This window comes from Rhamphochromis sp. 'chilingali' (genome assembly GCF_963969265.1).
Source record: "Rhamphochromis sp. 'chilingali' genome assembly, chromosome: 2".
NCBI lineage: Eukaryota > Metazoa > Chordata > Actinopteri > Cichliformes > Cichlidae > Rhamphochromis > Rhamphochromis sp. 'chilingali'.
In genome coordinates this window covers 41921980-42171722 of record NC_137930.1, presented here as the reverse complement: position 1 = coordinate 42171722, position 249743 = coordinate 41921980, and the positions used below count along the sequence as shown (strand labels likewise).

General features: G+C 40.1%; 3 protein-coding genes and 1 long non-coding RNA gene across 4 annotated transcripts in view; all 4 read right to left on the bottom strand.

Annotated features, from left to right (window-relative positions):
- Positions 1-15450: 15450 nt before the first annotated feature.
- fezf1 (FEZ family zinc finger 1) lies at positions 15451-25055 on the bottom strand. Its single transcript, XM_080866107.1, has 4 exons — positions 22712-25055; positions 21639-21773; positions 20818-20950; positions 15451-18464 (listed from the first exon to the last, which is right to left on the bottom strand). The coding sequence occupies exons 1-4, from the start codon at positions 23519-23521 to the stop codon at positions 18229-18231; spliced, it is 1314 nt and encodes a 437-aa protein (XP_080722233.1). The 5' UTR covers positions 23522-25055; the 3' UTR covers positions 15451-18228.
- A 6180-nt stretch (positions 25056-31235) lies between these two features.
- On the bottom strand, positions 31236-233028 carry cadps2 (Ca++-dependent secretion activator 2). Its single transcript, XM_080875386.1, has 27 exons — positions 232211-233028; positions 212917-213030; positions 200686-201018; positions 196364-196444; positions 196014-196244; positions 195484-195605; positions 194117-194228; positions 191858-191997; positions 186731-186797; positions 185924-186032; positions 185253-185453; positions 153310-153446; positions 126247-126434; positions 107132-107233; positions 101057-101120; positions 100005-100128; positions 99644-99744; positions 84938-85094; positions 82270-82411; positions 74488-74643; positions 72732-72879; positions 64456-64470; positions 61680-61754; positions 61233-61316; positions 51000-51107; positions 37192-37296; positions 31236-36544 (listed from the first exon to the last, which is right to left on the bottom strand). The coding sequence occupies exons 1-27, from the start codon at positions 232541-232543 to the stop codon at positions 36374-36376; spliced, it is 3720 nt and encodes a 1239-aa protein (XP_080731512.1). The 5' UTR covers positions 232544-233028; the 3' UTR covers positions 31236-36373.
- On the bottom strand, positions 207478-209261 carry LOC308393034. Its single transcript, XR_013970910.1, has 2 exons — positions 208765-209261; positions 207478-208035 (listed from the first exon to the last, which is right to left on the bottom strand). It is a non-coding gene; the product is annotated as an uncharacterized lncRNA (long non-coding RNA).
- Positions 233029-244679: 11651 nt separating the features above from the next.
- Positions 244680-249743, bottom strand: part of LOC308384267 (spexin prohormone 2-like) — a gene marked incomplete at both ends in the record, with an annotated part of 8800 nt that continues 3736 nt past the window's right edge. Inside the window, one exon of the mRNA XM_080862741.1 lies at positions 244680-244771. Within this exon, the coding sequence (XP_080718867.1) occupies positions 244680-244771 (92 nt within the window). The remainder of the gene's footprint in view (positions 244772-249743) is intronic.

Genomic DNA, 249743 nt, shown 5'->3' with positions numbered 1-249743 from the left:
TTTGGTCTTAGTGAGGACTCGAGCAGCAGAGTTCTGAATGAGCTGTAGTTGTCTGACTGATTTTTTAGGTAGACCTGTAAAGATGCTGTTACAGTAATCAAGCCTACTAAAAATGAATGCATGGACTAGTTTTTCCAGGTCCTGTTGAGACATCAGATCTTTTATCCTTGATATATTCTTGAGGTGATAGTAAGCTGACTTTGTTATTGTCTTAATGTGTTTTTCTAAGTTTAGGTCTGCATCCATCACTACACCCAAATTTCTCGCCTGGTTTGTGGTTTTTAGATGTATAGATTGAAGTTCTCTGGTGACCTGTAATCGTTTTTCTTTGGCGCCAAAGACTATTACTTCAGTTTTGTTTTTGTTTAGTTGGAGAAAATTGTGGCACAACCAGTCATTGATTTCCTCAATGCATTTACCAAGAGCCTGTACAGGGCCTCGGTCTCCTGGTGACATTGTGATATATATTTGTGTGTCATCTGCATAGCTGTGGTAGTTTATTTTGTTGTTCTTTATAATCTGTGCCAGTGGGAGCATGTAAATGTTAAACAGAGGGGGTCCCAAGATGGAACCTTGGGGAACTCCACATGTGATACTTGTCTGCTCAGATGTGAAGTTACCTATTGATACAAAGTATTTCCTGTTTTCTAAGTATGTTTTGAACCAGTTTAGTACAGTTCCTGAAAGACCTGTCCAGTTCTCCAGTCGTTTGAGTAATATGTTGTGGTCAACTGTATCAAATGCTGCACTGAGATCCAGTAAAACTAGGACTGACATTTTTCCACTGTCTGTATTCAGACATATGTCATTAAACACTTTTGTCAGAGCGGTTTCAGTGCTGTGGTTCTGTCTAAAACCTGACTGGAAGGCATCGTAGCAGTTATTCTGTGTTAAGAAGTAATTGAGCTGTTGAGAAACTGCTTTTTCAATGATCTTACTTAAAAATGGGAGATTTGAGATCGGCCTGTAGTTGTTCATTTGTGTCTTGTCAAGATTGTCCTTTTTCAGTATAGGTTTGATTACAGCAGTTTTTAGTGGTTCTGGAAACACACCTGACATTAAGGAAAAGTTGACGATCTGTAACAGGTCTGACTCTAAAGTCTTTGAGACCTTTTTGAAAAAACTTGTTGGCAGGACATCTAAACAGCAGGAGGAGGAGTTCAGTTGACCTAAGATGTCCTCCAGGTCTTTGCTGTTAATAGGGTGAAACTGTTTGATGGTGTTTAAACAGCTTTTCGGTGGACACAGTACATATCCTGGATCTGCTGTTGATGTTCCAACTGCTTGTCTAATCTTTTGGATTTTGTCTGTGAAGAATTTGGCAAAGTCATTGCAGGCCATGGTTGAATGAAGTTCAGCTGCCACTGGCACAGGAGGGTTTGTTAGCCTGTCAACTGTAGAAAATAAGACCCGAGCATTATGGCTGTTTTTAGTGATGATGTCAGAGAAGTAGGACCTTCTTGCACTCCTCAGTTGTAAATTATAATTGTGAAGTTTCTCTTTATAGATGTCATAATGAACCTGGAGGTTTGTTTTTCTCCATCTGCGCTCAGCTTTCCTACACTCTCTTTTTTCATTTTTCACTAGTGTGGAGTTTCTCCATGGAGACTTTTTCCTTCCAGAGATAACCTTCACCTTAATGGGGGCAATAGTGTCCATTACATTTAACATTTTTGCATTAAAGCTATTGACGAGCTCATTGACTGAACCTTTGGACAGGTCAGGTGTTAATGGGAAGACCTGGTTAAAGATCTCACTACTGTCTTCAGTTATACACCGTTTTGTGATCACTGCTGTTGATATATTTGTGTGGGCTGAGATTTTACTTTCAAAGAAAACACAGTAATGATCAGATAAGCCCACATCAGACACAGTAATGTTTGAAATGCTCAGGCTCTTGGAGATCAGTAGGTCGAGAGTGTGTCCTCTATTATGTGTGGCCTCTGTTACATGCTGAGTCAGCCCAAAGTTGCCCAGAGTGTTACTCAGGTCTTTAGTCCCTTTGTCCTGAGGGTTGTCCACATGGATGTTAAAATCCCCAACAATAATTACACAGTCGAAATCAACACAGATCACAGACAGCAGTTCACTGAGGTCATTAAAAAAGTCTGTGCAGTATTTGGGAGGCCTGTAAACATTAAGAAACACAACTTTGGATGGGGCCTTCAGCTGTAAAGCCACATATTCAAAAGACTGAAAACTTCCAGGAGATAGCTGCTTACATTGAAATGATTCATTAAATAAGACAGCAACCCCTCCTCCTCTCCTGCTCACCCTGGCCTCACTGATAAAACTGTAGTTAGGAGGGGTCGTCTCGATGAGAACAGCTCCACTGTTATTTTGGTCCAACCAAGTTTCAGTTAAAAACATAAAATCAAGGCTGTGCTCAGTGATTAAATCATTAATTAAAAATGTTTTCCCAGATAAAGATCTAACGTTTAATAAAGCCAACTTAAGTGTTTTAGAGGCATTACTTGTCCCCTCGTGTTTGGGAGCAGTCTGTGGCACACAAGGTATGTTTACTATGTTTAAAGATCTTTTAGAGTGCAGCTCTCTGTGTTTTGACCAGGCCACATGTCTCCTTCTGTCACCTAAAAGTACAGAAATTTTAAAACCTTCTAGTAAACAGGGTCCCAGCTTCTCCTGGGAAAAGTCACCACTGCCATAATCCTCGCAGCCCGGACCCTCCACACATCACACATCAGACTGCGGAGACAAAGCATGAAGGTGGTAAGGAGGAACTAAGGGGGGCGAGGCTGGGCAATGTGACTTCGATTGCTCTGTTGAGGGTGGGGCTCGGTGGCGAACCTTTGGCTGCTTTGGTGGGGGGTTTATGGGGGACAAAGAGGGATTGGGCCGGGGGGTAGATCTGAGCCCAGCATTGACCCGCTCCATCATCTCTTCAGTGAATTTCAGGTGTGGGGAGGAGGGAGAAAGGGAGGGGGAGGAGGGTGATGGGGGTGATGGCCTGTCAGGGGTTTGGGGGACTGGGGAAGATCCTGGTCCTGGTCGTTGGTGTTGTTGAGAGAGTTGGAGGCAAATAGGGACCCCTCTTCTTGCCTCTTCTTGCCTCAGATGTCTCTCCTTTCTGAGGCTCTTCCCGGGTGGGGGCAGATGGAGCTCCTCCTCAAGGTTTCTGCTGGGCTTTGTCTGTTCTTGGAGTACTGTTTGTTCTTTATGAGATAACTCCTCGTTTATCTCAGCCTTGGCTCCAAGCACAGATGGATGACGTATGGAATAAAACAAGTTGGAGGTGAACAGTTTCACCCCTGACTTGTTAAAATTAAATCCATTTGCTTTAAACAGATGCCTGCGTTCCCAAAAAATATTAAAGTTGTTGATAAAATGCACTGAGTGGTCAGCACATGCTGATATAAGCCATTTATTCAGTGTAAACAGCCTGCTGAATCTCTCGTCTCCTCCTCTGACCAGCGGTACAGGTCCACTGATGAATACAGCTGCATTCAGAGAGTTTATAGTGTTTAATAATCCAATAAAGTCCCGTTTCAGAACCTCCGATTGTTGTTTGGACACATCGTTTGACCCTGTATGCAGGACAATGTTTGTCACAGTTGGATATTCATCTGCAATTTGAAGAATTCTCTCCTTCAGGATGTTGACCATATCGTTAGGAAAGCAGAGGACTTTAGTGTTCTTACCGCACATGCTTTGTACATCCTTTACAGCAGAGTCACCCACAATCAGCGTTTCAGGCCTAGCCTTTAGCTTTCCCCGTGGATTTTCAGGCCTTACTTCGCTACTTTTAGATGGATGGTTGTCCGATATAGATCCAGGGTCCTTTGATAGTGGAGCAAATCTGTTCTGCAGTTTCACATTCAGTTGTTTTGAAGGTTTGTTGTTAACCTTCCTATTCACGGTTGTCCAGTCCTGTTTCCTCTCGTATACAGGGGTAGAAGAGCTTCTCTGTCTCGTAGGAAGTGAAGGCCAGTCGGTTTCAGAGATTTCAGCTCGCTGTGCCCTGCCTGTGGTACGTCCGCCCCCTTCCAGGAGACATGATTTATGTCTTGGTTTTGCACCAAGACAGTCCAAGGGGGGATTATCGCTTGAGGATTTATAATAGTGCACAAAGTCTACTTTCTTGGTCATGTTATCTGTGCTCCTTAGCTGTGTGCTAGCTTGCTCATCGCTATTGTTTTGAGTCAAAGGCAAGGTTGTTTCATTTCCACACAGTCCATTTACCTCCACGTTTACTTCTAAGCGATGAATTTTTGTCTCCAGTGCTGCAATCTTCTGCAGGAGGCTGTGGTAGTCATCTGTGGAGAGGGAAGGCATCTTGTTGCTAGTTAGCCTAGCGGTTAGCACCTTTCTAGGCTATCGAGGCTGCTCGGTGCCCAGACGCTGTAATCAGGCTTCAGCTGTGTCTAGGCCACAGACACACGGAGCGCTGAGGATAAGGTAACTATAAAAATGTTGCTGTTTCTGTTAAGAACACTTTAGTCCTAATGATCTATAAGTGTCCAGAAGCTATCGCAGGTAAGCTCATATGGAAAAAGGGAAAAAATCAGCATAAAAATCGGTAAAAATCAATAAAAGAAGCAAAGCATTTAGAGAGCAAAGAGATGAAGCGTCCACACTCAGAAGTGGGAGACATGTCACTGCAGACATGTCAGTGCAATTAGCAATAAACTTAGTGTATATGTACTCCTAAATCTGATGAAAGTGATAAAAAAAAATAGACAGCTCGCTCTCTTTATTCTGACATTTAACGAATTCAAAAGATATTTCAATATTTATTTATCCAAAACAAAACAAGTTTACTCTAAATTGATGTTGTACAGTAAAAAAAAGTTCTTGTGTTTTCCATAAAGTGTATGTAAATATCTGGTTTAAACTGTGAATATACTGCTGTGTGTTGAAATTCCTCTTGTTTTGCATAGAAATATACTGAACAACACACAAAACATAATATATAAAAGAACATCTACCAGAGTTTTTTCTTTGAACGAAGCCCCTTATGTCCATTCTTGTATATCAGTGCATTACTGAAACCGATTTATTTAGCCGTGGAGGGTAACAACTGAAAATATGAAATAAACACACGTAAGCTAAGACTCTCTAAAGAAACAGCATTGTTGTTGTTCGGCTTTTCATTTCGCCATTTGTTGATTCACTCGAAGAGCAAGTAACGTAATATGGGTCAAGTGATCAGTTTGACATCAATCTTTTGTGATACACCGTCATATTTACATTATTTCTACAGTACGAATGATTTGCTTTGGTACCTGGTCGAACTTCTAGTGATGGGTCGTTCGCGAACGAAATGGCTCTTAGGTCCATATGACAGAGAATATGCATGTTCTTTTTGTTTTCATATTTTAATTTACATTTAATTGTGTTGTGGTTTGCAGTGTTTTGTGTTGTTTCCCTTTAAATTTGTAAAAGGAAAAAGCTGAAAATTTAAATAGTTAAAAGTTGAAATGTGAATAGTTGATTTTTGTATTATATGATTTATTTATTACATTTTATGTGGAGTGAATAAATAAAAGTATATTTATGGACAAAGCACATACAAACTTCAAATCACGTACGAACTCTGAAGCACGTACAAACTCCAAAACACGTAAAAACACGTACAAACTCCAAAACACGTACAAACTCCGAAGCACGTAAAAACTCAAAACACATACAAAAGACAACAGAAGTGCTCCAGGATGCTGGGCGCAGTGTTGAGCTTTTGTTACCTAGTGGCTACACAAGCCAGCAAGTACCAACAACCTGAAGAGCCGGTTCGGAGCTGAAAGAGCCGGCTCTTTTTAGTGAGCCGAACCGAAAGAGCCGGATCTCTAAAAAGAGCCGGAAATCCCATCACTACGAACTTCAGTTCTCCTCTGTCTACCTGGCTGCGCTTCTCCAACAGCGCACTCGCAGGCAGCCCCGCCCCCTCGCTCAGTCGCTTAGTGCCTGAGCTCGGATCATACCAATATTAGGTGGGATTTGCGCACAGTCGTAAATTCCCACAGTGCACTATGTGCTTTGAATATTGTGTGTAGTTTTTGTTTTATACAGTTGTCAGCCAGGCATCTAACTATGAAAAAATTACACTCCAAAAGACCCCGGGCTTCTGAAAAAATAACCCGGGCTTAAGCCCAGTAAGCCACCCCCCCGCTCCGCCACTGGTCTGCAACTGTGTTGGTTACTGGAGCCTGAGCATTGCTGTTAAGTGCTGCCTCCTCATGCCATATGCTTTTCCCGGTGGGGCTGTTCTTATATTGTTCTCCTACCACAGAGAGTACATCTTAGATTTTTCAGTGGAGAATATCTGGTTTATTCTTCACTTCTATTCTTTTGGTATACCTCTTCAAGTAGCTAGCCAAGGTTTTGAGTCTTTCCTTGTCACTTTCTAAGAACTCAAGTACAGACAGCTTTTTGTACTTCTTAGGCACTCCTTTCTTCATCACACCTTTCTATACTTCCAATAGTTGGCTAACTTGCCTTGACTTTGGCCTATAGTCTCCTCCAATGGGGGTCCTGCTCCTTGTGGCTTTTGTTCATCTTACGGCTCAATTCTCGTCTGTGTTTCCTAGTTTTCCTCAACACCTGGCACAGACCTTGTTATACTGAGCAATGTCTAAGCCAGACATCTGACATCAGTTATATATCTCTCGCTCATACTGTAGTCTGAGGTAGGCGGGGGCAGGCCTAGGCTTGAGCCCTTACCAGATGCATCACTTATTTGGTATTCATACGAAGTACTACTATTTTGATTTGCTGCAATGAAATTTCCGCAAATTTTACATTTCAAGAAGGATCAGCCAGATGGCTCCCGGCCTCAGTCGGGTGATGGGTCTATGTGGCAGGGTGTGGACTACGATGCCGGTTAAGGGGAGGCGGGCGCACCTGAGCGGCATCCGCAATCACGCCTCGCCGGCTTTAAAATCTGTATTGGGTCCAAAGATTGTATTGTTGTTGGTGTGTATGTGTGGCTGCAAGCTGCAAAGCTGCAGCCAGTGTTGAAACAGATACTGAAAAGTATAAATGTTTTTACATCTAGTTTTTAGCATCACTCTGAGACAGTATGTTTCTAATTTTAGAGATATTGCACAAATGTAAGAAACCAGTACTACAGCCTATATGTATTTAATATGCACATTAAAGGACATATCCTGGTCAAAAACGGCTCAAAGATTCCTCAGTGTTACTGGAGTTCAAGATAATACCATCCAGAGTAAGCATCTTGTTAGATACCATATTTCTGAGATTTTTAGGGCCACGTACAATATATTTATTTCTAATAGAGATCATCCAGATCTGTATATCTTTTTTTCTATATTTTATATTTATATTTTACCACTGGAGTGGGTATGATGACCCGCACCCGAACACTCCGGGTCAGGGATGAGTTCCTGGCCCAAGTGGAGGAGTTCAAGTATCTCGGGGTTCTTGTTCACGAGTGATGGGAGAAGGGAGCTGGAGATTGACAGACGGATTGGTGCTGCGGCCACAGTGATGCGGACGCTGCACCGGTCCGTCGTGGTGAATGAAAAGCGTAAAAGTTGAGCGTAAAAAAAGTGAAGCTCTCAATTTACCGGTCGATCTACATCCCTATCCTCACCTATGGTCACAAGCTGTGGGTAGTGACGGAAAGAACGAGATCGCGGATACAAGCGGCAGGAAATGAGCTTCCTCCGAATGGTGGCTGGTCTCTCCCTTAGAGATAGGGTGAGAAGTTCAGCCATCCGGGAAGGACTCAGAGTAGAGCCGCTGCTCCTCCACATTGAAAGGAGCCAGTTGAGGTGGTTCGGGCATCTGACAAGGATGCCTCCTGGGTGAGGTGTTCCGGGCAGGTCCCACAGGGAGGAGGCCCCAGGGCAGAACCAGGACACACTGGAGAGATTATATCTCTCGGCTGGCCTGGGAACGCCTTGGTGTTCCCTCGGACAAGCTAAAGGAGGTGGCTGGGGAGAGGGAAGTCTGGGCTTCTCTGCTTAGGCTGATGCCCCTGCGACCCGGCCCCGGATTAAGCGGAAGAAGATTGATGGATTTTTTATTTCCTATATTGTTTCTTTTTGCTTTTTTGTGATGAGAGATAAAATAATTTCATTCTCATCACATAAAAAGAAAAGAGAAATCAAATGTATTCAGGAGTTGGAAGAAATCATCAAATCATTAGAAAAAGCGTATGTGTCCTCCCTGGAACAGGAAATGCTGAACAAAATTTATAAAACAAAACTAGAGTTAAATGAGATTATTTAAAAAAACAACTAAAGTCTTAGTACAAAGACTGCACTTGCAAAATTTTTAACATGGTAACGAACCCAGTCGATTTCTAGATAACAAGTTAAAAAAATAAAGAAAAAAGTCGTAACTGGGAACACAGTATATGACCCTGAAAGAATAAACAACACTTTCAGGGACTTCTCTTTCACATACGCCATAGATAAACCACTTCAATTTGATGTCTTATATGAATGTTATTTATTTTAACTATGATAATAATAACAACTGTACTGCATTAAAACATTCACAGCAGGTGGGCTATCCAATCTTTAAATGATGACGTTACTATGTTACTACGTTACTACTCTGCATTTATACCATCATGTGGTGGCCTTGCTGGATCCGCTGTCCACCCGCCGTGTGATCCTCCAGGATCCCCCCACCTAAGGGAAATACACCGCTCTCAAGGCACTGCTGCAGTGCTACTCCCACTCCAATGCAGAGCAGGCCGAGAAACTCCTCTTTCTCTTCGGTCTGGGTGATGGTACCGCTCTTGAGCTCATGGAGAGCATGCTGTCCTTGCTAGGAACGGATGACAGCAGAGCTGGCCTCACCAACTCCCTGCTGCTGGCCGCAAACGATTACCGCTCACTCGCAGAAGAAGTGGATTGCATTCTCCTGGCTACTAGGAGCTTCAGCATCCTGGCAACAGTTCCTGACTCACTGACGGCATCTCCTGCACCCCCACCGATTCTCCGGGGGGGGGTGCACCATCTCCTCGATGGTGGCTGGGCCAGAGGTTGGTCTGTGCCTCACCTCTGGTGCCAGTACCCACATCTCAATTTTAAATCGCATGCAGACATTGAGGGTTGTTTGGAGGGGCTCGGGTGGTCTGTGTGTGCCTGTTTGTCTATGTGTCAGGTCTGGTTTTAGGCTCCACCTCTGTCAGAACATCTCAGTTCTGTGGGGGCCTATTTCCACCCACCACACTTTCTGCCAGTGGCTGGTGCCCCCACCTGCCAGTGCATTGGTGGTTCTTTGTGAGCGAGGCTGGGTGCTCGGGTGTGTAGTAGCTCACTCTCAGCAGCTGCTTGGTGGGGCCTGGCCTCTCTGGCTCTGTTGGGCCTCCGCTGGGGGTTTGGGGCCCTCAGGTCTCTGTTCTTGGGACCCTGTCTGCTCCGGTAGATCCTGCTCACTGCTGAGGCCCCCTGTGGCTTCTACACCGTGGCCACAGAGGAACCCTCATCCAGGGCTCTCCTCAGCTCTTTTCTAGGCAGGTGTCATGATTGCCCCTATGGTGGTCCTCCTGGGGCTCTCATGCTCTGGGGGGCCTCTGACTGTGCGGAGTCCAGGTCTCCTCCATGACTGAGTCATGTCTTGGGTGGCAGGGCAGTAGCAGTGTACAAAGGTGTACGAACAGGTATTTCAAATGCACACTATCTTGGTTGGCTGGTGCCTTTAAACATGTATCATTAATACTGTGTGCTGCTCAGTAACATTTAATATTTATTATTTACTGCTACTTGATGTTTTTTGCTTGTTCTTTTTTCAGTGGGTGGTGAAGAAGATTTTCAGTGTTTTTTCTCTCTCTCCTATCTCTCTTCTCTATTTTCTCTTAACTTTCCCAACTTCTTTTTTTCCATGCCCCAGTCTTGTCTGTTCTGATTCTAATGACTGAAATAAAAAAAAAATCTAAAAAAAATATGACTATCATGTGGACCAGTATAGCAAAAGCCGTAATGGTCTAGAGCTTTATGTCTTAAAGACATTCCTGCAGTTTAACTGGTGTGTGTTATCTGGCTTCATGGATCGATGAAGTTGGGTGTCATCTGCATAGCAGTGGAAATGTATGCTATGCCTTCTGATAATACTGCCTAAGGGTAGCATCTCATGATCCAGTGTGTTTTGGCATTCTGGTGTATTCACTCTCACTCTAAATCTCACCTGCCTGCACTCCTGATCGCCACAACGTACCTCCGCTCTGGACGAGGAAAGAAAAAGGTTGGACATTCTATTCTACTAGTTCCATCACTCAGTCACTGACATGGAGATCCACCCCTCCCTTTAGTCTTGCTTCTTCCTGTAGACCTCCTATACTTACCATAGCAATCTTACTCACCTTCAACCTAAGCTCTGTGAATAACACGTCTTCTCCTGCTGTTCAAGTGCCTCCTGTTCCTGCAAAGTTCTCTCTCCATCATGCTTTTCAATTAATTTTTTTTTCAATTCAATTTTATTTATATAGCACCAAATCACAACAACAGTTGCTTCAAGGTGCTTTATATTGTACAGTAGATCATACAATAATAGATTCAGAGAAAACCCAACAATCATGCTTTGACCTTAGCGATTCCTGTATTAAATAAAGTTTTGTCTAAAATTGAATAGCTGTCAAGGTTACGGGTGCAGGACTCAAATGCAGGACTCACTCTGGTTGAAAGTCAAAAAGGTAGTTTATTTACACAAGTGAAATATATACATATATAGAATGCTGGCGGGAAAATGGGGTCCAGGGCAGCCAGGAAAAGGTCCAGGGTAGGGAAGGTCCAAACTCCTCTTCACACAGCCAGTGAATCACTATTATCCGCAATCCAATCCAGTCCAAGCTCACTCACACTCACGCTCATCCACTCAGTATCCACAAGCAAGGGAAACAGGCCAGGGTCCAGGGAAGTCATTCCACAAGGAGAGAAGCTGACGTTAACAAGGAGCACTAGGAAAACACGAGGAAATCACTAGGTGAGCTGTGTTACACTGACGGAGGCTTGCACAATGATCCAGCAAAGAGTCAGACTCCACTGAGGCCTTAAGTACTGCAGGAGTACTCATCGGCGATGGATGGCAGGTGAGTAGAGCTGCACAGGTGAGTACTGAGCCGGGGACCAAAGCCAGAGTCCGCCCTGGCGATGAGGAGCGAAGGAAAAACAACAACAAACAACACTGAAGAAACCTGGGACCATGACAAAAGCTGTATATTGATTCTACTTTTGGGTCCAACATTTGCACACTAACCACTGACCTTGACAGTATAATGTAAACATGGTCCAAGCATAAAACTTTGTGGAACTCCATAATTAACCTTAGTTTGTGAAAAGGACTTTTTAGGTTTGTCAGCATCACTCTGGGACAGAATGTTTCTAATTGTACAGATGTTGTGCAAATGAAAGAATTGGCCAATAATTACCCGAGACAAATGGATCCAATGATGGCTGTTAAATACAGGGAGTGCAGAATTATTAGGCAAGTTGTATTTTTGAGGAATAATTTTATTATTGAACAACAACCATGTTCTCAATGAACCCAAAAAACTCATTAATATCAAAGCTGAATGTTTTTGGAAGTAGTTTTTAGTTTGTTTTTAGTTTTAGCTATTTTAGGGGGATATCTGTGTGTGCAGGTGACTATTACTGTGCATAATTATTAGGCAACTTAACAAAAAACAAATATATACCCATTTCAATTATTTATTTTTACCAGTGAAACCAATATAACATCTCCACATTCACAAATATACATTTCTGACATTCAAAAACAAAACAAAAACAAATCAGCGACCAATATAGCCACCTTTCTTTGCAAGGACACTCAAAAGCCTGCCATCCATGGATTCTGTCAGTGTTTTGATCTGTTCACCATCAACATTGCGTGCAGCAGCAACCACAGCCTCCCAGACACTGTTCAGAGAGGTGTACTGTTTTCCCTCCTTGTAAATCTCACATTTGATGATGGACCACAGGTTCTCAATGGGGTTCAGATCAGGTGAACAAGGAGGCCATGTCATTAGTTTTTCTTCTCTTATACCCTTTCTTGCCAGCCACGCTGTGGAGTACTTGGACGCGTGTGATGGAGCATTGTCCTGCATGAAAATCATGTTTTTCTTGAAGGATGCAGACTTCTTCCTGTACCACTGCTTGAAGAAGGTGTCTTCCAGAAACTGGCAGTAGGACTGGGAGTTGAGCTTGACTCCATCCTCAACCCGAAAAGGCCCCACAAGCTCATCTTTGATGATACCAGCCCAAACCAGTACTCCACCTCCACCTTGCTGGCGTCTGAGTCGGACTGGAGCTCTCTGCCCTTTACCAATCCAGCCACGGGCCCATCCATCTGGCCCATCAAGACTCACTCTCATTTCATCAGTCCATAAAACCTTAGAAAAACCAGTCTTGAGATATTTCTTGGCCCAGTCTTGACGTTTCAGCTTGTGTGTCTTGTTCAGTGGTGGTCGTCTTTCAGCCTTTCTTACCTTGGCCATGTCTCTGAGTATTGCACACCTTGTGCTTTTGGGCACTCCAGTGATGTTGCAGCTCTGAAATATGGCCAAACTGGTGGCAAGTGGCATCTTGGCAGCTGCACGCTTGACTTTTCTCAGTTCATGGGCAGTTATTTTGCGCCTTGGTTTTTCCACACGCTTCTTGCGACCCTGTTGACTATTTTGAATGAAACGCTTGATTGTTCGATGATCACGCTTCAGAAGCTTTGCAATTTTGAGACTGCTGCATCCCTCTGCAAGATATCTCACTATTTTTGACTTTTCTGAGCCTGTCAAGTCCTTCTTTTGACCCATTTTGCCAAAGGAAAGGACGTTGCCTAATAATTATGCACACCTGATATAGGGTGTTGATGTCATTAGACCACACCCCTTCTCATTACAGAGATGCACATCACCTAATATGCTTAATTGGTAGTAGGCTTTCGAGCCTATACAGCTTGGAGTAAGACAACATGCATGAAGAGGATGATGTGGACAAAATACTCATTTGCCTAATAATTCTGCACTCCCTGTAATGGTTTAAGTACTGCTAGCCTAGTCCCAGCCAAGTCCTGTGGCATGTAGCCGATTAATAGAGATAGTTTGATCATATATAAAAGTGAAGCATTAATTATGGTACTATTTCTTTGAGAAGTCTTGAGGTGGGGTGTAAAAGACACTTTGATGGTTTGGAGGAAGTAATTACTGAAATTAACTCAAAAAGATCAATGAGCACACACAGTTGATTTTCATTTATTATGCTTTTTCGTTTAGCAGCAGGACAAAAAATTACTTTGACAAGAAACCCTTCTTCATATAACGTAGTCTTCAGTTCAGCTATTCTCTTTAGAATATAACACACTTTAAAATAAATATCATAAAATACTATTTTATTATTATTATTTTTACAATTCTCCTGAGATTGAAATCAAGTTTAGAAACAAACTAAAGAAAGGAAGGTTTCAACTTGTTCTCAGGACTCAGGACCAGAGATGCAGAGGTAAATAAGAAATGTATTGTATTTACTTATTTATTTTTGTTGTGGGTGGTGGGGGTTCTTTCATAGGACGTTAGAGCTGTGTGTCCTAGCAGATTAGGTTTTGTACACACAAATATTTAAATGCAAATCTTTAAAAAAAATGTATGGAACCACTGAGAACCCAGATTTCGAAAGTTTTTGTGACTGACAGAGAAAAAAAAATGCTGTAATAATGAAGTAAAATGCAACAAGGTACAATGGCTAAATTTAGTAAGTAAGGAAAAAATGAAAGCATCAGACATGATATAGAAACTGTACCCTTGCTTACATTAATTCATGAAACAGAAATTTCATATTTTAGCTACATTATATCCTTTTCTGTGGGTTTTCTTCAAGACATTATCTCGTTGCATTCTGTTTTTTCTTTTCTTTTTTTTTTCTGTTTTTTTTTTACAAGGATCTCTTATTAGGAATAGGAAACACCAGCCATGCTATCACTCCACTTCATATAATCATATAAACGTTTTAGATATAAAAATCTGGGCTTTTCTGTAGAATATGTTGTTAAAATTGGGGAATAATTTTGATATAAACCAGGTTAGCTTTCAGTTTTCAGCTTTGATTCAGTGGGATCCACATTCAGCTGACATGAACAGCAACAGAATTACAGTCATTTTTAACTACATTTTTTCTTCATCCGTTTTATCAATATTAATAACACTGTAATCACCCATTTATTTGCTTAAATCTGTAGAGTTGGTGAAATAAAGTATTTTATTAATACGGAAAATGTCCGAAATACTTCCTTACTGCACAGGAAAACTGGGTGCACACATCTACAGATGGTATAGTAGGAAGTTATCTTAAAATAACAATTTCACGACTAAAACTCCCAAGAAACTTTTGAGAAGATTCTTTCATTTGTGTCTCTATCAGAGGAATCAGCTGCTCTCTAAGGGAAGGTAGCACTTTGTGAAAGTTTACATACCTTTAAGGGTAGAATTTACAGCTTTAAAGTTGGTTAATTGGTTGATTGCAATGCCCATTTTTAAAAGATGTTCGTTGGTCTGTTTTTTCATTGCAGAATTGGACCCCAGAATGCTCTTTGATAGACCCTCTGTTTTTAAGGCATGTTCAATTGAGGAAAAAATACCTCTAGGATAGGTATTTATGAGTGACCCTTATAAGTTGCTGTGGGTGGGTAAACTAAACTCTGGAAATAATTACAAACTATGCCCCTCTATTGTTCTTGCTGTTTTGGCCTCCTAGAGCCTTTCACAAAGAGTGTTCTTAATAATTTATATTGTTTTGGTGCACCTCATCTCACAATGAAAAGAACCTGCAAGTCGATCCTAGAAGTACGTTCCTGGAAACAGGCTGGTTGAAGCATGAATATCCAGCGTGAATTTGAAACAGCAGCTTTTTGGGAGGGCTAACTATCTTGCAAAATCAAACACGGCTTCAGCCAATATTAAATATGCAGAAAATCTTAAGGAAGATTTTGTTCCTTGGAACATTCCCAGAGTTCAGGTACTAAGGCGGTGAGCAAAACGATGTTATTACTGATATAAACACCCACCAAATCTATAAAAATGTAATTAAAGTCACAAATTTAAGCAACTACAAACTCTGAAACCTGCTGGAGTACAGAGAAGAACAGTTTTGGACAATCGCCTTTTGTCATGAAATCAGTGTCACATTTGGATCACATGATTATGAGCGAGAAAACAGCATTCATGGTGACAAATGTCTGATATGCTATGAATAAAGGGAGCGAAAAATAAGCTAATAAGTTAACCTTTACAGATTTGGACACTGAAATAGTCTCTAAATTCTTTCTTTCTTAAACTATGAATTTTGATTGTTACGTTTTATTTTTTGGTGGATGTGTTTTTAATGAAACACTAGTCAAATGTGTTTGGACGAACAATGTGAATTTATGGAAGAAACATGTTTAAATACGATGCCTTACTGTATTATTTTGTTTGCAATTGGTCTGCCCCCCCCCCCCCCCCCCCCCAAAAAAAACCCCCAACAAAAACCAACAAAAACAAAAACAAAAGCTAGTGGTTTCATCAAAAGCGGTGCCTGAAACAATTAGGCAACGCAATTTTTTAGGCAATGCAGGAGTAAAAAGTGCACCTGTTTGAGACTATTTCCTGTGGTGGAAATACACCAAACACATACTTGGTTCCTTGGTATTTATACTTTGAGGGAATTAGCTGATATTAAGAAAAATATAGATGTAACTAGATTTACTTTTTACTATTAAATCTTATTGAACATGAGTCTGCACTGTTTCACTGCTGTCACTTGTCTAGTCTAGTAATCTCACATCCTGAGTTCTGGCTGAAAAATAATACTGATGACTAATGATGGAATAATTATCCATCATTATAACAAAACAAGTGACTAGTAATTCGAGGATATGAAAGTTAAGTTTCCCCTCAGAGTAACCTCAGACCAGCAAGCTAAGAGAGACATGGAGCATGTCAGGACCAGGTATCAAGGGGCCACTATGGGGCTTTAAAGGGGTTAGGAGTCCCCCACACACACTTTCTTTCTTTCTTTCTTCCTTGACGTTCAAGTTCATACTCATGGTTTGTGTTGGAGTGTTCAAGGAGAGAGTTTTCCTTTTTTGTTTTTCCTGGATCACAAATGAAAACGCAAATAACATTTTTGTGACTGGATGTTTAAAAAATGACTCTGTCAGGTATGCTAAGTGTAAAAGGGGTATTTAGGGAAATTTAATCATGTGTGACAAAATCCTATTTAAATTCAAAGATTTTGTGCAAAAATGTACTTCCTGTCTGTTGTTGTGGTCGTAGACACAACAACAGGTCATAGAAGGGATTGTTTACTGATCAGTAGGTAAGTGGCTCAATCCTTGGCTCCTCCAGTAATTTAATCAAAGTATCCTTGACCAAGAAACTGAACTCCTCATGTTGCTCCTGATGCATCCATTGGAGTGTGACTGTGTGTAAATGTTAAACAAAGTGCTGCATGAATGTGTGTGTAATTTGGTGAATGAGACTTGTAGCAGAAAGCATTTTGAGTGCTCAACCAGCTCAGGCGCACTCTCACTACTGGTAATGCGCTATTTCCTTGAGTTAAGTGAGCAAGACAGAATAAACATTTTCCGCTCTTCCATCACACGGGCACAGATTTTGTACCAGGAAGCTGTCAGGTTAAAGACAATTTAAATAGATCTGCATACACAAATTCAGCTCTTTTACATTTTACACGTACTAACAACATGCATCAGTGTGTTGTTTCACCTGGCATTACTGCCTACTTCTCTTCAGTTAACCAAAGTTCAACCCAGTACATAAGTAAACAACATGATTGGCTATCATGTGTGCCAATCAAAAGAATTCTGTTGTTAAAGATTTAATGGGACACTAACAAATGTTATAATTAAAAGTTGTTGGGTTTTTTCCATGGCTATCCCTTCTCAGACTGCAAAAACAATTATAGATAATATTGATTATTTTGTGAATATGTCACAGTGATGCCATCAGAAGGAGGGATAATCTCATTTTAGACTTTTGCCTTATTATTTATTTATTTAGTCATTGATTTATTTTGCCTCTTTGTTGGGATATTTAACGAAGAATTTGCGAGCAGAAGTGAGTCCAGATTCAGGAATAGTTGGAATGATTTTTGGATGGACAGCATTGTGCGTTGCAACATATCTTCACAAATACACATCAAATTGAAATAAGAAAAACTGAGAGAAATCATCTTGATGTAATCTAAAAATGATTAGAAACTTATGCAGATCCAGGAAATCCTCTGGATAACATAACTCAGTTTAGGCATGTTGTGGGTGGAGGTATGCAGACGCATTGATCTTTTAAGTCACTGGGTTTTGTGAAAAAGTTGTGCTATTTAGCAATTTTACGCAAAATGAAACTGCTCTTAATCACATGACACTAGGCCAACTGTTACAGGGGAATCTGTAGCCATTATATGCCAGGATATGATTGTAACAGAAAAATACTACATAAATTAAATTTGAATATGATCCAGTTGTTGTTGTTTTTAGCCTTCAGTTAAAGATGGCAAAGTCTTCTTGTTAAATTTGTTAGAACACCTGTAACTTTGAATAAAATCATGTCTGAAATGCCTGGCTTTAGTTTTACAACTTTATCATCTGTTGTTATGATTTCTCTGGTGGGGGTGGGGGATTTTGGAAGACATCTATGATGATTTCTACAAATCATAAGTAACTCCTCCCCATATCACATCATTAAATCATGTAGAATTACAAGAAACAACACACAGGACATGATGTCAGTTAAAAACTTTGATCATAGTCAGAAACACATAAAGAACATAGTCATAGTCACAGTTTTAAGGATTCAGGGAGCTTCATTGCTGCTTGTGAGAGAAATCATATGATTGAGTTATATATTTTTTTAAATAATAATTTAAGGTTACAAAAGAACCCTCAAATTATTTAACTTCTTCAGTAAATGAGCCAATTAGTTAATATTGGTAAGGAAATTATTTAAAGACATTTACTCTTAAGCATCTGTAATTTGAGAACAGAAGGAGCAAAAACCATGATAAAAATGTATTTTAGTTACTTTCCAGTCTCACTTACTGATAAACTGGTGCATTAATTTGGATGAAAAAAGTGCACAAATTCTAAACACATGCATATGGCTGATTTATGAAAAACCTTCCCTTTACCACCTACAGGGCTTCTTAAGTCTAAGGACCAAAGTGTAGCTTATTTTACATGTAGCTTGGCTGAAATGTAATTGTTGACTATGCATTTTGGTGTGCTGGGGCTTCAGAGTCAGTGTTCAGGTTTTTACATCTGTGGGGGAGACTGTGCGCCGGCTGGGTCATGTAGCTTTCTGACGTGTTTCTTCAGGTCAAAGTTCCTGCAGAAGCCCTTGCCACAGGTTGGGCAGGTGAAGGGTTTCTTATCGTTGTGGGTGTGCATGTGGAAGGTGAGGTTGTACACCTGATGAAATGCCTTGCTGCAGATGGAGCACTTGAACTGCTTCTCGCCACTGTGTGTCAGCTTGTGGTTTTTGTAGTTTCCTGTGTTGAGGCAAAAGGGTGAAACTTAACAAGACATCAAGACATGGAATCTCCTTACAATTCCAAAGAATTTCCAAGAGTATATTTGCTCAGTGGTATCAGCATCACATAATCTGACTGTGAGGAAGTGAAATGGGACCAAAAAAAAAAAACAAAACAAAACACAAAAAACAAGCAATTATACTTTACAGTACAAAAGTTATTAAATTGGTAATTGATGGTTAAAATGGTTTTACTTTTTAAACTAATTAACATTACATTTAGGTTAAAATGAAATAATAATTAATAATGTTCATATATTGAGTCATAATTTGTTTTTAATGATCCTCTACAGAAATTGGATCGATGGTTATGGTAAAAATTGCAACTTATTACATAAACTAATTGCATAAGTAAAAATAAATTATAACATACTGATGTAAATCAGTCACTCGTACACATATTTTAAGAATTTGTGCACTTTGTTCAATTATTAGTAAATATTATTATTGATGTTATTATTAGTATTTCAATTTTTATCACCGGCAGAAGGGAATAACTACTAACATTTTATCAATTATCAGGATACCTTTTATCAGTGATGAATACATTACTGTATGAGTCCATAGCATGTGGGAAAAAAGCCCAGCAAATATTTTTCCTTATAATATTTATTTTTAATTTATTTATTTATGTTGCTTATTTTGTTTTGTTTTGTTGTTCTGAGAATTAGAAATCATGCCACATATATGTGTTTTTCGTTTGTGAAAAATACAGTTTTACTCACATTAACAACTAAAATAAGGATCACATGTTCACATTTGAGAAGCAAAATCCATCCAGTATTTGGCATTATTGCTGAAACCCTACTGAATTCTGTGATATTTAAAATAACCAAAAAAGAAACATATGTTTTCCTCCTGTTAATATGAACCAGAGGAGTGTTTTCAGAGCAATTCATCACCACAATCACCGGCATTACCTTAATATTAAATAAAACCTGAAATAAAATACAAGTATTACCGCATTTCTAACAACATAAAAAAAGGAAAATGTACACTTAAAAAATGACTTTTTGCTCTCAGTGAACACAAAGCAACACTGAAAATAATAAAATACTGAACTGTAAAAAAAAAATCAAAGGTTTCTTTATTTAAAGAATTAATCACTGGCTGGTATAAACTAAATGTATACAAATTAAGTAAATTTTATTTGACCATATTCCATTTAACATTTTACACAGTACCTATGTAACAACATTTTATTTAAATGAAAATCTAATTTACATGTACTCAAATTACTTAAAGCATTTAGTCGTAAAAGTTTTCTGTGTGTTTCATGAGGCGATGTATTGGATGTATTAGAGCTGATGTATTAGTAGATGTAAAGCAGTAGCAATACAACAGTTTGAAGGGAATACATCAGTACAGCACAGTAAAACTGTAAGCATGTAGACAAATATAATGTCACAACTAAGAATGTGCGTTTCTATAGAAGATTTTTCACCACTTCATAACAGCTCAGGATGAATCCAGGGAGCGATTCCTCTTCAGATTTAACTGTTTGTTTTAGCCGTCATAGCAGACTAACCTTTTCTAAAATTACAAGTCCGGCTAATTTCAAGAAAGTAAACTTTGGTAATTGTTATGAATACATAAATACAACACAATCATCAACTACCACTCTAATGGGCTTTGGGCGACTGCTATGTGTCTGGCAGAGATGCCCCACATGGTTTGAAGGTTTGAAATAGCACCAAATATTTGGCCTTACAACATGTAACAGCTCTGCTACAGGCAGTTACAATGAAACATTTATGTTTCCATAACATATTTTAACAAAACAAACAAACAAAAAAGAAGAAAACAAAATAGTGCTGCTGGACAAGCATCTGTATTATTTTTGTGTCTGTTAAACTCGCATGTCTTGAATATGCTGAATTATGTTCGATTTACATTAATATATAATAATTATATATAATAAACAGTGTGGAGTCTGTAGCGAACTGTCTTCACGGGAACTTTAAACGGATTTAGCCTCAGACCCGCTGTATTTGTCCATCGCACCCACTTCTGTTACATATCATCACCTTTTGTTTTTGTTGTTTTTTCCCTCTTTATGCCAATGAATTTATCGTGTTTTCGCTCTGTGTTGTTTGACCTGTAAGTTCAGTCCAGCTGTATAGTGAGGATGTGGCTCTTCTCTCGGGATCTTTTGCTTTTTAGGATTTAACACCGCTCTAAAATGTAACGGATTCTTGGAATAAAATTTCTAATCAAGATGTTTTGGCTGATATATTAAATCTAATCCTTGAAAAAGGAGAAAAAACAAATAAGAAAATACTGATCCATTTTCTTTTTTTTTACCGTCTCACCTTTTTGGTGAAATCCCTTCCCACAGAACTCGCACACGAATGGTTTGTATCCTGCATGGATGCGTGTGTGCGTGTTGAGGGTTGAACTCCTGTTAAAGGCTTTTCCGCACTGGTTACACTTGTGAGGCTTTTCCTGTAAAAAAAATTACAGGGGGGAAATAAGTAACTCAGTGGAAAATGTGCCATAAATAAAAAATAGCACCAAAAAATACAAAATAATCTTGCAGAGATGCACAAGGACCTTATACTTTCACAGATAATGTATATAATGTGTAGAATCAAATTCATTAATATAACAGCGCATAAAGATGAATACTTTTTATGCTTAATTTATATTTTAAGCGAAACAAACATAATTAGCGCGTAATTAATTTCCTCTGTGAAAGTGACACCTCACAGGGGTAAATAAAACAGAAATCGATTTTTGAGTCTAAACCTGCAATCCGAACGCCACGCTGAAGCCACGCCCACCAAACGCATATTAAATCATATCAATCATCATGACTGAAAACAATCGAACTGGTAGTTACTTAAATAAATTAATGATCGTACTTCAGTGTGATTAAATGTCTGCGTACGATTCAGAGGTGAAACATATTAAAGAAAAATAAATCAATAAACAGAATAATAAAGAGTGACCGACTTTATCGCGACCTTTGGTTGACATTTAAACGGTAAATAAAACAGAGAATATAACATTTTAAAACTTACAGAGATCAGCGAAATGATAATCAAACATAACATTTAAAACCATCATTAAAAAACAAAACAAAAAACGTTAAAAAAAAAAACCCCGAGATGAATGACTGAACTCATCCTACCTGAGTGTGGATGATTTTGTGCCGGCACAGCGTGCTGGCCTGTCGGAATCCCTTCCCGCAAACTTTGCACACGAATGGTCGAGCGCCTGTGTGTACGGGCATGTGGCGGGTCAGGTTGTAGTGCGCGTTAAAGACCTGAACAGGAGGGGGGGGGAAACCCGAGACAAAACAAATAAATAAACAAAAAGCAACACCTTGTCAACAAGAAAAATATAATCATTATTATTTTAATAATAATAATAAAATAATAAAATGTCAGCCGACTACATTGCTCAGTTAAAGGTTAATTATGTGGAAAAAAAGAAGAAGAATGGGTGCCTGTAATTATTAGATTAAGTCTAATTATGTGTAATCTGTTGGGGGGTAATTTATTGGACTTGGAATACACGGAATGGGTTCATTGTAACACAATAACAAATCTCTAAAGATGCGCAGCATGAGCCAAAATTTAAATTCCTAAACAACCCACCAAGTAGGCCTTACGGTAATTTGGTCCTTTTAAAATGAGTTTTAGAGAAATTATAAATGTTAAATTCGATAAATTCCATCTGTTATTTCAAATAACCACAGCAAACCTCCGTTTTTTCCTTTATTTATGTACTCTGCGCTTCCATTCCGGGACTCCGTTTATTAATTTTGCGAACTAAATGCCGGGTCTGCACACTCTAAAAATTCTATTCGACATATGTATGCATTTTTATTTTAATGCATACATATGTCGAATACTTTTTTAGTCAGAGTTATTTTTTTTAAGGTTGTTTAGATCGTATAGAGTGACCGAGTGTATCGGACACTATATTATTTATCTAACCCTAAACACATCCATTAAACAAAACTTAACCTTATGTAAAAGGATCGAGTATTTTTAAGTTAAACACTAATAACTAATCAAATCCAACATTTAACTTACACTAGATTACTTGTTTAAAATATCTTCAAAACCTCCGAATTTTTTCATAAAAAAAAAAAAGAGGGTGAGAGATAACTAACATCAATTCTGAAAATAAATCCATTTTCAGTTTCCTTCTGTGGATAAAGAGTAAATAAATTCAATAATCCGCGCTGACGCTCACCTTACCGCAGACCTCACAGGTAAAAACTTTGGGCTTGCTACCGGGACAGGAGCCGCTGAGCCTGGCGCTTGCCGCTGCAGCTGTCGCGGAGCCCTTGAAAATCTTGTCACTCAGGATCTGGTCCCTCTGCTTTATGTAGTGAATCTGGTTCGGAGATAGATCCTTGAAGGCCTGCACGCCGGAACCCGCGTACCGCTCCGCGGCCTGTTGCATGCCGGTCTTGCTCTTCTCTGCTATGAAGGCTTTATGTCGGGCAGTGAACAGGTACGAGGCCATAGGGTGCAGGTTCACCAGGCCAGCCGGCGGTGGACACGCTCCGGAATCCCCGCTGCAATTCAGGTAGCAAACAGTGCCCATCGTGGGAAAAGAGGACTGGTTTACCACCCTGGGTCTGAAGAGTTTGTACTGCCCGGTGGTTTGGCTGACAGCAGTGTCTTCTTGTTGATTTTTATAGTTTAGCCCAAACCCCAAAAATTCTGCGGGAGCCGGGGGAGAAGACGCGTCTAAGTGGCCCGGATCCAGCCCTGTGATACTGAGCCGGTGTCCCGGCTCATAGCCGAGCGGTACCAGCGGGATCATGCAATGCAGCGAGGACGGATATGCTTCGGGTTTCCCCACTGGAGCGGACTGAAACCAGTTGGGGAGCGGTATTGACTTGGGCTCGGGTGTCCTGGCCATAATCCGGTCGATGGAGAAAGCGAGAGGCTTGCTGCTGCCGCCGGAGGTGAGCATTTCTGAGCCCGCAGGTTGGCTCCCTGAAGCCGTGGGGGAGCCAAGGATCCCTGCTGGGCGGCGGAGAGGACCGTCCATCACCTCCGCATCAACCGGGTTGCGACAACAACTAAAGCTGCTGGAAAGAAGATGAGATCGGCGCTGCTCCTCACCGGCACGCAGAAAAGGACATCATCCGCCAGGGATCCCCCAACCCCACCCCCACCAAAACACAGGCCCTGCTTTCCTGGTTGTTGACAACAATCAGGGCGCCCGAGGCTCGTTCGATATCGATGGGGCAAGAGCCGAGACCTTGCCGATCGTTACCGTCCAAGAAGGAGAGTGGAAAAGTAGATAATTTGCTCAATTCTCCTCTGTCGATTCTCTGCGTTTGTCGCCGCTGGAAGAGGAGGAGGAAAGTGTTCTTTACTTGGCAGGACTCCTGCTCAACTGAAAGGTACTTGGTGAATCCTAGGTCCCCTTGTGGTTTTACGTGACATCTTTTTTTTTTAAATCGTGATGAGCCAGACGCGCAGCGGCTGCAGGGTCAGGAACTGTCAGTGTTTTAGATCAGATTTGGACACGTCTTTGGCTCTCAAAACCCAGCCCTTTTACGCACGGTTCAAAGAAGACAGGGACATGTCATGTAGTTGAATTCAAAACAGAAAACAGATCGAGATATTGAGCAGAAAATGGATTTGATGTCATTGATGTCAGTCTGGATGGGTTTAGAAATCAACAACTTTAACTCAAAGCGCCCTTTTTTTTCTTTTACGCACCAGATTTTTACATCTTAAAAAGCGGTTTGGAAAAAAGCGACTACTCGAGACAAAGAGATGGACAGAAATCTGCAGTGAAAATGCTCACTCTCCCCTATCGAGTCTTATCCTTTTTTCCAGTCACACGAATACAAGCAACTCTTTTATCCACAAAGCACAGAGCCGGTGGGCTGAAGCGCAAATTCCACAAGATGAATGAATGAAACCAATGGCGCACGAACCCACAACAATAGCTCCATCCTGTCAGTGATGGAGGCAGAGAGTGAATGGGCAGGTTCGGAGTGGACTGAGCTGAATTTGTCCTTCAAGGGTTTGAACAAAAGATGAAGAGAAATAAAAGTGACCGTCGAGGGCCCAGGGAGCGACAGCAGAAATTAGAGTGAACACAGTCACATCAGAAAAGAAAAGGTTAACAAGGTATTTGTGTTGGTTGACTATTAGTATAGTACACGCATTTCTTTTTCTTCTTCAGTGTCTCTCAGTTGGCTTAATGTAATAATGTTTTGTTTTGAAGTCAAACTGTTTTAAATAATGAGGGAATTAGATGGAAGTTGAATGTTTGTGTGTTCTTGGACGATGGTTTTTAATGAGTCAGGGGTCACAGAGGCTCAACAAATCAAGTATTCGTTTACACGTAATAAAAGTGTGATAAAATAAATTATGCGCCCATTATTAAAGCAAGAGACATTGCAGTGTTAACGTGAGGCCACGTCTCTCCTCACTTATCTACTAAAGCCTTACAACACCAGTTTTAATCTGTCCAGCCGAGTTTCGTTGCTTTTATGCCATAGAAGTATTAGACAACTTATCATTTTTAATTGAAGTTATAATAATAATAGTAGTAGTACTATAAGCGTATAATGTTGGGTGTGCGTCACCCCCCCCCCCCCCCCCACACACTAAATATTCTAAAAATATTTACACACACACACACACACACACACACACACACACACACACACACACACACACACACACACACACACACACACACACACAGAGTTATACTTACATTAATTACTAAGATCTTCATATCTGAGCGTCAGGCCACGTCTCTTGTTATATACTGAAAGATCACAGCGGCAGTTTTACTCTATTTAGCCAAGTTTTCCTTTTTGCTTCTTTTTGCTAGAAACACCGCAAGACTTATTAATTATATTATAAGTCACGTTCTGAGAGTTATTATCATTTTTATTCCTATTTTTATTATCGTTTTCATTAAGCAACACGTTAAATCACTTCAAAATATTGTGATGTCTGTCAGCTAATTACATTTACGTCTAAATAATTAGCCATACTATTAATAGCAATATTAATAACAATTATTATAAATTGTTGTTGTTTCATTGATTTTTTTGCCCATAAAGGCTTCTTATGCCAGAGCCTCTAATAAACCACTGTCGTGTTAGCGCCGCATAGACGCTGCTTCTGTGTAAACTGACTTTTCACCACTTCATATTTTGAACTGAACTAATAAACAATACTTTTATAAATAATTATGAGTGTCATCATAAGGAGTAGGTTATTCTGCCAACCTACCCTGGATTTTCGCGGTGTTATTTTTTTCCCCTGTTAATTCAGTTCTTACATTTTGTTCATGAAATATTAATTTCTCTTAACTTTATTTCATACTGCGCAAATAAATGTATTTTTTAAAATAATAACTTTAGAACTTTAGAAGTAGAACTCCAAACCTGTTCTACTTGTTTTATTTTATTCTCCTCAAACAGTTACAGGAGAAAGTATTTGTCTTTACCAATTTCTGAACAGAATGCCAATAAAATGAAAGTCAAAGTCTTGCTGATTTAATGGTACTTCTTTTGATTAATCGGTGACAGATTTATTTTGAAAATATTTTACGATTTTTTTTTTAATTTAATACAGTTCAAATGAGAACATAATATAAACAAAACCATGAATTTTGCTAAGAATTATCACGATATTAGTGACCTGGAGAATGTGTGTCCTATCGTCTGCTTGTCTTATTGATTTTTATGTGAGCGATAAATGTTTTGTGAGTTTTTAGTTGTTAGGCATTACTGAGGATTTTATTACAAAAAAGAAATTAATCCTTAGATTTTTAAAAAAAACCCTTTCTGGTCTGTCTGGAAATGACTCAGATCTCCACCATGCTTGTTGCGTTAGTTACCTATTGAATAAAGATGCTACATATCCAACACTGTTTCTCAGATTTTAGATGATTTTCCCTGAAACTGAAAACAAACATTAAATTACACAAACACACACATACCTAACCATAACCTAATTGCAGCCCTGACACTAAAACCACATTTTGAGTCTCAAAAACGCCTTCAAACTTGTGGGGACCGGGATTTTGGTCCCCACGAGGGCTGTTTGTCCCCACAAGTATAGTAAATACCAATTTTTCGTCCCCACGAAGATGTTAATACCCGTCCCCCCCCCCCCACACACACACACACAAGTCTAAACACCTTCACATTCGTTTTTTCTTTATTTTTACTACTTTCTACATTGTAGATACAAACCAAAGACATTTCAAGATATATGGAATTATGTAGCAAAGAAAATATTGATAAATGACTCTAAATATGTCTGATATGTTAAATTCCTGAAAGTAGCCTCCCCCTGCTTTGTTGACAGCGCTAAAAACCCTTGGCCTTCGCTCAGCAAGCTTCATGATGTAGTCAGCTAAAATGGTTTCATTTCACAGGTGTGACTTGTCAGCGTTTATTTGTGGAATTTCTTGGCTTCTCAGTTGTGTTGTGTAAAAGTCAGGATGGTCCACAGCTGACAGCCCCATTTAACAACTGTTAGAATTTAGCTGAATGGTTCTTCCCATAATATAAGTAAAGAGAAATGAAAATCCAACATTACTTTAAGAACTGAAGATCAGTCAAAATTGCTGCAACTTTGAATGTGTCCCCAAGTGCAGTTGCAAAAACCATCAAGCGCTACAACGAAACTGGCTCATATGAGGACCGCCCCAGGAAAGGAAGGCCAAGAGTCACCTCTGCTGCTGAGGATAAATTCACCAGACTCAGAAATCGCAAGTCAACAGCACCTCAGATTAGAGCCCGGATAAATGCCACACAGAGTTCCAGGAGCAGACTCATCTCTACATCAACTGTTCAGAGGAGACTGCACGAATCAGGCCTTTATGGTCAAATAGCTGCTAAGAAACCACTACTAAGGAAAAGCAACAAGCAGAAGAGATTTGTTTGGGCCATTAGACCAGTGGAAATCTGTGCTTTGGTCTGATGAGTCCAAATTTGAGATCTTTGGTTCCACCCGCCGTGTCTTTGCAAGAAAGGGTGCACGGATGGTCTTTATATGCATGGTCCCACTGTGAAGCGTGGACTTTCTAAAAGTACCATGGGAGGAAGAGCCTTCAGCTGTCAGGCTCCTTTCCTGTGTTCAAAGTTGGTACCATAAAATTTTTATGCAAATTGGAGATAGTCAAGCAGAAAATATTAAAAAAAATTATTAGTTTTCTCAGTATTATATTTAACTGTCTTTGTTAGTTTTGGTACATTTAGAAGTAGACTCACGTGGTTAGAGATTTTCAGTTTCGTGCTACCCTTTTCTTCCCTTGTATCTTGTTGAATCACATTAGTTTCTGTGTTATTTTGCTAGTTGTTTTCTTTTTGCGTCTTGTAGTTTTACTTTCTTTGTTTCATCATCTGTGATTAGTTTTAGCTGTTCATGTTTCTGAGGCGTTTCCACTCCCAGTGTGTGTGTGTGTGTGTGTGTGTGTCCACAGTTATCCATGGGTTTCTGTAGATGGATTATTTTAGCTTTCCATCGTCTTATTCTACTCATGACTTACTTTAGTCATTTACAAGAGGTAAACTAAAGTTCAGAGGACATATGACCTTGTAATTAATCAACAGGGCAAAGCTTGTAATAGACACACTGGTTCATTGTGTGGATGTTACACTTTGCCTCTTTTATGTGCGAAATGCACACATGCAGAAGTTGCACACCAGGAGGGGAGATAATATATTTGAGCAAAAATGTTGCTGACCAGGAAAGGTATGAAGTACATTCCAGGCTCCTTCTTAGGTAAGATTAAGCTAGATGGCAAATGAATTTACATGTAAATGTATTAGTAATGTCTCTCTAAATGCTTGTTTTCATTTTGGCTTGAAATAAAACATTGCCCACTGATGGAACTCAGCTTACTCTAACTTCTGCATGCACGTCCATTTCACACTCACGTGAGACAAAGCATGACATCCACAGCTTGTCTTTTACATGCTTTGCTGTGATGTTGGGTTAAATTTAAAAACATTAAAAATAAAGATGAGCTGATTTGAAAAGGCTGGTAACAAAAATGATTTGCCTTTGAAGAATGAAAATATAACTCAATTTATTTCCCCAAGTGAAATACACCCTTCCCTCCTATAACAAATGTATCCAAAAGGCTTTAAACAACAGCCTAACTGGTGTTCCCCTGTCATCATCACAGTAAGTGATGCTAAACAAACCAGAATTCCACATGGATTTTAGCTGTTGCAGCCAAACACTCCAAGCTATTAATTGATTTATACTCAGTTTATCAGTCGTTAAGGCTACCATCAAGCGAGTAATAAGATGCCTTTTCAAAACAGAAGGTAACATTTGCCAGATATATACTGTCAGAATGTTTTGTCAGACTTCACCTTTACCAAGAACCAAAGGTTTTCAGTTTGTGTACAAGCTCTGCATTCAGTGCTGTGTGAAGATGTGTCTGGTTCCTCTTGAACGTCTCCAAAAATTTCACAAGATGAGCTATTCCATATTCCACACTCCACATTTGGAAGTCAACAGATGCATCAGGGGAGGCTGGGGCTCTCTGGCTGTCATGGAGTATTTGTTCCCTTTCACTTGTGGCTTTCATGACTCGTAGTTTGTCTGCATAGTCCAGAAATTTCACTATCACAACCCCAGGTGGCAGGAGACCATATCTCAACTTTAGCTCCACTACCAATTCTGCATGCTGATATAATCACCAAGTCCTCATGGAGCCACTTTTTGAAGAAAGTACACCAATCAGCACCTTGCCCTTCCTCCCAGAGAGAGAGCCCAACCAAATATTTGAACAGCAACTCCAGTTTTCCAAGTCATCCATTTTACATTGTAGTATATTTTATGGCAGTAGTTTAGTTTCTCAAAAAACATTGATTTCACTTTTCTTAGTTCTGGTCATTTTGGTCACTATACCCAATAAGCACAAAGTGAACAAAATCATTGAAAATCTTGCAAATTTATTACAATTAAAAAACAAAACCTTTGTCATCTTGGCTGTGTGCTTAGGGTACGTTGGGTTCTTATTTCTCCACAAAGCAATACTGGAGCTCTGTCAAAGTCACCATTGGGATCCAACAGGTTCTTGGTCACCTCTCCGGCTTTCTACCCCAATCAGTCAGATCGGCCAGGTAGCCAGCTCTGGGAAGAATTCCTGGTTCTTCTTTTTCCATTTATGGATGATGGAGGCCACTGTATTCATTGGGACCTTCAATGTTCCAGAAAGTTTTTCTCTACCCCTTCCCAGAACAATTCAGTCTCAGAGGTCTACAGACTTGGACTTCATGCAACTTTATATCCTGTCAGATATGAAAATTATGCACTTTCGACTTTGCACTGCAGAGTTCCCACATGACACACCTCACTTCTGTTTAAAACTCAAAATTGTTTCTCATTTACCCCTTTATTCTTTAATATTTTGTGTTCCATAACGAGTCATATGAATTGTTATCTGGAAAATCCTTCAATTTTCCATTAATTTTTTTTATCCCTTATATAATCCTTCAAAATCAATAGGACAAAAAAAGCCACATTCCCCAAAAAATGCTGTATTTGTCCAATTTAAATAACTCTTTTAAAACTACTTCAGTCTGAACAATAAATATTAAATGTTAATTACGTTTTTGCATTTTAACCCTTTAAAGACCAGTATGCTTAAAAAGCTACACTACAACAAAATGATTTTGATAAAATACATTTAAGGAGTACATGATTATCCATGCAGTTTTATTTTTTCAACAGTGTCAAATTTATTTATTTATTTTTTTACAAAAACTGACACTCAAGGACCTAGCAGAAAAATGCCACCTTCCCACAAAGATTTTCCACTTTAAATATATCAAATATTAATTATAGCTTTTGGATTTTGAACCCTTTAAAGAAGAGGGACTCCAGCTGAGGTGGGGCAGAGGCTGCAAATGGACAGGCTGTGGTTTTTGCATGTAAGGTTCACACATGGTGCTGCCAGCTCTTCTCTTTCCATCTGTGCAAAAGTCACACTGCCCTTACATTTGCTGACGAGAGGGGATTGCAGTGGCACGCTGCAGACTTGAATTGATTAGATTTTTTTGACCTGTAAACATTGTCCAAAATGAGCGTCCCTATGCAAGCCTGCCCTCCATGTGTGTCAACATAAGCTGCTGAGTGTTTCCCATGCAGGTTTGTCATGGCCACAGTTTGAGTGTCATCCATCAGCAATAGTGCACAAATTGTGTCATGGTGTGTAGGTTCTGGGATCCAACCTCTGGCTGCTGGGATGTAGCAGTCTTTCTGGGAGAACAAAATATGGAGATGGAAAAGTCCATCCACTCACTGTTTCAACCATCTCCTGTCCACTCCACTCTCACCTTCAGATGAGTCAGAGTTGGACTCCAGCTGATCTGTTTCTACCTCTGAACCCTCCTTCATATCAGCCTCAGAGTCCTCAGAGGAGGATGAGGTGCCATCTTTACACTCATAGTGCACGATTATTTCCAGAGCCTCCTGTGTGCTCTAAAGTCTTGGCATCTCCAAAATGACTGATCCCGCACTACTGCTCATACTTCTAACCATGGCCGCATAAACTACTTAACATAAAGGAATGCATTTGTTGATGTCAAGATAAATGTGGGATCAAAAATTGTATTTACAATATTTTTCAGTTTTTTTTATCCACAGGATAAAAGGTGGTGTAGCTTAGTTTTTGCGTAGCTTAACTATTTTAAGCCAATTTAAAGAACTGACAAAACAATTATAAAAGAAAATAAAAATCCATATATTCTGGCAAATATTAGCTATATTCACTCAGTACAGCCGAAATAGCATGAAAATAAAAAAAAGGAATTAAACAAATCGTCCCCAGGAGTCTAAGGTTATTCACAGTTACAGGTTTTACATGTTATCTTACATTTTACGTGTCAATTCAGTCTATTTTTATATATATATTTTGATATTTCATGCATTTAAAAATAACTGGAAAATTTAGCAAAACAGAAATATACCAGCTTTATTACTTAAGAACTTACAAAACAAACAAGATGGAAACCAGGAACAATTAATCAAATACACAAATCACTGAGGGAAAAAAATGTAAGGGAGGACAAAACAACTAGGACTCAACTGCACACAAGAAAATTTGGGAGGCAACAGCTGGGCAAAACAAGACAGGTGAACAGAATAACTAACGAGAAAAGGGGAAGCAAAACTTCACACAACACGCACAAGACAAGGAACTATCAAAATAAGATTAAGACGTGAACTTCACACAGTGACAGAGATAAACATGGAGACATGACTAACACTATCATACTGAAAGGACTACACCGTGTTCCAAATTATTATGCAAATAATATGTTTCTCTGATTTTCCTAAATAGTCGATTCAAATGGCAGTCGGCATAATATTCGAGTCATCAACCGTTAGAGTATAATTCAAATGTTACTGAACAAACCTCCCAATGAAAACAGTATGTTTTTCAAAAATAAAAAACTTAAAATGCACTGTTCCAAATTATTACGAACACAGAGTGTCAAAACATTTTATAGGTTATAGAGAATTGAAAATGGCCATTTGTCGAATTTGCAGCATTAGTAGATCAATTTTAGTGAAATCAAAAGCCATTTCAATCAAAAGCATCTTAACAGGTCAAGTTACATATTAACATAGGAACCCTTTATTGATAGCAGTTTCACAATTCTTGCATCCATGGAACTTGTGAGTTTTTGGAAAGTTTCTGCTTGAATGTCTTTGCAGGATGTCAGAATATCCTCCCAGAGCTGCTGTCTGGATGTGAACTGCCTCCCACCCTCATATTTTTTTGTTTGAGGATGCTCCAAAGGTTCTTAAGAGCATTGAAGTCAGGGAAGAATGGGGAACACACCATGAGTTCCTCTCCTTTTATGCTGATAGCAGCCAATGATGCACAAGTATTCCTTGCAGCATGACATTTGACACTGTCTTGCATGTAGGTGATTTTGCTGCAGAAAGCACAGTTCTTCTCTTTCTACCATGGAAGAAAGTGGTCAGTCAGAAACTCCACATACTTTGCAGAGGTCCTTTTGACACCTTCAGGGACCCTAAAGGAGCCGACCAGCTCTCTCTCTGTGATTCCGGCTCAAAAAATGACTCCACCCCCTCTTTGCTGACGATGCAGCTTTGTTGGGACATGGTGGCTGTCCACCAACCATCCACCACTGCATCCATCTTGACCATCCAGGGTTGCACGGCACTCATCAGTTAACAAGAATGTTTGAAAATTAGTCTTCATGTAGTTCTGGGCCCACTGCAGCTGTTTCTGCTTGTGAGCATTAGTTAGGGGTGGTTTATGCACAACTGCAAGTCTCTGGAGGATCCTACACCTTGATGTTTGCAGGGCTCCAGAGGCACCAGCAGATTCAAATATGTGTTTGCTGCTTTGTAATGGCCTTTTAGCAGCTGCTCTTAATCTGAAGTATTTGTCTGGCAGAAACCTTCCTCATTGTGCCTTTATCTGCATGAACCCGTGTGTGCTCTGACTCAGCCACAAATCTCTTAACATTATGGTGATCATGCTTAAATTTTTGTGAAATATCTAAGGTTTTCATTATGTGTCCAAGGCATTCAACTATTTCATGCAACAGCAGAGAGATCCTTTTTCCTTCCTATATTGCTTGAAAATGGTGGTCTGCTTAATAATGTGGAACATCCTTCTTTAGTGGTTTTTCCTTTAATTGAGCTCACCCGTCAAACTCATGATCACAGGTCTCCGAGATTAATTCAGTGATCCACAAATCCCTGAGACACAATTCCATCCATGAGTTTAATTGAAAAACAACTTATTTAATCTTTATGACACTTAAACACAATTTGCATAATAATTTGGAACTCGGTGTAGATACAGAGATGAAGAGCTATGATATAAGTTAGGTCTCAACATCCAAAAGAGCAAATCATGAGCTCACAGTAAAAACTCGAAATATCTTAAAATTCAAACCGCTGGGTAAAAGACCCAGGACTAGGACCGACACAAACATGATCAGAGGGTTAAATTAACTGGCAGATTATTGCAAACATTTGATCTGAAGAATACACTGAAATCAGTATGTAGCAGAGCTTCTGACATGAACTTTAAACATTGAAGCTTGGCTCTTGAAGGATGACTACAAATCACATTTTAAATTGCACAACATAATTTATAAGCATTTAAGCATGGAAATTATTATGTATGATATTGTTTTGTTTTTTAAACAGGAATTGGCTCACTGGTGTGGCAAGGACAATGGAAAGCTACGTTAAATATACAGTTGGAATTTGCTAAAATTCACAGCTGCCCACATGCACAACCCAAATGCCTTTTGGAGAAAGGTTTATGGCCAGACGAAACAAATAGAGCTATTTGGCCACAATGATATGAACGATAACAGGTATACTTGGAGGAGTAACTGTGAGGCTTTCAAAATTAAATATACTGTATCAACTGTCAAGCATGCTCTGGGGCTAAAGAGTATGATGGCATTGAAGCATGCCATTATTCTGGGGCTATTCTGCAGCCAGTGGTACTGGTACAATGGCACTGGTGCACAAAGCGGATGGAACAAGAAGGACTACCTCAAAATGCTGCAAGATCACCTGGTGGTTGAAACTTGGACACAATTGACCTTCCCAATGATGAAATGACCCCATTTGATCATTTTAGTCTTAAGTAGCTTGATCACTTGAGAGTTAATGTTCAATTGTCATTTCAGTGGTCCACTGAAACCCTACTGATGAAAACTGGGCTGTGAAATCAGTTTCTTGACCATTAATATACAAATTGCCATAACCATTGATCAACATCCACTGATCAGTTTCAGTCATTATCTAAATGTACTGTTTATAAGGGTGGGGAAAGCTGCATTCAGCTGAGACTGAAGAAGTCACTTAGATGAGTGATGAAATCTTCAACTACAAACGCTACGTCCAGATGAACAGAAACAACTTTTGGGGTTTTCCTTACCTGGATGATGCATCAAGACATCAGTAACTTAAATTTGCTGATGTGAAACCTAAGCAAAGACGAGCTACATGTGCCTTTGTCAGCATCTACATGTAGCCACACCCCTAAAAATGCATTACTTCAGTACCAGTTGAATGTGTCCATTCACTTACCATGAAGGGAGAAATGAGCTATTAGCTTAGCAATTTTTACATGTAAGTAGAATCATTATAGGATGTACTGTATAATGCAGCAAATGGCTGAAGGGAATAAATAACTAGCAAACATTTTGTTTTAATCTGGGGTACAGGGCATTTCCAACGTTAGGCTACAGCTGTGAGCAAAGACATAATAGAAAGCGCCTCCAATTGCTAAGCTTTACTATACAAAGTTGCACCAGAGCATGGCTGTATGTCCATAAATCAAACCGCAGAGAATCTGGGAAACACTGATAGTCACATCTAATGCATTAGTGCGCTCTGTCTATCATTCACACACATTCATACTCTGATGACCAAAATCGGAGAGCACCTTGGGGTTGAGTATCTTGCCCAAGGATACTTTGGCATGTAGGCTAGAGCAGCGGTCCCCAACCTTTTTTGCGCCACGGACCGGTTTATGCCCAACAATATTTTCACGGAACGGCCTTTAAGGTGTCGCGGATAAATACAACAAAATAAAACTAGTACCGGTACAGAAAAAAAGAAGATTTATTCATAACACACGTGAAAAGACCCAGGAAAACCGATAAAAGGATAAAAACGATAACAAAAATAACGCTGAAAACCGATAAAAACCCTGAAAACTATACATTTCACACCTGAGCCTCAACTCTCGCGGCCCGGTACCAAACGACTCACGGACCGGTACCGGTCCGAGGCCCGGGGGTTGGGGACCGCTGGGCTAGAGTAGCCAGGGATGGAACCACCATACTTCCAATTGGGTGACTGTACCTCCTTGCCTACAGTCACCCCTATAATGAAGTAAGACTACTCACCTCCTTTACTACGACTGGTTATTGTGTTGTTAGCTCTATCATGAGGTGGACTGGAAAACACTCATAGCATCTCATATTGCATATTTGTGTGAATGTGTGTAAACTCTATATTACATATAAACACTATATAGTACAGCTACCTGCAGTGAACTATACCTACCAGGATGGTTCATCAGTAGTGGCTAAAAAGCTCCATAGTTTCAAACTTGGCTATGTAGTGGAAACGGGGGAATCAGTAACCAATTTTTAGCTATAAGGAAATGATAAGCTCTCATTAGGTATTTTTTGTGTTTAGCCCTCCCCTCCATATGCCAAATTTGCAAATTATTAATATAGAAAGTTTGGTACGTTATCAACTGGTGTGACTCAAAAGGATTAAAAATTTTGAGATACTTTCCCTCAAACCACCATCGAAAACTCCAGCTGTCCTTGAGTCTATTTGTACATCTAATTTTTGACCCATTTGACCCCTTTTGTACCTTATTACATTTCAGAAAAAAATACTGCATCTCACTACATTTACTTTAGATTTATGTCTTTTTATTTACTGATTTCAAGAATTCTAACATATGTGCACATGTTGTGCATCACTATGTTATAGAAATAAATTGTATATAATTGTAAATCAGACAAGAACTGAAACAGTGGAGAAAATACCATGGAGATGTACAACCAAAACTTAGAGGTTTCTGAATGCCAAGAGCGTCAACAGTTGTTGATGAGCTGTTAGCAAAACAACTACAGCAGAATAGAGCATCTCTCTGGCCAATGCAATCTAGCACTAATTGATAACTTGTCTTTGTTGAAACACCACAGCAATATTTCAGCCACAGTACAAGAAAAAAAAATCTGTTAACTATTCTTTCAGCTTTGTGTGAACTACTTAGTGAAGCGTAGTAGTGTGTCACAGACTGCAATTGAATGTCCATTACAAAGGGTGATAATCAAGCAGTAACCGGTTGTGTGCAGATGTGTGTTTAGTCATCCTCTACATCACTGTCTCTCGTGCTGATGCCCCGTAGGCCATCACCTGCCTTGACAGCCACAGTAGCCTCCTCCATCGTCAGCCTGTTGTAGATGGTTTCATAGCTTTTGATGTTCAGTGTGCTGTCCTGGACTCCCTGCAACCTGAAGTCATGATAGGTCTTCTGTTGAGGTGAGAAGAAGATAAAAAGAGAAGGAATAGAAAAAAAATTCAGAAACCATCTCTGGAATGTATTAAGCAGGATAAGGTGTGTGCCATTCACTGTTCGAAAGGACAAAAACAGGAAGACTGAGGCCCAAGGACGTGCAGTCTTTTATGTGCCATACCAGGGCGACAGACGATAGCATGCAAGGAATAATGTTTGCACCTTACATGAGGGCTATTATAATTCATTGTCTCATTGCTTTCAAGTTAAACTCTGTATATTAGCAACCAATGAAAAGACAAAGAGAGCTGGAAGCAACAACAGCCCACAGTTGAGCATTTTTTTTCCTTCACGTCTCCCCGCCTCTTCACACTGCTACTTACAAGGACACGTCAATGTCTTTATTATTTCTTCCTTTCCCTTTTTGTCAGATCTGACTCTTTTTGCACAAATAAGCCAGATTCTAAGATGTTCCTTTAATTGAATGGAGCCAGTCTCGGGTGATTCACTCCATTTTTTTTTTAAAAAGAAAAGATGGCTTAAAATGTGGTAGCTGAACGCAATAGGTCATTTTGAATGACAAACAATCCCTTTTGGAAAAATGGACTTCTTTGTCTATCAAATGGTTAGGCTTGGTCTCTCTTACATACTTCACGTTTATTTACCTTAACAATGTTGATGAGTGTTTTCAGCTGATACATGTGCAGCTGCAGGTCCAGTCTGTCAGTGAGCCAAACACATATCGCCCTCATGGAGTCAGTGTACCATTGCTATAAGAAACAGAAACAAACCAAACAGGACAAAGATAATTATGAGAAGAGAAAACAATAGCTAGGGATAAGTCGAAGGCCCAAACTATCAGCTCTAAATATTTATCAGTTTGGCTGCTTCAACACCGGACAATGACAAAAGTAGATTTTAAATCAATCAATCAGGATGTTTTTGAAATGCAGAAATGCTTTGTTTCAAGGGGGCTAAAATAAGCATTGATTTGAGTATTTAGAAATTACAGCCATTTTTCTACAAAGTGCTGATCGTCAGAGATTCAAAAGTAATTGAAAATTTTTAAATAAATTGGATCAAAATCGTTTGCTTTCTATGAGTGCATGAAGTCCAGACCTGATGAACAACACAAGTTTTTGTATTTAACAACCAAAACACATACTATATTAGGTTGAGATCAGATGACTACCTCAGTGTTATTGCCTGACTTGATAGGGGTGACTCCATTTCACCCTATCACTAGTATCCTGCTCTGTCACACTAGTCCTCTTCATATCATTCACTACAACCATCAATCTTCTGTGTGGTTTTCTTCTTCTCCATCTCCTGCTTGGCAGCTCCATATTTAGCATCCTTTGTTCAATATATCCATCATCCCTTTTCTGCAAATGTCCAAACCATCTCAGCCTTACCTTTCGAATTTTGCTCAACCTCAGGCCGTTCCTCTGATGTATTCATTTCTAATCCCTTCTATGCTGACCACTTCCAAGGAAAACCTTGACATTTTCAGCTCTACCACCTCCAGCTCTGTCTCCTAGCTTTTTGTTAGTGTCACCACCATTTTCAAACCACAGATCATAGCAGGTCTCACTACCATCTTGTAAGTCTCCACCTGTTCCACCCTGCCTGGAATCTCCTGTTCATCTCTTGTGTACTGCCCCTTGCTTTGGAAGGTTGACCTCAAATGTTTAAACTCACCTGCCTTCACTATATCGACTCTTTGCATGTTCACCTGTCCAACTATCTCCTTTTTATTCATACACATGTATTCTGCCTTGCTCCTACTGATTTTTATTCCTCTTCTCTCCAGAGAATACCTCCATCTCAGGCACCTCCAGGCTCTCTCTCACCTGCTTTCTACTGAATCGGAATTAGAAATGATTATTCATGCCTTTGTTTCTTCACAATTGAACTATTGTAATTCCTTGTATTTTTTGTAGGTCAATGTACAAACACGCACAGGACTTTATAAAACATGCAACATTTTACAAAGTCACTGCAAACGTACATGACTTTGCAGCATTAAAATGAATAAACCATGTGAAGATCTGTGTACTGGATTTTGTAGTATGTATAAAGTGACCTTTGACTGGTAGAGCACATTCCTGGAGAAAGCTTTTTCAAGTCTGTTTTTGAAGTCAATAAGGCCAAGAAAATACTCTGAGGAGCATCTTTAAACATTTTTCTTTTCAGTTGCAGCCAAACCCCTGAAAAGATACTAATAAAAACTATACTATGTTAATTTAGCTACAGATACTCTGAACAAGAACAGTTTATGGTTTTCATACCTGTGTGTTCACCTTCAGATTCGTTTACGTGTTAGCCGTTTGCTTGTTGACAGATCTAAAATGCCTTGCTTTAATTCAGCTAGCAACACCACAATGTAAGGTCAAAGGACATGTGCTAACAAAAGTGCAAAACTCAAAGAGGGTAAAACATTTATTTATTCAAAGGCACCAATTTACTGGTGAAATCCTGAATACGAGGACAGAGTTCAGGGCTCTGCTTTGAACTTCAAAGAGTTGGAAAAAAATCAGGTTCCTTCTTTGTAATGTTCATTAAATGATCTTCCTTCACACCTTCCACCAACAAGCCACAGCTGCAGGAAAATCAAACACACCTTTTCTCACCTAAAGAGCAATCCTCACTTACAGAAACATTCAAAATGCTGCTGGTAAAATGCACACACTGGGTGGCTTTATTCAGTTACCAGTCTTACAAGAATACTTGCGGAAATTGCTCTGACACAGTAATGACCCGTATATTCAGATCTGCTCTGAGAGATCACCGCTGACTTAATTCTATACAATGGCAAGGACTGTAATTACCTTCCCATTTAAGAGAGAAAAACAGTCCAAAGGTTTTTCACACACTTGACAAAAGCCAAAACACATCCATGATTACGCAGCTGTCATGCAAATATTTGATTCATTCTATTGTGAAAGCAACCTGTAACCTCCTACATCCTGGCTCCCAATTATACCAAAGTAATAAGTTTTTCACTCAGTCTAAGTAGCTTAGCCTCGAGGAAATGCAACAAAATACAAACTTAAAAATTAGGGTTTAAGTTCAGTCACCGTTCCTGATTTGATTATTTTTCTGCCCAGGCTGCATTAAAGCATTTTCTCTCTTTAAAAGTCTTATCTTTTCATCTGGAAAGTAATCAAATGGTGAAAAATTATATGCTTTTAAAAGAAAATTAACTTCTTATTTAATCAAGAATTTTACATTGCAAAAATGAGCTTGCCAAATTGTGCTGCAGTGGAGTAGAAAAGCACTGTACGAGAACCAATCGATTTACCACAAGAAGATGGGAGACCTAAATAGTTATTTTTAAAATAATTTATCTTTAAATAATTTTTAAAAATAACTGTAAGCTGATCAAATGAGAACTAAATTTTGCACTGCTGTATACATTACTGTTGGACTAGATGATGACGGTTCTTCTTGGGGAGCAGCATTGGTGCTGGTGACACCAACAGACTGAATGAAGGCTGGCTGGCTGGCTCTGCGATTGGCTGCAAATTTAAAACTTGTGAAGGTTTTGAAACAACTAATAATCAGGAGTCGGGCTCGGCACTTTAGTTCCAGTGAAATGAACTCTTAAGGATTCAACATACCAAGAACTTTTTGACAATTTCATGTTTCCAACTTTGTGGGAACAGTTTGGATGGCCTCCATCTGTTCTAACATGACTGCGCACCAGTTCACAAAACAATGTTGTAAAGACCATGGATGAGTGAGTTTAACATGCGAAAACTTGACTGGCCTGAACACCACTTTTGGACAATACCTTTGAGATAAATTAGAGCACAGTCAGGCCTTTTTGTGCAATATCACTTTCTGACCTTACAAGCGGTTCTGGAAGAATGGTCATGTCGGTAGCAAGCTAGGCAAAGATGCTCAGACCTCCGAACCTCCAACCCCCAGCTCCAGCTCTTCCAAGGGGGTACCCAAGGCATTACTGAGGTAACCGAGATTTCTCCAGTAGGTCGAGGGCCTGCCTAGGGTTCTCCTCCATCCCTGAGCCACTTCATCGATAACATGTCATGGATGTCTCAACCACCTTAACTGGCAGCTCAAGCAAATGATTTTTTTGGTCTCACCATTGAGAGGGCCAAAAGTTAGATAAAAAGCTTACACACTTTGCTACAGGTTTGTTGCTAGCTAGTTAGCGATGCTACACACCTGTGTTACACTCCTAGTCTATATGTTTGAATGATTCAGCCCTCCTTAGTTTTTGTTATCATATTTAGGACAGATGAAATCAGCTGCACGCTTACACTGAGGCCCAGAGTTACTGTAAATATCAGAATTATCTAGAAATTAAATGTTGTCATTTTTAGATTTTAACATAAGACTCACACTCATGGGAAATAATACACTATTAGCAAAACACAGAATGAAAGAATTACAGATTAAAGTTTTCAGTTGAAAATACAATTGAAGACCTTTTATCTTTAATCAGGTTTTATTTAATGCTGTCAGAGAAAATGTCGTGCCCTCTTCATGCAGCTTACTACATTCAGTTCAGTTTTACTTAGACAGCACCTAATTACAACAATAGTTGCCTTGTAATTTGGCGAGATGAGCAGCTTTCCTAAACACCAAACTGAGTTACTTTTTTATGCTTCTTTATACTTACATGGATGTCTGTCTTTTGTGCGACCACATTGCACAATAAGGTAATTTAGTCTTTATACTTTTTCATCATTGAATTTTGGATCAATTTAAAATTTACTCTAATATTGAATACGTATGCAGCATTAAGAGTGGGAATATAGGATGATTTCTCTGTTGTCACAAGGTGTGAATCCAAGTGTGCAAGTCCTGTAATCACAAAGAGAAATAAATAATCACAAACTGTCAACTCTAAAGTTTATCCCTTGAAGCTGAAACCTTGTTTTGATGCACCTCGGAATCTTCCCTTACCATTCTTCAGTTTAATTGTTCTATTGATGTGCTGACATCAGCATAACAGTAGAACAATACAATATATTAATTATGCAATATAATATTTTACCTTTGACTCGCTGCTACTTTTTTTAAATTGAGATCGACAAAGATGATGTCGCAGGTTTCCAGTCAGTTTCAGTCGTGCTACTGCAGGAACACAAACATAACATAGGAGGCATGATCAGCGGTGTTCTGATCAGCTGCCTCAGTACTGGACAACATACATTAATGCTTCATATTATTTCTGCCAAAGGAAGTAAGCTGTGCAGAGTACTGCACATGTAACTTGGTGAACTCAAATTAGAACCTCAATAAGAATAATTCAGATCGCATTTTAACCAGAGTACTTAAAACAAACTCTGTATCAAATGCATAGATAAATGCAAAGAGTCAGTGCTAAAAATTTAATGGAAAAATGAAACAAATTTGGACTTAACATGCCAAATGCTACCATTTGGCATTAGCACATAAATGCTAGATTTGGTTATTTCAATCGTATGGGCTCAAATTGTGGTCATAAATATTTTGTAGTTGTAAATCAAATGCGTTGTTGTGAGAGTTGTGAGTTTTGTAACCTTGTAAACCAAAATACCTGAAAATTTTATGTTTGTGCATCTATAGATGAGAATTTGTGTGTAAAAAAGATTTGTTTGTAAAAAATTATTTAGACAAGACACCTTTTTTTTGTTAAGGTCTGGTTACAGATACAAAGCAAAAACTACGTGTGAAACTCTGCGCTAAAGTTCCCTGGCTGTGTGTGAGTTTGAACTCACAAGTATGAATTTTGACCCAATTTTTCTTCCTTTCAGCTAATTGGTCAATGTCATGTCAATCACAAATTTAACAATCCAATCAGAGAACACATGGGTTTGGCTGTCGGAGGGGTGCTTTACTGAGCATACATTTTTCTGATATTTTGGTTTACAACGTTACAAAACTCAGTTCACAACTACGCATTCTGATTTACAAATACAAAATATTTATGGCCACAATTTGAGCCCATGCAATCCTGTTTCTTTTATTTTGTAGACATCTGCTGTTTTTGACCGGATATCAGCAAGAACTGATATTACAGGCTGAACGCTGAATGCAGTGAGAATATCTTAAATTCTCTCAGTAATTCATCTTCTGTTAAACCTGCATTAATTAAATCCACCATTAATAACGGGTTGCTGAAGTCCACACTTAAAAAACAAATCTGGTGTCACTGTTCTTACAGATGTGGAGAGAGAAACATGCAACTGTTTGCACAAATTCAATAACTGAACACGGCTTTCCCCAACAGCCGACAATGGTCTCAGCTAATTAGCTGTAGCACATTAATTAATGATTAGTTCCCAAACACACATTTAACTTACCAGAAAAGTGCAACGGTGCCTGAGGTTCTTCTGTTGATTAGTCCAGTTTACTGCAAAACATTTTTCGCTGTCAGTTTGAAACAGCCCAGTCCTGGTTTTGGAAAATAAACTGTGGGCCTCCTCTCAGAATCACTGCTGTATCTGCGCTTCCCAAACAGAGGCAAGTTTTTCCGTGACTGCTGCTGCCATCCAAGCTGTGATGAACGACTGTACCCCGATTTTACAGCATCGAGTTAATAATTAGAATCAAACTTCTGACAAATGAGACCCCATGGACACAAATTAGCATGAGGAGATGAATTTTTCATTCATAATTCTCCCTGTAGATATTAATAGTTAACTATGGTACATACTGCTCAAGCCTTTTAATTCAGCGGAGTTTTTGTTACTAATATACAATATAATATATAAAAAGGCCCATGTTTCTGAGCTCGTGAACATCAGATTTTTTTCATAGATTTGTGGTACAAACGTGTGATTTATAGAATATGATGCTGAACAAAATTGATTAATTGAATTACTTTTACTTTATGCACAATTTTCCAAAAATACAGTTTTATATGTGCTGACTGCCTTTCTGTAAAAGTCACCGCGTGCTGCTGGTGACTGCTAACATGTTAACACACATCTGCACACCACTGATGTATGGCTGCTTTGCCTCACAGCTAAATGCATTTGCAATAATTTGCAATTCCTGTTGGCTTATTCTCTGCAGCTCAGACTATTTACGCTGTTTTTTCCTCTATTATTCTGGACTAATTAAATTTAAAAAAATGTTGCAAGCATGTGTTTTTTTTAACCTAAATTGTAGCACATCATTCTTCAGTTTAGTTTGCATCAACTCATTTATGTGCGTCTGCTTGTGTCCTTATGCCGTCTCTGACAGCTCCTATGTGATTCCTAAAATTTGCTGTCATACTTTTTACACATTCTCTATCCTGCTATTATTTTCTCTTCCTCCTTTTCCTTCACAATCTTTTTTAAATGCTGCAGTTCACATAGTATCCTAATCAGCCTTGTACTCATTATTAACAAATGCTTGAGGATTTTCAAATTACTGCATGACACCCTCTGATTTTCTGCTCCTCCTCCATTCAAGGAAACGTATATTTGAGTGTCTGGGAGGCGAGTTTCTAGAGTGAGTAATCAGCTGCCTGCTGGTTTCCTTGCAAACCGCATTAACCATCATGGAAATTGAGAATGAAGAAGGTCCTTAATTGAGATGATTAGAGGATAAGAGTGAAAACAGATGGAGGGAATAAGCACAGGAAGGATAGGGGAACGAGTAGGTATGCATTGGTCTTGTAAAAATTATGTGAAGAAATGGGTGTATGCTTCTCTGGTGCCAAAAAGATTTGAACATTTGAGATATATTCACACTTTTGCACAATAAATGTTCCTCGGTTATAAAGTTGTAAACTCCTGTATATAAAATGCCGGAGATGTTTTATTTCTGGGTCTATTTTTTGTTTCAATTGTTGAGTTCTGCTTTTTTCCTTAACAAATATATGTTATGTTTTCTCACATAAGAATTAAATGATCTAATATTTTGTTTTCTTTCTGAACTGAAACTAATATCAGAAATAAGGGGAAAAGAAAGAATCTCAAACATCTTATCTTGTTTTGAAGGATAAATCTGAGGTTGAATTAAGCCTGTTTTGAGATAAATTTTTAACTGTATCCAGGTTTGTCCTTGGTTTGTCAGTTGTTCCCTCCTAAAGTCGAGAACAGAGAACTGTGTGTGTGTGTGTGTGTGTGTGTGTGTGTGATGCACACAGATGCTCCCTGATGAGCACTTGTACACAAAAACACAGATGTTTGCATGCATAAGCAAAAGGGAAAAAAACTGTTAAGTGTGTTTACAGTTCATGTTGATTCCCCATCTTTTCATTTTGGTGTTCTTTGCTTTCATAGCCTTTTTCTTCCTCTTCTTTAAATCCATCAGTGTTGACAAAGCTTTTGTTTAAAAGGTGTGGCAAATGTAAATAAATTTGCCTTTGACTCACAAAGCTCTATATAAACAAGGAAACCGCATACCCATATTGCTGCTGGCAGGAGGTCTGATGCTGCTGTCGAACAAAGGATTTGGTTCTTTGTTTACACACAAAATGCATGTGCGCACATATGTGTGTGTGTGTGTATGTGAGATACATGTTGAAGGGCTGAGTGGAGAAACCTCAAGGCCCCGCTGTCACCTCCTTCTTGGCGCATGACTGGGTGCTTCTGAGCTCTATTAGACTTACTCTCCTCGACCTCCCTTTTTCAAACACGAACGCGCACACACACACACAAAATTCAGTCCAGTGCAGATCGAGCCTCAGTCACAACACTCTGAACTCTCGGAGGAGGCGGTGGGTGGCAGAAATCCATCGCTCAGCTTCGTGCCGCTAATGTGTATGAAGGTCTGAACCGCCATGTCTGAGTTGCCGCGTTAACTAATGATGGCGAGCTGAGGCGTGTTTGACAACTTTCTGCTAAAATATTCTTAAAAATCTAAATCCAAGTGGGGGCGGTAGGTTATGAAAACGGACAGCGTGGGATAGAGGGATGATTAGGCGGATGGATAGCTGGGTATGTGAAAGTGTTTTTGGCTCCAGCAGAGCAAGCCAAAAGCTCTTGATGTTTTCTAAGTGATAAACAGGTCAACAGAAGCAGTCAGTGTTTTCGGAACTAAGCAACCTGCTGCTGCTTCGAAAGAGGAGAATCAGTGTGTGCAAACACCTGACTGTGAGCTCTGCTTGTAGAGATTTTATAAGCATTTACTGTATATATAAGATTCCTATGAACAGATCAGATACTATTCAAAATTATTTTTGGTTTTTGGTTTGCATGTCTTTATGTGTGCATATTAAATCCATTTTTTGTCTGTAATTAAACATTTTACACAACAACATAAAGCACAGAAAATATCAACCACAAACTGACTTGAAAGATGAGCATAAAATGTTTTGAGAACCCCAGAATTAGTGGTCAAATTGGATTCACAGCAGTTACAAGTATTTCTAATGAGTACGTTCCTGTTTAGTCACAGTCAGGTTAGTGAGGCATTATTTAAAACAAACAAACAAAAACTGCTTTCCATTTTTTTCTCTACAAAGATGCATTTACATTTAGAAAACCAGAAGTAACATTTATTACATTGCCTCACAAGGCTCGGTACTGGGGCCTGTTTTGTTTACGTTTGTGTGTGTGTGTGTGTGTGTGTGTGTGTGTGTGTGTGTGTGTGTGTGTGTGTGTGTGTGTGTGTGTGTGTGTGTGTGTGTATATATATATATATATATATGCATATGCATGCTTGTATACATACATACACTTTTTCTTCCTTTTTTGGAACTAGCCAAATTTACATCTTTACATTGAGGATACATTAATGCAAATGTTTTTTGCTTTTTGAAAGTTGCAGCTCCTGCCACTGGTAAAATGAAATACATCACATGTTAATTTTATATCACCAGGGGAAAAATTGTTATTATAATAAACGTGTCATAAATGGTACAAATAGTCAAAGAGTATCGGAGAACAAATATCAAAATATAAACGTTTTTTTCTGAAAGCTAAGGGTTTAATTCTAAGCCTGTACGTTGCTGCAGACTTGTGTGCGTCTTTATCAAACAAACTGAAATGATTAGTTTATGCTGCCTGTTACTGAGCTTGAGGAATCTAGTTTTACTTACTGTGTACCTGCAAACCACAATGACATGTACACAAAGCTGCCTCATTTTTCTGGGACTTCTGTTTGGATGCTGACAGAACTTGGAACGAATAAGATGTTTTCTCGGTGGTACTGGTGATTAAGCGAGCACTTCTGTGTGCCACCGGTGGTAGAGCAGAGTATCAACTGTTTGCAGGTTTTGAAGTTCAATTCTGAATTATTGACCACAACACTGATTTTGAAGAAGGTTTAACCATCAGAGCACAACACAGCTCCTGAAAGCAGCTTTACGTCCAATGGTGTGAGTGTGAACATCACACCCACAGGAACAACAACAGACCGAAACAAACTGGAACCATTTCCCAGTATTCATGTTAATGAAAGAAATTAATCAGGTAAGTGGCGCCATATAGAAACACGTGGTGGCCCAAGGGGGCCCCGGGTGCAGATTAAAATTCTGTCTTTTTTGTACATTTCATACAACCAATTATGGAGTGTGTTAGGAGACTCTTCACTTACAAATAGAACTGGAAATACATCCTGCTGCCATTTTCATAAAATATTTTCCCTCTGGCTCTCCATCTCGGAGCTTTGTCAACAATAAAAAGAGGAAAAAAAAGTAGAAACAGTTCTACATTTTTTAACCAGTGGAAATGTTACATCAAAAATTTCTACACTCAAGAGCATAAGGTTTTATTTCCAAAAGTACTGACTTGAAAAATGTATTATTCAGCCTTCTGCAATTTGCCATGGAAAAAAAGTACTCCACCTATATAAAAAATTGTCTAGCTCTACAACTGTAGGTGCATAAAGGAATTAAAAAATTGATTCTATAAACAAAGTCTGAGAGTAAATTCAAATCAGCAATTTAGTGACAGCTGAACAGAGAATAAAAGCATTTTCTGCTGATAGAAAGATGGATACTTTATTGATCCCACAAGTGAAATTGTTGAAAGAAATAAAAAATAGATTTTTTTAAGATACAAATTCATCACTCTTGACCCTGTTTTTCTTTAGGAATGTACAGAAAGTTAAGAGACAGGCAAAACAGCAGAGGTAAAGCATGTGCTTAAAGAACAGAGACATGAAGCAGAAACATGTGTGCAAAGAGCTGAATGGCACACAAAGCCTTTAAAACCTTAAAACATGACAAAGTGCTTGCCCAAAGGGAATGGGCTCAATTTTGGAGAATATTATTGGATATTGACCTTACAATGTAAAGTTTGTAGATATTGCTTTCACTATGATTTTGTGCTATATATGCAATTTAAACAAATTTGTAAATGTCAAGTTGGCTTGGAGTGGTGTTTATTATTGCTGATTTGCTTGAAGCGTTAGCATTCTTGCTGAAACAACTGTTGGCTGTGAAATAGTGAAGAGAATGTTAGACCTAACTTACTATGTCCCCAAGACAGAAAGCTACATTTATAGTTTAAATGTTTTTACATAATTTTTACATCACATGCAAATAGATCTATGACTGTTGCATCATTAAGTGTGCCTATGCGAAGGCACACTTATTACTATTGCTCGGATTTATTATTATTATTATTATTATTATTATTATTCTTTTTCCGCCTGAAATTTTGGACCTTAACTCGCCCCACAGTTTTGAGACAAGGTTTACATATGATATATCATTGTGTGCGGCTGGAGCTGGAATGAGTTGCTATGACTTTTGGTGTTTATTACTTCTATAGTTTTTTAAATATGAATATTTTAATGCAAGTTTTTTCCCATTGAAATGAATGGAGAACAAGAAAACTTCATTTGTGGTGTGCTGGCTCACTCTAGTGGTATGTCGGGAGTAATGCGAGGCGGCCGCTGTGTCCCTGTGGACGCTTTTATTTTGTATAACTACCGGAAGTAGTTCCTGTGTACTGACGCTAGCTGGGTAGCTAGCGCCGCGTCGCTTAAAAAGCAGCCGGGCTTGTCTTAAACTTAAGAGGCTGACACTCGCTAAACCACCCGATCGCTCGCCAAGCGACTGTTTCACACTGGACTTATTTTTCGTTTATATGGGCCGATGATGAAAAACTGAGTTGTTTGGTGGTGGCTAACGCGGAGCTAGCTAGCCACCGGTATGTGTCTCTTTCCCCTCATATGTGGGGAAAGAAACATGTGAGGCGGCCGCCGATCGACCGGTTTTCAGGTGAGAATGTAGGTGTGTAAACGTCAAATATCTGCTCGTTTTGTCAAAACATCCAATATTAGCAACAGATTTCTCACGATGTTGCTGCTAGCCGGCTAGCTAGTTTGGCCGGCCGGCTAGCCGGCTAGCTAGCGCCGCTTCGCTCAAAAGCACCCAGGCTTGGCTTTCAGTGAGGCGTCTCTAACTCCTTTCACCCCCGATCGCTCCGCAAACAGTCTTTGTCTTAGCTGGACTTATTTTTCGTTTATATGGGCCGATGATGCTGGTCGATGTGGAAAAAATAACTGAGTTGTTCATATACCGGTGGCTAGCTAGCTCCGCGTTAGCCACCGGTATATGTCTCTTCCCCTCGTATGCGGGAAAGAAACACCGATCGACCGGTGGTGGCTAACGCGGAGCTCAATCGTGGATAAGGGAAACCCAATGCAGGAGAAGCAGGCGGCTGGTGAACTGAATTTCAGGTAAGACGTTATTAACTGCACTCTATTTGGGTCAGATATAAACAGAGTTTAGGTGTAGTTTATTTTCGTTGTGCTGACAGTTACAATAACTGTACTGCGTGCTAGCTAGCACGACGGAGTTTCTATACAGCTGTGCGCGCTAAGTTACTGATTTTGAACTTTATGACAGCCTCCCCTATTTTCAGGCGAGAATGTAGGGGTGTAAACTTCAAATATCTGCTCGTTTTATCAAGAAGTCCCATATTTTATCAAGAAGTCCCATATCTCTCACGATGTTACTGCTAGCGCCGCATGGCAGCTAGCTGGCTAGGGCGGCTTGGCTGACACCTAGGCCGGGCTGACTGATACCCAGGCCGGCTCACGCTCTCGTTTCACCGCCGCATGGCAGCTAGCCGGCTAGCTGGCTAGTGCGGCTTGGCTGCCACCCAGGTCGGGCTGGCTGACACCCAGGCTGGGCTGGCTGACACCCAGGCCCGCTCACGCTGTCGTGTCACCCCTAGTCTTTGTGATGACTCTTGGTTGGCTGCTGGACTTATTTTTCATTTATATGGGCTGGTGATTCAGTATGAGTGTCCGGTGAACTGAATGTCAGGTAAGACGTTATGTATATGTAAGGTAGTGACTGGAATAAGTCACAAGGTGTCGCTGTTGAGCTGCATATATGTTGTAAATTTTAGCAATTTTGACCATTTGTCCTCTGCAGGACACCGTAGTTCAGATTTCTCGTTCGCGTGGGCGCCATCTTGGTTCAGTGTTTACTGTGATGTGCAAAGGTAAGCACTGTCAGTGGCGAACTGCATTGGTTTTGTTTAAAAATAAGTGTTCCACTGTGTAAAATAGCGGTTTGTCATTTAAGCCGAGCATATATTTTGTTTATTGAGAGGTTCATGTATTGTCTGATGAGAGTATGAGACAAAGATATACTTTTCTTTCTTACTCTCATATAAAATATTTAGCTTTTATTAAATAGTTATCTGAATCTTACAACCAAAGTTTGTATAATAATACACAAGATTGGCTGTAGACCATTGTTAATCATTCAGAACACTGTGTAAAAATAACAAAAAACAAAAAGTGAATGAAAAGTGCATAAATATTTATTTTACGTGTTTGATGTGTGTGGCAGGGCGTGGTCTGCAGTGCCGCTGCAGGGGAGGTGGACCCACCTCAGCGATATCTGCAATCACGCCTCTCAGGTGTAAAGTCTGTGCTCTCTCTGCTTTTTTTTTTTTTTTTTTTTTTTTTGTATGTGTCGGGCTGTGAGATGAAAAGCTACAGCCGGCTGTGTGGGTACAGCAACTATGTGTGAAAAGTGGTCCATAACGTAATGCTTCAAAGTGTGTTCATGCAAACATTGTCGGGTCTGCTTATGAACCTCTGCGCACAGCGTCTACAAATTGGGGCTGTACGAAGTCACCTCATCTTTACACAAAACTGTAAGCTGTCATCTGTGAGGCGCGAGCGGTGTTTGGTTTTACCATAGTTAATGGTGGAGAATGGCTGCTCTGCTGAGTTTTGCTCTCTGTAGCCGTTTGAATGGCAAACTATACTGATTAGCGGCGGCATAGGCACACTTAAAATTTCTTCAGAAATTTTCGCTTTCTAGTTTAGCATACTCTTTCAGAAGAGCATTTTGATTTTAAATGAAGAAAAAGTAAGAGGATTTGTCTGATCCTGGTAAAAAGAAAAAGAAAAAGAAAGAAAAACTAACAAAAAACCACAACAATAAAACTAATTTTTAAAAGAATTTCTTTACATGTACTTACGTGACCAATTTGCTATTTTAGGCTTTTGCACACAGAATTACAGATTAACAAAGAAAGTTATGTATAACAATAACGTAGGAATATGAGCATAATTTCAGCAAGCTGGAAACAGTACTTGCACTTACATCAAATACGGTCTCAATGTAGAGCTTATCACTGACACCATGGTGCAGAATGTCCTGGTTCTGTCGTACAAAACTAGTGTAAGTGTCAGCCAGATCCATCCTTGGTTTCTGCAGGACACAGGACAAAGGCAGGCCTGAGGGCAACTCATGGATGAAAATACAATGTCAAACAATGTTACAAAAAGTATTTTTAGCACAAAGTTGTAACGAGACATAACTGGCATTAAATGTGAATAACTCAAAAAATAATGGTAGATTGCAATCTGCAGATACTCGGCTGGTTGTGCATGATGAGGTCTTCACACATTCTGAAATGTAGAGTGTTTAATGCAGCGAGGTGGAACACACATCCAAACACTATTGTCAGCGTGAAAACAAATAGCAATGCAAGCTAATACTCTTAGTGAATAAACCTTGATGCACTGATCTTTTGATTGTTTGGTCACTTTGGATCCACAGTGCATCCACTTCAATTGTTCCACATTTTGTCACCTTACAGTCTTTTTCTTGTAATGGATTAAATTCTTTTTTTTCCGACCACAACATTCTTCACACAATACCCATTTCCACTGATCATCTGTCAGATGTTTTTACAACTTTACTGGAATTCCACCAGTAGTAAATTCAGTTGACTGGACATGACTTGGATAGGCACTTATATATCATATAGGACACCGGGCAATGTAAAGTCTCATAGCTAACAGTGCATGTCAGAGGACAAACCAAGCCATGGAGACCAAGTTACTGTCTGTAGACCATTTTCCAACAAGTCAACAACTCTACACACACAGCCAAGATAATAAAGGAGTGGGTTCTGGACCACTCTGTGAATGTTCTTGAGTGGCCCCGACAGAGCACAGACTTGAACCCGACTGAACACTTTCCCTTAATTAACTTAATAAATAGCACTACTACATGCATCCCACTGTTCTCCTGGATACTCTGACTACTAATGGCTAATACAGCTTACTGACGTTCCAGGAATAATACATTTAGATTGTCAGGTTTTCAGTAATACAAATCTGTGCTGCTGTTGACATTAGCCAAGAAGTCTTTCTCTCACATTTAAAACTTCTATACGTCTGTGCCTTTCCAAATGATCGGCTGACACAGTGGACAAACGCAGATGTTCTGGAAACTCTTGCTTGTATTCTTTATTCTGAAGTGAATAAAAAGTGTATGATTTACTAAAATAATTTTCTCTGCAACAATTACAAGCAAAGCCTAACAATTGTTTTCACTCAGGAACTGTTACCTGCTGCTTCAATCATAAAAAGGAAAAAAAAAATCCTGCCCTGGACATGCTGTCCAGAGATATTACACCTGTAATGCCAATAGTAATTGCCTCGACATCTTTCACAGCCATGTTTTCTGAGCTGACGTGCATTAGGCCCAAGAGGAGACTTGTCATTCTGTTTTCTGTGCTGCACAAGAAAACTAGAAACCTTCTGGATTTCACTTAAAGTCAACAGGCAGGTTGGATATGGACTCAATATTTATAATTGTAATATTTCATCAAAGACAGCATAAAAGTCATCAAATCATATCACAAAGTTTCAAGAGCCTCAATATGGACAAAGTCCAGACAAGGTCACACTGTTCTTTCAAATAATTTTAAAATATGCAAAGTTGTGAGGGCCTCCAAGGTTATGCCTGACATTACAATTTAGTGATTTGTCTGCATTGGTCCATGCAAATGAAGCATACATCCCTGTTTTTAAACACACGCGCCCACACAGACACCCGAGCAGCAAAGCTAAAATAATTAACTTATTCGTCAAATAGTTGCCTGACAGTAAATTAATTGGCAACTACTTAAATGACAAATTAATTGTTCAAGTGATTTTCCAAAGAGAGAAAAAAAATCAAGCAGTCATTAGATTATTGTAGCTTCTCAACTTTGACGGTAACTCTTAGAAGAAGATAATGTGACCTCTCTGGTAAGTTGAATGTCTTCTGGTAAAAACTGTCTCAGCAGTTGTTTCAAAGGTCTATCAGAGAATGACAGACTGGGGTCAGTCAGAGACGATTAGCTGTAATTCAGACAGACTACTGAAGAAGAAAACCTGCAGACACAAGAGGTTAAAGTGGGGTCACATGGCTGCAGGGGGACTGTTGTGTGTGATGAAAAGAAGAGAATGGAGTGTTATAATCATCCTGAAGAAGTTACCCAAGCCCACTGACTGACAACCCTGTCATAATTCTCATAAGGCACTAGAGTGACTGGGGAGGTAAGTGTAAAAGATGATACTCAGATGAGTATCGTCTCTGATGTGTACAAGCAGACACTTTGAGGTCATGCCCATGCTGATGCAAATATATTTCAAAACTATTTTTGCAACTGTTTCTGTGGTTTTTGTTGATTTCAGTTCAGAAATGCAGTTTTGTCAGATATCACTTGCATCCCCACCTTTACCTTTGATGTGTCTTTTAGCATTGGCTCTCTGATGCACAGTCCCATTTTATGACCCTACATCGTCCCTACTGGAGAGGTGGAGGTGGCAGGAATCATAACAACATCTGGGTAGTTGACTTATTAACATAAGTTAAATCACTTGAAGTTCTCCTTTTTAACTACATTTTGATACCAGGTTCATTCTTTCTTGATAATATTTGTTTTCTAATAAACTCATTTTTGATACTTTGAAATTCAGAGCCTTGTTTAAGAATATTTGAAATTCTTCTCTGATAGGGTTAAGTTCTCCTTCTGGCACAGTGCAGTATCATCCTAAGACTGAACAATAGCAATGATCTCCAATCTCAGTCTCAAAAACATCTTTTCTATGGTCCCAAAAATTGCTTACGACTTTCAGATTCATAACTTTTTCAAGGCACATGTTATAGTGGATGCATACTGACCAGTATTAACTTGTCACTTATGCTTCTAACTGATGCTGTAATATTTTTTTTATTTTGAATGTCTTCTGGTGATTCATAGTTTATCAGTTCTCCTGTATTAAGTTCCTTCATTTCAGGAAAAAAACATTATTTTTTACTTACCATGTTTTATTTTCTGCTTTATTTTGATAGTTATTCGTGCCTTGAGTTCAGTTTGACTTCCCCTTGTATCATTTCCCTGATTACTTGCTCCTTTGTTGTTCCCCAGCTGCATTCACTTCCCCTAATTTGCCTGTTTTTAAGTAGCTTTAGTATTCTCCCTATCCTCTTTCAGTGCATTTGTTATCTCTTCCCTTTGATGTTTCTGGTCATTTACAGTTTTAAATGGATTGACCCATATTATCAAGATAGCAATAATAATCTAGCAATCCTATTGATGGCGTGGCTGAATATCAGAAGGTTGAACAGGTCATCTACTCCAGTCTGCATGCCAGATATAGACAAGTGCTCTATGAATGTGTGAATGTTACACAGAAAGCAGTTACACAGAAAAAGGTGCTTGTATTCATGGGTGCGACTAGATGACTGAAGCAAATTGTATAAAGCCTTTGAGTCCTCAGGTATGGTAGAGAAACACTATATAAAACCAGTCGATTTAGCAGAACCCTACAGTCAGAAAATGTTCCTAACTTCCATCCATCCATCCATCCAATCGCTTCCGCTTATCCTTTTCAGGGTCGCGGGGGGCGCTGGAGCCTGTCCCAGCTGTCATAGGGCGAGAGGCGGGGTACACCCTGGACAGGTCGCCAGTCTGTCACAGGGCCAACACACAGGGACAGACAACCATTCACACTCACATTCACATTCACACCTATGGGCAATTTGGATTAATCAATTAACCTATCCCCACAAGCTGCATGTCTTTGGACGGTGGGAGGAAGCCAGAGTACCCGGAGGGAACCCACGCAAACACGGGGAGAACATGCAAACTCCACACAGAAAGACCCCGGCCTGATGGTGGAATTGAACTCAGGACCTTCTTGCTGTGCGGCAACAGTGCTAACCACCGTGCTGCTGTGCTGTTCCTAACTTTACAAGTGAAATTCCACTGGAGGTAGTGAGTTGGAGATCTCATGACAAGGCCTGGATTTACTGCACGTGTGGTGGTCAGTTCATTTACTAGCACAGATGTTATGTGCAGCAAAGTTCCATAAGCAGGTTGAAATGTTAAAACCAGGAGCAACATCGCTTTGAACTTGAAGATACATTCTCTTGAGGTGAATAACAATATCTGTTGATAACAACACATATTAAGGCCACTCAGTGCTGCATACATTGGCGTGAATTGGCTTGATGCCATGACAGGTCACGTTAACTTAGTCTCAGATATCAAACAGCACCTTTAGATATCTTATATCTATGAAAGTGCCATTTGGTACCAGTATGCCTTGGTGGGTCAAAACTGCTTAGACTCATAATAGACCAAAAGCATAATATTCAGGTTGGTCATAAAGTCTGGACTTAGGTATGAAAGAAAAACAGTCAGGTTCCTATACATCTATGCACATTTGCCACACAACCACAGATATATGGACAGGTTCAAAGTGTATAAAGTACAGTTCTCCTGTATGAGGTACAACATTTAAGAGTGTGTATGTGTGTCACTGGCTACATGTAAATGCCCCTGGTGTCACTTGAGACATCAATTTTCTCTTACCCTTTCCTCCCCTTAAGGCTTTTCACAGTCATTCACCTCTTTTTCTTTTGTTCTGGCAAGGCGACAAAGCACCATGACAGATCACAGATGTCGGCACAGTTCCAGCCAACAAGATTAGAGATTCTCTCGTGTTGAGCAATAGAAAGGATAGACAGAGAAAAAGGGAAAATGCACATACAAGTAGTTCGTCACTGTTGTCCCGTTCTGCTCTCTCAATCTCCTTTACTGTTTCTTTAGTTTTACCTAAACACTAGTAATCCTCTCTGCATCTAGATAATGGATGTCTGTTAACTTATCAATATTTGACAGCAACAAAAAACATTTTAAAATAAAGATATGTTCCTGTACAGGTACTGATCAGTGCAGGTATAAGTCTAAAGAGAGGAGAGGGAGGAGGTGCCTTTTGTTATCAGGGTAATGGGGCATTAAATTATTAAGTAACTTCACAATGATATCAGTTCCATTTCCTGCCTTGGGTTCATTTAATTTTTTTCCAGGTGGATGTCCTGTATGGCAAAGAAGAAAGTGCTTGTGTGAATAGATGAATGAGGCTAGTTGTGTAAGCTTTTTTGAAATATATAACTGTGACCTGACAAAATGTGGAACAAGTGAAGCCCTTTTAATACTTTCCAGATGCACTGCTGCCTTAAGGGCCTGTGGTACATCAGCCATTAATCCGTTCTGATTATTTAAGATTGAAGTCTGAGGAGTTTGAAAAGAAGGTGACCGGACGTTAAGTATTTTGAAGATGTTTCACCTCTCATGCAAGAGGCTTCTACAGTTGTAAAACCAAAAGTTAGAGAGTCCCAGGTATTTAAACCCTAGTGGGGGTTGTCCCTTAGGAGGTTGTCACTGACCCACTATTACTCATGTGCATCATCACATGAGCCAAGGTGTCAAAAAAAAGGCCTGGGTCATTACCACGAGAGGTTTCAAGTGAAAACACTGTGCGACCTTGCCCCACCCACCATGTCAGCTATTGAGGTCACCTGATGTAAGATGTGAGTGGGGGTTTAGGTACCTGAGAAAGGATCTCAAGACTGTATTGTAGGTGGCTGACAGCTGGTGTTGTAAGCCACCACTTCTGTTCAATGATGGTTGTTCATAGTGGAACTAGATGGGCTTATTTACTCCTCTGTCTTCTCAGTCCAAAATGTGTACATTGGCATCCTTGAAAGATTGACTTATATAGCACAGATGTACAACTGCATCTTGTCATGTCAAGGTGGCTCTTCTATACTGTGCATTGCATTTATGGAGTTGCTGGTTTCTCCAGTTAAAAAGGTCTGGGGAAGGACGTTTTATCCTTGGGATCAACCATTTTTTAGGTGTGGCTGAAGCTCTGAGATTCTCTAACAAACCTGCAAGATGAGGAATGACTATGTTGTTATGTTTCTGCCTAGTTGTTGTCTAATCTTCTTTCTTGCGCATCTTTGCTGATTTGATGAAAGCCTGGTTGACATAACTACATGCTTCAAGAGCTTTCTCTGCACGTATGTGTTCCTTTTATTTTCCTTCTTTCCACTTCTGCATGAACATTGAAGTTTTAATTAATAGTAGGGCTTCTCTGAGTAGTCTTGACAATGACAACAAAAACAACAAATGTAATAATTGTCATAATAAGTAAATTAGATGCTTGGCTGGTAAAGATAAAGATAGAAATATAAAGCAACTTATATGTAATTTTTACAGATCTTATTTTCCATTGCTTAGCTAACATTTCAAGCAATCATATTTACATTAAATGTCATTAGCCGCAACATCTAACAGGCACCATCCAAAATCATACTTAAATCTCCATTGCTGAGGTAACATTTAGTTAGTAGACGTTAGCTAACATTTTTTAGGACGCACTTCAGTTGTGAATGCACCATTCAAGTTTTAGCTTATATAGTGATGAGATATAATAAAAAAAGTTTATAAAATTCTGATGATTCAGTTTCCACCACGTTGTTTTCCACTACTGTTAATAACTAAGAGATATAAAATGACAAAAAGCCTTACGCTGTGGGATTCTGGAAATCTACAATAGAAACTAAATATAATAAACTATGGTTACAGCTCATCGTTTTTAATAATCCTATAAAAAGGTGCGTTGGTATTAATGAAAAAGTTTACTAAAATTATATTTGGGAAAAGAAATCAGCCATAAATAAACTGACCCACTCACGACAATGAAGTGAAACAAAGGAAAACTAGAAATGAATGCTTTGTGTATTTGTGACCAGGTGTGAAGTCCAAAAGGCTCCGCCCCCTGCCCTTTATCCCAAAAGAGGCACACATGTCAGGTTACCACTAGACAAAAGACCAGAAGGCCAAGGTAGGGGTTACATTATAATTTCACCAGAAGAAGGAGCTGAGAGGGAAGTAAGCTAGGAACCAGAGAGAATTATAGGATAGAGGGAGATACAGCAGCTTAAGATTGTTCTCCTGTTCTCTCCTTAAAACTATAAATATATAAAAATCTGGAATCAGTGACCTTTCATTGAACTTTTTTTTCTTAATTAAATAGGATTTAAAAAAAAGAATTGTACCCCTTTTCAATAATAATAATGTACTGAAGTGTGAAACCCAAACACACTGAACTAACAATTCTCCTCTATCAGTTCAATGCATTGCTTACAAAACTGACTAATTAATATATACACACACACACACATATATATATATACACACACACACACACACACACACACACACACACACACACACACACATATATATATATATATATATATATATATATATATATATATATATATATATACACACACACACATATATATATATGTGCGCGTTTTTTATTTTGACAGCAAATGCGCACCTGCGGACCACTTATGTGCAGCCCCGGTTATATAGCTAGTCATATTGCAGCCACAGAAATTCTTTTGTCCATGAAACCATAAAGCTGCACTTTCTTTTTGCCTTATAGTCTCATTTGTCATAACTTTTCCGTTTTGTGGTAAGCTTTTCTTTGGCTGTCACTTCTTCACCCTGACCTGTCTTATTTGGCTCAGCAGAACTAAAATATAAATCCTGCTGCTTTTACACACGCACTCACATAAGCTCAGCGATTCTCTGCGCGATCAACCTCTCACATGTTTAAGCTGCGGGAGATTTCACTTGTCATGTTTGCATAGTAAGCTAACGATTGATAAGACGATGTCAGAGGAATTGGTGCACAAATTATCATCACTCACAGATCAGTGCTGTCGCTCTCTATACACAGTTCACGCGATTGCAAAGTGAAAGCAAAAAACAAGCGCAAATTCAAACGCGATTTCAATATGTCACATATTGACAGTGGCTCACCGATGCCAATGACATAATTACCCAGTTACATTTCCGAAAGAATGCAAAAGCATTGACATATATTTCTCCTTCCTACGATAGCCCGACGGGCAGGGCAGAGATAGATTTTTGTAGCCCGACTGGAAAAATCGCTAGCCCCAGGACGTCGGGCTAGCGATTTTGCGAGCCCTGTATCTGATTGAGGAATCACTCATCTTTGGAAAAGAGAGTTTATTACAGAGAAATGGCTCTTTCCAAAATAAAAGCTATACTATCCGCTTCTTCTGGGCTATATTCTCAGCAGCATATTAAACATATCAGGTCCCCATAAGGAGAATCCTGTGCTAACGGCTGTCTAAATGACTCGGGTAAAGTTTGTAGCATGCGTGCTTGTTGTTTTTGTCTGCTTCCACTTGTCTTTGCACTAGGATGATGTCGGTGTAAATGTGCAGTCATATTCGTTGTGTTCCCACTAGTGCTGTCAGCGTTAATCTCGTTGAAATGACCTTAACGCCACAACACGGCAAATCTCCGTTAACAAGCTACCCCTGATAGCCCCGTGCGTGGGGCTGGACGGCCAACACGTTAACGAGCTAACTGCGCTAATGCTGGGCAGACACTGTGCGATTTTTTCAGTCGCGCGATTCAGCTCCTGCTCAAACTGTACGATTGACTCGCAGGGGTTAGCAGTTCATGGGTCACGATGCAGGTCTCACACTATACGGCCCGATGCTCTGATGCGACCTGAGTGCTCACACTGTGCGTCCATAAAATGAAGGTTATAACAGAAATTCTGTCGCTCGCTCTCTCTGTCTTTCACTCACACAGACACGCACACCACCACCATCAACTTTGCTAAATTGCTAATGAAAAACACTGATCAGGCAGCTGTGATTGAGCAGCAATGTAGATCCAACTATTTTCACGGTTGTTGTGGTCGTGATAATTTTGTGAGGCCACATCGAAAAGGCTCGGATGAGCTTTCCAAAGTTCTACAAGTTGTGCCTCCATCGCTTGTGTCCAGATCACACGCTGCACTGCCGTGCTGCTCCGTCTTTTTCACTGACATTTGTGTTTGCGTGTTCGCAGCGTGAGAAACTGTGGTGACACCCTCATGACGGTCGTGAGGATTTCAATGTTTGAAATCCTCACGACCAAGCGATTGATGATCGGGAGCTGGTCGTGAGGTGTTAATCGCTTCTCGTTACCCCACGTATACTACACGATGCACGACGCACGATGAAGGCCAATATCGGGCCGATCGCCAAAACGGTCGCACGACTCAAAAATCGGCTCAAAATGGGCCAAAAATCGCACAGTGTGAGCCCAGCATAAAACACTAGTTCAAACCCATGTAATTGAGCATTGCGTGGCACATCCGACATACTGTTTTACTTTAGCGCTTACCTTCAGGGTCATACGTCACATGAAAACCAAAATAATTCCAAACGCCAGATCTGAATGAGGGTGGGGGAGGTTCAATTTGCCATGTTGCAACGAGCTTAACTTCTGTCTCGCTAGCTTGCCCTGCGCTCAGTGAGTCTGCGTTCGACTACTCCACCTAGGCTGCACTGTCGAGCGCAGATCCACTGAGCGCTCAACACAGACAGCATCGTCAGAAGGAAAGTTGATAAAATAAATTGAAAATTTTGTATTGTTCGATACACATGCGTACCGAACCAAAAGCACTGTATCGAACGGTTCAATATCGATACGAGTATCGTTGCACCCCTTATGAATAAAGGCAAACTAAATATTTAGAAAAGAGTGCTTTTCAACAACAGTTTGTTCAGTAACATTCAATGTCTTTTGCATACCTGTCAAAAACCTTTAATTAGAAACTGACACAAGTTTAAAAAAAAGGAACATAATTTAATTTTTGTTTGATATGTATGAATTTCTTTACTTTTTACTGAATTGAGAAATTGTTTTTAAACTCTTAAGTCTTCTATAATTTCAATGGATGTTAAAAAAGCTCATTAACAACTTGATAGCCAAATGCTGGTTTGTTATGTAATCTTTGTTTCTGGTATTGCAGACAGAATAAAGACCCTCCTTATCTTTCACATATGTTTGACACTGTGTGGAAAAAAAGTAACATGCAGATGCAATAGGCTCTATGCAAAGAGCAGCCAACTTTGCATTTACAGGTTGCTTTATTTTCCAGCCAAAACTTGAATGATCTCAATGTGGATGGAGACACAAATATGTGATGAATGGGCTGAACAATAAAACAGCAGGCAGACAGACTCACAGGGAGTTCCACATATTTCGCAGCAGCTTTCAGCTTTCAAGATCTGGTTTCCAGCAAATAACAGGTTGCCTGGATAAGCAGTGAAATAACAGCACAGCACTCCATTTCCAGGAACAAAAACATGGCTACTCACTGTGAAAGACAGGACTGAAGAGAAGAATGTCCCTTCATCATATCTTGAGAGCTTGGAGAGGACACCGTTTAAAACAGCAGCAAACTACAGAGAGGTGGGAGCACAAAAACACTTCTAAGATTAGGTTTCTAGCTGCTTTCTTGAGTCTAGTGAGGAAAGTTATTATCTAATCTTGTTTCAAGATTCTTGGAATATTTTTAGAACAACAAAAATTAGCTCCCCCTTTCTGTAAAATGAAACTCACATTTCTTTAACAAAAAAAAAAAGCATGAAATTAATTAATCAAAGGGAAAAAAGTGTCTAAATACCAAAATCTGGAAAAACAAAACAAACAAACAAAAGCTAGGCTGGGTTATCAAAGAGTATGGTTTGACCCCTCTCCCTACTAAAATATTTTTGAAAAATATACAAAATAATAAAGCGTAAAAGAGTAAAGGTGAGGTTTACCTTTGACACGAGTGATGTAATAATGTCCTTTAATGCCTCGTCAATCAAAACATCAATTTTGGAGTGGTACTGTTGCTGTAGGGATGAGGGTAGGGGGGGACAAAAAGTCACATTATTTATTTGTTATTTTCAGGAAACTGACCAGGCACAGACATAATACAGACTACCCCTCTGCTCTGATATACAACAGTATTGTCTGTGCTGCAAAAGAAATAAAAACCTACAACAAATCCTCACACATGCACCCCTTCCCAGGACAGCCTAGAAAACCTTCCCATCCGTGTAACGCTGCTGTGTTAAGCAGCTAATAGGGTGCATTATGCAGCTGAATAATATGCCCATCTGTGCTGGAAACCTGACGGAATCTGAAGGATACTTTTTGTGCATCTCCCTACAATTAGAGCAGCCTTGTATTCCTCTAAAGCAGTGCTCTAGCTGAGAGGACCAAAGTCTCACACAAGATTCAATTAATCCACTATTTCATGTCTCGTTTGCCACTCCGTAAAAAATAAAATAAAATGAAAAAAAATATATACATATACATATATATATATATATATTTTTTTTTTTTATGGCACCCTTTTCCCTTCAAGGAAGGAGAGAGAAAGAAAAAATGCAGGGGCTGGGCACTGAATGGTAGCAGCAGCAGGGGGGTTCATCTCATAGTGACAATGCCCTTTCACTGGCCTTCTAAAGAACACCCAAATTAAAAATTTCAATCAACAAAGCATACAGATCGCTGACAAATTGCGGGTCCAGAGAGGTCATCGCCAATTTTTTTCCCTTCCAAAAGTCTTCAATATGGCAGCTCTCTTTCAGTGCTCTGAATCTTCCTAGCAAATCTTGAGAACTTTTCTTTTTTCTTCTTCTTACCTCAATTAACACTACTGCTCCTTCCTTTTTCCTACAATGCCTGCCTTAAAAAAAGCAGAGAGGAGGAGAAGAAATTGTTTGGTCTTTGCCATATGCGACACAAAACTGAAAAGAACAATTATATCTTTTAAAAACATTTATTTGCCTGTTGAGCTGTAACTACTGCTGCTACTTCAGCCTTGCGAATTGGCTGAGATCAGAATTAGGTCACATTTTTAATATGAGCCCCCCCCCCTACCCATCCCTCACCATTTAAATGTGCTCAGCAACAGAACAACAGCACATTGATTAGCAATTTCATGGGCTTTGTAAAAGCAAAACTGTTAATCAACCAGAGAAGTCTTTATCAAGGGTGGACTTTTCACAGACTCTGTGTTGCCTTCCAGTCAAACCCCGTTTTCTAAAACGGCAGGATTTGGCACAGAGGGATTTAAGAACGTCCAAACACTTTTCTGGAGATCAGTAGACTCTAAAACTTAAACAGAAAATTGTTGGTTTGGATTCAGTTCATGGGGCTCATTCACAACCCCTACAAGCAACTTAAAAGGGGCCAGTTCACCTCAAAGGTATCAGATTTGGGCAATCACATTTTCATTTGGTAGGTGGTTACCCTCAGGGATACACATTTTCCCCTAGTGGTATGCCAGGGCTAGCATTTAGCATACAGCTGAAGGATGGGTAGACATTCTTCTTCACACTGTTACAAGTTGGAGGTGTATTTTCTTTTAGATGAAAGAAACTAGTTCTTACATGAAGCTGTTTACAACATTCCACCAGTTTTACCGACATACTTTAAAATGGTTTGAATCAATGACTGCAGAAAATATATATTTTCTACAGTCATTGGTTTGTACGGTTAGACCAGGCTTAATTTTGCTAATAGATTAGTCTATTATTATGTTGCTCTTTGTTGTTTGCTGTCTCCTCTGTTTGTTTGGTTTTTTTTTTTGTTTGTTTGTTTTTTTTTCTCCATACAGGTGACCCAGGAGTTCTTTTTTTTTTTCTCTCTCTTCCCCCCCCTTCTCACCGTCTCTTCTCCCCTTTGGTTTTCTTTCTTTCTCTCCCCCTCTTTCTCTCATTCATTCCCCCTGTCCTATTTATTAAAAAAAAAAAAAAAAAAATGACAAAGGATGAACTGAAGCTCTGCCATCACGTAATGTCGCATACTGCTGTTTCTGATGTCATTTAGGAAAAAAAAAAAAAAAAAAAAAAAGATGAAAGAAACTAGTTCTTACATGAAGCTGTTTACAACATTCCACCAGTTTTACCGACATACTTTAAAATGGTTTGAATCAATGACTGCAGAAAATATATATTTTCTACAGTCATTGGTTTGTACGGTTAGACCAGGCTTAATTTTGCTAATAGATTAGTCTAATGCAAAATAGACTGTTTAATTTAAAACCAAACCAAAACTCCCATCTTCAGGTTGGCACTCTTTATTAGTCAAGCTGAAGAATCCTGACAAAACTTCACATTCACATAACACTCAACATCAAAATATTTTCTAGGAAAAAAGGCTAACGTTAATTCAGTTTTTATAATTAGCTGTTTTAGCCGAGTTTTATAAGTTAGCTATCGTCAACTCAAACACCAGAAATATCAAATCTCCTGAGTATGAATATCACGTAATGGTAATGGTACTCTTTCCAGGTACTGCAAAGTTGCAGAACATATTTATTCACTGTGCTTCATATGCTTAAGAGTTTGCAGATAGCAACATATCTATTAACTGACCATTAACCATCAACTGGACAAAATAAATGGCTCAACTTTACAGGGTTCAAAGGAAGCTAAAATAAACTTCTGTTCATTCTTCATCATTTTATTGATGTTAATTTAGATTTCCTAACAAGGAAATGGGAAGGGCTGGGAAGGTTAATGAGGAGGTGGAGGCACTTACCCACTGTCCGTCAATCTGGTGTTCAAACAATGATGAGAAGGAAACATGGATATGAGGGATGGTGGAGAACATGAGACAGAAAAGAAAAAAAGGACAGTAAGCCAAGATTTTCTTATTTTTAGTTTTTAAATGCATCAATTAATGACTTGCAATATTCAACTCATTCAACACATGTCAAACAGATGATGCATATGACGACACTGAAACTGCTTGTGGCCTTTTCATAACATAATTAACATAACAGCCAGAAAAGTAGGTGTAAATGAACTCCAATCCCATCTTTTAATTCCCAAGTTGGAAATATGGCTTGAAAACTGTTTGCGTGCACTTTAAACCAAACACTCAAAATAATTAAGTAAATTAAGTTTTGTAAAGTTTTTTTTTTTTAAACAGTCCTAACTTTAACAGTTTAAGTTCATCTAACATTTTCTTCCATTTGAATTAGTTCATCTTATTATTTTTGACCAACTTCAATGATTTTGCATATTAAATACCTACTACTTAAATATTACATTTAATTTTACTTAGTTATTTCAATTATATGGCAGTCATGTTTGGAAGGTTTTGTTTCCTGGGGTCAATTTGACCCCCAACATAAAATGTAGCAGTCTTTTGTAGCAGTAGCAGCTGGACTGATTCAGATTCTGATAAAAGACCATGGAGTAAAAGTAAGATGTCCTCCTCTTTTATCAGTTGCCCACAGGTTCTTACCCTTCTTACAATGTCCACAAAGTTTAACATTTTTTCTTGTTTTATTTTCATTCTTTTTTTACGCTTTTATTACTTTTTGAAACATTACATTTTTTTCATTTTCCAAATTTTATTTTTATCTGGCAGGTAATTTCCTGTCAAATATGGAGGTCTGCCCACTTGTCTGCTTTTGCTTTTGAAACATGAGTAGGTGTGAAGACTCAGTGAAAGCCCAGAAACAACAATCATAAGATAGCTCTGCATTCATCACTGTTGACCACATTGTTTCTGTGACAGTAAGTATTCAAATTTTCTGTAGATTTCTGTTTTTCAATCCATTTTAGCGAGATGTCAGCAAGGCAGCTCTCACTCAGTGGCACCACAGCCACTTCACCATGTATCTGACTGAGTTCACTGCAGTACCTGAGACAGACTGCTAAGTTTTTAAACTGTAGATAGTATTAAGAAGAAAAAAAACAAATGCCTCAGAATAATACTTGTTTTTTTTTCTTTTTTTGATAAAATGCTTTTCATGGTGTAGAGACATTATACGAAAGTAGAATCTTTCAGTTTAACTGGAAGGAGTTAATATAGAATTCAGAAGTAATGAAAAAGGATAGGAATAATTGTTAGGTGAGTGACATCAGCTGGAAAGAGCAATGAGAGGTTAACCTTTGGTGATAGGACCGTGTACAGAAATCTCAGAACTTTTTTGGAGGAATTTGTTGCTGCACATCTACTCAGTTAAAGCAAAAGATGGCAGCAATCCAGAATTAGTCTTCTTTTGAAAAAACCTTGCAAATTTGTTTGTTCGAGTCTTTGAAAGTCAGAATTCTTGTTTTGTAAAATCAGTCTCTTGCAAAAATAACTAATATTACTAAAACCAAATGTGCTAACTACTTAGGTCAGTCTGATGTACAGTTTACGTTCTTATTCTCACCATAGCAAAGATGCTGGCAGGTCAAAACGTGGAGTACCCCTTACAACTTGTTTGGAGGAAGAAATACTACTGTATGGAGAAGAGCCATAACTATCACCTTATCAATTTATTTTGAGTGGTTTTGCTATATTGTACCTTTGATCTTTTTTCAGTGTAGGGTTTAAACAGAGCATGCCCAACATGTTCTACTACAAAACTTGACAGCTGTGTGATTCAACTCATGACTTCATTCAGATCCATTTGTGGTTTGTTCTCTAAACAATAACAACAAAAATAAGGTTGTAACTAAAACAATAGAGCTTTCAAACATCCTACACAGCAAAAGTTGTTGGGTGAGGCTTAAAGACATAAGGGTATTATGACAATTTGCAGAATAGTCTTTCTCTCATTCATTCATAATGAGCCTGATGAGCCAGATCTGAGATGGTGCAACGCTGTCATCATTGAAAGTAACTTTGTGGAGGTTTCCCAAGAACTGCTGATGAACTTCTTCAGCAATCTCGGTCCTTTAAGATAAAACTAATTTTCATTTCTATTCTATAGTTTACTTTGAAGCAATTGTTTCATCTTCAAAGTTCTGTTGTCCAACAATATTGGCACATTTTATTATGACACTCAATGAAATATTTCAAGTAAGTAGTTTTGAGAATTTGCAACAATCCTGAGCCACAAAACTCAACATGACCATGGTATTCAATTTTCTTCAGTCATATTTGCAACCACTCAACGACACAAGTAAAACATGTAAAACCAGTAAGCTGTAGAAAAGTTTTAAAGAATTTCTTCCTCTTAAAAACTTCAGAGAATGTTCTATTTCTTCATCAAGGTTATTTAGTTATTTAGGCAGACTTCAAAATCCTGACAAAACTGACTGAAACATCTGATGTCAAACTGACATTCGCTGTGTTTGGAAACCCAGGATTCAAGGACAATATATAATCAATTTGTCCCTCTCAAGGAACAGAAAATGGTCAGTTAACTTTTTTCACTGAGGTCTCCATTCAATAAATTAAAAGTCTAAGGCTAAATTAATAATAAAACTATTGGAGATGTAATTTTCAGTAGACAATAACATACATTTTGAGAAAATCAGAAGTCAGAATCGATGTTCTTTGTTTCACCACGTTTGGTTCTCTATTACTGTGACGGTCCGTCTGCACTCACTGGTCGACTAGCTCTTCTGTCTTTCCCACCTCTTATCTCTCTCTCTCTCCTCTGTCGTGTGTATTTGTGTATTCTGGTTTTGGTACAGAGGCAGGACTCTCCAGGGTATCTCGCCTTCTGTGTCCAGACACCTGGTTTAATCACGCACCTGTACGTCTTGATGCATGCTCAATCATCCAGGTCAGTAAATCTCCAAAAGTTGATTCTGTTCATCTAGACGTAGCGTTTTGTGGGAGAAACGTTTCATCACTCATCCAAGTGAAGTCCCAGCCCACTGAAAGAACAATGGGCTGGGAGGTCAGTTCCTCATGGCCATTGATCAGTGGTCTTTGATCAGTGGGCTTTGGTCAGTGGTTGTTAATCAATGGTCATGAGAATTTGCATAATTAAGATTAAGGAACTGACATCCCAGCCCATTGTTCCTTCAGTGGGCTGGTTTCAGTCATTATGCAAATGTACTGTTTATAAGATTGGGGAAACCTGCAGTCAGCTGAGACTGAAGAAGTCACTTGGACGAGTGATGAAACGTTTCTCCCACAAATTGCTACGTCCAGATGAACAGAATCAACTTTTGGAGAGACACGCTCCTGCTCCTGATGTCCTTTCTGTGGTCTCTTCTTAAGGGAGTGGCAGATTTTCAGTCTTACTTGGATTGTTGTCTTGCAACAGTCAGTGCCACCCAGCTCCAAGCCTCGAGTTAATGTTTCCACTAAACTGTGAAAGCAATACTTACCTGTATATTCCCTCTGCTCAGGTTTACCTGTCATGGAGTGGTGAGAAGTCTTGGCCTGGATTTGCTCAAACTGAGGAAACTCGTTGAACTCCTCTGCAAGTTTGAGAATGCTGTAGGGGGATTTTGTAGATGGTGAGGGTATGGTTGTCTCTCCACACATGGGAAGGGTTGTTGTCAATGACCTCTATCCACCTCCTATGGTCCTCCTTGACCTCTTCGATGCCCGTCCCTTCAAGCTGGCTCTGGCAGTGTTGTCCAGAGAATTGTTCCTCAGCCTGAGGGCTGAGTTTCAAGTTTTGATCAGAGCCTATTCTTCACTTGTCATCCAAAGTTTTCGGTTAAGAAAAACCTGGATGGTTTTGGTCACTGTCATTGAGTGAAGGTCTCCAGGTCCTGCTGTTCAAAGATGGACCAGTTCATCAGATCAAAACAATCCTGTAGCTGGAAAAGAGCATCATCTTGCCATTTAATGACCCAGGTACTCAGAGGGGTTTGTTTCCTAGAGGGGGTGTAAGAAGTGTAAGGAGGAGAGAGAGAGGTAGTCAGATTGCCCCAGGTGGGGGAGGGGTGTCACTCTGTAGGGCTGCTTGATGTTATTGTACACATTGGCACAGTGTCGTGTTGATGGAATTTGGGGAGTACAGATTTCAAAGGTGTATTGTTAAAGTTCCCAGAAACAATATGGATGCCCTCCGAGTGCTCACTTTGCGGTTTGTTGAGGATGAGTTGGAGATGGTTGAGTGCTGAGCAAATGGTAGCACTGGGGGGGATATAAACGATGGTAATTATGGCTACCATTCGCTCACGAGGTAGATGAAAGGGCCTGCACTGAATGGACATGGCCTCTAAGTCTGGTGAGCAGTGACTGTCTATAATTCTAGTGCTACGGCACCAGTCCTGAAGGACATAAGCACAGAGCCCACTGCCCCGTCCCTTACAAGAGTCTTTGTAGATCGTAGATTTATTTGGGACTTCGATAATGTTGCCTTGCCTCTAATAAATCTCACCTCAGACAAGGTCTCGTTCCAGTGGAAACCCACAGCTCAGGAATCTTTAGACAGCCTAAGCAATGTTTTGTTGCAGCTCTTCATCTCAGAGGAAGAAACCCTCTTGCCTCTGTCCTGTGTTATCAGTTCTCAGATCAGCTGAAACACTCAGTTTATTTAAATCAAGTTTGAAGACTCACCTGATCTCAGCTGAATTTGAATAAAACACCAAATCCACACTTTTAAGCTTAAATTTCAAAACTTAAATTTTAACTACTGATTTTATATACTGTTCCTTCCTTTTTACTTTTTGTACTTTCAATTTTAAATCATGCTTTTTATTTGTTTTTGTTTTTTAATGTCTCTGTAAAGCACTTTGAATCACCTTGTTGTTGAATTGTACTATATAAATAAACTTGCCTTGCCTAGTATGAAACAATATCTATCTTATAACTTCTGTTCTGGTGGTCATCTTTGGCAAAAGATGTTTGTATGTCCTTGTTTGATCGGTTTTTGGCCAGAATAAGCCATTGAGCTTGCCACCTGCTGGGCTGTTGAGACTCTTTCTTCCTATGCCTGGCTGCCCATTGTCCCATTATCGCTTTGGATTTCATCACTGGCCTTCCACCCTCATCGGGTAATTCACCATCATTAACTGGTTTTCTAAAGCTGCTAATTTCCTTGCTTTGCCCAAGCTTTTATCCACCCTTGAAACAGCCCAGTTACTTACAGAGCACTTCTTCAGGTTACATGGGATCCTTTCTGAGATTGTCTCCAACTTTGGCCAATAGTGCACCTCACGTGTCAGAAAAGAATTCTGTTCAGCACTCGGAACGCAGGTTAGTCTAGCTGATTTCCACCCACAGACAAATGATCAAACCATGCGTGCCAATCAGGAACTGTAGGCAGTTCTCCACTGCATCGCTTCATCCACCTGAAGTTCACAGCTTCAATGTACGGAATATGCCTATAATTCCTCAATTCCTCTACCACCAAACTTTCATCATTCAAAGCGTCAATCGGTTACCTCATCTCTGCCTTGCGGTCAAAGTTGAACTCTGTCCCCTCTATGCAGCACCAACTTTGTTGCTGTTGCAGTTTGTGGAGGTTAACCCTCCTGAGAACAAAGGAACAAAACAATCGTCTGACTGATCAACACTACATCCCTGCGCCATCCAACCAATCATGTCAGAAGGTTTGGTTGCAGTGGCTGTAGCTCAGGAGGTAGAGCAGGCCATCTACTGACCAAAAGGTTGGTGGTTTGATCCCTGGCTCCCCCAGTCTGCATGCCAAATATCCTTGGGTAAGATACTAACCCCAAGTTGCTCTGAGTGTTTTAGTGAATGGGTAAATGTGGCATATTGTGTAAAGTGTTCTAGGAGAGGAGAAAAGTGCTTTATAATAATCAGTCCATTAACCATTTACTATGTGTCTGCAAAAAAATCCTGCTTCACATCAAGTCTAGGAAACTTTAAAGGACTTTGAAATAGACACCCTGTCACTTTCCATTTGACACTGGCACGCAAGATGAAGGTACCCTCATGTGTCTCAGCTCACACCTTTCCTGGGACATTCAAAACTTTTCTAATCATTTTAAAAGTGTTACCAATAAATGCACCGTATTTTATCCCTTTGTGTGAGTCCAACCTGTCTCCCTTGATACTATACAAATACCTGATCAAATTATGTTTCCACTCTGCATTTAATCATTAGTTATTCTTAATCTCTGACTTTGTTCCACAGGGTGTCTTTGTCTTGTCTTCCTCCCCTCATGCCTAACCGGTTGCAGCAGATGGCCGCCCCTCCCTGAGCCTGATACTGTCAGCAATTTCTTCCTATTAAAAGGCAGTTTTTCTTTTTCACACTCACCAAAGCGCTTGCTCATAGGGGGTCATCTAATTGTTGTGGTTCTCTCTGTATTGTACGGTTTTTACCTTATAATATTAATGCCCCTTGGGGCAACTGTTGTTGTGATTTGACACTATATAAATAAGACTGAACTGAACAGAAATGAATTGAACTTGGATGAAGGAACTCCAATTGCCAACAGGAGACCAAGGCTGTTCATTTTCATGTTTTCTAAATGGATTGTTGGTGTGGAACACAGACGGTATAAATAATGGACGTACCTAATGTGACCCACTGGTTTGTTAAGTCCTGTTTTGAAGACTCAAGAAGAGTCTTTATGCTGTTGCTATCTTGGTGTTTTGTGAGTGGGGTTTGACTCTGGTTGTTCAACTACAAGCTTATTGGTTAATGGCTTGCTAATCACAACTCATTTACCAATGAGCAAATTCTAGAAAATCCTCCTTTTCTAAATTTAAAATAATTCAAATTTACAGAAACAATAATGAAATGCCCCACATTCTTGCAAATTACTTGAACATGAAAACTTGAAAATATGAAACAGAGTAGCAGTAACAGTCTGAGTAGATGTTATTTACAAAGCTGGTATACAAAGGATGCAGACAGGAATTTATTGTGTGTCTGCTGGAAAAAAAATTACAGGAGATGTTTTTCAACAGCAGAGGGCTGGTGGAAGCTGAAGAATTGAGGAAGCTTAAGGTTAAGAGAACAGTGAGTCTAGCTTTCTGTCAAGATTGCCAACAGCCAAGGGTTTTGCTCTTCATGATGCCAAGGCCCCTGCCTCACACAGACTCCACAGTTATCCATTTAATAGCCTCTGACAGTTTCAAGTGAACATGAATACACCTGAACTTCCCTTTTGCTGGGTGTTTGGTAGAAAACTTTAGTGGCTGATCTGACAATTTGACTCAACCTTTTCAGACTAAAGCCAGAAATAAAAGACTGCTAAGGTTTGTTAAAAGCTCACTCACTTTCACTCTGTAGGGAAAATTGATGGTGAGCTGTGAGATTGAAATGGAAAAATATAAATAAAGCCATCTAAATAAGTGATTTAATCTGATATTCAAACCAGGACTAAATTTTCCACAGACATTTCTGATCACAATCAGTAAATTTCAGAGTGACTTCTGCAAGTGAGCTGGGACATGGTTAAACTGAGCATCTGAATTAACTCAATTAAATTATCCCACTTAGAACTGTTATAAAGGAAACTATCCACCAAGACCAAAACGACTTTGTAGCAGACTGTAAATATGTTTATGTCTGAGGTAAAATTGGACATTATAACACATGAGTGGATTGGTGACTCACGTTTTGTTAGCTGACTTACTTGTGGCTATTAGAGGAACTTTACTGGCACGTTTACATTAGTTTTTAACACTTGGTTTTGACCTGGCTAGGACACCGTTAGCTATCAAACATGTTTCCAGTTGGCTAGTCAGCCACCGAAACTCACCAGCTAGCCCAACAAAGTCACTAATTTAACATCACATTACACAGGATAAGATAATAAAGCCAACACGCGTTCATTCTGAAACCATGACTTGGTTTCAAAGTAAAATCAGCATGACTGGAATTGGAGCCACTACCAAACTGATTTTTCTGTCACAGCAGGAAAAAACTTTTAACAATCCCATCATTATAATATGTAAGAAAGCATATTAAAGTGGCAGACTGTTGTTTATTTATTTTTTGTTTTTGTTTTTAAAGAAAACCACAGGAGGACACAAAAAGAATTACATTAATAAAATGCAAAATGTTCTTTCAGAGATTTTCTCATATTAACAATATATTCTTATATTATTAAGTGTAATGACAGTAATAACCCCTTTTGTCATTGGCTAATAACTTCAAATGTAAATTTGATCCAACAGAACTACAATTATAAATAGTTTACCTCCTGTTCGCTGTCCAGCACACAGAGTTTGGAGCATTGGTTTTTGGCATCAATCAGCACGTTGAACATGGTGCAAACTGACAGTGGTAGAAGGGAGTCTGTTGACTTACACACTTTCTGCATTTTGGCATCAAATGCAGATTTTGTTCTACAGGACAAAACAGAAAAAAATGTTTAAACTGTGTTAGTCTTTTCCATTAAGCAGTGACACATGTTTGTGGATGGTTACATTTAGGTAAACTAAAACAATTTAGCCATTTTATGATCGACTGAAGTAAAGCACTTTTCAAAAGAAAAGCTTTTATATTATCAGGTAATAAATTTTTTTGGTTATATACATTTAATGCTGTCTTCTATCTTTTTAAATAATCCGATGAACACATAGAAGGTAGTACTTGAAATTTAGGCCTCATTCACAATTCAATTAAGTTCAATTTTATTTATACAGTGCCAAATCACAGCAACAGTTGCCTCAAGGTGCTTTATATTGTAAAATAAAGACCCTACAATAATACAGAGAAAACCCCAACAATCATGACCCCCTATGAGCAAGCACTTGGCAACAGTGGAAAAGAAAAACTCCCTTTAAACAGGAAGAAATTAGATAGATATGATTCAAACCACATAAAAAGATCATTTATAACCTTCACAACCTGACTGAAACTCTTCAAATAAGCCATTCCTCTGCAGATGTTCAGTAACCATTTTACAACTAATCTTTCAAAAACAAAAACAAAAAACAAACAAAAAAACAAAAGGCTGGTGATTGGCCTTTAATAAGACAGCTGGGTCAACTGATGGATTTCTTAGTAATGGTTTAATTATTGCTAGCTTGAAGATCTACTGACAAGATATGAAATATTTATTTTACATTTATGCAAGAGATGTCCCAGGGTAGAAGTGAAACCAGGATTGTGCAGTAGCCTCTCGCCATATTGCTCACTTGCTTAGAGCCCAGTGAGTTACAATAAATAAGTATTGAAAAAAATAAATATCACTGCCAACAGTTGAGTTATGTGCAGGGAAAAATAAGACAAAATGACAGAAAAAAATAAATGTAAATCAAACTTCTTTTTAAATTGCATGGTTCATGTCCCTTTAAAGATCATAAATTTTACTTTTGTGAAGTAGTTGAACGTTTTTGTAAAGTGATGGATGTAGCCATCATGAGCTTTCTTTTTCGAAGTTCCATCAAATTCCCATCTTTTTCCACTGAGAATAACACATCTGTTTGTGACTTCATATTGTCTGACAACATCCTCCTAAATTAAATCTGATCTTTAATATCTGATATTATGTTTTCCATATATACCAAAAGTATTCAGTCACCCATCTAAATCATTGAATTCAGCTGTGCCAATCACTTCCATGGTCACAGGTATATAACATTAAGCACCTAGGCATTCAGACTGTCTCTACAAAAAATTGTGAAAGAATGGGTCGCTTTCAGGAGCCATTCCTGTTGATGGTTAAGTACCTCACAAATGTACTTTTGGAAGAATGGTCAAAAATTCCCATAAACATACTGTTAAACTTTGTGGAAAGTCTTCCTAGAAGAGTTGAAGTTGTTATAACTGCAAAGGATGGGCCAACGTCATATTAAACCTTATGAATTAGGATGTCACTCAAAATCATATGCATATGAAGGCAGATGAGTGAATATTCTGGTAATATAGCTTATGTCTAAGCAGGTCCTATCATGCATCGTGTTTATCTATTTCCTATGAAGTAATTAAAGGTGTTTGTGCAGTCTGACCTTTTGACGCAGGCCTCCATCATGTCACTGGCCATCAGTTTGAGTCTTTGCTCCAGATGCTTTGCAAACTCTGGTTCTGGCCAGTGAAGGTCCATCACAAACATTTGTAGAGTGTTCAGCTTCCAGAACAAATCCTCTGAGGTAGCTGAACCATTGCTGCGTGAAAGATTGAGGGGGGTTAATAACTGAAATGGACTCCAACGACAATGAATACAAGCTCTAACAAGCTTGTAAGTTTTCCGCTGGCCCAACAGGTTCTTTTATAATTCACTTTTGTTTTAACAACTCTGTAGTACTGTATTTAGAAAAAGGTGTATGAAGTGCAGGAGACTATGAACAGAGCATGAAGTGGATATCTCAGTGATCTCAGTGGATAGACTGAAAGCCAACTTAACAACGATTACTAGAATAAATTATTTTCAGCATAATGTACCAGATAAACAACTTTAATGAAATACATGTTTTACATCCGCAAACTTAATTTCAGTGATCCACATTTCCTGTTGATGGTCATTCTTAACTTGACTGTATTTTTATTTTATCATTACTTTTAAAAAAGAAATGTTATTGTACTCATAACGTACTAATAGTTATTTATATGCTGAAGAACAACACTTTATTTGTAAATGAGTCTAGCAGAGTAAACTGTGCTTTCTAGACACTTTTAGGACTCAGTGTGTGTAGAGCCTGAATTATTATTTGACAGGAAACACATACACTGGCTAAATAGCGGTAACTGATTAAATATTTAAATTTAACCAAAAACCAAAGTCCAACTTTCTTGGATGGCCTGGTATAGTTAACTGCTTAAAAAGTTATTTTTATTTGTTAGGTAATTTCATAAGAATTACCTAAGCCTGCAGTTCTCCATTGCATCTAGTGTGTGTTTTTGTGTGTGTGTGTGTGTGTTTTTGTGTGTGTGTGTGTGTGTGTTTTTGTGTGTGTGTGTGTGTGTGTGTGTGTGTGTGTGTGTGTGTGTGTGTGTGTGTGTGTGCTTATATCTATGGACTCAAATCAGGGTCACAAAGAATCTCCAGCACCAAAGTCAATCCTCAGAGGGAATGGTAGAACTAACCACAAGTCTCAGCTGCCAGATCTCTTTTAAAAAAGCAAAGACGCACATCTGGGATCATTACATCAAAGCAAGCAGATATAGCTGCCAAAAAACCTTAAGTTCAGAAAAGGAATGACCCCTACTTACAGCTCCTGCAGCAACATCAAAACATACACAACACAGTGCTAGAACAGACAAATGTGTGGTACAGACCACTAGTGGATGAAGTCCTTATTCTTTGGGTGATTTCCATGAGTCTTAAAACGGAGACCCTTAGCTATCAAATCTGACCTTGAAACAGATAAGCATGCAGCTACCTACTTACTTAATTCTTAATACAACAGGACAAGTGGACAAAGCAAGGTCCATAAAGACACAGGTGAGTGTGTTTGATGTAGAAAAATCTGACCGGCTTGGCTTTAACCTGAAAGAACACCTTTGGGATGAATTAGAATGTCGACTGTGAGCCAGCCCAAAAATGTGCTACTGGAAGAATGCTCAAAAATTCCCATAAACACTCTCCTAAACCCTGTGGATGGCCTCCCCAGAAGAGTTTAAGCCATTATAACTGCAAAGGGTGGGCCGACATCATATTAAATCCTGTGGAATAATACTTTTGTTAATGCAGTGGTCCCTCGCTATAACGCGGTTCACCTTTCGCGGTCTCGCTGTTTCACTTATTTTTATTTTTGAGCAATTTTGCATGCTTTTTTTTTTTCTTACAGCACATTGTGTTCTGCATCCTGATTGGCTGTAGACTATTGTCAATCAATCTTGTGCCATGTCTCCTGTACAGCACAGAATGCGTTCAGCTTGTTATATTTACATAAATCTTCTATCGCTAGCAGTGTGACTCTGAAGTGCTGCACTGTATGTTTATAAGTTTTCTCCCCAATGTTCATGCCTGTCTGAGAAAAGTATATAGTGTGTAGTGTGGGGTTTAATAGCTTTAAAACATCTATAATAATTGAAAAAATAAAGTTGGCTACTTCACAGATTTCTCATATCGCGGGTTATTTTTAGAACGCAACTCCCGCGATAAACAAGGGACCACTGTATATCATATGATATCATGTATGCATATCTCATGTAACATGTATCATAAGAGCTTAGCATCTCTGGGTATTCTGCATCTGTTGTGGTTCTTTAATAGGTTCTGCTAGTTTGTGTGTTGATCTGTTCAGCTTCAACACACTGCCAGGCTGAAACAGAGACAGGCGGACACTTCCCGACATTCTCCCCTGTGCACAGGTTGCACAGCAACACATGGTAAATGCTTACTGACATAGAAGTGTTCAGTGCCCAGCTAGACTGGAGTGGGGAGGGTGGAGGATGGAGGAGCAGAGAGAACAAAGGTGACGGGGGTTAAAACGACCACCTCTCACAACCTCACTTTTCTCACTTCGCCTTTAAAAGACTGTTACCTTAACAAGTGGCACACAGGAATACATGCTTTGGGCCGAGTCCGTAGTGCAATTAAATGCTCAGTGGTTATCCCCCTCATGTCTAATTAGTGGTGCTCGTCTCTGACTGTGCTCTGCCATACTCCCTGGGGAACAGAACAATCCCACTCACCAGTCTGTGCTCATTAATGAAGTGCCAGCTTTTTAGTTTCTCTTTTTTTACGGATAGGGGAGGGCCAAGTAAAGTGAGCTAGAGGAAAATTGTGGTCTATGTTGTGGGAAAGACTGGGGGAGTAAGAATGAGGAGCCTTTTTAAGAAACACACCCTCAACCAGACCCCCCCACCACGCAATATGTCCACCAATAATGTCAGCTCTAATGCAGACTCTACAGACAGACACACACAAATACTTTGCAATAATTAAAGAAAACTAGACTAGACATGCAATTTCACAGATGAAGGTGAACCCACAGTACAACTACAGTCTTAATTCATCATTTTCTAGTGCTCATGCTGAACCTTAAACATCATCTTATGTGTAGCAACACAGTCAAACACATTCAGTCCATAATATACATAAAAGAAAGAGAAGGTAGTATCTGCAATTAAGGTGAACATTTGCCTCTTTTATTCAATTAAACCACTATTTCCAGGCCACATTTGAAGGGAAGTTTGTTTATTTTAAAAAGAATCATTGTCAATAACGGATTTTTATCTGGAGGTAAATTAGATAAAATAATGGACAAATCATTCACTTCTATTTAGGGATTATAAGTTGCACTTCATTGTTTTTCTAAGCTTAGCAGCTGCATCACTTTTCAAATCATAAATGATGGACATAATCACCATGAGTTTTTCAGATGAAATTACTTGTAGTCCCCCTCTTTTTAAGTCAGGCATGTAGTGCATATATAATGCAAGTCATGGCTTGATTTTTTTTTTTTTTTTTTGCAGTGAATGGCCAAAGGTTATAGGGACAGCTACTTTAAAGATAGTCCTCATATTCTGTATGTTGAAATTTTTTTTAAGTATATTTCTAATAAAATGCCAACTGGAGAACAAATATAATCCAAACTGTAAAATCAGGACAATCATGTTGATTTTCTGCATATTTTGCCACATAATCACTATTAAAAAAAATTTTGAGGTAAAGAGAAGCATACAGGTTTTCTCACATAATCTTTTTTCTTAATCTACATCACATAGATTCATTCCTTGCAGGCTGCAGCAGAAAATTGAAGGTTTGTGTTGTTATTACACTGATACTTAAAACACTGAGGCATGCACAGTGCAAAGCATAAAGACTCAACACACATGAGGGACCTTTAGCTATATCACTGTAATCTCTCTGAGGGACAGAGTTTTATCTGAAACCACAAACCTCACACTCATGCTGAGCCCAGCTCATTCAGACAAGAAAGAAAAGTACATACTTCTAAAGTTCACTCTCTGAGACGAGGAGTAAATGGCAAAGTTTTTGTGTCTCTGAGGAGAAAGAACACCTGTGTGTCTTGTCACATGGCTACTCTCTGTTGGTCATTGGACAGAATGTAAGTTTGGGACACTGCAGTTGCTCCACTTTTCTGGTCACAGTCTACAGTCAGCCTTCTATTGCTTTAGCGTAATGATGTCAGGCTCCAACATGAGCATGCTACTATTAGCTTTCAGCTTCTTATCAAAATATTGCTAAAAACAAAAAAGAACGTTAAGCGACTTTCTAAATTTTAAAACCTTTTAAACACAGCTTTCTGACACAAACGATAAAATAAACCATCAGCTATCTTGGTGTGTTCAATTAAAATTAGACAGTGGAGCATTTAACATGGACCTTCTGTACCATCTCCATTTAGAATTTACTAGCATGTTGATTGGCTGTGTTAAAGCAAAGCAATAGACAAAGCAGACAGCTCACAATTCAAGTCCTGTGACAGAATGTCGACCTGTCCATGGAGTACACCCCACGGCTTTTAAGAGGAAGAGAATGGATGGATAGCAAGTTTTGGATAATTCAGAACATTTGCACACCACTAGTCCAGAGCCTCTGAGATCCCCATCCACCCATCATCGTGTTGGGCAAGTTACTTTGAAAAAGTAATTAATTGTAGTTACTTGTTACTTCTTCAAAGAAGTAACTGAGTTACAATATTCTAAAAGTAATTAATTACTTGTAAAGTAACTAAAGTAACTAAAGTAAGTAAAGTAAAAAAAACAAAAAACGTTTAACCCTCTGGGGTCCAGGGTATAATTGGCCATTTTTAACTACTTTTGATGTTTCCTCTACATTTTATCTTTAAAGACTATTTACTTTGCCTTGTTTGGTATCATCCTTTAAAGCACAACCTCACGTGTTTGAATTTACAGTTAAGTTTTCATTTTGACATACTGTACTAACACAATTGATCTAAAATCAGACAAAAAACAAAATCAGAGTAGAAAAAGTTATATTTTTTACTGTAACAACCACAAACATGTTTAATGAATCATATTTCATAACTTCAAATGCAAATATAAATTGTCAATTTAAAATCCTATGCACAAGTTTTGCAAACAAAGTTATTTGCAGCCATTTACCTTTTACCTTGATTTTTTAAATAACCATTTCAAACTATTTACAGAACAATCAGCTGTTCTGCATTCAATAAGATGCCACAAATTATTTGTGCCACTCCAAATATTTCTGTCCACTATAAAGGAGAACATCACAGCCTGATACCTGCAGGTCTGACAGCAGCAGGTGTATCACTCCTTTTTCTACCTGGAGACAGCAGGTTCATTGTTCTGACACACAACACAAAACTATCCACAACACTACACACTAACTACACAAGACAACACATTAACTACACACTCCAAACACACTAAACGTCACAAATCTCTCACATCTCAAAACTCACTCTCTCTCTTTTCTGCTGTCTTTCTCTCTCTCTCACTTCTAAAACTTCCCCTGCTTTTTTAAAAATTTGTTGCTCATAAGCAGAGAGCGCTTGCTACGCTGTCCTTAGACAGTAAACATCAGAGATGGGCAGTAACGCGTTACTGTAATCTGATTACTTTTCTCAAGTAACGAGTAAAGTAAGGGATTACTATTGCAAAAACGGTAATTAGATTACTGTTACTTTCCCGTAGGAACGCTGCGTTACTAAAACCGTGATTTTTTGCGAGAGTGTCTCATGACAGTGACGTAAGCGAGTGCGACGTTCGTGACAACAGCTGTGTGCAGATCAACAATGGATCATATATCGAGTGCGGGAGAGAGTATGAGCGTGCAGCGTTTAAAGCGTGGAAGTACTGACCTTACTTTGAGTTTGATTCCATAAAAAGTGACAAAAACATTAGCGTCCGTTGTGCGTGGGAAGAAAACTTCTTTTTACAGCGAAAAAAACCCCTAAACTTCCAAACAAGCACCGAGTGCGCAATGACGTAATGGGAAATTCACAGAGAAACTCGCAGATTCTTCAACTGACCGCTGCGACACACCTGCACCAGGGTAAACCTCCGCCTACCGCAGTCCTGCTTTACAGGTGAAAATAGAGCAACAGGACCGCTGAGTCTTTGACTTTATTTATGTTCTGCTGTGTTTTACTTGCATCTATTTGAAAGACTGAGTGTAAACACAAAAAATATTTTATTTTATGTGCTGGAATGTGCAGAAAATAGGTTTAAATGTTAAACTAATTTTTTCAAGTCAGAGAATGTTGCATATAATTTAATTTTTGCTTGATGCATAAAGTTAAAAGATTAAAACTAATAAAACAAGTTTTAAAAAGAGACTTTTCCATTTGATTACATTTTGTATGATGGATTATGTAGAAAAAGTAGAATTGGGTAAGCTGAACACAGCTTCAACCGTCTGTTTGTTGAAAAATAGTAACGGACCACGTTTTCTTGTTAGTAACTGTAACGGCGTTGTAACGATAGGAACAGTAATTAGTTCGATTACTCGTTACTGAAAAAAGTAACTGTGTTATTCCCATCACTGCCCATCATACATATGTGTTGCCATACAGCGGCCCCAACCAGGCAGTTGCAAAGAAGATTGGTATCTGCGGAAGCTTAAGGGGGAAGGCTGGCTACTTTATGCAGAAGAAAGCTTGCTAGATTGTCTGTTAATGATCTGCCAGGTCAGAGTAAGTGCAAGGTTCATCAACGGCAAAAAAAGAAAATGTCAAAAGGATATAATAGGTGAAGAGAGAAAGAAGAAACACTGAGTGTAAAAGTAGGCGTCCTTTTCCGCAGCACAAATACAAACCAGAATAGCAGCTACTTGTTTTGTCGGCAACATCTGATGAAATCAAAGAACAATAAAGAAGAGTCACTGCTCACTTCTATTCATGCCATTTTCTTTCACTACAGATGCTTTTTGTCAAAGAGGGCAGTGTGTCCTTGCTGTTTGTGTTCACTTCCATCCTAGCTTATTATTTAGTTTCGATGATAACACATCAACAATCATTATTGCTGATAGCAAACAAGTAAAATGACAATACTTCTTCTTTCATAGGAAAACTGAAGAAAAAATATCATATAGAGCAAAAGCAGAACTCAGATAAAGAATGGGAGAAAAAACAGAGGCTTCTGTTCAAGCTGTTTTCTTTGCCACAGTTCCTCCCAGGCAAATTTACGTGTACTCACTCCTTCGCTTTTACTTTAAATGCCATTCTAAAGCTTTTAAATTTGCTATGATTAAAGTGTAAACTGTTTAACAATAATTCAAAGAAGTAATCACAGTATGGAGGAACCATCTCATGTTTATACTCTTTATATATAATGGCTAATATAACTTAATTTCACAAACTAGGTATACAGAAAGGAATTTGTAGATCACCGGACTTGAGAATCATGAATCCACAGAGAAATAACAGCCTAGAATTTAAATATGAAGTTGATGCTAAATGCACATTTAGAAGTCCATGTCTCAAAAGTAAAATCCAAATTTCTGGTTGAGAAAAAAAAACCAAAACACTTTTAGTTTTAAACATTGTAAAAAAGTTGCCTATCAACAGGTTTTTGGATCTGCACAAATACTCCAACACCACTGTTTGCAGGAGGTCAGAGGTTCAAGAGAACATTTGCAAGACTGAATGCATGTCACCTTTAAAACACTGTAAAGAACAAAACACATTTGTAGCAAAGAAGCAAAATTTCATGAACACCTGACGAGGGCATGTTAATGTATTAGTGAAATATTTAAGATATTTGTTGTTTGATATTTTCACTTTTCATGTAAAAAGCTCAGTAGGAATATAAACTTTTGCATAATAAAGAAGAAACTCAAGGAGTATTTTATGCTTATAAGCATAGTGACGGATTACATGGGTGAGCCTTACTTGACAGGCTGCCAGGTTTCCTTCTGGAAGCTGCGGTGGATTGACTGAGCAATGGCCAACTCCATTAGATCAATGTATCGTACCACCAGTGGGATGTACAGGTCTTGGAGGTGTTTGTGGAACATCCCATTGCACAAGTGAGCTGTTTGGGGGGGGGATGAGAAAAATGTTATAACTATGTGGACTTTCTGTTCACATTAACAGTCATTAGATGGATTGAGCCCGCAAAGTCTCATTTCAAACTTCAAAATAGTTTTTAGCTTTTTAGCAGGTTTCCAGTCCTCACGACTGAAAATGTGCTCTTCTGGATTAAAGTAAGGAATAAGACAAAACAGAAATGATTAAAGGTTATTCAATAGTCAAATACAAGTTTTCTGGGATAAAAACAAACAAATAAACATTAAAAAATCCACAAAAATTTAAGCTAAGACTGAGTATTTATTTTGTTTATGGTTGAGATTATTACTTCAGATATAAGAAACGTGATGGATTTTACTTCTGATATTGTTCTCTCTCACACACAGTATGCTACTATTTTTCATTCTTGCCCTTTATTAACTTCGCTTAAATTTCAGTGTAAGCTTTAGCGACACCTAAATTACTACTTGTTTAAAAGTGTAGAAGTTATTACGCAACCATTGTAATATGACAAATCCATTCATGCATTGCTTTTCTGGTGTTACAGCAGCCACATCCAGTCTTCATATGGAGACTGGGAGAGCTGTTGGCATTGGGATATTTTAGCCAACAGTGTGGCTCCAACTTTACATTAAGAGTTTTTGTTTTCTTATGTGACATTTCCTAATTGGACAAGCTGATACAGACATTTTACCCAAATTAATATCTATTTGATAAATTCTAAAAGTTTAAATTAAAAAGCTTCACTAAATTCAAATGTATACTCTAGAAGGTCTACACGTCTTTTATCAAATGTCATTGTGTCCACAGGTGTTCCTATTATCACTCCATTATCCCCCATTCAAACTGTAATGGTGGGTTTTGGAAAGACAGATAAATCCCTGCAGACAGTCGACAGTCCACAGTGAGGAGAGACAAAGATAAGGTGTTGGTGAGAAGCAAGCAAGCTGGTCTCCCAGGACTTCATTAGTTTTAATTCCTCTCACTCTGCTCCATCATGATGAACACTAGCCTTTTTGCCCACTAGAGAGTAGAATCCACCTCCCTCACGAAAGCTTGTCACATATGACAATCAAGTGAGCATTTAAATAATCTGCAACCGAGAGATAATACACACGCTGAAGAAAATACTTAGAAATCAGCCGACCAGTGAGTATTGCAGAGGATTTGTTGTCCAAAAAAACAATGATGTGAATGATTAAAAACAACGACATATTATATTTTTGTGAAGCTTTGAGAAAGCGATTCATAAATAAACACTCTTGTCCATCAAATCGTTTTTTCCCTCTTTTGTTTGTGAGCTGCAGCGTTTTCAGTGATTGGGACTAAAACTAATCAAACCAATCCCTTACCTCTCACTTCAAGCATAATTATCAGAAGGAAGACCTCATTTGTGCAAACAGTGAAAACTATGATTTCGCTCATACTCTGTTTCATCTTTTTCTATTGCCTCGTTACACTCCAAATCAAGTTGGCTAATGTTGTGACACTTGGAATAATTATGGTACAAACAGAAGATGGTAATTAGAAAGAATGCAAGATATGAGCCACAGAAAAGAGATTTGTGGTTTCTATGCATAATGAAACACTGAGTCTTTATTCTCAACACCGCCCTTGGGCTGTCTATCTGCCTGCCTGTCTGTTACTGTATTTGAGGTATTTTGGCATCCACCATGTTAAATATTGCATCTTGCCAAATCTCTGCTGGCTTGAAGACAAAGCTGAGGGAGGGTTTGAAAGGAGAAACACAATGAGCCAATTAGATTTTTTCTCCAGCAGTCAAATGAAATATTTACAGTGAAAGAAAGTTTATCAAGGAAGAGAATTCAATATTTACAGTGAAGTACAGTTCATTGCGGTAGAAAATGTTAACAAAATCTCAGGAATAAAAGTGCAACATTTATGTTTGTCATAATTTGAATTCTCCAGGTTCCCCTTTTAGGGAGTTTTCTTTTTCCATTGTTGGGACTTTGACATGAAACCTACATTCACATAACTTGGGTATTAATAAACTTCCCATTAGCTGCAACTTATTCTTTAGGAATCATGACAAAGCAAAAAAATTAGAAAGTATTATTAAACTGGATCTGTTCCTCTCATGTCTTGCTCTACTTGTTTGCTCTTAGACGGTGCTAGAGTAGCTTTGCACCAGTCACAGTGCAAAACAACCCTTATTTAACATGCAGAACTAAGTTTGTTGTGAAGAGGGAACTAAGTGCCAATATGAAAACAGCAAATGAAGTATAACAGAGAAGCATCATGCTTTGTTGGTTGCTTTAGATAAATTTACCAATGATTACTAGATGCTGCTCACACATTCTATCTGCCACCACCACTACTTTTGGAACTTGTTGAAATGTGGGCTTGTTCCCTTAGTGTACCAAGGCAGAACAGGTCTGGCAGCAGCACTGCTTAGTGGAAAACAGGCATTTGACATCATTTCCTGTAATGAGCTTTAGCAATCAGCTCAAAGCAGTCCTGAGCTTTAGAGAAGGCCTTAAAAAACGTGTTCAGAAAAACCAAGACCTACGGTCTGTTCGTAGAAAATTGTTGAAGAGCTGAAATAGTGGGAAGCTATTCCAGGAATCGATCGACTGGACCTGAAGAGCTGCCTCCATGTCGGCTCTGTACAGAGACAGAAACTTCTCAGCATGTTCAGCCATCAACTCTGGCCAACATGAAAAAGCCTGGAACAGATGCAGATGAAACGAAATTATATCAGAAAAACAGATAATGCAATCACAGAGTGTTCTTTTGGTTTTAATACATTGATTTCTGCTCATTTTAGATCAGTTCTTTGTGTCTGTACTCATTCCCAGTAGTATAATAGTGAACCCTGTGACTAGTATTACTAGTGTTACTAGTATCTCCCATTTTGACCTTGGGACTTCCAGGCCAAATTCGGCACAGATGTTTCTATATACTATGCCGGCCACTTGGTTATGGCGTTCCATGTATGCCCGAGCAAGTAGTCGGTCGTGGTCATCTTCCTCATGTGCTCGTAGATATTCATCGTCTCATCCTAGACTGTGATACTACAACTCAAAAGTGTCGGGCCTCCTTCCGCTTAGTGTACAGTCTCAGGATACTTGGTGGTTGCAGCTTTCATAGCAGCCTCTTCCTCTACATCCCAGGACTCTGGGCTTGTAGCTTGAAAGATAGAGACCATCCACAGGGCGAGGGGGGAATTTATTTTATTTTAAAATATGGTTTGTTTATCATGAATTTGTCCACTGGATAAGAACTTTGGTGTGGCTTTCTTTAAATGATTGTTGTTGTTGTTTTTTAAATGCAGAATATTTACAATGCAGTGAAAAGGAGTTGCACAAGAGGATAATATTAAGTGGGAGATCAGCCAGTCAATTATCATTTATATTTTATAAACCTTTTTGACTGTAGCTTTATAGAGTTGCAAAGTAAGTATGAGGTGAAAGTTGAGGAGGATATATGTGGCAAAAAGTAGAGGAAATAATGGAATGGAAATATTATTTATATGTACACTCATACAAAAAGCAAAACCTACAATGTACATAAACATCTAGAAGAATCAATGTTTATTTTCAGAAAACCTCAATGTAGTCTATACTGTAACATCCTTACAAGACTTTAAAATAATATAAAAAGAAAAATCCAACAATCAGATGTCACCCTGTGAGCAAGCACTTTGGCATCAGTGGGAAGGAAAAACAGCCATCTGCCTCGACCGGTTTGGGGTTAAAGTAGGGAGATAGGACAAAGGACATGCTGTGAAAGAGGGCCAGAGATTAATTACTTAAAGGACTGTTGGTAACGTCACATCACTTGATCATCTTTTTGATGTTAAAAATATGACAACAAAATTATTCCCCAAATATAGACAGAGAAAAAGGATTCACATTTTTGTTTTTGTCTGCCAACTTTCCAAGGCTAACCACAATTCTGGTAATAATACATAAACACACACATATACAAACAAACACACACACATATTATATACATATATATACATATATACACACATACACACACACCCCTTGTGTGCGTATGTGTGTATATATGTATATGTATATATGTATATGTATATGTATATATGTATTAGGGGTGCAACGATATTCGTATCGATATTGAACCGTTCGATACAGTGCTTTCGGATGCTGTCTGTGTTGAGCGCTCAGTGAATCTGCGTTCGACTACTCCGCCTAGGCTGCACTGTCGAGCGCAGATCCACTGAGCGCTCAACACAGACAGCATAGTCAGAAGGAAGAGCGCAGGGCAAGCTAGCAAGACAGAAGTCAAGCTCTCCTTGCAACATGGACCTCCCCCACCCTCATTCAGATCTGGCGTTTGGAATTATTTTGGTTTTCATGTGACGTATGACCCTGAAGGTAAGCGAGTCATGGACTAAAGTAAAACAGTATGTTGGATGTGCCACGCAATGCTCAATTACATGGGTGGGAGCTAGTGTGTTAGCGCAGTTAGCTCGTTAACGTGTTGGCCGTCTAGCCCCATGCACGGAGCGATCGGCGGTAGCTCGTTAACGGAGATTTGCCGTGTTGCGGCGTTAAGGTCATTTCAACGAGATTAACCTGAAAGCACTAGTGGGAACACAACGAATATGACTGCACATTTATGCCGACATCATCCTAGTGCAAAGACAAAAACAAGAAGCATGCTACTAACTTTAGCCGAGTCATTTAGACAGCTGTTAGCACATGATTCTCCTTATGCTGCTGAGAATATAGCCCAGAAGAAGCGGATAGTATAACTTTTATTTTGGAAAGAGACATTTCTCTGTAATAAACTCTCTTTTCCAAAGATGAGTGATTCCTCAATCAGATACAGGGCTCGCAAAATCGCTAGCCCGACGTCCTGGGGCTAGCGATTTTTTCAGTTGGGCTACCAAAATCTTTCTCTTCCCTGCCCGTCGGGCTATTGTAGGAAGGAAAAATATATGTCAATGCTTTTGCATTCTTTCGGAAATGTAGCTGGGTAATTATGTCATTGGCATCGGTGAGCCACTGTCAATATGTGACATATTGAAATCGCGTTTGAATTTGCGCTTGTTTTTTTGCTTTCACTTTGCAATCGTGCGAACTGTGTATAGAGAGCGACAGCACATAATTTGTGCACCAATTCCTCTGACATCGTCTTATTAATCGTTAGCTTACTATGCAAACATGACAAGTGAAATCTCCCGCAGCAAGCTTAAACATGTGAGAGGTTGATCGCGCAGAGAATCGCTGAGCTTATGTGAGTGTGTGTGTAAAAGTAGCAGGATATATATTTTAGTTCTGCTGAGCCAAATAAGACAGGTCAGGGTGAAGAAGTGACAGCCAAAGAAAAGCTTACCACAAAACGGAGAAGTTATGACAAATCAGACGATAAGGCAAAAAGAAAGTGCAGCTTTATGGTTTCATGGACAAAAGAATTTCTGTGGCTGCAATATGACGAGCTATATAACCGGGGCTGCACATAAGTGGTCCGCAGGTGCGCATTCGCTGTCAAAATAAAAAACACGCACAAGGGTTAGGGTTAAATTTAAAAACTGTACTTTTGAGTTAAAATATATATTTATAATTTTAATAAATGACAAATTAAAAAGGCATGAACATTTTTTTTGTATCGAAAAAATATCGAACCGTGACACCAAAGTATCGAACCGAACCGTGAATTTTGTGTATCGTTGCACCCCTAATATGTATATATACATACACACACACACACACACACACACACATATATACACACATACACACACACACACATATATATATTTATATATATCATTCAGTCATGCTTCCTTGAATGATTTGATGCCTTTTAGTCTCTTTTTTTCATTTAATTAACAGAATTTATTCACAGGCAACTTGAATGAATACGGCGTCAAGAAATCATTCGACATTAATTGTGGAAGAATTGTCAGCCTGTGTTTTCATTTTGCAGTTTCCAGCATCAAGAAACTGAAAAGGAACATTTGAAATATCGCCTGATTCTCCCCTCAAGGTCACAAATACAAGGCATTACCATGTCAAAGGAGCTTGCAAAGAAAACCGTCTGGACTTCTTTAAGTTGCTTGAAGACGTTTTCAAGCAACTTAAAGAAGTCCAGATGCTTTTCTTTGCAAGCTCCTTTGACTACGATGACCTGGATGACTGAGAACCTTCACAGACATACGGCATTACCATGTCATTTTTTTCTGGCATCTTACATATCTGCCTCATCTTCCTCTGTTGAACAGAAAAACTGACCTCAGCGCATCAGCATATGATTTGAGGCTGGATGCACTTTTCTCTCCAACTTCATGTAGCTATCAACAGCAGAGGTCGACTTAGCGAAACAACCTTTGTTCACTGGACTACTACACAGCCTTGATTCTCTTCAGTTAGCTGAAGAAACCTGTGTTAGTGAGTCGTTAAAGTTTTCACAACAGCACCTGTGGGTTTTTTGTTAAAACACTTAATCGCTTTACAAAGAACCAGCAGTCACAGTAGTGACCTTGGCTCACATCTACTTTTAACAGGCCAACTTTACTTTCCTAATTCAGTTTTAGTCATCAAACATTTTAAGAGACATTAGCCCTTTCACACATAGTGGTTACTACAGTGGACAGCTATTCAAAGGCTGTATTCTTGTATTTGTGTCAGTGTTGATGGTATACTTGCACATAAACCACTACACTGGACAGTGATGTGTCACTCCATACCCTGCCACCCACTGGTCCTTCAATGTTACTATAGATGTATGACATGTCTCATTGTAATTTTTTTTATGCCTAAAGATGAATAAAAATACTTAAGAAAACAATGCTGATTGAGGTTGTCATAATTCATGCATGACAGCCCATATGGAAAAGATACATATAAATCTTATAAGGTTTGTATCGGTCTTGTGTGAAGCTTGTATGAAAAGCATACAAAAGTGAAGACAGATATAAGATCCCTTGAAAAATCATATAAATGAAACTTGTATGTTTTGGATAATTACTAAAACAATATATGAAAGTGGCCACTTTCATGAGTAAATCATATAAGCCTTATATGATTCACTACATGAAGTAGGCCACATCTGATGCAAGTCTTTTATTAGTTTTTTCTATTTCTTTTCCATATGGGAGGGTTAAACACATGGTAAGTGGATTAAACATAGTTTCTAATAAAATAACTCCACTTCCTGTTTTTGCTAGATACAGGATCTATTCCAGATGCTCAACTGTTTGAGTGGTTTTCTAGCCAAACAAATGCATGCAGGTAAATGTGATCAGAATGATACTAAGGGTATTTTTTGGCACCACAGGAGAAATTGTTATAGTAAGTGATAAGGTCTGTTTGGCAGACTAGGTTGCATTTGTCCCAAAGATACAAGATTTAGGTCAGGGTTTTGCACACGGTAGTTCTTCCACCCAAAACTGGGGAAAACTAGGAAACTTTTCTTTCTACTTTTAGGCAACACATTTGTGTTGTTATTTTGGGTTTATACTGCTAAACTGATAAAGAGATGATTCATTCTATGAGTGTGAGGCAGACAGATTTTATAACCAAAGAGTAAAATAAACCAGTAACTTAGAGATACGATCTTATATGAGCCCTGAAAAGGTTAAATGCACTGGTTCTTATATAGCGCTTTTCTACACTACCGGAGCACTCAAAGCACTTTATACAACATGCCTCATTCACCCATTCACACAAGCACTTTTTTCTAAGCTTAAGTGTCTGACATTTACACGCATTCATAGTTGGAGCTTTAAGTTGCTCATCACATTATCATCTACTAATATTTTGCTCTGTAAAAGATACAAAAGTTAACTACATGGCAGAGAAAAGTGAACTGTAAACAAAAAGTATTTGCCCGCTTCCTGATTTCTTTTTTGCATTTGTCATATTTCAGATGTTCAAACATATTTTAATATTAGACAAAGATAACCCAAGCAAATAAAAATGCAGCTTTTAAAAAATGATATTATTTATTAAGGGGAAAAAGTTATCTAACCTACTTGGCTGTAAATGAAAACCTACAGTAGGTTTTCATACTTCCAGTATGATATGCAGGAGGATAATGATTCAAAAAAATAACAGCAAGTCTGCCTCAGAATGGCTCAACAAACAAACAAACAAACAAACAAACAAACAACAAAAAAAATGCAAAAGGAAGATTTTAGAGTGACCAAAGTCCAGGTTTAAATCTGACAGAGATGCTTTGGCATGACCTTAAACAAGCCATTCATGTTTGAAAACCCACAAATGTGGGTGAATTAAAACAATTCTGCATTATTATTAAAATACGGTGACACATCTTTCTCATTTCTCTACACTCTTCCATACAGCACAATGGCCAAATTGCTGCAGTAACTACATTTTGATTATAGTTACAGTGGGGCAAAAAAGTATTTAGTCAGCCACCGATTGTGCAAGTTCCCCCACCTAAAATGATGACAGAGGTCAGTAATTTGCACCAGAGGTACACTTCAACTGTGAGAGACAGAATGTGAAAAAAAAATCCATGAATTCACATGGTAGGATTTGTAAAGAATTTATTCGTAAATCAGGGTGGAAAATAAGTATTTGGTCAATAACAAAAATACAACTCAATACTTTGTAACATAACCTTTGTTGGCAATAACAGAGGTCAAACGTTTACTATAGGTCTTTACCAGGTTTGCACACACAGTAGCTGGTATTTTGGCCCATTCCTCCATGCAGATCTTCTCGAGAGCAGTGATGTTTTGGGGCTGTCGCCGAGCAACACGGACTTTCAACTCCCGCCACAGATTTTCTATGGGGTTGAGGTCTGGAGACTGGCCAGGCCACTCCAGGACTTTCAAATGCTTCTTACGGAGCCACTCCTTTGTTGCCCGGGCGGTGTGTTTTGGATCATTGTCATGTTGGAAGACCCAGCCTCGTTTCATCTTCAAAGTTCTCACTGATGGAAGGAGGTTTTGGCTCAAAATCTCACGATACATGGCCCCATTCATTCTGTCCTTAACACGGATCAGTCGTCCTGTCCCCTTGGCAGAAAAACAGCCCCATAGCATGATGTTTCCACCCCCATGCTTCACAGTAGGTATGGTGTTCTTGGGATGCAACTCAGTATTCTTCTTCCTCCAAACACGACGAGTTGAGTTTATACCAAAAAGTTCTACTTTGGTTTCATCTGACCACATGACATTCTCCCAATCCTCTGCTGTATCATCCATGTGCTCTCTGGCAAACTTCAGACGGGCCTGGACATGCACTGGCTTCAGCAGCGGAACACGTCTGGCACTGCGGGATTTGATTCCCTGCCGTTGTAGTGTGTTACTGATGGTGACCTTTGTTACTTTGGTCCCAGCTCTCTGCAGGTCATTCACCAGGTCCCCCCGTGTGGTTCTGGGATCTTTGCTCACCGTTCTCATGATCATTTTGATCCCACGGGATGAGATCTTGCGTGGAGCCCCAGATCGAGGGAGATTATCAGTGGTCTTGTATGTCTTCCATTTTCTGATGATTGCTCCCACAGTTGATTTTTTCACACCAAGCTGCTTGCCTATTGTAGATTCACTCTTCCCAGTCTGGTGCAGGTCTACAATACTTTTCCTGGTGTCCTTCGAAAGCTCTTTGGTCTTGGCCATGGCGGAGTTTGGAGTCTGACTGTTTGAGGCTGTGGACAGGTGTCTTTTATACAGATGATGAGTTCAAACAGGTGCCATTCATACAGGTAACGAGTGGGGGACAGAAAAGCTTCTTACAGAAGACGTTACAGGTCTGTGAGAGCCAGGGATTTTCCTTGTTTGAGGTGACCAAATACTTATTTTCCACCCTGATTTACGAATAAATTCTTTACAAATCCTACCATGTGAATTCATGGATTTTTTTTCACATTCTGTCTCTCACAGTTGAAGTGTACCTCTGGTGCAAATTACTGACCTCTGTCATCATTTTAAGTGGGGGAACTTGCACAATCGGTGGCTGACTAAATACTTTTTTGCCCCACTGTATGTCTTACATTGTTAAAGTAACCAAAGCATTACTGTGACCTCTGCCCCAAAACCTACGGCCTCACCACAGACAGTAATTACTTCTTATTTTATCATTTACACACTCAATTTTATAAGAAAAAACTCAGTTTTACCAGAAAAAAAAAAGATGTGTAACCAGTAAAGCCAGTAAGTATTTTGTAACCACAGGCCATACTATGAAAACTTTACAGGCTGGTGTAATGATGTACAGTGGAGGGGAGGATAACTGCAAACAGCAAACTTGCCTCTCTTCCCTTCCCATGACAGAATAAAGGAAAGGGAGAAAAAGAAAGGAGCCAAATAAACAATCATGCTAAAACAGTTTTCTGTTATATAAAAAAAACAAGTCAAAGTGTTGTTTAAAAACAAGACTGTTTTTATATCCATCATATTCAAAATGGACTTTTACGTGATGAAATGCTTCATTCACTGCTTTAGTTTCCTTAGATAATCCCCCCAAACATATTGAAGAGTCAATCTTTAAACAAAAAGACTCCAGAGAGAAAAAAGCAGCATTAGTAAGAACTGATTTAAACACTAGGTTGTCACTCTGACATCTCTGTATAGAAACAGCAACAACACAAACTAGCAAGGCAGTAAGCATGCCATCCAAAGACACAGCAACTGAGTAAACAATTATTAATTTCTAAATTTAAGCTGTGACAGCTTGCGATGGTCTGAAAAAAAAAAGGCCTCTAATTTGTAGTTAACATCACATCTGAAGCATCCACCAGTCGCCATGGCAGCGGCAGAGCATGGCTTGTTAATAATAGTGCAGAAACAGATGCCTGAGTGCCATGCTGCCACTTAGGGCTGATTAAAAACACCACATCTCAACACCTAGGATTGATCAGTTTTACACTGTGGCATAAAATTCTATGTGCATATGGGGTGTGGGCGTTGTTTTCATCGTGCCTCTACTGCAGACGTTAATGCAACGCAGCCATTTGCCATGTCATCTGCCATTTTAACATGAGCTGCCAAACAAGGCAAAGAAAAGAAAAGAAAAAGGAAGTGCTGTGAAAGTGATCAAGAGACATATGAAATGATCAAGTGACATGTGGCATCTTTGCCACTACCACTCAGATGACGAAAAAACCCCTCATAGTTCGAAAAGAGTTTCAGAGTTACGCTTCTGCAGTTTGAAAAGACTTGTTAGCGAGACGTATTCTCACAACACTGAGAACACACAGCTTTGAATACTTTAACATACACTACGTCAGATGCAGTCGGCTTTTAAGATTTGAAGAACTTACTAGTTTCATAATGCTTCTTCACTATATAATGGATAATTCTGGGTGCAGTTTTTTTCCGTTGATATCAGCATCGGTGTGACATCCAAGGCCCTAGAGTGGCACCAATTGATAGTTTTTAGGTCAACCATTTCTTCTTATGCCAATTATTTTATTTATTTACTCAATGATTCAGACTTTAGTTTAGATTTTTGGAATTATCCATTTCTAAATTCCTTAAGCTTAAAACGTTCCTTTTTTGCTAAAGCATATAGTTAGGGCTGGGTCAGGTGACCCTGAATCCTCCCTCAGTTATGCTGCAATAGATGTAGACTGCTGGGGGATTCCCGTGATGCACTGAGTGTTTCTTCTTCAGTCACCTTTCTCACTCACTGCGTGTTTATATACTTTTCTGCATTGAATCGTACTTGTTATTAATCTCTGACTCTCTTCGACAGCATGTCTTAGATCCTGTCTTCCCTCTCTCACCCAAACCAGTCAAAGCAGATGACCGCCTGGTTCTGCTGAAGGCTTCATCCAGGTAAAACCTTCCTTCACACTGTTGCCAAAGTGCTTGCTCATAGGGGGTCATATGATGCTGGGTTTTTCTCTGTATGTATTATTGTAGGGTCTACCTTACAATGTAGAGCCCCTTAGGTGACTGTTGTTTCAATTTGGAGCTGTATAAAAAAATTGAATTGAATTAAGAAATTTACAATACAATTTTATTTATATAGCACATTTAAAAACAAGGTGTATGCCAAAGTGCTTCACAGAAACCAAATAAGAGCAATAATAAAATAAATAAAATAATATAAGTACAAATAGAATATACTAACAGGTGGGAGACATAACTAACCAATGATACCAGGCATTGTAGGCACGAGCCGAAAGGCTGAAGGCAAGGCTAAATAAATACGTTTTTAATCGAGATTTAAAAGATTGAATTGAATCAGACGCGCGGATAGCTTGAGGAAGATTATTCGAGAGGTAGGGTGCGACAGCGGTGAATGCGCGGTCACCTCTGGTCTTAAGGCGGGATCTAGGTCGCACCAGGAGCATTTGGCCTGCTGATCTAAGCGCTCTCCTAGGGGTATAGAAGCTGAGGAGATCCTTAAGATAGCTGGGCGCGGTGTTACTTATGATTTTAAAAGTGAGCAATAAGATTTTAAAATCAATGCGATGTTTAATGGGGAGCCAGTGCAGGTCGGAGAGAACTGGAGTAATAGACTCAAACCTACCAGTTCCGGTTAAGAGACGCGCAACAGCGTTTTGAACAAGCTGCAGTTTGTGAATAAGGGCAGAATGGAGACCAGTATAAAGGGAATTACAGTAATCTAATATTGATGTAACAAAGGCATGGATACGTTTCTCCAGGTCCTTACGTGGTATGTAGGGCTTGGCCTTAGAGATTACACGTAATACAATACAAAATACTACATAGAGTGCACTATACAGGTCATCGGATGTTCAAGATGGGCTTTACATCTTCCAACAACTGCTCACACTGTCAAGGCAATACACCAGACAATTATATCCACGCTCTTTGGTTCTGTCCACCAGTGCAGATGTTTTGGCGCGAGATATGTGAAGACTTATCGAAGTGTCTGAAATGTAACATTCCAACTTCCCCCTTAGTGTGTTTGTTGGGCAGCTTAGATAATGTCACTTCAGAAAAGAATATCGCCCATATGATCTTCACTGCCCTATGCATAGCCAAGAAAACAGTCCTCATGAACTGGAAAAATAAAAATAATCTTAATTCTAACCAATATAGAAATTATCTATTAGATTACATTAGTCTTGATACAGCCTCTGCCACCACATCAGATCAATTGCTCTGGGCTCCTTTGATCAGCTCCATCACCTAGTGGGGGTGGGGGGTCATAGTTTGGTCCCGCCTTCACTGTTGTGATTGGTGTGGGGGTAGGGACAGGCTTAGGGCGTCGGGGGGTTCCCCGGAGGCATCTTCCTTGGGGGGCTCAACCCGGGGTAGCGGTCATGTCCGGTTGGGGGCTCTTTTGGCTCTCGGGTGACTGTTTCCTCGTGGCTGCGTGCAGCGGGGCTAGGGGAGGGTCTGTGCTGACGGACGTGGGTTACTGACCTGGTAGCCTGTCTGCCCCTGGGTGGGTCCGGGATGGGCGTGAGGTTCTGGGGGTGCTCAGTCTCTGGGCTGGGGCCCTGGCCGGGCCTCGGGGCCTTGGGTCCTGGTTGGTGTGTTGCCGAGGTTGTGGGCGGGTGAGTGCATGGGGGCCCATCCCTGGCGCAGGGTGCCGCCGGTGTGTCGAGCCACCTGGGGGGCTCTTCAACTGGTGGGGGAGATTGTCACACCTTGCAGGAGCTTTCCTCTCCTCAGGAACTCTCTGCAGGAGGGGGAGATACAGGAGAGGTGGAGGAAGATCTCAGCCTGGGCGTCTATTGTCTCATGTAGTCTGGAAGATGAGTGGATGGTGGGGTGGGTGCAGTTTTCTCTGTGGTGGGGTTGGGTGGACTGTCCCGGGCTCTGTGGGGCGCTGCTGCGCTGGGCCCCGGTCTGGATGGGCCTGGGCCCCCTTTCCCTGGCGGGTCGCGGAGTATGGGAGTGCCTACTGGGGTCAGCGGGGGAGCTGGCACCAGGGAGAGGGGTCACCTGCCCCTCCCTTCCTTCCCTCCCCATCTCCAGCTGCCTCCCTCTTCCCGCTCCACCACAACCACCCACACATGCAGGACCTTGGAGTAGGGGTATGTCACCAGGGTGCAGAGGAGGCTACCCCCCCCTCTGTCCCCTTCTGGCTGCCTCTGCCTCAATTTTATCCCACAACTTAGACATTCACATTACTCACACTCTCATTACACATACATATAGGATCTTGGGGGTGGGCACGATACACGGAATCCAAAGTACCATCAGGGTGTACACCCCACCCCCGGTGTCGTTGCCCACCTCTCAATTTTAAATACACGTAGACATTGAGGGCTAGCAGGAGGGACTATGCGCTTACCTGCTGCTCTCTGGCAGGTAGCTCCATGCCCTCCTGGGTTTTAAATGCACCTTAGAACACACATGCATCAACACTACAATGAGCGGGTGGAGGGAGGTTTGGAGTCTTCTCTCACCCCCATTCTCTGCGGCCTGCTGGAGCGGGGGGCTAGGAGGAGGAGTTGGCTGTCCGACTGCGGTCTGGAGTGTGGAGCCTTCCTGCTGCTGCAGAGTCGGGGCGGTCTGCCTCTCCCCACCGCAGGGAAAAGGGAAACACCACCTGGGTCTGGGTGCAGTTCCCCCCTCCAGGGGCAAGGGTACCTAGACCCGGTTCGTAGAGTATGCTTGGGGAGTGTGATCGTGTGTACAGCGTCTCTTTATGTCTGTCTCCACGTTGGTTGAGTGTTGAGTGAGTGCATATGAGACCATGAGGGTGGGAATGGATGTTTGTGTCTGTGTGTGCCTGTATGTCTGTGTCTATATGTCAGGTTGGGTATCAGACGCCACCTCTCTGGGGACATCTCAGGCCCTCCAAGGTTTGGAGGCCTATCTCCACCCACCACCACTTCCCCTGCCAGTGGCGGACTCCCTCAGGTGTCGGTGCGTTGGTGGTTCTTTGTGTCTGGGGTGGGCGTCCGGGTACACACCGGCTCACTCCTTGGCGGCCGCTTATCGGGGCCTGGAGCCTGGGGCTCGCTCAGGCCACTTCGGAGGTGGGGTGCCCCCGGCCTCTCGGCCTGGGGCTCGGTCACTCAGGCACAGCTGGCTGCCGGGCGCGTCACTGCAACTCCCCCTGGCTTCTGCTCCGCGGCTGCTGAGTGGGCCCTCATCTGGGACTCTCCTCAGCTCTTACTGGGACAGTGGCGCGGCTGCCCCTCTTGTTGGTCTTCCTTGGTCTCTTGTGTTCTGGGGGCCTCTGGATGTCTGGAGTTTTGATCTCCTCCATACCTGCTTCACGCCCTGGAGGACGGGGCTGTGGCCCCCCCACACTCCCTAGCAGATCGTTACATGAAGAAACCTTTGGAATGCAAGCATGCTGATCCACACAGGTATGCACACAGGTGTACACACGGGTATTCACAGACGCGGACTACAGCTTTCTTGGCTGCTGCCTCAAAGCACATTGTGCGCTGTCTATCTTGCGTGCTGCACAATATCGTTTATTATTTAGTATCTACTGATATCTACTGCTAGCTAGTTTATTGTGATGGTGCTGTTTTTTCTATTATGTTGCTCTTTGTTGTTTGCGTTCTCTTCTTTTTTTTTTCTCCATACAGGTGACCCAGGTGTTTTGTTTTTTTGTTTGTTTTTGTTTTTCTTTCTTTCCCCCTTCTCACCGTCTCTTCTCCCCTTTGGTTTTCTTTCTCTCCCTCTCTTTCGTTCATTCTTTCTCCCTGTCCTATCCCCCAGTCATGTCTGTCCCATTTGTAGCAACTGAAAATAAAATAAATTCATAATTATAATAAAGGTCAATCAAATGGACCAATATGGCAAGGCCATGATGATCCACTTGGTAAAATAAATCCGCTTGGCATCTTTCTTGGCCTTAAGACAACAATTCTGATGGCTAAAGATCCAAACGGGACACAAAAAAAAAGAAAAAAAAAAAGAGATTAGACGTAATTGATAGAAGCCAGATTTAACTACAGAGGACACATGTTTGTCCAGCTTGAAGGAACTGTCCAAGACAACACCCAAGTTCCTCACAGTGTCAGAAAGGGAGTTGGCAAAGGGCCCAAATACACCAGTTAGTTCAGCCCGAGGGATGGGAGTATCAAAGATTACAATTTCTGTCTTCTTATCATTTAAAATGAGGGAATTGCTCAGTAGCCAGTTTTTAACTTCACTCATACAATCAAAGAAGTGTTGCAACGATGACGCGACATCCTCAGCTAGTTCAAAATAGATTTGAATGTTATCTGCGTAAAAATGAAAGGAAATATTATATTTATCAAAGATTCGGCCCAAGGGTAACAAGTATAAAGAGAACAGCAAAGGACCCAGCGCAGACCCCTGGGGGACACCAGAGGTGACAGGGGCAGTGGAGGAGGAGTAGATAGGATTTAAACCAGCTAAGGGCACTGCCCGTGATGCCCACCAGATGCTTAAGCCTCATTAAAAGGACATTATGATCCACCAAATCAAAAGCAGAGGACAAATCAAGCAAAACTAAGACCACAGGGTGCCCTGAGTCAGCAATTGAGAGAAGGTCATTAAAGACTTTCAGTAATGCAGTTTCCATGCTATGGCGTGGCTTAAACCCCGACTGAAATTATTCCCCAATATTATTTGCATCCAAATAAGTTTGGAGTTGGGAGTGAACAATCTTCTCTAGGACTTTAGACAGAAATGGGAGTTTGGAAATAGGACTAAAGTTAGCGAGATCATTCTGATCGAGGAAGCTCCTTTTGAGTATAGTTTGCACTACAGCGTGTTTAAAGGCAGCCGGAACATAGCCCAATAACAATGACAGGTTCATTAGTGATAAAATATAGGGCCCGATAATGTTAAACCCTTCTTTAATAATGCGAGATGGAAGAATGTCATGAACAGCGTTTGCATTTTTCAGGTGATCAATTATACCCCTGAGAGTGGGCAGTGAAAGTGGATCAAACTGATTGAGGTTAGTGGAGCATCGTAAAGCTGGGGCCTGACTCATCACAGTGGGGTGCGAGACTCTTAGAGATAAGATTCTGCCTGTAAAATGATTTAAAAATCCTTCACAAAGAGCTAAGGAAGCCAGTCTAGGCATTACAGGACAGGGATTAATCAATGAGTTAAAGGTTTTAAATAAAAAATGTGGATTGTGACTGTTATCTGTAATGACAGCCGACAGGAAACCTGCCTTAGACAACCTAACAGATTTCTGGAATTCCAGGCGGGTCCTGCGAAGGATGTCAAAAGACACCTGGAGCTTATCTTTTTTCTTTTAAATTTGCATATTTTTGTCACTCAACACATTCTGAGGTGGGAAAAAAAGGACCTTCTTTGAAATAAAAGTCAAAAGTCTAGCAGTCTTTTAAATTGCATCTGAAGTCCTAATGTATTAAAGACAGAAAAAAAGGAATAAAATACCTCAGAGTGATGTTCTTCATTCTGTTGCAAGACTTCGATGCAGAGCTCTCCCAGCCTCATCATGTCCTCCAGTCTTTTCTCTGGAGGTACCTGATGTTCCACTATGTGGGAAAATTCCATAGCAAAGAAGCAGAAGCCATTGCAGATTAGTTTTACACTCAAACATGACTACAGAACATTTCAGAGAAGCCTCTGTTGTGTGTACAGTATGTTGGGTTCTGGGTCAAACCCTAGTGATCACTAACAAATCTATCATTACGTTATTCATGATCATCTATCGTTTACTGTGATCCTCTGTTCTCCCTTCAAGCACCACCCTGAAGTGACATCTTTTGGTAAAAATCAAGCTATAAACTCTCACCCTTGATTTTAGCATATTCAATCAACTGACTATAGTTGATTTGAGCTGCTTGTTCCAGACACCTCTGCACCAGTTTCTTCATATCCTCTGGAGGAACAGGGGTAGTGATGTCTTTCATCAAAACCTGAAAAAACACACATCTCATTTAGGTCTTCTTAGAGCTCAAGAGAAGCCCCACTGTATGGCTTGTCAAACCTTCTGTGTGTCAGATGCAGCCAATCAGAATAAAACCGGTGGTCAAACAGTAGGATAGCCTCCTTGGACATAGAGCCACATAAAGTGGGGTGTTGAGCACCAGAGTAAAAATATGACGTGAAAATAAGTTGGATAAAACTTGATTTTAGTCAGGATAAAAGTCAGAATACTTTCTGGGTGCTGTCATGTTGAGCTTTATTTAAATTTCCATGTATCCATCCATTTACATTATATATAATATATACATTAGGTGAATGTGCAGTAGTAGCATGTATGCAGCAAGCAGGTGAATTCTGTACATTAAGTGAATTAGATTCACTTAATTAATTGACTTACTTGAACAAAGATTTGTTCAAGTAAGACTGGGGTTAGCTTTCTTGCCTTTCTAGCAGCATAAGTCTTCTTCAAGTCTTATTCCCTTGAAAACTGGTCTGTACTTTGTCTGAAGACATTGATAATCACTTGAAACCAAATTGCACAGATACGTGATTAAACTGATTCTAAGACAGCTGATAAACAAAGGCAACACGCTTTCCTTTTCTATACATGTATGTTACATGTTTCATGAAAAAACTGTGCAGGACATTTGTACAGTGGTGCAAAAAATATTTAAGCCCTTCCTGATCTCCTAACTTTTTTTGTATGTTTGTCACGGTTACAGTAAATGTTTCAGATGATTAAAAAAATGTAAATATTAGACAAAGACAACACAAATAAACACAAAATGGGGGGTGTTTATTATTAAGTAGAAAAGAAATACAAACCTGGATTATGACACATACAAAAAAATCGGGGCAAACACTTTTTCACACCACTGTGCTGTATGTTAAAATATGATTTAATCAGAGGCCAATTACCCGTTCCTGAAGGGAGAGCGTGGCCTTTAGGGCCCCATCTGGTCGTCCAAAGGGAAAGCAATACCTGCAGATGCAAAACGTAGGCAGCCACTTAGAAACAATCTCAAGGACAACTTCATAGAAAAAAAAAAGAAAAAAAAAAGAGAAGAAGAAGAATAGGAAAATGCGTTCAGTGGCAGAAAACGGTCAGTTGGCAACAGATGGCTGCCTGCTCTTGTCTAATTACACTGATGAAGGAAGCGTTTCTCACCTACAGCTCCATCGGAGTACAGATGAGGCAGTTCATGCAGGTTTCTCGTTGTTAATTGACAAGTGAACAGTACTTAATAAACAAAGGCATGCAGTCACACAGGTCAGCCATTTATTAGACCAAAAAGAAATACAGGCAGATGTTTTGCTCTGCTAACAGAGAAGAAATTATGAAACTCACTAAACTAAACTAATATCACATCGGACTTTGTTTAAAGATTCAATTCATACTTTATGTCACAAATTCATGATGTTCATTTAAAAGAAAAATCAATCTCCACTAAAGACCAAAATGCTCAAAAGGCCTGAAATGTCTTTGATAAATACGTATTTTATCTGCATCGGCAAGCAAGCTTCTGACAGAAAGGAGACATAAGTGGTGATAATGTTTAAATGAGTGAATATGAGATATCTGATTAAAGAGAAAATCGGCAGAATTTTAGTCAGTCAATTCTATTTTAGTCAGTATGGGAAAACGAGGATTTTTAAGTGCTATAGTAAAAATTTTATAAAAAAAAACCAAGACTATTTATGGTAAATCTTCAAAGTTTCTAAGCATATGTAATGATAACTGTGAAATTGTATCTTTATATATTTAATATTTTTTAACATATTTTTAAAAAACCAATGAAAATGTTGTGCTTTTATTTTTAATAGTGTAATAGCTTTTGAGGTATTCATGTTCAAACATATCCACAGATTTCAATCTGGGATGGACCATTTTTCAAGAGACTTGAAAAGTATTTGATATTTGAAGCTAAAATTTCACTGAATCCTCTTTGGACCATAAATGTCTATTTTATTTTAAATAGTTTTTTGGAATTTGACTTTAATGAATAGAGACAATAAAGACAGACAGGAAAGTGGAGGAAGGAGAGGGGAAGACACGCTGCAAAGGGCTGCGGGTCAGACTTGAACCCAGGCCGCTACTTTCTGGCCATGCGGCATATGGCTGCCTGCTCACCCACTGAGCCAAACCGGCGCCCCGACCACAGAGCTTTTACACAAATGGGGGAGGGATGAACAGAATGTTCTAAAACTTGGCTGACAGGGCTGAGACAGAACGACCCTTATATAAATTTAAATGACACAAGGGAAAGAAACTGATGATGTGAAAGATATTTAATTGTTGATGGCACTAGTACAGCACATTTACTGTTATGACATCTACTAAGGGAGTTTCAACAGCGTTTCTCTGATTAACCTTCACAAAGAGAAATTTTACTGAAGTGATGTAAAACATGAGGGTACAAGCATCATGTTATCATCTTTCTGACCCATTCATCCACTCCAACCTCTTCCAATGTTGAAGCACTACAGATGCATGATGTAAGTTAAAATTTCCTTTGTTTTTCTGGTTGAGACAGTAGATATGACAGTGCTAATAAAGGTGAGAGATCGTTTCCAGTCTCAGACATGAAAAGCTCTTTTTCATGTCTGATTTTATTTCATTTCATCATCCAAATATTGTCTAAGCAATCTGTTTTGCTTTCCAAAAACTATGAATCCCACATGCACTTAATAAAAAAAAACAATAACAACAAATAATAACTATGCATTACTATGTACTGGACCAGACAATATAAGTAAGAGACTGCAGGGATTTTCAGGTTTCACTCAGACAGCCACACTGAAGCCTACTGAGAACTTACACTAAAATTACAGACTGTCAGACTAATTTTCAGTTTGTTAACAAAAAGCTGATATTTTTCAAATAAAATAAACGGTGGTCTGCCTGAAAAATGTGAAACTGGAGGAGTAGGACTGATTATCAGTGATTCAATGTAGGTACGGGGGCAAATTTTATAGTGAAAGGAAGTTAAAAGACATTAACAACTCTGACTTAATCCAAACCAAACTGTGGAAATCCATCTCTTTTCTGGGTGACATTTGCATAATCCCTGCCTTGTCTTGGCCATTGTTTATCAGCATTAGCCTCTTGTTTAGGTGAGTTAGTAATGACTCCTGCTGATCGACCCCCTCTTCCCGGCCCCTCCTGTGTTCTCTGGAGCCAGATGGAGGGCCCTCTCAGACATGAAGGGTTTAAAGAGATGGGTTTCAGTACAGTTAATGGCACAGGTCCATTCAGATGAGTGTTGCTCAAGGTCTTGGGGCTGTCGCTTTCACACCATCCTCACAATGTGCTCAAACAGCAGCGGCATTGCTGAATGGCAGCACGCAGATTCAGGGAGGTCTCATCAGCTGCCATCAATACATGTCTTGCACCTGTTGCATGTTGCCGATGGTGCTAAAAATACCCTGACTGCTTTCATTTATGAGAATGAAGATAATGTTTTTATTTTTGTTTTACAAATTTTCGGCATTTTGTTTTTTGTTTTTGTCAATTTATTTTTAAATGCTTTTTTTATTATGTTTTAACACCCCCACCCTCCCACGACAGTCCATCTACATAGTTGGCAAATCCACAATCATAGATTAAGAAAACCACACATTGTAATAAGAATATAAATGATTACAATAGTAATAATAAACAATCTTACTGTGTAGTCCAATTTATGTATGTCTTTTTAAGTTAACCAGTTAGCAACAGCCATCAACTTAACAATTACAGGCATTATTATTTCAACAAGTTCCTCTGAAATAGATGACCTGAACCTAGAAATCAATTTACACTCCCAGAAGCAGTGACAATATGAACAGCACTTAATGTGCAGAGGAGAGCGAGAGCAGTTTATCTTGTGCAAAACAACAGAATGAAGAATCTAACACTGAGTTTCTCTCAGTCTGTTGCATATGAAGGTAGATTTGATCAGGACTATAGCTACCTGCCTGTCATCCCTTACATATTCTGTGCCTAAATCCTTTACCCACTTATGAGGAGAAAGAGAAGGGAGTAGAATACAGAAGGTGCTCCAAGACAAATATCCAAAGAAGCGTTCCTTTGGAAGTTTTGCCTACAACTGTTGGCTCATCTTCAAACAGGTCTCCAAGTACATGAATCCCCCTGTCCCACCATTAATGCTGTCATATAAAATAGGATTGAGCTTTACCACTGGACTTCTATTACGGACATCACAAGTGACCAGACTCCATGGGGAGTGTGGAGAACAACTCCACGAATTAATACATGATTCCTTTTAAAATACGCATGTAGCTAAGACCAAAAACAGCAGGCATGGCAAACCCAGTTGTACAACAGAATTTTAGGCATCTGTGTCTGTATGTAATTGTAAAAGTCTAAGCCTCTGTTTAGGTTTTTTGCCATCCCGTATAAAATTAGAGACGGCCTTTTCTGTATCCTGAATTTTCTTCTTCGGCAAGTACAGAGGATGCATCTGCAGAGAGTATAAAATACGAAACAAAGTGGTAATTCATGCCATCATTCAAGGTCTATTTTAACTGCATGCAATAAACTGGAAGAAAATTGAGCTTCCACAGGTCCACATGTTTGGTGATATTTTAATTCCTAAATATGTAAATCCAGATACTGACCGACTGAAGGGAATATTGTTCATTGTCCCCCACATTTCCAGTAGTGTGGCCTGAGATTGACTAAAGTTGACCTTTTAACGAGTTATAGAGCCTAATTCACTAAAGAGTGTTAGAGTAGCCACAACTGATAATCAAGAGGAGGACAAAAACAAAAGAATATCATCAGTCAGACATTTCTGAGGAGAGAAAAAAAGTCTATTCTAAAGTTATGGAGGGCGACATACAAGTTGTAAAGAGATTCACACATTTTCTTGGAGGGAAACATAAAAGTACATACAGGCCCTCCTTAATAGTTATTGTTTTGTCAAGTGTTAAGGAGGGCAGCAATGTAAAAAACTAATTCCCATGCTTTTTGAGTTATATGATGCCAGCCTAGCTCCTTTGCAATTTACTATGGTCCAGATCTGAAAAATGAGTTTCTTAAAATTTGCCATTTCTTTCTTAAGGAGTGACAGGATATTGACGACATGGTTGATGCCCTTCAGATTAAGTGATAGAATTTTAATATCACTCATATGTATTATTTTTCATGTGATTATGAAATTAGTAATCACACACACAAGAACTGGTGCATAGCACACATGCAGTGTAAAAAAGACTGTCCCTAATAACCCACCCACAACCACAAACTCCAGCTTTGAACAGCCCCACAAGACCCCACAAGAACAGAAACAAATAAACACAGAATGGAATTATGACCTCTTGAGCAAGTGAAGCCAAGATCCGTCCCTCCACCATAAAGAGAGAACCATATACCGCCAGCAGGGGTATCCCACTCATGATGTTAGTTCCCCACACACTCCCACACCCTGGCCAATTGGCAGTGTCAATGAATGCAAACCACAGTAAGTCAAGAATTATTTGAGAATAAAAAAAAAAGCAACATAAAGAAAAAAGGGAGAGACAAAGAGAAAAACAAAAATAATAAAATTCTTAAAATACTAATGTGTTAGTATGGTCCAACACTGCTTACTCATTTTGTAATGCAGTGCACCTCCAAAGAAAAAGAAAAAAAAAAACAAAATCGGCATAGCCTGTTCGTATCTCCTTATCACAAACAACTGCAACTGAGTTTCACTCAGAACACTGAAATATATACGGATACTGTATTTCCTCTCTTTATAGGGTGCTCACGCGCCCCGTTAAATTGCCGTCTGGCCCCTCACCTGCGTTAAACAATCTTGGCAATGTAAATCTTGCTTCCTTGAAACGACAGGTCGCCTTTCTCCCTGCCCGCTGATTGCATTCTGCTTTTGTCACTTACGTTGTGCAGTTTGATGATAGTAGATTGTTGTCGTTTTTCATCAGGGGGCCAAGGCTGAGCCCTGTCGATCGTAACAGTTCTTTGTTTAGCTTCCAGGCCCAGCATCTTCTGAAGCCAGGTTTCAAACAACTAGATTGCCTGTTTTCCTTCTGTGTCTCAAGTTCATTATCAGGATCCGTGACTCTTCCCTCCAACGAGACTGTGCAGCGTATATCATTTACAGTTTCTTATTGGTACTGTTTCGAATTTATATCAGTGCAAGTCAAAAAGCCGCTGGGTCAGCTTTTTGACTTGCACTGACATACCTACAACCATGAGGGAAAATAATGACAAACCTGCATTCATATACTAATGAATAAGGAGTATCAGTGTTTCAATGTGATTGTTACATGTGAAAAATTAATTTGTTCTCAAATGTGAATCATGTATGCAATGTCTGGTGAGTCATATAAAATCTTGTGAAAAAGTATTTCACCCTTACTGATTTCTTTTCTGTTTTATGTTGTATATTTGTCGAACTTACATATTTGAGATCTTCAAATTAATTTTAACATTAGACAAATATTACCCGAATAAATACAAAATGCTAATTAATCATAGTTAATTAATGATTTAATGTAAGTTAACAATGATGAACCACATTATTTTGGGAAAGCTGACTTCAATTTCACAGGCCACACACCCCCCTGAATACTGCTAGACAAGCTAAATCAAGAACTCACTTAAACAGAATCTGTCTGACTAAGTGACTCTAGCTCTTCTGGGAGACACCGATGGGCACCTAAGCTAGCTGAGAAACATAATCTTGTCTCTATATCACAGGTTCCCCTTTCCATAATGAAACTAATATTTAAACAAGTCGACAAAGTCTAAAATAAAAGATCAACACTGATTTTTGGCAGAAGGACAGAAATCTGAATTTTCTATGTAAATGACATTGAACAGTTCATCCACACAGAAGGTTTTGATTACAATTTTAAATTCCATGACTTCCATGACAGAAATTTCATGACCACATAAGTCTTGACACTTTCTAGTTTTAGCTGAAAAAATAAGTCTTCAGAAACAAATATACTTCTATTGGTCTTCAATATGAAGGTGTTACGTACCTAAAATGTGTGATCTGGTTCTCCAGCAGAGCAATGAGACGACTTCTGATTGCCTCAAACTGCACTTTTTCCTCCATGGTCACTGTGCCTATCCCATCAGGCCTGATGAGAACGAGAGAGAGAGGGGAAAAAAGAGACAGACTCATGTTTACATAATGGTGACAAATTACTGCTTGACGGTGGGAAGCAGCTGGCGTTTTTAGCATGACCAACTGATAATGAATTGTGGAGTCTAGATTTCATGTAAAAAGCTACGTTCAGAGTTCGCCACAGGGGGTAGCTCTGCATGCTTGATTTGACATTTGAGTCTTATGTCTAATGCCCTTCCTGACACAATCTTAAAGGACCTATTACTTGCTAAGCAAATATGTAAACTACTACACTATACATTATAAAACTAAACTTGAAGCTTGAAAGCTAAGCTTGTTGTTTCCCTTCTACAATGTGGTTAGCATTGTGAAAGGGTTTATTTTAATGCAAATCAACATCTTTTCTTAAATATAAATTGGTACTTTTGGTTGCTAACCCTAGTAGTAAGTGAACCGCACAATACTAAAAGAAGTCTCCTTAACTCAACTCAGCATGAAACTAAAGTGCTAAAGTGCTTCACAGGTAAAAAAAAAAAAAAAAGGAGATCAGGAAGAATACTTTTGCAAAATCTTACCAACATTAAGACAGTAAAATGTTCAAGATAAAAAAATAAAGCTGAAAATAAATAAAGTAAGCACAATAAGTATCACCATGACTAAGTTGTCTTCCATTTAAAAAAGACAACTATCCATCTACTGTCCTGCAGCCTCAACTTCTGGATGCCAGATGGAGATGGGTGCCAGGTCACCTCAGGTATAAATGATCTCAGAGCAGAGGCAAAAAAGCTTTCTCCTGGCAACACTTCCAAACAGTCGTACTGGCTCAGTGTTTTTCTAATGATACTTTCATGAAATAAATAATGCCATGGTGTAATATTTCATGTGTTGTTGTGTTTCAAGGTTGTAGTTTACAAATAATAATAATAATAATGATAATAATAACAATATAAACTAATAATAAAATAATAATATATATTGAGACCTTAATTCAAAACCTTAGAATTGAAAGTGGCAGTACTGTGTAAACTGTGGGCTGTATATACTATACATAATTCTTAGTCTTCATTCTTCATCAAGACTCTCTTAACCTCCTAGGACCCGAACTCTTCCACGACATGCATGTTTAATTTCTCTTTGATATTTGGGCTGGTTGGGGCCCGATGAATGTAAAAACAAAGAATTACCAGATTTTTTTTTTTTTACCTTATTTTTGTTTTTAAGAAAATTAAGAGCCACATATGAGGATATTTGTTTAAATAATAGAACAGTAGCAGTATAATGCCCTCGTAAGTGGATATCAGGCCCTTGTAGACCAAAATTGAGTATTTTGTTCTAAATAACCCAAAATGTGATGTCCACATATGTGGACACCAGGTCCTAGGAGGTTAAAAAGCAAAAGATTTTTATAACTAAGAACTCTACACCAGCTAAATGCCTGAAACATCAAGAACCGAAATAAAAGCAAAATTCAACACCACAGAAAAGAGTCAGGGTGCTTTTTCTCTCCTTGGCTTCTTTTTTTACTCTGGCTTGTTTCACAAACAAACAACAAACTGATCAGTCAGCCAATTTTTCTACGATAACCTCAAAGTTAACCAATCAAACGCTCAGACTTGTCCTGCTCCTCACAATTCATCTGGCTGTCAGCAGGAGAGTTGACAAAAAATGTTTGGTGAATGCTTCATTAATGCTTTTAAAGCCTTCATTCTGTTCTTGCCTTGGTCTGAATAGCAGTTTGTTAAAAAAAAAAAAAAAGGGAAAAATGCAATCAGGACCCAGAGCAAGCAGCCTTGACTTTCTGGGCTTTCTCTGTGCCTCTGAAAGAGAAAAGAACCCTCTCTAAACGGCACTTGTGGGCACCGGAGGGAAGAAGCACGGAGGTTGTCTGTTAATGAGTTGTTCTTATAAAAGCTTTCAGTGGTTTAGCCCATGACTGCTGCATGTTGAGTACCAACAACTCTGCTGAGCTCTTCAAGGCACATCATGACTCTCCAAAGTTGAAAATAATAGCATGACAAGAAAGCAACAAAGTCTCAAAGACAGAACTGCGGATACTGAATCATCAAGCATTAACCTCCTGAGAAGCATAAATGTGACAATAATAAATTTACTTTACTTTACTCAGAAAAATGTTTTTCTACAGCAGAGTTGTGGAAAGGACACCAGTGAACACAATGATGGAAGAAAACAAAAGAGAAATGAAACTAAATTATATTTTTATTCTCTGATGTTCAATAGTGCCACCTGCTCTCTTGTAGAAAAAAATATGTTTAATTTAAAAAAGGAAAGAAAATTTAATTCAGTATATAACATGAATAATATAAACATAAATATTTCATATAATATAAAATAAGTAAAACTACTTAGCATTACAAATACAGACTTTTAAATTAATAAAGATGTCAGTAGTTACTTATAAGGGGTTCAAATTAAACACATTTAAAAAGATTTTTTTTTTAAACTAAAACAATTACATAAATTAATTAAATAACTTTTTTCTTTTAAAGCAAAGACATGCAAAGTTAACTAAAATCCGATTCAGTGTTATTCACAGCCCGGGGAAGGTGGAAGTTGCAGAGGTGGTGGTGGATAACAACAGGACGTTGTCATGTATTGTGAGAGAACATCAGTGCCACTCTTCAGCTCCACTCAACTCAATTCAATCAGTAATGAGAAGCAGCTTTCTTTGCACAACAGCACTTGTTAGCACAACTTGTAAACCCTGTTGTTCCCCAAATCTTTCAATTCATCACAACTCCCCCACCGCACTGCTCACAACCTTATTTAACAAGCACCAGTTAATCCTGAGGGAACAGAAAGCAGAGCCATTGTGAGGGGGGCGTGTGTTCACTCATGTAAAAATTTGCTTTCATGCTGAAGAAGCCAAGGGTCTCATTGCACAAATGAAGATGTGAAGACTGTGATGGGAGCAAGATGCATGATAGAGGGACTGCCTGAGGCTCCAAGCCCCCACAGTTATTGCCAGCTGTTCTGTAATCTGAGTTGTTCATCTTGCTCAAACAATCAATCTGCATCCCAGAGAAAGATGACAGAAAATAAAAATGGCTGTAGAGTTTTGCAGCTCTTGCCTTTTTGTAACAAGACTATATGAATAGTTTGAAGGTCAGGTGGTTTTTTTATATTGAGTTGCTGTTTTTAACATATTAGACATCTATCTTGGTGCATAATTTGTCATATTTGACTATAATACACAAAACCTCAGGAGCTGAGCAACAAATCTCAGCACACAGATACATTTTAGGTTCCTAAAGGTTCTTATTTAGATATTATGTTGTCTTCATACTGCCAAAAAGGCAAAACAGCCTCTACTATTCTCCATCTGATGTAGCTCAGGAGGTAGCGAAGATCTGCTAACTGGAAGGTTGGTGGTTCGATGCTCGATGATATTTAGGCATACATTTCTGCATGCCTAAATATCATCGGGTAAGACTATGAACCCTGAGTTGCTCGCGAATGCTCCCTTTAGAATAAATGTGTGTGAATATTAGCTAGCTCTTAGGTGGAGAGAAAAGTGCTTGTACGAATGGGTGAATGAGACATGTTGTATAAAGCACTTTGAGTGTTCAGTTCAGTTCAGTTCATTTTTATTTCAAACATTTCAAACATGTGCCTTCACAATCATTACAAAATATCATTCCATTATTTGTTTGAAAAGGAGTAGGCTGAAGTATTTACTTATTTGTCCCTACCCCCTCAAGTTTTACCTCTCAGTATGAACCTGACCCAGTATGAACCTTCCAGATCCCTCAGGTCATCTGGATCCGGTCTTTTATCAGTTCCCAGAGTCAGAACCAGACACGGAGAAGCTGCATTCAGCTTTTATGCTCCTTATATCTGGAACAAACTCCCAGAAAGCCTCAGATCAGCTGAAACACTCAGTTTATTTAAATCCAGGTTGAAGACTCACCTATTCTCAGCTGCATTTGAATAAAGCACCAAATCCACACTTTTAAGCTTAAATTTCAAAACTTACATTTAACTACTGATCTTATCTATTTCTGATTTTATCTGTTTTGGTTTTATATAGTGTTTTGTTTGTTTGTTAAGCTTAAATTTCAAAACTTACATTAACTACTGATTTTATCTACTGTTCTGATTTTATCTGTTTTGATTTTATATACTGTTTTGTTTGTTTGTTTGTTTGTTTGTTTGTTTGTTAAGTGGGTTTAGAGCTCTGGGTAGCTCCCCAGCTGGGTCTAGAGAGTATTTTAAATTCAGGGAATTTAAAATAGAAAGTAGCTCGTCCACAGAAGGACTGGTAGCTCCCCTTACGATAAGGGTTCAGATCGCGCGAACAGGTGTGGGATTAGAGCTCTGGGTAGCTCCCCGACTGGGTCTAGACTGGGTCTAGAGAGTATTTTAAATTCAGGGAATTTAAAATAGAAAGTAGCTCGTCCACAGAAGGACTGGTAGCTCCCCTTACGATAAGGGTTCAGATCGCGCGAACAGGTGTGGGATTAGAGCTCTGGGTAGCTCCCCAAGTGGGTCTAGACTGGGTCTAGAGATTTTAAATTCAGGGAATTTAAAATAGAAAGTAGCTCGTCCACAGAAGGACTGGTAGCTCCCCTTACGATAAGAGTTCAGATCGCGCGAACAGGTGTGAAATGTGTGTGTTTAGTTAGTTAGTTAGTTGGTTTTAATCAATTTTAAATCATGCTTTTTATTTGTTTTTGTTTCTAATGTCTCTGTAAAGCACTTTGAATCACCTTGTTGTTGAATTGTGCTATACAAATAAATTTGCCTTGCCTTGCCTTGCCTTGCCTCTCATTCATTTAATTTTTTTTTGTCTTAAATTAAACAAACAACATATGAAACATATGAAGTAAAACAAAACATAACATACATAAATCAAAACAAGAAATTAGCAAGCCCCACCACAGTATAGTTTCTTTCATATGAAAAATACAGAATGTGTATATTTGCAGATACACAAGTTATGGAAAAACAACAAACCAAAACAAAACAAAAAACAAAACAAAAAAGAACCGCAACACCATTTCCAGCAACATTACCGTCCTGAGTGTTCACGTAGAGTAGAAAAGTGCTATGTAAGAAAGAGTCCATTTACCATTTATAAAAGCATCATATCTTTTTTATTTCACAATACTAACATCTAATTTAAAAAGGTTGAATTATGCATGTTAGTTTGCCTGGAAACCAACTTACAATTGGTGGCTTACAGGCAATATTTTACAGGCAAGTCCAATGAATAGCTTAAAATGATACAAAAGTAAGTGGTGAACTGCCAGAGGTTAAAAAAAAGGTAAGGTTACTCAAAACTGAAAAATATTGTGTATTTCATAATTATACCAAAAAAAAAACCCAAAAAAACCCCCAGCAACACAAAATGGGTTAACAGTTTAAATCTGTTCTGCACCAATAGAGGTTGATCAAGCCTTGAAAGCTGGTGCTACTAATTCCTACAGGTGTTCCAACTTTTTGGGATTACTTACAACCCACTCTGTCTGCATAAAAGCAGTGCTGGAACACACTGTGGTACCATACCCATCAGTGAGCCTCAGCTGAACAGCATTGTGCTGCAGAAAGTAGTGTGTAGCTATAAAAATGGCGAGAAAAAGGCAATTAACAATGGAAGAGAGACAGACCATTATAACACTTAAAAATATAGATCTTTCCTACAGAGAAATTGTGTCAGTGATTCCAGTTTCCCTCAGCATCAAAAAGCACTCAGAAACTACTTGCTCTCAGGCTAGAGCAATAACTACCATTGTTAATTTCTCCAGATCAGAGAGGTTTCGTGAAGGGTATGCATGGTTTTTTCAACCTGCGCAGGTTTTTAAACATATTACACACCAAGTCAACTACAACCCCTGAAATTGCCTTATTACTCGATGCTGAGAAGGCATTTGACCGGGTGGAGTGGGATTATCTGTTTTATACTCTACATAAATTTGGATTTGGCCCTAATTTCATTTCATGGATTCAGTTACTTTACTCCTCACCTTTGGCACGTGTTAGAACAAATTCGTTGTTCTCTTCTTATTTCCCACTGCTCCGTGGTACGAGACAAGGTTGTCCCTTATCCCCTCTTCTTTTTGCATTATCAATTGAACCATTGGCGATTAAACTGCGAGCTGACAGTTGCATTAAGGGCATCTTCAGAGGTGACCAGGAGCACAAAATATCCTTCTATGCTGACGACCTCCTGCTGTATATGTCAGAGCCTTTATGCTCTCTTCCCCGTGCTCTTGCCATTTTTGAATGTTTTGGTAATATTTCAGGTTACAAGTTGAACCTGCATAAAAGTGAACTTCTCTGTGTCAACTCTATAGCCAGGAAGATTTCATTTGCAGATTTTCAATTTAACGTTAAATCAGGGTATGTGACCTATCTGGGGGTTAAGGTTACCCATTCATACAAAGGTCTTTATGAAAGAAACTTTGTCCCGCTGCTTAAGAATACTGAGACAGATCTTCAGAGATGGAACAATTTACCACTGTCATTAACTGGCCGCATCAATTCTATCAAAATGAACATACTACCCAAGTTCCTTTATTTGTTTCAATGTATCCCATGCTACTTACCCAATAAGTATTTTATAACACTGAATAAGCATATCTCTGCATTTATTTGAAATGGCAAAAGTCCACGAATTCGTAAAGATTTCATGCAGAGGACTAGGCCAATGGGTGGATTAGCCTTGCCAAACTTTCAGTCTTATTATTGGGCAGCAAATATTCGAAATATGCTGTACTGGATGAGTAATTTTACTACAGAGACTCCAGCTTGGCTCCAAATTGAGTCATCCAATTGTGGCAAAATTTGCCTATCGGCTTTGTTGAGTTCAGCTCTCCCATTAGAACTATACACCTACAGGGAGTGCAGAATTATTAGGCAAGTTGTATTTTTGAGGAATAATTTTATTACTGAACAACAACCATGTTCTCAATGAACCCAAAAAACTCATTAATATCAAAGCTGAATGTTTTTGGAAGTAGTTTTTAGTTTGTTTTTAGTTTGAGCTATTTTAGGGGGATATCTGTGTGTGCAGGTGACTATTACTGTGCATAATTATTAGGCAACTTAACAAAAAACAAATATATACCCATTTCAATTATTTATTTTTACCAGTGAAACCAATATAACATCATATAACATCTCCACATTCACAAATATACATTTCTGACATTCAAAAACAAAACAAAAACAAATCAGCGACCAATATAGCCACCTTTCTTTGCAAGGACACTCAAAAGCCTGCCATCCATGGATTCTGTCAGTGTTTTGATCTGTTCACCATCAACATTGCGTGCAGCAGCAACCACAGCCTCCCAGACACTGTTCAGAGAGGTGTACTGTTTTCCCCCCTTGTAAATCTCACATTTGATGATGGACCACAGGTTCTCAATGGGGTTCAGATCAGGTGAACAAGGAGGCCATGTCATTAGTTTTTCTTCTTTTATACCCTTTCTTGCCAGCCACGCTGTGGAGTACTTGGACGCGTGTGATGGAGCATTGTCCTGCATGAAAATCATGTTTTTCTTGAAGGATGCAGACTTCTTCCTGTACCACTGCTTGAAGAAGGTGTCTTCCAGAAACTGGCAGTAGGACTGGGAGTTGAGCTTGACTCCATCCTCAACCCGAAAAGGCCCCACAAGCTCATCTTTGATGATACCAGCCCAAACCAGTACTCCACCTCCACCTTGCTGGCGTCTGAGTCGGACTGGAGCTCTCTGCCCTTTACCAATCCAGCCACGGGCCCATCCATCTGGCCCATCAAGACTCACTCTCATTTCATCAGTCCATAAAACCTTAGAAAAACCAGTCTTGAGATATTTCTTGGCCCAGTCTTGACGTTTCAGCTTGTGTGTCTTGTTCAGTGGTGGTCGTCTTTCAGCCTTTCTTACCTTGGCCATGTCTCTGAGTATTGCACACCTTGTGCTTTTGGGCACTCCAGTGATGTTGCAGCTCTGAAATATGGCCAAACTGGTGGCAAGTGGCATCTTGGCAGCTGCACGCTTGACTTTTCTCACTTCATGGGCAGTTATTTGGCGCCTTGGTTTTTCCACACGCTTCTTGCGACCCTGTTGACTATTTTGAATGAAACGCTTGATTGTTCGATGATCACGCTTCAGAAGCTTTGCAATTTTGAGACTGCTGCATCCCTCTGCAAGATATCTCACTATTTTTGACTTTTCTGAGCCTGTCAAGTCCTTCTTTTGACCCATTTTGCCAAAGGAAAGGACGTTGCCTAATAATTATGCACACCTGATATAGGGTGTTGATGTCATTAGACCACACCCCTTCTCATTACACATCACCTAATATGCTTAATTGGTAGTAGGCTTTCGAGCCTATACAGCTTGGAGTAAGACAACATGCATGAAGAGGATGATGTGGACAAAATACTCATTTGCCTAATAATTCTGCACTCCCTGTATAAACGTAACCCTTTGTTGTCTGACTCGCTCAGAATCTGGGTGCAATGTAGGAAAAGGTTGGGGTTACACTTAATGTCAATTAAAGCACCTATCTGCTCAAATCCTATGTTCCCACCCTCCAGGATGGATTCTGTCGTGGTCTGGGTGGTTTTCCACAGCATCGGCTCCTCCCCACTGGGTGGAGTCTTTGTTGTTCCTCACCTGATGGCAATCATACCAGCAGTATTTATGACCGGCGCACTCAACTGGTCTTCGCCAGATTATCTGCCAACTTTAGTCAGTTCTCGGCCTCACGTCTGTTCCTTGGTGACTCATCGTGTGTATTAACCTTATTTCCTCTGTTTTCTCGTCAGCCTCTGAAACCCACCTACCAAGCTCTCCTGGATACAAGTTTGCAGCCGCCGGTAATCTCTCCCCATTTTGGAACTGCCAGTCTCTCCTGCCTGCCTCCCTGCATTGCATGCAGCACCCACCTGGACCTCTCCTGCCTCCCCCCTCCACGCAACCCCCACCTGCAAGCTTGTAAGACAGCTCAGTGTATTATCCTCAGATTCACTCGCAGCCCTCTGTGGGATTCCCCTGACTGCTCTCTCCTCTGTTTCAGTGCCCTGGCCAGCCACAGTTTCCCCGGCACAGTACCTGCACCCAGTTATCCCTGCCATCTAGTTATAGTCACAGTATTTTCTCTCGCCTCAGACATCTAGTTTATGTTCCTTAATTCTAGTCTGCAATTTCTGTTAGCCTCTGAGCATTGTAAATAAAGTCTCTTTTCGTTACACCACACCTCTGGCCTCCGGGTTTGAATCTGCACTTGAGTCCATCCCATTTCCACGGGCCACTGCGCCATGACAGATTCTGCCTTTAAAATATGGGAAAGTAATGGCCTTAGAAATATCAAAGACCTTTTTGTAGATGGGATTTTTGCCTCATTCACGCAGCTCCTGAAGCAGTTTAATGTTCCTCGGCAACATTTTTTCCGCTATCTACAAATTCGCCACTTTGTAAAGAGTGGATTTCCTTCCTGAACTACCTGAGGAAACTTCTTTGGATAAAATTATTAATATAAACGGTCATAAGAGAGGGGCGATTAAAGAAATCTGTGCTATATTATTAGATCTTCAATCTCCTTCTTCTCCATCCTTAAAGCACAGTGGGAGCGAGACCTTGGGATGACTATAACAGATGAGCTCTGGCAATCTTTTCTCCAGAGGGTACACTCTTCTTCGATATGTGCCAGGCATGGGCTCCTTCAATTCAAGGTCCTATACCGATTACATATCTCCAAGGAAACGTTAGCCAAGTTCTATCCAGGAGCTGACCCTCTGTGTAACAGATGTAAAGCAGAAACAGGTTCGCTCCTTCATACCTTTTGGACATGCCCCAATCTTCATAACTATTGGGTGGGAAAACCAGCACACTGCAGACCACGGCCTCTCTGTGTGAGGATCTAAACGTATTCTACGCTAGATTCGACGCAGCGAACACCATGAGACCGGACAGTGTGCGCACCGCGGATGACGTCAGTGCGCACACTGTGTCTGAGGAGGATGTGCGGAAGTGCTTCAGGAAGGTGAACGCACGCAAAGCTACTGGTCCGGACGGGATTCCCGGCCGCGTCCTCAAGTCATGCGCGGCTCAGCTGGCTGGAGTGTTCACACACATCTTCAACCTTTCCCTCTCTCTGTCTGTAGTCCCAGCCTGCTTCAAAATGGCCACCGTCGTCCCTGTACCCAAATCCTCCACCATCTCCTCATTGAACGACTGGCGACCTGTAGCCCTGACCCCCATCGTAAGCAAATGCTTCGAGAAGCTGGTCAGGGACTTCATCTGCTCTGCACTACCCGACTCACTGGACCCTCTACAGTTCGCATACCGCCACAACAGGTCCACTGATGATGCCATAGCCCTGACACTACACACTGCCCTGTCACACCTGGAGAAGAGAGACACGTATGTGAGAATGCTGTTTGTAGATTACAGCTCAGCATTCAATACCATCGTTCCCTCGAAGCTGGACAGGAAACTGCAGGATCTAGGACTGAGCAGCTCCCTCTGCAGCTGGATCCTTAGCTTCCTGTCTGACAGACGCCAAGTGGTCAGACTGGGCAGCATCACCTCATCCCCCATCACACTGAACACTGGTGCTCCACAGGGGTGTGTACTGAGCCCTCTCCTGTACTCACTCTACACCTACGACTGCACAGCCACTAACAACTCCAACATCATTGTGAAGTTTGCGGACGACACTACAGTGGTGGGTCTTATCACCAATGGTGATGAGACGGCTTACAGGGAGGAGGTCAGCGCCCTGACCCACTGGTGTCAAGACAACCATCTCACCCTCAACGTCGCAAAGACAAAGGAGTTGATAGTGGACTTCCGGAGGTGCAGAGAAGTACACACCCCCATCACCATCAGCGGCGCTGCTGTGGAGAGAGTGAGCAGCTTCCGGTTCCTTGGCGTACACCTGGCTGAGGATCTTACGTGGTCAGTACACACAAACAAAACAGTGAAGAAGGCGCAGCAGCGCCTCTTCTTTCTCAGGAGACTGAAAAGATTTGGCATGAGCCCTCGCATCCTCAGGACCTTCTATCACTGTGCCATTGAGAGCATCCTCACTGGATGCATCACCACCTGGTACGGCAACAGCACCGCCTACAACTGCAAAGCTCTCCAGCGAGTAGTGCGGTGCTCTGTACGGATAATTGGAGGTGAGCTTCCCTCCCTCCAAGACATCTACAGGAAGCGGTGCCTGAGGAAAGCGGGGAGGATCATCAAGGACTCCAGTCACCCCAGCCATAAACTGTTCAGACTACTTCCATCAGGAAGGAGGTTCTGCAGCATCCGGTCCTGAACCAGCAGACTGAGAGACAGCTTCTTCCACCAGGCCATCAGACTGCTGAACACTTCATAGACACCTCAGCTTCACTACTGGAACTTCAACATTATGCACTCCATACTGTACAGTAATGCCACTGTTTTGCACATGTCTCAACTCTGTATATTTTTATATATTTTATTTATTGTTTACTCTATTTAATTTGTAAAATATGTGTATACACACACACACACACACACACACACACACGTAGAAAAACATTTAGTATACACATCCAGAAATGCATATACTATTATATATTGTACATATATTTATTAGTTCAGATGTAGCCATTCTTGTATTTTGCTTGTTTACGTTATTGTATTTTGCACAACTCTGTTGCTTGTGAAGCTCGCACACAAGAATTTCACTCACATGTGCTGTACCAATGTACCTGCACATGTGATGTGACAATAAAAGTGATTTGATTTGATTTGTCTATATTTAACACTCTGTCAGAGATGTATAACGTTAAATATGATCCTTCTGCTCTAACGGCTATCTTTGGGATGATACCTCAAGACATCACTTTGCCAAAATACTATTCGAATTCTATTGCCTTTGCTTCACTTATCGCAAGGCGCCTTATACTTTTAAGATGGAAGCAGGAAGCTCCTCCCACACATGAACAGTGGCTTGCAGAGCTCATGAGGTTTTTACATTTAGAAAAGATGAGATATACATTGGCAGGTTCAACCACCAAATTTCTTAAGGCATGGCAGCCATTCCTGATGTACATGGAAACATTTAAAATGACCACCTTGTCATCACCAGATGCCATATCTCTATATCACTATCATAGTTAACTGTACACTGAATGTCCCTCATACATTTTATTTTTATATTTGTTTGTTGTTGGGGGTTTTTTTGTTGTTTTGCAGGGGTTTCTTTGGTTTGTTTGTTTTCCTTCTCCATTTCTGTTATTTTTTGGGATATTGTAAATACTGAGCAGCAAACTACTGTATGTTCAATGTTTTGTTATTAACATGCTGCTGTGACTGAAAATAAAATTTATAATAAAAAAATAAAAAATAATTTTTTTTTTTTTTAAAGCACACAGAAACTGGGGCAAACTGACAGGAAAAGGTCTGGCAGACCCAAAGCCACCACTGAACCAGAGGACAAGTTTCTGTGTGATAAGCAGCTCACAGGACAACAGCTTCAAGCACAGCTTAATAGTGGTGGTAGTAAGCAAGTCTGAGTTTCAAAGACAAGACTTTGAGCTGCAGATTTGACAGGATGAGTTGCAGCAATAAAGGCATTGCTAAGATGTCAGAATAAGGCAAAGAGGCTTTGCTGGGCCATGAAACACCATCATTGGACTACTGAAGTCTGGAAGAAGGTATTACAGACTGATTAATCAAAATCTAAAATCTTTGGTTCATCACGCAGGATCTTTGTATGCCGCTAAGTAGGCGAGAGGATGGTTCCACAGTGTGTGGCATCAACTCAAACATAGAGGAGGAAGTGTGACAGTCTGGGGCTGTTTTGCTGGATCCAGGGTCACTGACTTGTACAGAGTGGGAGGCTCCCTGAACCAAAATGGCTACCACAGCATTGCAATACCCTCTGATATGTGCCTAGTTGGTCAGGGGTTCATTCTACAGCAAGATAACAACCCAAAGCATAAGTACATGCTATGCCAGAACTATCTCAGGAAAAAAGAACGAGATGGTGAGCTTGAAAACATGAAGTGGCCAGCACAGTCTCCAGACTTAAACCCATCGAGCTGGTTTGGGGTGAACTGGACAGAACAGTGAAAGCAAAGCAACCTACAAGTGCCACACATTTATATGAACTTATGTAAGAGATATGGGAAGAACTTTCTGAAGAATATTTAATGTACATTGTAGAAAGAATGCCATGAGTGTGACCGGTAGTGTATACACACACACACACACACACACACACACACACACACACACACACACACACACACACACACACACGCAGTTGGCAGTGTAGTGTCCAAGGTGACATGGTTGAAGTCACCTGAGATAGCAATAAAGGCACTCGGGTGCTTAGTCTGTAACCGGGCTATGGCGGAGTGGGTAATGTCACATGCAGCTGTGGGGTTAGCAGAAGGAGGAGCATAAACCGCCAACAAGATTACATGAGTAAATCCCAACAGTGCACCGTTCAGTGTCCGGGCAACAAATCTGCTCTTTCATTGTTATGTGAGCAGGGTTATACCACTAGTTATTAACAAGAACGGCAAGCCCTCCTTTCTGCTCACCACTGGCTGCACTGTCCCTGTCGGCCTGAACAGCTGCTCCAGACCTTCTGCAGATGTGTTGTGATCAGGCATATCCTGATGACAGACATGTTTTGTACCTCTTTCTCTGTTTAGGCCTCTGCTATCTCGCCGTCTCCCTCCTTCTCTTCTTCTGTCCTCCACCTCTGCATCCATGGTGTATTTTTCTCCAGATTTCAGCCGGTATATCCATGGTTCTGGCTGGTTAGCTGGCTGGCATCAGGGTGATCAGCTGATCTCTGGAGTAAACAAAGTGTGCGGTGTGTAGCTGCTGCGCCACGGTCCCATTCCTCAATGAAAGTAACAGTTCCACGGTAACAAGGAGAACCAAAACGAGCTCGATCCACATTTTTGAAAAGAAAGATATTAAAACAAACTCTCTAAAATACTAAGTAAAAAACTAAGAAAAAAAGCAAGAAAAGTAAAAGTAAAGAGAAAAAAACAGGATCAACTGAAAAAACAGGCTGCATGTGAGTTGATCCATGTGTGCTTCTGATTACATAGTAAAGCATAAAATTATTTAAATCAAACTAATTTTTCAGCATCATACACAGGATGTTTCTAATTTAAGAGGAAAAAATGGAAGAAAACATTTTAATTTTAGCAGCATTGTGCAGATGACAGAAAGGATTCAATCACAGTCAGTTAACGAGCACACTGAAGGGTATATCCTGGTTACAAATGACTTCAAGATTCCTCACAATGTCATTATATACAGAGGCCAAGGCAATGCCATTCAGAGTAGGTACCTGCTTAGAAACCATGTTTCTAAGACTTTTAGAAACAAGTTTTGTCTGAATTCAGAAAAAAGGAAATCAGAGGTCATCAGACCTTTAGTACTACTTCCAGCAGAGAACCTCATGGAAAAGGAAAACTATAAATCTCTGTGTGTAAAGTTCAAGTTGCTGTTCTTAATGATATCTGTGTCCTGAGCCACAGCGGTACACATAAACGGGGTAGGTTGCATCAGGAAGGCCATCTGGTGTAAAATCTTTGCCAGATCAAACATGCAGCTCATCAAGAATAAGATTTTGTTACTGGATCGGTCAGGCACAAGTTAACAACTATTCAGTCAACCAATTCTTTCCATTCTGGTTGCTTCCATTAAAAATCTTCAACATCTTCAGCTCTGCTATTTCCAAGTCAGCCTCTCGTCTTTTTGTTAGTGCCACCGTCTCCAAATCATAAATCATGGCATGTTTCACTATTATTTTATCAACCTTCCCTTTCACTGCTATCCTTCTGTCAAAGATCACCTCTAATATATGCCTTCAACCACTGCCTACACTCTCTTCTTCGCCTCTCTTGTGCACTGTCCATTGCTTTGGATAATTGACCCCAGATACTTAAACTTGTCCACCTTCACTACCTCTACTTACATCTTTACTACACCTTCTCATTCACACATATGTGTTCTTCTCACTTTTAGGACTGTATAAAACAATCTGGTTAAAAAGTCCACCGGCCTTTCTCCTAAACATTTCCATACCTCCAAACCTGAACCAAGTGTCTTTCCACTCTACATCCTCTTGATTGTCGTCCTCATTTCCTCCTTACTAATCCTCTGCACTTCCTGGTTCTTTAATGTCCAGCCTGACATTTTTTGAAGGGCGCATTTGAAGATCGATTAAGCCACATCGAGGCAACATAAGCTGTAAAATTCCAAATGCAGTCTAAACAGTCTAAACAAAGCTATCAAGGAATAACATTTCACAAGTTATGTTACATATGTGACAATAGTGAAACAGGCCCCATTGTTTAGGTTTTAAAGCTTTACTTTAAAACCTAAACAATACGAAAACTGACTTTAATATTTCAGAGTTTGTTGCAATTTTATGCGTAATTAATATAATAATATTTCCTATTTTTCATTTACATGAATATCACTTTTAACGTCCTTGACTAAAGCAGTTTGATACCAAAGTCTGTTTGGCAGTATGAAGCCAGTCAAGTGTTCCCATAACTGTCAAAACATTGCCTAATTCAAAACAACTCAGACAAAATAACTGATTTTTTTCCAATCAATAAGGTTGAATGTGAATGCACCATGCCAGCAGATTTGTTGTCTGTGTGCACTTTCTGTAACATTTCCATGAAAACTTTACAACAAATAAAAAAGCAAGCACAAAGGCACAGAAAAATCTCTTTTAAATGGGGTCTTTAGTGGTTACTAAAATCAATTCAGTGAGTTGGAAGCTGACATATTTTCTCTGATACTCACAAAGAGCTCATCAAGAGCTTTCAAATGATACGAGAAACTGAATTTTCCCAGCAAATGTCACTCAAACCCTCTGAATGAAATTACAGCTGAAAACAAATCAGACGGGGCACAGGTTGGCAAGAAGCCAAACTCAAAATGTGCCGAGCTGAGAGAAACACAACACAAAGCGGTGTTTGGTTTGGTAGCACTCAAGGCAGAGTGTTGAGTGACAGCTTGTCGGGGCTTAGATGTATTGTTGCTGCTAAATGAAGCAAGTGCAATGGAGGCGAGGCTGCTGTCAATGCTTCTCTGGGGTTGGGGATGGTGATGGGGAGATGTATCCCTGTAGACTTAAGTTTGTGTGTTTGCTTTCAGTTTGGCTCAAGTGAAAACAATAAGTACTACATCTGCCTGCGGGATCCAACTAACCCTCTGGCTCTTTAGTGATGATGTCAGTTGACAAGAGTTGTCATGAGTCGAGCTTGCTGAGCGGCATGGCAGAGCACTGGGTGTAGATGCCACTTCACCTTACATTTGTAGAAAGGAGATGAGGCCGAGTGGCATGTGATTCTGTTTGTCACCTACCTCCTCTCCTATTTACGTCTGTGTAGATGGAGAGGATTGTTGTTTAAAGGGTTGGGGGAGGTAAAAGCTGCTGTCACATCCTGTGTTGCTGCGGTGTAGATGGCTCTGAGCAGAAGAGATCTCAACTGACAGGTGACTCCCGCTGGCTCTGATAATGCTCCTTTAAACTCGATCCTGATTCAAATCCATCTCATCAAACTTACGCAAACCTTCAAACAAGTCATCTCAGAGTTCCTTTTGAAGCCGGCTAAAGTTTGACTGTTTTATCAAACACACAGCACAAGTTATTGATTTAAAGGTCAGACACAATTGATTATGTTGTATTTTACAAAATTTGTGTAGTGTAGTGACACTTTGGCTCCCATTATCATAAGGGACAGGGCCTGTAAATAAACACTTCCACGAGGAACTTAGCTACAACTGGGAGGATTAGAGATGCTGTAGCTTAGACACTTGCTTCTTTGCTTTTTTGATGCAGGAAACCGCTTTATTCCAAAGATGCAACCATTAGCCCCACAATGTTCACCAAATTTAGATGGATCCAATTTGATTCTGTCATAGCAGACAAGGTACCGCTTCCTGACACTGCATATCAGGAAGATGTTTGCACTGTTATTGTTGTAAATTGTGAAAAACGTGCAATATTTGCTCACATCTCTTAAGACTAAAAGGTTATTATAAAGGCATTAACATATAACTGAACACTACTGTTTAATCCTGTAAGTTATAATACTGTTTTATAGTTTCTTCACAAAGGCTGCAAAGCAGGAAAATCAAACCTTACAAAATTGCTTTGTTGTTTTTCATTACTTAAAAAAATAAAACACAGTCATAGTGTCATTTAAGCCACTAAAATAGAGACATAAGCTGCAAACATGTTTTCAATTTGCCATAAAAATGAAAAAAGCCACTAAAACAATAAAACGATAAAACGATAAGACATGAGAAAATAACTTTTAGTTTGGAATTAAATTGTGAGAAGAAATAGGTTAATGGCCGACCCTTCAGAATAAATTATCATTCATAAAGGAGAGAAAAACTAGCTGTTAACAAGAACTGTTAAATCACAACTGAGGTGGAGCTACTATACAAAAATGAAACAAGGAAAAGTATATAAAGAGTGTTCTGGAAGTAAAGCTGAAGGTGTGATGTTGACTGTTGTCAGCGCATTAGCCCCACAAGTGGGATTAGTGGCAGAAAGTATTCCTGGTGGAAAGAGTGATGATTGGACAGACTTCAGTGGACATGTAGGTGAAGCGAACACAGGTGATGATTAGGTCTTGGGTTGGTATGGTGTTAAGGTGAGGAATGTGGAGGCAGATGAATTTTGCGAAAAGAACAGAAATGGCTGTGGTAGTGAGGGAAACTGCCAAGAAGATATGTAGTGTATGCTGTGGACGGAGGATAGAAGACAAAGCAAAGCTAAAGTGGGATAGTCGAAGAGATGAAGAAAGTAGACAAGCTGTTTATTGAGTTGAGCATAAGGTTGAACATAAAGAAAGGAGTAAAGATGGAACTGTACTAACAAGAGAAGAGACTGTGCTGAGAAGATGGAAGGAGTACTTTGATGGGGGAGATGAATGAAGAGAATAAGAGAGAGAGCAGGATTGATGGAGAAAAAAACAGGACGAAGAGGGTAAGTAAGGTGAAAGTAAGGGCAGCTATGAAGAGAATGAAAAGTGGAAAACCACTGAGAATATTTATGAATGCAATTAAGTAGGACTGAACTGAATGCTAGGGTGAGATGGAGGCAGCTGATCCACTGTGGTGAACCCTAAAAGGACTATGTGAAAGAACAAGAAGAAAGATTAGTGCAAAGCAAAAGAGTACGACTGCTTTAAGAAGTCGTGAAATATATATTTATATAGTTTTTCAGAGATAAGAGTCACAAAGTGCCTTACAAAAGCTAATATAGAAAGGTATAATTAAACGGGAATACAATTTTTATAATTAGGAAATTAAAAAGTAAAAGAAGCAGAAATAAAGCCAATATAAAAGAATAAGGGATAAATACAGAAACATGAATAAAAATGACCAAAACTGAGGTGCCTTTAACAATACGTAGAGGAAAAAACAGCAGCGTCTGTGATTTTAGCAAACAATTAAGAGAAAAAAAAAGGATTTTTGTTTATATTCAACTACTGAAGCTCTCTAACAACCATAAGGAATTGTGACTCTGGTTCATCAGGAGCAAAGATAAACACTGTGATATCATAAAACACACACACAAAAGTTCACAAAGGGTGTTAGGGGTGGATGTGCAGCTCGAGTTTGCTACCCACACACAGTGCTGGCATTGGTATACTTTAATCCCTGCAGTCCCAAAACCTAACATCTTAGCAAGCACCAGACTACTTTACATGGAATTATCTATTCCATATAAATATTTGACATATCTGAAATTCCCAAATGGAAATCTTGAAGAACTGTAAGCTAAAATGTATGTTAGAGATTTGATTTTAAAGTTAACATCTTCTAGTTTCCTAAACTATGCTTATTTACCATGTGGATAAAATAAAACCTAGCCCTAACAATAGCACTAAGTGATTTGCCACCAAGCGAGTGGATGTTAAGTGATCAACATTTGTTACCATCTATGCTCTTATTTAGACCTTTTCATTCTGTAGAAATGAGACAAAGATCTCCATGCCTGTGGAGTGCAGTTACTCTAATGATTCCTAACTACCTGTTTCCGTGGACGTGGGAGGCGCAGAAGGCATAGCTGTAGTGTAGCAGCATTGGGTCGACGAGAGCATTGTTCTCCGAATAATCCATCAGCTCCTTCAGGTAGCTCAGATGGCGGTGGCAGCCTCGAACACCATACCGAGCACAGTACTCATCCAGGACAAACACCTGACCAGGACTGAACCAGCCCTAAAGATAAAATACATGCACACCAGACAGATAAGTTAAAACAAACCAACAAAGATTGGCTAATAAAGCGTCAGACCTTAGTGACGTGTACGGGTTATTTAGACTAATTTTGCCTTCTTTTTTGGAGAACTTCCACAGATTAAACATTTCTTTCAAGCCACTCATCTTATCAAACTTAACATCCGCTAGATAAAGTTTAAAGTATAGTTTAAAATTATATTGAAACGATTTTCAAAATCAAGACGGGGGGGGCAGTTGTGGTGTCTGATGAGGACTCATCTGATGCCTCTGCTACTTCAGGTTTACCTGCAGTTTTTCACAAACCTGTCCATGCCTTACTATCAGCATAGAACAATGCATTAGTTTTATTTTTCCTCCTTGCACCTCCCTTTATAAAACTTTTTAAATTAATCTATAGACTTTATTATCATTTCAGTGCTTTTCAATCGTAAAACAATAAATTGATGTTACATTTTTGTAAATATTCTTTGTTTATCAAACATATGAGTGTTGGGATCCTTATAGCCAAAATGCATGACTAATAAAAGATAATTTATGTGAATGATTTTATTGTTTTAAGAAAGATAAACCTAGGACTTGAGAGAAAACACAGTTTGTTCCAAAGTTTAGACATGGCTGAACATCCTCTTCACAAATTCCTGTAACTGTGGGAGATGCAAAACAAAATGCCACAATTAGGCACTACAAACTCAAAACTACTACAATTAAGAACCAGTCCAAAGGTTAACTCTTCTATTATTAATTCTCTGCTAGAATTTAAAAAGATAAAAAGCAGGAAAAAGGTGTGGAACAACTGGAACATCTTGAGATGTTCATTAGCTCAGTCATCTCGCACATAATCACTAAATTAGGCATGAAGCTTACAACAGTAATTAGGATTCCTAACAGAAGGAACATTAACAAATTAGCGCCTCTAGTGAGCTGACAGTCCCCCCCCCAAAACACACACACACACACACACACACACACACACACACACACACACACACACACACACACACACACACACAGCTCTTCACCAGGCAACAAGCAACTCAGGAGAGAAGACAACCAGGAGAGAAACAGTTTCACCTTCAACACAGGTTGCGTCTGTACTGGATTACCTGTCATTTGAAAGTCAAAAGAGTCCGTTTGTATAGCAAAATGACAGTGGGTAGATCAAATGTTTCTTTTAATAAAATAAAGTGATATTGTCTAAAATTCAAATACATGAAATTGTAAAGTGAAGGTTGTTCTTTTGTTTGATTGTGCTTCTGTGAAATAGTTTTTCTTCCAGCTCAGCCACTTTAGGATACAAAATGTTACAGAAATGTCATGACTTTATACTTTGATTTCAAAGACTCTTTGAAAAACTAGGCGAGAGATCACTGGTTGAAATACACTGAATCTTTTGTGAATTAAGAATAAATAGCATTCGTGCCTTGATGATTCTGTAACTCACTTGGGAAGAATACTTTTTTCAATGTTCATTTGTTCATTTAAAAAAAAAAGGTTCCAGTCTGTGTAGAGTTTGCGTATTTGCATATTGTTGTGATTAAGCCGAAAGAGGCAAAGATTTATGCTGACATTCAGTGTTAAGACGTGACTGATATTGAAAGAAAAATCAAGTAAAATGAGAAAAGGCAGAAATGAATGGTCTTTCCTTTTTTCTTTTTTTTTCTTTTTTTCTTTTCTTTTTTAAATGACATCAGAAACAGCAGTATGCGACATTACGTGATGGCAGAGCTTCAGTTCGTCCTTTGTCATTTTTTTTTTTTTTTTTTTTTTTTTAATAAATAGGACAGGGGGAATGAATGAGAGAGAGAGGGGGAGAGAAAGAAAGAAAACCAAAGGGGAGAAGAGACGGTGAGAAGGGGGGGGAAGAGAGAGAAAAAAAAAAAAAAAAACTCCTGGGTCACCTGTACGGAGAAAAAAAACAAAAAAAAAACAAACAAACAAAAACAAACAGAGGAGACAGCAAACAACAAAGAGCAACATAATAATAGAGAAAACAAAGCACCATCACAATAAACTAGCTAGTCATAGATATCAGTATTTACTAAGTAATAAACGATATTGTGCAGCACGCAAGATAGACAGCGCACAGTGTGCTTTGAGGCAGCAGCCAAGAAAGCTTTAGTCCGCGTCTGTGAATACCCATGTGTGCATACCTGTGTGGATCAGCATGCTTGCATTCCAAAGGTTTCTCCATGTAATGATCTGCTAGGGAGTGTGGGGGGGGCCACAGCCCCGTCCTCCAGGGTGTGAAGCGGGTATGGAGGAGATCAAAACTCCAGACATCCAGAGGCCCCCAGAACACAAGAGACCATGGAAGACCAACAGAGGGGCAGCCGCGCCACTGTCCCAGTAAGAGCTGAGGAGAGTCCCAGATGAGGGCTCGCCCAGCAGCCGCGGAGCAGAAGTCAGGGGGAGTTGCAGTGACGCGCCCGTGAGCTCCGCCGGCCCCCAGCTGCGCCTGAGTGACCGAGCCCTAGGCCGAGAGGCCGGGGGCACCCCACCTCCAAAGGGGCCCGAGCGAGCCCCAGGCCCCAGGCCCCGACAAGCGGCCGCCAAGGAGTGAGCCGGTGTGCACCCGGACGCCCACCCCCAGACACATGAATGGTCTTTCCAAATAGAGCAGGGCGATATGGCCATAAATATTTATCACGATATATATTTGAAAATTTGCGATAACGATATATATATATAATAATATAACGATATATAATTGATGCGAGACAAAATACAACTCCACAACATTACTAGCGCAAAAAGACAACCTTCCATTTATTTTCACTTAAACAAGAAGCTGGTTTTTATGTGTATTAAAGCTATATAAAAATTTAACAGTGCAAATGCAAATTCCTTGCTGAAAGTTTAACCAAAAGGCATTTCCAGTAGAAATGGGCTGACATATCCTGAGCATAATCATGTATAATATCCACTGAAGTTAAAAAGAGGTGCTTTGCAACATTAAACTGCAGTGTGCAGTACGTATTTTTCGGACCATAAGGTGCACAGGATTATAAGGCACATTAAGTGAAACAAAGCAGTCAGATAAATCAAACTTTATTAAACTCATTCTTCTTGCTTCCTCCACTTCTGTACCATTGATTCATTAATGTTGAATTCTCTGGCAGCTGCTCTATTCCCATGTTGTTGCAGTATATTAATGACTAACCTCGTATTGTGGATGGATTATCTCAGTTGTTCTCCTGACTGAAGTTTGGTCCGTTTACAGCATCCTGCCATGCGATTGCATTTGTCTCTAACTATCAGGAACCTTAACGTTAACTTTTATAAGTGGAAAAGTGTTAGTGTTCGTCCTCCAGCTTCACTGTGTATGTTATGCTAACATAGCTGTGTCGCTAGCGATCACGTAGCACATCATTATATACCAGCTAGCCCAACTTCAGTAACCCTATAAACGTCACTGCTATTTAGTTTCCTCTCTTCATTTATGTTGGAAGTGATAGCAGAGCTGTACGTTTGATTTTTTTCAGAAATCTCTCAGTCAGAACATGCAATATCATGCTTAGGTAACTAGCAAAACTAGCGAGCTAACTCCCGCTAGCTTCCTGCTAACTTCTAACTCCGTTAAATGTAATAACTTTTGTTTTCATAGATGCCTGGAAGTTAAACTTCATAGTTACACCTGCTAAAGCAGCAATGCTGATCGTTTTATTAAAGATGAAATAATTTAGACAGTTTTTAACTCTCAGTGATGCTGCAGTGTTTGTTTGACCTGAAGCATACGGAGTTACCCAGATTACTCCCAGATTTAAGAGCATCTTAGTCCGACAAATACGACAATAACAACGGCCGCTTGCATGACTGCTCCCCTACCCATCTCTCAAACACCATCTCAAGGGGGGATGAGTCGGACTACAGAGATGAGGTTAACAGACTGACTGAGTGGTGTTCAGTTAACAACCTCCAACTGAACACCATGAAAACTAAAGAACTTATCTTGGACTTCAGGAAGGGCAGAGCAGACCCGGCCCCACTTTACATTCACGGGAACTGTGTGGAGAGGGTACGCTCCATGAGGTTTCTGGGCGTGCAGATCTCTGATGACCTCTCCTGGACTGCAAATACCACGGCAGTGGTAAAAAAGGCCCAGCAACATCTCCACTTTCTGAGAGTGCTCAGGAGGAACAACCTGGAGGAGAGGCTGCTGGTGACATTTTACAGAGCCACCATAGAGAGCATCCTAACGTACGGCATAACAACATGGTATGCAGGGTGCTCAGCTGCGGACAGGAAAGTACTGCAGAGGGTCATCAACACAGCCCAGAAGATCACTGGCTGCTCTCTGGCCAGCCTGGAGGTCATTGCAAACTCTCGGTACCTCAGCAGAGCTGGCAATATCATCAAAGACCACTCTCACCCCAGCAATCAACAGTTTGAACTATTACTGTCAGGCCGACGGTACAGGTCACATAAAACCAGGACAAACAGATTCAGGGATAGCTTCTTTCCCAGAGCTATCACCGTAGTAAATAAGCACAAAAACAATTGAACCTGCTTAGCTATACCATACCGTCACTGCCATTATATCATGCTGCTATTCATACTGTCATTATATTAATGCTGCTATGCTGTATATATCTTACTTACTATTGTTTGAATACTTGTGATTGTTTTATTGTACTTTTTATATTTTACATTATATTTATTATTGAATCTTGCACCAAGGGAGTGGCACTCCAATTTCGTTGTACTCTGTACAATGACAATAAAGGCAATTCTATTCTATTCTATTCTATGTTCTGCAAAAAAATGTGCTTTGTTGTGTATCTGACGGACAAACACCAAACCAGTTCCACATCACTGAAGTTGCACCATTTTCACAAACCAATTCTGGTTAATCTGTTTCACTCAACAATCGGCCATGTGCGTATGAAAACAAAGGCACTGCGCATGCGCGTTTTACTCATATTCTATCGCGATATTTTATTTTCCTATCGTTGCCTAACATTATACTGGTATTACCGTGAACGGTATAATATGGCCCAGCCCTATTTCCAAAGACATTTTATACTGAAACTTGTTATATTCAAAGATAACACAGTCAAAAAGGTATGTATGGTAGTACACAAACTTCAACCGCTCCAGAACGTTTGGCCACCACACGCAGCCATTTATTTGTCAAGTCTCTGGAAAAGAGTTCAAAGAATACACAGTGTGTAAGTGGGTGCTTGGTCTCTAAGGTTGAACCCACTAGGCAGTACCTTCAACAAGGCCAAACAGAGTACTTTCAGGAGGGAAGCGCTGATCCAATTTGTCTGATCTATTCATTTCAGTTCTATATTTTTCCTGTTTATGTCACCATGCAACAGCTGCAGCTAAGTAGCATGAAGGATGCTTAAGGGTCAGCAGTTTGGATATACTACACCAACAGCTTCTACATGTTTTTATCTTATACCTGGTATGGAATTAGAGTAGTGAGAATGAATATGAGGTAACCTCTCCTGCTAGGTGCTAGATGTGAGAATGGGCAACTTCTACTCCACTACTACTCACAGTGAGCCTCCTAAAAGTATTGGTTGAATTTGAAAATTCACTATGAACACCATTCAATTCATAAACCACAAAAAAGAGGTTTTTTTGTTTTTTTTTTACATCTTTCCAAAAGAAGATGCAAGAAATTATTTATGTTGACTTAAAAAAAATCTGCTTGAAAGATCATTTAAGGATTTGAAATGAAAACTACTTCCAGTTTTTTTATTTAGAGTCTAAGTGACATGCTGTTTCTTGTCAGGTTTAACTGGACCTGACAGAGCCCCCTCACCCCCAACCCACCCACCCAAACTCTCAGTTTGTTTGTCACTTCTTCAATTTCTTCATTTTTCTTTCCGTCTGTGGACTTGAGCTATTAATATCGCACCACGGAAGGAGAGAGAGAGGGTCTTGTCGGCAGGCGTTAAGCGACAAGATGTTCCTCTGTGACAAACAGATGGCACACTCCAGTCTTGGCACTAACAGCTCAATTAGCAGCTAACGAGCCGACTGCCTTGTTAGCTCCATCAGCCGTGGCTGCCTATCTCCATGTCAGAGCGCCAACGTCCGCCACCCCCTCTGAGGGATGACATGACCCATGAGGAGTCAAAGCAGTGTGGCAGCTCTGAAGTAGCGAACAGCTTGGCTTTTCATCACCTTACTACAGATGGAAAGCTGAGAGTAAAATGCTAAGGATTTTTTACCTCAGGGTCTTGCTGACTTCTTTTTGGCCAGTTAGGCCATTTTTTAATCCAAGAATTCTTCTGACCCCACCAGACAAGAGTAGTCACTTCATCATGCAGATTTACATGGCATATGTAGAATTACATGCTCTACATATTCTTCATCAAAAATATCACTGTCTTTGTCTCACTGGGAATCCAAAACAAAGGCAAGACATGGCTGGTATTTAAGCACTACTGTTTAGTTTCTGTAACCTGTAGATATGCTTGCGTATGCCTATCAACAGCAAAGTGAAGCTGAAATGACAGCAGCTCAGCCAAACAGACCCAATAGAAGGTCTACAAGAAAAAACAAGAAGAGTTTACACACTGAATTTATTAGTTTTAGTGATTCTTCTCACAATTACTGACATGTTACTTGAGGCCTGTACCACAAAGTTGGTTCAGCATACCCATGGTATCATTAGTCAATCTGGATTCACTTACCCTAACAGTGGCAAGCGGTCACATGAAGCTAGCTATCAACTCACTAAGTTTCCCCAGGGTTTCCCTTGTACATTCACATAAAATGGGTGACGTTAGCAGAAATGACTAATCACAATTATGAATAAATGTACTGGCATTAGAGTGACTGATTTTACAAAGGAAGATGAAACTATACTATGGGGAAAAATCTGAAGAGGTTAAACAAGTAATACGACCAGCAAGGTAACTGCCAGAGACCAAGCAGCTGAGTGTGAGAGGTAAAGAGAAAAGCACTGTAGAGTAACATAGCATTAAAAGTTTGCACTTTAAGGGGTTTGGTCAGTAAGACTGGAAAACAGCTACTATATTAATCAAGTTTAGTCTATCTGAAGCCTGGAAAGAAAGCCAACAAAAATACAGACTAAGTTAACTGCCTTATCAATGTGACAATGCTATCATTCAGACATCTGATAGATTTTAATCAAAGATTTCATTAAATTAATGTTTAAAGGACAGTTTTAGTTTTTATTCTCTCAGCTGCACGCTCAGTGGTGTTTAATAGTTTGACAGTAAAGAATAAATATAAACAGAACACAGGTTTAGTCTATGTGGAAGTTTGATACAAGGTCAGCATGTACAGTGTAGGTATACTGCTTTAAGATCATATATTATTGCTTACAGAACACTAAAATTGTTCCTGGGTGAGAGAGGACAAAGAGCGATTCTGACAGGGAAAAAAAATAATAGTGGAAAAATTTAAGGAATCCACGTCTCCCTGCCTGAGACAGGATCACCTGGTGCCTTAACCAACTAGCTATAGTCAGGCTCACCACAGTACACAGTCTGCAACCAGTTTCCTGGAGAGGTGTTGGACTCTGTTAAACTCAGGATTTGCCCTAGGTGAGAGGGGGCAGGCAGGGGTAGGTATACTTGTACGCTACATGCACATTGGGGTTTTCCTTGGTGGGCTGTTTCCCTGCGCCTCCGGGTCAGGAAATGGGTCCCTAATGTTGTTTGTGCCTATATGCGCAAGTACCCAGACTTCATAGAGTCACTGATGGAAAAGCTTGGGTGAAGTTAGACATTCCACCGCATCTCTCGAGGTTTAAAAAGTGTCCGCTTCCTCACACATAATTAATGGCAGATTTAATGCAACATTAACTCAAGCTGAATTTCTGAGAGGACTGAAAATTATAAGAGTATTTTGGGCCAATGTTCACGAACTGCCTGTAATATTGTTTCCTGTTTCTACTTGATATCTCAGTTTGTGTGCTATCAGTGACACAGCTGATATCCACAAACTAAAAGAAAAGTTTAATTTTAAATCTTAAAAAAAAGCAAAGCTACATCTTTATGTGCTGAAATCAAATGATGGCATCTGGCTGTCAGGATCTGGGCAGACTGTGTGTGTTTTTGTGTCTTCTGCTGCAGGTGATTTGGTGTGCAGACACCCTGGGGTCTGAGTACTAATTTCTGGAAATCACTTAGGGGAGCGTTTTTCCACACACACATAAAGATTTGGTCACTTTTATAGCAAGAACAAATCCAGACCTGGGCGCAGGTCCCCCGCCCCCCACCCTAGAACAGGTCACATAATGTTGCTCCTGAAGCATTCATGTTGACAGCCAACTTTGGAGTATGTCCTGTGGTGGCTTTAGTTCAGGTGGTAGAGCAGGTCACCTACTAATCGGAAAGTTGGTGGTTTGTGATCCCCATCTTCTCTAGTCTGCATGCCAAATATCCTTGGGCAAGATATTAACCCCAACTTCCTTTTTGATGGCTGTGAGTCACACACTATGAATGTTAGATAGAAAGCACTTACATAGAACGAGGACAGAAAAAAGTGCTTGTGTCAGTGGTGAATGAGGCAAGTTGTGTAAAGCGCTTTGAGTGCTCAGAGTAGTAAAGCTATATGTAAGAACCAGTCCATTTAAGATTTTTCCATTATGTGCAAGCAGTAAGTCAGGAACACAACCATCTGCCAGTTAGCTCAAGTCATCCTTGGTCCCAGATTCACCATAGCTGTACATTTCATGCCACTACCCAAGCTACCCTCAGCATTTTAAACAGCTAAAAGGTTAACCAAGCATGTGTTCAGTTTCTATGGCAACCCTAGTGACATTTTTGATATTGTGATTTTTTTTTTCAAGCAGTCAGGTTACAAAGTATTCTAAATTATTCTTAATGAGGAATTAGGCAAAAATTTACATGTGCAGTACTCCATACAGTTTACATCCTTTTAGAGAAATATTATGCAGAATTAATATTCACTTTAGTTCAGTTCAATTCAGTTCATGTCAAATCACAAAAACAATTTCCCTAACAATCATATGACCCCCTATGAGCAACTGCTTTCGTGACAGTAGGAAGGAAAAACTTCCTTTTAACAGGAATAAACCTCCAGCAGAACCAGGCTCGGGAGGGACGGCCATCTGCCACAATAAGTTGGGAGTTATGGGAGGAAGTCAGGACAAAGACATGATGTGGAAGAGAGCCACTGATTAATAATAACAAATGATTAAATGCAGAATAGTGTATAAACCCACTTTCTGGAAATAAAACATTGACATAATGACTATTACCTACACATTACAAATCCTTATGATAATATTTTTGATGCTGACATTTTTGGGGGGTTTTTCATAACCAAAAGTGAACACTTAGAATTCTACGCTCAAGTCTCGAAGTTACCAGCTAATGCTAACTAGCTTTGGTAGCAAGCTATATTCATAGACTTTACAAGGTACAGTGCACAGAGACACATACCTGATTGGTAAATGGACTGGTTCTTATATGGCACTTTTCTACTTTAACTGAGCACTGAAAGCGGCTTTATACATCTTCCCTCATTCACCCATTCTCAAGAATTTTTTCCAGGCTTTTCTTTTTTCTTTTTTTTTTTGGCCTGTCCCGTTTGGCTCTTTTGCCCTCAGAATTGTTGTCTAAAGGCAAAGAAAGATGCCCAACGGATTTACTTTACCAAACTGACCATCCCAGCCTTGCCGTAATGGTCCATTTGATTCACCTTTTATTGTTTATTTTATTTTCACTTACTGAATACGGGACAGACTTGACTGGGGGAAAGAAGGGGAGAAAGAAAGAGGGAAAGAGAAACAGCTGAGAAGAGGGACGGGGGAGAAGGGCAAAAGACAAAAACCAACAGAACGGGCAGAGAAAAAAAAATGCATATATCAATCACCTGGGTCACCTGCTGAGAAAGAAAAAAGAAAGCAAGCAGAAGAGAACAAGAGTAATAGAATAAACAACATCATAATGATATATGGGAATATGACAGTAAATACTAAATGTTAAACATTATTGTGCAGCACATAAGATCAACAGAACACAGTGTGCTTTGAGGTATGAGCCAAAAAGGGTGTAGTTTGTGGGTGTGATCACCCGTGTGTACACCTGTGAGCATGGACGCGCTTGTTTTTTGTTTTTTTAAAAGGTTCCTTCATGTAATAATCTGCTAGAGGGTGTGGGGGGGCCACAGCCCCGTCCTCCAGGGCATGAAGCAGGTGTGGAGGAGATCAAAACTCCAGACATCCAGAGGCCCCCAGAACACAAGAGACCAAGGAAGACCAACAGAGGGGCAGCCGCGCCACTGTCCCAGAAAGAGCTGAGGAGAGTCCCAGATGAGGGCTCACTCAGCAGCCGCGGAGCAGAAGCCAGGGGGAGTTGCAGTGACGCGCCCGTGAGCTCCGCCGGCAGCCAGCTGCGCCTGAGTGACCGAGCCCCAGGCCGAGAGGCCGGGGGCACCCCACCTCCGAAGTGGCCCGAGCGAGCCCCAGGCTCCAGGCCCCGATAAGCGGCCGCCAAGGAGTGAGCCGGTGTGTACCTGGACGCCCATCCCCGGACACAAAGAACCACCAACGCACCGATGTCTGAGGGGGTCCGCCACTGGCAGGGGAAGTGGTGGTAGGGGGAGATAGGCCTCCAAACCTTGGAGGGCCTTAATAAAAGATTGACATAATGACTATTACCTACACATTACAAATCCTTATGATAATATTTTTGATGCTGACATTTTTGGGGGGTTTTTTATAACCAAAAGTGAACACTTAGAATTCTACGCTCAAGTCTCGAAGTTACCAGCTAATGCTAACTAGCTTTGGTAGCAAGCTATATTCATAGACTTTACAAGGTACAGTGCACAGAGACACATACCTGATTGGTAAATGGACTGGTTCTTATATGGCACTTTTCTACTTTAACTGAGCACTGAAAGCGGCTTTATACATCTTCCCTCATTCACCCATTCTCAAGAATTTTTTCCAGGCTTTTCTTATGTAAGTGTTTTCAATCTAACATTCACACACATTCAAAATTCATTTGTTTGCAACTACAAGCAGAACTGAATCTGACTTTTTCCCCTCAGTTGAGGCTCCCTCTTCCCAGTTTCACATTTGCCAAGCTTGCCACATCCTTAATAAAAAATAATCTCACCATCTCCAGGTCTGCCTTCTGGGTCCAACTTTAACCTCCCTGACATTATCAATTTGTTAGTCAAAGAGAATGAGCTGGAAAGAATATGCAACAGATCCGGGTTATTAAAATAAATGGAAATGTACTAACAACTGAAAAGAATATGTTGAGAAGTTGGAAGGAGTACTTTTAACAAGGTTATGAAATAAACAGAGAGAGAAAAGAACCAATGGAAAACAGCAAATCATGAAGGATTAGTAAATAGGAACTGAGGGCAGCTGTGAAGAGAATGAAATTGGAAGGCAGTTAGTCCAGATGACATACCCATAGAGAAGAAAAGCAGAGACAAGCCTTCCACCAAAGACTAGTTTATCCAAAATGCTCATGCGCCTGAAAGGAGAAGTCTCAAAAAAAATCCACCTGTAATAAGTTGAGCTCTGTTCTGTGAAGATTGACTTGCCTATTTTGAGAGTCACTGCCCCCAGCGCTCCCATCCTATTAATGTATCCCCTTGCGCTGATGGTTACATAGTAGCATTCCAAAAGTGCCTCATTTTCATGTCTTGCTCACCGATGCCATCTTGTTCTATTAGCACACTTCTCATCAGGGTGTCCTGGTTCCTCGACACTTGATGTCAACCTTGTTAATCTGGGCACCATTCGAGTTGGTATGGCTTCATATTTATGTCTCTTGCTCATGTCTGAGGTGGGCTTGGCAGCAGTGCTTAGTGACATGCTTGTCTTCAAGGTGAACAGCCACAAGTAACAGTATCCTCATGGAGGATGAGACCATAGAAAGGTGCAATAAAGAAGTTGCCTAAGAAGTACAGCAAGCTGCTCATACTTCTAGCCTTGGAAACTGCCAAGAAAAGACTCACAGCACTGGCCAGCCACTTGAAGAGGTATACCAGAGAGATAGAAGGCAAGAGGGTAAGCCAGCTCTACTCCATGTAACCATCTAAGGTATACTCCCAGTGGCAGGGGAACAGTATGAGAAAAGCACCATCAAAGCTAGAGATGGATCAATACTGGAAGAGCATATGGGAAGGATGAAATGCATAACCATCACAGACATCCAAGAATGGGTCTCCAGTATGAAGAGTTGGGGTTGGACAACCTTAGGCCCTGACATGATTCACGCTTACTGGCTGAAGAAGCTGACTGCATTCCATGAGCATCTGGCAGCACCACTGAACCAGATGCTAGTCGACGAGAGACAATCGTAATACCTAACTGAAGGCTGGACACTCCTTATCCCAGAAGGGACCAGTCCCATCCAACTACCGGCGAATAAACTGCCTCAGTACCACATGGAAGCTCCTATCAGGCATCATAGCAGCTAAGATGAACAGGAACGTGATTCAATACATGAGCGGAGCACATAAAAGGAATTGGCAGAGGAGCAAAACACCAGCTACTGGTAGACAGAGCAGTCGCTCAAGACTGCAAGACCAGATTGACCAATGTGTGCACTGCCTGGATTGTCTAATAGAAGGCCTTTGACTTGATGCCCCACACCTGGATCCTGAAATGCCTGGAACTGTACAAGATCAACAGCACCCTAAGAGCCTTCATCCGGAACTTAATCAGAATGTGGTGTACAGCACTCACCCTTAAGCCAACTTGAACAGCTTGACAGCTGCAGGACCAGTTGGTTCCTGGCCAACAACGCCGCCGGCCTCATCAGGGTCCTTTGACTGCATGGGGAATGGAGGCGACCCCCACGCCATTCCGGAGGTCAGCGTGTAGTGCATGTAGGAGGAACCTGCCACGCCTTCGCCAGAAGTTGTCACGCCGGTGGGACGTGCTCTGGCCGAGCCGGAGATTAGTGCACCGGATGGACCGACAACTGCCAAACCACCTGTGAGCCCTGTCTCATGTCACGCCTACTGCACCAGACACCTGGCAAGCTGCCCATGAGCCATGGGTTGTGCCTGCTGTGCCGCCGCTGGATACGTGATCAACTCCCAGATCCCATTCATCCCTACCACTGGTCCATTGGCCACTGGCAAGGAGTAGATTCAGCCGGACCTCCCTGGCCTCAGTCGAGCAATGAGGGTATGTGGCAGGTGTGGTTTGTGGCGCGGCGGCAGGGGAAGCCGACGCAAGGGAGCGTCATCAGCAATCACACCTCCCTGCATAAAAAGAATTAACTGGGTCCTGAGTTTGTTGTTGTTATTGTGTATGTATGGCTGGCAGCTGAAAAGCTGCAGGTATGTTGAAACATCAACCAAGGATTAAAGTGTGTCAAAAGTGTGAACTATGGTGGTGCGGTCCGTCCTTACTGCCACAATACATAAAGGATGCTGAATATGGAGATGCCAGGTAAAAGTAAAAAACGAATGAGAAGATTCATGAGTGAAGGAGGACATGCACAGGACTGGTATAACAAAAGAGGGTGCTAAGCATTGGGTGAGATTGAGGCAGATGATTGAGATGATCCTTCAAAGGAGCAGTTGAAAGAATAACTGAGAAGTACACAAAGAATTATATTAACTAGAACAGTGGTTCTCAAACACGTACCACTAGAGGGAGCCCACCCAAAAACTTTTTTAAGATTAATTAATATACCATGTTCTGATTGAGGGATTTCTAAAAAGTTAAAATGTACAGCTCTGCTATCACTTCCGACATAAATGAAGACAGGAAACTAAAGTGATGTTGTAGGGTTACTGAAGTTGGACTAGCTGGTATATAATGATGTGCTACGTGATGGCTAGCTACACAGCTATGGTTAGTATAATATAAACCAGGGGTCAGCAACCTTTAAGACCCAAAGAGCCATTTGGACCCAGTTTCCATGCAAAAGAAAACACTGGGAGCCGCAAATACTTTTTGACATATAAAATGAAGATAACACTGTATATACTGTTTTTTACCTTTATTCTTTGTGTGAACAACTAAGGTGTGTTGCTTATGAAATCCATGAAGTGCTACAGAGAAAATTACATTTTATTTATGTAATTAACACATTTTGAAAGCTACAGCCGGCTCTATGCGTCAGCAACCATGTGTGAAAAGTGGTCAATAAAGAGATGCTGAAAAGCGTGTTCATGCAAACATCGTCAGGTCTGCCGTGGTACAATGGAATTTCTGCTCCCGAACCTCTGAACCCCCTGAACAGCAGGACTGTAAGCTGTCATCTGTGAGGCATGAGCGGTGTTTGTTTTTAACATAGTTCACGGTGGAGAACAGCTGCTGACATAATGTGGATCCGAAGACCCACAATTGGCCTACCTGGGGTTGAAAGTCTCGATAAATGCACGGCATTTTGGCAGGTACACTGGCTTCCGCGAGTGTGACGCTTATTTTGAGCAATGAAAAAATAATAAAATATAATTTTATTTTTATATTTCAATATCACAATAATCTTCCAATTTAGAACTACAAGTTAAAAAAAGAACATAAATAAAATACACTTCAACTAAATACTTGTTTATTACTAATCTACTTTCCCAAACCACGCGGAGCCGCACTATAAGGACTAAAGAGCCACAGGCGGCTCCGGAGCCGCAGGTTGTCGACCCCTGATATAAACACATTAGCACAGTGAAGCTGGAGGATGAACGCTAACTTTGCCACTCGATAAAAGCTAACACAAGGGTTCCCGATGGTTAAGGACAAATGCAATCGCATGTTGGGATGATGTAAATGAATCAAGCTTCAGTCAGGAGAACAACTGAGATAATCCATCCACAATACAAGATTATTCATTAATATACTGCTGCATGGGCTGGGCTTTAGTTACATTGTAAGGTTTTAAAAACTGAGCTTTAAAATGAACAGTGGTAATAAAAACCAAGAGAGTCCGACAGTAATCACTGCCTCATTTTTAGGGTCTTACTGAGATTAAACAGAACAAGATACAAAGCATTAAAACATGTTAAAAACACAACAGCCTTGATAAAGACAGACTAGCTTTGACCCGGAAGCGGGATTCATACTGTATGTCCTCACTTAAAGACCGGATAATCTACCTGTTCTAAATGTTTTAATGCATTACAGTTTTTATTATTATTTTCACTGTCACATCCTGTTTATGACAGTTAAAATAAATAACATTCATAAAAGAAATAAAATTGTCTCATGTAAGCTGTATATGGTGCTAAATAGGCATACACTACTGTACTTTAATGTTGGTACTTCAAGAGCCACATATTTTATGAGGTGGTATTCATTGTAAAAAGTTTGAGAACCACTAGTACATCCCAAATTTAGCCTTCACTCACAGTAAGTAACACGTTCATTAGTATGGCTCCACAGATAGTAATTTCCATCATTCGGAGACTAGAGAAGTCAGTTCAAGGAAATCTTCCAGTTTAGCTAATCTCACCAAGAATGCACATACAGTAACTACTACCATCAAACCTGCTCGAAAGAGATGGTTAAATGTTCATTCTGAACTACATCTGAGTGTATGACTGGGTATAAACGTTGTCAACTTTTATTTTTAAAGGGTCAGGAATCATTGAAAGTTTATTGGAGCACAGCGCTAAACGAGTGAAGATTTCACACAGTTAATAGGTACCAACTTCATCAAAAGGTTACAAAGTGTTTGCTCAAAAGGAGTTATCAGGTTCTTTCTATAACATTGTAAAGCGCTCTGAGCTATCAATTCAATTCAGTTTTTTTATGTTCCACCAAATCACAGCAGCAGTTGCCTCAAATTGTTTTATATTGTAAGGTAAAGACCCTACAATGATACAAAGAAAAACTCAACAATCATATGACCCCCTGTAAGCAAGCGCTTTGGTGACAGTGGGAAGTAAAAACTCCCTTTTAATAGGAAAAAACCTCTGGCAGAAATGGATTTAGGGAGGGGGCAACAATCTGCCATGACTGGCTGGGGGTGAGTGGAGGAAGACAGGACAAAGACATACTGTGGAAGAGAGCCAGAGATTATTAATAAAAATAATTAAATGCAGAGAGGTATATAAACACATAGTGAGTGAAAAAAGTGACTGAAGAAGAAACACCGAATGCATCATGGGAATCCCCAAGCAGCCTAGACCTAACACAGCATAACAAAGGGAGGATTCAGGGTCACCTGGTCCAGCCCTGACTATATGCCTTACTAAAAAGGAAAGTTTTAGGCCTAATATTAAAAGTAGAGAGTGTCCGTTTCCCAAAACCAAACTGGAAGCTGGTTCCACAGAAGAGGGGCCTGAAAGCTGAAGGCTCTCCCTCCCATTCTACTTTTAAATACTCTAGGACAGGGGTGCCCAATCCCGGTCCTCGAGAGCTACCGTCCTGCAGCTTTTAGATGCATCCTTGTTCCCACACACCTGAATCAAATGAATGGCTTGTTATCAGGCCTTTGCCAAACATGATGGCATGCTGAAGAGGTAATCAAACCATTTGATTCAGCTGTGTTGGAGTAGGGATGCATCTAAAAGCTGCAGGATAGTAGCTCTCGAGGACTGGGATTGGGCAGCCCTGCTCTAGGAACTACAAGTAAGCCTGCAGTGCGAGAGCAAAGTGCTCTAATAGGGTGATATGGTACTACAAGGTCAATAAGATAAGATGGGGCCTGCTTATTTAAGACCTTGTATGTGAGGAGCAGGATTTTAAATTCAATTCTAGATTTAACAGGAAGGCAATGAAGGGAAGCCAGTACAGGAGAAATATGCAACCGAAGGCTTTTTAGGGAGTTATTAGGATATCCTTATAATAATGAATTACAGTAGTAAAAAAAATGTAATTCAATATAAAAGATTACATTAAAACTGTCAGGTAGTGCAACTATACTCATATTTTTGTTCAACTAATGTTTTAAATATTGTTGACATATTTAGGGTGGCTGTAGCCCCAACGACAGAGCAGGTGATTTACTCATTGCAAGGTTGGTGGTTTGATCCCTGGCTGCTCCAGTCTGCATGAATAGAATACAGTAATATCTTCCAACCGACAATATACTAAAAACAAATCAAAAAGATTTATTTATACAATAATTAGCAACAGTAATCCTTGGTTTGGTTTTTAGTTCATTGGTTTGGTTCTTATGCAGATCTACACTTGAATAAACAACAGCTTTGTGCTACAGTATTTCACTCTAAGCAGTATTATCTGCTAATATTTGTTAATTACTAACATCCATGACAGTATATATGTCAGCTGAAAAGTTAATTAGTGTTATAGGTAATTTAAAAAAAAGTGTCACCATTATAAATGTATCCACTAGAGAGCTCTAGATGGAAAATAGACATGGTAAATCCCTCCCAACATTTTCCTACTTGGATTTTTTCCCAGGAGGGCTGGCAGTCTATCTCTCCATACAACACAATCTGGAGCCTGTTAGTTTTTCTTATGCAGATTCCTCTAATTAGTACAAATATAACTGAATAATTTGAAAGCTTCAGAATTAAAGGAGTGAGAGTCTGGACCGTGTGCAAGCATAGACCTAAGTAATTACATTAGGATCTATAATGATAGAAGCATAATACAAAGTTAATTTAGCAGCAGGATGCTCAGACAGGTTCAAAGGGAGGTGAGGACACCTGCGTCTTCATCCTCCAAAAGTATGGTGATGTGATACAAAGAGTTTTTAATGTCTAATGATAAACTTTTTTTTTTAGAATTGAAGGTAAATTACTGCGCTTCAAATGTTGTCTAGTTCAGTGCACACTTTTACAGGCCCCTTTATATATAACCCAATAAAGGGGTGGTGTGGGGGTGGGTGGTTATAGAAAAGCACAGCTGATGGTCAGATCCATCACCTCATGACAACATCAATTTTTGTTTTTGTTTTATTATAAAGATTTTGCATTATATCATAAATAAATGTGGGTCATCCTAAAGCAAGCACAATACCCATGATAAAATACATATTTGTGTGTTTGTGTGACTTTTTGTACTACTTTTTCGTGGCTTGGTCTTCCTAAACCAGAGCTCTTTTCAACGCTTTACTTCTGCAACAGCGATCCCCAGGTGCCAGAGAACTGCGCCACTAAACGAACAGCGACCCTGGGACGCGGCCAGCCTGGCCCTCGAGCCACTAGGCAACCACTGCCCTGGCAGGGTGCAGGAACACCCGCCCACTCCCCTTCCCACTCGTCAAAGTTGGAAGTGATATATTGGTGCGTATGTTGGTGTACGGTAGTGTGAAAAAGTGTTTGCCCCCTTCCTGATTTCCTATATTTTTGTATGTTTGTCACACTTTCAGATCAGCAAAAATGTAAATATTAGATAACGCTAACACAAAACACAAAATGCAGTTTCTAAATTAAGGTGTTTATGATTAAGGAGGAAAAAAATCCAAACTTATATGGCTCTGAGTGAAAAAGTGATTGCTTCCTACAGCTAATAACTGGTTCGGCCACCATTAGAAGCAACAACTGTAATGAAGGACTTATGATAACTAGCAATGAATCTCTGTGGAGGAATTTTGACTCATTCATCTTTGCAGAGTTGTTGTAATTGTCACGGCGGGGTGCGCCGATGTGTGTGGAAACAGGACCCAAAAGCAGATGATGACGAGGAGTTGTAAGGTTAAACAGAAAAGTGAAGCTTTATTTAAATGACGGCAGGGATAAACCAGGAAACCAAAACAAACTGGCAAAACACTAAGAGGTACTAAGACCAAAAACTATAACTGTGGAGAAAATAAACAGGCAAAGACAAAAACTAAGGCTAAGGTCAACATAACAAACGAAAACCGTAACTAAGACTGAGGTCAAATAAACAGACGAACCGATAAAGGCAAGCAGAAAACAAAAGGCTTAAATACAGACATGAGGTGATCAGGGGAAATGGCGACACATGGGGGAACAGCTGACAAACATAACCCTAATGACAGGACCAAGAGAGAGTGAAACTAAATACAATGACCAAAGAACACACGACACTGTCAGAATAAAACAGGAAACACTGAAAACTAAACATGACAACACAATAAGACAGACCTAATACGTGATGAATGAATACAAAACCCCAAACATAAAAAGCCCAGGAACAATAACCAATAACTGCCCAAACTAAAGGCAAAATAGGAAATAACACAAAAACTAATAACATATCAAAAAATGAGAAAAATACAAAGAGAACTCAGAGTGCTGGGTCGGAGACCCAGCCTGTGACAGTAATTCAGCTACATTGGAGGGTTTTCAAGCATGAACCACCTTTGTAAGGTCATGCCACAGCATCTCAATCATATTCAGGTCAGGACTTTGCCTAGGCCACTCCAACATTTTTCTTAAACCATTTGGAGGAGGACCTGCTGGTGCATTTTGGATCATTGTCCTGCTCCTGCACTTCAGCTTGAGGTCACAAACAGCCAGCCGGACATTCTCCTTCAGGATGTTTTTGTAGACAGAAGAATTCATGGTTCCATTTACCACAGCAAGTCTTCTAGGTCCTGAGCAAAACAGCCCCAGACCAGCCTCATACTACCACCACCATATGTTACTGTCGGTATAATGTTCCTTTTTTTAAAATGCTGTGTTAGTTTTATGCCAGATGTAATTGGGGACACACATTCCAAAGTTAAACTTTTGTCTCGTCAGTCCACAGAGTATTTTCCCAAAGGTCTTTGGGATCATCAAGCTGCTTTCTGGAGGAACGGAGGCGAACCTTTATGTTCCTTTTGCTTAGCAATGGTTTTTGTCTTGGAACTGTGGAAGGGACGAACACTTTTTCGTACCACTGTATGTGTACAAAGTGAAAAAGATGGGTATAACTTTGTGTAAACTAGAGTGCTATTAAAACTGATGGAATAGATGTGACATGAGCACCTGACTGTTGGTCATTGACTACAATGTAATTAAAAACCAGGGGCAGGTCATCGCACAGCACATCAAGCAAATTCATATAAATGGCCCAAACCACTGTGGTCCATGCAGACCCTATGTCTGGGAGTGGTGTGTTGTTTAAGGGAGTAGCGGGGAGGGTTGGGATACATATGACCGGGAGGTAAAGGAGTACCCTCAGAAGGAGAGAACCATGCTAACAACTGACTCAGTAAGGACCCCTATTCCACAGACCTCACTGCAAAAAAAAATAGGATCCAGGGCCCGCAATGACAACACCCTGGACCACCACCACGTCCCAACGCCAGTCATTAACTCAAAGGACTTATCTTATCTTAAACATTTATATGTATATTTTGCAAGAGTAGATATGGGAGCAGGTTTTAAAAGGCTATTTAAAAGCAATTTTACAGTGGAATTTTACAAGAAATTGTGATGCAGTCTTTTGAGGTCTGAAACTTTCAAACTAGGAAGTATTACTCAACTGCACTTTTCATCAGTATTACTCATTTCTGGCCTAATTTCAAGTGTGAATGCGTTTTCATACTTTGAAATGTGTATGAGCTGAAGACATCAAGGGATTGACTTGACCAGTTTTAAAGTTTAGGGTATCTTCATTCAATGATAATTCTGTGAATTTTAAAGGATAGAAGGAAGTTGTCATAAATAATATGAAGTTATCGTGTCTCTTTGCACAGGCTATCATATTCTCCAAGCACATTCACATATTTATGTGAATAAAATATTAAGCTCCAATAACTGAGAGCTTATTTTCCTCAACAAAAAAATACTGCACATAGAGCAGGCAATTTGGTTCCCGGTGATCATTCCCTTGTTTGAAAATCACTTGAATGTTTGGTTAAACACTCTTTCTCCCATCTGGATCAGCCTCCTGCTCATAATGACTTTTATGATTATTTGATTAAAACTTCTACAAACACCTAGTCAGCCAGTTTACTGCACTTTTTAAACTTACAGCACCTACATACATTTATTTCCTCATTGTGTGATAAATGCAAAGCAATGGAAGGAACTCTTGGCCACCTTTTCTGGTCTTGCCCTACACTTAGGTGTTTCTGGGAAGAGATATTTAATATATATAGCTGGATTTATGACTTAAAATTAAAGCCAGAGGGTATACTTGCAGTGCTAGCCCTATGTGAGATGATTGCATTTCTGTATATTGTAGAGGTTCGTTATGGTCTTGCTAACACTCACTTTAAATTTTTTAAAATCTGGAACTCTTTTCTCAATCATATTACAGTTTTTCTCGATTGCTTAAACACTATAACCAGGCTTTTAAACTAAAATTTCAAAACCGTAACGCTATTTTTCAAAAAGCTCACCCATTTCCCTGAACTATAAACACTATTCCCTGCTTTGACACATGAGTCAAATTTGGTGAACTGTTACTGCAAAACTCTACACACAAATCCCTACATTTTTCAGTGCTTACACCATGTAGTCATTTAGAAAGCACTAGCATTCAATAATGTTAACTTAAGTCAGCATAGCTTGAGCTCAATTAGCACACAATTAACCAGGTGGAAACACTAGGAGTCAAAATTTATCACACACCAATCAGAACCTTCGAATGTGTGACAGTTACAGTAATGAGTGCTTCTATTTTTGTAGGACACAGAGACGACCACCTGGTGGAGGCAGGTTAAGGCTTTTGTCGGAGGGGCAAGAGATGGAACTTGTAAACATGGTAATTGCAAATAATGTAATCCGCCTGCAAGAGATTCAAAGGAGAGTGATTGAGGATGATCATCTTTTTCGAGGCATAAATGCCATCAGCCTCTCCACAATTGACCGCATCCTCCGAAAGAATCAATTCCGGATGAAACAGGCATACCGAGTCCCTTTCGAACGAAACTCTGACAGAGTGAAAAACCAACGTGTGGAATATGTTCAGGTATGAGTTTGGATATTGTATAAAGTATTGTGTACCATCACAGCATGGCAGTTTATGCTGCCATTTCAGCACTCTTGAACTGTGGTTCAGGGTACCGATTGACTCTACTGTGTTATGTGTTTTGCAGAGAATCTTTGAGATTGAAGGACGGCCTGTTCCCCATGAAATAATCTTTGTGGATGAGGCAGGTTTTAACCTGACCAAAAGAAGGAAAAGGGGGAGGAACATAATTGGCCATCGGGCTATTGTAAATGTCCCTGGTCAGCGTGGGGGGAATGTCACTATGTGCACAGCCATCAGCCAACGAGGGGTACTCCACCGCCATGCCGTACTAGGACCCTATAACACTATGCTTCTCCTTGCTTTTCTTGATGGTTTAAGACAACATATGTTCCAGCTGGACTACAGGGAACCAGCACAGCCAGAGCAGCCTCACTACGTTGTTGTGTGGGATAACGTCAGCTTCCATCGCGCTGCTCTGGTTCGTGACTGGTTTACCAATAACCCAAGGTTTTCTAATATCTTTCTGCCTGCATACTCTCCCTTTCTAAACCCGATAGAGGAGTTATTTTCGGCATGGCGGTGGAAAGTGTATGACCGAGAACCTTATGTCCGTGTTCACCTCCTTCAGGCCATGGAAGAAGCCTGCCTAGACATATCAGTAGATGCATGCCAGGGGTGGATCAGGCATGCAAGAGGATTTTACCCCCGCTGCCTGGCTAGGGCCAATATAGCCTGTGATGTGGATGAGATTCTCTGGCCTGACCCAGACCAAAGACAAGATGCTGAGGTGGAATAATGTTTTTTGGTGTGTGTTGTACTGTATAGTACATGAATAAAAATGTGCCACTGTACATACATTGGTTGCGTCTTTTGTGTTTATCATGTGAAAAGGTTTTTGAAGGGGAGAACCATAAGCAACCTAATTGTTTTGGAACTATTGTTTTGAATTAATTGTACCAGTGTGCAAAACTCTGTTGTAGTGTGTGTGTTTTTGAGGGCTTGTGTTTGATGTCTGAGGGCAAAGTTTGGTTTTTCAGCAAGAGTGAATAGTTTTGAGTGTAGAGCTTCATTTTGACCTGGAAATAGGATGTTTGGGAAATTGAGTGAGATGTTATGGATTTGTGTTTACTGTTGTGAGAATATGAGGCATAGTTTCAAGAAATGTGTTTTAGCAATCGAGAAAAACTGTAACAGAGAATCAACAATGTTTAACCCATTCACCTGCACTTTATGTTTATGTGAAACTACACCTCTGCCGGACCCTAACTCCTTCTTGGACTTGTTCCCCACATCTTTTAGACTCTGAACTTTCTGTTGCCCTGTCTAACTTCACACAGAAGACCATTTTGTTCGGACTCCATTATTTCTCTTGTACTTTTAATATGGACTGACTAACCAGTGTTGTTGTTGCTGTTGTTTTCTTTTCTCTGTCCTTTGTACTTTTATCTTGGGTGATTTGATGTCATTTCGAACTTAAAATGTTATAAATAACCTTTAAAAATAAAAGAAAAAGAAAATCACTTGAATTACTTTTACTAATAAAAAAGATATTAAAAGATTGATTCCTTTTTTTCTTTAATGAAAACTTCCATTGGTATATTTTGTTAATGAACAACACTTTGTGGATTTGGATCAATGCTTCCCAACCACAACTGCACACACTATAAAAAACAAAAAAACAACAACAACAAAAAAATCACATACACATATGGACTCGCTTATTTAGGCTTCACTTCACTGCTTCCTCCTCCTCCATTGACTCAGAACAGCAGTTGTCCATGAGGGTCATGTTCCTATTTGGAAAGTATTGATTAGAGTGCTTATCCCCTTAATCAGTGTGAGAGAGCGCCCCAGGCTGAACACACACACACACACACTGAGCTCCTACATCTCTTTCATTCTTCAAACTGTTCTGAAAAGTTTTAGTTATTTTTGTTTTCATTCATTTTTTAAATATGCAGTGCTTCAACAATAATTTGGATAGAAAACAGCAGAACCTAAATTAAAATTATATTTACGAGTTTAAAAATTCTTATTTTGTTGGAGCACTAATCCAAAACCAGCAGACATTTAAGCACAACTGAAGGCATCACAAATTATTCACGTTTGAAAAGATGACTATTTCCACCTAGGAGGTCCCTGGACTGGGGCCAGGCTGCATCTGTTGTTAAAATGCAACCCGTCACCATTATTTGAAGGTCACCGAGCATGACAAATTAGCTGAACGGCTTGTCTAGTGCTAAAATGAAGTTCAGTGACATCAGTGTGTACCGATTCATTGTTAAAAAGCTTTTAATTCTTATTTTATCTTTTGTTAAGGAGAAGAAAAAATATATTAAGTTTATCTTTTTATCTTTTGTTCAAATAGTGTGTTATTCATTTTGGCCTCACAATTGGCGAGGTGAGTGAATTTGGGGATTATGTTGTGAGTAAAAAATCCAGGGATTAACCGGTTAAAGGCAAGGCAAGGCAAGGCAAGTTTATTTGTATAGCACAATTCAACAACAAGGTGATTCAAAGTGCTTTACAGAGACATTAGAAACAAGAACAAATAAAAAGCATGATTTAAAATTGATTAAAACAAGCAAATAAACTAACTAACTAATTAACAAACAAACAAACAAACAAACAAACAAACAACAGTATATAAAATCAAAACAGATAAAATCAGAACAGTAGATAAAATCAGTAGTTAAATGTAAGTTTTGAAATTTAAGCTTAAAGTGTGGATTTGGTGCTTTATTCAAATGCAGCTGAGAACAGGTGAGTCTTCAACCTGGATTTAAATAAACTGAGTGTTTCAGCTGATCTGAGGCTTTCTGGGAGTTTGTTCCAGATATAAGGAGCATAAAAGCTGAATGCAGCTTCTCCGTGTCTGGTTCTGACTCTGGGAACTGATAAAAGACCGGATCCAGATGACCTGAGGGATCTGGATGGTTCATACTGGGTCAGGAGGTCATTGATGTATTTTGGTCCTAAACCATTCAGAGCTTTATAGGCCAGCATCAGAACTTTAAAGTCTATCCTCTGACGGACAGGCAGCCAGTGTAAGGACCTCAGAGCTGGACTGATGTGGTCCACTTTTTTGGTCTTAGTGAGGACTCGAGCAGCAGAGTTCTGAATGAGCTGTAGTTGTCTGACTGATTTTTTAGGTAGACCTGTAAAGATGCTGTTACAGTAATCAAGCCTACTAAAGATGAATGCATGGACTAGTTTTTCCAGGTCCTGTTGAGACATCAGATCTTTTATCCTTGAAATATTCTTGAGGTGATAGTAAGCTGACTTTGTTATTGTCTTAATGTGTTTTTCTAAGTTTAGGTCTGCATCCATCACTACACCCAAATTTCTCGCCTGGTTTGTGGTTTTTAGATGTATAGATTGAAGTTCTCTGGTGACCTGTAATCGTTTTTCTTTGGCGCCAAAGACTATTACCTCAGTTTTGTTTTTGTTTAGCTGGAGAAAATTGTGGCACAACCAGTCATTGATTTCCTCAATGCATTTACCAAGAGCCTGTACAGGGCCTCGGTCTCCTGGTGACATTGTGATATATATTTGTGTGTCATCTGCATAGCTGTGATAGTTTATTTTGTTGTTGTTTATAATCTGAGCCAGTGGGAGCATGTAGATGTTAAACAGAAGGGGTCCCAAGATGGAACCTTGGGGAACTCCACATGTGATACTTGTCTGCTCAGATGTGAAGTTACCTATTGATACAAAGTATTTCCTGTTTTCTACGTATGTTTTGAACCAGTTTAGTACAGTTCCTGAAAGACCTGTCCAGTTCTCCAGTCGTTTGAGTAATATGTTGTGGTCAACTGTATCAAATGCTGCACAGAGATCCAGTAAAACTAGGACTGACATTTTTCCACTGTCTGTATTCAGACATATGTCATTAAACACTTTGGTCAGAGCGGTTTCAGTGCTGTGGTTCTGTCTAAAACCTGACTGGAAGGCATCGTAGCAATTATTCTGTTTTAAGAAGTAACTGAGCTGTTGAGAAAGCATTAAACAACATTAAAAGTAGTTGTTGAATAATCTTTGGTCGGTTAATGAATAGACTGATTTGATTATTTACACATATACTACATGTACAGACATAAAGCTATAAATTATAACTATATTAAATATCTAACTGTATCCTAGCTATAAAAACAGACAAAAAATGTTACTAGATGCAGAAAATGTTTATATATGTTGTAATTTTTCCACACACACATTAATCCATCCAACTATTCATTTCTTCTGCTCATCCATAAGGCGCTGTACACTCTGGACAGCCTGCCACAGTATAGACAGTATTAGCTCATGAAAATATTCTGATGTAATTTAAAAAAAACAGGTGGACAGGTGTGCTTTTTTAAAATATATTTTAGGAAGTCACAGTAGCTATACATCTACGTGATGTACAAAAGAAGTTGAATTTTATTTAAAAGTCATCAATTTATCCAATAGTTGAAAGTCTGGTTGTGATCAGAGTGTGTGTAGATATTTCTATAAAGAATGTATGGCAGTAATTAATAATTTATTGTGAACACCATGCATTTTACCATCCATTCGTTTTAGTCTAATAAGTATTTGATGTTACTTACTAGTTGTTATTTTTTTTTTTTTTTAGAAATGATTCCAACTGAATGCCTTTTTAAAAACATCAACAACATTTAGAGCTCTTTGCATCAGTGTGTTGTTTTACTTGTGTCTTTCTATTATTCTCACACTTCATTAGTGGGAACCTTTCTGTTTTGTAGCGTCCACTTTTTTCTGCTACCCGGCAAATTTACTGGCAGTACCAGAAACCAAAAACAATCCTCTTATTGTTTTGGTTGCACAGTCAAGCCATCATTATAGACTGAGAACCCTGAAGGTAAAATGTACTGTATGTACACAAATATTATCTACGTATTAAAGTACTTGTTGGTTATTTTTTTGGTGATTCATAAACTTTAATTAAACAACTTGTTTTAGCAATACCATTACAAGCTCACTGCAGGTTCTTCTTTAACTGCTCTGTTTCATGAGGATTTTAAGCAGCTTACGTATTTTGGTATAGATGATAGAAGAAAGTTTGTGTGATGAATGAGCAGTATTGTGGATAGTCAATGAAGACGAATGATGAAAAGGTTCTTGTTCACATACCAGGCAGGAGAAGGAGTCGTTCATTCGATGCTGGAGTGTGTGTTTCTGTAAAATGGTGAACAGGGCAGCGTGGTCGAACTGACACGGAGACGCTGAGATCAACTTTTCCACTGCCTGACGCTGAGATGGATCAAGACCTGAAAAGAAAATACAGAGGTGGATGAAGGAACGACAATTAGATGTGCACAACCTTGCCAAGAGTTTAAAAAAATTGAACTCGATAACTAGATGTGAACTGTAAAATCCATACTATGCTACTATGGTGTTTTTTTTTTCAGAGCAGCGGAGTCTGGATGAGGTTAGGGAAACATGCTCTTTGGTCTGAAACTCAACAACAATTGAAACAATTAGTGATAAAGATATGAGAGATGTTGCAATCCTGAATATAAATCTATGGGATATTTCTCTAAAGATTAGTTAGAATAATTAAAGTAGATGTCCCAACACTACCCACAAAGAGCCATTTAACAACTGACTCAGGAAACATGAGGTGATCATTAAACACTTGAAAGTAGGGTAGAAAAAAAACACAGACAGGAAAATAGCAATAAATCAGTTATTAAAACAGCAGATCAGGCTTCATGTCTACATTCAAACATTGTGCAATGTGCCATGTTTTACTGATGACAAAATGTGAGTTGCTCAACAGCTGATGGGACAAATGAGACTGACTTAAGAAACTTTGAGGAGGCAATGACAAGAGACTTCGACTTCTGACAATAGTGTATGTGTTCAGTCAAGTCTTTGATCTTAATTGTATATAAGCCAGTAGGCCAGAAACTGAAATAACATCAATAGCAATGAGTTTGTGCAATCATGCTCAATCATGTTCAATCTTGTGTCATCACTGGGTCAAGTCATATGATTGAGAAAATGGAGTTTGCAAAATCACTGGGTTAAGGTTTGGTACCGTTACATCTGTATGTTTGAGTTTACAGGAGACAGAAAGACTGGGACATCTGCAGAGTCCCAGTCCCAAGGTGTTTTCAGGCTGGATATACTAAAATCTCTCCGGTCCATTCTGAGGGTTTCTTCCCAGAGTTTAGAAATGAGCCCATCCTAAAAACATTGAAGTAGAGGCGCCCAGGAAGAGCCGAACCACCTCATGTCTTGACTTAAAAGCTTCCCACCACATGTCTGAGTTCCTCATCCCTTCTCCAAGTCTGAGCACAGTTGCTGCTCAATTCAACCACTTGTATCCACAGTCATATAATTTCAGTCATTTACCCGTGTTAATGACCATCGGTAAGTGCTGGAAAATACTTAAACCATGGCAATAAGAACATGCCAATGAGAGCAATCCACTATAAATAAAAACATGTCAGTTACTTTTATAATAATATGTAAATATTTAAAAAGCTACAGCTCAGGTGGTAAAGGGGATTGCTACAAATTACAGTGTTATTAGTTTGATTACAGGTCAAACTAATAACAGGTCAGTATGCACAAGACAAATCACTGATTCATCCTTTTATCCCATCATTGGCAGTGCTGTTGCCATAGACATACGATGGATGGACAAGACAGACAATGAGAAGCACTTTGTGGAATTACTAAGGTTAAATGAATACTGCAGTTTCCAAACACAGTCATACATGAGAAACATGTTAAACAGAAGAAAATATTAGAAAAAAGGGGTTTTAAAGGGGTGATTAATAGGAAAAAAAAAAATATATATATATATATATATATATATATATATATTGTTAAGGTTCAAAATTGAGGAAGGAGAGTACAAACCACCCATGGTCCAGAAGGTCTTGGTCAAACAATGATTTTAATGACTACACACGTGTGGGAAGACACTCTGTACGCCGACAGCAAGTGATCTCCGACTTAATCAAAGCATAAACAGATATTTTATAGCATCAGGGTTTGATTTACTGACGCCCCTTCATGCGTCACAGATACATTTTATACATAGATCAGATCAACACCACAATAGCTTTTCACCCAGAAGATCATCTTCTATTTTCATGGCTGGTACTTTCCGTTCTTGTCTTAAAGTGAATTGTTCCTCTTTCTTGCCGAGACATGACTAATCTCTCCTCTAAATAAATCTAACTAATGTGTGTGTGTATGTGTTGACCTCACATGCTCTTTGTGTCACCTCTTCACCTACTGTCTGTGTCTCGTCCTCAAATGCTCTTTCTCAATTCACCTGTTGCACTTCTGACCTTTTACCAGACCAGAGGCTCACTGAGACTATATGTATGTCTTCTACTAAATAAATGTTTTAATCAAGAACCCCTACTAAAAGCTTAATATAAAATGATCTGATATATAAGTGTTTTGTAAGCATGTATTGCAATTCCTTCTATGGCTCCAAGTCACTTGCACAATAGATTGTCCGAACATCGCGCCGAACAAAGCTTCCGACCCCCAATTAATTGACCGAGCTCCAACTCTTTAATAAGCACAGATATGCATTGTGTATAAAATAGTCATAACTGCTTAAGGCCTTCTTAAAGCTGTCTGTTACATTGTTAAAGCCTCGTCTTAGCCTGCTGCTCAAAATAACTTCCACTTCTGCAAAACTCTCCAAGCCTGTTTCCTGTCCTGTTACTTTTAGCCTTTCTGAAAGACACACTGTTTAAACCTCTAAACACAATATAAACTCCAGATTATATTATTAATGCAATGGTAATGATGACAATTATTTAACAATAGCAGTAAAATAATTTCCCTGCTCCACAATATATATATATATATATATATATATATATATATATATATATATATATATATATATATATTTTTTTTTTTTTTTTTTTTTTTTTTTTTTTTTTACTAAAAATATGGAAAGTTTGATACAATACCATGGATCTATTCATGTCTTGTCTCAGGTCTTGGTATCAGACATGCTAAAGTCCTAATGTGTGTACTGCAAAAGAAAAGTGACTGCATAATGTAAAGATGCACAATATGGGAAAAATCAAGCAAATTGCAGTTTTTATTTCTTCTTATGAGTATTGTGGGGTGGCAGGTGTGTATGTGACTGTGTCAAAACAAAGTGCAACAAATGTGGGACAAAGTCCAGCTATAAAACTAAAAAATGTATTTTAAAAAAATGCACACAATACATATTATTTAAACTGATTATTTCATTAACTTGGGTGTGTTCCTGAGTTTTATTAATGATAACAGAGAAAAAAAACATTACAAGATTTTCATATGAGTACATTCTGGAATAGCTAGTAATGAAGTCATTTTTATGCAGCAGCCCTGACAGTTCACTTTGGATGTGCACTGCCTGAAGCTGCAGGCGATAATGAGGCTTTGGGGTCAGTGATGAAAGAATCAACAGAAAATGAAAAAAAAAATAAAAGAAGCCGAAGAGGCGCAGGGTGTCCCAGCCTGAGCAAACCTGGGTCATTTCCAGTCCTTTCAGGCCTTTCTGATAATGGCCCTGCCAAATGAAAAGCCTAACACTCTCCACTCTGCCTTTATTGTGGGAGTACATTTCAGGATGGGAAGCTTCTGACCGTGACACATGGCCCCACAAAAGACCACAGCTCACTGAGAATACTGGCGCTGTTTCCACGCCTGTGGCTCATGCCCAAGACAAGCTTTAGTGATCACTTTTATTATCGCTGTCATTTTGTTTTTTGTGTGGATGCAGAGAAGCCCATGAGGACTCTCAGGCATTTGTGCTTTTCATCTCCTCCTCATTTTCTTGTTGCCTTTGTCCAAAAGAGAAAAGCGAAAAACAAAAAAACAGGAGAAGTGAAATCTCCACAATCAACTTCCAATCAACGCTCCTCTGCTTTCTTTTTCCATCTTTTCTTTTCATTCTTCCACTTTTCTGTCAGCGACTGCCCTTCGGGTGTGATGGCCTGCTTTCTCTCTAATTCCAATGTAGGTCATTTTAAATTTGTTACCTCCATAACAGTGTACTGTCCTCAATGTAATTTAGAGAAAAGACAGGGAGTGAAGGAGATAGGACTCTAAAGAAAGCGAGACAAAGAGATATAGATTAGTACTGATAATAAGAGGAGGGAAAAGGAGGGGTAATATTGATTGGGAGACAGACGGCCGGAGGAGTGATGTTGATTTCTGTCAAGTCCAACTTTCAGCTATTATGTTCAGGTTGTGTGTGTGCGCGCGTGTGTGTGCGTCTGTGTGTGTGTGAATGAGCAGAAAATATGGATCGATCTTCATGCATTTTTCTCGGCTATCTACAGGTTTTTCTGCTCTGGAAGTTTCTCATTAGTGTGACTACATGAGCATAATTTTCTGGTTTTGCTGAACATGACACACAATTGCACAAAAAATGGTCAGTCAAAGGCACAAATTCAATTGATTATTCTTAGGACTGGTTTCTGTTGGGGACACCAAACTATGACTAGTATTAGTAGCTACATGCAACCTAAACTAAACACGCACAGCCATTGTTTATAAGTTTCATAAATGAATAAAACAGACACACAAATCCATACACCAGTTAAGTACAGGCAGAAAGTAAAAAAACAAACCAAACAAAGCAAAGAAGCAACCAACATTTTTAAACTTCAGTGTCAATAAAGAATGAATACCTTCTTAAAACTAATTGAAACAAATAATAATATTCAGGCAAAACATTAGCAGCCTGAATTAACTGCATTCAAGACATTTAAAATTGCCTTAGATTTATTAAGTTCGATACATTTTTGTTTACTCTGCAGCTGATTACAAGAGGAAGGAGCTGCAAATTTGAATGGTCTTTTTCTAAATTCAGCACAAACCTCTGAGACAGAACTCTTGGGATCTAACACAATACCTTTTTTGACGAAGTCTATAAATTACATGCAAGCAAACCAAGAACAGCCTTATAAATGTGAATATATCAGTGGGCGAGTCTACAGCATACTTTGGTTTCGACCAGTCCTCTATTTATCGTCTCCAGTTGGTCCAAAAATGCAACTGCTTGTCTGTTGACTAGTACAAAATGGAGGGAGCATATAACCCAGTGTTGGCCTCTTTACACTGGCTTCCTATTAGTTACAGGAACCAAATTAACATTTTACGTTTTGTTTTTAAACAGATAGGTAAGACGAGCCCCTTCTTACCTATCTGAGCTTCTATCAATGCATGCAAACAATGCAAACTAATGTTATTTATTCCAAGGTCGAAACCTAAATCTCGCTGTGAAAGGACCTGCTACATCTCTCTGTTGCAGGTCCCAGACTCCGGAATAGACTACTGCCAAATATTAGATCTACACAAAACACTAGAATATTTTAAATCTCTACTACTAATTACAGCATGGAGCCCTACTCTAAAAGAACATAAAGGTAAACACTGTCTGTGAAGCTGGATTTAAGAAATAAGTGTTTAAGTTGAAGCATTTATAACAGTTGAGGGCCATCTTGTGCCAGCACATCCAACCAATACATAAAATAACAGGTTACTACATGTGCATCACATCACAAAATATATCTTTTTTTACCAAAGCACAATGAAATCCCAACACTAACACACAACATACAAACCACTTACTGCTAAAGAGACAGAATGAAAGTGGGCAGTGTATCTTTGCCTTTTTAAAAATAAAAACCGCTGCAGCAGGGGGCAGTACAAAAGCAACCCCTTACACTGCTTTTTGGTTTTAGTTTCCTTGTTTACACTAAATGATCAATTCTGTCACTAGTTAACTAACAAACTACTCTAAGCAACAAACTCTTAGCAGCAATCAACCAACCCAGTGAAGTTATGTTCTCTACAGGCACGAGATGGTGCTCAACACCTTCTAACGTTCTAAAAAATGTAAACACGTATGGCTTAAACCAAGTCGCAGACAGTCTTAAATCTACAGCAGTTGTTTTAGATTTATTTCATGAATAATATATGTAGTGTTTAAGGTCCACTTTAATAAATTCCTTTAAAACATTAAATCATTATTTATTTACATTTTTTAAATCCGCAGATTATGTTTGTCTGTTATTCAATACTGATGATCTGAAACATTTAAGTATGAAAAATATTTTAAAATGTTAGAAATCATGGAACAAAAAGGACCAAATTCAGACTCCAGCAACAGAATTCATAATCAATAAAAAAACAAACTTTTATTTAATCTACTTCGACGATGAGATCTTTAAGATGTGATGATCATTCAGGATAAATAGTCACACTGTATGCATCAAAGTTGTTCAAGTGTTTATGACAGCATGCAAGCTTTAAATATCCTTTTTTAAATAAAAAGAAAAAAAGTTAAAATTGAGCTTTCACACATCTGTTGTTGGCTTCTCTTTACTGGCAAGAGATGGAGACGTTATGGTTTTTCCTGAAATCACCATAGAATTAACCAGTAATTAAATTTACTTACCCAGTACTTAAAATATAGCATAACGAGTATTTTGAAATTATGGCTATCTTACAGGAAAGGAGACACATGGTGACGGAATTACCAAGGGACTTTAGCTTGCATAACACTCAGGTATTCTATGTATGAAAATATCTTGCTGGAGTGGAAGTTGCTAACAGGAGAAGGTGGTGCCAAATCTCAAACCTTTAATCATCTCAAACTGGTTCGCTTGGGATGTGGTGAAATGGGGTATTTTCAAGATGGATGTGCAGATTGATTGATTGATTGAATCTTTATTTTGAACATGTTGAAAAAGTATAAAAAAAAAAAATAGAATTAAAAGAGACAAATGAACAAAGCAAACAAAAGGAAAACGAGCAACCACAACTCCAAATAACGTCCATGTTCAAAAAGGAGCAGGAAGAAGCATAAGCTTATTTAATCCCACCCCTTTTCCACTATCTAGTATCAATAGACTACAGAAATACCTCCTTGCAATTACATTATATGTTATGTGTAATTTTTTTTTTTTTTTTTAATATATACACATATATGTTTCTATCTATCCATACCTACGTATATACACACATACGCACATATACACATTTTCAATAACCCCATTAACACCTGAAGGATACACAACCTACAATTTTATATATATTTAATATATATATATATACATACATACATATATACCCATACCAACAAACCCGTGCATGCGCACACACATGATAATATTAGACAAGAACACCCTATCAAATCTCTACCTTTTCCCTGTACCCTGTAAAAACCATATCCTTAAACCGCTTTTTAAACTGCGCCATGCTTGGACATTGCTTCATATCTTTACTTAGTCTGTTCCACAGCTTCACTCCACACACAGAGATGCAAAAACTTTTTAATGTTGTACGGATACGAGGATGTTTTAAATTTAATTCCCCCCTCAAATTGTATCCCCGTTCCCTTTTAGAAAACATTTTTAGAATATTGTCAGGAAGCAGGTTATTTATTGCTTTATATATAATTTGTGCTGTGAACATGAAAATGAACCAGATCTGTGAATTTTAGAATTTTTGATTTTAAGAATAGTGGATTTGTATGATCTCTGTAACCAGTTTTATGGATTATCCTTATGGCCCTTTTTTGTAATATAAAGATTGATGATAGCGAACATTTGTAAGTATTGCCCCAAACCTCTGCACAGTAATTCAAATACGGTGCAATCAGGGAACAATAGAGAATGTGGAGTGATTTGTGGTCCAGAATGTGTTTTACTTTACTCAAGATTGAGACACTTCTTGAAATTTTGTTATGTATATGATTTATATGAGACTTCCAGTTTAATTTATCATCTATAATCACACCAAGAAACTTATGTTCAAGTACTCTTTCAATTTCCACACCATCTACATGAATCTGCACTTGTGCATTTCTAAGGGAATTCCCAAATAAGATAATTTTAGTTTTACTTAGATTTAGCGATAGTTTGTTCCTGTTAAACCATTTTTTAATTTTGCACATTTCTGAAGTAATTGTATCCAGCAGCAAACAAACAAGGGATGTTTCCATATTCTCTCCACCTGTCTAAACGAAACACCCAGCATACATCATTAGACATACACGCACAATTAAGGGCATGCTGAGGTTTGTCACATGGAATGTAAATGGAGCTGGCACCAGAGGAAAGAGGTTAAAAATATTTAACCAGCTTAAAAAACTACAGGCAGATGTTGTTTTATTACAAGAAACTCACAAACCTGTCACAGGTTTAAATGAACTTAAAACACCTGAGTTTCCTAACGTGTTTGCAGCCGGTTATAATTCCAGACAACGGGGAGTAGCAATTTTAATACATAAAAATGTTAATTTTACAGTACTCGATACAGTTATAGATCCAGAGGGTAGATTTCTAATTATTAAACTATCAATATTGAACAAAAAACTATGTATTGTTAGTATATATGGTCCAAATGTTGATGAACCCTCATTCTTCCACGGTTTTTTTAGTGCACTCTCTGAACACCTTGATTGCACACTCATTCTTGGCGGTGACCTCAACCTTGGACTAAATGAAGAAATGGATAGGCTCAACACAACAGGAACTCAGCGTAATTGGCAGTCCACAAATATAATCAAACAGTATATGAACGACTTTGGTCTTTGCGATGCATGGCGCTCTCTTCACCCCACCAGTAAGGAATATACTTTTTTCTCGCATGTTCATCACTCTTACTCTCGTCTGGATTATTTTTTGGTCAGCAGCTCACTGCTGTGTGACATTTCAGACACTGAGATTCATCCTATAGCTGTCAGCGATCATGCTCCTGTATCTTTAACACTAATGCACAAGAATAATACTACGCCAAGTAAAAACTGGAGATTTAATATATCACTACTTAAAGATGAAGACTTTATTAAATACTTTAAAAAGGAATGGACTTCATATTTAGACTTTAATGACACTCCCGGAATATCTGCTTCTGTTCTATGGGAAGCAGGGAAAGCTGTGATGAGAGGTAAAATAATTTCTTTCTCATCACACAAAAAGAAAGAAGAAAACAAAAATATTCAGGAATTAGAAAAAAACATCAAATCACTAGAAGAAGCCTACGCGTGCTACCAAGATCAGGAAACATTGAACAAAATATGCAAAACAAAACTAGAATTAAATGAAACTATTAATAAAAAAACACAATTCCTTATACAAAGACTTCGCTTGCAGAATTTTGAACACAGTAACAAATCAGGTCGATTTCTAGCTAACCAGCTAAAAATAAATAAAGAAAAAACAACTATATGTGCTGCTAAAGATTTATCGGGGAACACAATATATGATCCTGGAAGAATAAACAACATTTTTAGGGATTTCTATGAAACTTTATACTCACCACAAATAAACCCATCTAAAAATGAAATTGATCTGTTTCTTGACAACGTAACTCTTCCAAAATTACTAGACAGTCAAGCAATGGAACTGGATTCGCCACTGACGCCAAGTGAACTCCAGGAAGCCCTGATAAGTATGCCCAATAATAAGGCTCCAGGTCCAGACGGCTTCCCTGCAGAATTCTACAAAGAATTCTGGACAATTTTGGCACCAGTATTCCACAGCATGTTGCAGGAAATCGAGGAAAAGGGCAGACTACCACCAAATATGAATTCTGCCAACATTAGTCTCCTGCTAAAACCAGGCAAAGACCCTTTATTTCCCTCAAGCTATCGTCCAATTTCTCTTTTAAATGTAGACCTTAAAATAATCTGCAAAGCTCTCTCAAAGAGATTAGAGAAAATGACCCCCCTCTTAATTCATCCTGACCAAACTGGTTTCATAAAAGGTCGGCACTCCTCAACAAACACTCGTAGATTACTTAATTTAATAGACTACTCATACGATAAAAACATCGAAGCCATAATATTATCTCTAGATGCAGAAAAAGCATTTGACAGAGTTAATTGGAAATTTTTATTCGCAACTTTACACAAATTTGGTTTTGGAAACTCTTTCATAAACTGGATAAGAATATTATACAATTCCCCAACGGCTCGTATCAGAACAAATGACCAGACATCCTCCAGCTTCTGTCTCCTGAGGGGCACCAGACAGGGATGCCCACTCTCTCCCTCACTTTTTGCAATTTTTATCGAACCTCTAGCAGCAGCATTTAGACAGGCTACAACAATTAAGGGCATAAAATGTAAGAACATAGAACATAAAATCAGTCTCTATGCAGATGATGTGTTGCTTTTTCTGCAAAACACACAAACCAACCTCTCTGAGGTAATTACTTTAATAAACTGGTTTTCAAGAGTTTCAGATTATTCAATTAACTGGCCAAAATCTACAGTTCTCCCCATTAACTGCTCCTTCCATAATTCTTCCTCTGCCCCACTGCAATCCGGAAATATTAAATATTTAGGTATTAATGTCTCTCCTAAGCTTTCAGACTTAACTAAACTAAACCACATCCCACTTCTAAAGAAAGTAGAAGGCGATCTGACTAGATGGAAATCTTTACCCATATCACTCATGGGAAGGGTCGCCACTATAAAAATGATGATCTTGCCAAAAATAAATTACTTATTTTTGATGATCCCTAACAAACCATCACAAGATTGGTTCAGATCTCTGGATTCATATATTTCCAAATTCCTTTGGAAAGATAAACGCCCGCGTATTAGCTTAAAAACGCTACAAAGAACCAAGGATAGAGGAGGATTAGATCTGCCTAATTTTCACCAATACTTCTTAGCCAACAGGCTTCAGTTCATCTCAGAATGGTTAAAACATACCTTCTTAGTTGAGCCCTGGCTAGATGTTGAACAGGCACTATGCAAGGATCTAGAGATTTCAGACCTACCATTTATTAGCTCAAACATCAAAAGACATGAATGCTTTAAAAGTATCAACATCAGCTTTTCTCTAACAGCATGGTGGGAGTTTCTAAAAATAACGGAGTCTTCATTAATCCCATGCAAACGTACACCTATCTGGAATAACCCTGACATATTACAAAACAATAATATGATTAATTTCCCAGAATGGAGTTGTAAAGGAATTAAATACTTAGAACATATATTAGAGGGAACAGAATTTATTCCATTTGACAGACTAGTTGAACAATATGGGATCAACAAGACAAGGTTTTTAGAATATCAACAAATTAAATCCATAGTAAAAAAGAAATTTAACCTCAGTCAAGTTGAATTACAAACACCACTAAGTGCGGCACATTTTCTTACTCTTAAATCCCCCAAATTATTATCTAAAATATACAGAACACTTTCTAAATTAGATGAATCAATATCCCTTCCTACTGCAAAGTGGGAAGCAGATTTATCAGTCAACCTAGACCAAAACTTCTGGTCTCAGATTTGCTTAAAAACTTTTAAATTAATTAAAAATCCCAGTCTGCAATTAATACAATACAAAATACTTCATAGAGTGCACTATACAGGTCATCGGATGTTCAAGATGGGCTTTACATCTTCCAACAACTGCTCACACTGTCAAGGCAATACACCAGACAATTACATCCACGCTCTTTGGTTCTGTCCACCAGTGCAAAAGTTTTGGCGCGAGATATGTGAAGACTTATCAAAGTGTCTGAAATGTAACATTCCAACCTCCCCCTTAGTGTGTTTGTTGGGCAGCTTAGATAATATCACTTCAGAAAAGAATATCGCCCATATGATCCTCACTGCCCTATGCATAGCCAAGAAAACAGTCCTCATGAACTGGAAAAATAAAAATAATCTCAATTCTAACCAATATAGAAATTATCTATTAGATTACATTAGTCTTGACACAGCCTCTGCCACCACATTAGATCAATTGCTCTGGGCCCCTTTTATCAGCTCCATCACCTAGTGGGGGTGGGGGGTCATAGTTTGGTCCCGCCTTCACTGTTGTGATTGGTGAGGGGGTAGGGACAGGCTTAGGGCGTCGGGGGGTTCCCCGGAGGCATCTTCCTTGGGGGGCTCAACCCAGGGTAGCGGTCACGTCCGGTTGAGGGCTCTGTTGGCTCTCAGGTGACTGTTTCCTCGCGGCTGCGTGCAGCGGGGCTAGGGGAGGGTCTGTGCTGACGGACGTGGGTTACTGACCTGGCAACCTGGCTGCCCCTGGGTGGGTCCGGGATGGGCGTGAGGTTCTGGGAGCGCTCCGTCTCTGGGCTGGGGCCCGGGCCGGGCCTCGGGGGCTTGGGTCCTGGTTGGTGTGTTGCCGGGGTTGTGGGCGGGTGGGTGCATGGGGGCCCGGCCCTGGAGCAGGGTGCCGCCGGTGCGTCGAGCCGCCTGGGGGGCTCTTCAACTGGTGGGGGGGATGGTCACATCTTGCAGGAGCTTTCTTCTCTTCAGGAACTCTCTGCAGGAGGGGGAGATACAGGAGAGGTGGAGGAAGATCTCAGCCTGGGCGTTTACCGTCTTATGTAGTCTGGAAGATGTGTGGTTGGTGGGGTGGGTGCAATTTTCTCTGTGGTGGGGTTGGGTGGACTGTCCAGGGCTCTGTGGAGCCGGGGGGCGCTACTGCACTGGGCCCCGGTCTGATGGGCCTGGGCCCCCCTTCCCTGGCGGGTCGCGGAGGGTGGGAGTGCCTACTGGGGTCAGCGGGGGAGCTGGCCCCAGGGAGGGGTTACCTGCCCCTCCCTTCCTTCCCTCCCCATCTCCAGCTGCCTCCCTCTTCCCGCTCCTCCACAACCACCCACACATGCAGGGCCTTGGAGTGGGGGTATGTCACCAGGGTGCAGAGGAGGCTACCCCCCCCCCCCCCTGTCCCCTTCTGGCTGCCTCTGCCTCAATTTTATCCCACAACTTAGACACTCACATTATTCACACTCTCATTACACATACATATAGGATCTTGGGGGTGGGCACAATCACGGAGTCCAAATCACCATCAGGGTGTATACCTCACCCCTGACGTCGTTGCCCACCTCTCAATTTTAAATACACTTAGTCATTGAGGGTTAGCAGGAGGGACTATGCGCTTACCTGCTGCTCCTTGGCAGGTAGCTCCATGCCCTCCTGGGTTTTAATTGCACCTTAGAACACATATGCATCAACACTACAATGAGCGGGTGGAGGGAGGTTTGGAGTCTTCTCCCACCCCCATTCTCTGCGGCCTGCTGGAGCGGGAGGGCTAGTAGGAGGAGTTGGCCGTCCGACTGCGGTCTGGGGTGTGGGGCCTCCCTGCTGCTGCGGAGTCGGGGTGGTCTGCCTCTCCCCACCGCAGGGAAAAGGGTAACACCACCTGGGTCTGGGTGCAATTCCCCCCTCCAGGGGCAAGGGTACCTAGACCCGGTTTGTAGAGTACGCTTGGGGAGTGTGATTGTGTGTACAGCGTCTCTTTATGTCTGTCTCCACGTTGGTTGAGTGTGGAGTGAGTGCATATGAGAGCATGAGGGTGGGAATGGATGTTTGAGTCTGTGTGTGCCTGTATGTCTGTGTCTATATGTCAGGTTGGGTATCAGACGCCACCTCTCTGGGGACACCTCAGGCCCTCCAAGGTTTGGAGGCCTATCTCCACCCACCACCACTTCCCCTGCCGGTGGCGGACTCCCTCAGGTGTCGGTGTGTTGGTGGTTCTTTGTGTCTGGGGGTGGGCGTCCGGGTACACACCGGCTCACTCCTTGGCGGCCGCTTGTCGGGGCCTGGGGCCTGGGGCTCGCTCGGGCCCCTTTGGAGGTGGGGTGCCCCCGGCCTCTCGGCCTAGGGCTCGGTCACTCAGGCGCAGCTGGGGGCCGGCGGAGCTCACGGGCGCGTCACTGCAACTCCCCCTGACTTCTGCTCCGCGGCTGCTGGGCGAGCCCTCATCTGGGACTCTCCTCAGCTCTTACTGGGACAGTGGCGCGGCTGCCCCTCTGTTGGTCTTCCATGGTCTCTTGTGTTCTGGGGGCCTCTGGATGTCTGGAGTTTTGATCTCCTCCATACCCGCTTCACACCCTGGAGGACGGGGCTGTGGCCCCCCCACACTCCCTAGCAGATCATTACATGGAGAAACCTTTGGAATGCAAGCATGCTGATCCACACAGGTATGCACACATGGGTATTCACAGACGCGGACTAAAGCTTTCTTGGCTGCTGCCTCAAAGCACACTGTGCGCTGTCTATCTTGCGTGCTGCACAATATCGTTTATTACTTAGTAAATACTGATATCTATGACTAGCTAGTTTATTGTGATGGTGCTTTGTTTTCTCTATTATTATGTTGCTCTTTGTTGTTTGCTGTCTCCTCTGTTTGTTTGTTTTTGTTTGTTTGTTTTTTTTTCTCCATACAGGTGACCCAGGAGTTCTTTTTTTTTCTCTCTCTCTTCCCCCCCCTTCTCACCGTCTCTTCTCCCCTTTGGTTTTCTTTCTTTCTCTCCCCCTCTCTCTCTCATTCATTCCCCCTGTCCTATTTATTTAAAAAAAAAAAAAAAAAAAAAAATGACAAAGGATGAACTGAAGCTCTGCCATCACGTAATGTCGCATACTGCTGTTTCTGATGTCATTTAGAAAAAAAAAAAAAAAAAAAAAAAAAAAAAGTAATTGTATCCAGCAGCTCCTTTAGATTCCCCCCAGAACAAAAAATATTTGTGTCATCTGCAAATAATACTAATTTTAATATATCAGATGCCTTACAAATATCATTTATATAAATAATAAATAATTTTGGACCCAGTACAGAGCCTTGTGGAACACCACAAGCAATGTCCAAGCATGATGAGGAATGGACACCCAGCTTCACAAATTGTTTCCGGTCACTTAAATAATTTTTCACCCATTGCAGTACAACCCCCCTAATCCCATACCGTTCCAGTTTATTAATTAATATGTCATGATTGATTGTGTCGAATGCTTTCTTGAGATCCAGAAATACTCCAGCTGCATACTGTTTCTGATCTATAGCATTCGTAATCTCCTCAATTGATTCGATTAATGCCAGAGATGTTGATCTTTTTGATCTGAATCCATATTGACTGTCAGAGAGTAATTTATATTTATCTAAGAATTTGTCTAATCGTTTATTAAACAGGTTTTCTAGGATTTTGGAGAATTGCGGTAGTAAAGAAACAGGCCTGTAATTTGTGAAGTGGCGTCTATCCCCGGTTTTATACAGCGGCACAACTTTAGCTATTTTCATTTTGTTTGGCACTTTTCCCGTCTGAAATGATAAGTTGCAAATATATGTTAGAGGTCCTACAATTCCTTCAATGACCTTCTTGACGATTTTCATGTCAATATCATTACAATCAGTAGATGTTTTATATTTACACATGTGTACAATGTCAATTATTTCTTTTTCCTCCACTGATGTGAGGAACATTGAGTTAGGGTTCCTTTCAATCAGGTTTTCACTACATTCTACTGATGGCAGTGACTCAGGAATTTGTTCTGCCAGTTTTGGTCCAATATTTACAAAATAATGATTAAAGCTGTTGACCTTATCAGCAGTGTTTTCCATAATATTGCCATTATCGATAAAGTATTGTGGATAACTTTGTTGTCCAGAATTATTTTTAATGATACCGTTTAAAACATCCCATATTCCTTTCATATTATGTTTATTGTTGTTCAATATTTTACTATAATACTCCTTTCTACATACACGTATAATATTGGTCAACTTATTTTTGTATTTTTTATATTTATTTTCAGCATCTTTTGTTCTTTGTTTTAGGTATTCCCTATAGAGTGTATTTTTCTTTTTACATGCATTTTGTAAACCCTTAGTGAGCCATGGTCTATCTGAATATTTGTGCTTTCTGTTGTATTTTATTGTTGGACAGTTTTTATTGTACAACTCCATGAATATTCTTAAAAATATGCCATATGCAATATCAATATCAGCTTCTTTGTACACATTGTCCCAGTCCTGATTTAATAGATCGTTCTTAAGTGCATTCACAGTTTCTTCTGTCCTTACACGTCTGTATCTCAGTTGTTCTTCATGCTGATTTTTCTTATAATTAGTGTCATAAACTGCAAAAACTGGTAGGTGATCACTGATGTCATTAATTAATATTCCGCTCACAATGTTGTTTTCCATATTGTTAGTGAAAATATTGTCAAGTAAGGTGGCACAATGTGGTGTAATTCTGCTAGGCCTGGTTATTTTAGGATGTAAACTCAAACTGTACATAGTGTTTAGGAATTCGTCGGTCATTTTATGCTTTTTTGGATTCAACAGGTCAATATTAAAATCACCACAGATAAACATAACTTTTTGATTTGTTTTAGAGAATATTTCCTCTATGAAGTCATTAAATACTTGAATACTAGAGCCAGGTGTTCTATATATACAGCTAATTATTACATTTTTTTCTTTTTCCTTATAAATTTCAATTGTTATACATTCTAGTAAATTATCAATTACAGTTGTCATACTTTCTACCACCTTGTAGTTTAGGTTTTTATCCACATACACAGCTACTCCCCCTCCACTCTTGTTCCTTCTATTTACAAAATTCACTTCATATCCCTCCAGTCCAAAGTCCATTCCTTTCTCCGCATTGATCCATGTTTCAGAAATGGCAATAATTCCAAATGGATTTGTCAACTCATTTAGATATTCCTTTATATTGTTGAAGTTGGCATACAGACTTCTGCTATTAAAATGGATTATTGATAATTTATTTTCCGTGTTGATGGTGTGCTTAAACTGTTCATCAGTGAAGTAGCAGCAGTTACTGCTAATGTTGTAGAAGAAATTATTTTCCGGGTCTATATCCTTTTCTAAGTCTAGAACATTATGGTCTGTGTATCGAAATGTTCTCAGTTCCAGATTATCATAAAGAGAATTCCAATGAGTTATGTTGATATTGTTGCCGGATGCAGATGAAGTTCTTTTGGACTGTGCCATGTGTTGTGTTGTGTGCCACGTCACATGTGTATTCATACCTCCAGAGTAAGTTGACCTCAGTATTTGTCCAGCTCTTCCATATTTCTGATGACCAACACTTTGGCTTGTTCCGGTGTTCCATTGAGTTTAATGAATACTTTGCAGTTGGTGGTCCATGTATTTTGAATTTTTCCCTGTTTCTTCAAGTAACGTGCTTTCCTGGCAATGTCCGCATTTCTTTTTATCAGATGTTCGTTCATGAAGACATCGGATCCTTTCAGTTTCTTTCCTTGTTTTAACAGTGCTGTTTTCTGTTTTCTGTTTGCAAATCTCACAATGATGGCTGGTTTGTCACTGTCATTTTTTCGGGGTAGAGGGTGGCAAGCCTCAATGTTGTTATAATCCACTTCCACACCTTTGGACCGTAGAAAGGTAACCACTTGATGCTCCGTGGAGTTGACATCTTCCTCTCCTGGCCCTCCTACATTGTCAGTGGCGACCGCCCGGGCGTATGACCGGGGTTTGATGCGAAGCCCCGTGATGATAACATCGTTCATCCGGGTGTACTGCTCCAAATCCGCCACTCTGTTCTCCAGGTACGCCAGCCGCCGATCCTTCTCAGCGTTCTGGATGCGGAGAGCCTTAACTTCCTCGACCAGGTCCAGGATGGCTTTCTGCTGCAGTTTGACAGTAGAAATCTCCTCTGTCATAAACTGCAGCGACTTCTTAATATCGTCTCCTTCCTCGGCTGACAGAAATTTTTTCGGGCCCATGCTGAGAGACGCTCTTGTAGCTTTGCCGTGACGACCGGCTAGCTAGTTGATGCTAGCGTCCTTCCTCTCACTCACCGCTACGGTTCAAAAACATCAACTTATGAGTTTTCGAGAGGTCGCAAATGACGAGCCACCACTTCTGGACGGTTTCCCACACACGCTCTCAAAGATTAGTATGTGCAGAGTATTGTGGGGGTCTGCTAATCCTGGAAGACCCCAGTGTCATCAGTCTTGGACAGCGTCCGTGTCCACAGGAGTGAATCTCCTCAGATGACAAGTCTGCAGAAACTTTGTAATGCTATCATGTCAGTATGGTGAAAAACATCTGAGAGGAATGTTTCCAGCACCTTGTTGAACCTATGCTACGAAAAATTAAGGCAATTCGGAATTCAATTCAGTTCAGAACTGAAGAAGCTTCTCGGATGAGAGGTAACATTTTCAAGCAACTTAAAGAAATCCAGACGCTTTTCTTTCCAAGATCCTTAGTCAAGTAATTCAAGTGCAAAGGTCACAGGGAGGGTGGATCTTCTGCCAGCTGTCATAGGACAAGTAGTTCATTTATGATTTTAATGCTAAAGGGAAAAAGTGTATTCAAGACTGCTGAAAACATGATCTTCAATTGTCTGATTGTCTGTACAGGTGGACATCACTCAAAAAGGAGAAGGCTTTGGTGTGCTACCCTGTTATTTGGGATGACTGCGAAATATGCAGTCAGTCTCATGTTTTTGGACACTTGTTCAAAGGAAAAAGCATTTTCCAAATTGAGAGGAAAACAGAAACTTCTGAATTCCACGGTGTTTCTGAGTGTAAGTACTGTTTTGTACAGTGCTGTATCCTTAAAGCCATTTTTTCCAGAGTTATGGAATTGTTTCATGTTATTGTTTTTAATTAATGGTTAATGAAAATAACAAATTTTGTCTCCATTATTATAGGATCAGATGAGCTTGCAAAGTTTGTATGGATGAATGTATAGTTTGTAATAAGAAAGGAAGAAAAGCTCGTATTACACTATCATTTTTATATTTAACATAACAAGAGAGTTTCATAGTGAAGCGTCCATTATGCACCAAATTACTTAAGCAGTCTTTACTTACTATCTAATTACACTGAACTTAAAATTACTTACAGTACAATTTGCGCCCTTCCCTGTAAAATATATGGAAGTTAGAAAGCTTAAGTTACTCCATAAGGCTCATGCCATGAGAAGTACAGCGTACTTGTGATGTAACATAAGGGGAAAAGAAATGTCTGGGAATTACCATGAAATTAAGCTGTACTTAAAATTACATGCACTATAATATGCTACCGCCATGCTTAATTAGACCTTTCCAACTAGTCTTTTGGCCCAGCTCACTTCATTCCAGTCAATACAGGCAATAGGTTTCAACAAGAAACCACCAATTAAAAAGAAAGAAAAAGAAAGATTATGTTTGCTAGATTATTTTCGATTGTTTGCCAAAACACCACCCATCTCAGGTGCGCAACTAAAATGTAACACATGCTCATCTGTATCTTCTCTTCATGTGTATTCATCTCTGTCCAACCTCTCTATACCCATCTAGTCTGCGTTTCATTGCCATCATCACAGCAACAGTCACATCTATGTGACAACCTGCTCTGAAAAGAGGCAGTGGCCCCTGATGGCAGGTTATTGACGCAGACAAAGAGGATAAGGACAAAGTGTTTCAGTTTCAGGTGCACATGGTTGAAAGATTTGACATGACCTCCCTGTCGGAGCAGAGCAGCTCTGCTGATGACAGAACAAACAGAGACGAAGACACAGACAGACAAGTCCATCAGCCTTGGTCTGGCTGATTGCAGCTTCACACTGTGTAGAGCTTAAAGAGACAAACTAAACTCTGTCAAAAAATAAAAAGGAGCACACACAAACTTTCAGAGCTCTTCTTCTGCATTTAAGAGGGATGCTGAACCCCAAGAGCGTAACATAATTGGACATTCCCCTCAGGATCATCCTTGATTTCAAACCAACCACCAGCTTCTTTCAAAAACACAGATGACAGGTGGAAACATCTCTTCAGGAGCCATTCTGTAGATCTGTCTTAACATATTAACAAAAAAAGTCGATGTCTGTGTGAGAAAAGTGGAATTCAAGAGTCCAAAAGTCACAGCCTCCGATGGTTTCCACTGATTTGGACTTTGTTCTTGGTCCATTTCATTCAATCATTGAAATCATGTTAACTCAAATTTCTTTCAGACTTGGTTGTCCTTTCAATAAAGTTCGGAGGTGAGAACATTAGCAGCTTAATTGACCCCACAAAGAGCTAACATATGTCTTGAAAAATAGGTTTTCTCATTGCTAAATATAAAGACTAAACTTTCCCATAGCCTCTAGTGATTTATCCTATTTAGATCAAACTTTTAAGTCAAACTACTGTAATGCTTGAACTACTGGCGCAATCGAAGAATCCCAGCGGTCCCCAAAAGCATCAACTCGGTGCTTTTTCGATGATATTAGGATCATTACAGTAATCCCAGGACAGGGGCCACATCCAAATCTCAGCAAACAACACAGCAAACACCCACATCTAAACAATTTAAAAAAAAAAATATGGTAAAAGGAAATGCACAATAAAAGCTCCACTAAAGCTCCACTTTTTAGACAATTCCTCACACAGTAAAAGATATTTTCCAAATTAAGAGAAAAGCAAAAACTTCTGAATTCCATGGTGTTTCTGAGTGTAAGTACTGTTTTGTACGGTACTACTGTATATCCTTAAAGCTATTTTTTAAGGTTATGGAATTGTTTCTTGTTCTTGTTTTTAACTAAAGGTTAATTAAAATTAAATTAAATTAAATGAATTAAATCAAGGTTATAGGTTTGCTGTGTTGTTTTCTGTGTTATTTGCCGAGATTTGGATGTGGCGAGGATTACCGTAATGACCCTAATATCACTGAAAAGCACAGAGCCACCGCTTTCAGGAACCAGTGAAATTCTTTCAATTGAGCAAATGGTTCAGGAGATGAACCAGGACATCAACTGTGGTGTTCAAATTTTTCAGAAGGAATTCAGGAGAAATATCTGTTGTTTAAAAAGATTTAATTTGCTTTGGCAGTTGAAATTATAAGTTTTACAGCACTGGACATTCACAGAAGAGATCCTGAAAATGAAAGTTGCAAAACATCTGTCTGGTGTCATGTCTGGCAACATGTTAGGCTTTAGAGAGTTAACATTTCTAAAACAAAGTGATTAAGACTGCATTACAAGCCTATAAAAACATTGGTATCCTTTTGTTTTTGGTCTCATCTCTTTGGCACAGAGATTTCGCACGAGTCTTTAGAGGATATTACGTACTACAGATAACAGGATTATTTGCAATTTTATGTTAAAGGGAACATTATTGTGAAATTGCTGAACCTTTGCCCCATCTTTACTTTACCAGAATAAACTGGTTGTCTGCCAATTAACCTTCCTCCAGTTGTTTTTGTTTTCTGTACTATATACTTTTCCAGCCTCTTCTTGCACCTATCCCTGCTGTGGAGCTGCCCTTAAAACGAGGTACTAGTTTATACTAAAAATAGTAAAACGTCTCAATTTAAATATTTGTTATATTTCTATGTTCTATTGTGAATAAAATGTGTTTATGAGATCTGCAAAACCCATGTATTCTCTTTTTAATTACATATTGTACAGTGTCCCAGGTATTTAGAAGTGGAAATTGTAACTCCAGTGTCTTGCAAAGAAAAGATCATTTTAACATATCTATATTGTTTCTCATTTTTATGGTAGATTCATTTTGATAAAGAGAGAAAGAATATCATCCAAAAATCCAGAAAAAAAAAACATTAGATGAAAGTTGAGTGAAATAAGAATTTTTGAGGCCTGGACTTCCCAACCTGCTGGTCTAAAAGATATGTTGACCGTTAACTCAGAAGGATCAATTGGAGAAAAAGAGTCTATATAAATATTAATGGTATTGAAAGTAGTAAACAAACATGGAGACATTGACTGGCAGTCACAGAGACAGTCACCAGAATGGGGAATAAGGGTAACTCAAGATAATGGAGAACATGATCACTAGGCCGGGGAACATGGGAAGATAAAAGGACAAAAGCAGATGAAACTGGGACACAAAGGAATACAGAATGGGAAGACAACAGGACTGTAACTACAGGGAGTGCAGAATTATTAGGCAAGTTGTATTTTTGAGGAATAATTTTATTATTGAACAACAACCATGTTCTCAATGAACCCAAAAGACTCATTAATATCAAAGCTGAATGTTTTTGGAAGTAGTTTTTAGTTTGTTTTTAGTTTTAGCTATTTTAGGGGGATATCTGTGTGTGCAGGTGACTATTACTGTGCATAATTATTAGGCAACTTAACAAAAAACAAATATATACCCATTTCAATTATTTATTTTTACCAGTGAAACCAATATAACATCTCATCTCAATATAACATCAGATCAGGTGAACAAGGAGGCCATGTCATTAGTTTTTCTTCTTTTATACCCTTTCTTGCCAGCCACGCTGTGGAGTACTTGGACGCGTGTGATGGAGCATTGTCCTGCATGAAAATCATGTTTTTCTTGAAGGATGCAGACTTCTTCCTGTACCACTGCTTGAAGAAGGTGTCTTCCAGAAACTGGCAGTAGGACTGGGAGTTGAGCTTGACTCCATCCTCAACCCGAAAAGGCCCCACAAGCTCATCTTTGATGATACCAGCCCAAACCAGTACTCCACCTCCACCTTGCTGGCGTCTGAGTCGGACTGGAGCTCTCTGCCCTTTACCAATCCAGCCACGGGCCCATCCATCTGGCCCATCAAGACTCACTCTCATTTCATCAGTCCATAAAACCTTAGAAAAACCAGTCTTGAGATATTTCTTGGCCCAGTCTTGACGTTTCAGCTTGTGTGTCTTGTTCAGTGGTGGTCGTCTTTCAGCCTTTCTTACCTTGGCCATGTCTCTGAGTATTGCACACCTTGTGCTTTTGGGCACTCCAGTGATGTTGCAGCTCTGAAATATGGCCAAACTGGTGGCAAGTGGCATCTCGGCAGCTGCACGCTTGACTTTTCTCAGTTCATGGGCAGTTATTTTGCGCCTTGGTTTTTCCACACGCTTCTTGCGACCCTGTTGACTATTTTGAATGAAACGCTTGATTGTTGGATGATCACGCTTCAGAAGCTTTGCAATTTTGAGACTGCTGCATCCCTCTGCAAGATATCTCACTATTTTTGACTTTTCTGAGCCTGTCAAGCCTTCTTTTGACCCATTTTGCCAAAGGAAAGGACGTTGCCTAATAATTATGCACACCTGATATAGGGTGTTGATGTCATTAGACCACACCCCTTCTCATTACAGAGATGCACATCACCTAATATGCTTAATTGGTAGTAGGCTTTTGAGCCTATACAGCTTTGAGTAAGACAACATGCATGAAGAGGATGATGTGGACAAAATACTCATTTGCCTAATTATTCTGCACTCCCTGTATATACCAGCACAGCAGACAAACAACTACTAACATGCAACAGCAACAAACCCGGACAGAAACGATAACGACACAAAGCACAGAGAACACAGGGCAAACATGATAACGAAAACAAAGAATGAATCACACCTAATAACCCAGAATAGACTCAAGACACTGGGACCAAAACCTAGGAACCCTTGTTTTGCTTGAGAATCAAATAGTTATTTCATTCACTGACATGCAAATCTACTTTCACTGATATTCTCCCTTCATTAAACTACCAGAAAAATCAGTTACTGTTCATTCCTTCGTAAGTGAGCAAACTTGCAAAATCTGCAGGGGGGATTTCCCCCACTATATAGATATACACACTGTAGCCTTTTTAATTTTACAGTCAGCACAATGGCAATTTTGCTTTTTTTAAGTACTATGTTTGCATAGGTAATATATGGACAATAGTGATAGTGAAGTGCTAACACTGTCACTTCACAGCAACATTGTTCCTGGTTCCTGTGTAAGTTTTCTCTGCCTGCTCCAGGTTTCTCTCACAGCCCAAAGATATGCATGTTATCCCTTTTGGAGATTCCAAATTGCTGATGGATGTGCAGTTGTTAAAGTGCTCAGAGCCTACAGATTAAAATACCATATAAATGAACAGTTACAACGTGACATGTGGTCCAAAGTCCTTTGAGGGGTCAGTAAGACAAGAAAAGCACTATAAAACCAATTAATATATAAATACATTATATTTCTCTGGGGAAAATGATACTTAGTATCATTTGTGTGGCTTCTCCAGAAAGTCTAACTGCTGATAAGTCTGGTAACCCATTAGCTAGTGGGTTTACTTAGCACTGGAAGTATTTAGGGCTCTCACTGTAGTCAGAATATTTGGTTAGCAGATAACAGATCCACTCCAAGGCTTCATGTTCCAAGTTCTAGTCACCATTTACAAATGCAGACAACTTTAAAGAAGCCATTGAATTCTAATGAAATTCAGTGATTATGGCATAGTGACCCAACTACATAACAACTTACAGCTCACATACATAGTCATTGGAAAAGGATCATCAAAAGCTCGACAACCCCTGCTCAATAACCCTTATTATAACATGAAGTTAATCTCGTAAATCGTAAATAGACTTGCTCTTATATAATGGTTTTGCAGCAATTCAAAGCGTCATGTCTCATTTACCCAAGTATTTGTTTTTATATCTAACATTCACACTCTGACGAACATTTCATCCTTGGGGCAACTCAGGGTTCAGTATCTTGCTCAAGAATCCTGCTGACTGGAGTACTCAGGGATTGAACCAACAATTCCCCAATTAGTAGACAACCTGTGCTACCCCAGCCTGAGCCACAGCCACATTATTATTATTATGTAAGTTATTGTCCCCAATAGTCAGCCAGTGAACCTCTCTGTTCCTGAGTCAGATCTATGGTTTTAAATGGCAATAGCAGAAACGCTCAGACTGATGTTCCACAACAGTGTTTTTTTTTTTTAAATCAACAGATAACAATGGCTACAGTCATCTATTATATATACAACAACAGTCTCAACCAGTCTGAACAAGCAACAATGAAAGACTGCTGACTGAATTCACAAATATCTAAAGGTTTTACACAGAAAACCATTAAGTGTGAGAAAACTGTTGGGCATCAGCTGGTACATAAAATGACCAGTTTATCCCTGAAAACAGAAAGTGTGGATTCATGGAGCAGGACAGTAACTGTGAGTAGGCTGATATGTGTGAGCCTCTGACATGGCTTCCATGTGTAAACAGCTTCATTATTAGAGCTGACACGCCAGTCAATAAAATCTGATGCTGCTGTCTGTTCTAAAGACAAAGAAAAGATACTGTGACTCTGCTCTCATTGTCTCACCTCTGAGTTATTAACCTTCAAATAGAAAACAAAACCATCTCGCTCATGTTTAAAAAAAAAAAATTGCAGCTATTTCCATGGAGTCAAGACAGAACAAGTGGGACTTTATTAATGGTAATAACCCATTTCACATGCAGTCATTAGTGAAATGTAACCCCCACATTGATTTTTATCAAAAGCACACCTGCAGGGCGACTGGAAATGAAGATGCAGGTTAACAGCTATGATCGTTATTAAAGTGAGAATGACTTCCTCTCAAGCCCATTACGCACAAACATGCTCACACACACAGCAACACTTTGCACCCAGTTAAGAGCTATTTCAGGGAAACCTTCCATTTCCTTTTGCAAACACTGTGTCAGCACCTCTCGCGATTGACGTTTCAATCTATTCCATTAAACACTAACGAGTTGTGGCGAGAATGGACCGCAGTCACACCACATTACATAAATACAGCTATAATCAGCTTCATTTCACAGTACCTGGCATGGGAGGAGTTGAAAATGTAGACATGTCTTCTATATACAGGTTTAAAAAAAATAATGTTTGTAGGTCCAGTCAAGGAAGAGTAAAACAGAAACGTCCAAATGAAAAATTATACAAAAGATGAAAAATAAATAAATACAGGACAAAAAATATAAATAGAACAATGAGGGAAATACAGAAAAAGACAAGTGGTTCATTAAGTTTTTTGACCACAAGACGTTTTTAGGGACAATTACAATAACCTCAGTTTTATCTGAATTTAAAAGCACAGAATTTGAGGTCATCCAGCTCTTTATGTCTTTAAGAAATTCCTGCAGTTTAACTTATTGGTGTGTGTTATCTGGTTTCGTGGATAGATAATGTTGGGTGTCGTCTGCATAGCAGTGAAAATGTATGCTGATGTCTTCTGAGGACACTGCCTAAGGAAAGCATGTATAATGTAAACAGCTTTGGTCCTAGCACTGAACCCTGTGGAACTCCATCACTAACCTCAGTGTGTGAAGAAGACTCTCCATTTACATGAACAAATTGGAGTCTCTTAGATAGATATGATACAAACCACTGCAGTGCAGTAGCTGTAATACCTACACAGTGTGCTCTAATTGTTCTAATAGAATATTATGGTTGACAGTATCGAACGCTGGACTGAGGACAAGCAGGACTGACTGACCAAAGTACATGAGAACTCAGGGCTGTGTGTCAGACAGGGTCTTCTGCAGTACGGTGGCCCCACAGGGAACTGTTCTGGCTCCGTTCCTCTTCACCAGGGGTGCTCACACTTTTTCCGCATGTGAGCTACTTATAAAATGACCAAGTCAAAATGATCTACCCACTACAAAAATCCAAAACATATACTTATTTATAAATATATTGAGGATTCTTTATATCTACAATGTATATACATGCATAACCGCAATATCCAATATTTCACAACACAATTAACTATGTAAATTTTTTGTCATTACCTGAGTTTACTCTGATGACTTGCACTGAATTGAATCAGCCAGGGATGCATAGTCCGGACAGTAGCTGCTGACGGCCAGGTTTAAGAGAAAAAACCGAGAGCTAAAAATTGGAGTTAACTCGCTGACTAGCTTGTCAGTTTTACTACACTTCGCGCCGCTGTTTGCGCATGCGCAGCGACCTAAGCGTCAGAAAAAATCTGCTGTCATCTGACTGGCTTCCCTGTATCAATCAAGTGACGGGATGGATGATAGGCTGGCATCTATTTTTTTAATGCCATGCGATCTACCAATACTACCTTTGCGATCGACTGGTCGATCGCGATCGACGTATTGAGCACCCCTGCTCTTCACCATCTACACTGCAGACTTCTCCCACAACTCCACCCAGTGCTTTCTTCAGAAATTCTCTGATGACTCCGCAATAGTCGGCCTGATGATCACTGATGGGGATGACAGGGAGTACCCTTAACTGACCCAAGACTTTGTGGACTGGTGCCAGCAGAACTACCTCCAAATCAACACTAGTAAAACCAAGGAGCTGGTGGTAGACTTCTGCAGGCACAAACATCCTCCAGTGCAACCACTGAACATTCAAGGTATGGACACTGAGGCTGTGGACAGCTACAGGTACCTTGGTGTTTATGTGAACGATAAACTGGACTGGACAGGACAGAGTCTCAGGTCTTTTGGGGTGAAGGGCCCACTCCTGAAGACCTTCTATGACTCTGTGGTGGCCTCAGCCATCTTTTATGGTGTGGTCTGCTGGGGTGGCAGCATCTCTGCTGGGGACAGGAAGAGACTGAACAAGCTGATCCGAAGGGCCAGCTCTGTTCTAGGATGCTCTCTGGACCCAGTGGAGGTGGTAAGAGACCGGAGAATGGTGGCTAAGCTGTCATCCTTGTTGATGAGTGCAATTCTCTTTTTCTGACAACGTTGTATTTTATTCTATTGTATATAGTATGTTATTCTTATTATACTGTCCTATTCCAGTGTTTTTCTTAGTTTTTGCTACTGTAACTTTCCACTGTCCACTTTCTGCTGTGACACAACAAATTTCCCACGAGTGGGACTAATAAAGGTTATCTTATCTTATGAATAAACTATTTCTCAGCAGATGATGAGTTAGCTGTTTCACAACTACTCTTTCAAGATTTTTTTAGATAAAAGGAAGGTTAGAGATAAGACTGCTGAGTCAAGAGATGGCTTTTTTTAATGGTTTAACTACTGCCAGCTCAAAGGCCTGTTGTATTTAGCCAATTATTAGCGGTAAGTTGATCATATTTAAGATTGAAGCATTAATTAATGGTAAAACTTCTTTGAGCAGTCTTATCCGGTTGTTCAGTGATGACACGACGAAACTTCCGGGCCTAAAGTAGTCTGCGTTTAATATGGCTTTTGTGTTGTTAACATGTTTAATGTTATGTATTTTCTTCTATTTGATCTCAAAAAGCTCCTAAAACAGTCAGTAATCACTGTTGACCTCCCTCGGCTTTTATTACCGCTAATCATTTATTTAAGCTCAGTTTTTAAAACCTTAGGATGTAACTACAGCACAGCCCATGCAGCAGTATATGAATGACTAACCTCGTATTGTGGATGGATTATCTCAGTTGTTCTCCTGGCTGAAGTTTGGTCCTTTTACAGCATCCTGCCATGCGATTACATTTGTTCCTGACCACGAGAACACTCACATTAACTTTTATCGAGTGGAAAAAAAGTTAGCTTGTTTATATTATACTAACATAGCTGTGTCGCTAGCGGTCACGTAGCACATCATTATGTACCAGCTAGCCCAACTTCAGTAACCCTACAAACGTCACTGCTGTTTAGTTTTCTGTTTTCATTTATGTTGGAAGTGATAACAGAGCTGTACGTTTTAATTTGTTTCCAAAACCCCGCAGTCAGGACATGCTATATTGTATTTAGATAGAAGCTAGCGAGCTAACTCCCTGCTAACTTCTAACTCCGTTAAATGTCATAAATTCCGTTTTCATGGATGCCTGGATGTTAAACTCAATTGTTACACCTGGTAGAGCAGAACGCTGATCATTTTATTAAAGATGAAAGACTTTAGACAGTTTTTCAACTCTCAGTAATGCCATAGTGATCGTTTGATATATGGACCTGCAGCGGAGTTTAGGTCCAGACACGGCTAGTGACGTCAGACTGAACAACCGGATGGATAGGAATGGGGTCTAAAAGACACTTTGATGGTTTGGAGGAAGTAATTACTGAAGTTAATTTAAAAAGATTAATTGGTGAAAAGGACTAAATGAATATCAGTGAAAGTACTGAAAGTACCGAAAGTAGCCGTAGATAATGCTACATCTATGATATCATTATCAGTGATTCTTTCCTCTAATCGTTAAAATTTTTTTTGTAAAGAAATTCATGAAGTCATTACTCGTTAATTGTTAACTATTAATAGCAAGCCAACCATTAATACCATTGTATTAATGTTTGGCTCAACAGTGCTCTGACTTTGTGTCAGCCTGGCTACTGCACTGAAGAGAAACCTGTTGCTCTTATTTTCTTCAATCAGTGATGAATTTTAGGATATTCTAGCTTTAAGTAAGGCTTTTTTTTTTTTTTAATTAAAGCAGCAAACTATTTCTCTAAATTATGATCTTCTAAATTAGTGAGACTCCATTACTGAGTTTGACAGTTATACCAGGAAGTTAAGTACTTCTGATTTGAGGCTCTCTTTATAGTCATGCAAGGCATATGTAGTGAAGAAGGTAAATGATTAACAAGATAATCAACCTGTGCAGGAGTAGCTGCTCTGCAATATGTTGGTAAAAGGCATTAAAGATGATAACAGTTGGTGAATTTTATCCTCCAACTTAGTACCAGTACTTTCAGAAAGATATCTGATGTGATGAAATCTATCCCCCATGGCTATGTAATCAATTATTGTAAAAGTAAGTTTTTCAAGGGTGCAAAGCGAGTCTCTAATTCAAACTGGCCTCCAGACTTGAAAATAGGCTACATTTATTACTGTGTGCTGTTAAGAAAAAAGGAGGAAGTCATTTCAAGAAGATGAGAACACGGCAAGAAAATGGATGAACAGTATGTGATGTATTAAAGAAAAAAGTGTCACCATTTAATTTTGTCTTCATACTCTCTTCCTTCCATCTTTACCATATGTTGTGTTTGTTTTTCCTCTCTCACAGTAGTGTGACCTACAATGCTGTTAAGCTGTTTCGATCCGACTCTTGCTGTGTGACTGTGTGATACAGAACCAATCAGCATGTGAACATGAAACCCTCTCCAAACAAAAAACACCATCTTGGAACCTGCTGTCTGATTGGTGTTCTGTAATGAAAAACTCTTCACACTGTGTACAGTGGAAAGAAGGGAGCAACATCGCAATAAAAACGTGTTATGGTAAAAGGATGGCAGTGGATGAGAAAAAAAAGGAAAGAATTACTTTAAATTAAAGACTGTCAGGACCAAAAATTAGAAAAACATACAGTGATATCAAACTCTTCAGATTTGGTCTGCAGGCTTCAACAGAGTTTTATTTATTTTAACATAACCTGATGCTAAAAAGGTGCTGTTTCTCTTCCATCAAACTGTTTTCCATTAGGCTGACTACAGAGTACCAAAACAACCCCAGGATAAGGCTGTGCTAATGTAATACTATGAGCTATCAAGGAAATAATTGCATAATCCAATTGTATTATATTGTATTGTATTGTATGACTGAACCAACAAACACAATGCTGCTGTGAGGTTTCTACAGCAGTGCTGGTGCTAAAACACTGAAATGCTATATAATGGTAATCTCAGGATACATGATGGTAACGTTGTGCATGTCAAACTGTTAATTTGTCAGTATTCTGACTTGTATGAAGGTGTACTAGGGCCACATTAAGAAAAAATATTATTGATAATTTTGAGAATAAAGTTAAAATACTATTTTGAGAAAAAAGTTGTAATTGTATTTTCGACTGTAATCTGTAATCCGCACATCCAATTATGAGCAGATTACAGTTACGGTTTCAGAACAAACTGCCTCAACTGCTGTAACCTCTACAAAACGCCTCGTGTAGATGACTTAGTAAAACAAATTGATCAGCGGTCTGACACAACACACAATCTCTTTGCTGCATGAGGGTGTAACTATTGATAACCTTGCATTTGTCCTTTACCAGTGTAAAATTATGATATTATTTTATGCCATGTTAGACCCCGAAATAAAGATTGTGAATTATTATGTAGTTTAAGTTGGCATTATTCTCCTGAATTAGAAGAAGGTGATAATTATTGCAGTATTTAAACTGATTTGCATTGCATTAGACTGCTGATTTATTGTGAATGAATGATATTGTTTATGATGCATTATACTGTTGAGTTATAAGGAATACTGTTCGCAGAAAGTCATCGCCTTATTTGTCTGATTAGAAGAGAATAGAACATGCTGGAGTTTTCTGCCCCATCTCAGCACGAGCAGATAAACAGGGAGCCAAGGTCGTAGCTTAGGCGCCGTGTGAGAGAAAGAATGTGAATGTTTAGGCTTTTATGATAAGATGGGAGAACCAGAGGCTATAAGAGTTTGAGCAATGCTCCACCACTTTGAGATTTGAGGCTGTCTGCATCAGTGTCCATCTCCCACGTGTGTGATCATTAAATCATCGTTTGACTCAACCCGACCGGACCAGTGTTGTTATTGTGGTTTTTCTCTTGTCTCCATCCCCAATATTTTGAACCTTAACACCAGCCACTTCATTTTGAAAAACACAAACTCTTCCTTGTTTCTGTGTTTTTCCATCTCACCAGATGCAGCTTACTCAAACCATCCTTTCAATGCCCTTATACATACACCGCATCGTTTATGTGCTAAAAGAGAAATCATTTCCTTTATTGCTACTAAAACATTTTCTGAAGTAGGCTTTAATTAATTGACAGGGTATAGCAACCGTGGTGATCTCCACATTTTGACTTTTTTCTGGAGATGCAAATACAAATGTTTTCTCAAAATAAATTTTCAATTTTAATATGAAAATTTTGACTTTATTCTCAAAATGATCAATAATCTATTTTTTCTTAATGTGACTCTAATATAATAACAACAACAATAATAATAACAATCTTTGTATTGTTATTATTATTATTCATTTTGTCATTGTTTTGCTGTGTTTTATTTTATTGTTAAGTGTCCGTGGGTGTCTTGAAAGGCGCTTTTAAACAGAAGTTGTTGTTGTCGTCATCATCATCATTATTATTATTATTATTATTATCATTATCATTATTATTATTATTACAACAACACTTATACCTTAAACTTTTCTTGAGTCGGACCTGGTACATAAAAAAAAAAGTACATTCCCACCAACCTGTTTCACTGTTAGGAAGTAAATTATGGGAATGCGACAAAAATCATCAAGTAAATTTGGATTTATCTCTCAAGAGAAAGATTTGTAACTGACCTGCTTTTATACAAATGGTTCTATTTACAGTTTTAATTTCACTAAAATAAACGAAAACTAAAGGTTTTCTAATGGTTTCCATTTAAGAGCAACCACAATAATAAAGACACTAAAACTTAGAAAACAACAACTTACAATCACTCAGGTTCTGCCAAGTCTCTATAGATAAATAAAGATTGCAGGCAGAAGCATTCAACAGAATATGTAACTATGCACCTGAACTCTGTGTTTTACAGTTGTGGTTCCTTTCCCAATAAACACTGTTTGATTTTAAAAGCTATTCGAACACTTTCTGTAGTTTGCCACTTTTCATTTCTTCAATGACATTCAGATAATCAAAACAGATCGAGTGAGAAGCTGAACTTACTGATGGGGGATGTCAGTTTTTGGTTTCCTCCTCTGCAGTTTGGGGTTTTGTTTTTGGGGTGGAGGATCGGTTTGTAGGACTGTCCAGTCGCTCGGTACATGGCCTGGATCCACAGCACCCGTTCCTGCTCATCATCACAAGCAAACATCACCAAATCGCCTTCCTTCAACACGTTAAAAAAAACCCGACCACCTTGCAGACCTAAAGAGGAGATAAAAGAAGTGAATGTTAAAGGGCAGAATAATGAAAAATAAGCACATCCAAATCTTACTTTGTGACAATTTCATCATATTCATCATATTCCATGAAATCATTTCTTGATGATTTATAATTAATTTCTTTTTAAACTGTAGTAAATCTGTGCTCCCTACTTTTCTCAAAAGTGAGATATTGAAAAGTCTGTAATGTAATCTTCAAAATAGAGAACGTGGTTATGAACAAAATTTAGCAGAGAAACAGATAACACAACAAAAATTATAAAAATTGCATTTAAACATAACATTTAAACAGCTTTTTTGACAGTGTTTTGGGGAGATTAGTATAATTCCATAAATTAGAGTTGTTTTAATTATTTTATTGGCTCCAATAACTTTATTCTTTGTACACAATCAGTTTCAAGATGATCAAAATCTATCGTGCTATTGTTTTTAACATTTCTTTTTCATGTCTACCTGGCCGAGGCTCACAGGAGTCCACTGTGTAGCCCTCCAGCTGCATCAGCTCCTGAGGCTCAGCCTTCTTCTCTCTATAGCTGCACATTGCAAATGTGTACTGACTAACCTGCAGGACAGCGACACAAATTCATGAGCAATCAAAAACAGACACACATGCATGCACACACACCCACACACAGTCCATAGACATGAAAGTTCTCCAGGTTCATTTTCTTTGCTGTCCCACAAAATGTGCTAAAAAAATGTAAAATTTAGTGTTAGGGCTACGCAATGACTGTTAAATATGAATCATGTGAACTTGTTAAGATTATGACATATTCTGACTGTCACATCTGATTTCAGAAAGACGGTAAAAGCAAACTCAAGTCTTCACAAATCAGTGGGCAATGTCATTGTGTCCACTTTGGCTACACAGTGTCTTACTACCAGTCGTCATTAAATATGAACAGCCGTTAAACATTTGATTCCAGGTGCAGAGAAACAGTATCTGAGGACGTTACAAGCTCGTGGGGGTTGGCTGTCACAAAAGCATGGGGTAGATTTGCAAGAATCTGCCCCATGTGCCTCTAATGCTCAGAAAGTTAATGTCAGCTTAAGTTGAAAAAAAAAGAAGTGTCAAAGGAATTGAGACAACCGGTTTCCTATGAAGGCCGAAGCTTTCATATGTGACTGCTGCGTCCTACCAAAACGCTGCCTGAATCAGATCCTTCAAATGTCAACACTTTGCTGCTGCTGTATTACACCTCTGTCCATATCAGTCACAGCTTACAAATTCATCTGAGCAGCGTCTCACCAGTTTCATACCTGGACAAGAACAAAATATCTTTTTTTCCAGCGTTTCCAGACCCTCTGCCCCATAGCGTACAGGTATCTGAAGCACAAAGAAAGACAGTGAGTTACTGATTGCTTTTTTAAAAAACATTTTTTCCTGAAGTGAACCGCATGTACGATACTGTGTTTCACACACTAATTTAACAGATGACTCACTCATTTTACCCATTTATATACGTCTCATTTTAGCTAGCTAAATAAGCTGGCTAAAATGAGACTAGATTAGTTATTCTGATGGGTACTTAAAGCAGTTGGAATAGTTACAAATAAATTAATCATATGTAATAGTCCTGCCTAAAATGGATTTACATCCATTTTAAACTATTTAACCCAATTTGTCAGTTTTACTATTAAATCATGTAGAAAATATTTTTTCCAAGGTGAGAAATTTGCATAAAACTTAAGCCACTTATCTCTTAAACTGACTCACAGACTCTGCTCAAATTAAATAAAGATATTCTTGAGAATAAGAAAATACTCTGAGGCATTTTGCCTGATGAACTGTGGTTGCAGTGGATTTTTAAAAATGTATGTGGTCCTCTAAATCACAAAAACAAGCAAAATTACTTTTTTCCTTATAAGTAGTAGAAACTCTTATTACTCTTGTTCTTTAAATGGTCTGTAGAATTCGGTTCATCGGGTTTTGTGCTCACCAACAATTTCAGTAACATTTTGAGAAGTCCTACTTTACAGAGTGTTATGGTTTACTCTTTCTTTCTTTTTCATGCCCACACACACCACACAAGTGCTTTTAGTGCTCAGAGTAGAAAAGCGCTATATAGGAACCAGTCCATCTATCATGTACAAAATGTTACCGAGGGCTGCTACTGGCCTACAGGATGCACTTTCAAAATATTTGACATATAGTTTGTCATCTCTAATTCAAACAGCAACCCAAGTCTCACACTGAAGAGTTAAAAAGCTTTTGAAGATTTCCAGCAGCTGATAAAGATCATGCAATACCATTGAAAGATCCAGAAGAGCCACTAAAGGGGTCCTGAGGAAAGACTGTTTTGTCAAATGTGAAATGGATTTGTGGAGCTCCACAGGAGTTTTTGTATTTTCTAAAATAAAAGAGCATACTTATTTTCTTTTCTTGTAGTTTAATAAATTCGAATGTCAAATGCATTAATTTTGATAAACGCCTAACCTTTAAAGTCAATCACTCTTTGGATTTTGGACTGCTGCCTTGGGTGTGGGCAGTGTCGTCTTACAATTCACCAATAAATGAAGGAAAAACTGGTTACTATTACTGTTCTTGAAGCTTGTAGGTACAAATGACAAAAAACCAAGTATAGAAATGCATAACTTCAGGAGAAATTGTTTTCAACGTTTTGCTTGAAATATTCATTTGCCTCCTGCTTCAGATAAAAGGTTAGTATACTGTTTTAATGCAACCCACCCCAAGAAGAACAAAACATAAAAGAACAAAAACTACATTTACATTTAAAATATTTACAAGCTTTTGTGAGCCTCTTTGTACCAAATCATTATTTTGATATTATTTTTATTGTGTCTCATATCCCAATATGACACCAAATTATTAGTAACAATTATTTTTTATCTAAAGTGAAACTAAAGTAATGAGTTTTGAGCTGAAAGAGGCCATGACAACAGCAGCAGCTCAAAATGGAAGAATAACCAGCATGGCCTCTCAATCAATGGCTGCTCCTGGGCCTCCTAAAGCGTGGGATACAGGCAAGTGCAAGTGAGGAAAATCAATCCATGGCGAGACCTCTTTCTTCAGCCCTGATGCCTGCCCTTAAAGAAAAGGCCTCCAGTCAAGGCTGTGGTGTGTCTGGATGGAGAATCTGGGCCATTCTGCATGACTCCAGGTTAACATGTGGCACTGTTCGCCAGCCACTTGTGTAAATTATTTGGTTGCTGGTCCTGCTCCTTCCTGCTGTTTCAAACATCCTTCAGCTGCAAGGATCCAAAGAGATGGACGGTTGATGCCAAAAAGTTCACTGCAGACATTTAACAGTCCTCACAGCACAAAAACATCCATCTTAAACTGGTCATTTAGCCAGACATTTAGACTCTGAGGGTTTTAAAGTCTGTCGACACACTGAGCAACTACAGTGTTTCTCATTGCATTTATATATTAGGCACCATTTGTTTGAAATAAAAGAACCGATGTTACAACAATGAAGAAAGTTTTTGTGTCTAAATCTGGTTATAACCGTAGCAGATTGGCTGCGATTTTAAAAATTGTAAGAAAAAAAGACATACTTTAAGACAAAGTAATAGAACAGATTATCCGCAGCAGTATTACTGAGTTTGTAATAGACTTCATTTATTTCAGCACAAATAAAAAAAGAGATACTTTGCCTCCTGGAGAGATGATTCTTCTTATTTAAATAAAAAGTGTCAGTTATTTATAGTTCGTAATTAATCAGTACTGTTTCACACAATACAATTTATAGTGATGTGGAGAATACGAAGACATTTCCTTGTTAAAATAAGAAAAAAACATTTTTGGAAAATGATGCGTTCATGTTTTAAAACTAACATAGATGCCTACGGTCAACTTATATTTGTTTGTAACAAATGACAGATAAAAACAAATATCTGCCATAAAATAATGAATGTTAGCAAATGAATCGGTTTCACTGGGAGAATCTGAGCAAAGCGACATTTTTCATAAAACAACTTTGTTCTCTCACACACACACGCGCGCGCGCGCACACACACACACACAAACACACACACTCGCGCGCATGCACACACATGCACACACATGCACACACACACACACACACAGTCAAACATTGGACTTTAAGACAAGACCGAATCATATTTATGATAAATGAGTGTAGACTGCTGGTTTTCTTCTACTGTTCACATAAAATACAAAAACACATTTGAAATAAAGAAAACGCTACGTCCAGATGAACAGAATCAACGTTTGTGGATTTAAATAAAGTATTTCCATTTTGTTTCCCTGCCTGTTTTATTTTGACCATCAAATGTGTTTTTGCATCTGTTGGTCTCCTAATCGAGTTTAATTCACTTTGACTACTTTTTTACTGTTTTGTTTTTTTCTACAGTTTGAACCTAAGCCCACAAACACTGCCAAATGCAAAATGTCTTTTAACAGAATAAGTTTTCTATTTTTATATATTTTCTTTGCTATAAGAGAAGTAATGAAATGCTTCAGTTGGACTCATTTCATTGACATGTGTGGAGTTATTTTGATAATCTTATAGGTAAAACTCAGAAATGCAGCATGTAAGACATTGACCTCAGTTGGTGGAACAGCATCAAAGCAGCAGGCACAGCACAACCCTTAATAAATCAAATGCCAGAAAACCAACAAAGAGAAGAGCTGAACATGGACCAGAGAGGCAGAAGTAACAGAGAGACCGATACTGACCCCTTGTGTAAACCAAGAAGGCTACAGATGGAGTGCAGTTACCAACCAGCCAGTCAATTATTAAAACTGCCCGACTCCCACATTGTTACAGTAATGAACAGAACCGTTTGTCAGCTCCTGCGGGAGGCTCATTAGATGTGTGAGGCTCATTCATACACAAGACTCATTCACATACACATTCATACAAGCGCTTCTTCTAAACCTAAGTGCCTAAAATTTGAAGGATACATCACGAGCAACTTAGGGTTCAGTATCTCGCCCAAGGAATTGGAAAGCAAACACAGACCTTAGAATTTTTAGACAAACCACGTTTCTGCCTGAGTCATAAACCATGAGTCAAAATGAGAGGTGTGACTCATTCCTCTCGTCTTACTGAAAATACAGCAGAATTTAGTTACATGAAGTCAGATTGTCCACCGGATTGTTTGTTTTTTGTTTGTTTTCCACAAAGAGTGGAAACACTGAAAACTGCTGAGACCATAGACTCTGTATCATCTTTTCCAAGGAAATTTGAATTTAAAACTGTTAGTTTAAAACCAATTCTAATTATTACTGTAAATTTTGAAGGAAAAAAAAACCTGACTCCATACAATATATTTAAAAAAAATGAACTCTTCAATTGAGACATGAAATGTTAAAAGAAAATAAATATTTCTCTCAGCAACACTTGCAGGCTGGAAAATTAGAATTTGCTTCCATCTTCTGGTTAAAATAAAAACTACACAGTAACAACTCAAACAGGTCTTACACAGAAATATTTTAAAAGAATAGTGATTCTAATTTTAGCTGCCATTGAGAAAACCAACCAGGCTAAAAAGTGCTGATAAAAAAGCAAAATAAAACCTTCCTCAATGAACATATGTGAACATTTGTGACTTATGTCCAGAAAGAAAGAACAAAGCATAGCAATGTGATATTTCTTTAAAATCTATTTATCCCAATGTGGAATGTGGCAGTATTCCTGATTAAATTCTGCAAGTGTTTTGTACAATGGCAAACCTCAGACACTGCTGCCTGAAACCAATTACTTGATATACTTTATTGTCCCCTTAGGGAAATTTGTTGTGGACTCAGGTGCTGCCGTCACAGAGTTAACAGACATTAAAGAAAGGAGAAATAAATAATAGATTTAAAAAAACAACAACAAAAACAAAACCTTAGTCCATCTTTAACCACAAACTACTCCATTTGTTTGTTTGTTACAAACACGCCACAGCACAACTCTACTATACTGCAGAAAATATATTTTGGATTTTTTTTTTTTTTTTTTTTTTTTTTAACACTCCGAGCCGCAACTGTTTTATTTCCATAGAGAAGAAGGACGTAAGCCTACAGTGATCACCCTCAGTCTCCTAGGAAATAAACCTATGATTCCAATTTCAAAATCCTCCTCAGAAAACTTGACTTCTGATGTCAAGGTCATCAGGGTTCGAATGTTTCACTAAACATGTTGGTATGATTTTGAAAATCCTAGGTGACTCCCGTCTCAAGTTTTCGCATTCACAAGATCGAGAATTGAACTTGTCAGAGATTTTTCGTAGACAGACCTATGGTGTCAAGTCACTTCCTTCTTGAGTTATTACATTTACAAACTTGGGCTGGGCTGTGACCTCTTTGCTATCCAACTGTCAAGCACTGAAGTAAAAAACTTTGGGGGAAAAAACCCAACTGAAACCGCGCCCGCCAAAAAAGAAAAAAGAAACAGGATGTAGCATGTGACTCACCCGCTGTGCTTCATGTTGGGAGGTTTGTCCATGCGGACAGCCAGTTTGATTTTCAGCTCTGTGTCCTGGCTGTTCTTGGGGACAATCATACGATGGAACTCTGTGTGCTTTGGTCCATTGGTAGTCGGGTTCAGGATTACCTGAGAGGGAGGAATGGAGAAATAGATCAGGAAAAAAAAACAAACAAACAAAAAAAAAAAAGTATAATGTCTATGGGAAAATAGCCCTCAGCTTCCTGACCTAAAACCGCAGTAAAGACCTATTTAACAGTTCCTACTAAATTTATGGTCTTGAGTCTTATTTATTAAAGCATAATGTTTTTGTAAATTGTGGTTCGATTCAAAGTAATTGATAAGTTGTGTGATGCAAAGATAACTTCGGAGGCTGTGAGAGAGTGGTTATGAGAAAAAGATGAGGATGTGTGAGTGAGTGACACCAAGGAGCAACTCATGTAAAACAATGTCTGACCTTTTGAATGTATGATTTAATAAGAGTATATTGTGATGAGCAAACCCAGAGATTTAAAGAAAAAGGTAAAAGAAAGTATTCCTATGTAAGTGAATAAAAGAACATTTGATTTTAAAGTGTGTATGTGTAAGTCAAATGGAGAGAGGATGATAAAGTGTGGTTGGATGTCACCGTGCATGATGCTAGTTGTCATCTCAGAAGATATAAGGTCCAGTAAGAGAAGAGAGGCGGTAGAAAGGATGACAAGCTATAAATGCTTTGTGCAGAGGAAATAAGTGGTTCTTCCCATTGTTTTCTGTGAGATGAGCAGTTCACATTGGATCAAAGAGTACTCTGTTCATTTTTGACTATTTTTGCCAATACCTTGTTATAGTGTCTTTATTTTTTACTAAGAATGGAACAGCTTCAGAAGACAAGTGGTCTGCCAAACAATGACCACATCCTCGCCAACAATTAAGTTGTTCCCTGGTCCGTCTGGCCTTTTGTTTTGGAGTTATAAAAAAACCTTACACTATTTTTTCATGAAATCCCTTAACATATGAGACCGTATTAGTTCTTTGGGCTACACTAAATATTACAATTTTAATCTTGATTGTTGTTTCGACTTCCCAAAATTAAATGAATATGTTCAAGCAGTATTGAAATCACATGCTTCATCAATAGAACAGGAAGGAAACGCAAATCAAGCATTCCCTAAATCGGCACCTGACCACATGCTTGCATGTACCAATCACAGCTGCTCTCATGCAGTAAGACGTTTCATTCATATAGTCTGGAAGAAATAAGAAACTTCCAACCAGCAACTGTCAGTCATTGTTTTCACTGTGCTTTGACTTCCCTGACCTTCAATTATCTCCTCCATACACACAATGAACTGTGAATTCAGCTTAATCGGGATTGAACTTGTATACAACAACAACATGTTTGGATCTTGTAGATATGTGTGAAAATTACAAATAACATCTGAAGCTTTTAGAACTTCGAGTTGTCTCACCTGCCAATCAAATTCTCTAAACCTTCACTGATGGATTCCTTTCCTCCAAACAAATTTTTCATGACCTCTGAAATTATTCTGATCTTGTACGGACTTATCAGTTATAGTGCTAGGTAACTGGACTTTTTTCCCCCATGTCTAGTGTTTCTTCAATTTCTGATTGTCAGAAGACGTCTTGGGAAGTCTTGGTACCCACAGCCCTCTAACAGATACACCTGTGGTACCAATTTCAAAATTCTACATCACTTTGTTCTCAAGTTACCGTATTCACAATCTTGGGTGTCCATGTTGCCTGCCCATCCGCTGCCCAGCAGGGTGACAACATTACCCAATCAGCCCATTGTGGTCAAAGGGTTAAAAAAAAAGAAAAAAAAAAGTATCTGGTTCACTTAGCAGTCACCCAAGTTTCTGAGCAAAAAAAACATCTTTGATACAACATTAAGGTTGTATCAAAGTTTCAAACAACTTTCACACGATACTCATTTATAAATGTGGACAACCTGGAGAAAAATATCAATTCATTATCGAAGTCTGGAAATTAAAAAAAAAACAAACTCACAACAGAGAAATGAAATTGAAGAAATGTTGTATCTAAAGTCACATTTATTATCAATAACACTACGCCTAAAATGACAATGTAACTAATGCAGACTAAATTACACAGTTATTTTCATTTTGATCATTTGAATGTAGTTAATTATCTTTATATAGAGAACTTTTCTAAACAAGTAAATATTATCTACTAAACATTATACACTAAATAGACTTTAATAAACCAGAATAATAGATTTATTCACCTTGCCCAGCTCCTTGTCATCCAAAGCTAAGACCCCGGTGCTCTCTAGGAAGAGCTTCACTTTAACTGAAGGCAGAGGGTGAGTTGTGGTGAAGTCCCCCTGAGTCCCCCACCTGAAAGACATGAGAATTTTAATGATTTGTAAAATTGTAGGTTGGCACTGCTGTTGACACTGGGACAGGGAGGAATTGAAGATAAACAGATTTAACTCGAGCTAACATTAGCAGCCTTTTTGCTGCCTCACCACTGTATGTTCTACTACCACACCATCTTGGTACTGCTTTGGCTGCTAACCGCACAGCAAGTCACATTATTTGGCAGACAATTGTATTAAAAATGCCTGTTAGTCAAAGCAACCACCTCCATAATAGAGAAAAATTTAAGGTTATATGAGATTTCAACTAGTTACATTTTTTTTAATCCACCACCTTATGGAACTCATAGAAATATTTGTTTTTAAAGAAGCAACTGTAAAATTAGACATAATTAGAAATTTTAACATTGAAATTCACTGGAATGTACTCATTTTTGGAGTGTTTTGGGGGACTTCTCCTTCAACTGGCTTCAAATTCAGTCCTAGAGGTTATAATTATTGTACATATTTTTCTACAAAAACAAAATTCTGCATGTACCATCTTGTCTAGGTGGTCATTAATCTGCATAGCATGACTTTTATTGCTCCAGTCTGTCTGGGTTTCTCCCTTTTTTCATTCATTTTGGTTCCGACCTGAACTGAATAAACTTGGTTGGTCTCCTGCTGTAATTTCCCCTCAACCCTTTACTATGAAATTAAATTGAAAAGAATATTCTAACAAAATTCTGCCTGGGATAGTATCAGCCCGTTTTATTAATGGGCCAACAAACTGTGCGGCTAAAATTGACACTTAAAGATTAGAAGCTGGAATTATGAGTTTAGCCTGAAGTAGTTAGTCCCACTGTATATGGGACTGTACAGCAATTTGTCCCCTTCTCTTTTATCTCTTCCCTTCTCAAGTTATCGCATTCACAAAATTTTCCTTGACCATGAGGTCGAGGTCACTGAACTGTCCAAGACTTTTAGATATACCTGTGGTATCAGTTTGAAACTCCTTTGTTCTCAGGTTATAACATTCACAAACTTGGGTGGTCAAAACTGAGATTTGGGTATTCTAAACAGTCTAAATCAAATGTGGGCAATTCATTTTCCCAAGAGAGTAATAAGACAGTAATAAGAGAGAAATAAGTTCAACAGGAGATGAAATAACATGGAGCAGGACTGAGTTCAGCTTACTGCTGCAGACCTCCACAACAGTCACAATTTCTCATGTGGTCCCTTGGTAAAAATAATTGCCCACCCCTGGTCTGAACAGATCAGGAAGATTAACTCACTGTGGTCTTGAGGCTTCTACTTGGTCGGTCTGTAGCTTTTCTTCTCCTTCTACCTCCATGGTACAGTAAACCATACGGTCTGGGGCCACTGACTTCAGGCCCTGGACCTCCATGATTACAATCTGAGAAAATCAACAGAGGTTTGGCACCAACAAACAGAACAACAAACAAACTCAGTTTTCAACCCAGAGTAACCCATTCACATCCCCAGCTTTTACCACTGACACTTTCTCTTTGAAGAGGTAACAGAAAGAGGAAACACACCCAGCTGGAAGAGTTTTGAATGAATGAACTACAGGCCATGAAGTATGCTAGGATTACCTGGATTTCAAATCATACAATTAAAAAAGAATTTTAATCTACTCAGGTCATCTTTGTCTAAAAAAAATTAAAATGTGTTAAATGATCCAAAATATTTTTTTGCATGTTTGTCACAAGCATAATAAATAGTGAAGGGGGCAAATACATTTTCACAGCACTGTATTTTGTGAGCAAGTTACCAGCAGACATTTCTATAAACCCAAACACACCTCCAGAGTGAAAGACAAGACGATGTCCGACTTAGACAGATCTTCCTCATCTCCAAGATCTAGAAAGGAGTTATTTACAGTGGAGCGTTTGAGCTTCTGTTTGAAGTCTGGACCTCCTTTAGACACAGGCAGACTCTCCAAATTTGCCATCAGTAGGTTGACAGATGATCGCAGCTCCTCCACATACAGAGCCTCCATATCAGCAGAGACAAACTTTGGGTATTTCCGTTCCTGAAGGAAACACAACATACATTAAAGTTCATCTTAACGTAAACATCAACATTGGATGTGTATCTTTCAGGAAATAGAAGTCATGTGACATTTTCTGGATGCAAGTAATCAGTTAGTACCTTGGCAATCTTTTCGGCCAACTGTAACCTGCCATCCAGCTCTCTACGGATCTGAGCTGCCTGTTCATCCATGCTATCGAGCTGAAAAAGAAGGGAGGAAAAAAAAAAAAAAAGAAAAGGAAAAAAAAAAAAAAAAAAAAGATTGTCACTAACTGTCCAGTGAAAAGTGAAATTCTCTGACATACAACCAGTCAGCAGCTGAGGGGTGAGGATGTGAGAGTTTCAGCAGGATGTCAAGCCTGTGAAAAACATACCACACACACACACACGCACACGCACACACACACACACACACACGCACGCACACGCACACACGCACACACACACGCACACACACACACACACCATGAAGAGGCCAGTAGGAAAACAACAACCACCAAATACTTGCAGAAAGTGAGGCAAGTCCAGAGGAGTCAGTTAAATGGGAAGAACAAGGTCCAGGCAATAAACACCTACGTCCCTGCTAGTCGTCAGATACCCTGCTGGGATAATCGACTGGCTGAAAGTGGAGATCAAGCCCCTGACATCAAAACAAGGAAGCTCCTTATCATGCATGCAATGTTTGTTTGTTTTTAATATACACCTTTAAAAACTAATGTTAGTCAACATACAACATTGTCAGATGTTATGTAGGCCAAACAACAGACACGCAAGTGAAAAATCTGTCAATGATGATTTTTCACTTGTTGTTTGTCCAATAAAATATTTGGTTCTTGATTGGAAGTTGTTGACTGTCGACTGTTCACAGTTTATTTAAGATGGTGCTGCTTGGTGTTTCATTGTCTAATGAAAAGCAGGTGTGCTCGAAACGTCACTAGATGTGTGCAGAAGTGTGCAGATGTTATTTTCCTTTAATCATCCTATTTATTGTTATTTATTTATTTTTAAATGGCTCCAATGATTGAACCAATCTATAAACCCCAATCTTAATCTTATAATCTTAAGATTTATGATACAGACATGAATGAATGAGTTTGTGCGTTTTATGGACTTTCAGGGTGCAGGAGGCTTTTTTGTTTGTTTGTTTTGTTTTCTCAATACAACAAGTTAATCACATTGTTCAGTGCTACTTTGAATTCCTGTTGTCTGTGGTTACATTCAAATCTGATTAGAGGTACTGACAGGAGAGCTCACAATCTGCTCATTAGACACTTTATTCAGCAGAGTCAAACAAATGTCATAGCTGACATAATGAAATAAAAAGCAAAACACCGTATTTTCCAGACCATAAGGCGCACTGTCGATGAACAGGTCTGTTTCCATACATAAGGCGCACCAGATTATAAGGCGCATTAAGTGAAACAAAACAAATAAGTCAAACTTTACTCAACTCATTCTTCTTGCTTCCTCCACTTCCGTACCATTGACTCATTAATGCAGAATTGTCTCGCAGCTGCTCTATTCTCATGTTGTTTCAGTATATTAATGACTAACCTTAGCTTATCACATACAAATTGATGAAAGAGGGAAAAACATGTAATTCATGCACCATTTATAGCGCTATACCAGTGGTGCAGCCACAACAACCTGGTGCTGAATGCCCAGAAGACAGTGGAGATTATTGTGGACTTCAGGAAGCACAAAGCTCCACTCCCCCATCATCCTGACTGACACCCTCATCACCTCTGTGGACTCATTCCGCTTCCTGGGTACCACCATCACCCAGGACCTGAAGTGGGAGCCCACCATCACCTCCGTCATCAAGAAAGCCCAGCAGAGGATGTACTTCCTGAGGAAGCTGAAGAAATTCAACCTGCCAACACGGACGATGATGCAATTCTACACTGCAATCATCGAGTCCATCCTCACCTCCTCCATCACCGTGTGGTACGCTGGAGCCACTATCAGGGACAAACAGAGACTGCAGCGTGTTGTGCGCTCTGCTGAGAAGGTGATTGGCTGCAGACTCCCATCTCTGCAGGACCTGTACACCTCCAGGACACTGGGGCGTGCAGCTCGGATCTCAGCTGACCCTTCTCACCCTGGACACAGTCTGTTTGACCTGCTCCCCTCAGGCAGGAGGCTCCGGTCCATTCGCACCAGAACCTCTCGCCATAAGAACAGTTTCTTCCCCTCTGCTGTTGGACACATGAACAATAACCGTATGACTGTTCCCACCACTAACACATGACCCTACGCTGTGTTCACTGCATCATTCCATGTTTGGCACTGATCACCACCTGCACTCATGTATATATCATGTATATATCTATCTACTTAGCACTTTTAATTCTTATTCTTATTTTTATTTATTTATTTATTTATTTTTTCATGTCTATTTAAGCGTAATTTATGACAGTATGTTTGCACTGAAGCACCGCAGCAATTTCCTAATGTTGTAAACCTGCTCAACATTTGGCAATAAAACCCTTTCTGATTCTGATTCTGATACCCAGGGGTTAAACAGGGCCAAAAAGATCTGGAACGGCATTTTTGTTCTGTTTATCCTGCAGCTTAGTGCAGGATAAACTGGTTTGCTTGCCATCAGAGATGGGCTGTAACGCGTTACTGTAACCCGATTATTTTTTTTAAGTAACGAGTAAAGTAAGGGATTACTATTTCAAAATCGGTAATTAGATTACTGTTACTTTCCCGTAGGAACGCTGCGTTACTGCGTTACTAAAACCATGATTTTCTGCGAGAATGTCTCATGACAGTGACGTAAGCGAGTGCGCCGTTCGTGACAACAGCTGTGTGCAGATCAACAATGGATAATATATCGAGTGCGGGAGAGAGTATGAGCGTGCAGCGTTTAAAGCGTGGAAGCACTGACCTTACTTTGAGTTTGATTCCATAAAAAGTGACAAAAACATTAGTGTCCGTTGTGCGTGGGAAGAAAACTTCTTTTTACAGCAAAAAACCCCCTAAACTTCCAAACAAGCACCGAGTGGGCAACGAGGTAATGGGAAACTCACAGAGAAACTCGCGGATTCTTCAACTGACCGTCGCGGCACACCTGCACCAGGGTAAACCTCCGCCTACCCCACTCCTGCTTTACAGGTGAAAATAGAGCAACAGGACCGCTGAGTCTTTGACTTTATTTATTTTCTGCTGTGTTTTACTTGCATCTATTTGAAAGACTGAGTGTAAACACAAATATTTTATTTCATGTGCTGGAATGTGCAGAAAATAGGTTTAAATATTAAACTAATTTCTTCCAGTCAGAGAATGTTGCATATAATTAAATTTTTGCTTGATGCATAAAGTTAAAAGATTAAAACTGATAAAACAAGTTAAAAAAAGAGACTTTTCCATTTGATTACATTTTGTATGATGGATTATGTAAAAAAAGTAGAATTGGGCTGAAAGATCTATCGCTTTATCACCTATTCAGGTTGTAAATCGTGTTTTTAAAAAGTAACTAAGTAACTAAGTAATTAATTACTTTTGAAAATAAGTAATCAGTAAAGTAACAGGATTACTTTTTTGGGGAAGTAATCAGGAATTAGTTACTGATTACTTTTTTCAAGTAACTTGACCAACACTGCTTGCCATACTGTGGTGAACTTACAGTAACGGACTGTGTTGGATTGCTGCACAGAGGCCGTGGTGTTTATGGTCAAAGTTAGGTTACATCAAGTGTAGCAGGGACGAGTTTGGATTTAAAGTGCTTAGATTAATTCACAGAATTCTACATTTACATAGGTGAAGTACATACTGTGGTATAAAGACAGCAGCACAGGTCAGCTGATCACACCATGAATATAAGAGTAAAGATAGTGAGTTTTGCCTCTTTACCCCACAGTGAGCCAGTATAACTGATTCTAGGTTTCCCCACACCTGCTGAATTCCAGTTTAACGCCTGATTATTTTTTTCCAATATAAAGACAAACACATCCCCAGCTTTAAGTGCAAATAACATATGCACAATATTTCTGGTTTTAGCAATGATGCTGGGACAAAACATACTGACGTGAGAAATTATTTAAAGTATGGACACAACAATTTGTACAACAGAATAATATTCTGATTCTCGTGGAATATGTTTAAATTCTGAATAGAAATTAGAAGAATATATGAAATGGAAAACATGGTGGTGCTGCTCCTTCAGCCAAAACAAGTAAAAGGGAGAAAAACCCTGATCTGAAAGGGACTGAGAAGTGTTATAAAAAAGACACACAGAAGAAAAAAAAATGTACTGTTGAGAGAAGTTGGTTAGGGGCTTTCCACTGATTTCAGTATTTTCTATCAAGCAGGTCTAGCAAATAATTAGAAAAGAAGACAGGATTTCTCTTTACATTTAAGCAATGGACGTTGAAGTATTGACTATTATGCATTCAGTTTGTGTGTCTGGCTGTAACGGTCACCCTCAAGCAGCTCACCTGGCAGGCATTGTACAACAGCTGGTGCTCAAACTTGCGGATATTGAGGATCTGCTGGAACATCTCGTAGAGTTGCTCTTTACTAAGGATGAGCTCTGAAACAGCACTTAGGTGTGCCCTCTGTGGTTGGCGCCACAGGTCCTCATCCCCTCTGTAGATAGCATCATACTTTGCAATCCAGGAACTGAGCACAGTCTCTTTGCTCAGCCCATCGATCTCAGGAAGGCTGCGGACACGGCGCTCAATGTTTTTCTTGAAAACCTCACGAAAGTCATTAGCTGAACAGCCACCGCTCTGAACCATCCGGGAAATACGCTCACTCTTTAGGAAGCCCTGCAAAGGAAAGACGGCATTACAATAATCTAAACGCGATTACACAAATGCATGAATAATTTTTTCTAGTTCAGCAGAGGAGAGCATATGTTGCAATTCAGAAATATTCATTAAATAAAAGAAACAGGAACAAGCCAAAGATTTTACATGAGAGTTGAAGCCCAAGATTTCAAATGCTGGACTTAGCAGTGGGCTCTCTGTCTCCTTAGCTTGGTCATTGTGGGCTAACTGCACTGAAACCTGAACATCCACCTGTTAGCTAAAATATTGGGATTTGTACAGCACTTTATAAAGGACCATGTGGAGGAGAGCCTGTTTGAGCCAGGTGCACTGGCGTTTCAGTGGACGAGCAAAAATAAATAAATAAACACCGTCCCTCTGTGTTGGACTTCTCCTGGTCAGTTGGACAAACCAACCAGGGCAAGCAGCTGACAGAGCATATGTCCACGAGATCCAATCAGCAGTTTTATGCAATTAAACAGTCTGTCTATTCTCAAGCATATCCAAACAGTTTACCACAAACATGAACAGGTTTCTTACCAAAGCACAAGGGTCAGTTCTTTGTGCTGATGTCCAAGATGTTGAAAAAACAAACAAACAAAAAAAAAAAAAACCCAACTCCTTAGTATAGGTTCCTTCACTTTATATTTGGATTTCACTTTTTCTCACTTCTAGTATGGTAAATGGCCTGTATTTGTATAGCGCTTTTACTAGTCCCTAAGGACCCCAAAGCGCTTTACACATCCAGTCATCCACCCATTCACACACACATTCACACACTGGTGATGGCAAGCTACATTGTAGCCACAGCCACCCTGGGGCGCACTGACAGAGGCGAGGCTGCCGGACACTGGCGCCACTGGGCCCTCTGACCACCACTGATATGAATCAGTATCAGTGAGGTAAGAATTTCTCAATAAAAACAAGGAAATAAGGTTTCCAAAAAGTATAGCAGCTCTTGTCGTTTTCTCCTTCTCTGTTTTTGTCCATCACATACATCTATTTCCCTACAGACATGCTGATGGATATCAAGATTTCTGATCATGCTATGTAAGAAACATACAAAGCCTATTAGTCTGTTAGCAGCAACCAAACCAACCAACAGCAGACCAACAAACCTAGTGAGGTCATTTAGTATTCGCACAGGATGACACTACAGATTCTCTGAAAGCTATAACTTTAAACTTTATTTCTTCAATCCAACTTCACATAGTGTTAAATCTATAACTTTTTTTTTAGACCAGTCATTTGTCTTTAAAGACAAATGCATCAAAACGACACTGTCAAGACTTAAGATGACGTATCAGCAGACGGCGCCTCGCCGAGACCAAAGTTTTAATTTGCGTTAAAAGTGCAAACTTCAAACTCTATACCAGTTTTTAAATTGTGTTGACAGGCCAACAAAAACTCGAGTTCTAAAAAAGAATTTCCAACATAATTTTTCGCAAGTACTGTTGTCACATTTACTGCAGGAACACGTGATAAATATTGGACTTTCTAAACACAGCGCTCACCTTGCTAGTGGAAAAATCCACCACATTAACAAATAAAAAAAAAACACTATGTCAACCCGTGGTTAGTTGGTGTGTGTGTGTTCTACTTTGTACAGCACTTTGGTCAACCTGTGCTGTTTTTTTTTTTTTTTTTGCTTTTGTTGTTTTGTTTTTTTTAAACACGTGCTTATAAATAAATTGATTGATTGATTAGTAACAAGTCATTCATTTTTGGAACAAGGATGCATCTAAAATGCATCTAAAAGAAACTTCCTTTCTTTCATCACAGCTGTCCTGTGCCAGATGTTCTATTGACCCACTGAGAGAGGCATCATTTTAGAAACATCAGGAACACTGAAGCTGAAGCTCATCGCAGGGATCAAGGACTCATCTTCGCCAGCAGCTCCCTCACAGGGAAATCTTAAAAGCTCCACCATAGGCCTGCCCCCGAAAATGGATAAACCCAGCATTTCATCAACACTGTGATGGAGACTTGCTTTACATATAATTTGTACTCATTCCTGTAGAAAGTTATATGTGTAAATATATATTATGCTCTACACTACTAGCAAAACACAGTTTGGAAGAATTGTAGATTAAAGTTTTTAGTTCAACATAAAAGTGATGACCTTTGACCTGTATCAGGTTTAAATTGTGTCAGAGAAAATCTCATGTCCTCTTCATGGAGCTGACTACATTCAGTGTTTAAAACAGAAGCTCTGCAGGTCTGAAATCAGCAGCTTTGTGAAACACCAAACTGAGGTCCCGTTAATGCTGATATCCAATGATGCTCTTTCTCTGCATTTGGCATGTGGAGGAGCTTTACCTCCTCCACACTGTCAGTGATGATTTTCTGTTGCACATTGAGAGTAAAGATTTCATCCATTAGGAAGTCAAGAGACTTTTCAATGTCCTCGACTTCTCAGCTGTCCAAGTCCTCCTCATGTTACTGGTGCCTGTATTTTCAGTTGTCAACATGTCATTATCATTTTCGGTACTTTGCATACATTTGTGATTTGTATGGAAGTTTATTTTAGCATACTGCTTTAGGTCTTATTGCCCGTTATTTGATTTCTATATTAGTGTGATGACCCACTGCACCCTGCCTTCCTTTTGGCTCATGTGTGTCTTGTTAGCAGGCATTGGAGAGGTGGAGTTCCCGTTTACAATCAGTGACACTGGCAACACCTGGGCCAGTGTACCAGGACTCTATATAAAAAAAGCCTTTAGGGCATAGTTTTAGTTGGCTCTGAGACACCAGGTTGGACTCTGGCTGCGTTAGGTTTGGTTTTTGCTTTTGACACTATTACATGCATCATCTTCCACTCATCCATTCCTTCACACACTACTGATGGTACTGATTACACACACCACTGTTTGTTTTTGACAGTAGGGTTTCTTTTCTGTTTTATTTGTTTTAAAAGAATAAAGCAGCTTGGAATACATTCCTAACCACGTCTGGGGTTTTCTTTGTCATGACCGTACGGCCCGGTTCGTGACAAGTGGGGGCTCGTCCATTTGGGTTTGATTTGATGGTTGCTGATTTGGTTTTGGTTATGTGGATCTGGTCTCAGTATGGTGGGTTTGTTGCTTGATTTGTGTGGTGCCTCAGGTTCATGTGGCATCAAGTAGGTGTGACTTCTTAGCAGTGATTGCAGGGTTCTCTGGGGTGGTAAGTGTTTTGTGGAGTCTCCCTTTGTAGGTGCAGCAGCGTGTTCCTTTTGGACTCGGTTTGTTTTTTTTTTGTGTGGTGTGCGGTTAGAGCATTCGTCTCGGGGACACTTCCAGGGCTGTCAGGTGAGTACCCAGCTTGCTGGGGGCCTAACCAGGTTACTGGGTTGAGTGTTTAAAGAGCCTGCCGCTAATCTGCATGAAGACTAGGGTTATGGTGTAGGCAAGTTGGGGTAGGCAGGTTAATAAGGGGGAGATTTCCACTTTAGCGAGAGATGTTTGTCTTTCGGGGCACGATTTGACCTGGGGAACCACTGTTTTTTTGCTTGTTTGTTTTCTGCTGTTTTTTTTCCTCTTCCTCCTCTTTCCTTTGCTGCACTCTTTGAGCCTTGCAGCATCATGGCAGGTATAGAGGAGTTTGTTGCTGCACCTTGTGAGGATTTCCTGGATCGCTGCACTAAGGACCAGCTGTTGAAGGTTGCAGATGAGTATGATCTTGATTTGAGTGGGCTTGGGGATAAACGTCGCAAAGATACTGTGAAATCTGCGGTTAAGTTGCAGTTAGTTGAAAAGGGTGTTTTGGTGGCTGGGCAACAGAAAACTGGTCAGCCAGTAACTGTGCCATTGGGAGTTTTTCCGGGAAACTTGACTTTTGAGCAGCAAAAGGAGCTGATGTCATTGCAAATTTCTTTTGAAAAGGAAAAGCAAGAGTTGGAGCTGGAGAAACAGAAGATGGACATGGAAAAACACAAACTGGAGGCTGACAAGCAGGTGGAGATTGAAAGGTTGCGACGGGAGACTGAGCAGGCAAAGACAGATTTGCAGAATACTCGTTTAACTTTGGTTAAAGAGGGTAAGCTTTCAGGGGACGTCTTGTTGGATGAGGGGCGTTCATCTTTGTCATCTCCTGATATGGTGAGCAATTTGCGTCTCTTACCTAAGTTTAATGAGGAAGACCCTGATGTTTTTTCTTTTTCTTTGTTTGAACGTGTCGCAGAGGCAGGAAAGTGGTCAGATTCTGAACGGATTCTGCTTTTGCAGTGTGTGTTGTGTGGGAGGGCGCAAGAGGCATATGCATCATTGGGCAGTGATGGTTTGACGTACAAGTCTGTTAAGGACTGTGCTGTGTTGAAGGCGTATGAGTTGGTCCCTGAAGCTTATCGTCAACGGTTTAGGACACCGGAGAAGAAGGTTGCTCGGTCACATTTGGAGTTTGTGAGGGAGATAACGAACCATTTTAACCGCTGGTGTGTGGCTTCCGGGGTCAATAATTTTGAAGGCTTGTGTGATTTAATCATTCTGGAACAGGCAGGGATGTGTGTAATTATTGTCAGGAGTCTGGTCATTGGAAGGTGAATCGTCCCATCCTCCTGGCAAGAGACCGCTCTGGGGAGGGGGGGTAAACAGGGGAATCCTATTGCCCTAGCTGCAAGCCTTCCTGTTCCTTTGGGTTTGGACAGGGGGTATGGTGAGTACAAGGAATGTGACATGTTTGACGGGCCTAGGAAGTCTTTGATGCCTGTCTGGGGTGGGTTTGTTACCCTGCCTGGGGGGCACACGTAACGGTGTGTTCACACCGAACGCGATAGAGGCAGGCAGAGCGTCAGGCTTACATGTAAAGTCAATGGAAAGGCGCGCTGACCCGCGATTACGGCTCCCGCGAAAATTCGGAAGCAGATTTGCGTCGCGAAAACGCCAAAACGCCTGAAACGCGCGTGAGCGTAGCGCGTTTCAGGCGTTTGACTCGCGAAAAAAAACACGCGCGTGAGTTTATGTGTTGCATTTTGTGCATACACGCGTTTCGCGTCCCCCGCTCGAGTTGGAAAAATCTGAACTCCAGCGTCAAATCGCGCCGCGACAACCAATCAGGAGCATGGTGACGTGGCTGTTGGCTAGTTCAAAGGGGCAGATCCAGCCAAAGCCCTTTATTCTTCAATAGAAGGAAGGCTAATCAATGCCGTAGCAAACAACCCGGAGCCGTACGACACCAGCTGCTTTCTGTACCGAGACATGAATATAAAGGACCGAGCTTGGAGGAAGATATGTAAAGAGATCGGGCAACCTGGTAAGTTCATTCATTTTTCTCAAGTTTTCTCTAAAGTTTTCACTGACCCGGGGAAGCCGCACAAAAGCTAGCAAGCCACCGCTATTTTCCCACTGACATACAAATACCGTTCTGCTTTTAGGCATGTTGTCATTTAAGAATATATTTTATTGTTTATTAATAAGCAGCACACAGTGGTCCCGCTGTTCATCCGTCACTGCCTCTTTTTTCTTAATTTTCATTTTCTCTTTTTTGCACCGGACAGCATTGCATTCTGCAGCCTGATTGACAAATCTCCTGCGCTTGCCAAATTTATCATGTTTGGTTTTGATAACCATCACGTCCAATAGAAAAAACAGCACAAAAACACCCATAACTATGAGCCTCATTCGGAAATAGACACCTGCACCGCGAGGGAAAAAGGCGCACGAAAGTGGCAGGCAGATGAAGACAAAACACGGCATAATAATACGTTTACGTTTTGCAATCTACAAAGGTTTGCACTTTGAGAATCAATTGTGAGAACTGTGACCAATGTTCATGTGTGTGTGTGGAAAACAGTGTATAAAGTGCGTGGCCAGGGGCTAGTTATTCTGAGAACCCCTGCTGCAATAAATGAGGGACCACTGTCTACTCTATGATTATTATATTCAACCTGTTAACATTTAATACTGTATTGATAGAACCAACTGATTCTGCAGCAGAGCATCCCCTGTTGCTTCTCCTGGCTCCCCAGTCCCTGAGCTCCTGCTGCTGCACCCACAGATATGTACAGCAAGCACTGATACCTTTTTAGTCGGTGGGATTGCCTGTGATGACCTTTACTAAATATCTACAACCAATCTGATTATATCCTGTTTTTAGTTTGTTTGTTTTTTTCAATGTTGAAATTAAAATCTAGTAGCAGCCTTCTCATTTCTTTGTGTTTTGTGCTGTTTTACAGGCCCACAGGGGAGGACGGCTCCGAGGCAGATGAGGGACGGGTCCCAGGACGGTCCATCGGTGGTGGAGCTGGCCACCCTGGTGTCCCTGAAGAGTCCACACCAGTCTCCAATGGAGCATTTCCTCCTCAGCCTTGTTCCTGCTCTGGAGAGCAGCTGGTCCTTTTTATTCCTGTCTCTCTGTAAATACTTATATTTTATATATTTATGTTTAATGTATTTCTGTGTGAGAATTTTAACATTATTTCAAATAAATTTTTATAATGACTAATGTCTCAGTTCTACTACACAGCAAATGTTGGCACACGACTTGACACATGTAGAATTTATTTCATATTATACTAATGACAAAATATACTAATACAGTGGGATGCAGAAGTTTGGGCAACCTTGTTAATAGACATTATTTTCCTGTATAAATCGTTGGTTGTTACAATAAAAAAATGTCAGTTAAATATATCATACAGGAGACTCACACAGTGATATTTGAGAAGTGAAAAGAAGTTTACTGGATTTACAAAAAGTGTGCAATAATTATTTAAACAAAATCAAGCAGGTGCATAAATTTGGGCACCACAAAAAAGAAATGAAATAAATATTTAGTGTATATCAATGTGTGTGTCTCCTATATGATATATGGGGTGCCTTTGTCTGGACGTGCTTCCCATCCAGAGCTGCACAGCACAGAGGGAAGTTCCAGCGCTACTGGAGTCCCTCTGTGATGGACCGCCAGTCTCCAGGTGAAGGCACAGCCATGAAGTCGTCCACTAGACAGTCCCAGATGGCCGTCGCTGCCTGGGGGGTGATCTGACACACCGACTCTGTAACTGAACGCTTGGTGCTGAAGGAGTCCGCGGTGACAAGGAACCTGGACAAAATTGTTCAAAATCAGTATTATGTGTACTGCAGTTACAAAATACATTATTCAAATTCCAAAATACTTTGGTGATGTCAGATTTAATCACAAAACTTAAATCTTACATAAAACATTTTGTAATTATAAGGATAATTACAAAATGTATATTAGATAATATCTAAAACAGTTGTGTTTTGTTTTAACTTTAACATATTATAATTTGATTGGTAGCAACTTTCGCAACTACAGTGAGCCAATCACTCATAATTCCTAAACATGTCAATCACGTAGGAATGAAGTGAGACATTAATAGAAATAAAGAGTTGTATGTTGACATGTAGCCCTTTCCTTGCTTAAATCATTAATATTTTTGAAAAATTAATCTGTGATAAGACAGCTTATCAAGATAGAACCATGTAACTAGAGATGAACCAAACTGTTCACAGTTTTATCTAACTCTGTTTTAATAAAGGCTGGTGACCCCTGTTATAGTCTGACAGCTGCAGGGATTATATACAAATATTCAACTATCCCAGAATTAAACCAGGTCTAAATAAAAAGGAGTGAGTATCACTACAAAGGTTAACTCAGTGGTCCTAATGCTACAGTTTGATATCAGCAAACACCGAGAGCATTCACTGTTAGCATAGCACATCCATGTTAGCAGTGTATAAATGGATGGTTTAGCATATATTAGCACAGGTATCAATAAAGGACTACGTATTAAACACTTTTACTAACCTCAGGCAGACGGACAGGCGCTCTGCAGGTGGGATTGAGCGCCTGTAGTCGGTGTCTAGGCGGGCGATTCTGGGACCGACGCGGGACAGCAGGTCCTCAAACTGGCCGAGTGAATGACGGTGATAGCGCTGGAATCGGCCGTCATCCAGGCGCAGCTCCTGGAGCAAGTGGTGAAACTCACCAAACTGCTCACGCCTCTGGAGGACCTGATGGACCCAGGTACGGCAAGGATGTCCTTTACGCCGCTACTCTGCTCTCCACAGTAAATAGAGAAGGGAGACTCTCTCTTCAAGCGCTAGCTCGACAGCTGCCATCTTGCAAAGATACCGGTCTTGCAAAACTTCCTCCCACATTTCCGGTTCACGCGCGTTAAAATATGATATTTTGGGGCGCGATGGATTTTTCTTGGACACGCGTAGAGGTGCGAATGTGCACGCGTCAAGTTAGGGGCGTTTGGGGCTTTTTTCACGCGCCCATCGCGTTCGGTGTGAACACACCGTAAGTCTCAGTTAGGATCTTGAGAGACACTGGCGCTGTCAACTCTTATGCTGTGGGGTCCATTCTCCCACTTTCAGATGAGACAGCTACTGGGGATAAGATCCTTATGAGAGGAATGGGGATAATGGTGGTTCCGGTTTCGGTGCATAGGTTGAACACTGAGGGCGAATTGGTGAGGTTTTAGTGGGGGTTAGGCCTGCATTGCCAGTGGAAGGGGTGGATATCATTCTAGGTAATGATTTGGCCGGAGGTCAGGTGTGGGGAAAGGTGTCATCAGCACTAGTAGTTACGGATTCGCCTTCCAGGTTAGATCGGTTGGATAGTGCCAGCAGTCGTCACTTCTCTTACCCGGCCTGTGCTGTTACACGGGCAATAAGTAAAGGTGAGTGTACAGAAGCCGCTGTTAAGGATGAACCTGTTTTACTGACTTTGCCAGCTTCGCCTCTGGATGTGCCCCGCAGTGAGTTGATGAGTGCGCAGAGGGCTGACCCATCCTTGGAATGGCAGTTGGAGTCTGTGTTGTCAGCTCTGGAGGTGAAAAGTGTGGCTGGCTATTTTTTGCAGGATGGTGTTCTGGTGAGGAAGTGGGTGCCCCATGGGGAGGACTTTGGGGGGGGATCCAGTGTTCCAGGTAGTAATTCCATCAAAGTATCGTGGTCAGGTGTTGAACCTAGCTCATGATAGGTCAGGGCACTTGGGTGTGCGGAAGACATATGACTGAGTTTTGCGTCATTTTTTTGGCCACATTTGAAGAAGGATGTATCAATTAGCATCGCAGAGATGCATTATTGTTGTGCTTAGGAAAGTTGCCCAGCTGCCTAGTTTTGTGACATTGTATAAAACTTTCATGTTTAATGCAGCATTTATACAGTAGGACTTGTTGTTTTTTACATTGTTGTTTACAGTGTGTCTCCATTGTTTATATGGCAACCTACAGTGGGGCAAAAAAGTATTTAGTCAGCCACCGATTGTGCAAGTTCCCCCACTTAAAATGATGACAGAGGTCAGTAATTTGCACCAGAGGTACACTTCAACTGTGAGAGACAGAATGTGAAAAAAAAATCCATGAATTCACATGGTAGGATTTGTAAAGAATTTATTCGTAAATTAGGGTGGAAAATAAGTATTTGGTCACCTCAAACAAGGAAAATCTCTGGCTCTCACAGACCTGTAACGTCTTCTGTAAGAAGCTTTTCTGTCCCCCACTCGTTACCTGTATGAATGGCACCTGTTTGAACTCATCATCTGTATAAAAGACACCTGTCCACAGCCTCAAACAGTCAGACTCCAAACTCTGCCATGGCCAAGACCAAAGAGCTTTCGAAGGACACCAGGAAAAGTATTGTAGACCTGCACCAGACTGGGAAGAGTGAATCTACAATAGGCAAGCAGCTTGGTGTGAAAAAAATCAACTGTGGGAGCAATCATCAGAAAATGGAAGACATACAAGACCACTGATAATCTCCCTCGATCTGGGGCTCCACGCAAGATCTCATCCTGTGGGGTCAAAATGATCATGAGAACGGTGAGCAAAGATCCCAGAACCACACGGGGGGACCTGGTGAATGACCTGCAGAGAGCTGGGACCAAAGTAACAAAGGTCACCATCAGTAACACACTACAACGGCAGGGAATCAAATCCCGCAGTGCCAGACGTGTTCCGCTGCTGAAGCCAGTGCATGTCCAGGCCCGTCTGAAGTTTGCCAGAGAGCACATGGACGATACAGCAGAGGATTGGGAGAATGTCATTGTGGTGGGGCGTGGTCTGCGGTGCCGTGCGGACGCACCTGCACGGCATCCGCAATCACGCCCGCCGTGTTATAACACGGGGACTCAGGGGTTGGTGTGTGTGTGGTGTGACGTGAATTAAATAAAGTTGGCTCTGAACGTTGCTCCGTGGTCCCGCCGTGCCTTATTCACGCCACAGTCATGTGGTCAGATGAAACCAAAGTAGAACTTTTTGGTATAAACTCAACTCGTCGTGTTTGGAGGAAGAAGAATACTGAGTTGCATCCCAAGAACACCATACCTACTGTGAAGCATGGGGGTGGAAACATCATGCTATGGGGCTGTTTTTCTGCCAAGGGGACAGGACGACTGATCCGTGTTAAGGACAGAATGAATGGGGCCATGTATCGTGAGATTTTGAGCCAAAACCTCCTTCCATCAGTGAGAACTTTGAAGATGAAACGAGGCTGGGTCTTCCAACATGACAATGATCCAAAACACACCGCCCGGGCAACAAAGGAGTGGCTCCGTAAGAAGCATTTGAAAGTCCTGGAGTGGCCTAGCCAGTCTCCAGACCTCAACCCCATAGAAGATCTGTGGCGGGAGTTGAAAGTCCGTGTTGCTCGGCGACAGCCCCAAAACATCACTGCTCTCGAGAAGATCTGCATGGAGGAATGGGCCAAAATACCAGCTACTGTGTGTGCAAACCTGGTAAAGACCTATAGTAAACGTTTGACCTCTGTTATTGCCAACAAAGGTTATGTTACAAAGCATTGAGTTGTATTTTTATTATATTATTATTAATAATAATAATAATAATATATTATTATTATATCATTTTATCCTGTCTTCCTTCTCTCACCCCAACCGGTCGCAGCAGATGGCCGCCCCTCCCTGAGCCTGGTTCTGCCGGAGGTTTCTTCCTGTTAAAAGGGAGTTTTTCCTTCCCACTGTTCCCAAAGTGCTTGCTCTTAGGGGGTCATATGATTGTTGGTTTTTTTTTCTCTGTATCTATGATGCGCCTTGAGGCGACTTATGTTGTGATTTGGCGCTATATAAATAAAATTGAATTGAATTGAATATTTTTGTTATTGACCAAATACTTATTTTCCACCCTGATTTACGAATAAATTCTTTACAAATCCTACCATGTGGATTCATGGATTTTTTTTCCACATTCTGTCTCTCACAGTTGAAGTGTACCTCTGGTGCAAATTACTGACCTCTGTCATCATTTTAAGTGGGGGAACTTGCACAATCGGTGGCTGACTAAATATTTTTTTGCCCCACTGTATGTAAATGAGTGTCTGAGCAGGATATGTTTGTTGATTTCTTTCAGTTTTACTCTGACAGCATTTTGAAGGAAACTTAATAAATAAACTTAATAAACTTAATAAGAAAATCTTAATAAATGAGACAATAGGCCTGTCAGCTTGAAACAGTAGAAGCTCCCAGCAAGAAAGCTGTTGCCACTAAAGATTCACATTTCAAATTAAGTAGTGCATCATCAATAACAATAACTCAGTAGAAATGAAAAATAGGATTTACTTATACTTATATATGTTGCTACAGCATTCAAGGCAGTTTATAAGCATGAAAAGTTATCTTTTGTTTCATACTAGCCTCAGTCAGCTTTACAAAGAATAAAGATAGTTCTAGTTGTTTCATGTCAGCATTAATATTGACAAACTGGGTAAATTCACCACCTCTGTTGAAAACAAATAAGAAGGACACAGTCAAGTAACTATAAGAGTATATCGTCAGGTTGGTTCCACCTTTCTGTCAGACGGTTTGTGGGTCAGAAACAACATAACAGGAATTAAGGCAATGCCTGAAGAGAGTCCCTGTCCTGCCATAGAATTGTAAAGCTAAAATCACATTTGTTTCTGTGAAAAATGTTTTACAAAACTCACTCAATCAATTTACCTCATAGTAGCTTCTCACGGCATTGCAGAAAGCTTCATCAGCCACAATTTGAGTTTCTCCATTGAGGAAAGCAAGAAAACGCTCCTTTACTGCCTGTAGCTGCTGCTTATTGACCTAAGAAAGACAACAATGAAGAACAGAGAGAAATGATACAGAGTGGTGGTAGAGAAGGGCATAATTATTATGAAGTGAGAGTTTAATATGAGGTGGTGGCGGTATGAATGAAAAACAAAACAAATATAAGCTTAAAGTCACTGTTAAAGTGCTAGCAAAAACCCGCTTTGTGGGAGGTTTTCAAATTCTTCATTCTGTTTTTTGTGGCAATTCAAACATAATTCCACCACGAATAAAAGTTGTGGTGACCGTTAAGCTACATACATGCAACACGTGTTGACTATAACACATCAAGCAAACGCAAACAGAGAATGTGGCATCTCATTTGCAAGGGCACGTTGAATACAAAAATATAAAGAACAGTGATTTATAATAAACCTCTGGTAAAAAAGAAAGATTTTAATTGCTTGGACGTTGCTTGGATTAACAAGGTCTGTGTCAAGTATTGAGGAACCAGGACACACTGATGAGAAGTGGGCTACTGGAACAAGAAGGCATAAGTGGAAAAGGAATGAGAATAGGGAGCTACTGGAATGCTACACAAGTAATCCCTGCAGAAGGGGTTACATGAAAAGTATGTGGGACCTATGGATTCTTTGACATCAAATATGTAAACTAACGGTAAAATAACTCGTTTCTCAGTGTTCCAACATCAGCAAGATGGCCACAACTGATCATGTGCTTAGAGAATAGCTCAGGCAGCAGAAACCCAAGAAAGAAGAGGAGCATAAAGAGGAGCCATTATGGAAGGACAGGCTGCTTTACAGCATATACAACCGCCAAACAGAACAAGTGATACTGAGAAATCCTACCAACGGCTGGACAAAGCTAGACTGAAAGACAGCACAGAGGCACTAATCATGGCAACATCGGAACAAGATCTAAGCACAAGATCAATAGATAGAGACTAGATTCTACCACACCAGGCAAGGCCCTAGTGCAGGTTGTGCAGAGATGCCACTGAAATAATCTGGGACATAACAGCAAAGTGCAAGATGCTAGCAGGCAGGGCTTACATGGAATGCCATGACCAAGATACTGGCACAGTATACAGGATCATCTGTTCCAAGTATGGCCTGGAACTCCCAAGGTCAAAATGGGATTTCCAGATACAGATGGACAAGCTGGTGATGGCTAACCAAACTGACATAGTAGTGGTGGAGGAAGATAGTATAGCTACATCTATGACTATGACTAAGTGATTGCAACATCAGGAAGGATTAGAAGCTTAATAAGCCCCAAGGGCTGAGAGAGGAACTAGAGAAGATGCGGAGGGTGAAGGTAACAGTGGTTCCTGTGGAGAATGGGGGTACTCGGGGCAGGCAGTGACCTCCAAACTGGGCAAGTGGCTACAGCAGGTCCCAGGAACAACATCTGAGATCTCTATCCAGAAGAGCACAGTCCTAGGAACAGCAAAGATACTGTGTAGGACCCATAAGTTCCCAGACCTCTGGTAGAGAACCAGATAAAATAGTCGGATGGCTCTGGGTTGATGAGGAATCCTAATGTTCAAACCATAAAAACATAAATCAATATATCTGATACTTATTCTGGATACTGTTACGTTGGTCTCCAATAACAATGTGAGGAATTATTTTCTGTGTAATGCAAGACGGGGGGAGACTCGTCATGGCAGATCCAGTCACTGAGAGAATAACCGAGCTATCAGTAATTCAACAAGACTATAGCTGACCAAAAGCTGACAACTGTCAGAATGCCCATTTTGCACAGTTTACTTCACTCACCACAAAATGGATTTGAATGCCACTCCAAACACCTCAAAACCATGTAGAGGTACGATTGTTTCATCCACAGACACCAACAATCTGTAGTGTACTGTCTAAACAAAAAGCCTGGCCCACTAATAACAATTCTTGATAATATCAAAGAAAACTCAAACAGTCCAACAACTCCCGTTAAACCCTCATTAAAGCACTCAGCAAATGGAGTTGGTCATGACCAGAGATGGGCAGTAACGCGTTACTGTAATCAGATTATTTTTTTCAAGCAACCAGTAAAGTCAGGGATTACTATTGCAAAAAAATTAGATTCCTGCTACTTTCCCATAAGCAGGCTGCGTTACTGAGTTTCTAAACCACGATTTTGTTTGTGAGTGTCTCATTACAATGACAATTATGATAATAAAATATATCTGTTAATTAAACTGTTTATACACAACACAGGACCTTCCTTGATGGCACTCCCTCAGCTTGGATGTAAATAGTTCTTGTTGTGTGTGCACGTGTGTGTTTTAAAAGTTAATTCATGCATTTCCTTTCCCTCTTTCAAAAGAGGAGTAAAGGGCTAGAAGAACTGAGATAAAGAAAAATGCCCCCATTCTTTCTTCTGCTTTTTTTTTTTAAACTAATCTTAGTCAATTACCTTTTTGTGTACTTGCTTTTTATGTTGTATCCATTTTTAGTATCACAAGAATAAGAAAAATTCCTGGTAGAAGCCTTTTGCAGAAGTGCTGTTTCCTAATAAAGAAAAGGAAAGGTTGAAAATGAACTTTGGTGAAAGTGTGGTATTAGTCACCACACGTTGCACCTTTAAGAGATAGAGATATTTTAACACTGACCTCTACAGCTGGCTATAATAACATAAACACGTTTTAATAAACTATTGCAAAAGTAAAAAAGGTAAAGTTTATCAGTTTGTCCACATCTGTCACCTTGTCACCAAACCTCAGTCAACAGCTCTTCAATTCTGCTTTTCAGGTCTGAAGTCCTCCAGATTTCACTCTTTATTTGCTCTGATTCGTTTTCCACACTCTTGAGTCTCTGCTCTGTTCAACTGTGGTTCCTCTGTTGCTCTGTACAACCAGCAATCTGTCAGGTTCCCCATATGTACATAATACACTCTCCCGTAGCCCAATACTCCATGCGTGACCCATTAAACCAGCAACAATTATCCATCTGTTATCTAACTGCAGCCTGCTAGTTCCCACGGTAATGGCGACAGATGGCTAATGTGGCTATTGGGTAATTGTTCATAGTTGAACAGCTAATGTTAAGGTTTACTACTTAATTACTTCCCAAGAAGTAGATTCTGTTCATCTGGACATCACATTTTCTGTGGGAGAAACATTTCATCACTCATCTAAGGGACTTCTTCAGTCTCAGCTGACTGCAGGTTCCCCCAACCTTATAAACAGTCCTATTGAACATCATATCATGAAGTGCCCTGAGTAAATGTGGTTATCCCAGTTGGACATTTGTGAAAGCTGGGAAGCCACCTAAAGAATGCTCCAGAGAGAGATAAGGATAGCTGCTGCATAAGTGACAACCTTTAGTGATCCCAGCAGTATCAGAACAGCTGAGATACATTTCTGTAAGTACCTCGTCTCTGTGGCTTTCAAACCTAAAACACACTGCGCAAAAATTGGTCCACCCTAAAGATCTGGTCACCTGGCACAAGTAGAGTAATATAGTGTACGCTGTTAAGTGCCAAATAAATTAAAAATAAACCACTGGTGAACCAATAACTGGTGAAACCAAAATAGCTTATTGGCTAAATGTTGGAAAGACTTTGAAGAGCAAAATTACTGCACAAGAAGGCTCCATCTCATCTGTGAGACAAGGTGGTACTTTTGTTATGTCTTGGTATTTATGGTTGCAAGAAACACACTGACATTTCTTCAGTTTTGGAAAAAACATCAGGATGAATGCAGAAGTAAAAACACTGGCAGCCACCAGTGCTACCCCTCAGCCTCCCAGTAGACACACCTATCACATCAGTTTCAAAGTCCTACTTCCTTGACCTCTGACCTTGAGGTCAAGGTGACAGATTCAAACTCGGTATATTCTTGGTATATGCACCTATGGTATCAATATGAAGCTCTTATGTTGCCTCATTCTCAAGTTGTCACATTCACAAACTTAGCTCTTCATGCCACCTGCACACACAGCTGACAACACTACCCCATCAACCTTTTATGACTGAGTCACTTATTCAACTAAATGCAATCAAACACATCTGATGACTTTTAATCAACCTGTCGGAAAGCTATCCTTGTCGCGTAAGACAGGAGTGGCTTCATAGTGCAGTGGTTAACACAATCTAAATGCTTACTAAATCTAGATTGTGGCAGGAGCTATCACAGCCTAAACATTAAAACTGTAAAATTAATTCAGCCGGTAATAATGTATGATCAGTAACTCCTTGTATTATGAGGGGTATAATAATACACAAACTAGATAGTTAAAATGGAGTCAAGTTCAGTGAAGCTGAGAAAACAGAGATATGAAATAGCTTAATTTTTATTTTATTTTCGATTTTCATGGTGATGCTCATGTCCACTTCTCTCCCTACAATAATTTGTTATTCTACTTTTTCTAACTTGTATTATTTAAAAACAACAACAACAAAACTGCTCCCTCTGTCAGCTATAAATCAATAACATCAAATGAGGCATGTAAGAGTGTGCTGTAAATTGATTAACTACAATAAAGAGGCTGACGTCACATGCCTACAGCAAACAGAGTTTATTGAAACAGGACCTGAAGGAGTCACTGAGTGGCTGAAGGAGAAATTCTGACAGACTACTCCTTGGTTGTGACTGCAATGTTTGTCAAAAACAATTCTCTAACTATCACGTTTGGCTGGAGCTGGAAACCATAGTCCTTCATAGTCGCCTCTGTCAGTGCGCCCCAGGGTGGCTGTGGCTACAATGTAGCTTACCATCACCAGTGTGTGAATGGGTGGATGACTGGATATGTAAAGCGCTTTGGGGTCCTTAGGGACTAGTAAAGCGCTATATAAATACAGGCCATTCCAATGAATTTGGCTTAGTTTCTGTTCCATTCTTCTCCATTTGCTACAGGTTCTCCAGCTCACAGCAGATCACCAGATAAGAACAAGGTCTACAGTCACCTGCTGCAGTGTATGATGGAGACGTTAGAGTTTGACAATGAAACACGTGTTTCTGGAGAGGAAAAGGACCTGAACAACAAAACTTTGTCAGCCTGCCAAAAGAAAAAACACAAGAGGGAAAGGCCATGTCTAGCTCGCTAATGGCAACGCAACATTCAAAATAAGGACAAGGAGATTTTCAGTCATAAACAGAGTGAATGTTGTTGTCTCAGATGAAATTGTTAAAATGTAAAGTTTGTGTGAGGAAAACACTTGACTGAGTGAAAGAACTACACCCAGCTAAAATTGGGCTATGACACCAACAGAGTAAATTCACAGACTCCGCCCCCAGCACCATAGGCTCCAATCGAAGCTGAAGTGAAGCCGTTTCAGAACATTTTGCTCTACATATTTGAGTTGTTTGCCATGCTTGGTAAGTCATTTTTTCAAAGATTGTTTCAATTATTATTATGAGCTTTTACTTCTGTGGCTCTTTGGAGTTGAGACAAAGCTGTGTGAAAGGCATTAGCCATGTTGCTCGCTGATAGCATAATATTCTGTTTTAGCTAGCTGAAAGGTATTGTTTGCGGGCAAATACCACAGCCTTGAAAAAAAGCTTGCATGTGAATTTTCAGTCAAACCTTTGGTCAAATACACCTAAAACAATGTCTAGAATGTGAAATGTTGGTATAATGGTGCTACTTGAAGCCTGAAAACGATCGCCCATGAAAAAAACGAGCAAACAGCAGTAGCAGACGTCCTGACTGGATTCTACGTTAGCATTTAGATCCCTCCAGAGTTTTGTGCACACGGTTTAGGTAAAAATGAAAAAGGTTGAGGTTTTACATTTAGTTCAGTATTACCTGTTGCCTGTGTCCTTGTCTTTTGGGAAAATACTTTACACAAGTAATGGCTCAAAGAGGATTCCTTTTTTTTTTTTTTACTGTGCTGCAATTGTTTACTGGATTATTTGTGCCATTAATTAGTGTCAACTAATTTTTATTCGATCTCCGCACAGGATATGCTTGTGAAGATGGAATATGGGGGAGAGCAGAAGTGCGTTGAAGTTCCACAAAGGGATGAATGAAGGACATGCATATTGTATTGAAGAAATAAGTGATGAGAATGCTGTTATTTGCATTTACCATGTCAGACCTTTTGATAAATAAAATTCTAATGAAAGTGAGAACATGTATACTGTTACATCTTTTAGAAAATGTTTTCAAATTGTGGTGCACAGTTCAGAATAAATGTTTTTCAAAAACCATTGCATCTTTTTAGTAAATGTTTATTTCCAAAAGAAATTTCTAGAAGTTCAGAACAGTAAAATTCCAGCTTTTTAGAATGAATTAGAAGATAACTCTTACGTAGTTAAACTAAAATACTCTTTGAGAGTTAATATATAAACTCTTAACACCAAGTGTTAAATTATCAACTCCAGACAGATTTGGTGTTTAACACTAAATCAGAGTTAACGTACCAACTCTCTAAAAAGAGTTAAATTAACACTCTCTGGTGTGGACCCATATAGACACTTTAATAGTGTTGAAATCAAATCCGACAGTGTTAATTTGGACATGCTGGATTTGCTGTGTATCAGCAGAGAGAGAGTGGCACACTGCGCTCTAAAATCATGAAATTATCTCAATAAACACCACCTCTGCTTTCATCGAGGAAATGAAACACGGATAAATTTTCAGTTCTGACTTAGTTTTCTAGTATTTTTCTACTTTCAACAGAAAATGTTATTTGCTCCGTCAAGTGACGTCATACACTGCGTTACTCACACACACCATAAAGAATATATTCATACTGTAAAAACAAAAGCTAGAAAAACAGATGAATTTTTTGTTTTCCTTTTTATTCTTGCTGACGCTTCCGTTGTGAATATCTCAAAAACAACAGGAGGCTCGCATGGTTAGAAGTTGCTCAGCAGAGGATGAGGATTGGTCAAAAAACATAACACGTGTTAACTTACAAAAAAGGAAAGCACATAGCATTTTATTTAAATATATATTCTTTTAATAATTCAAAACAAAAGCTAATGCTATGCTAGCTTCTAGCTTTGCTTGACAGTTTATAGAACAAGCCTGTTGACATACACCCCGAAAAACTTAATAGTCAACCAAAAACAGCTGGAAACCTGTGTGGTTATTACAGTAAACTTGGCTGTCTTTTGTCAAAGGAGCTTGCAAAGAAAAGCGTCTGGACTTCTTTAAGTTGCTTGAAGACGTTTCACCTCTCATCCGAGAAGCTTCTTCAGTTCTAAGGTCAAATGGTGGAGAGTCCCAGATATAAACCTAGTGGGAGTATCCCCCCACAGAGGGACAAAAGGACCCCCTGATGATCCTCTAATCGCCTGAGTGAAACGTCTTCAAGCAACTTAAAGAAGTCCAGACGCTTTTCTTTGCAAGCTCCTTTGACTACGATGACCTGGATGACTGAGAACCTTCACAGACATATTGCCGTACATTTTGGGAGGAACACCCTTCAACTGGTGCGGGAGTATGAAAGGGAATCAAGGAAACTAGCGGATTATAGGAACCATCTCCGTTTCAACCTAAGATGTAGACAAAGCAGAGTTGTTCCTAAGAGCCTGCGCCTTGGATCCACGGTCAGGGGATACAGAGCAGACTTGATTCTACAGAGAGCACAAAATCACCTTTTAAGTGAAAGGATAAGACAGGTCCATTTCACCATAGATGCCCTCCAGATCAAGATCAGCCAGACTCTGCAGGAACTGGAAATCCTTCTACCCTCTCCAATCTTAGAAGAGGTTTACAAGTTTGTGGACAAGGCTCAGCGGGCCCAACACTCTAAAGGAAAAGAAAGACAACGCAGGACATTTCACACCTTGCTTTCAAAAACACACACTCCTCATCCTGAACCTACACAACCCAGAGAAGAAAACACACCTGATGCCAGTCAGGAGAAATGGGTTAAGAACTTTTCAGACAGGATTCTCACTGAACCTGAAAAGAGAGTATTAGCCAAAGGACTCAATTTTGCCATTTCTCCACAACAGTTGCCCATAGTGGACCTCATCACAGCCACAGAATCTGCCATACGGATTAATAAATTATCACAGACAGAAGCAGAGCAAATCAGGATGAAAGTCTCAGCCACGCTCTCCAGTGCCAAAGTCCCTCCATCCAACCTCACAATACAAGAAAAGAAGGCCGTCGCTTCCCTGAGCAAAGACCACAACATCACTGTTTTACCAGCTGATAAGGGAAGATGCACCGTGGTCCTAAACACTACAGATTACCATACAAAGATCACTACTCTCCTCAGTGACAACAATACCTACGAAGCCCTAAAGCGAGACCCCACAAGCAGTTACAAAAAGAAAGTTATAGCTTGCCTTCAAGACTTTGAAAGGGACAAAATTATTGACCGCCTTACATATCACCGCCTTTATCCAGGGGATGCCATGCCCTGCATCTATGGACTTCCTAAGATCCACAAGGAAGCTGTCCCACTCAGACCCATAGTCAGTAGCATAAACTCAGCCACTTACAACATTGCTAAACACCTTGCTACCATCCTTGCGCCTCTCGTGGGGAACACCCCGCAGACCACGGCCTCTCACCGCAGACCACGGCCTCTCTGTGTGAGGATCTAAACGTATTCTACGCTAGATTCGACACAGCGAACACCATGAGACCGGACAGTGTGCGCACCGCGGATGACGTCAGTGCGCACACTGTGTCTGAGGAGGATGTGCGGAAGTGCTTCAGGAAGGTGAACGCGCGCAAAGCTACTGGTCCGGACGGGATTCCCGGCCGCGTCCTCAAGTCATGCGCGGCTCAGCTGGCTGGAGTGTTCACACACATCTTCAACCTTTCCCTCTCTCTGTCTGTTGTCCCAGCCTGCTTCAAAATGGCCACCATCGTCCCTGTACCCAAATCCTCCACCATCTCCTCATTGAACGACTGGCGACCTGTAGCCCTGACCCACATCGTAAGCAAATGCTTCGAGAAGCTGGTCAGGGACTTCATCTGCTCTGCACTACCCGACTCACTGGACCCTCTACAGTTTGCATACCGCCACAACAGGTCCACTGATGATGCCATAGCCCTGACACTACACACTGCCCTGTCACACCTGGAGAAGAGAGACACGTATGTGAGAATGCTGTTTGTAGATTACAGCTCAGCATTCAATACCATCGTTCCCTCGAAGCTGGACAGGAAACTGCAGGATCTAGGACTGAGCAGCTCCCTCTGCAGCTGGATCCTTAGCTTCCTGTCTGACAGACGCCAGGTGGTCAGACTGGGCAGCATCACCTCATCCCCCATCACACTGAACACTGGTGCTCCACAGGGGTGTGTACTGAGCCCTCTCCTGTACTCACTCTACACCTACGACTGCACAGCCACTAACAGCTCCAACATCATTGTGAAGTTTGCGGACGACACTACAGTGGTGGGTCTTATCACCAACGGTGATGAGACGGCTTACAGGGAGGAGGTCAGCGCCCTGACCCACTGGTGTCAAGACAACCATCTCACCCTCAACGTCGCAAAGACAAAGGAGTTGATAGTGGACTTCCGGAGGTGCAGAGAAGTACACACCCCTATCACCATCAACGGCGCTGCTGTGGAGAGAGTGAGCAGCTTCCGGTTCCTTGGTGTACATCTGGCTGAGGATCTTACGTGGTCAGTACACACAAACAAAACAGTGAAGAAGGCGCAGCAGCGCCTCTTCTTTCTCAGGAGACTGAAAAGATTCGGCATGAGCCCCCGCATCCTCAGGACCTTCTATCACTGTGCCATTGAGAGCATCCTCACTGGATGCATCACCACCTGGTATGGCAACAGCACCGCCTACAACTGCAAAGCTCTCCAGCGAGTAGTGCGGTGCTCTGAACGGATAATTGGAGGTGAGCTTCCCTCCCTCCAAGACATCTACAGGAAGCGCTGCCTGAGGAAAGCGGGGAGGATCATCAAGGACTCCAGTCACCCCAGCCATAAACTGTTCAGACTGCTTCCATCAGGAAGGAGGTTCTGCAGCATCCGGTCCCGTACCAGCAGACTGAGAGACAGCTTCTTCCACCAGGCCATCAGACTGCTGAACACGTCATAGACACCTCAGCTTCACTACTGGAACTTCAACATTATGCACTCCACACTGTATATAAATGCCACTTGTTTTGCACATATTCAACTCTGTATATTTTATATATTTTATTTTATTTTTTTTTTATTTATTTTTTTTACTATTTAATTTGTAAAAATGTGTATACACACTAGGGCTGCCACGATTAGTCGACTAGTCACGATTATGTCGACTATTAAAATCGTCGACGACTAATTTAATAGTCGACGCATCGTTTGAAGCTTTGTAAGATCACAAAGGACGCAGGAATGAGTAGTAGGATTTAAGGGTGTAATAACGGACTGAAACAGAAGATGGCAGCACTGCATGTACAAGGATGCCAGCTGCCGTTAAACCCCGAAGAAGAAGAAGCTGTGTCCCAGAATTCATAGCGCAGCCCAGCGCAGTTGTCAACAATGGCGGCAGCTAGTTAGTTTTAACTTTACTCTTATTATTCTTTCTGGGTCACAAAATAAACGTTTAACATATTTTCAGGCGAGAATGTAGCTGTGTAAACCTCAAATATCTGCTCAGTTTATCAAGACACCGCATATTTTCAAAAGCTCTCCGACGTTTTCGGAGACGTCTGTTACCCACTAGCTCGTTAGCTAGGCGGGGGCAAGGCTAACTAGAGCCGTGAGAACACCGGACTCCTGGCAAATCGTTTTCAAACCCACCGCCGTCTTTCGCTACTCAGGTTAAACATGATATATAAGTCACTTAGATAACTTAAAATGTTATTGTTTGGCTTTCTTTAGTATTTTATTTGTTCCTGAGTAAATCGGTTTGGCTAAGATTAAAGTTATAGTTTTTGCACAGCTAAATAAACTTCAAGCAGACAGCTGATCATCAGAAGTTTGAGACGCTGGATAATATACTCCGGTGTCCTGTTATATTTTAGAAAGCAAGGAGTTTATTAAACTTCACCGAAACAATCTGCAAATTTCATTAAAAATTAATAAACTACCATCTTGTCTTTATTTTTAGTTAGCACAAACACTTCAAGCTGTAAGCTAATGATAGTTATATAAGACCAGATGCTGCTGGTGCAATAAGCTGTACGCTGTACGTCCAATGGATGATGATCTGATTAGTCGACTAATCGCAAAAATAATCGGTGACTAGTCGACTATCAAAATAATCGTTTGTGGCAGCCCTAATACACACACACAGGAAAATATTTAGTATACACATCCAGAAATGCATACACTATTATATATTGTACATATATTTATTAGTTTCAGGTTGGCCATTCTTGTATTTTGCTCGTTTGTGTTGTTGTGTTTGCACATCTCTGTAGCTTGTGGGGCTCGCACACAAGAATTTCACTCGCATGTGCTGTGCCAGTGTGCCTGCACATGTGATGTGACAATAAAAGTGATTTGATTTGATTTGACCCCACACCACATCAAGAACTCCACCGACTTCACTGACAAGGTCCAGAAACTTACCCTGGATCCAGATGAAACCATGGTGTCCTTTGATGTAGTCTCTCTTTTCACTTGCATACCCACCACGGAGGCCGTGGAGACTGTCAGAAAACGACTACAAGAAGACAGCTCCTTGGAGGACAGGACCAACTTCACACCTGATCAGATTTGCACACTGTTAGACCTCTGCCTCACCACTACATATTTCAAGTACAACGAAGGCTTTTACAGACAAAAACATGGCTGTGCCATGGGCTCCCCCGTGTCACCTATTGTAGCCAACCTTTACATGGAGGAAGTGGAAAGGAAGGCTCTTGGCTCTTTCAAAGGAAGAGTACCCAGCCACTGGTACAGATATGTGGACGACACCTGGGTCAAAATCAAGACACAAGAAGTGGAATCCTTCACTGCGCACATTAACGCTGTGGATAAAAACATCAAGTTCACCAGGGAAGACACAAAGGACGACTGTTTGCCTTTCCTGGACTGCGCCGTGCACATTGAAGAGAATGGCAAACTCAACATCAAAGTTTACCGGAAGCCCACACACACGGACCAGTACCTCCTGTTTGACTCCCATCACCCTCTGGAACACAAACTTGGAGTAATCAGGACCCTACACCACCGGGCAGAACATGTTCCCTCTAAGCCTGAAGGGAAAAAGAAGGAACACACGCATGTAAAGGAAGCACTCAAAACGTGCGGCTATCCTAAATGGGCGTTCTTAAAGTCAGCAAAGAGGCACAGAAAAGAAGACCAGACACCAGCGAGGGAGGATAAGAAGGACAGACGCAACAACATTGTCATCCCCTATGTAGCCGGTGTATCAGAGAAACTCAGGAGAGTTTTCTCCAAGCATGACATCCCGGTGTATTTCAGACCCAGCAACACGCTCAGACAAAAACTGGTTCACCCGAAAGACAAAACGCCAAAACACAAACCTAACAATGTGGTGTATGCTGTACAGTGTAGCGAGGAATGCTCAGACCTCTACATTGGAGAGACCAAACAGCCACTTCACAAGCGCATGGCACAACACAGAAGAGCCACCTCCACAGGACAAGACTCAGCAGTCCATCTGCATCTAAAGGATAAAGGACACTCTTTCGAGGATGCCAATGTTCACATTTTGGACAGAGAGGACAGATGGTTTGAAAGAGGAGTGAAAGAAGCCATCTATGTCCACTGTGAGCGACCATCTTTGAACAGAGGCGGGGGTTTACGACACCAACTCTCTGCCATCTATAATCCAGTTTCGAGATCCCTTCCCAGACACCTTAACGCCCACTCACATCCTGGGCCATCTGACCTCAGGAATTCGCATGATAAGGTGGGGCCAGGTTTCACAATGAGCTCACCCGAAACTCTGGCTGATTGGGATCCACGCCCAGTTTCACACCTTGGCTCAGGCGATTAGAGGATCATCAGGGGTCCTTTTGTCCCTCTGTGGGGGGTTACTCCCACTAGGTTTATATCTGGGACTCTCCACCATTTGACCTTAGAACTGAAGAAGCTTCTCGGATGAGAGGTGAAACGTCTTCAAGCAACTTAAAGAAGTCCAGACGCTTTTCTTTGCAAGTTCCTTTGACTACGATGACCTGGATGACTGAGAACCTTCACAGACATCTTGGCTGTCTTTTCTAAGAATGTTTTACTTTATAAATTGATTTACTGTGACCAACACGAATATTAACAGTTTGAGAGTTTTGCTGAAGCATACTGATCAGCACAATCACAGGATGCAGTCTTTGTGTGGGGATTTCTCCAAAACGTGTTGATCACAGTTTTTGACAGTCTGGTATAGTAAGTAGTTCATTTGTAATTGTGCTGGGCTTGTCTGTGTCATTGTTTCACAGAATAGCATTATCAAGATGTAGGGATACCCAAATTGGCCAAAGGTGTCGTGGTGGAGATGAGTTCGAAGCCTCGATACAATTCCGGCACAAACATGCTTCAGTGATTCACAAAGTCTTGCTTTGCCCATCACTAGACCTTGTTGACAAACCCACAAGGTCATAAAAACAGACAACAACATGGACGTATGTAGGACTACTCGCGCTGATGAAATTCATGCGACTCGGACCAGAGTAGCCTCTAGCTGACTCACAGATGCAGAAAGTATTATTCTTGTTTGAAACGACAAAGAAGCCAACTTCATAACCGCTCAGCTTGATCTTTGACATTGTTATGTAAATAAATATAATCTCTCCCATTTCCAGATTAATGTTCTGTCATTTAACTAGACTTATCTTGTATGATTAAATTATCTATAACATAATAAATGCTGATTGGAGAGGCTCTTTGTGAATTGTAAAGGACCCAAAACACTAGATTCACAACTGCTCTTGGTACAAGAGCCTGATCCACTTAATGAGTTTGTCATCCATCCATCCATTCGCTTCCGCTTATCCTTTTCAGGGTCGCGGGGGGCGCTGGAGCCTATCCCAGCTGTCATAGGGCGAGAGGCGGGGTACACCCTGGACAGGTCGCCAGTCTGTTGCAGGGCCAACACACAGGGACAGACACCAGATGTTGGCTTCCTTTGTCTAAACACTGTGGAAAGATCCTCCACACTGTTTGCTTTTCACACTGCTGCAACATGTATTTATGCCCACCATTAAGGTGCAGGAAGCCGCTGCTGAACATCAGGTGTAACCACTTACGTATGGCTATCCATACATTGTGAGATGAGCCATAACCCTATCCCTAACCTTAACCAATAATCAGTAAAAAGAAAAATGTGCTTATGTTTAAATAAACATTATTTGCTTAGCTTTTGTCGTCTGTGCAATAGAGCTGGGCGATATAAGATTTTTTCATATCACGATATGTTTTTTTCATTTCAGGCGATAACGATATCTATCACGATATAAGCCAAATAACTATATTTGTAAGATTTAAATGTGCCGTTGCTCACAAGTAAAATGTGAAATAATCAGCAGCTTGTTTTTATTTAAATATTTATTTCCCATAATAAGTTCAACAGGGTAGATGTACTTAAGGAACATGAGACTTTTTCAGATAAATAAAGGCAAATATTGCAAACTACACAAAAGGCAGCCGCTAAAGCGTTTAAGTTTCAAAATAGAACAAACGAAACAGACTAAATTGTCAATTCCACTTAGAAACAAAATATTAATTCTAAAAATAAATCTTAGTTTGTTTTACAGAAGAACAGACAAAACTGACTAACTTTTGTCAATATCAAATAAACTGAGAACTAAAAGGAAATTCTCAATCTCTCCTTGTTGTATAGCTTAGCTTTTCAAACAGTTTTAACAGTTACTTTAGTCTGACAAAAGCCGAATGACGAATTAGCGCTTCCAGTCAGAGACTGAGGCTACGTCCACACGTACACGGGTATTTTTGAAAATGGAGATTTTCCGTTTTCGTTTTAAAAAATAATCCCGTCCACACATAAAGGCAGAAATGAAGGAAAACGCTGCTATGAACATGCCAAAGCAGCAGGTGGCGCTAGATTCCTAACCGTGCAGAAATGTTGGCCAATCAGAAGTCTAGAAGCCTCGGTGGGAAAAAGTAAACAAAGCTGGGGCATAGAAGCAGAACCGAGTCGTATGTGTGGAGGGACAGTAACTGTGTGTATATGTAAGCATTTAAACACTGCAGAGAGTAGAATTAACAGTATTGTAGAAATTCATTTCACCGAAACAATAACGTGGCGCACAGTGTGACGTCAAAAAATGTGCACACCTTTGACGCTGCGTTTTCTCAGTTTTCCTAGTCCACACATAAATGCAGAAACTGAGTTTTTAAAAATCTTCGTTTTCAGTGACCAAAAACGCCGTTTACGTGTGGACGAAAGGTGCAAATGCATAGAAAAATCTGCGTTTTCAAAAATACCCGGGTACGTGTGGACGTAGCGCATGCACCAGTTTATTGTATTTCCAGACTTGCTTTCGGCACAATTTACAATGAACTCTACTCTGTTTTTTGTCAGACTTGAAATAGCCGAAATACCTTCACCCTACGGAACTTCTATGGCTCTTCCGTTCGACAATCTCTCCGGCCTTGGAACCATCATCTGTTTTCTCTTCGGTCACGCTCGGTTGATTTTTCTAGTCAGCACACTCATTTCCTCCATTACCCGGGCGGTACGGTGGCTGGCTGCTTCCCAAACAAATACACATGTGCGGCTTGGCACTTGTGCTGTACGTATCAAGTCACGTGACGTGACGCTGCGGCTGTGATTGGTTCGGCTCTGCGCTACTTAATTTGGATTGTCTGTTCTTTTTTTCTTTTTTTAAAGAGGACAAGAGCAGCGAGGTCTATCGCGATAGTTGAATTTCTCTATCGAGTAAAAGTTATATCGCGATACATATCGTTATCGTTCTATCGCCCAGCTCTACTGTGCAATGAACTGACGACTCCTACATATGTGGTAGAATTTTTCGACAATGTATGATACTCAGATGTGTATGCTGAAATGTCAAAACATTGGGCTGCACTCCAGCTCTTCACAAATACATTCATGTGATTCTGATGTGGACAAACAGAAGGAAACTATTCACATAATCAGCTGAATCGTCCTGCATCCTGCAATCCAATCTAGAGCTGTGTGTTTGGCTAAAATGATTTGAGCTGGCTACTAGCTCCTTGAATGTGTCATACTCTTAGTACAATCAACCTAGTTACACTAGTACATCCTAGTGGTAGTGTGCCAATTCATAGTTTGCAAACCAGTCGCAACCAATAGCAAAAGCCAACCGAGAACACCAGCGTGCTGTGTGAGAAACATGCAGGAAAGTGTGCACCAGTGTACAGAGCCCTCACGGAGATCTAGTATAAGTCAACCAACAAGTCCCACATTCTCTAATGTTGTAAAGGCACTAACAGAGCGAGGCCCATAACATCACAGAAGCTAAAATAGATTTCTTATCCTAATTTTAATTTATTTTTAATGAAAAAAAGAAAAAAAAGAAATACAAAACAATAGTTTGATATAGTTGAATAGTTATTCAATACTAAAAATATCTAAGTGTGTTAAATATTGATACCAACAGTGTCATCTTGGCCTCTTCGAGCTTACGGAGAACTTCATCACTCCTTCCCTCACTAACAGCTGAAGTTCATCGTCATCACTCTGAACAACATTTTTGGAGAATTTTCAAGAGATGTGTAAAGCTCTCGTTTGAACAACATTAAAGTCTTAAACAGGTATCATAGACGTCAACATTGGTCATTCAACTATTAACAATTATCTGAGTGCCACATTAGTAGTCTTTTGTTATTAGCATAGTTGTCATCATGTGGTGTTTCTTCAGATTTCAATCATTCAGTCCAATAAAGGACACCAAACAAGAGTTAACAGCTGAATAAGCTGTTTGGCATTGACAGAGAAGGCAAATCTTTCCTGGAGGCAACTTATTCAGCTCTGCTGCACTATCCACAAAAAGTCATTTTCCTTACAAATGTAGGACCATTTAAGTGGAACTAAACAGGCTTACCAACAGTGTAAGATGTATATGCATTTGTAACAGTGTTACAAAAAAGAAATAGACAACCAAACAGATTTCCTTAAATTCTGTGCTGTAAAGTAGGGCTGAACGATATATCGCATTTGCGATAATATCGCGACATGATCAAGTGCAATTTTCTAACCGCAAAGGCTGCGATTATACTGCGATTATAAGGCTGTCCAAATTACTACCATATCCCAGAATTCATAGCGCGGCCCAGCCAAACTCCAGTTTCCAGCAATGGCGGCCGCTACTAAGTTTTAAAATTACTCATACTAATCTTTCTGGGTCACAAAATAAACTTTTAACATATTTTCAGGCGAGAAAGTAGTTGTGTAAACATCAAATATCTGCTCGGTTTATCAAGATATCCCATATTTGCAAAAGTGCTTCGACGTTTTCAGAGGCGTCTGCTACCCACCAGCTCGACAGCTAGCCGGGAGCTCGAGGATTACTGATGCGGCCGAGAACGGCACAACTCCCGGCACATCATTTTCAGATCACCGCGGAGTTTCGCTGCTCGGGTTAAACGTAATATATAAGTCACTTAGACAACCTAAAAATGTTATTGTTGGGCTTTTTTCAGTGTTTTGTTTGTTCGTGAGTAAATCGGTTTGGCTGAGATTAAAGTTATTAGATTAGATAAAATAAAACTTTATTAATCCCCCGGGTGGGTTCCTCCTTGGTTTTCACACAGCTGACTAAACGTCAAACAGAAAACTTATTAAACAGAAGTATGAGACAGTCGAGAATTTACACCAGTGTCTGGTTATATTTTAGATAGCAAGAAGCAGACGGCCGAGTTTATTAAACTCCACCGAGACAGCGGTGACGCTAATCAGAACTAGACCGTCCAATTTCACGCCTTTAAACTTTAAAGGCGTGTTTGTGTGTGTGTTTATACAATTGCTATTATGTTTGCACTTTATGTGTAATGTTACTGACTGCAGAGATCAGTAAGATGTGTGTATTTTTTATTTATTAGTTTTATTTATTTAATATTATTTTTTAATTGAATGACTGTCTAGTAGTTCACAGATGTCGAAAAACTGAGTGTGGTAAAGCCACTGATTTTTTTTATGTATATTTCTGCAATCTGCACATTGTACTGACTTTCATTTTAATGTTTACACCAGGGTTCCTTGTCAGCACTTTATGCTCAGATGTTTGTAAGCTAAAAATAAACTATTGTGTATGTTCAAATATACTGTTGTGATTGAAGAAGTTAAATAAAAATGTCAGTCATCAATTCATGCATCACCTCATGTCATCATAACAGAGGTCTGTCTTCCAGGAAAGAACAGTTTAAAATTAATGTAATATAGTATTGGCCATACTATATGATGTATTGCTTGTCTTTGTTTAATAATACAGAAGACAAAGACCTTAAAAAATAATCGCATATCGCATCGCAATCGCAATATTGGGGCAAAAAATCGCAATTAGATTATTTTCCATAATCGTTCAGCCCTACTGTAAAGCAGATATATTACGAATGGGTTCATAAATCTGCCTAAACAGAAAAAATATCTCTTGCAACCACAGCTTTTAATGAGCTGCAACTCGTAAAACAACATTTTTGTAAAAAAAAAAAAAAAAAAAAAGTTTAAGTTTAAGCATAAACTCTTTCTCTTGTGTCTCTCTTTTCTCTTTTTTGTGAGTTTATGACTTGCAGACTAGCAGGTTGCTTCTCCCCTGCAGATGCGTCAACTCCTGCCGCAAAATGATGAGAAATGAATTGATTATCTGCTGAAAACGACTTGTGAAATATTCCAAGTTGTGGCACTGTATGCTTTCAGGGTATGACCGTGTAATCGTGATCTTGTTAGACTTGTAATACCGGTTAACACAACTAATCTCCCCGAGCGTAGCAATACCTGAAGCCGCTGCTCAGAGCAGATGCGGTGAGAGGAAAGAAGAACCACGACGGAGGACGGCGTTAACCCGAACGGTGAAACTGGAGGTCCGGTAAAAGTTCGTAAAACATCCTCCGTACGGTCATTTTTGCTCCCCTGATGCCAAGAGAACTTTCCCAAGCTCCGGTCTGGGAACGCTGCTACGAAAACCCTGTAACATTCTGCGAACCTTCACAGGATGTCCCGTCGTTTCTGGGTATATTTGGTTAAAATTGACGATTAACTGCGGATTAAATATAAACCGAATTGACCGGTTGGTTCTAGTGATCACAAAAACGATGCAGTTTTCTCGTTTGTGTTGACTTTTTAGACTGGTAAGACCAATTGCTTCCAGTTAACACATTTCCAGTGGTAGACAGTGGTTTTTGCATAGCAGACACTCAACAGGTGTGCAGCAATAACTCACCTTCTGCTGCCGACGGGACATGTCGGTGGGCTGCTTGGCGTTGAACGGGTAGGCTATGCACCGGAGGACGAACACATAAATCTGCAGTTTTATTTTCCTCTCCTCTTCCTCCTTCTGAATGGACTCACGTTTCCTCTTTTCCTGTTCTTCATCTGTAGCGCTGTTCACTTTCGTACTTTTGCCGGCGAGGCTTCCAGGTGTCGCGGAGCGCAGCTGCTGGCTGCCCGGGGGTCCCGTTTCCCGTTTCTCTGCAGAGGAAGAGGCGTCCGGTTTCCTCTGAGGCTCTAAGTCGGACTCCCCACCAGTGTCTTCGCTAGAAGACGAATCTAACATAGTGCACTGTGTCAAAATTCTGCTTCAGACTGAGAAAAAAGTCAGGAAACAATTTTTGAGCGTCTTTTTGTTTGTTTTAGTCGACGTGGCCTTGACGTCTGCGTAGGTGGCGCGCTCTGAACCACGACTTCAGTGGAATGTCAGGTTACTGCGGAAAGCAAAGGTAGGCGGAGTTTTCATTGTTAAGAGGTGGTCTCCGCGTGCACTTCGTTCCTTCACAGCTTTAAAGAATGCGTTGGCGCGTGCACAATGTGTTGTGCCCAAAACTAATTTCCAGTGTTTGTGTTTTTTATGTATTATATCTTTGCTTATGCTGATAGCCTGCAGTCAACAGGATTTAAGAAGGGGCTGTGTGTAAAATAAAGAAATGATCTGTTTTGCAAGTTTGCAAGTCTTTATGGCTCTGTGTTATTGTACATACATTATAATCAATTCAGTCCTTTTAGGCTGCTTAAAATATCTCTATATAACTGTTATATTTATTGCAGCTTCTGCTTCCCTCTCGACCTGATCTATCTTGAAAAAGTGAAATGTGTATTTTTGATTATTGTTTTGAGTGTCATTTGTCAACATGGTGATATAAATTTATGATCATTGTTGCAATAGGGGTGGTTTCATCTTACTTACTTTTTCAAACTGACCAAAGGACTTCATCAACTGGTATCAGCGCCGATTCCAGGTTAACACAAAATCAAGAACTGGTGGTGGATTTTTAGAAAGACAAACATGCTGGGAATGGGCATTGGCAAAACGGACTCATATAACCACCTGACCAATAAACTGGATTGGACTAACAATTCAAAGGCCATCTAAAACAAAAGTACAGGGCAGGCTGTATCTGCTAATGAGACTCTCAGATCTTTTAGAGCAAAGACATGTATAGATACACATACATACACATCATATATACAGTGGGGCAAAAAAGTATTTAGTCAGCCACCGATTGTGCAAGTTCCCCCACTTAAAATGATGACAGAGGTCAGTAATTTGCACCAGAGGTACACTTCAACTGTGAGAGACAGAATGTGAAAAAAAAATCCATGAATCCACATGGTAGGATTTGTAAAGAATTTATTCGTAAATCAGGGTGGAAAATAAGTATTTGGTCAATAACAAAAATACAACTCAATACTTTGTAACATAACCTTTGTTGGCAATAACAGAGGTCAAATGTTTACTATATGTCTTTACCAGGTTTGCACACACAGTAGCTGGTATTTTGGCCCATTCCTCCATGCAGATCTTCTCGAGAGCAGTGATGTTTTGGGGCTGTCGCCGAGCAACACGGACTTTCAACTCCCGCCACAGATTTTCTATGGGGTTGAGGTCTGGAGACTGGCTAGGCCACTCCAGGACTTTCAAATGCTTCTTACGGAGCCACTCCTTTGTTGCCCGGGCGGTGTGTTTTGGATCATTGTCATGTTGGAAGACCCAGCCTCGTTTCATCTTCAAAGTTCTCACTGATGGAAGGAGGTTTTGGCTCAAAATCTCACGATACATGGCCCCATTCATTCTGTCCTTAACACGGATCAGTCGTCCTGTCCCCTTGGCAGAAAAACAGCCCCATAGCATGATGTTTCCACCCCCATGCTTCACAGTAGGTATGGTGTTCTTGGGATGCAACTCAGTATTCTTCTTCCTCCAAACACGACGAGTTGAGTTTATACCAAAAAGTTCTACTTTGGTTTCATCTGACCACATGACATTCTCCCAATCCTCTGCTGTATCATCCATGTGCTCTCTGGCAAACTTCAGACGGGCCTGGACATGCACTGGCTTCAGCAGCGGAACACGTCTGGCACTGCGGGATTTGATTCCCTGCCGTTGTAGTGTGTTACTGATGGTGACCTTTGTTACTTTGGTCCCAGCTCTCTGCAGGTCATTCACCAGGTCCCCCCGTGTGGTTCTGGGATCTTTGCTCACCGTTCTCATGATCAGTTTGACCCCACGGGATGAGATCTTGCGTGGAGCCCCAGATCGAGGGAGATTATCAGTGGTCTTGTATGTCTTCCATTTTCTGATGATTGCTCCCACAGTTGATTTTTTCACACCAAGCTGCTTGCCTATTGTAGATTCACTCTTCCCAGTCTGGTGCAGGTCTACAATACTTTTCCTGGTGTCCTTCGAAAGCTCTTTGGTCTTGGCCATGGCGGAGTTTGGAGTCTGACTGTTTGAGGCTGTGGACAGGTGTCTTTTATACAGATGATGAGTTCAAACAGGTGCCATTCATACAGGTAACGAGTGGGGGACAGAAAAGCTTCTTACAGAAGACGTTACAGGTCTGTGAGAGCCAGAGATTTTCCTTGTTTGAGGTGACCAAATACTTATTTTCCACCCTAATTTACGAATAAATTCTTTACAAATCCTACCATGTGAATTCATGGATTTTTTTTTTCACATTCTGTCTCTCACAGTTGAAGTGTACCTCTGGTGCAAATTACTGACCTCTGTCATCATTTTAAGTGAGGGAACTTGCATAATCGGTGGCTGACTAAATACTTTTTTGCCCCACTGTATATATTGGAGGTATACCAAGAGCTAAGAGAAGGGCTCAAGAAGATGTGGAGGGTGAAGGTAACAGTGGTCCCAGTGGTAATTGGAGGACTAGATGAGGTGACTCCCAAGTTAGATGAGTGGCTCCAGCAGATCCCGGGAACAACATTGGAGCTCTCTGTCCAGAAGAGGGTAGTCCTAGGAACAGCTTAGATACTGTGGTACACTGACACCTCTACAGGAAAACATGTCTATTAATCATGGCGTTAGGGGGAGCACCCTCTCTCTCTCTGCCCTCCCCTTCTATCCAGTCTTTAAGTCTGACGTTATTAGCCGTTTCTGGGTCCAAACTTCGCTCCAGGTCCCAAAATCAAACGAACACTGCTGTATCACTGAGAGTTACAAACTGTCTAAAGTCTTTCATCTTTAATAAAACGATCAGCATTGCTGCTTTACCAGGTGTAACAATTAAGTTTAACATCCAGGCATCCATGAAAACAAAATGTATGAAATTTAATGGAGTTAGAAGTTAGTAGGAAGTTAGCTCGCTAGTTTCCACCTAAACATGATATAGCATGTTCTGACTGAGAGATCACAGCTGTTAGTATAATATAAACAGTGCTAACTTTTTTCCACTCGACAAAAGTTAACGCAAGAGTTCCCGATGGTTAGGGACAAATGCAATTGCATGGCAGGATGCTGTGAATGGACCAAACTTCAGTCGGAAGAACAACTGAGATAACCCATCCACAATACGAGGTTAGTCATTAATATACTGCTGCATGGGCTGAGCTGTAGCTATATTGTAAGGTTTTAAAAACTGAGCTTTAAAATGAATAGTGATTTTATACTTTTTTTTTTTTTACACCCAGCACGCCCCTGCGGGCGGTTTATCCTTCAAGCTCGGGTCCTCTACCAGAGGCCTGGGAGCTTGAGGGTCCTGCGCAGTATCTTAGCTGTTCCCAGGACTGCGCTCTTCTGGACAGAGATCTCCGATGTTATTCCCGGGATCTGCTGGAGCCACTCGCCTAGCTTGGGAGTCACCGCACCTAGTGCTCCGATTACCACGGGGACCACCGTTACCTTCACCCTCCACATCCTCTCGAGCTCTTCTCTGAGCCCTTGGTATTTCTCCAGCTTCTCGTGTTCCTTCTTCCTGATATTGCTGTCATTCGGAACCGCTACATCGATCACTACGGCCGTCTTCTTCTGTTTGTCTACCACCACTATGTCCGGTTGGTTAGCCACCACCATTTTGTCCGTCTGTATCTGGAAGTCCCACAGGATCTTAGCTCGGTCATTCTCCACCACCCTTGGGGGCATCTCCCATTTTGACCTCGGGACTTCTAGGTTATACTCGGCACAGATGTTCCTGTACACTATGCCGGCCACTTGGTTATGGCGTTCCATGTATGCCTTGCCTGCTAGCATCTTGCACCCTGCTGTTATGTGCTGGATTGTCTCTGGGGCATCTTTACACAGCCTGCACCTGGGGTCTTGCCTGGTGTGATAGACCCCAGCCTCTATGGATCTTGTACTCAGAGCTTGTTCTTGTGCTGCCATGATTAGTGCCTCTGTGCTGTCTTTCAGTCCAGCTTTGTCCAGCCACTGGTAGGATTTCTGGATATCAGCCACCTCCTCTATCTGCCGGTGGTACATACCGTGCAGGGGCCTGTCCTTCCATGATGGTTCCTCGTCTCCCTCCTCTTTCTTGGGTTTCTGCTGCCTGAGGTATTCACTGAGCACTCGGTCAGTTGGGGCCATCTTCCCAATGTATTCTTGGATGTTCCTTGTCTCATCCTGGACTGTGGTGCTGACACTCACCAGTCCCCGGCCCCCTTCCTTCCGCTTAGCGTACAGCCTCAGGGTGCTGGACTTGGGGTGAAACCCTCCATGCATGGTCAGGAGCTTTCTTGTCTTTATGTCAGTGGCTTCTATCTCCTCCTTTGGCCAGCCTATTACCCCAGCAGGGTACCTGATCACGGGCAGGGCGTATGTGTTGATGGCCCGGATCTTGTTCTTACCATTCAGCTGACTCCTCAGGACTTGCCTGACCCTCTGCAGGTACTTGGTGGTTGCAGCCTTTCTAGCGGCCTCTTCATGGTTCCCATTTGCCTGCGGGATCCCCAGGTACTTGTAACTGTCCTCTATGTCTGCAATGTTGCCTTCTGGTAGTTCAATCCCCTCAGTTCTGACTACCTTCCCTCTCTTTGTTACCATCCGACTACACTTCTCCAGTCCGAACGACATTCCAATGTCATTGCTGTATAGCCTGGTAGTGTGGATCAGTGAATCGATGTCTCGTTCACTCTTGGCATACAGCTTGATGTCATCCATGTACAGGAGGTGGCTGACAACTGCTCCGTTCCGTAGTCGGTATCCGTAGCCAGTCTTGTTAATGATCTCACTGAGGGGGTTCAGGCCTATGCAGAACAGCAGTGGGGACAGAGCATCTCCTTGGTAGATCCCGCACTTGATGGTAACTTGTGCTATGGGCTTGGAGTTGGCCTCTAGTGTTGTACGCCACATCCCCATTGAGTTCCTGATGAAGGCTCTTAGGGTCCCATTGATCTTGTACAATTCTAGGCATTCCAGTATCCAGCTGTGGGGCATTGAGTCATAGGCCTTCTTGTAATCAATCCAGGCAGTGCACAGGTTGGTCAGTCTGGTCTTGCAGTCTCGGCTGATTGTTCTGTCTACCAGTAGCTGGTGTTTTGCACCTCTGGTATTCTTGCCAATTCCTTTCTGTGTCCCATGTATTGACCCATGTGCCTGTTCATCTTAGCCGATATGATGCCTGACAGGAGCTTCCATGTAGTACTGAGGCAGGTTATTGGTCGGTAGTTGGAGGGGACCGGTCCCTTCTTGGGGTCCTTGGGGATCAGGACCGTCCGGCCTTCAGTTAGCCATTCCGGGTGTCTCTCGTTAACTAGCAGCTGGTTCATTTGTGCTGCCAGACGCTCGTGGAGTGCAGTCAGCTTCTTCAGCCAGTAGGCGTGAACCATGTCGGGCCCTGGTGCTGTCCAACTCTTCATACTGGAGACCCTTTCTTGGATATCTGCCACTGTGATGGTTACTGGACCCTGTTCAGGGAGGTCGCTGTGGTCTGCCCTCAGATCCACTAGCCACTGAGCATTGCCGTTATGGGTTGCATCCTTCTCCCATATGCTCTTCCAGTATTGCTCCGTCTCCAGCCTTGGTGGTGCTGTTCTCTTATTGTTCCCTTGCCACTGAGAGTACACCTTTGCTGGTTCTGTGGAGAACAGCTGGTTTATTCTCCTGCCTTCTATCTCTCTGGTGTACCTCCTCAAGCGGCTGGCCAAGGCTGTGAGTCTTTGCTTGGCAGTTTCCAAGGCCTCAGGTATGGACAGCTTGCTCTATTTCTTAGGCACCTTATTTGTCGCACCTTTCTGCAACTCTGTTAGTTGGCTAACCTCCCTCCGTGCTACTTTGATCTTGCCCTCTAGCCTCCTTCTCCATGGAGGGTACTGCCCCTTGTGGCTGTTCAACTTGTAACCAAGCATCTCACTGATCACTGCTGCCGTATTGTAGATCAGCTTGTTAGTGTCGGTTTCAAGCTTGGCCATGATCCTATTTTTCAGGTCAGTTCCTCTCGCACTCAACGATCCTTCTCCTATCACTTGGGGCTATGTACCCAATCTCGGGTGGGGGTGATGATATCTCCCCCCTGACCTGGCGTCCTGACTCCTCCTTGCCGTAGCATTTGTGTTGTACCTCGTCAATCTCTAGCTGTGAGAGCAGTCCCTTCTTTCGAATGTTGGAACACTGAGCTACTAGTTGTTTCGCCGTCATTGTGGATGTTGGGTATCGAAGAATCCATAGGTCCCTCATCCTATTCATGTAGCCCCTTCCGCCGGGGTTACTTGCGTAGTAGCATTCCAACAACGCCCTGTTTTCGTCCCTTGCCCACCGATGCCTTCTTGTTCCAGTAGCCCACTTTTCGTCAGGGTGCCCTGGTTCCTCAACACCTGACGCGGACCTTGTTGATCCGGGCGACGTCCGAGCCGGCATGCCTTCATATTTATCTGTCTCGCTCATTTCTGCGGTAGGCTTGCTTAGCATAGGGGGTCTAGCCTTAGGACCCTTACTGGATACAGACGCCCCAGGCAGGAATCGAACTTGCGATCCTCTGTTCCAAAGGCGTGTAGTTTAACCACTACGCTATCCAGCTGCTCCACTACGCTATCCAGCTGCTATATATATATGCATATATATATATATATATATATATATATATATATATATATATATATATATATATATATATATATAAGAAACAAAACACAACAGTTGTATTAAAAACACAACAGCCTTAATAGACGCAGAGTAGTTTGGACCTGAAAGCAGGATTCATACCTCATGACTTAACGACCGGATATGGCTGACTGGAGGATAAGAGATGGTTGTCATGGTGAACTACAGGAGGCCTTATTACAGGGAGATGTCCAGAAGGCGTAAGATGACCCAAGAGATGGACCCACGCCAAATAAGGGGGATCAAGTTTAAACTGCAGTCTTTCCCCAACCTTTTAACCAATCATATTAATATTTTGTTCGTCACATAGGAAAAATGTTTACTGCCTGGATGTGGTGCTGTTTTGTTCATTTGGTTTGCACAATGGAGGAAGAGCCATGGCGCCATTATTAATTAGAATCTTCAACTGCTTAATAAATTGAGGAAAATAAATACTTTGAGTTTCTTCATCTTCTCTCATAAATTGAACCTGACAGTATGCAGTGAAGAAGTAAAAATATTAGCAAGATAATCGACCTACGTGGGAGTAGCTCTTCTGCACCGTGTTGGCACAAGCATTTGAAGATAACAGTGGATGAATTATATCCTTAAACTTAGTTACGGCACTTTCAAAAAGACATCTGTTGTGATGAAATCTATTCCCCACTGCTGTGTAATCCATTATTGTAAAGGCTAAGCAAGGATAAGCATCAGGTTTTCAGATGAATTAAGAATTTGTCTAGGTCTTTAGGTCACAGTTATGAGCTAAAATTAATTTTATTAGGAAATGTGTCCAATTTTAGTGCAAAGTGTTTTATCTTTGCATTTCCATACTCTTGGCAGTGGAAAATCTTCACCAGCTGATGCTATTAGTCCCAGAGGAGCTATGGAGAAAACAGAGTGTTAAAGCTGGAGTTGTTCCACTGATCATTATGTGGAATGTTAAGTGTTTGAACCATGAAGTGGTTGAGTACGGTGAACTGATTAAGATCCAAAGAGGAACACTGAGAGCGGACTTTGATGTGCTTCATGGAGTATTACAGCTCATTTCAATCCTTTATGCTTCAGCTGAAATTTGTGCCAAAGCTTTATCTGTAACCTACAACTTAACCTGATGTGCAGGGTCAAGTGATGGGTTTATAAGGTAAAGGTATAATTACTGTCACCTTAAAGACCACTGGTACATAGTCCATTAAAAGAGATAAATCTGAAATTATGATCAATCTAAGAATTAATTAATGGTACAGCTTCTTTTAAAAGACTGAAGCAACCAGTGATTGAACCATTCTGATTAATAGATGCTCTACCTGCTGAGACATTTATCTGTTTTATTTGTGATAAATAATGTAATCTTGTAATCTATCTTATCTGCATCACCAGGAGTGTAAACCAGACTTGGCTTCCCTCAATTGATATACCATATTTTCTAACAGGCTGCGGGTATAAAAATGATTACATCAATAATAATCTATATTGCACTTCATGTGTCACTCGAAAAGGAATTTGTGAAAATGAGGCTGGTCTGATATAGAACAGGTTACGTGTTCAAAATTAGTTGCTATAATTATCTAGATAAGACAATCCCCATTGTGATATTAAAAACTCCCACAGAGACCAGCAGTTGTTTCTGATGGCATGTGTGCTGTGGATAAACCTCTGGTCTGTGATGGCAAACTGAGTGGAGACCAGCAGCTGATGAGCTTCGGTGATTTATCATTGTAACACAGTGGTTCTTAACCTTGTTGGAGGTACCGAACCCCGCCAGTTGCATATGCGCATTCACTGAACCCCTCTTTAGTGAAAAATAAAATGTGATTTTTTTCAAATTCAAGACATAGATATGTTTTTTACTGGTGCACAAAATGAGCCGTGGTGGAGGCTCTGCCGAACCCCTGAGACCGACTCACCGAACCCCTAGAGTTCAATCGAACCCAGGTTAAGAACCACTGTTGTAACAGGTGAGTTTTGTCTTGGTGAATATGGTTGATGTAGAAAAGGTGGAGTGTGAAAAAGTTATCAATAACCCCTTTAGTACAGGGCGGGCCATTTATATGGATACACCGTAATAACATGGGAATGGTTGGTGATATTAAAGTCCTGTTTGTGGCACATTAGTATATGTGAGGGGGCAAACTCCTCAAGATGGGTGGTGACCATGGTGGCCATTTAGAAGTCGGCCATCTTGGATACAACTTTTGTTTTTTCAATAGGAAGAGGGCCATGTGACACATCAAACTTATTGGTAATGTCACAAGAAAAACAATGATGTGCTTGGTTTCAATGTAACTTTATTCTTTCACGAGTTATTTACAAGTTTCTCTTTGTTCACAGCCATTGACATGTCGAAGAGGTTAACACGTGAGGAGCGGATCGAAATTGTGTTGATATCTGGTGACCACTTATAAAATGTGTTCAATGTGCTGCCCATTGTGTTGGATTGTCAATGCAACACTCTTCTCCCACTCTTCACACACTGATAGCAACACCGCAGGAGAAATGGTAAATGGTAAATGGCCTGTATTTATATAGCGCTTTACTAGTCCCTAAGGACCCCAAAGCGCTTTACATATCCAGTCATCCACCCATTCACACACACATTCACACACTGAGAAATGCCAGCACAGACATCCAGAATCCGTAGTTTCAGGTGCTGCACATCTCGTAGGGTGTCTTGCATTGAAATCTGCTGCAATGACCCGGTTACTGCATTCACCAGATATCAACACAATTTCGATTCGCTCCTCACGTGTTAACCTCTTCGACATGTCAATGGCTGTGAACAAAGAGAAGTTATGTTGAAACCAATCAACCTCAAGGCCACTGGATATTTGAAATTGCTACATGACGATGTCTTTCCCTCGTTTTCCAGCAAGATGGTGCACCACCACATTATGGGTGCCAGGTCCGAGCATTCCTAGATGAGCAGTTTCCTGGAAAGTGGATTGGTCGTCGTGGGCCAGTTGAAAGGTCTCCCGATCTGACCCCCTTAGACTTTTATCTTTGGGGTCATCTGAAGGCAATTGTCTATGATGTGAAGATACGAGATGTGCAGCACCTGAAACTACGGATTCTGGATGTCTGTGCTGGCATTTCTCAGTGTGTGAATGTGTGTGTGAATGGGTGGATGACTGGATATGTAAAGCGCTTTGGGGTCCTTAGGGACTAGTAAAGCGCTATATAAATACAGGCCATTTACCATTTACCATTTCTCCTGCGGTGTTGCTATCAGTGTGTGAAGAGTGGGAGAAGAGGGTGGCATTGACAATCCAACACAATGGGCAGCACATTGAACACATTTTATGTGTATATGTGAGGGGGCAAACTCCTCAAGATGTTTGAGGAGTTTGCCCCCTCACATATACTAATGTGCCACAAACAGGACTTTAATATCACCAACCATTCCCATGTTATTACGGTGTATCCATATAAATGGCCCACCCGGTACATCAGCAAGAAAAACTGTGAGGATGATGAAGAAGGGAAGGCAGCTCTGTCAACATGACAACAGTTTTTTTTTCGGTGATATGGGGCCACTGTAAACATATGATTTATATATATTAAGCTTGACATTAAACAGAATTCAAATTATTTCAAATGAACTCAAAGTATGAAGCAGTAATATTATCCCATTTAATACTGATTGGGAACATTTTTCTGTAGAACAATTATTTTCACTTTATGCACAATTTTCCACTAATGCGTCATCCCTGTACCAAAGTTGCCATGTCCCAGTGGCCCCCAGGATTACAGGCCTGTCATCCTGTCATCATTACATCATGAAGACCCTGGAAAGACTCATCCTGGACTAGCTCCGACCCATAGTAAGACCACATCAGGATCCCCTTCAATTTGCTTACCAGCCCCATCTAGGAACTAAGGACGCCATCATCTACCTGCTCAATCGTGTCTACACCCATCTGGACCAGTTGGCGAGCACTGTTAGGGTCATGTTTTTTGACTTTTCCAGTGCATTCAACACCATCAGGCCGACCCTCCTGGGTGATAAGCTGGGTGAGTCCTTTGTCACGTGGTGCGAGCAGAATTATCTGCAGCTCAACGTGGCAAAGATCAAGGAATTGATTGTGGATTGTAGGACGACCAGGAAAACCTTGACCCCGTTTCAATATTTAGTATTTATAATCCTCCACAACGTGGACATTGTGGAGGACTATAAATACCTTGGAGTACACATAGACAATAAACTGGACTGGGTTAAAAACACTACTGCACTTTACAGGAAGGGCCAGAGTCCACTCTATTTTCTGAGGTGGCTGAGGTCCTTCAACATCTGTCGGACAATGCTCAGGATTTTCTATGAGTCTGTTGTGGTCAGTGCTGTCCTCTATGCTGTTGCATGCTGGGGAAGCAGGTTAAGGGTTGCTGATGCCAACAGACTCAATAAACTGATCCGCAAGGCCAGCAACGTTTTGGGGATGGAGCTGGACTCTCTTAGGGTGGTGTCAGAGAGGCAAATGTTGTCCAAGATAACACAAAGTTGGACAATACGTCCCACCCACTGCATAACATGCTGACTAGCCACAGGAGCACGTTCAGTGAGAGACTGAGATTACCAAAAAGCACCACTGAACGACAAAGGAAATCATTCCTGCCTGTGGCCATCTCCCTGTACAACACAATCTAATACTCCGTAAACACTGCTATAGTTACATCTTTTGGCACACGCTCTTTCTTACTTATTAATGTTGCTGTCTATGGCAGATGTGGTTATATTTATTCATAACTACATCTGCCAACCCTGGATATTCATTATTTGGTGATTTGTATATATTGTATATATTGTGGTATTCCTTATATCTTAACATATTGCATTGCTAATAGTCTAGTCTGTTTTTGTTTTTGTTTCTATTAGTGTTACTGTACTGGAGCAACCGTAACCCACATAATTTCCCTAGGGATTAATAAAGTATTCTGATTCTGATTCTGATGTTTACTGAGGTATTTCCATAATGTTTCATTGCTTCCTTTTTTATAGGAATGTTTTCTTCGAACACTAAATAATTTCTGGAAATACATAATAGATATTCATTGATGATCCTTAGATGACGGCCTTTAGTTTTCCTACAATATGTTGCTGGCCTCTTCTGGGCAAAATGATAAACTGCAGCCATGATATTTACACAAACAGCTTTATTTCAAGCATTTTCTGTATTTATCTATATCTATGCATCTATAGAAAGCTATCATGCATGAACAATTCAAATATACACATAATTATCTAATAATTCACTGGCTTTACCAGAGCTGGCATGCTAGATTCTTGTTGTAGTACCACGTCACTGTGTATCCACTGAAGTGAAATGGTTTTTAGGCCTTTTTCTCGATGAACTGTCAGTTTGGATTGCGTGTACACAGTCCGAGCTGGTGTGTCTCATCTCTTCTGGAGGTAGTGTATGAGGACTTTCTCTGAGCTCAGAATGTGACTGGGTCTTTTGAAGTCCAGCGACTGCAGTTTCTGGATGCCTACGTACACACACATGCAAGCACACACAAAAAGGGAGGTGTTTAAACTGCCATGTCAACCAGACTTTATTATATTTATGCACATCAGTACACTCTTTTTCAAGAATATAGCAACAATGAAACTTTTTACAGTACATTTGATTATAAACCAACTTGAAGTGTAAGTCGTTTAAATCAGCTTTTTTATACCTCTACAGTAACAGTTTCTGAAGTGTGTAAAATGTGTTGCATAATGATAGAAATTCATTGGAATAAATGAACTTATTACTGCTTCTGAGTACAGTAAATTATTACCGTTCACATTAAGACTTCTGTTTCAATGTTCTTAGTTTCTCAGTCCAGAAATAAAAAGCCACGATCATGGGAGTTGCCATAATGAAACTATTTGTTTTCAGGTTACTCTGGATAAGTTTAGAAAGGCCCTGTAGGTTTTTGTCTCATGGTAGCCTGGCCTTCAGATTCCCTGCACCAGCAACCGTGGGTGTGATATTTCATAAAGAGTTTGAACTTTGCACACAGCCTCTGGAGGACAAATGGTGTCACTGCCTCTATGGATGCCCTTTTCAGGTTGTGCTGCTCTCTTCAAACAGGAAAGAGCTGCGTCTAGACTGAAGAAAAAACAACCCAAACTTAAAAACCTTTATTTTCACGGGTTTACATTTAGGCTACTGTCTGTGTGTATAAATGGACTGATTCTTATATAGTGCTTTTCTACTCTACCTGAGCACTCAGAGCACTTTTATACAACTTGCCTTATTCACACCCATTCATACAAGTGTTTTTTCTGTGCTCTTTCTATCTAACATTCACATACATTCATACTCCAAGATCGGAGAACAACGTGGGGTTTGTATTTTGTCCAAAGATGTTTGGCCTGCAGACTGGACCAAACCAACAACCTGCTGATTAGCAGAAGACCTGCTACAGTGACCCAGTGTGTGCAGGTGTGTCTGTGTGTGTGCATGCACAGGTGTGAGAGTTTGTATGTTTGTGCTTTAACTTCAAGGTTGACTCTTTATGACATTTTGTTTTGTTGTTTTTGCTATAAGACATTGTAGACCTTCCACCATCCATCACATTTCTATCACTAATACATTTCAGGGTTGTGGGGGACTGAAGTCTATCCCAGCTGCCATGGGGGTGTAAGGGAGGTACACCTTGGACAGGTCACCTGTCTGTCACAGGGACCTACACACTGTTCTTTTTCTTTTTTTTACAGTAAATTATAAGCCCATTGTAATGAAATATGTTTTATAAATAAAATGGACACTGATACTGGTAAATGGACTGGTTCTTACACATCACTTTTAAATTCTACCTGGGCACTGAGAGTGCTTTATACAACTTGCCTCAGTCATACCCGTTCATCTAAGCACTTTTTTTCTATCCTTTTTCTACACAAGTACTTTCTATCTAGCATTCACACTTCCATGGATGCATCGGAGAGCAACTTGGGCTTAGTTTCTTGACAAGGATATTTGGCATCCAGATCAAATGACCTGAGCCACAGCCAATCCATATTGATGCTGATGCTTTGGAAGCCTGTGTTCTGGCTGTCATGGCCGTCATCTCTTTGCCTCTAGCCTCAGCACAGGTATAGGTAGGTGGATCAGTGAACTATGTATATCTTGCCAGTCAATATGCAATTCAAGTTCTCTGAAATTAAGATACCAATCTGGAGCTGTGGGCCTCAGGAGGAGGAACGCATCAGACCATGGTTAAAGAATTGCCAGAGACTAGCAACGTGGAAGTGGCCACAACAATAATCGGGTAATGAATGTCAGAGTCTCTACGCATTTTTTAAACCACATCCCGATCACCTCTCTGTAGTGCTGTGTGCATGAGCCTGATGTACACGACTTCCATAACTCGAGACGGAATTTCTCATTTAGATGTTACTACATGTGAGAACCAGAAGCTGTAAGAAGAGGAGAGCAAAATAACCAACACACCTGATTTTAAGTAATATAGAAACTGCATAATTTTCATACATCATAATGATGGATGATGGATTGAAATGCCCTGCAGGTATGCTGGTGAAAGCCATTAGAGAGAATCGTAATCCTTGATTTATACCCATGGGCCTTGTGAGACAAAAGGTCAGCAGCAGAAGATTGTATATAGATTTCAGGACACTGAACACTGTAACGAAAGATGATTCACCTGGCCTACATGTGTGGAATGATTTCTACCATTAATGGTTGCAAGCACAAAATTTACTTGTGTGTGCAACCTGTTTTACTTATCACACACAATGACGGATGTTTAGAGAGTAATTTGGGATTCTTTTGCTCAAGGACTCTTACCAGAGTGGAGGAGCAGGGAGTCAAACCATTAACATTCTGAGTATTGTTAGGAGCAGTTTGGTTTGGGTTCAAGGAGGGAGGGAGCATATATTAGCCAGGGGAAACCTACACACAGTAATGCCAACTACAGTTTATTTAACTGGAACTTGAGGCCATTAAATGCTGCAAACTGAGAAGGATAATTTGACAGGAGAATGCTTTACAGTGTACTGACAATAACGTGCTTGCCGAGTTATGGACAGCAAACCGAATACAGCAGAACTATAGAGAGTAGCTCAGCTTGCCTCTTTTGAGTCTGATAGTAGTGTAAGCAATAAATATTGTCTTTCCAGTTTTCCAGCAGGTTCCTGGTCAGTTTCAGTGCCCAGGAAAATATGATTTCACAGGAACTGGGACGATCAACCATTGAGCTAAATACTGTAAAAGAATGTAATGGAGAGTCTAAGAGCAATGGATGGATGCCAATGACGCCGGCATACCACTGTTTAAAAGGTATATATGATCTTGCCGGATAAGACAGTATGGAGTGTTTGTTGCAAAATGTGTTAAACATGATATACTTACTAAAGCTAGCTGACACAGAGCTGCTGGTTAGAATACAGTGGGGCAAAAAAGTATTTAGTCAGCCACCGATTATGCAAGTTCCCCCACTTAAAATGATGACAGAGGTCAGTAATTTGCACCAGAGGTACACGTCAACTGTGAGAGACAGAATGTGAAAAAAAAATCCATGAATCCACATGGTAGGATTTGTAAAGAATTTATTCGTAAATCAGGGTGGAAAATAAGTATTTGGTCAATAACAAAAATACAACTCAATACTTTGTAACATAACCTTTGTTGGCAATAACAGAGGTCAAACGTTTACTATAGGTCTTTACCAGGTTTGCACACACAGTAGCTGGTATTTTGGCCCATTCCTCCATGCAGATCTTCTCGAGAGCAGTGATGTTTTGGGGCTGTCGCCGAGCAACACGGACTTTCAACTCCCGCCACAGATTTTCTATGGGGTTGAGGTCTGGAGACTGGCTAGGCCACTCCAGGACTTTCAAATGCTTCTTACGGAGCCACTCCTTTGTTGCCCGGGCGGTGTGTTTTGGATCATTGTCATGTTGGAAGACCCAGCCTCGTTTCATCTTCAAAGTTCTCACTGATGGAAGGAGGTTTTGGCTCAAAATCTCACGATACATGGCCCCATTCATTCTGTCCTTAACACGGATCAGTCGTCCTGTCCCCTTGGCAGAAAAACAGCCCCATAGCATGATGTTTCCACCCCCATGCTTCACAGTAGGTATGGTGTTCTTGGGATGCAACTCAGTATTCTTCTTCCTCCAAACACGACGAGTTGAGTTTATACCAAAAAGTTCTACTTTGGTTTCATCTGACCACATGACATTCTCCCAATCCTCTGCTGTATCATCCATGTGCTCTCTGGCAAACTTCAGACGGGCCTGGACATGCACTGGCTTCAGCAGCGGAACACGTCTGGCACTGCGGGATTTGATTCCCTGCCGTTGTAGTGTGTTACTGATGGTGACCTTTGTTACTTTGGTCCCAGCTCTCTGCAGGTCATTCACCAGGTCCCCCCGTGTGGTTCTGGGATCTTTGCTCACCGTTCTCATGATCATTTTGACCCCACGGGATGAGATCTTGCGTGGAGCCCCAGATCGAGGGAGATTATCAGTGGTCTTGTATGTCTTCCATTTTCTGATGATTGCTCCCACAGTTGATTTTTTCACACCAAGCTGCTTGCCTATTGTAGATTGACTCTTCCCAGTCTGGTGCAGGTCTACAATACTTTTCCTGGTGTCCTTCCAAAGCTCTTTGGTCTTGGCCATGGCGGAGTTTGGAGTCTGACTGTTTGAGGCTGTGGACAGGTGTCTTTTATACAGATGATGAGTTCAAACAGGTGCCATTCATACAGGTAACGAGTGGGGGACAGAAAAGCTTCTTACAGAAGACGTTACAGGTCTGTGAGAGCCAGAGATTTTCCTTGTTTGAGGTGACCAAATACTTATTTTCCACCCTAATTTACGAATAAATTCTTTACAAATCCTACCATGTGGATTCATGGATTTTTTTTTCACATTCTGTCTCTCACAGTTGAAGTGTACCTCTGGTGCAAATTACTGACCTCTGTCATCATTTTAGGTGGGGGAACTTGCACAATCGGTGGCTGACTAAATACTTTTTTGCCCCACTGTATCTCATCATTTCAGTTCAATTCATTTTCATTTGTTCCAATTTTGAAGAGAAATCTCTTCACAACAGCCAACCAAATGATCAACACTCTCCAGGAGGTCGGCGTATCAATATCCAAGTCTACCATAAAGAGAAGACTGCATGAAGGTAAATACAGAGAGTTCACTGCAAGGTGCAAGCCACTCATAAGCCTCAAGAACAGAAAGGCTATATTCGACTTTGCTAAAAAACAAACAAACAAAAAACATCTAATAAAGCCAGTTCTGGAAAAAACATTCTTGGTACACATGAAACCAAGATCAGCCTCTACCAGAATGATGGCAAGAAAAAAGTTTGGAGAAGGCGTGGAACAGCTCATGATCCAAAGAGAACTACATCATCTGTAAAACATGGCAGAGGCAGCCTGATGGTTTGAGCGTGTATGGCTGTCAGTTGCTCTAGGACACTCGTGTTTATTGATGATG

Excerpts from the sequence above, each read along its gene's own strand:
- cadps2 (XM_080875386.1), bottom strand. The coding sequence starts at position 232,543 with ATGTTAGATTCGTCTTCTAGCGAAGACACTGGTGGGGAGTCCGACTTA. Across the intron at positions 194,229-195,483 it reads GTAGAAGCCTCAAGACCACA|GTGGGGGACTCAGGGGGACT; the intron begins GTGAGTTAATCT and ends CATGTCTTTCAG. Across the intron at positions 51,108-61,232 it reads CTTCAGTCCTGTCTTTCACA|AAACCAAGGATGGATCTGGC; the intron begins GTGAGTAGCCAT and ends TGTGTCCTGCAG.
- fezf1 (XM_080866107.1), bottom strand. The coding sequence starts at position 23,521 with ATGGACGGTCCTCTCCGCCGCCCAGCAGGGATCCTTGGCTCCCCCACG. Across the intron at positions 21,774-22,711 it reads CCTGTGAGGTCTGCGGTAAG|GTCTTTAACGCGCACTACAA; the intron begins GTGAGCGTCAGC and ends CCTCCTGTTCAG. Across the intron at positions 20,951-21,638 it reads ACAAAATCATCCACACTCAG|GAAAAGCCTCACAAGTGTAA; the intron begins GTAGGATGAGTT and ends TTTTTTTTACAG.